The sequence below is a fragment of the Myxocyprinus asiaticus genome, chromosome 50 (genome assembly GCF_019703515.2).
Source record: "Myxocyprinus asiaticus isolate MX2 ecotype Aquarium Trade chromosome 50, UBuf_Myxa_2, whole genome shotgun sequence".
Lineage (NCBI taxonomy): Eukaryota > Metazoa > Chordata > Actinopteri > Cypriniformes > Catostomidae > Myxocyprinus > Myxocyprinus asiaticus.
The window spans coordinates 1,677,416-1,965,773 of NC_059393.1; the positions used below are offsets into that span (position 1 = coordinate 1,677,416).

A 288,358-nucleotide genomic window follows, 5' to 3' on the forward strand; every position below is an offset into this window, starting at 1 on the left:
TACGTTTTCATTATTTTTAATCACATTTTTCTGCCTTCACTAGTTCATTTCAAATGGTCCTGTGGTTTGTCAAATTAATTTTTAAGTACAAATATTCCATCAAGTGTCTCAATTAATATGAGGTAAAGAAAAAAAAACTGCTTAATTACAGCGTACATGGAGTATACTATGTCACACAGCAGGACATGCTAACTTCCCAAAAGTATGTTCTCAGTAGAATGTTGAGAATATAAACTTAGTCAACTCAGGTTTTTTATATTGTTAGGGTTATTTCATTTTTAATTCTGTATCTATGCTAAACCACTGACTGAAGAATTGCTAATGCAGGCATTACTACTGTTGCTGATCTGTGGGTTAGTGATTTGAACAACCCCCGAACCAGTTATTAAACTTCAGTGCATACCTCATCCCCACATTGAAGGAGGCACCCAAGCCATACAATATATACAGACCAAAGGGTATTTCTAAAGTAAATTTCTGTAAGATTTAAAAAACAATCAAACGTGTAATTAAGGCTGAGGGCTGAATCTTCGTGACCCGGCTAGGCACAGCACTAAGCACAATGACCGTGCTCTACATCTTATCCAATTTTCATGAGTGCTCTCATTCTAAGCCAGCTCAAAACGCAAGTGGGCGTGGGTGGGTGTGTTTGTGTACATGCAGTGTAAGCAAATGTTATCTGTGTGTTATCTGTGGATGTACTGTGTGCTAATGAAGTGACACAAAGTGCAATTTGCTATTTTATTGAGTAATATGTAATTGCGCTAAGAGAAGCATTTGAGAAGCATGTCTAATCTCGGCGCAAAGTCTAAATTCAGTTCCTGCATTTGCAGTTTTGGGACCACCAGCAGATGATATCAAAGAGCTATTGACCACTATTAATACTAGCCATGACTTGTATGTCAGTAGATCAATATGATTAATATTAATATTAATAAGTTTATTTGGTACAGAAATTGAACAAATAACATATAACAAATATACATTATAAAACAATGAACATTGGGAGAGAAGCAAAGCATATTTCAAGCATGTGAGACACGGGCGAGTGTCAACAGTCCCAGAGGCCGATAGAGAACATACAACACATACATCACGGCCCGGAGCAGCGCGGGCGACAAACAGAGCAGGGGATGCATTGCATTAAGCACATTTACACTACCAACTTCTCATGAATGGACTGTCTTCATTTATATCACTGTCTTCATTTGACATTTACAGTATAATAGGCTGCAGATGGTGCAATAACCAGAGAAAAACCTCAGAATAAAATTGCACTTGACCCAGCCCATTAGCGCTTTGCACATGCAATTTCGTCAACCCACTTGCACCTACACTTATAGCACACATCCATGAAAATATCAAAATGTCATAGCCATGCTCACTGACTTGCGCGTATGACATAAAACACAGGTCTGCCCTTCTAAAGGAACAGTTCACCCAAAAATGAAAATTCTCTCATCATTTACTCACCCTCATGCCACCCCAGATGTGTATGACTTTCTTTCTTCAGCAGAACACAAGCAAAGATTTTTAGAAGAATATCCAGATCTGTTGGTCGGCACAGTGCAAGTGAATAGGTACCAAAATTTTGAAGCTCCAAATGCCACAGAATAAAAACATAAATAAAAAAGGTAATTCTGATATATTATATTTACAAATATACAATTCTAACTTCTAAAATTGCAATTGCGAGATATAAATTCACAATTGTGAGATATGAATTCAGAATTGCGTGTTAAAAAGTCACAATTGTCTGAAACAAAATTGCAATTGCATGATTTAAAGTCAAAATTGCTAAATAAAAATGTGATTGCGTGATATAAAGTCACAATTGCATAATATAGTCGCAATTTTGAGATACAAAGTAGCAATTGCGAGATGTAAATTTGCAATTCTGTGACATAAAGTTGCAGATGTGAGAAATAAATTCGCAATTGCATGACAGTCACAACTGCATAATATAAAGTCACGATTGCGTGATCATTTCGCAATTACATCATGTAAATTCGCAATTACGCGATATAAATTTGCAATTGCGTGATATAGTCACAATTGCCTTATTTCTCGCAATTGCGAATTTAAATCACGCAAAGTAGTTGAGAAATAAAGTAAAAATTGCAAGATATAAATTCACAACTATAAGATAAAGTTGCAGTTGCCTTGCCTGATATGAAGAAGCAATCGCGAGATATAGTCACAATTGTGAGATATTGTATTGTTGCAATTGCAAGATAAAGTCACAATTGTGTGATATAAAGTTGCAAATGTGAGAAAGTTGAAATAGCAAGATATGAAGCGGCAGTTGTGCGTGATCCATGTATAAGTCACAAATATAAAGTTACATTGTGTGATAAGAACTTGCAAAACGCAATTGCAACTTTGCTAGTTATAAAGTCACAATTGTGAGATATAAAGTCAGAATTACCTCTTTTATTTTTTATTCCGTGGCAGGATCCGGCTTCCATAGTTACAGTTTTTCACAATTGCTAAGACACATTTCTTGAAACCTTCACCCATTTTCTCACAACTTTAAACACAAAACCAAAAACTACATTGACAAAACCCCTGACTCTTATGGCAAAATCAAACAATCGTCTCAAAACCATTAAATCTGTGCTCAAAATCAAATAATACTTTCAGATCATACACACAGCCAGTCAATATAGATACACTACAGAGCATTCATGAGACACTACATCAAAAAATGGAGTACACAGCATCCAGGACATGTAGTTAAATTGTTGTTTATTGCATGAAGTAAACGTATTTTGCAATTACAGTAATAGAGTACATTGTGCCAACTCAAACTAAAATAATAAATATTAGTATTTGTAAAAAGTAACACACTAAAACAAAGGGAAGAGAGATGTTGTTTGATAATCATTGAACAGTTTGAGTAAATTATTACTCTAACCGAATTATGTTTTGCAGTTTCTGTTTAACTAAATGTGGCATTATCTTCTCATAATTCCCATTCTCTGAAGAACTATTTCTCTGTCAAGCAGCCGTATAGACAGCTGTAATGAAGTGTAATAATGTTCCAATGATTCCACGAACAATGAGTTTTAATTTCCTCTTTATTGTGACATGTGAGGCAATGTACTGTGAATTATTGTTACATCCACAAATAAATGAATGACACTCAAAACACCATACTACAAGTTATTAGAATGTAACTGGCACCGTTTGTCCTCTTTCTTTCTTTGATATTTTATGTAAGATTACCATTTGAACACAAAGCCTCAAAAACAACACACACCGGCTGCTCAACCTAACAAATCCAGATCACTCAGCTGCTGCATTTGAGTTTGGCTGTGTAGACGCTATAGTGTTCAGAGGAGCAGGGCTGTTAATGATGGGCTTGAACTCTTTCCAGGGTTTGGTTGGGCAGTTTAATGCTGTACGCTGGGTGGCACCCATGCTCTCCTTGGATTCCTCTGAAGATTCTTTGTGTTTGGGAGCTGGTTTTGGAATCGGTGGATGATTGAGAGTTGGTGTTCTCCTCAGGGGAGACCAGCCTGGTGGCCGTTTAAATCTTGAGACACCCTGAAATTATTATTATTTTTATTTTTTTTTGCATTACCATGGTAATGCACAAGTTCATTGGAAATCTATGAACTTGATATTTTGAAAATGATATACAGTACTGTGCAAAAGTTTTAGGCACTTGTGAAAAATGTTGGATAGTGAGGATGTCTTCAAATATAATGAAATAAATAGTTTTCATTATCACTTAATGTCATACAAAGTCCAGTAAACATAAAAAAGCTAAATCAATATTCGGTGTGACCACCTTTGCCTTTAAAACAGCACCAATTCTCCTAGGTACACCTGGACACAGTTATTCTTGGTTGTTCACCACAGTTCTTCTATCTATTTCGGCCGTCTCAACTGCTTCTGTCTCTTTATGTAATCTCAGACTGACTCAATGCTCAGTGGGGGCTCTGTGGGGGCCATGACATCTGTTGCAGGGCTCCCTGTTCTTCTATTCTAATCTTTTCTATTTGCAAAAGGAATGTTTGGGAGTCTAACATTTATATTTCCTACTGACACACTAAAGCTGAAGATATAAATAACCATCTTAAGACAAATGCTTTTGTGAAACATCTTAAGTGCCTAAGACTTTTGCACAGTACTGTATATAACTGAATAAACGTAACTGAAGGGCTGGCTCACCTTCCGGACACATTCGGCGTGCACTTCCGGACTCTCGTGTCTCCAAGGGGCCACATCCACAGTAGAGTTACACCGCATGAATATCTAAAAATCAACAACTTTAGATGTGAGGCTACAAGTACAGTATACAGGAAAAATGTTTTGTGAGGTAACCTTAAAAATGATCATCATGTGGTAACATCTGATTTAACTGGTTTTATTCAATACAAAAATGTTATTTAATCAGACTCAATTGACCTGACCAATTAGGTTACATCAGCAAAAGTAGTTTGTAAGTGTGAAATCATATTTTTTTTATCAGTGTACTTTCCTTATTTTTCACTATAAATCATTGAATAATAATGTGGGTAGCACTTTATTTTACAGTAATGTTCAACATTTACTTTCTATATAATTACAACTAATAATTACTAGGTACTTACCCTAGTAATTTCTTGGGTAAGTACACTGTAAGTATACTGAAAGTACACATACTGTAAAATAAACTGTAACCAGAATGTGCATTTGGCAGACACTTGAATACAAAGTGACTTTTAAATGTGAAAGTGGGATTTAAAAATAAATGTAAAGTAAATTTTACACACAAAACAGATTGAAACTTTCTATCAGAGAAAGAACATCTTGTGTTAATAGATGGCATTACGAGATTTCAAACCAAATTAATTGTTTTATATATAAAATAAATAAACTCAAAGTAATTACATTTAATAATACATTATATCAATTCAAATATTAATATAAAGTTGAGTTTTAAAGTCTGAGACTAGAGAATCTGAAAATCCAATTTAATCCAGAAAGAAAAACAAAGTTTTAGTTTGGAATATTTGGAACAAAGAGATGTTTCAACATAATATGAAAAAATCTTTAAGATTCTGCAGGCCAATAATCAAATGTAAGCAAATTTCTGACATTGAGTATGTTGAAGCATTTGTATACATGGTCAGACTTCTTTGTTTGCATTAAGTAACACAACATCCTTTATGGAAAATTCTCAAATTATGCTGAATAACATGACCATCAGGTTTTGTTTATGCCAGATCGAGATGAGTACATGCTGTCATTAAATCTAAAGGGGTACATACTGCAGCAAATATAATTTGTATTAAATAAATATTATATATGAAACTAATTTATATAAATTGCAAAATAGAAGCATTTTTACTAGTAGTTTCAGACTTTTGGACCCCACTGTACATGGAGAGAATTAAGAAGAAATATGATCTTTTATGTCCATATTTCTTTTTTCCATCAAAATGTGCATACTTGCTAATACAGCCAAAATTAAATAAACATTTAAAAATAAGTAATAGGATTTTTCTTGATGTAAGAAGAAGAATATATTGACACTATATTAACATTTGTGTCAGTCCTTTGTAGTTAAAGTCATTGTTTACATACACAAAAGGGACACAAAAGACATCTGTTATGCTGAGCGACTCAGCCAGTGATTCAGATCACCTTCTCCTCCTGATCTGGGTGGCACTCTTCAGTAACGGCTTTGAATTCTGACTTGGAGCAGTTGCTCTTCTCCATTTCAAACTGCAGTTTATACCTGAATCCAGCAACCACCTGCACACAAAGAAGAACAACATGACTTGACCCTAACCTTAACCCTGATAATCCAGAGCAGGGGTTTTTCAAACTGGGGTCTAGGGACTCCCAGGAACCCGCAAGGGTCCACTGAAAAATATATAAAAACATTCAAACAAACAAACAAATTAATACAAAAATAAAATAAAAACAGCAAAAAACAGAGTAAATAAATAAAAAAATAAATAAAAACAGCAACAAAAACAAACATACGAGCAAACAAATAAACAAACAAAAATAAATAAATACAGAAACAAACATACAAGCAAAAAATAAAAAAATAAAATAAAAAATATTGGGGCCTGGGTAACTCAGCAAGTAAAGACACTGACTACCATCCCTGGAGTCGCTAGTTCGAATCCAGGGTGTGCTGAGTGACTCCAGCCAGGTCTCCTAAGCAACCAGATTGGTCCGGTTGCTAGGGAGGGTAGAGTCACATGGGGTAACCTCCTTGTGGTCGCTATAATGTGTGGTTCTAATTCTCGGTGGGGCGCATGGTGAATTGTGCGTGGATGCTGCGGAGAATAGCGTGGGCCTCCACACATGCTAGGTCTCCGTGTTAATGTGCTCAACAAGCCACGTGATAAGATGCGCGGATTGACAGTCTCAGATGCGGAGGCAACTGAGATTCGTCCTCCACCACCCAGATTGAGGTGAGTCACTACGCCACCACGAGGACTTAGAGCGCATTAGGAATTGGGCATTCCAAATTGGGGAGAAAAGGGAGGAAAATAAATGAATAAAAAATAAAAACAGAAACAAACATAGAAGCAAACAAATAAATAAAAACTAAAATAAATAAAAACAGAAACATAGAAGAAAACAAAAGAATAAATAAAAACTAAAATAAAAAGAGAAACAGAAACAAATATAGAAGCAAACAAATAAAAAAAAAAAACATACAAACAAACTAATAAATAATTAAAGTTAACATTTAACAAATTTGGCATTATAACTCTTTCATTTTTCTTTCTAAAGGCTTGTTGGAAATTATGAGATTAATCACGATTATTTTACTCTACTGACAGGCCTAGTACAAAACAATATAAAGGAACCTGTAACGGTAAGAAATAAAAACAAATCTACATGTAGTATTGTGCAAAAATATTTCTTATATATTTCTTATTAAATAAGTGTTTATTCCTGCTATCTTGCAACATACATACTGTACTTTCAAGAATAGTTTGTACTTGCATTGTATCTTTCTTTCTCCTTTAGCTGTCTTCTTTAGCATGCTTACTGGGCTGTCAAGGAATATTCTCTTTAAAGTTGCTTTGGAATTAAAATTATTACTATTAATGTGCTATAACAAAATTAATTGTAGTGAAAATGTGTTTCTTCAGGTTCTTACAGTATGCTTGTAGTGGGTAGAAAAAAGATATATATTTTCACATAATATTTTAATCATTTTCTTTAGCTTTAGTACACTGACCATAGACATAATAAAATTTATTTAATTTTTGCATATGGCAAATTATTTATATTAACAACATTTTGTCTTTATGATGTCATGCTTGTTATTTTTGTCACACAATATAAATCGGCCTTTATATGTGAAAATACCTTTGCATTTTAGGAAGGGAATCCCTTGCAAGGGGAAATATGTGTAGTACTTAGCATCAAAAAGATAATAAAAAAAAAACAGTCAATAACAATACAATTATTAATACAAATCAGTCCAGTGGATTAGATGAGGTTCTAATCCACTGGCAGACGCTTTTCTCCAAACAGACTTGCAGTGCAATCAAGATGTACATTTGATCGGTTTGTGCCGAACCAGGAATCGAACCAGTGTTCTTGTCACTGCTAGTGTAATGCTCTATCAGTTGATCTACTGGAACACATCCTGTAAGAAAACATTTACCTGTTTTGTTGCTGATGACAAGCCCTTAAAGATGAAGAAGTGCTTGTGATTGATCATGCTGTTGGCTTTTGCCAGAGAATGTATGAGCGGTTCTTTTAGTTCCTCTCCATTGACATCAATGTTTTCAGGGCAGCCCAGACAAGGTGCCTTCTCAGAGACAATAGATGGCTCAGCTGTTGGAGAAAGTTGAAGGAGAGTGTAACATTTGTTCCTAGATTTTTGTGTTGTATTGTTGTATATACTGTATAATCTTCCATCCAATAGACATAACTTGGCTAATAATTAATAACTATAATGCTTTTTTTAGTCATAAGTTTAGAAAAAGTGAAAAACTGGACATTTACAGTGCATCCGGAAAGTATTCACAGCGCTTCACTTTTTCCACATTTTGTTATGATACAGCCTTATTCCAAAATTGATTAAATTAATTATTTCTCAATTCTACAAACAATACCCCATAATGACAACATGAGAGAAGTCTGTTTGAAATCTTTGCAAATTTATAAAAAATAAATAAAATCACATGTACAGAAGTATTCACAGCCTTTGCGCAATACTTTGCTGAAGCACCTTTGGCACCAATTACAGCCTCAAGTCTTTTTGAGTATGATGCTACAAGCTTGGCACACCTATTTTTGGGCAGTTTCTCCCATTCTTCTTTGCAGGACCTCTCAAGCTCCATCAGGTTGGATGGGGAGCGTCGGTGCACAGCCATTTTCAGATCTCTCCAGAGATGTTCAATCGGGTTCAAGTCTGGGCTCTGGCTGGGCCACTCAAGGACATTCACAGAGTTGTCCCGTAGCCACTCCTTTGTTATCTTGGCTGTGTGCTTAGGGTCGTTGTCCTGTTGGAAGATGAACCTTCGCCCCAGTCTGAGGTCCAGAGCGCTCTGGAGCAGGTTTTCATCAAGTATGTCTCTGTACATTGTTGCATTCATCTTTCCCTCGATCCTGACTAGTCTCCCAGTTCCTGCCGCTGAAAAACATCCCCACAGCATGATGCTGCCACCACCATGCTTCACTGTAGGGATGGTATTGGCCAGGTGATGAGCGGTGCCTGGTTTCCTCCAGACATGACGCTTGCCATTCAGGCCAAAAGAGTTCAATCTCTGTTTTATCAGACCAGAGAATTTTGTTTCTCATGGTCTGAGAGTCCTTCAGGTGCCTTTTGGCAAACTCCAGGCAGGCTGTCATGTGCCTTTTACTGAGGAGTGGCTTCCGTCTGGCCACTCTACCATACAGGCCTGATTGGTGGAGTGCTGCAGAGATGGTTGTTCTTCTGGAAGGTTCTCCTCTCTCCACAGAGAAATGCTGGAGCTCTGTCAGAGTAACCATCAGGTTCTTGGTCACCTCCTTGACTAAGTCTCTTCTCCCCCGATCGCTCAGTTTGGCCGGGCGACCAGCTCTAGGAAGAGTCCTGGTGGTTCCAAACTTCTTCCATTTATGGATGATGGAGGCCACTGTGCTCATTGGGACCTTCAATGTTGCAGAAATTTTTCTGTACCCTTCCCCAGATCTGTGCCTTGATACAATCCTGTCTCGGAGGTCTACAGACAATTCCTTGGACTTCATGGCTTGGTTTGTGCTCTGACATGCACTGTTAACTGTGGGACCTTATATAGACAGGTGTGTGCCTTTCCAAATCATGTCCAATCAACTGAATTTACCACAGGTGGACTCCAATCAAGTTGTAGAAACATCTCAAGGATGATCAGTGGAAACAGGATACACCTGAGCTCAATTTTGAGTGTCATGGCAAAGGCTGTGAATACTTATGTACATGTGATTTTTTTCGTTTTTGATTTTTTATAAATTTGCAAAGATTTCAAACAAACTTCTTTCACGTTGTCATTATGGGGTATTGTTTGTAGAATTTTGAGGAAAATAATGAATTTAATCAATTTTGGAATAAGGTTGTAACATAACAAAATGTGGAAAAAGTGAAGCGCTGTGAATACTTTCCGGATGCACTGTATAAACTAATTACTGCTTTCTACCGCTCCATCAGACACCTTGTTTATTCTTTCAACCAATCAGCGAAACGCACGTGCAAAGGCTACATTTGTGCTGCCTTCAAAAACTAATCAGATGAAGGCATCTCAGAAGTTAGGATGTGATGCAAATATTGGATTCGAACATGCCTTGATGCCTTCCTGCCTCTGAAGACAGCAATGTTTAGCTTTTGGATGCAGCCGTTACTGTATTGTACGCCTAAAAAATGACAACATTTCTATACAAAATTGGATGCAAACAAAAACAGCGAAATAACTATTTTTATTTCCAAGATAATGCAACATGCCACATGATCGTTCATGCAGCCGGTCATGCGATCTCAACGTGGCAGCCCCAAGATGTGACGTACCTGAACAGTCATGTAATACTAACTCTTGTCCTGCCTCTGTGAACAGCACTTTGGCATGACAGTTTCTGAGCACCTGGGGAAGCACAAAATGTGAATGTTATCTAGAAGGTTCATTGAAGTGATAAGGTTAAAGAGGCTGTGAATGTGAATGTCGGCACAGTCCTGTAATTTTCATGATATCAGTCTTGCTAGTTTCATGTCAATCGAATCACTCTGCACACTTTTCTTCTGTCGTAATAAAATCGTTTACATTCAAATCAATTACTTCATGTCTGATTATTTCTTTATTAGCCATGTAATAAGCGAGATAAAGTACAGTTTAAGCCTTGCGTTGGGGTCATGAGCAACCTACCAAGCATTGCTTTGGAAGACTTGGAATGTAAATTACGAGTCGTATGGACTATGTAAATGGTAATTTTGGGTCCTTATTGGAGATTTACAGACGTGATGACTGTGAACTGTCATTGTGTGGAAAAGAGCTGTGTAAAGATTCCTCAGAAATTCTCCTTTTGTGATCACAGAAGAAAGAAAGTCATACAGGTTTTGAACAATATGAGGATGAATAAATGTTATAGAATTTTAATATTCAGGTGAATGCTTTTTTTAAATTTCCTCATCAGGTCTTACCTTATCTGCTTGCTGAAGGTAGTCACATTGTTGCCACACTTTGTCTCCCCCTACAGGACAGTCTGTCTCTCTGCTCGTGAACTCCACAAACAAAACTTCCCCTGATTCATTCTGAATCTGTAAGAATGACATCGTTACTCTGAGACAAGCTAAAGTTGGGTTGACCTTACATTGTACAAGTTACAGTAAATCTTTAATTGTCAATCACTTTACAATTTTGATCACATTAATTACGTGATATGCCAGTTAATCAAATTAATCACATATACAGTGTGTGCTGAGAATTGTCGAAGATGAGTAAATCTTTGAAGAGAAATTTCAAGTGGCTTTAGAAATTGTTATATTGTTTGTTTTATTTACATATCATTGAACAAGCCTATCACTGGTCCATAGTCCACAGAAATTTATTTTTCAATTAAGTTAATCTGTCCCTGGTAGAAATAGGGGCTGTTCACACAGCATTCATTCTTGTATTTCAAACAATGATTCTGATATTTTTTAATTGTTGGTCTATGTACACATGTAGAATGACTTCTTTTGCTGTTGCATTGCATCTCTCTCTGTGAGCGCCGCATTTTTAAGATGTTGTGTTAAGATCAGAAGTAGTTCAACAATAGAAATTGCATCTGGGGACCCCTGTTTTATCTCATTCTGTTGCACAGTGTCCAAATGTTTTTGAATGCAAGGACGTGTCTTTGTGTTGTCTATCATTGATTACACAACACAAAAAGTGGCTTTAGAAGTCAATATATTGTTTGTTTCATTTCCATATCTTGGAACATAAGTCTATCATTGGCTTACAGTCCACATCAATCTATTTTGCAATTGAGTTCGTCAATCTGTCTTGTGCTCACAGGATAAGTTCTTCTGTCTGCGCTATATTTAATTGTCGGTTTATGTACATATGCGTCAGTCAGATGCTTTTTGAACATCTTGCTAGTTTTCAGGATAATAAACACTGCATTTTTTGGCCACTGTGTCAAGTTAAAAGTAATTGTAACTTTCTTGTATGACCGAGTTGTAATCCTGTATGACCGAGTTGAGGCGTGCTGACTGCTCCCTGCTGACACAGCTTGTAAAAACACACGTACATGTTACGCGTACTTCAACCTTGAATTACTCTGATGGTCAGAAAAATACGTACTTTTCTTACATAATTAATATACGGGGTCCAAGGGTACGATAATTTGCTTACATAATTTTTATATAATTACTTGCACTACATTAAATCAACAGCCTTATTATTTACATAATTTTTATTGCATTTTATGGAATAATTAATCTCTCTATATAAATCTGTTTAATTGACAGCCCTGCATAAAACACATGTATGTATACATGCTACATCCTACCTTTGAAGCCGCCCAGATTTCATAGAGAGCCAGAAGAGTGCCTTTGGTTAGCAGCTGATTATGTTTGGAAAGAGTTAGATTCACTACATTTTCCACACGTTTATCATCGCACAGAATACTAGTGTACTTTTGTCCATGTCCCCCAGAACAGCAAAGACAAACTAACGTAAAAACCATTAAGATCCTGTCCCCCATCATCGCAGTAGTGTTATGAATGTCTGTGCTCACAGTGTTGGAGTGAGAGGGTTCACAAGTGTCCCCGTTGGACTCCTGTCTGCCCCTGTAATGATTTACTCGCTGTTATTTAGCCTGAAAATCTCCACCTGTCCAAATATGGTGAGATGTGCACTGCAATGCAGTATTCAGCAGCTGTAATGCAAATGTTTACTCATTTGAGATACACTCCACAACATGCACACTTCCCTGAATCAATACCCCAAAGCGATGATAAGTTCTTTACAAAAGCCTTTGTATCGGTGGTTCTTAATTGACCCTTTGCTAAGCAAAAATGTTGAAAAGTTCAATCCAGAGCAATCTGACTCAATCATTTGTTATCAGACCAAATGAAAGTGTTTGCAAGTCATTCAATTTGCCTAAACCTACAGGATTATTGATTATGTAATGGTTTTAGATTCATATTCATAAGTTGCATTCATATATTTTTTTGAAGAGTAACAAGTCCAGAGCTTCATCTGCCAAAAAAAAAAAAAAAAAAAAAAAAGAAAAGGAGACTGCATTTACAGTATGTGCACTTCTGCAGTCAATTTGGGATGGTCTTAAAATACACTTAATCATTAATTTTACAGTTCAATCAATATCCTTTAATTGAAACATTCCCCACCAACATCTACTCAGTTTACTCAATTAATAGATGACTTGTACTACACATACTGTAGATAACTAATATTGGCTTTATATTCATACTTTTTAGCAAAAGGGGAACTAGTTCGCCCAGCTGAGCTCAAGCACAAGGTTATTCTCCTCCATAAACTAACATGTTAGTCACTGGGGGTCTGAAGACAAATAATTTTAGGGCATGATTTTCAATGAAACTGCTCAACGAGGACTTTAAGACATAACAGAAATTACATCATAATTTTCTATAAGCTGCTTTGAAAATTGTACAATTAAAAATGACCACTTAATAACAAAGACAAATGTGCTCTGTTCACCATTAGAATGCAGAGTTGCGTTAAGTAAATCAAGCAGTGTGTATTTAAGGGCATACTTTGTCCCCCCCTACCTTTGACTTGTGCTGTGTGTTTTCCTCTAAAATCCGAAAAATATTGTCGCATCAAACTTGCTCTGTAAAGAGTCACAATTTGAACACACAGAAGAGAATTTATAACTCAAAGTTAGGAATACAAAATGGGAAAAACACTTTACAATAAGGTTCTATTTGTTGACATTAGTAAATGTATTAGGTATCATAAACTAACAATAAAGATATATATTTTTACAGTATTCAATAATCTTGGTTAATGTTGACTTAGTATTGTTTATTGTTAGTTCATAATGCACTTACTAATATTAATATGCATGTATAAGTGTTATCTAGAACTTTAAATACTTTAAATTAAGGTTACATTTGTAATCTTTAGTTAACAACAGTTCACATGATCTAACAATGAACAATACTTTTACTACATTTATTAATCTTAGTTAATGTTAAATTCAACATATACTACTAACACATTTTTAAAATCAAAAGTTGTATTTTTTAACATTAGTTAATGCACTATGAACTAACATAAACTAACAATGAACAATTGCATTTTTAAGAACTAACATTAACCAAGAGCAATAAATACTGTAAAAATATATTGTTCATTGTTAGTTCATGATACCTAATGCATTAACTAATGTTAACAAATGTAACCTTATTATAAAGTGATACCATAAATACTGTAAAGTGTTGTTCATTGTTAGTTCATGTTAACTATTGCTTTAAGGGGATAGTTCCCCCCCAAAATGAAAATGATCTCATCATTTACTCACCCTTATGTAATCCCAGATGTTTATGACTTTCTTTCTTCTGAAGAGCACAAATTACAATTTGTATTAGAATATTAGAATAAAGTTCTGTAGGTCCTCACAATGCAAGTGAATGGGTGCCAAAATGTTGACGCTCCAAAAAGCACAGAAAGGCATCATAAAATTAATCCATAAGACTCCAGTGGTTTAATCCATATTTTCAGAAGTGATATGAAAGGTGTGGATGAGAAACATAAATATTTAAGTTCTTATTTGCTTGAAATTCTTCTCCCTGCCCAGTAGGTGGCGATATGCACAAAAATGTGAATCACCAAAACCCAAGAGGAAGAATGTGAAAGTGAACTGTTTCTCACCCACACCTATCATATCACTTCTGAAGACATGGATTTAACCACTGGATTACTTTTATGCTGACTTATGTGCATTTTAGAGCTTCAAAATGTTTCACCCATTCACTTTTTTGTATTGTATGGACCTACAGTGCTGAGATATTCTTCTAAAAATCTTCATTTGAGTTCAGCAGAATACAGAAAGTCATACACATCAGAGATGGCATGAGGGTGAGAAAATGATGAGAGAATTTTCATTTTTGGGTCAACTATCCCTTTAACTAATGTTAATGTTTACAACATTATTGTAAAGTGTTACCAATATATGTTGTTTGTGGGAAAATTAAACCCTTCACAGTTAAAAATGTTGAAAGAATGTAAAATGTTACAGTAAAAATCCGTTGATTGGTCAGCTATGTTACTTAAGCCTATACAGTGAAAAACTTTTATGGTAAAATGTTGTTAAAATTGTGCTTTTGTTAAGTTAAAAGTATGAACCACCTTATAAATTATGATGAAAATCAATAAAAGGATTTTCCAGAAGTTACTGCGTGATAAATCACATTTGATTAAATTTTATAGTTTTGTTCTTTTCTTAGTTTTGTTTTCAGTTATCTATATTAGATTTGTTTTGTTTTTTATGTTATTTTATGTTATTTAGTTCATGTTTATTACATTATTTATGTCATGTGCATCACCCTGATGATGTTGTGTCTTTGTGTGTAAATTTCTATGATATATACAATTGTAAATACAGTCACCATAATGACATCCTGTAATATGTAAAAGGCTGTCACTGTATTTTTAACGGTTTTAACCAAGTTGTGGCAACCATTGTTGGCACTTTGTGGTTGCTAATGTGTTCTTTAATGTTTTGCTCACCTTGCAAGAGTATTCAAACGACAGGCCCAAAATGAGAACAAAGCTGATATCAGTAGGATTCAGTGAGGAATATCCAGACAAACATCCAGAATGATCAAACAATTCATTTCAAAAATGACCTCAGCACGTTGTCTTTCAGGACAAAGACAGGTTGGGCGATTGTAAATATAAAGATTATGAATATGTATATATATGTGTGTGTGTGTGTGTGTGACGTGTGGAATGTTGTCATGAGTGGAATGCTGTCTCTAATTGGGAGAAATGAGCGAACGCAAGATTGGCTGTGAGAGGGCAGCCGGACTTGATTGCCTCTACCTGGGTGTTGTTGCGAAAAGGAAGCTTTTAAGAAGGAACACTGGCAAAGGAGAGGACAGAGAGGTGGTGACTTAAGTGGGGAATGTTACTTGAGTGCTCTCGGGGGACAATAAGCCCTCCGGAAACGAAGAGAGAAAGTTATCTAGACGTGGGGGTTGCGTGTGATGAGGCTGAGTTAGGTCCATCTCTGCTTTAGTGTCACCGGAACCTCCGAATGGAGAACATTACGACATATGTCATTACGTTACCTGCTGTAATATGGTATCAGACACAGCCAAAGGACACGGACTGAATATTATCCTTGTGTGACTTCGTTGGCCGCTGTGAATCACCCTCTCCTGCACTTCATACCACAGGGAGGGGTCTTGCTGACCCAGGACAAGCAAAGTGTTTTAATTTACTCCATGTAATATTGTATGGATGAATTGTTTGTCTCTGTCCCCAGTGCGGCAACTGTTTTTGGGAAAGGGAGCAGGGGAGGAGGGGTTGCGTTCTATGGATGTGCAGTGATTATAGTGTTGGGTAAATGGTGAATGAATTGAGTGGGACTAAAGTTCACCTGTGTGTTTTTATAGAGTGTTCTGTGCACTGCAGACTCTGCTGCTACCTTCCCTGTATATGTATTGCAGCCTGGACTTTTTAATCTGTTGTTTAATAAAGAACTGTCTTTGTGAAATAGTCTGGGTGGTTGCGTGATTCATTTGCAAGTAATAAAATAACTTTTTTTTAATATATATACATATGCCTAGCACCTACTCTTTAATTTTTTCTGAAACATTATTCTTAAAAGCAAAAAACAGACAAAATCTTGATATTTAAAGCCATATGTGTTTGACAACTGATTAAAGTGAAAAGGGAAGTACAAATATTTAACAGAGCTCACAAAGTCTGAGCAGTATTGTACTCCTTTTCAAATTATAAAATGTCAAAAAGCTTTTTTTTTTTATTTTTTTTTTATTTGTCATAATTAGCTGTTTATATGAAATGGTTTTACATTGCCCTGGATTTTTCAGTTCAACATATGTTTTTCAGATTTGCATGGTTTGTTTCATGTTTGTGTTAGTGTTTTATAACTGAGAAACCCAAAAATAATGACTATAGCTGCAAGCATCAATGCAGGGCCCAAGCTATTTAAATAAGCACATTATTGGCAAACAATTTTGGATATCCATTTGTGCAAAAGATTACTGTAAACACTGGACAGAATTTGTAAAAAGAGAAGCAAAAAACAACTTTTGCTACAACTCAAAAAGATATCAGTTTACACTGTACCCTTTGAAACCACTGAATCAAGCTTGCGCCATTGATTAGTTATTAGCAGAAAATGTTGACGTGTTGCTGGCACTAGAGAGTTTGAGATGCAAACCCCAAAACTGGCTCCAGAAACAGTGAGACCCAACCCTGTGAATGTGCCATTTTTCCCAACGTTTTATCATACTTTACATTGTTCCATGGGTTGCCATATGGCTTAAGAAGAACATCACACAAACACACACTATAGAGGTCTGAGCAACTCAAATATGGCTAATACAGTCAGAATTAAATGAATGCAAACCCAATTATAAGTGAATTGTAGACTTAACAAAGGCAACAATATCTATCGTTACTCTATTCATTTCTGAAAGTTTTTACTCATAGCTCAGCATAGCAATTGTGGGTGAGAAAGTTGCTTCCTGATGTCAGACAACAACAGCTGACAGCATCAAACTATACAGCCCTCCTTCAGAAACACATGTGGATTAGTCTACCACTGATATACCATAAAAGCAACTGCTCTGAAACTCAAGAGCCAGTTTCTTAAAATGACTCACACAATTGGCCTTATCAACCTGTCTTTAATGTTGTCTTCTCTGCCTTGGTCGGGTGAGTTGATTTGCCTTTTATTTACCACAAAAATGTATGGGAAGTCATTTGAATTGAATTGAGTTAGTATTAACTCAATAGATCCTAGTATTGTGACACTGTTAAACGTTAGTGGAACTTGTTCATAGGTAATGTACTGAACACCTTTGCTAGGACTGAATACATCCACTAAAAATCACCTCATCACCGGATGCTTAAAAGTATTTTGCATCTAATGCAGTGACATTCAGATGTTTTAAGTGACTCAAGTGTCCAAAAGTATCCAGCTGAATATGATTTGAAAAAGAAAGTAGCATAAGTTGTCTGAGTTGTTTCTGATACCTCTACATTGTAGAGGTAAATACTTGCTTAAATGACTGGCGTCCTGTTGCTCTGACCCCCATCATCAGCAAATGCTTTGAGAGACTAATCAGAGATTACATCTGCTCTGTGCTGCCTCTCTCTCTTGACCCGCTGCAGTTTGCTTACCACAACAACTGCTCCACTGATGATGCCATTGCATCTACAATACACACTGCTCTCTCCCACCTGGAAAAAAGGAACACTTATGTGAGAATGCTGTTTGTAGACTGCAGCTCAGCATTCAACACCATAGTGCCCTCCAAGCTAGATGAGAAACTCCGGGCTCTGGGCTTAAACAGCTCGCTGTGCAGCTGGATCCTGGACTTCCTGTCAAGCAGACGCCAGGTGGTTAGAATAGGCAGCAACATCTCCTCATCACTGACCCTCAACACTGGAGCCCCACAGGGCTGTGTTCTCAGCCCACTACTGTATTCCTTGTACACACATGACTGTGTGGCAACACATGGCTCCAATGCCATCATTAAGTTTGCTGATGACACGACGGTGGTAGGTCTGATCACTGACAATGATGAAACAGCCTACAGAGAGGAGGTGCACACTCTGACACACTGGTGTCAGGAGCACAACCTCTCCCTCAACGTCAGTAAGACAAAGGAGCTTGTGGTGGACTTCAGAAGAAAAGACAGAGAACACAGTCCCATCACCATCAATGGAGCACCGGTGGAGAGAGTCAGCAGCTTCAAGTTCCTGGGTGTCCACATCACTGAGGAACTCACATGGTCCATCCACACTGAAGTCGTTGTGAAGAAGGCTCATCAGCGCCTCTTCTTCCTGAGACGGCTGAGGAAGTTTGGAATGAACCGCCACATCCTCACACGGTTCTACACCTGCACTGTAGAGAGCATCCTGACTGGCTGCATCTCCGCCTGGTACGGCAATAGCACAGCCCACAACCGCAAAGCACTGCAAAAGGTGGTGCGAACTGCCAGACACATCATCGGAGGTGAGCTTCCCTCCCTCCAGGAAATATATACAAGGCGGTGTGTGAAAAAAGCTCGGAGGATCATCAGAGACTCCAGCCACCCGAGCCATGGGCTGTTCTCACTGCTACCATCAGGTAGGCGGTATCGCAGCATCAGAACCCGCACCAGCCGATCCCATGATAGCTTCTTCCCCCAAGCAATCAGACTTCTGAACTCTTGATCTCCCACGATCAAATACATCAGCACTGCACTTTATTACCCTTACTCTTATATCACACCAGACTGTCATAAATTATATTATTATTATATTATATTCTCTCTTAACAACTGACTATCAGCCGACAGCCTGAATGTCAATACAGTACAATACTGTACATTCTATATATACTATATATACTTTTTTATATATTTTTTTTATTTTTATTGAATAATGTGTATCTATATAGTGTGTATTGTATACTGTACAGTGTATGTTATTATTTGTATATTGTTGAGTGTAATTATGTGTACATCAGATGTTTAAATTGTGTTGTGTTAATTTGATGTTATTGTAAATTGGTATATGTCTCATCACTGTCACGACTGCTGTGTTGATCGGAACTGCACCCAAGAATTTCACACACCATTGCACTTGTGTATATGGCTGTGTGACAATAAAGTGATTTGATTTTTGATTTGATTTGATTGGTTAACACCACATGACTTGGCACCTCTAAATCCCCTGTTGCTTTATGCTTGCAGGAAGTACTCTTGCCTCAAATTCTCTTGACCCTTTGTTTTCAGTAGCTTCTGCAGATGAAGGTCCTGCTATCATCAACAATGATGCGAGGAATCCCATCATCAACATGTCCAAGAGACCCGTTCTTCAGCCCAAAGAGAGTGCTCCTCTTCAGTTCACATCCACCTTGAGGAACCCTCAAGGCAAAGTGTGTTTGCGGGCCAGTCTGGGAGTTGAGTTTATCGTGAGAGAGAACAAAGTAAGCCTGTTAATTTCTCAGCACTTTTATTTTACTGCTCAGCATATCCTTCCAAAGGGGTGTGAACTCGGTTGGTTGACTACCAACTTTGTGACAAGTCAGTTAACGGCTGGCTCAGAATGACAGCTAAAATTATGAAACAAAATAAGCCTGTCAGCTGCAGTTCACACTAGCTACTTTTTTGTATGATAATCGTACAAAATATTTCAAAATTTTGCACTATATTTTTACGATTTTGGTACCTATGTATCTGAGACCTTACTTGGTTGATCACCAACATTGTATAAGATCAGGTAATGGTTCGCTGAGGATAAAAGATAAAATAAAACAAGTCTGTCGTCTTCATCCGATGTTTTGTCAAATTTTTGTACGATACTCAAAACAATTAATTCAACTGCATTGCAGATTGTCATTTTGTATGATTTTTGTACAATAATTGAACTACATTCTCTACATGTTTACACAATATTTATATGGTTTTGAGATGCTGATCACCAACATTGTGAAATGGTTCATTGAGGATAAATGCTAAAATTACAAAACAAGACTGTCAGCTGCATTACACATTGTGAAGTTTATACAATATTAATTTGTATGATACAAAAATTTGTACACACTTATGCACAATATTACAGTGGTTTTGTGACATACAAATCTGACACCTCATTTGGTTGATCACCAACATCAAAAGTCCAGCCTGGTCTCATGAACATTACGTGACCGCGATCAGATGAGGCTTTGAGGTAAATCTTAGACAGAGGTTTTAATGAGTAAAACGTATCTTCCTTACCTTAAATTGTATCTGTTCCAAACAAATAGTTATCTAAATTCAAATAAGAGGTGAACAAAACCTTTATCCTTAACCAACCCCTAAACCTAACCAGTAGTGTAAAAATAAGTAGTGTCCCTTTTACAACACTTAATTTCATGTGTCAGTTTGCATTTTGGCTGGTCTCAAACCACGGTCTGCTGAGACCAAACTCCATCACTTTATCAGGTGAGCTACAGTAGAAGTTGATCACGCTGGAAAAAGTGTGTAAATGTAAGTGAGTCTGTAATACAAGCGGTAAAATGTTTTTCAAATTATGCGTTAGAGTAAAAATGTTTAGATACCATAACATAGCAGTGTGTGAGTAACAGTGCATAAAATAAGTGTTTATACAGTCATAATCAGCTGTTATGCACGTGATTTGTGTAGAAGTGAATAAAACACACAGTTGTTGTAAGTGTTCATTTAATCAGAAACCTGCGGCGAAACAGAACTCTGCACATAAAATTCAGTTTGCAAAAATTTACTTATAGTAACATTGATTCTAAAAGACTAGGTTGGAAAGGTCAGTTATGCAACAATTACAAAACAACCCTGTCAGCTGCCTTCCACATTGTGAATTTTGAACAATATTGCACGATATTTGGAAAGGTTTTGTGACGTATCTGAGACCTAACTTGGTTGGAGTTTTTGATTTCCATACAATGGCAGTTAAAAGTGAATCACTTTAAAGCTTAAACAATCACCCAAAAGTGGCATAAACGTAGACAATGCGGCTGATGCAACGTATTGCAAGTCTAGGATTTGGCGAGAAACAATCCAGAATTTAGCAAAAACCGTCATTGCTTTCTTTTGTGCTTTCAAGTGCTTAAACCTCACAAAAGCAGGCAGAGCAACAATGAAAGTTTTCGTGTGAATACAGAATGCGGCGAGCCGGGCGTGGCCAAGCAGTAAGGACGGACGCCTGATGGAGAATTAGCAATCAGCCAGGAGAGAGATAAAGAGGAGCCAGAGTACCAGTTCGAGAGAGAGAGAGAGAGAGAGAGAGAGAGAGAGAGAGAGAGAGAGAGAGAGAGACGCCGGAGCTGTGTGTCTGCGTGTCAGTGTGAAGTAGCTGCTGAAAAGCTAGTCTTCTGTGTACTGCTGAAAAGCAGTGTGTTATGTGTGACACTGAAAAATGGAACAACCAATGTCTTATGTGTGTCACTGAAAAGTGGAGCAATAAATGTCTATGTGGATTGTTCACCCGGTCCCCGCTTCCTCCTTATTAAGAACCAGATTTGCCACACAGAGCTATTGTGAACAAGCTTCTCTCATGCACTCATGAATGTGCAAAGGAGAGCCATGGCAGTGAAACATAGTAATAACGTAAAGTCACATCAATTAACACATCAAATAACGTACATTTTGGGTAGTTTCTCACTAAAACCTATCACATGCCTTCAGAAGTTTCATAGACCAGTATACTGTTTGTACTTGAGATGTTCTTCCGTATTAGAAGTCTATAGCAGCCAAATAATATAACAATTGGCACAGTAATAGGGTTGGGTCTGAACATTTCTGGTGCCAATTTTGGAGTCTGCCTCTCAAACTTTCTAGTGCCACCAGCACTAGTAGGCCTATCACTAGTTTTTCAGAGTTTTCTGCTAATATCTTTGCCATTGGCACAACATACATTCAACACACTCGATGGGTATAGTGTCAACCATTTTGATATGTCTGTGAACTGTCTTGGATTATAGTAAAAATACTTCTTTTGGTAATCCTCCAAGGACTTGTGTCTAATTTTTTACCAAATATGTGCCAATTTGTGTCTTTAAAGCCATTACTGCACAACGATTTTGCAAATTTTGTACGATTTTGTGTTAAAAATTGCACGCTGTACTAACACAGTGTTGATCCTTGTATTCCTTCAATTGCAGAAAAAGTATTATTTCAACATAAATCCCAGTTCAACGCAAGCCACGGGACACTGTGGGAATATAAGATCTGTGCTCTCTTTGGAATTTGATGGTGGACGTCTTGAGTTCACTTTCATCAAGGTGCCTACAATAGTTTTGATTTGATCTGAATGAATTTATGAAAGATTTTCTCTCTATTTTTTTTTTTATTTCACATTTGTAATCTTTATCAGCACGCCAATGTAATATTTCTCCCCACCCCAGGAAGGGGGCGTCTCCTATGTGAAGACTATCAAAAGTCTTCTGAAACCTGCTCCTCCTTGCAAAAATTGCCAAAGTAAGTCAAAATTACATTATACATCATATATATTACATCAGGAGATTGTTCATTATGAAATATGAAACTCTGAACATGAATGAAATTTAAGTGTCATGAAAATAATGTCACAATACAGTCTTAATGGCCCTTCATAGGCTATGCAAATGGGTATCATTTTCTGTTTGCGACTTTTTTGCTTTCTTATTATTTTGGGATGAAATACGAACCAAACATGTTCCTCACATGCACCCATTAACATTTTAAGTTCCTTTTAAGCACTTTTCTAAAAGTGATAAGTTGATTACCACTTAACATTTTCCTTATTAAATAGATAAAACCTATGTTGGTCTGGTGGATCATGAAATGCTATTTAAAGCTAATAATGGCCTGAGCTTCAAGTGCAAGTCTGAGATGACTCTGATACTGGTAGATTACTTCAGAGTTAAACTGGTGTCTCTGCAGATACAAGCCTTTGACCTGTCTGATGGAGCGTTTGGAAAAGGTACACACATTTCATATAGTGTAGAGAGAATCTGGGAGAGATTCTTGCCCAAGCTCTTCAAAACACAAATGCTTAATTTTAATCTCACAGGCCTTTGTTGTTTTTAAGTGTTGGCTTTAAAATATTTTGAATTGAATGCGACCAGTAATGCAATGGGATGGGACATCAGTTGCTATTTATGAAAAAAAAAAAAAAAAAAAAAGGTGATGTACATCATTTGTATTCTGTAAATCATTTTTCTCAAACATAACAGTATGGCTTTTGTATGGCTTGATTCCAGAGGCTGAGTGCTGGGTGGATTTCAACAAAAGAATGATCCCCATTATTCTGGGAGCTGTAGCTGCAGCAATTTGCCTCATTGCAATTCTCACCTATGTACTCGTCCGTGAACGCCACAGGCAGGGCTACGAACAACTCTGAGACACTAGATGTGTTTTATACAGAGGAATGAAGTGATTTATGAATGTTATGTTTGATTATTGCTTTATATACACTTCTTAATAAGGATCTCAGTAAATAATTAAAATGTAATTGATGTGTATAACTTTTTGAATAACAGTGTGTCTTTTTGTAATACATGTGCCACTTTTTATGGGTTGTCATCAGTTTGATATCTGAAGATTCTGGAACATGACATGAAGTAAGCTACATTAAAGAGCCAAGGAAAGTTATTCACAGTCTATAACACTCTCAATTCCAGCCACCTGTGAAAAACATTTATGTAAAATAAATGTAAAATAGAATTAAATATAAATGTTTTGATATAAAAAAGTTCAAATTCATTACCAAAAAATTCTCTAGATCTTTAGGCACACAATTGGAATAATTTACAGATTTTTGGCAGATTTAGCAGATATTTGGCCAGTATTATTGTTCAGTTATTAGGATCTGAAACTGATTTTTGGAACAAACCTCATGTAAAAGTGATGGACAAATGAAGCCTGTTCTTAAAGCTTTGTCAAACAATCTGGAACTAAATTTAGCAATTTATTGTAACAGGGTCATTCCTGGGATTCAGTAATATTTCATCTTGTAATTTTTTTATTAGCCCATTTTTTTTTAATACATTTTATTTAATTGTCTGAATACTCCAAAACAGTGATTGGGCACACATTAAACCTCCAGAAAATAATGTTTCCCCACCTCAGGCATCAAAGGCTTTTATTATTTTCTATTTTCTTCTTCTGATTTAGACTCCTTTTGTTCTCAACCCTGTCACAGACATAATGAAAGTGGTTTGAAAATATACTTGTTATAAAATAAACTTATATCTACTAATGTGTCCCTCATTCCAATATAATGACTACAAATACAACATTATTCACTGTTTTTTTGTTTTATGATGACGCTACAAATAGGCTAATAGTGTACGTGTGTGGCATCATTATTTTTGTTAAAAATGTTTCAAAATAAGATTGTATTGTAACTTTTTTGTACTATCCCATAACATGTCAGACTGTGCTCAGCAAACAATACATTGATTTTTAATTGTGTTCCCATTTTAATTATCCAGTATTGTCACTCTTGTATCATTAAAATATATTTTTGATAATTACTAATTTAATATCTTAATTTCATGTGATGGGGTTGAATTGTAAAGCTTGACCTGACTATAAATTATGATATTTCTTACCTGTTTATGCCCCATGCTTTTAAAGAAAGCTGAATGATGTCACATCTGGTTAATAATGTCACATATTGGTGGAATGAAAATTTTTATTGGCTGAAAATGGTTGGTGTGGTGGGGTTGAGTTCAGACTGAGGGACTAAAACTTTACAGTCTTTTTTATTTATTTATTTCATACAAAAATAATGATTTTGGTTAAATATCTTTCTCAGCAAAGAAACACTAATAAATGTTTACGTTAATGACAAAAATTAGACAGAGGGTGCACATTTTATAAATTATTTTCTAGGTACAAATTCCGTAAAGTGCTTCAGGGACTTGACAAAATGCGTGGAATCAGATTGAAAGAAGAAATTCTTTAATGATAAAGATTGTTTGAATGTAATAATTATTATAATTTATTATAATGGACACCAAAATCTTGTCAAGCTTTTAACATTTAATTTTAGTGAACCACCACTTTAAAAAGTCTTGGGGACTGAAATATTACAGAATCCCAAGAATGACCCAAATATCATCCAACTCACTTTTAATTTGACAAGAGTGTATATGGTTAGTATTAAGAATAGCATAGATTGGTTTGTCCTCGTTCATTCCTGTCTAAATAACTCATGTTCTTTTCAGATTTCCATGTCTATAGCATTTAGAACAGGCATTAAGTATTCGGGTATTTTATTCCCAGCAAATTTGTGTGATTTAATTTGAGTTAATTTTGACCCTTTACTAAAAATGTTTTCGAGCGATGTGGGCAGGTGGGCTTCATTACATTTATCTATGATTGGGAAGGTTAATGTTATAAAAATGAATTGCATTCCAAAATTCAACTACCTGCTACAGTCTCTCCCTGTAGATGTCCCCCTCTTTTATTTTAAGCAATTTGAAAGTATAGCGAAGTCCTTCATTTGGAATGGAAAACGTCCCAGATTACATTTCAATAAGTTACATAGGCCGATTGATAAAGGTGGGCTAGTCCTACCCAAGATTTTGTTTTATTATTATGCGTTCGGTCTCAGACATTTGGCCCATTGGTCGCTTCCACCTGAAAGAGCTCCTCCCTGATTTTGTATTGAACAGGCAGTTCTTGCCCCTATTTTGCTATTGCAAAGCGTTTCTATTAAACTAATCGGAGAAGTTAAGTCACAACCCGTTATCTTGCATTTACACTCGGTATGGACAAAAGTGTCCAGAGTGTTTAATTCGGACATTTATTTAAATGTTGCCTCGAATATATGGCTGAACCCAAAATTATGTATTAATAAGTCCCCTTTCTGCTGGTCAGAGTGGATTGTGAGGGGGGTTACTACACTCGGTGACCTATATGAGTGTGGAGTGTTGAGATCCTTTGAAAATATGGTTCAACATTTTGGAATTCCCAGATCTCAGTTCTTTAGGTATTTACAGCTGCGCCACCTGCTCTGTACTATTTTGGGAGTAGCATACACCCCCCTAAAGTGGCAGAGGTAATTACTGCTTTTGGAAAAGGTCATGAGGCATCAGTGTATTACTCCCTGTTAATTCAGAGTCTGGGGGACAGAGCTTTAACTTCTATCAAGAGATTATGGGAGAAAGATTTAAACTTGGTATTAGAGGAGGGAGTGTGGGCTAGAATTCTAAAAAACGTCAAGTCTACATCTAGAGATGCAAAGTTCCGTCTTATGCAATTCAAGATTTTACATAGATTCTATTGGACCCCCTCTAGATTGTATAGGCTTGCTCTTAAAGTCACACCCACCTGTTGGCAATGCCAATCAAAAGATGGAGAGACAACCCATATTTTTGTGTATGTTATGATCCAAGAATTTTGGTTGAAGGTTCAGAGTTTTATGTGTGATGTATTGGGCACTCATATTTCATTTTGCCCCAGACTCTGTATTTTAGGAGATGGGGCGGTCATCAATATAGGAGGTAAACACATAGAAAATTGGTTTCTAACCAGTGTCAATAAAGAAGGCTGGGGAGCTGGGATTAATTTGATGAGAAATGGGGCAGCTGTTTGGTGTTTTTGGAGGGTTCTCGTGGAGGGGCAGTGGAGAGAGACGTTTAGTTTTTAATCTGTGTGTATCTATCTATCTATCTATCTATCTATCTATCTATATATATATATATATATATATATATATATTTATATATAATTTTTTGTGTTTGTGTCCCTGCGACCACAGGGATGTTGTTGAGGGTCAGGGTAGGGTTGGGAATTGGGAGGGGGAGGGGTAATAGTGGGGTTAAAGGTTGATTCTGTATATATATGTTTTGCTTTTCTTTTTTATACATATGAATCAATAAAAAATGTTAATCAGAAAGACTTAACGATAATAAAAAAAGAAACTATTAAACTCTGAAGAAACTTTTTAAATAAATATGCATGTGATGCAGGTCTAACAGTGGCTGTGTCTCGTTTTGAAGGCTGCGTGCTAGGTAGGACGCATGCTTTGAAGGCTACAGTATACCGAGCGTCCTCCTTTAAACAAATCTCGTTTAAAAGAGACGGCCTTCGTAGGACAAACGGAAACGGAATGTAACATGGTTGCTATGACAGCACACCACTCTTTAACAAGTGAGAGCGCTTTGAGTGAGAAGGGGACAAAGTCCCTTTAGAAGGGAATGTATGAGGTAAATTTTAAGAGCGTTATAATGATGTAAAGAGAAAAGAAAATAGATTTTACAGGTGTACTTTTAGTCTAATACTTTATTTTAATTATATATTCATATAATTATACATATTATATACTCTGCACCCATCTACTGAGGTACTTCAACTTGGGAATTAACATTCCTTGCATTTGAACATCATATTTACGGGCAAATTGTGAGTTGTGAGTGCCCACGTGGGATACACCTTATGTATCCTCCGAATTCCCATGAAATAAGGTCACATTCGAAGGCTGCATTCGAAGTGTTCTACTCGCTTTTTTGAAACGAGACAGCCTCGATGACGTATGCAGCCGACAAATGCGACATCCGGAGGACGCAGCCTTCTAAACGAGACACAGCCAGTGTCATCTTGAAATACTACATATCCCATGATCACGTCATAAACGCGTCAGTCCCCGCCTCCAATCTCTTTATTCTGATTGGCTGCTGCAAATACGGCGACGTGAACAGGACAAATTTAATTAGCAAGCAGTTGCGGCTACACTTAGCACTACTACTATAACAATATAAATTAGGTTTAATAGTGTAACAGTTACACCTAAACTGAGAATTACTGTTCGTAAACTACAGATTCATTCCATGATGGCGGAGCTGTAAAATCACTGACATATATGTGTTAAATGCGCTGCTTTTATAGCAGGACTCGTTTAGGAAAAGCTGATTTATGCTAAACCGGTGATCATGGCTTCAGTAATTCTGACAACTCAAATCAACACAACTATAAACAAACATCTACTGTAAGTTACAAGATACATACATTTATAATACTAAGCAAAATATGCGTTTTCTTCCAAGTTTGACTATGGAAATCAGCTGGGGTTTGAGAACGTGCACTTATTTACCAAATCAGATAATTTCAATAAAGATGGATATTGTAATATTTCTGTCTTTAAAATTAAAACGTTTTGTCTTCGAATTTTTTTACACGAACAGCTTTAAAAATGCCGATGACAAACAATATACTGTATCAGATAGAGTTGTTAAAGCATATATGCAAGGTTACATTTAATCTGAATATTGATCATATTTATATATGACATATGTTTTACTGTATCTGATTCAGTAATACTGGGTTGCTACGCAGATTTCAAGACTTATTTAAAGATCAGTGTGCATAGTTTTAAAATAAATAGGGAGGTCACCCCTGAGGGTGTATTTGCCCTTGACAGGAGTACACACATTGACTCAGTTCAGATTTATTTATTTATTTATTTATTTTTTACATTTCATGAGTCAGATGCAGTCATGTGATCCGATCTCATGCTCTCTTGATTGTAGGAAACTGATCTGGACCAAAGGATCTGTCAGACATGCTACACTGGGTAAGCTCTCATGTTATTATGTTCATATTGAGGGATTTTCATAAGGAGGCAATAGAACTAATACTATGCTTTGGTCCTTCACTCACATGTTTGAGAAAATCTTGTGTATTGTTTTTTTTTTTTTTTTTTTTAATAACTACGTGCAGGCAGGATTGAGAAAGTCCTCATTGCAAACAGAGGTGAGATAGCTTGCAGGGTGATTCGGACAGCTAAGAAAATGGGCGTTCGCTCTGTTGCAGTGTACAGTGATGCAGACAGACATTCCATGCATGTGGCCATGGTGAGGAAAAACACTTTTGAGAATTATGAGAACATTTACACTCCCTTATACATCCGTATAAATTTTAACCTTGATGGAAGTCCATGGATATGTTATGCAGCTGGATGGACAGATATACAATAGTCATACAATTATATTTTATTGTCATATTCAATCATAGGCAGATGAGGCGTATCATATTGGACTTGCAGCGTCACAGCAAAGTTACCTGTGCATGAACAAGATCCTGGATGTGGCTAAGAAATCCTCTGCACAAGTACGTCATCTTTTACTGCTGCTTTTTTTAAGGTGGTCAAGAGGTCAATCATCTTTATTTTGGGAATATCTTGCTAAACTCTTTTAATGCTTTCTCTTTATTTGTTAAGGCGGTGCATCCTGGATACGGTTTCCTGTCTGAAAACACAGAGTTTGCTGAACTGTGCAAACAGGAGGGCATCATCTTCATCGGCCCACCTTCATCTGCCATTCGCGACATGGGAATCAAGAGGTACACTCAAAATGTTTGAGGTTTAAACTTGAGTCGTGAAAAACATTTGCAAAAACAACTAGTTATCTGTGTAGCAAATACATACCAACACCCAGTACTGGCCTAGCAACCACAAAGAGCACCTTATCAGCTACCTTGCAATGCCCTAGCAACCACCCAGAACACCCTAATAACTCCCTAGCAAGACCCTCAACACCCTAGCTATTAGCTAGCAACCACACAGAACACCCTAATAGCTCCCTGACACCCACCCTTAACACCCTAGCAACTGCCTAGCAACCACACAGAACACCTTAGCAAACACATAACAATGCTCAAGCAATGCCCCATTAACCACCTAGCTATGTCCAAGCAACCACCCAGAACACCCTAGCAAACACCTAAAAACACTCTAGGAATGCTCCAGCAACCATCTAGAAGTGCCCAAGCAACCATCCTTATCACCCTACTAACACCCTAGTGACTGGTGCAGGCCCAATGAATTATTTAACCTATTTATTTTGCATCGTGGAACTCTATAATGTCTACCAAAAGGTAAGAGTGTTTGCTAGGGTGTTCTGGGTGGTTGCAAGGCAGTTGCTAGGGAGTTATCAGGGTGTTCTGGGTGGTTGCTAGGGCATTACTAGTCCGTTGCTGGGGCATTGCTACAGTGTTGGTAAGAGGATGCTAGGGAGGTAGGATGTTCTGGATGGTTGCTAAGGCATTGATAGTTGGCTGCTGGCATATTGCTAGAGTGTTGTTATAGGTGTTCGGGGTGGTTTCTCAGTAGTTGCTTGGGAATTACCAGGCCATTGCTACAGTGTTGTTAAGTGGTCACTAGGGAGGTATTATTTGTTTATTTTTTTTTACTTTATTGTGTCTATACAAGTGCATATGTATGTTAGCACTTTGTATGCACATATACACATAAACACATACATACTGTATATCTCACAATTTTATTCCAATTCAATAATGCATACATGCGTAAAAGCTTAAACCCGGAGAAAGAGAAGAAAAAAAAGAAAAAAGACATATAACAATAATAATTAAATAAATAAAGGACATGCTAAAGCAATTCCATTCGACTACACATTTTTCTGTCCTCCCACTTACCCTTTAATTTAATATATTACAATGAATGTCAATGTACTGATTGCTTCCACCAACCCAGTTTTCCATATTCTTCCACTTTGAATTGATATCATTATGCATCCACATCAAGACTGGCTTGATCTGTGATGCATAATAATAATAATAATAATTTGCCAGATTGGGTACTGCCAGTCCACCCATTTCTTTTTTTTGTTGAAAAACTTTTAAGTTTTACTTTTGGTTTCTTTTCATCCCATATAATCTTTGTAAAAAGGCTGTGCCACTTATTAAAACTCTTGGAATTTATATATGTTGGTAAGTTTTGAAACAAAAACAAACAATTTGGGAGGATATTCATTTTGATTTGTATTTATTTTCTCTAGTAAGGACAATGATAGTATTTTCCATCTTTTAACATCCTGTCTTATTTAATTTTCTAATGTGCCATAAATAAGATTGTACAAAGCATCTAGGCTATTTGGGATAATCACTCCTAAGTACCTTATTTTTGTTCAATTACACTTAAAATTATACTATTAATATATTAATATTTTTCTAAATCAAATTAATAAACTTGTGGTTAAAACCAAATGCCTCACATGTTTCAAATATAAAGGGCCATATCACCCTATCAAAAGCCTTTTCAGCATCTAAGGTCAATATTAATACTTGTTTAGTTTTTGTTGCATGATTGATAAGATTAAGCGTTCATCACACATTATCAAACAATAAATGTTTTTTTTTTTACAAATCTTGTTTGATCAAAATGTACTATATTTGGAATTATATTAGAGACTCTTGTAGCTATTATTTATGTTAAAAGCTGTTAATCTACGTTTAAAAGCGATATTGGTCTGTATGATGAACATTGAGTGGGGTCCTTTCCTTCTTTTAATATAACCGATATAATTGATGAATTCCACGTCTGTGGCCACTCACCTTTTTCTAGGATACAATTAAAAATTTCACGTAATATTGGAGATAGCAGTTCATGAAATTCTATATAAAACTAATTTGTGAAACCATCATTTCCGGGACTTTTTCCATTTTGCTCTTTTTAATTACAGCTAAAATCTCTGTCTCAGTTATTGGATGAACTAAGTCTTTATTTTGTTGGCTTGTAACTGTAGGGAGATTTAAATAATCTAAATACTGTTTAATTCTATTTATATCGATCTGTGATATCTCTGGTTTATTAAGAGTCTGATAATTCCTAAAACATAATGCTATTGCCATCTTTCCCTTCCATTCTATAGAACCCTCATCCCTTATGATAGTTATAATGGCCTTTTCTTTTTGTTTTTTATTTAAATGCTAACAGTTTTAAAGATTTTGCACTAACTATTATCATAATATTTCTGTCTAGTGAGCATAAGATTCTTTTCAATGTCTATTGCAATTTTATCTAATGCCTCCTCAGCCTTTAACTCTTTATAGACTTCTTTGTTTTTATTTTTCTCATGCACTTCCTGTAATTTTTTTAATAGTTTTTTCTAAATTCAATTTCTCCCTCTGTCCTTGTTTCTTTTTCCATGATGCATATGCTGTTATTTCTCCTCTCACAGTAACCATAGCAGGCTCCACAGTATAATTGGTGTCACGTCTCCATTATTAATTCTTTGAAAAATAATTTTCAATACTCTGTATTATTCTATCTTTAAAAATGATATCTCTTAGAAGAGAATTATTAAACCTCCTTACTGAAGTCACTTGTGTATACCGAAAATGAATTTCCATTATAACTGCTGCATGATCTACTAAAGTTACTGGTAAAATCTCACATCTTTTCACCCTTAATACATTAGTCTTAAACATAAAACTATAATCTAACCTGGAATAAACATTATGAGCTTCAGAATAATAGCTAAAATTTGTAACATTTGTGTACATGAGGCGCCACACATCCATCAAACCCAGTTCAACCTGTGCCTGGCACAGAAGTGTTGCGCCCCTTGATGTAATAATAGTTATCCGCCCATAATAATTATCCCCTTTGCCTCTGTTACATAGATCATAGATAAGATCTTCTTTAAAAATTCAACTTGTTCTCCAGGTGGATTATATACATTTAACAAAGGTAAAAATGTTCCTTCTGTATCCCCTCTCACCAACACGTATCTTCCCTCTTTATCTGTCTTGCAAAGTTCTTTTCTAAAACTCAAATGTTTTTTGATTAGTATTGCTACTCCTTGTTTAGCGGATGTAAATGATGATGCAAATACTTGCTGAAGCTAACTTTTCTCATTTTATGTGTTCCCCTCTATTTAAATGTGTTTTTTGTAAAAATATAATTTCCCCTCAATCTCTCTTAAGTTTCTGGACTGTTTTCTTTTTATTGGGTTGTTTTGTATTTAGAGTCATTATTCTAAATTCGCCCATTTATTTAGTTTTTTCCCCTTATTAACCTCTTCAATATATTCCTTCCATATCCCTTCATATTTTCATATTTTTCATACATCAAAAACCTTTCTTACCACTTTATTATTTATCATCAATCTCTTCTCCTCTGTTCCATGTACCATCATTGTTTTAGCAACGAAAAAACAAACTAACAAACAAACAAAAACACAAGAAACTAAATAATCCCAAAATGTGCATAAGAAAGAAAAATATCCAAAAACTCCTAAAGGTAAACTTCCAATAGTGGTATCCTTCACAAGGTTGCCCAATGTTATCCAGAATATTCCACCATTCTGGAAAGAGTGGCCTCCAGCTTCTCTATCCATTTATGCCCCTACCAATGAATGGTGTTTTTTTTAACTATATATAATAATTATTTCTACATCCCCATTTGTTATAACCTAAATTACAGAAAACTAGGGGTTAAATATACAGTATCTCCTTTAGCACAGATCCAATAGTTTTTCATATACATTAACTTCTTCTGTTCCATTAAAATTCAGGCTAATTCTTCTTTCTTTTTTCAATTCAATTAAAGAAAGACAACAATAATAATAATAATAATAAATGCATACACATACAGTACATACATACATATTGACTTTCTCCATCAGTATTTATAATTCTTCATAATCATAATTCCAAAATGACATATCATCAAATATCAAATTAAAGTCAATTAATTCCCCTCTTCTCTCCTATAGACTGAAATGAAGGATTAGATTTGTACCTTCATAGCTGTTTCATCATCTACACCCAGTTGCTTCCTCCAGGGCCTTTAGAAAATAATTCTCCTCATCAACCGGATCTCTATGGGAGTGACTGCATTGCCTTTTATTCCATCCAGTAGACTTCAAGGACTGTTGTAGTTTAGGTAACCATCTAGACGAGTGACTCACGTGAGCTCCTTCCTCTCGCCTCATTTCATTTCTTATCTCCTCAGGAAATTGTTTATTGTACTCTTTGGCCACTATCTGCACGTTGTCGGAAACCTGTTCACCTTCTACCCAAAATATTTTTAATCTGACTTGATATTGAATATGGGACTTGAGTTGCTTTTCTTGCCACTTTTTGCGGATTCAGCTAAGCGCGTTTCATTGTTCTTGTATTTTTGCTGCAAGATCCTGGTCCAAATATACACTAGTACCCTCATATGTGATCTCTCTTTTTGCCCATGCAGCCCTCAGTACGTTCTGTTTCATATTCCACGTCAGGAATCGGACTACAATGGATCTTGGATGTGTATTCATATTGGGAGTTTTCTTCAAGAAGGTACAGTGCGCTTGTACTGTTGTTAGCTGTTCAGTAATGCTGCATGCTTCTTTGAAAGATCTCTTGACGAATCCCATGATATCGCTGCCTTCACTCCCTTCTTTAATTAGATGGATCCATATATTGTTTTGCCGAGATTTGTTTTCTAAATAGTCGGTCTTCTCCCGCAGCATTTTATTTTGACGTAGGAGAAAACTTAACGCTCTCTCCTCGACCTTGGCAATTCTTTGGTCCGTTAACTGTAGATGTCTTTACATTTCTCTGTCAATTCCCTTCATTACCTACATCTGTTCTTAACTCAGTCATTTCCCACTTGGTGTCCTTTGAGAAGTCTTGGAAATCTTTTCTGAAGTCCACTATTTCTTCTTTCAGAATTTTCAAAAGTTCCGTGGCCTCACTTCAAGGCATGTTGCTGGCCTCTTTACGTCTACCTTGTCTCTTTTTTACTTTACTTTCCATTTTCACGGTATTAGGGTGGTGTTAGGGTGTTCTGGATGGTTAAGGCATTGCTAGGTGGTTGCTGGCATATTGCTAGTTTTGTTCTAGGTGGTTGCTTAGCAGTTGCTAGGGTGTTGAATATCCTAGCATCTGCAAATATCTCCCTAGCAAACACCATCAATACTCTAGCAACTGCCTAGCAACCACCCAGAACACCCTAGCAAACACCTAAAAAAACAGTAGCAATGCTCCAGCAATCACCTAGAAGTGCGCTAGCAACCATCCTGATCACCCTAATGACTGCCTAGCAACTACCTTCAACACCCTAGCAACTGCCAAACAACCACCTAGAACACCTCTAACAACACTCTAGCAATACACCAACAACCAACAAGCAATTCCTTAGAAACCATCTGGAACACCCTAATACCTCCCTTGCAACCACTTTACAACACTGTTGCAATGCCTTAGCAACCACAGATTAATACCCTAATAAGTCCTTAGCAACCACCCTCAACTGCCTAGCAACCACCCAAAACACCCTAGCAAACAATGCTCTTGCAGTTGCCCAGCAACCACCCAGAACACCATAATAACTACCTAGCAAAGACCCAACAACACCCTAGCAACCACTCAGAATACCCTAACAAATACCAAACAACGCTCTAGCAAAGCCCAAGCAACCACCTAGAAATGGCCTTGCAACCACCCTGAACACCCTGAAAACTCTAGCAATCACCCCAACAACCTAGCAACTGCCTAGCAACCACCCAGAACACCCTAGCAAAAAACTTTTACATTCTAGGCATTATAGATTTCCAGGATACAAATTAAATGGGTTAAAGAACTCATTTGTGCCTGTATCAGTCAGAATTCTTAATGATAATTCTTGAATATACTGGAAGTTATTTGTATTGGGTGTTTATATTGTGTGTTGGTACTGTATAGTATTATAATTTTATATCATATGGATGATTATAAATTTTAGCGGGTGTTTTGGAAGCAAGAAACATTGAGTCCAAACCGAATTTTCCCAGGGGAACAATAAAGTATATTATTTCATTCCACTTATCAATGCTCTTGCAATTCCCCAGCAACGATCTAGCAATGCCCTAGCAACCACCCTGAAGAGCCTAATAACACCCTAGCAACCCTAGTAGGATTTTTACCCTAGTAAAAACCTAACAACGCTATAGCAATGCCCCAGAAACCAGCTAGAAATGCCCTTGCAACCATCCTGAACACCCTAAAAACTCCCTAGCAACCACTCTCAACACCCTAGCAACTGCCTAGCAACCAACTATAACACCTCTAACAATGTTCTTGCATTACCCCAGCAACCACCTAGTATTGCCCTAGAAAATACCTAGAACACCCTAATACCTCCCTTGTAACCACCCTCAACACCCCAGCAACTGCCTAGCAACCATTATAACATGGATCCATCCATTCATATTTAAGTCTTTTTAAAACTATTTTACATTTTTCAGTTTGTCTTGAACTTCTCTTCTCTAGTTTTGAAATAAAATACTCATTTGTTGTTTGTTGTAGCACATCTAAACACATTATGTCAGCTGCTGGCGTGCCTATCATTGAGGGTTACCATGGAGAGGACCAATCAGATGAGAAGCTTCAAAGCGAGGCAGCGAGGATTGGTTACCCTGTGATGATCAAAGCTGTTCGTGGTGGCGGTGGGAAAGTGAGCTGGAATTTCACTAAACATTTCTGTAATTTAATGATTTGCCCCAGAGTTCCACCTTTTAATAGAGTTTCCTGAAGCCTCTCTTCATTGACTCACACAGGGAATGAGAATTGCACACACTGAAGCAGATTTCCATGAACAGCTTGAGTCTGCAAGGAGAGAGGCCCGCAAATCATTCAATGATGATGTCATGCTGATAGAGAAGTTTGTGGAGAACCCCAGGTCTGTCTCATTTACCATTCTCAGTACACATTATTTAAAGGGATAGTTCACCCAAAAATGAAAATGTTTCCTCTGATGTCATCCTGTATGATGTGGGTGTGTGTGTGTGTGTGTGTGTGTGTGTGTGTGTGTGTGTGTGTGTGTTGTTGCGTTAGACACGTGGAGGTGCAGGTGTTTGGTGATCAGTATGGTAATGCAGTATATCTCTTTGAGAGAGACTGTAGTGTTCAGAGACGACACCAGAAGATCATAGAAGAAGCTCCAGGGGTAAGAATCACACTCCTGCTTTGCTTCTGAGTTTATTATATGTCTTGGTGATAAAATATGCAAATGTGCAATTTTATTATGTCTGCTATAATTTGAATGGCAATTTAAAGGAATGGTTCACTCTAAAATGAAAATTCTGTCATCATTTACTCACTCTCATATCGTTCCAAACCACATGCTCTTATGCTCTTTTTAAGTTCTTTTTTTTTTTTTTTTTACCTGAATTTTTTACTCTTAAAGTAACAGTTCGTAGTGAGCACATCTGTTAAAGGAATGTTCTGTACTTTTGAAACTGTGTGTAATAAAATGTTATGGACTGGCCCCATTCACTTCCATTGTAAGTGTCTTACTGTAATTGCGATTTTCGCTTTTTATTTTAATATACGTGAAAAGTTTAAATTATGTTTTGTAGTAATCAACATATTCACAAATGCTGTCGATTCAGCTTAACTTGTATTAAATACAACATTCTTTTTAAGCTCCAAAAAATGAAAAAACAAAAACAAAACACCACCACCACCAAAAAAGTCCATATGACTTCAGTCAGATTTGTGAACTGAAACAACCAGTTCATTGAAAAGAGTTGTCTCAAAAGAACAATTCATCAAGTCACTGATTCATTCCCAGATGTTCTCGAGTTAACAGCTCAATGGACGTGAAGATTATCCTGCAAACCCTATTAAGTTGACTCAGTTGAATTGAGTAATGGAATTATAAAACGTGTAATTAAGTTCACTTAACTTGGTGTCCATATAGAATGAACTTGAACTATTTATGTTATGGTAACTAGATGCAAGTAGACTTAACTCACATTTGCTATTTAAATGTTGTTGTTCCAATGGAATAATTTTAATTCAATGGACTCAAATTTAGATTGTCCAATAATACATTATAAGTAATGTAGATTATAACTGATTCTAGGGTAGTCATTAAATAAACTTGCAGTATTTCACCACATAAATGCATTGATGCCTGTCGGAGAACTGAAAGTGTTAACAGAGTCCAACTTGACCTAAAGAGACACAGATTACCCTAATGGTGACATCACACCGACAAAACAACATAAAACCACAAAAGAACTAAAATCTCTATGAATTCTTAATAACAGCTATTTAAATGCCCTCATACGTTCCCTTTGACCAAGGAAACATAATTAAATAAAGCGCAATGTGTTGTGGGTATTCCCCATTGATTCAATTTTGTACTCAGTAGTTTTGAGTTATTAACGCTTAACCTTAAGTCTATGGATTTTTAAGAAAAATAATTTCAGGAAACTTAGATATTTGAGTTATGAGCCCAAAACGTTTACATTTAATCTAATGACATTAATTTAATGACATTTAATCAAGGCAATTAGATTTTTCCAGTAATGACAACATTAGGGTTTACAGTGTATCAGTGAATAACTACTTAAAAAAAAAAAAAAAAAAAGCTATCGTATGACATCAGTGCACAAGTCATGTGAATGAAGAGCTGCGTAAAGATTCTTCATACTACATACTGTACATTTTAGAACAAAATGAGTGTGAGTAAATGACAGAATCATTTTTGGATGAACTATCCCTTTAATTTTGTCCTTTTCTGTCTTAAAATTCACTTAGGTAACAATTAGACTGTCTCTCCTGTTTGTTTGATCACAGCCAGACATTGGTCCTGAGGTCAGGCGGCGACTCGGGGAGGCAGCAGTGCGGGCGGCTAAAGCCGTCAACTATGTGGGAGCAGGTGATGATTGTGAGGTCCTGTGATGATGTCATTTATGTGCGACATCATTGTCTCATGAATAAGCATGAATAAGATCATTTTAAACATCGTGCATGAAAATAATGTTCTACCATTACCAACGTTTATAGAAAGTCAAGAAGGTTCTGTGTATTGCAAACTGTTTATGACTGTTTAATTGTTACAGGCACAGTGGAATTCATCATGGACGCGCAGCACAATTTCTACTTCATGGAGATGAACACACGACTGCAGGTGGAGCATCCAGTGTCCGAGATGATCACAGGAACTGATCTGGTGGAGTGGCAGCTGAGGGTGAGACATATGAGACTCAACAGCACCCTCTACAGGCCAGGATGTAGCATGGCAACTCATTTTGCGGGTGCATTAATAGGAGCCCCTAAAGTCAAGGAGGGAATTTATTTTCGGGAATAGTTTTGCGGTCCCTTGCAAAAGCTTCATCCATCCATTATAAAAATTAACCATGGTTTTGTTACAGTCACCATACTTTAACCATAATATTTGCAGTAAAACCATTGGAATAAAATGACCACAAATGCCAAATCCTGCACACAAAGGAAAGGTTGTACCACTTTATGATGCAAGCATAAAAGAGTATACAGAATATATAATACTGAAATAATAAATTATCACACATGTTTTTAGAATATTTACCTATTTTATTTATCCTCAAATCATCCCACTGCCGGATTGGACTCCTCCACGCTTTTGACACCTGTTTGTTTAGTGTTTCGAAAAGTGTTACAAGACAGGAGGCAGATATAACTGGAATAGGCTGAAAAATTAATCTTGCATACTTGTTGTTTATTGTATATCAGGTCTTATTCATAAAAAAAAAATAAAATAAAAAAAAATGTCATTAAATGAATAGAATGCTGTAATAGAGTTGTCCACAAGGGGTCACAATTATTTCAGATTTTCTTTTTCCTTTTTTTTACATATTCACAGAAGCATTTAACTATTCAATTAATTCAGATTAAGAATTTTTTTATATGAATTAGCGGTTATGAATCTGAGGTTGCACTGATGTTATGTGGTGGCTTTGCCCATCAGGTGGCAGCGGGCGAGAGGTTGCCCCTTACTCAGGAGCAGATTGTGTTGAGGGGTCACTCTTTTGAAGCCAGAATTTATGCTGAAGACCCCAGTAATAACTTCCTCCCCGGAGCAGGACCACTGCTTCATCTGTCCACCCCTCAGGGAGATCAGAGCACACGAATCGAGACAGGGGTTCGAGAAGGTGCTTGTCATTTCACCACATTATTTGCATAGTGTCACATTTACTTGCACTTTTACAGGTGAATGTCACAAAGACATGTCAGGGGTGTATTTCACCTCAGTCAAATGGGGAAAACTGTCTGTCTTTTTGTCTGTCTGTTTGTCTATTTATCTGTCTGTCTATTTGTCTGTCTTTCAGTCTGTCATTTATCTGTCTGTCTATTTGTCTGTCTTTCTGTCTGTCTGTCTCTGTTTATTTGTCTATCTGTCTTTTAGGGTTAGACAACTATATATTCAGAATTATAAAAATATATTTAGATTTATATTAATATAATCCAATTTTTAACTAAATGTTCAGGATGTATTTTATTTTTTTATGTATTTTTTTTTTTATCCCCTTTTCTCCCAATTTGGAATGCCCAGTTCCCACTATTTAGTTGGTCCTCATGGTGGCGCGGTTACTCACCTCAATCCGGGTGGTGGAGGACAAGTCTCAGTTGCCTCCGCTTCTGAGACCGTCAATCCGCGCATCTTATCACGTGACCCGATGTGCATGACCGCGGAGACTCACAGCATGTGGAGGCTCATGCTACTCTCCGCAATCCATGCACAAATTACCACGCGCCACATTGAGAGCGAGAAACACTAATCACGACCACGAGGAGGTTACCCCATGTGACTCTACCCTCCCTAGCAACCGGACCAATTTGGTTGCTTAGGAGACCTTGCTGGAGTCACTCAGCACTCCCTGGATTTGAACTCACGACTCAAGAGCTACTTGCTGAGCTACCCAGGCCCCTCAGTGTTCAGGATTTATAACTATACAGTATATTCAGATTTACAAGTATATATTCTGGTAATCTTAAACATCCTATTTAGTTTTACTTTTATTATTATTTTAACCTGGTTCTCGCCATGAAGATATATTCTGAATATATAGTTGTTTGTTTTTTTAACTCCATGCCAGCTTCAATGGAGTTAAAAAACAAACAACTATACAGTGCATCCGGAAAGTATTCACAGCGCTTCACTTTTTCCACATTTTGTTATGTTACAGCCTTATTCCAAAATGGATTAAATTCATTATTTTCCTCAAAATTCTACAAACAATACCCCATAATGACAACGTGAAAGAAGTTTGTTTGAAATCTTTGAAAATGTATTAAAAATAAAAAATGGGCAAAAAATAAAATCACATGTACATAAGTATTCACAGCCTTTGCTCAATACTTCGTTGAAGCACCTTTGGCACCAATTACAGCCTCAAGTCTTTTCGAGTATGATGCTACAAGCTTGGCACACCTATTTTTGGGCAGTTTCTCCCATTCTTCTTTGCAGGACCTCTCAAGCTCCATCAAGTTGGATGGAGAGCGTCGGTGCACAGCCATTTTCAGATCTCTCCAGAGATGTTCAATCGGGTTCAAGTCTGGACTCTGGCTGGGCCACTCAAGGACATTCACAGAGTTGTCCCGGAGCCACTCCTTTGTTATTTTGGCTGTGTGCTTAGGGTCATTGTCCTGTTGGAAGATGAACCTTCGCCCCAGTCTGAGGTCCAGAGCAGGTTTTCATCAAGGATGTCTCTGTACATTGCTGCATTCATCTTTCCCTCAATCCTGACTAGTCTCCCAGTTCCTGCCGCTGAAAAACATCCCCAGAGCATGATGCTGCCACCACCATGCTTCACTGTAGGGATGATATTGGCCAGGTGATGAGCGGTGCCTGGTTTCCTCCAGACATGATGCTTGCCATTCAGGCCAAAGAGTTCAATCTTTGTTTCTCATGGTCTGAGAGTCCTTCAGGTGCCTTTTGGCAAACTCCAGGCGGGCTGTCATGTGCCTTTTACTGAGGAGTGGCTTCCGTCTGGCCACTCTACCATACAGGCCTGATTGGTGGAGTGCTGCAGAGATGGTTGTTCTTCTGGAAGGTTCCCCTCTCTCCACAGAGAAATGCTGGAGCTCTGTCAGAGTGACCATCGGGTTCTTGGTCACCTCCCTGACTAAGGCCCTTCTCCCCCGATCGCTCAGTTTGGTCAGGCGGCCAGCTCTAGGAAGAGTCCTAGTGGTTCCAAACTTCTTCCATTTACGGATGATGGAGGCCACTGTGCTCATTGGGACCTTCAATGCCACAGAAACGTTTCTGTACCCTTCCCCAGATCTGTGCCTCGATACAATCCTGTCTCGGAGGTCTACAGGCAATTCCTTGGACTTCATGGCTTGGTTTGTGCTCTGACATGCACTGTTAACTGTGGGACCTTATATAGACAGGTGTGTGCCTTTCCAAATCATGTCCAATCAACTGAATTTACCACAGGTGGACTCCAGTCAAGTTGTAGAAACATCTCAAGGATGATCAGTGGAAACAGGATGCACCTGAGCTCAATTTTGAGTGTCATGGCAAAGGCTGTGAATACTTATGAACATGTGATTTTTTTTGTTTGGTTTTTTATTTTTAATACATTTGCAAAGATTTCAAACAAACTTCTTTCACGTTGTCATTATGGGGTATTGTTTGTAGAATTTTGAGGAAAATAATGAATTTAATCCATTTTGGAATAAGGCTGTAACATAACAGAATGTGGAAAAAGTGAAGCGCTGTGAATACTTTCCGGATGAGCTGTATATTCAGAATTGTAATGATAAATTCATGTTTTAAAACGATATATTCAGATTTACAAGTTTATATCTAGATTTATCACTATATATTCAGAATTATACAAATATATTCAGATTTATATCTATGTATTAGAAATTATAATTACTGAATATGTTCAGGATTTATAACTATATTCAGAATATCTCATATTTACATTGAGGATTTACAACTATTTATTCAGTCTTATATTTTCTGATTATAATGTTCTATTCAGATTTACAATTATATATTCATTTTTACAGCTCTATATTTTGATTTTACAACTATTTATTCTGAATGTATTCTATCTATTCATTCATCCAGATGCTGAATTGTAATGAAAATATTGTGGCAATGCAAATCTTAATAATCCTAACATTGGCTTCATTTTCTTTCAGCAAAATATATTTTCTTGGATTTTGGGGTGAAATAGACCACATTACCATTAAAGGTCTTAAGTCATTTCCCACACATGAATTGTCACTCTAGACGTGAGAATGGTTTCTGATTTGGTTTATATCTGCTGTATGTGTGTGTCTGTGCTGTGTAAGGCGATGAGGTGTCTGCTCACTATGACCCAATGATTGCTAAACTGGTGGTTTGGGGTGAAGATCGCTCCGCTGCTCTAAAGAGACTCCGATACTGCCTACGACAGTATAATGTAAGCACACATTCTCCACCATAAGACTGAACTCATCGTATAAACTTTAATAACAGTAAACTCTCATGACAGTTATAACCATAAACCATCACAACACTTTAAACTGCTGTAATGTGTGACATATTTCCAAATGATAAAGGAATATTCAGCTGGAAATAATGTAGGGTGGGACTTGATTTCATTCATCTGGATTTGATTTGATCATGAAAAGTGAGCTATAATATTATTGGTTGATATTATTTTGCCCTGCCCACACTGCCTTGATAACATCAGCAGGAAAGGAGAGTTGTTTCAGAGCTGGAGCTCTTTTATTGCATTTTAATGAGAGATTACTTGGAATAATGTGCAAGATGAGAGAGATTTATTAAGTAAGGTCGAATGTTTGATGTTGTGTATAGTAAGATTTCACTCTGATGTCTCTTCTCTCTCAGATTGTGGGTCTCAACACCAACATTGAGTTTTTATTGAGTCTTTCGGGGCATCCCGAGTTTGAAGCGGGGAATGTTCACACCAGTTTCATCCCGCAGCACTATGATGAGCTGTTCCCCGCACCTCAGAGCCCGTCTGGAGAGGTGCTGTGTCAGGCGGCTCTGGGTCTGCTGCTACAAGAACAACAGCACACACAGAAGTACAGGAACCAGTCCAACGGTGAGAATTGAGTCTATACTCTCAAAGTTATATATAAATGTGTGTTTCTTCATCTTAAGCACTTTCATGTTCCAGCGGTTGATTTTTATTAAAACAAACTGATTTCAACTTTTATTTTTGCTATATGAAGGTCTTATTAAAACTGACTTGGAAACTTTTTACTAGGACTTCATCGTTTATTTTGTGTACTTTTCAAATTTAACTATTTTAGCCTTGTCCCAGACCAAGACTTTCAATATTAAATTATGAAAATCCGTTATAAACATACAAATGATTGCATGTTTAAAACTATGATCATCTAAGCAAAGAGTGAAATAAAAAACAATTTCAATATTTAATGTGTGAAAATGATTTTTATACATTTTTCAAAAATTTCGACTGTCCCATAGTTGTGGAGTCAAAACAATTTTGACAAAAATTGGAGTCTGACTTTTTTTTTTTTTTTACAAATAAAAATGTCATTTCCAGCACAGAATTCTATTTAACAAAACAGAATATGAGATGTGCTAGAAATGACTTCTGGAAAAAAATGACAGAAATCTCCTTTTATGCATGGACAGACACTGTTGAACATTGTTAGTAGTCACTAATACATTACAAAATGCTTTAATGAGACCTTTTACACAGCTCTCTGGAAAACTCGATTCTGATTAACTACGTTTCCATCCAAGGATGGAAGCGTATCAAAATAAAGCCGATGGAAACGCAAATTATCGCTGAAATTTCACAAGTGTCGACATAATATTTTTCCGTTTAACTCTAGCGCATAAACACTGTCGATACTTCAGATGTTGCGAAAAACTGGTTTAGAAACACTTTTTGTCGAGAAAATTGGCATTAACTCAAAAATGTAGTATCACATGACAGAATTTACCCCAATCGTTACCCTGTGTTAATCATAGCCAATATATTGTATGTGATTATGGATTGGTCTTAATGGCATATAGATCCGATCTGCAAACATGACACTTCCAGGAGTGCCAACACAAATATCTCATATCATGAGAGGCAGTGTACAGGCAGAAGACGGCAAATTTTGCAAACATTTTTTTTTATGCATTTTCACTTTACCGAAAACAGAATAGCGTGAAAAGTGGATGGAAACTAGGCTATTGATCAATGGCGCCATCTAGCGGTCTGATATCTCTGAGTAACAACCGCACATCCACATATTAGGCTGGTTATCTGGGTATTTCGAGCGATCTTTAATACTTCTCGGATCACTGTGTGATCTCTTCAAGGAAGCTAATAAAATAATTTGAGCTCAATTCAATGTTCCATGTGCATTTATTTATTTGGTAAATAGTCTTGTAATAAGCAGGATAATGTGGAGTCAGTCATTAAGTACAAAATAAACACCAACAGAACTAACCAAAGGTGGATTCCAGCTGTTCAGCGATTTATTTCTTCACACAGAATAACATGATTTTAACGCAAATCAATATTTCATGTCCATGTATTTATTTATTTGGTTAGTAGCCATGTAATAAGCAAAATAATATACAGTCAGCTGGTTGTTATCGCAAAATAAACCTCTTCAGGCTGATACAAGACCTGATCACCCTGTTGGTACATTATCCCAGACTTAACTCTCTAGAATAAACAGTGATATGTAACAGAAGTTGAAGAATCATCCAAATACTGTAGTGAACCCTGGAAAACCAAATGACAGACAAATATGTTGGCCAGGCTGATTATTTGATGATATTTGATCATTTTGAGATTAACAATTGTTTCAGTTCCTACATCTACCTGCAATTTTTGTCAGTGAATGCTGCACATATTCTGCTTTCAGATGTCTTCCGGTGAATTTTGAGTAAATGTTGTGTAAAATTAAGTGTTTGTTTAATTTTATTTATCGCTTTTGATATTACATTTCATATATGATGTATATGATATTTAGTGTAGACAACATTTGAAAACACCAACTCATTATGTATTATGACTTTTCCACATTTTAGAATGTAGAAATTTTGGAATTTTGTAATGACCGAAAAATATCAATATTTTAAACAGAATTGAAGGAATTCACAAATATGCTGGACACTTGTTAGCAACTTTTTCTTCACTTCACAAAAGTTCTGTGAAAAAAAAAAAAAAAAAAAAAACTAGGCACGAATACATTTGTTTACAAAACAAATTTGTTTTCAGCTTTTAAGTAGAAGCCTTTAGATCAAAAGAATAAGATTATTAGAAACATATATTCAGTCAAGTGTGTCCAAACGTTAGACTGATAGTGTGTTTACAAAAAGTGCACAGTAACTGTAGTTTTCGTTAATTGTGTTATGAGCTTGTTAACCAGTGGCTTCCTCTTGCAGACGTGTACTCGCCATTTGCGTCCAGTAACGGGAGACGACTCAATGTTGTGCACTGCAGGAACCTGACACTGCGGCGAGGGGACAACAGTAAGTGTTCACGCTCTAATAAACACACAAACCAAACGCTGTGATGTGATGCCAGCCCGAACCAGCTCCTGTCAACACGCTTTGATTCTGAATGATTGCTTTAGGAGACGAGTTCTACACGAGGAAACTACAAGAACACTGACCTACAACATTCTGCATTCTAGAATTACTCTTGAAGATTATCACAGAGCTGACTTTAATAAACGATTAGCTCAAAGTCATTATTTACCCGCCCTCATATCGTTTCAAACCCATGTGACTTTGGTTTGGAATGACACGAGGGTAAGTTGATTGATGATCATTTTTAATTTGGTTTTACATATTTATGATTTCTTTAGTGCATTAGTATTCACATAAATGTCACAAGATTTTGCTGACAGTTCAGGGGTCAAGCTTTTCCCAGTTAATCATGATTATGTCTAAAGTCATCAGTATCCTGTAATTGTTGCTGTGATCAGAAGTTCCAGACGATCAGTTGACATGAATATTATTATGTATGCATTCCTGATCAAAGTGCTTATTAATAGACGGCATATGTGATCATTCTTCTACATGTCAAGACAATGAGTTCATGCTCCTTAAATAGCAACAGTTCCTCTGCATTATATATGAGCTCTAATGAGACTCCATTTATCATAGCGAATGAGGGTTTGGGTGGAACAGTCCTTAAATAGATTTTCTATGGTAAGCCCAGCAGAGTGGATGTGGAAGAAATGTCTGGATCATATTTCACCGCAAAATGTAAATGACAATTTTTGCCTTTGATTTTGGAGCAGAATTACAGGTCAACAAATATCCTTAAAAAGGTGGCAGTGTCATTATTTTATTTTACACAGAGATAGGCAGGCCTGTTACTAAAATCAGTTGACTTCATCACTCCTTGTTTCATTATCTACCAATAGTGTGTCAAAAAATGAGAAAAATCTCTTTTGGTGTTGTTTTTCCAAAGTTGGAGTACCTGTAACACTAGACGTATTCAAGATATCTTAATATCCTTTTACATTCTTTTTTGTTTTTGTATCAACATTTTTAAGACCCTACATGGTAAAATCCCAGAGATATGGGGCTCTCAATATGGCTCCATCTGTAAATTGTTACATTTTCAATGGTCGAAATCTTTCTTGTCCAGCAAACAAAGGTCTGAAGTACAAGTAATATTAAAACTAGAAATGTACCTTTATTTATTCACATACTTGCTGGACATATCAATTTTACAATTTACAAATGGAGCCACATTGAGAGCCCCATATCTCTGGGATTTAACCTTATAGGGCCTTAAAAATGTACATACATAAAGGAAAGTTTGTTCAGAATCAGAATCTAAAAGGATATTAAGATATCTTGAATACTTCTAGTGTTATAGGCTCTCAAACTTTGGAAAAACTCAAATTTGTTTTTTTTTTCTTCAAATTTTGGACTTACCATTGGTAGATAATGAAACAGTGAGTGAAAGTCAACTAATTTTAGTAACAGACCTGTCTATCTCTATACAAATACTTATATTTTGTACCTGTAGTTTTGCCCCAAAACCATTTTGACCCCCAACCCCTTCTACAAAATAATGGATTACTCAGTAAATATTTCATGTTTTGCCTTTGGTCATTACTTTTTCACCAGTAAAAAAAAAAAAAAAAAAAATATATATATATATATATATATATAAAAACATTTTGAAAGAAAAGTTTTGAGGATTTCTGGTTGAGTTGACACTTAATAACCCACAGGCAGAACAACAAATACTACCATGATGTATACTTAAACAATACTTTACAATTTAAAATAATATATCATTTTTTCACATTATGGTAATTTAGAATTTGGTGGGGGAGTTTGATCACAAAAATGTGGCAATCTAAAAATATCTTTCATTTTCTTAATGCAAAATGTAATCTTTCGATTTTGGGGTGAAACATGATGAGGTTTAACAAATGTTATTCCATATTTTGTTTTTAACAGAAGTGGCACTAGCTGTTACATACCACCCAGATGGGACGTACAGTATGGAGGTAAATTTAAATTTTCACACTAAAATGTTGTCTGGACATATGACCCCTTATGTGGAACTATTTTGGACATGCAAAGCTGCATTGTCGAATCAAAAAAAAATATGTTTGAGGTGTTGGACATGGAGTAGAGATTTTAGTGTAAAAGCATAATCAATGATTGTATTATAAACTAAAAAATAAAAATATGAATTTTCCTGGGGGATTCATTGTCAGACTGGAGGTGAAGTGTTCCATGTGTCTGGAGGGCTTCAGTTGGAGGGAGACGTGACCTACCTGCGCTGCTCTGTCAATGGAGTACTATCCCGACCCAAACTAGTCATTCTGGACAACACCATACACATCTTCTCTATGGTAAGTATTGTTTGATTCAACTCTGTTGAATCATTCTTTGATATGTAATGACTGAAGACGGTCTGTTTATGGTCTGATTTGTTTTGATGTCACTTTTAGGAGGGACATGCCCAGGTGGACATCCCTGTGCCCAAGTTCCTGGCTGGCGTTACTGCCTCCAGTGCACAGAGGGGCGCTGTTGCACCCATGACAGGCACTATTGAAAAGGTAAGTAAAGCTATTATTGAAATAGCATATTGAATACTAAAGAGATACAGCAAAAATAGTATGAATAGCAGGCAAGTATGCGAGGTAGTATGCTATTCCAAAGTCTGTGGCTTAATCTCAGTTTGCATACTATCCATAATTTAATGCTAAAGTATGTATCGTTTTCTGCATTAACCCTTATGTTGTGTACTGGGCTGCATTTTTCAAAAGCATCGTAAGCCTATGGCGCATATGGTCTCTACGATCAACTTAAGCTTGCGGTGCTTTTGGGAAACGCAGCCCTGGTCATTTTGACCCGAACTACTTTTTTTTTTTTTACCTAATCCAATTGGAATAAAATTCCTTGACTTTGTTCACATATGGTATCTGAAAAAAACACAACAATTTGGACCATTTTCTTTACATTTTAGATGTTTTATTTCATTTTGTTACACTTGTTGTGTTCCCGGTCAAACGTGACCAGCCATTGGAAATGAATAGATTAGACCACAAAATACAAACATATTAAGTGTTCAGGAGCATCCCAATCCTTTAGATGAGCACATATGTGGATGTGTGTTTCCATACACAAAGTCCTCAGACATGTGCACACACACAAAACAAAACATACACACAAAGAGTGGTGAGCGCCCTTTTGTGCATAATCTTTCCATGTACACTCTTTGAGGAATATTTCAAGATCTGCTGATCATATCATGTTGTGTTTGGGCTCGTTTGAATCGGCATAGTCTGCTGTAAGTCATGATATGTCATTGTCTACGTTAAATGTTTCAGGAAGTAATAAGGAAAAATGTGACAAAAAACCACTCCTGTTTATTATACATATTTATGTGTCTGTGGGAATTTCATACACTAATACTCACTGCAGTTTGGCCTCTGAGTGAAATAAATTTGCTCATTGCATTCTACTAATTGAGAACTTTCCAACGATATATAACACATGGCTCATCTTTTTTATAGTTTTACCAACTCTGAAGATAATTGTTGTGATCACAAATTTGAAAAAGGTGAGAATGAAACAGTTCACCGTTATTTAATAATTGCAAGGATCAGCGATATGCATCGTAAAGTCCAGATTCTAAGCTTTAAAATGACAGATTTTGTTCAGATCAAGCAAGAGGTTATTAATTTAGTATGTAATTATTATTATTTTTTTCTGCAGGGATTGACCCCCACTGGCCTGGTTTAAGCTCAGTTCAATGAATCATTCTATCTATCTATATCTATATCTATATTTTTAAATATGTTCAAAAAAGGGGTACAAAACCTGTCTTAATTACTAAAAAAGAAGTTGATTAAAAGATCTAATGGAATGTCTTGGATAGTATATGCAATATGAGAGATTTATATACAATCTCAGTGGGCCGGTCATTTTTGATCGAGAACACAAAAGGTGTTAGTACAACAAAAGGGTTAAAAAATGTTCTCATTTCCCAGCGTAATATGCAGAGACTACTGTAAGTAAGCCATTTGTAGGTTAATTTTCTCAAAAAATGTAAACGCTGTCTCTGTGGCAAGAAATTGCACTCTTCAGCTTTAATCTTACTTATTTAACTAGTGCCAGTATTCATCTAAGTATTGCATTATTTCAGTGAGAGTTTAGATTCATTGATCTTGCACTTTATTTGTAGGTGCTAATCAAGGTTGGAGACTTAGTCCAGAAAGGAGATCCATTAATGGTGATGAATGCCATGAAAATGGAGGTGAGACTCGGTCACTTTCTCACTTAGTGCTTTTTCTAATCCTCACTACAACTACATCTGACCACTTCTCTTTCTGGTCAGCACACCATCCGTGCACCCAAAGCAGGCATCATCAAGAAGGTGTTCTTCAAAGAGGGCTCACAGGCGAACCGCCATGCAGCGCTGGTAGAGATGGAGGAAGATGAAGGAGCTGGAGCAGAGTAACCCAGTGTGACAGTAAAAATGATGGGCTAACACTCTGAATTTGGACCATCGGCAAGTTACTGCTCGTTACGAGATCTTGAAGAAGCACTACACATTAGTTTGGGAGACCTCATGGTTTGACTTGTGAAACTCCAAACTTTTGCCTTTGAAATGAAATTTAGGCTAGTAATTCCACCTTTATGGCTTATCTAAGAACACAAGAAGTACCTACTGTCTTGTGTAACTTTCTCCCAAATATCTTTGTATTATTTCTTTGTTTCTGTTTCCATGGTTCTTTCGTTCCAGTAATGGGTTTGCCTCATTTTCCTGGATGTCCACTTTTTTAAATACATTTTCCACTTTCCCGGTTAACCACAGGGTGACTGTGGACTTGCACTCCATCTCCCACTTTTAAGTGTACAAGGATTTCCATTTCAACAAAATCAACCCACTCAACTGTGACATGGTTGTTCACTCAAGCTACAATTATTTTTTAACACAAGTTAGAATACAGAAAACTTTGATCAGTTTAACAAGACTAATCTTGTTCTGTAGGTATAATGCACAATTTCAAACATTTGTTGAAGGTGCCATACTTATCAAAATGAAAATCTTTTTCTAGAAGCATTTTATTGTTTGTGTGATAAGGTGCATTGATTCTGGTTTGACTACTGAAGGAAACCTCATATCTCAGATCCTTTGTAACCATGATCATTAAAGGATAGTGGTTTTTTTCTATGCAGTTCTGTGTTTTCAAATCATAATGAACTAATTTATAAATGTGGCAAAATATTTAGAGTTCCTATACTTTCCCTTTCTTGTGCTGTCACTGTTTGCAACAAAATCTGATGATTTAAGTAATCCCTTCAAATCCTGTAAGCATAGTTTTTAATAAATTTTTTTCCCCCTCGGTAAGAACAGGGTCCCCACTGCTTTCCAGGCCTGGTTAAAACAGTTTTCGATCATCTCTAGAGCTACTGTAACAGGCCTTCTAATGTTCCACCCATCAATATTACTGCTCATTTGAATAATACTTCTTGTGCAAGGTTGGGCAACTCTTAAATGTGCATTCAGTGGTATCTTTTGTAACCAATACAAAATCTTGAGAGGCATTGCAAATGCAGACGACATGCACAGTAATGACAATGAAATTTCTGTGATTTTTTTTTCTTTTTTCTTAAAGCTTACACTGTGGAATAATAACACCAGATTAAAAAAAAAATTCATTTATTCTGTAAATAGAACTTTCATAAACATCAGCATTTAACATAATTCACTGTAAGGAGAATACAATTAGAAGAACAGACATTTACAGAAAAAAAAATGGAACTGTAAAATGGATGATTGGCATCACAGCTAGATCAGGTTTATCCAGTCTAGATTGAGTCTTATTGCTAATGTGTCTAAGTAACAAGCGGCAAACTGCATTGCTATATAATTAAATACAATATACTTCCCCCATCTGATTTCAACACAAAATATTTGAGTTTCGGGTTTGTACGTTGACATGAGAAGTGACAAACAAAAACTAAAGACAAGTACCATATGTTGCCATACTTTATCCAAATTCTGACTGCCACCTGGGTCACGGCACCAGATGTTAAGATCCAGGGTGGATTGTTACTGTCCATGCAACAAAACAAAAAAAAAACAACTAAAAAAAATCCCAAGACTAGTTTTGAACTTGCCAGAACAGGAGCATATAGGGCCAGTTACCTTTGGCCTGCAGTATTATTGAGACCGATTGACCAAAGTATAGCATGCAGTCGGATATCATAAACTTCAGTATAGCTGATCTAAGCAAGTTTAAAACGGTTGTCCCAATGCTCAGGCCTTTACATACAACTCACGGCCCATGTAGAATGTAGATTCAATTTACTCAGACTATGCCCTCTTGCACTATTAAATACACACACGCACAAACAAAACAAAATCAAACGGCTTTGATGAGTGGTTAGCAACATGAGCAGAGAAACAAAGAACACAGCAACAATGATAAATGATCTAATGACAATGGTTAGAAATGATAATATAGCATGTGCAAGATAGAGGAAACAAATAATATGCAGGCACATGACTGATGGAGTTTAAAGTGAGTGAGTTCAAAGATGATATGTCAGTTTCCCATCACGAACTGTGCAACATTCTTGCATCATGATAATCTGTACAATCCAAGAGAGGTTGGGTGTACAGGTAGGCATCTTAGGGTGTTTTCTAAAGGAGGCTACAGGTTTTGAGCGATCGCTACACTGTGCTCACATTTAATACCTTGAAAAATCAGGCAATTCAAAGAGGGTATTATGGCTTCAAACAGACCCACTGGTTTTCCTCAGGAAAGCTGGTGGCCCTTTTGTAAAATTCCATAGCAGCAGAAACAAAGTCAGACATATCCTTTGGTTTTTTGAGGAACCACTGCTTATCCCTTGATGATCATATCTGATATGACTTACTCTGAAATCAGAGGTTTTAAAATGTGAAAGTCTGGCTGGTGATTGGACAAGGAGGATGGGGTAAGAGTAGGCGTCTCCAGACTCTACAAGCAGTTCCTCTTTGGGCTGGTGTGAGGGGTTTCTTCATAGCATTAACAATGAGAGACCTCCATGGGTGAGAGTGTCAGGATGCTCCGGTCGTTGGAGAAGAAGGTGTCTGAGTCACTCCATGATCTGGAAGCACCAAGGAAAGTGCGAATAGTGAGGGGGACAGTGTGGATAATTTGGAGGCGTTTTGAAACTATGATCTCAATTCAAACCTGGTCTACAGTCTGAATGATATGCGAGTTGTAGGATGTGGAGAGAGGTGTTCATAATCTTGTGGGACCTCTCTACTGGGTATGCGCTGTATTATATACAGCCGATATTAGCATTATGTATTACTGTTATTATCAGTATCGGTTTGATTTTTCTATACTGGTATCAGCCAATATTAGCGCTTATTTAAATTATCAGTATAGTTTGATTTATCTGATATTGAAAGCATATAATATCAGGGCTTTTTTTTTTCATACTAGGGATGTAAAATACATCAGTATCGGCCAATATCAGCATTTTCTTTTTGTAAATCGTTATCAAATGATTTGCCTCATATGCCGATAATATCAGGGCTTATTTTTTCATATGCAAAATATATCAACTAGATAGCATCAGCTAATATCAGAGTTTTCTTTAATGTGTATCATTTGATTTAGCCGATATTGTCAGCAGATAATATCAGGGCTTATTTTTTTCATACTAGGGATATATTGTGCATCCCTAGTATGAAAAAATAAGCCCTGATATTATCTGCTGACAATATCGGCCAAATCAAACAACACTAATATATATTTTTTAAAGTGCTAATATTGACCGATACCGATATAATATATTTGATACTTTGGATACAATATTTTACCAATATAATATATCGGTATTGGCCAATATTAGTGTTTTTCATTTTTTTTATCTGTATCATTTGATTTGGCTAATAGGGTTAGAAACATAATATCAGGGCTTATTTATTTGATACTTTGGATACAATATTTTTAGTAAATATTGTGTAAAATAATTATTTTATCTTATTTGTTAGCATCAAATTGTTTTATGTATATATTAACATTATATTGTCAATCCTGCATCATAGTCTCTAGATATCGACCACTGAATACCCCTTATTGGCCAACCATTAATTGTGAACATTTAATTATTGGCTATTTGTATCAGTCAAAATTTATATTTTGGCTTCCCTACTTCACACAAATCTTCTAAAGCTCTATATAACCATTTAACTCAGTGCATGAAGATCAGCAAGCAACACTAAGAGGTCATGAAAAAATGGATGAGAAGACATGTGAGTACAAGACGGGTTAATGTGCATGGTTCAAAGACAAATGGTTAAACAAATAAAAACAGCATACTTCCACAGCCTTGACATTCACGTAGACTACATTCTTATGAAAGTAATAACCTCTTCCTAAGCATATTATGATATGATACCTATATATGAAACAAAGTTGATTTACACTACACAGTATAAGTAAATATACAAACTAATTCATAATGTAAATCTATTGTCTGTAGAAAAATATCGTACATTTATTGGTTCATAACTATAAAATGTATATCGTATTTGTAAATAGAGTGGAATTAAGCAGCCCTTGAGGATCGGAGCGGTCCACAAGCTGTATTCCTCAAATGCCACACCTGCTACTCTTGACTATCAGGGGGCATGTCTTCATCGAATGCCTTAGTTTTTGGGACTAATGCCCTTAATGTACAGCCATATTATAATAGATCGATTTCCATGTAAGATAAAGAATACATCGATAGCTACAGTAATGCGATTATCTTTGGATCACATGGAGGAAACGATTAGGACAGGGCAAATCAACAAATGCAGCATTGTTGTATCTTGCAGATGAAGACAACCGTTTTAAGATCTTGTAAAGAGGTATAGAGTCTTAATTAGAATATGTATTTGCACTTACAGGATATGTGAGGTTAAATGTATACACAGAGGTGGCTTACTGACTTCATATTAGACACTCTTTCAATGTCTAAAGCAGTGGTTCTCAAAGGGTACTGCTTCAAGACCCAAATTTTCCTGTGGGGATCAAGCACGTTGCCAGAATACTTTATCTTATAAAAGTAAACAAATTGTTCAATGAAAATAATTGTCCGGTGTGTTGCCTGAATGACTAGTCAACTAATCTTTAGCCCCGTATAATTAGGCTGGTTTTGGTTACATCTGACCACGATCAGATGCTTTTGTTAGGGGATGTTTACCTAAGACGGTCTTAATCTTGCGGTCAAAAACAGCTAGACAGAGTGCAACAGAATGGTAGAGCATGCATGGGTCTTGAGATGCGTTTTTAAAAAAACTTGACATGTGTTGAAAACGTAACACTCATAGCGGGATGCTCAAAACGGCGCAAGAGGCTAAGCAGGGGCCAAGGACGTCAGTCTGAATGTGTATGGCTCCAGGGGCAGTACTTTAAAGGGAAAGAATTAAACGTTTTGCAGGAGGGTTTAACTGTGTAAAGTGTCTAATAGCTTAAGCAAAGCATACCTTCAGCACGCTTATTAAAGCACATTGAAATATCAAAACAAAAAATAAATAGCATTATAGAAAATATCTCACTATCGATTAGTCGTACATTGTGATCCATCCACGCTGGCATCTGCCTAATTTGGCTAGATTCTATCAAGTGACAGATGATTTAGCGGCAAAATATGGAGTTTGATTGGACACACAACCTTTGACATGCCCATGACCCACCAGTTGAGAACCACTGGTCTGAGACGGAATACAAGCAGTACAGATCATCTGATGAATGCAACAAGCCACTAAACTAATCATGATGTGGTCACGTGATTGCTTTGCGATAAATGAGCCAATCACAGAGGTCTTCTCTAGTACCCTGCGCTTCGATGGCAGTGTTCTAGCAGTTAAACTGGAAAAAGAATCTTGTATTTAGTTGACTGTGGCATAGCTTCAGAAGTGCCCCGCTTCCCAAAGTGCGGATACAGACAGTCAAAACGATTACGTGGAAAGCTGAGGCTAAGGAGTGCATTACAATTGCATGCCATCACAAACACCCTCCACTGAGAGATACACACACAAGGCAAAGACTAAGATGTGAATTATAACACTGAACAGGGATGCAACGTCTCAGAACACGTAACGACAAGATGTTCCAAAGGTCGAATCATATACTCCGACATTCCATGAGCATATACTTGCATAAATTGGCATTATAACTGTTTGCCTGGCTAATAACAGTGTGATGTCTGAAAACACTGATGGTAAGACAGCTTCAGGGATTATGGAGGTGATCGCCTTGGAGGCACAAGATTTACAGTGAATTTTCAGCAGAGAGCGTTTCTGCCACATAGAAAAGACACAAATCGGTGACGGACACACCTCGAAATAAGGTGAAGACGATGAAAGATGAACACAGCAAGCTGGTAAGGCAGACTTAATGTAACTTTTTGGCAACAATTTTCTACGTTTCCATGTATGCGACATTAGGGTTGGGTCGATACCAAATCTTCTGTACGATACCATCCTATTGGGTAGATATATGTGACAGATTTGCATATCACTAAAACAATAATGCAGAGTTAAAATCCCATACTCAAGCTCAGAGGTTGTTCATCAATGGTATACGCTTCTGTTAAAGCCATCAGTTTGCATTATTTCAACTTCATTTAAAACAAAAGAATTAAAAAAAATCCTGTTTAATAGCAGAATTTCTGCTAAAGAACTACACTACCCATGATCCTGAAGAGTGACAATCTACCAATCCAAGAATCACATCCAACAAAGCACGCCAAAAGAGCTCTGCAGAGCGATTTTCAAAACTCAAAATCTTACTTTGCTATTAATCTTATCTTATTTCACCTCTGGTGAGCTGGTTGGTTAATAGCTTTTATGAAGGATTTTATGAAATCCCTATGGTAAAAATTAATTGGAAAAATACGGTGGTCAGGCACCACTGCACGCTATTATAGCAATGATTATCAATTATTAAATTTGGCATTCAATGCATTTATTTTTTATTCTCAAATCATTCATCACATTTATATATCCCTGAACGTTAACGTTGCTTTCACTTCACACTGCCTGAATTGCGCTGAATAGCAGCACATTGCTGTCAGATACCGAAATGTGCAAAATAATGATATCGTTTCATTTAAATGTTTTGCTACAGAGGTACTTTTCTTGTAGCGTTATACCCCACAACCCTAACGTACATACCTGGACCCTCACAGACGGTGAAGCTCACTTTAAATGTAACAAAGATTACATGCTAAAGGCAAATGAATGCACCCGTTTCTTTCTTAAACTCAACGTGCTAATAGGGAATGCTTTGAGTGCGGAGGCAGCCCTCACTCATCCAGGGCTGCTGGCTCATCATGCTCAAGCTTGTAGGAGATGTGCTTGCAGCAGAGACTAGACAGAGAGAGGTCGCACCTGGTGGCCCGAGCCGGGTCACAGCGGCCCATCATTCGCTCCACCAGCCGTGAGCAGGCGTTTTGTCCCTCTGAGAAACAGCACATGGAGTCCACACATCCGATGCCCTGGTAGGCCTCAATAAACTGGAAAAAAAAAAAGGGTGAGAGGGATGGGGAGCCAGAAAATACAAGATTAAAATTATGAAACTAAACAGTTCCCAACATTAAAACATATCACCACTTGAAGATCATTTGATGTCCATAAGGGACAGGGTGATCAGACATCTTAATTTTTCCCAAGACAGTCACATTGGAGATGCTTTTCATACTGTATGTCCCAACTTATTTTAAACTTGTCCCAAAACTTTGAACATCACAATACATGGCACTTTCCAGGAAAAAGCAAGAAAATAGGGCTTGATAAAGCCATTGTGCAAGTGCTTGACTGTAAGATAATGTTGTTTGTCCACCTCAGGTGGTCAAACTAAATATTTTATGACCATTTTTATTTTCTATTTAATTTTTCAACGATGTTACCAAAAGTTTGACATGTCGGAGAACAGTTCATTTCAGAAATTATATTTCCGATAAATTAAAGAAAACTATGTTTTTGATTGTTTTTCTTCCAATAACATGGGAACGGGTTTGCAAATGAGCTTGGCATGCTACTCTACTACAAATTTATGTAAAATATGAAAAAATGGAATGACATTGATTATGAAATTAAGAAATTGTAAATTGCATATAGAACATGAAACCTATTTGGACAAATCTTTTTGGTGCAAAATGTAAGCTTAATTTCTTATGCAAAATATAATTTTATATTTATTGATTTGGGTGTTAAATATGACCAGGCCATTTTCTTGACAGGTTTCATTAGAATCACCCAAATATTTTTTTCTACAATGAACAATGGCAGTTCAACAGATAATATAAAAAATAGGACACTATTGTGATTTTAGTTATTGGATACAAGCGATTTGTGGCTCTATTTAAAAAAGTAATGGGACACCAATTTTTACCCTTTTTGTACAGTGTTTAAATTAGCCATGACATGTTTAACATGTTTAAATTAGCCATGATGCAGTACTGTATACAACTGTCCCAGGGAAAAATGGGACATTTGGTCATCCCAATAATAGGAGGCACAGCTTTGCGTACTAAACTTCAAAACATAAGACCTGTCGTGTGTGTTTTCACTCGATACTTAATTACTGAGGACTACTCTACAGATCTGCATGTTCAGTTACAGTCCTGACTGCTCTAAAAGACTTTACTGCAATGGCCAAAATCTATTTGAGTAGGAAAACGTGTGGATGCAGCCAGAATTGTTGACCTAGAGGAAGTCGATTGTTTGATCTCTCTCGGTCATCCTGACTACACATTATGCAAACTACCAATAACAACATTCAATCCCTTCAGACCCATTTCAGCAAGCCTTGCAAAATATTGCAAGAGAAACATGTGTAAGCTTGTTGACATTCATAAATGAGAAGATAAAGATGTTTGACACTTGTGTTTTCTTCCTTGGTTTGGTTTGTTTAGGCATACAGTAAATGAACACGGCAATCGCATTCACACGATACACACAAAAGAAAATCGGTCCAAGACCACCTCATCTGATTGCAAACAAACTATGGAGCGGTTCGCAAAAGACCAACAAACCAAACAACATCCCTATAAACACCATGAACATATAGTGCTTCCGGAAAGTATTCACAGCGCTTCACTTTTTCCACATTTTGTTATGTTAAAGCCTTGTTCCAAAATGGATTAAATTCATTATTTTCCTCAAAATTCTACAAACAATACCCCATAATGACAACGTGAAAGAAGTTTGTTTGAAATCTTTGCAAATTTATTAAAAATAAAAAATGAAAAAAATCACATGTACATAAGTATTCACAGCCTTTTCCTTAAATCTAGTTATTTTACCATCGAGCGGACTTTGTTTAACATGTTAATTTTGCCCATAAAAAAATGTATGCTCTGAGTTAGTAGCCTAGAAAATTACTATTTTAGGCTAGGTATGCATTTTTTTTTTTGTATAATATATATATATATATTTTTTTACCCTGCTGATTAAAAAATGCTATTTTCAACGAGGTGCCGACTGCTTAACGGGCTGAACTATGTTATTCTGTGTACTTGTCATGTTTAGAATACATTGGGTTTATCGAACATTTCAATATTTCAAATCACAGGCCTATTTTTTTCTATTCTATTTTTATTTATTTTTTTACATCGTAACTGTTATTGGTTAATGTTTTTTAAGGAACAGCTGTCATATTAGATCATAATGCATGTCGTGAAATACGTGCAACTTTTCAGCGCATTTTTTTTCTCATAGATATGGCTTACCTATTAATTATTTTCAACAATGTCCTGACTGTTTTAATATGTTAAGTAAATTTTACTTGGTGAATTCTGTTTAGAACAGGCTTTTAGGGTTGCTCTATTGGTCCTGCACTATTCATTCAGTTGTTTTCAATAAATATGGCTGTTAAATATTCACTAACGTTGATTCAGTGAATGCGTGTCATGTTCTATATTTAAAGTACAATGATCATAATGCAAGGTGAGGACGTCACAGATAAATGCCCCTTTATTTAGTGTCTGATTTGGCTGTCGGAATAGATTAAGTGCTTTAAATGGGTCGCATAAACACACAATGTTTTTTGAAGGTTTCTTTCATTTTAGACTAAATTTACGTTTAAACGTCAGTGAGTTTGGTCATTCCACACATCCCTTATAAGAACATCCAGAAAGAAAACGACTAGTCATGTGTGAGACTTTTACGATTGGGACACATCACTGATACTCACTGACAATCACTGATATTTTAGTGATGAAATTCAGTTGCTGAATTAAGATGAAGAATTTATTTATTTATTTATTTATTTACTAGGAATTGGATATTGCATTAGGGAGTCCAGCTATACAGCTCCGATTACACATTTGCCTGTTTTCCTCATTCTCCATTTCCCGCCGAACATAAATACTTATTCAAAAATAAACATACTGAAAAATTCAAACTTAACTTAGATCAGAAAATGAAGTAAAAATTTGAACTAAAACAACTTACAAACAAAATGAAAATAAAACTAAATTGGAGTGACAAAATTAAATGGAAATATAATTTTTTTTTTTTTTTTTTTAACTATCACATCCTTGGTTGCAACCCACCACAGATTTACGGCCAATATTTCCTTGATGTTTCTGTTCCTATCCATGCTTGCTGTCAATTGAAGGTTAACCTGGGTTAACAATTTAGTCATTTCTAAGTGGGTCCTGGCAGTTCTGCTAAAAATTGATATTAGCAGGAACCCACTGAAAGATTAAATGCAGCATGACTTCAACTGTGTTGTGTAACTGTAAATAACGAGGCAGTTCAGCTAAAGGCCAACGCATGACCAGTAATCGCTGGAGGCTACAACTATAACCAGCAGATGAAAAATTAGCCTTCTGTCATTTCTTCTTGGTTTCAGATAAATGTACTGGCTATTAATAAATCACATTTACTCACGGTTTAATATCTGTAGAAGTGAGAGAGTCTAACAACAAGGACTGAAACTGTACACGGGCTCACTTATGTTTAGTGCGATTGACTGTCTCAGTTCGAAATCAATGTTTGCTTGTGTGATATTGCTTAAATGCAATAATACTAGTAAAATAATATTTATTATTAAACAATTATTCTAAACTATTGTTATTGTTAGTATTATTACTACTATATTGAATATACTTTTTCTATTCAGTAGTAATACTGTATATTTCTGTTGTAATGTCCTCAGTTTCAAAAATCCAACTGATTCAAACTTTTATTTTGGCGGTAAACTAAGTGAAGGCCTTCGAGTTTCTGTGTGTATTTGATGGTAGTTTTCAATACGCTCCCCATCTAAAGCCACATCCACACCTATTTGATTTATTATTTTTTTAACGTCTTTGGTAACACTTTTCAATAAGGTTCTATTTGCTAACATTTGTTAATGCAGTAGGTCTCATTAACAAAGGACACTAATTTTTGCAGCGTTCATTAATCTTGGTTAATGCTCATTTATAAATATACTACTGTTTTGAATTGTTAGTTCATGTTAGTTGATAATGCATCAACTAATGGTAGCAAACTGTACTTTTAATGTTAAAAATGTATTAGTAAATGTTGAAATTAACATTAACCATAATTAATAAATGCTGTAAAAGTATTGTTTATTCTTGGTTAATGTTAAGTAATGTTATCAAATACAACTTTGTTGTAAAGTGTTACCACAGCGTTTTTAGTTTCCCAATGTCATCTTTTTCCAAAGTATGTGGTAATGGAGAGGTTTTTGAAATGCTCCATTTTACGTCAAAGAAAACACCACTGTACTGTGGATGAGGGGCGTAAATGTGGAGAAGTCAATGCGATTTCAAACGAAAACATATTAGTGTGGACGAGGCCTTAATTCCATTTTTATGACTCAGATCTGCAACTGACACTTGGCTGTGCTCCGCCCCCCCCCCCACCCCGGTTACAGTTGCTTGCTCTGACAAGCTCTGCAGAACTCCCCATTGGAATTTGGGAGATTGCCATGAATGGTTTTTGGCAAAATATTCTCATAAACAGAATGGATAATATTTTTACATGGGTTGGTATGAAGAGTGACATTGTAATGCATATTTAACTGAAGTTTTTTGTAACAGAAATGATTGAATTACACAGTAATTTGATTAAAGACTGTGAATCAGAATCAAGGCAAACAAATATTACAGTCCCTTGAAAAGTGAAAAATTTATTTAATAGTGATTACACATCTAATAACATTAACGGAAGTGAACAGAACTGTTCATAACGTCCCATAACACACTCATTTTGATACAGTGAACTATTTATTTACTATCGCTTTTACTATGACTTAATTCAATACATAAATGAATTAACATTCAGTTATTGGGGTCTGGGTAGCTCAGTGGTAAAATACGCTGGCTACCACCTCTGGAGTTCGCTAGTTCGAATCCCAGGGCGTGCTGAGTGACTCCAGCCAGGTCTCCTAAGCAACCAAATTGGCCCGGTTGCAAGGGAGGATAGAGTCACATGGGGTAACCTCCTCGTGGTCACTATAATGTGGTTCATTCTCGGTGGGGTGCGTGGTGAGTTGAGCATAGATGCCGCGGTGGATGGCGTGAAGCCTCCACACACGCTATGTCTCCGTGGCAACGTGCTCAACAAGCCATGAGATCAGATGCGTGGGTTGATGGTCTCAGACGCGGAGCCAACTGGGATTCATTCTCCGCCACCCGGATTGAGGCGAATCACTACATGACTACGAGGACTTAAAAGCACACTGGGAATTGGGCATTCCAAATTGGGTGAAAAGAAAAAAAAATAAAAATTGTAGGTGTCAATGCAGATGTTATATGATCATTTGGGAAGGAGGGCTGATACAGTTTAATCTATAACATTCCTGAAATGCCACCTCGGTATGGAGCTCTCCAGTTCTTTTGCTGTTTTTGTCCTGACCTGCTCTTCTCCAGATTTATTTAAATATTTTTTGAAGACTTTTTTTTTAAAAGAAAGAAAGAAAAACACTGCGTATCCTCTCTGTGCCTATCTCATGTCACTATTACAAATGACCCGGCAACAACAGGTTTTACATTTTTTGGATTATTTTGATAAAATCACGCTTAAAAGTGCTCAAACACACATTACTCTCATAGGCTGTCATTGGAAAATAGCAAACACGTGTCAGAGTAATGGCGGCAGGGCAACAGTTGCTAAAACAGGATTGGTCAGAAGCACTTTTAAGGCGGGGCTTAATGAAGGGTCATTTATATCTGTGTATTCAGCATCATGGAAATCAAAGGGCCTTATACTTGCCTACAATCAACCAAGCTAACTGAACTCTGACATCAAACAGACTTGTGTCCACTGCAAAAGCTGAGTGATTTTTAAAACATTTAGTATTACTTTCTTTCAAACAGCCAAACCTAACTACAAAGAGATGGTGTGTCATAGAGATTAAAATGCAGGCTTGGTAACCAGTTGCTGGTTCAATCCCGAAATGAACAAGCCCTGAGATATAATTATTTTGCTCTGAGCAAAGTGCTTGACTGCGGCTGGCTCCAGGAGTAGTGTTAGCTACCATAGGATTAGCATTACTAATGACCATTAGTGAATCACACACAGCTGCCAGTAACAGTTTATTTATGATGGAAATCAATGAGGGATCTAGTTTACACTTCATTAAGAGTTTGGTGTTGGTGATACTGATGTCACATTTAATACAAACATAATGTCATGATTATTCCAAGTATCTATTATGAAGAAAAAAAAGATGATTTTGAAAGCATGCATACATAAGGCACTTGAGGCGGAGATTAGATTAGTCCTGCAAGTCTCCAGGTAATGGATGTTAATGAAATGGACTCATGGCACTACAAAGCAGCCCTCGCTTCTGCTTACATCATGGGGAGAACTAATGTCACATGACAGGATGAGTGGCGGGGTGATGGCTGTCACACCATACGCACTGACTGATAGGGGTAGACTACTACCTAGGGGAAAGGTGGGGCTGCAGCAGAGGTGGGGGAGGAGAAGCAGCGATCAGTGGCCGATTGTCCTCCCCTCTGCTCCTGATTTCAGCAGGGTCATATTCTGAGCTGCCTGAAACCTTATCCGCTTCCATCTGGAAGGACAAAACAGTGCCGTCAGTCTCCCAAATGGATGAAAACAGAGTAAAAGGTGAACAAGCATGAAACTGCCCCATGTCCACTGCGAGAAAAAAGTAAAAAAAAATAAAAAATAAGTCCAATTAAGAGACCCAACTAAGAATAATAATGCAATTTCATGATGTTCGGTTCCATTAACGGTTCAAGAATATTGAAATTTTTCCACAGATTCGGATGGAGCACTTAAACTATACAACATACACATCAGAGACACTGTCATGACGTTCACGCAGTGTTAATTTCGTCAACAAAATTACTGATGAAAATGTTCGCTGCCAAGGTTTTTTTTTTTGTTTTTTTTTACGATAACGAAGACAACATGAATAAGAACAAATGGTTTTAATTAAAACATACTTTTGATGAAAATATGACAGGAAACAAATATTTTGCAAGATATTAACGATGCAACAGTATTTATTTATTTATTTTAAAAAACAAAAAAATCTAGAAAGAATTGATTGAAATAATCCAGTCATAATTTGTTGCGGATTTCCCCGCTTGAACTGAACACCTGTACAATGAACGGGATAATTACCTCACTCAAATATTTTATAAATTTGACATTAATCAACTACATCCACAACATGAACACAATATTACAACTTACTGTACATTTGTACAGACAATGAAGCCAAAGAACAGGTGAACTTGTAGCTATATTATGTGCTAGTCAAAATGCGTAACTTGTGTTGTGAATCACAGTTTCCTTAAAAACTCGCAACATGTAACAATTTCCTAAACTCATGATATTCATAATAGAGTAACTTCTAAAAAGTAGTTAATACTTCAGTGTTTTCATTATATGGTATAAATTCAGGAGCTCATGTTTTCAGGACAGTTTTCTCATTTTGTTTAATCTTACATATTAAACAGATTCATCTTTAATATGAGTAATTTATAAAAAATAAAAAAATTTAAATATTTGAACATTTAGTTAAAGCTTGGTGTGTTACAGCTTGATACATGTTTATGGCATTTTGCACATTATCAAGTAAAACTAAAACTATATGCTACTTGACTAAAATGATAAGCCACTGTATCCAGAGTAACATTTACTAAAATGAATATGATGAAATATTGACTAAATTTAAAGGACATTTTTGACTAAAATATAACTGTGAAAATGAACAAAATGTGTTTTTTAACCAAATTTAAATTTGATATAAAGGTAGACAAATACAAATTCATTACAAATATGAATTAGATTTAATGTTTCTGGTGCATAGAGTAATTTTAATACTTTATTTAATAGTTTTGATTACTATTATTCTAAAATGTGGAAAATAGTAATGATAAAGAATGAATAAGTGCGTCCAACTTTTGAATGGAAATCCAAAAGAATGAGTTAAGAGCGAGAACAAGGAAGGCAAATTTGCTAATACAATAAATATGAACAGTTCTAGTTTTTTTGTTTGTTTGTTTCTGATTTGTTATTACAATTCTCTTGAAATCTGAAATGATCTCATAATTTGTTAACAGGCTTCTGAGGGTACTAATTGCAACAAGAATTGTTTTCCAAACATTGTCAATTCTTTCTTCCTTAAAATTACTAGAAGAATCGTTAACAGAACCGTTAAGGAACCAAAATCGTTAAGTGGAATCAGAATCGTTAAATTCCATTTGATTCCCATCCCTCGGCCCAACCACACAGAAGTTGGTGGGTTTGTCTTTAGGGGGAAAAAAACAGTAGTTTTGCTTCTCTTTTAGGAACAGCAAAAATATCACTGAACTTTAAGGCAGTCTGAACTTTCCTTTAGTCACAGACTACATTTTCTATTCAATTAAGCATAAAAAAAAAAAAAAGAAAAAGAAAAAAATGTTTTCTGATGTCTCGCTGTGGCTGGACTTGAGATCATTTTCTCTGCTCTTTGTTAAGGGCTACAGAAAATAGAATTGGGTTTTGGTAGCATGCAGTCCAGATAAACATTGTTCAGAGAAAAACAACTATTAAAAAGGTACTGCACTGGTATACACTAAAGCAGACATTAATGGGGCTGTGAGCTCAAGCCCATGCAGTACGAGGAACACACAGCTGCTTCAAATCTGATCTACAGCAGCATGCACTTGTGGGGAGGAGGTTACGCATGCAGGGTTAACCTGATAAAGGAACAGTCATTTTGTGAGCTATTCCTTTAAAGCACATCTTTGGGGTTTGTTTCGCTCTGCTTCCTCTCCTCAGGTTAGTTTTTTTTTTTCTGCTGCATGCAGTGTACGAGTGTCTCTCCTACTCTACCTAATCTTGCCCAGCTGATTTTTGGCTCTGGACAGAGGCTGCAGTGCGATGAAGTCATCACCTATTGCCACACAGTTGGTGTACATCTACAGAACACACAGAGGGTCAGAAAAGAGGAGAAAAAGACTCGTGCAGTTTAACACACACACTCACACACACTCTAAAGACCGCAATCAACTTACCACACACATTCAGAAATTACAAAGACAGGAAACAGGAAACAAGCAGCGGGTGCAGAGAGAGAGAGAATTCACTTGAAAACTATCAGGCGTCATCTGCAGGGCAGCGTGTGCTGACAGTACAGAACTGTATGGCAGGAGTATTCAGACAGTAAGTACCAAATACTAAAATAAAAAGGGGTTCAGAGTCCTGACTCAATTCTGTACCTGTGCTCTGTCTGATTGACAGTCATATTAGGCCTGAAACATACTATACAAAGGTATGTGAATGTGAATGCTTCTAGCTATGTTAGCTTTATTTTGTCATTGGTTCTGAACTGTGTAAGACCACAATTCTTAATGCAACACATATCCAAGTTGCAATCTCACCGTTGCCACAAGGGACATTTTTTTTGGTCTGCTTCTGCATTACATTTTCTCTTATTAAATTCCAGTGTTGTGTTTTATCTGATTACAAAGTAATTAGTTACAGTAATCTAAAGGAATCTTCCAGGTTCAAAACAAAAATCAAGGTTCCAGTGAGGCAATTACAATGGAAGTGAATGTGGTCAATTTTTGGATGGTTTAAACAGAAATGTAAAGCTTATAATTTTATAAAAGCACTTTTTTACAGAGTTTGCACTGCAGAAGCTCTCTCATATTAACATTAATGCTGGATACGGCTGAGTGAGTGAGTTTGTGAGTTTAAGTGATAATGGGCTGTTGGTGAGCGTGAGCCACATGCTTTGATTTTAACTGGATCAGTGCACAATGACACACACAATTCTCAATCACTCCATCTCATTCTGATGCTATTCTAAGTGTGTATGGTTGAAATGCGACTCACCTGAGATTTCTGAGTGCTGGTTGGCTGCAGGTGTCTGCAAAAGACTTTCTTGATGACATCAGGAAACAGACACGTGATGATAATGATGATGATGGCAAACCAGGCCGAGCCGCTGGACAGCAGCTGGACGAAGACGAAGTACATGTCCTGTGTGTGAAGAAACGGCCTAACATGGGAAAAACATCAATTAGACTGCAATCGTTTAAATCAACAAGCCAGATAAGCTTTCCATACTGCTGTCAAATTTCCCAGTAATGAGTTGAAGCGGAGTCAAATATTGAGCACTAGAGCTTGACTGAATTGCAGAGAGCATCCCTGTGGTCACAAGAACAGATTCAGTTTCAAACATTAAATTGTTATCAGCAGCAAATCAAAGACAATTCAATACAAATTTAGATGGGAAAACAGCCCCTGATGACATAGTTCTTGCTTCCTCTCTCATACACCTGACAAAAAGAAAACAACAGGGTTTTGATTTATTCACCTCCTATCACACTGAATGAGTGTTTTACTCAGATGAGAAGATTATGGTACATCACTGTTTAGCTCCACTCAGTTGGTGGTGGCTCTGATTAAAGCAATGTTGCACCCCATCAACACTGTAAGTGACACTATGTGACAAACTAAAATTCATTAAATTAATAAGTTAAATAAAACTAATTTAAACGTTCATATAAATGTTTTTATTAAGTATCAGTCAATTTGCATGTCCCCATTCATGACTATCATAAATTATTTTTCATTCAGAAAAAAAGTTATTCTACCTAAATTTAGTTTTGTTGAAATATAATATAGTTATAATAAATGTAAATATAATCTTTTGCTCACTATTCATTTTTTCCCCCTAAAATGCAGATTTAGTTTTTTTCCATTTTCTGTTCAATCCTAATTTGCTGTGACATGTCCCACTTAAAAAAATAATGGTTTGACCTGTCTGGCATCACATTTAAAGAGGTGAAATTATAATTTATAGTTTTTAATGTAATAGGGTTGACACAAAATGTAACATGTTGCCATAAATGTCTTTTTTTTTTTTTTTTCAATTATAAACTGTCATTTATTAGAGCCCTAAATTAAGTATTCAAATTATAAATATATGAATTCTAGGTCTGTCGAACTATTAAAACTTTTAATCAAATTAATTTATTGATTTAATTTATTGGTGCCGATTAATTAACTTAATTAATGCCAAGTAATCGCATATGTCAATATTTGCCAAAAAATCCCCCAAACAAACATAATTTAATTAATAATTATCAAAAATAATTATAAATATTATACATAAATATAATTAGGGTTGCAACAAATGATTATTTTATTACTACTTCAATAAATTGATTAATCGGATAAAAAACAAAATGCAATTTCCTTTATTTTATTAATATATGAATATACATGAATAAAAAAAACCTGAAACGATAAAGGCCTTAAAAATTTGGTTTGATTTACAGTACTAAATTCACTATTCGATACTCCCACTAAACTTTAAACAAATGAAAAGTTACATTTGAATTTATTGTTATTATTAATATTATTACTTTTAGGAGATCCTAAAAAATATCCCTGTAAAACTACTGTAAAAAATACTCTTCATTAAAGTGTAAAATGATTCATCTAGGATGGAGTGGGACTAAAATTCAGCCCATCAGTTGGCAATGGTGACACCAGAATAGAAATATTATTAATTCTGCCAAGCTAAAAAATACATAATTATGTTAGATATGTATAGTTGTACACTGCCACCGATTACATACATTTTAAGTATTTTAAATTAATGTTGTAAGTTTTACAACATGTTTTTAAACTATCTTTTAAAAACAATACACTTTTAATGGTAGTGTAGGTTTATCCAGTAAAGTGATGTATGCCATAGTATAAATTTACTGGTGAAATCAGACATTACATTTGGCATTATTAGGACTATCAAATATCAGGACCCTTAGCATTACTATACATAGTATTCAGTAATATATACAGATTAATATAGTACAAGCATCTGTCAACACAGTGCAGATTCACTCTTGTGCTGAGAAGTCTCATCTCTGTGCTTATTGTATTAAATCCGCTTACATGATGAGGAGAAACCATCTCAAACACTTTAAAAACCTACACACTTTGACCTCTGAGACATCAGTGTGACATCCATGAGAGCTGCACAATTGATAACATTGAAACTGAAAGCGCAGGTTTAATCAAAACGTTTTCTCCATTGCGATCAGTTTGATTGACACTGATGCGCACGCTCGCTCGCTCGCTCACTGAAGTTTAATAGAGACTTGTTTGTGGTAAAGACAAACATTTTGAATTCAAAACACGTATACACTGTAAAACATAGAAAATAGCAGTAAAATATAAGTCATGTGCTGGAGAGAAATAACTCTTAAACGCATCAAACAGCACAATCACTCTGTCAATGCACCTGAAGCAGCAACCACTCCAGAATAAACTGCATGCTTATGACAAACTTCTTTTAAGTGTTTATAAAGTGCTTGTGTACTGGACAACTTGGGTCATTTTTTTCCACTTCATCTTGTCGCCGTCATTTTTCAAAGGAAAATGAGTGAGATGGGTTCATCATGCGAACACATCTTTCACTACTGTAAAGTGAAGTCACAGACAGAGCTTCTCCAAGCTCGCCGCACATATCCAATTAATCGATAATGAAATTTGCTGTCAATGATTCCCATGATCGCTAATTAGCTATTTTATCGATTAGTTGTTGCAGCACTAAATATAATAATTCAGATAATTTGAAGATATTACATTATTGCAGCAGAGTAAAGTAAAGATTAGTCAATGCAAAAAGCTTTAGAAGCCAATGCATTGTTTGTTTTATTACGATATCATTCAACATAAGCCTAACACCAACCTACAATCTACAGCCAAACAGTATATAGACCATATTCACACTAGCGCCATCTTTGATTTGTAATGGGAATGACAACGAGGCTGTGAGGGATAGACTTACAGTCTCTTCAATGGCATGCACAATATAAAGCTGTATAAAGCTTCTTGATCACATCTGATTTTCAACAACTCATGTTTTCTGGAGTTTTTTTGTCTATTGAATGTTCCTGGAAATATAGTTTTTCAATGTTTTGTCCAAAAACACTTTAAACTGCAGTACAGCCCATTGAAGAGATTGTAGGTCTATCCCTCACAGACTCGTTGTCATTCCCGTCAAAAATCAAAGATGGCGCTGCTGTGAATAAAGTCTAATCTGCAATAAAGTTTGTCGATCTCACCTAGGGTGATCTCACTTGGACTGTTCACACAGGGTGTGTTCTTGCATTGTGTCTAAATTATTGTCGTTGCTCTATGTACACATGTGTCAATCAGACTCTTTTGAAGCATCTCACTGTTGAAAGATTGCGCTCCAGACCACTACACACTGCTTTGTCCAGCAGGCAGTTTGTTTGTTGCCTGTACAGCTGGAGCTGCGCTGACTGCGAGTCACAAAAACATGATGATGGAACTTTAAGCTTGAATTACTCCTATGGTAGGAAATTCCTTATTGCATAATTTACATCCAGTCAAGGTGCATGATTGTGTTATTTTTTTTTCTCAATATTTTATAAGATATAAAACTTTCTATTTGAGATTTTTTTTTTTTTACTAGCTATATTTTTGGCAATTTCACCTTTATTAGATAGGAATTAGTGGAGGGGTAGACCGGAAATGAGAGGGAAGAAGAGCGGGAATGGGATTGGGAAAGGATCTTGAGTCTGGGGGAGAACACATTCGACTATGGTGGTGCTCCAATGTCTATTGTGGTTACAGCCTTTGTACTTTGGGCTTGAGGTGTGAAAACAAGATTTCTTGAAAGTTCAGAAGTAAACTTTCAAATGAAATGATACAAAAAATAAATAACATTTCTAATATTGTCCAGCACAAACTGACCCCACAAGCAGTGTTTGTTCAAAGACGCATACTGTACCAGATGATGCCACCATAAAATAAGGAGAAGATGAAGTAGAAGGCGATGGATCCCCATGTAACAAAGTGATTCATCCATGTCCAGAACTGTGTCTCTAAGGCCAGCTGTGAGGAGAGAGCAGTCACAATTAACATGAAGCTCACATTTCATTAAGAAACCAATTACAATATATACACACATATTAGATTACCTTCAGTGTAACAGTAATAACCATCACAGTGAAAACTAAAGTGCCAAAAGTCCAGTTTCCAAACATCTGCAAGAAAGAAACAAACAATTTTAAAACTCAGGGGGCTGATAATTATCCCTGCGTGTTGTTGTTGCGTGGGGCGGCTCAGCCAGACAAACTTCAGGGTTTCAGTTTGTTCCGAATAAAACACATAAATGATGCTCAACTTCTTTATAACGAAGAGAGATTCCGGCTTGTCGGAAGCTATCTGCTAAAGAAAGCGCGCCTCCAGATCTTGTTGTAACTCACCCCCGTAATTGAGGATGGCAGCGTATCAAAAGAATACTGATTAGAGGAACTTGTGCAATGAGTGCTAAACCAAACCACACAGACAGCTGGTCATTATAAAGGACACATGAATCTACTGGAATCCAATCAACTCTTACCAGTTGCCTGTTAGCTCGCAAAATCTGAGAGCATGCACAGCAGGAAGGAGAAAGAGAGAGATAGACAGAATAAAAGAGAGAATATGGACAAGGATGTAAAAGACAACATCCTTACAATGGCTCTGTTGCAAAACTTAGTGAGCCATCTTACTACCTACTGCCTACATAGGAAGCTGCCTTCTAAGGCAGCATCCTAACTGAGGTTTAATTTTATAAAAAACAAATGGCACACTTAACGAAAAGCACATAGGAGACTCGACACAACTGATCTTAAAAGAGTTCAGAATTAGCATGTTGCTAAGATAATAATGTGATAATCTAATAAGCATGACATAAGCAAATGTTGGGTAAAATTTTTCTTTTTATATTAGACAACTATTTTAGCAATATTTTTTGGTAGTTAATTAAATACTAGGGTTTTAATCAATATTTCTCTCGCTTTGTCTGCAATTATTTATTTTTCATTGACAGGAACCACAAAGGTGACAGACTCGGAAGGCTCTTCACAGGCAGCAAATCCAGCCACATAGACACTAAAACCTCAAACCTTTAAAACCTTTAAAACCTCAGTTTACAGTTTCCTAAAGGCACTGTTTTCCAAAGTATGTGGTAATGAATAGTGATTAACGGATATGTTTTTTTTTTTTAAATGGCCGATGCCGATATCTTGGGAGCAGGGAGGACGATAGGCAGAAATAATGCCACTAAATATGATATCGCACTATTTAACAGTAAAATAGTAAATTACATGTACTGAAAATTGCTGAACTTCAAAATTTTACTCAACTTCAACTTTGTAAAAAAAAACAGAAAATAAATATTTATATTCATTATTTAGTTAGATGGTAGATAGCAGCTTCTTCTGGTTTGTTTAGTCATATAGGTCTGGGCGATATGGCTACAAAAATGATATCTCTATATTTTTCAGCCTATTGACAATATTCAAAATGTTTAATGCATGAAGTAAAAAGCTAGTTACAAATGTTTTCCAGTTTTTCACTATAAGAACATTACGGAGAATGATATTTAATCATAATTACTGACTTTTATATTTAATTTAAAAACAAACTGTGAATTGACAGTGTGCAAAAATTGCAACTTCACTAGTTGAAGTTAGTTGAATGTTGTTATAATACTAAATTATTAATGTGGGATCCAGTCAAGTTTATTATTATAATATAATACTGATTAGATTTGTTCTGTACAAAATAATTCTGTCATATTTACTTTACCTTCACCACGAGCTTTTATTTTGACGGTAAAATTAAAGTGCAGTGTGAATTTGACAGTTCAGTCGAACACAGTTCAATTTTCCTTTTTACAAGTGTGGTGAAACACTGTCATCGCATACTGTGTGAAGTTTTTAGATCTGTATAATAAATTGCAGTGGTACAGATGTTTGGAATTGTGTGAAGCAGTGAACCTGCAGCACTTTGCTTTCACAATGCATGAGAACCGCTCTGAGACACTGAATGTCACGCAACATAAAGTAATCCAGTGAACTCCATTAGTTTGATCACTGTCTTCTGAAGTGATCTGGTTGTTTTGTGTGAAAACAGACCAAAATGTAACTTCTTTTTCACTGTACAACAATTGATTTTAATAGTTTGGAATAAGCATGTTGCAATACACCAATCAGAATACAAATCTAAATGTTGGAAGGCAGCTCACTAGGTTTTGGAACAGAGCAACTATGTTACAAATGTGGCAGATAACATAGCAATTACTTTGAGGAATGATGCGTCGAGTCTGTAAGCTGGAGTTAATCGATAGCCACTAAGGCTAAGTAATAGTTATTAATGTCTAACAATGTGCATTCATTATCTTAAGCACTTCTAGCAACATAATTTAGATTAGAAACATCTCTGCAATCTATACAAATCGCTTCATGTGAAAGATATCAAATAAATGTTATGTCAGCAAAAGAACAGTACTGCCACAGAGAAACAGGGCTTAAATAATAGAACAGGAGTGAAACGCTAATGCTAAGACAAAGCCAAAGAGAGGAAGTCGAGTGAGATGCCGACCTGTCCGTTTCCCATCAGCGTGGTGTCTTCTCCCATTAGGATATAGGACCCAAAGAAGAAGATGAAGGCATGGCAGAAGCCCAGGAGTGTCCAGTACAAAAAGGTTTTGAAGGACAGCAGGGAGTTTTTACTGATGTCTCTGATGAAGGGTCAGACATTAAGAGACTTGAACAACTTAAGTTTTGAGGAAAAATATATTTAAAGTGAGAAAGTCATAGAGTTTTCTTGTGATGTTTTACCTGTAAAGTGCTGGTTTGCTCTGCAGCACATGTGGATGAACGAGCTGCTCAAACAGACTGTACACCAGTATGGGTAGAGAAGTGAAGCAGATATTATACAGCGTCAGATACACGCTGTCATAAAGGGTCTGCAAAACACAAGAAAACATGTCAAGCATCCACACTGAAACCTTCAAGAGTTCACAAGCTACCTTCTGTTAATGTCTTCAGTTCTGTAACACAGATTAGGCCTAACATATTAGGAAAAACTCTATATACACAGTCTGAGGAGGAACGACATGTATTTTAAAGAGGAACAATTCCAATCTAGATTTTTACATTTTCTGAATAGAGTGTTGCTTGCCCGTGCAAAACTCACCACCAACCACTCTTGCTAGAACTTGCTATTTGTTTGATAGGGTGTTTGGATGGTTGCTAATTAGCCCAAGCCAAAAGACTTCACAAAAGTCTATGATATTCTGGTCTCTAGATAAGATTCTAGAATCTAGATATGAGGTCATGTAATTATTATTACATTATATGAGGAATCCACATCATTCATGTCAGTAGCACAAATAGTGCAGGACAAATGATGCACCTAAGTTTAATACTTAGGGTTAGGAGTTTGTTTAAATCCCTAACCCTAACCCTACATATGAACAATAGCAATAGTTGTTTGCCTCAGCAATAACCACAAAAAAAAAAAATACTTGGAATGTTATACACTGACATACCACATAACAACAACTCAAGTGACTCCAGAATGCATACAGATAATTGACAGAGAAACACACTTACTTGTTGTGAGAACAAACAGAAGAACTGGTATAAAAACTGGGGAGTGATAAAGCACACATTCTACAAGAAAACAAACCAAAGAGCATTAAAATAATGGCATTAATCAATGACAATTACATCCAGCAGTAAAGGGAGGGCTCCCTTCATTGGGAAAACGTACCTTGTAGAAAAAGTATTGCACAAGGGTTGCTATTCTAATGTAGTAGAAATGGCCGTGTACGAGCAGCAATTTGGCGAGGAATTTGAACCTTGCAAATGCATAGTCGCTGTTTCTTACGGCTTGTCTTCCTTCTTTTCCCATGATACCTGCAGGAATTGAATGCTGTTAGCTTGATTGGCAAAGAATGCAATTCTCTACAAGACACATTAACATTTTAATTACAAAGAGTTTCTCTTCGGTACATCTCAAAAGCTGTGTTTGATTTCCTGTTAATTTGTTTTAACGTGTATCTACCAACAGTGTTCATCACAAAACTACTGACAAAAACAATTCCTTGACAAAGTTATTTTTTATTTCATCAATGACAGCCAAGATGAGACTTACAAGATACCATAACATTTTTCTTAACTTAAAATACTGCTAACAAAGATATGACAAGAACCCCCCCCCCCCCACATATAATGATTCTAGAGTCCCTCAAATGATTCTAGAGCATTTTAAATTAATCTAGAATGCTTCAAACAATTGTAGTGTGCTTCAATCGATTCTATAGTGCTTCAAACGATTCTAAAATGTTTCAAACATTTCTAGAGTTCTTCAAATGATTCTACAGTGCTTCAAACAATTCTAGAATGCTTCAAACAATTCTAGAATGCTTCAAATGATTCTACAGTGATTGAAATGATTCTGGAGTGCTTTAAATTATTCTAGAGTTCTTCAAATGATTTTAGAGTGCTTCAAATGATTCTAGAGTGCTTCAAACGATTCTAGAATACTTCAAACAATTCTAGAATGCTTCAAATGATTCTAGAATGCTTCAAATGATTCTACAGTGATTGAAATGATTCTGGAGTGCTTTAAATTATTCTAGAGTTATTCAAATGATTCTAGAGTTCTTCAAATAATCCTAGAGTGCTTCAAATGATCCTAGAAGGCTTTAAATTATACTAGAATGCTTCAAATAATTCTACAGTGCTTCAAGGTATTTTAGAGTGCTTTAAATTATTCTAGAGTGATTCAAATGATTCTACAGTGCTTCAAACTATTCTAGAATGCTTTAAATGATTCAAGAGTGTTTCTATAGTGCTTCAAATATTTCGAGAATGCTTTAAACGTTTCTAGAGTTCCAGTAGCAATTTCAACAATTTCACAATGTTCAGAATAAGGCTGTTACCTCCTGTATGCTTTTTATTTACTGTAAAACTGCACTGAAACAATGTATATTATGAAAAACACATTTCAAATATATACAAAAAAGACTTGACATGTCATGACTAAAGGACAGTTAATTTAAAGGTTGAAAAATGTATTGTAAATTTAAAGCACTTTTTCATCAAGAGACAAAAATGATGACTAAAGCAAACAAAAAAGGGTAAAAATGAACACTGCCTACCGATACCAACATGAGCCTCTTGAATCATACTGACATCATTGGCTCCATCCCCAATGGCTAATGTAATGGGCTTCTCTGGGGATGTCTTCAACAATCTCACCACCTGCAAAAAACACAGCAGCTGTTTAACACCAGCACTATGAAAACATGCCAGTGTGGGGGCTATTTAGCTTGGACTGGGCATATTATTGTGCATGACCTTTGGCCTTCTAGTGTGAAACATGAAGAGTCGCACACAAGAAGGGTTAGAGTAACTCACCTTGGCTTTCTGGAGTGGAGCCATTCTGCAGCAGAGCACAGCAGAGCAGTTTTTGCACACCTCCATGAAGAGCTTCTCATGTTCTCGAAGAGCCAGTGACAAACTGGCCCCGTCCACCACCAGCCCGTGCTGGATCACATGGTCCTCTCTGATCCTAAACAGTTTTAGAGAATCCTGAACATCACCTCATTTTAAAAGTTTTGTGGCTTTTAACCCACATCTGTAAGCTTTGAGTTTTGCATACTTGTGTAGACTAGTGTATGTTTCTGGCCTTGCAGTCACAGTAAATTCTTCTAACCAAGAAGGATCTAGTGAAGCATTAAGCGTCTTCAATGAGCTAGAAAATGAAGTGTACCTCCGGTCCAGCCTGCGGAGCTGCTCGGCACACTCATTGTCTGATTTCTGCTGTATGAGCTCCAGGATGTTCATGGTGCGGTGGAAGTGACCGCACGAGAGACTCACACTGACCGCTGTCTCATGTTTGTCACCAGTCAACACCCACACTTTGATCCCAGCCAATCGCAGAGCTTCAATCGTCTCCTGAACCTTATCCTGCAGCCTAGACACACACAAACATACACAGCAGGTCATATTTCTAATCTACAGATGTGGCCTTTGAAAACACATTTTTCCATGCACCACTCTTGAGAGTGGTCGAGGTTCCATCCCCCAGACTTTGAATCAACAGAGAGTAATACACTGATGCCTCATATTCAATTTGAGAAAGGGCCTCAAAGATCCTCTGGATTTTGATTTGCCTAAATCATTCACAATTTTTTATGGGAGTAGCATATAGTTAATTCCCTCATTAAATAAGTTAAGTACACAGCTTTGAATGGTATTATTTTGATTTTCAAATATGGAATTAAATATTTTAAAGTGATTAATTTCAAACCTTGTTGATTTGTTTTACGGCTCATAAATAGGTGGAGCATGTGGCTGGTCAAGGGTGATGGGCATGATGTGTGAACTGATACAGAATTTTGATTGTCGCTCTGAGAAAACGCTGGCTTGTAACTGCTGGTCTAGGATCAGCTACCCCTCTTCAAATTCAAACCTTAATAACTAGTAACAAATGAAGGCTCACATTCAGTGGCTGTATATACATCATGATGGCGCCGCAGATGGCCACCTCAGTGTGGAGCGCTCCTATTGTTTTGTTGTTTTTGTTTGTTTGTCCTGTGTTTAGTAATCTTTTTCCAGTTAGTTTTACCAGAGACGAACTGCTGAACATTCGACAGCACATACCAGTCAATCTTTTCCTGGTTTTTGAATATTCAGATGTTTTTCTGGACATTTTGGTTGGAGGCGCAGCTGTGTTGTTCGGGAGACGCAGGCGAGAGAAGCGAGCCGGTGCGCTGGTCAGGCTCTGTCGGCGTGGCTTTCGAACAGCACTGCCGAGCATTCATCTAGCGAATCTCCACACTCTTCCTAACAAAACGGACGAACTACATCTCCTCACCCACACAAACAAGGACTTTTCAACCTCTGCTGCCTTGTGCTTCACAGAAACCTGGCTGAGTGAAGCCATTCCGGACAGTGCTTTACATCTGCCGGGCTTCCAGCTGTTCAGAACGGATCGCATCGCGGAGTTAACGGGGAAAACGAGAGGTGGTGGAACATGCTTTTACATCAATGAAAGTTGGTGTACAGATGTAACAATGTTAAAGAAGATGTGCTGTCCTAATTTGGAGGTGCTCTTTATTAACTGTAAGCCTTTCTACTCGCCGCAGGAGTTTTCCTCATTTATTCTGGTGAGTGTTTACATCGGGCCAAACACGTGTTTGAATGCCACGCTGCAACAGCTGGCTGATCAGATCAGAGACACAGAACAACAATACCCGGACTCAGTTATTATTATTCTTGGGGATTTTAACAAAGCAAACCTCACACGTGAACTGCCCAAATACAGACAGCACATTACATGCCCCAACAGAGACAGAAATATACTGGATCACTGCTACACAACAATAAAGGATGCATATCGCTCTGTCCCTAGAGCAGCTTTGGGACTCTCTGATCACGGTCTGGTTCATCTTCTTCCAAACTACAGACAGAAACTAAAATCTGCTAAGCCTGTAGTAAGGACTGTAAAGAATTGGACCAATGAAGCAGAGCTGGAACAACAAGCCTGCTTTGACTGCACTGATTGGAGTGTTTTTGAGGCTGCAGACACCAATCTGGACGAGCTCACAGATACTGTTACATCATATATCAGTTTCTTTGAGGATATGTGCATCCCTACTAGGACTTATTTAACATTTAACAACAACAAACCATGGTTTACAGCAGAACTCAGGCAGCTTCGTCAGGACAAAGAGGATGCTTACAGGGGTAGGGATAAAGTCTTGTACAACCAGGCCAGGAACACACTGAATAAGGAAACCAGAGTGGCTAAAAGAAGATACTTTGAGAAGCTGAAAAACAATTTTTTTATCTGACACATTCCCTAAACTTGTGGAAAAAGACTGTCTCCACTGGATTTTATCTTTAACTTCCAAAACTTTTCAAGTCATTGCTGCAAGGCATTGTCAGTGCAGAGCTCTTATGGCGAATGGGATCCAATTGTTAAGTGCACAACTTTTTTTTTATTTATTTATTTTTATCCCCTTTTCTCCCAATTTGGAATGCCCAATTCCCACTACTTAGTAGGTCCTCGTGGTGGTGCGGTTACTCACCTCAATCCGGGTGGTGGAGGACAAGTCTCAGTTGCCTCCACTTTTGAGACCGTCAATCCACACATTTTATCACGTGGCTCGCTGTGCATGACCCCACGGAGACTCCGCATGTGGGGGCTCATGCTACTCTCTGCGATCCACACACAAATTACCACACGCCCCACAGAGAGCAAGAACCGCTAATCACGACCACAAGGATGTTAGTGGCTGTGGACAAATTCATCTTACATCACTTGAGTGGTTTCAGACGATTGTTGCGTCCGTGCGATTATGGACGTGGAGAATGTCTATTTAATATTTGTTAAAAAATTTGAAATGATTAAATGGTGCAATTCTTGGATTAAAGCATGGGCTATAGATTAAAGTAGCATTGAAAACAAGTTCATCACAAGTTTGTAGAGTTCCTTTTTTAATTATATCCATTCACATTCAAATCAATAATAATCCAATCAAACTCTGAACAAGCCAGCACCGAGATGAGTTTGGTGGAAATAAATTAGTCAGACATGTCCTCAAACTTGTGAAGACTCTCTCCACTGGATTTTATCTTAACTTCGAAAACTTTTCAAGTCATTGCTGCATGACATTGTCGGTGCGGACCACTGGCGTATTTAATTCAAGCGGTCCAGATGTTTTTATTTTGCTTTGAAAATTATTTTTAGAAGTGAAAAAAATGGTTGCTTTATTAATATACAGTGGTGTGAAAAAGTGGTAGATCTCAATTACTTTCTTTCTCATTTGTTCCTGAATTTCTTCGGATCTCAGCATGATGTCTAGCTTTTGAAGATCTTTTGGTCTACTTCACTTTGTCAGGCAGGTCCTATTTAAGTGATTTCTTGATCGAGAACAGGTGTGGCAGTAATCAGGCCTGGGTGTGGCTAGAGAAATTGAACTCAGGTGTGATAAACCACAGTTATGTTTTAACAGGTGGGGCAAACACTTTTTCACACAGGGCCATGTAGGTTTGGATTTTGTTTTCCCTTAATAATAACAACCTTCATTTAAAAACTGCATTTTGTGTTTACTTGTGTTATCTTTGACTAATATTTAAACTTGTTTGATGATCTGAAACATTTGTGTGACAAACATGCAAAAAAATAAGAAATCAGGAAGGGGGGCAAACACTTTTTCACACCACTGTATATAAATATATACACTGCCGGCCAAAAGTTTGGAATAATGTACAGATTTTGCTCTTATGGAAAGAAATTGGAACTTTTATTCACCAAAGTGGCATTCAACTGATCACAATGTATAGTCAGGACATTAATAACATGACGAATTACTATTACAATTTGAAAATAAATTTCAAAGATTTCTCATTCAAATCCTCCACCTGCAGCAATGACAGCTTTGCAGATCCTTGACATTCTAGCTGTCAGTTTGTCGAGATACTCAGGTGACATTTCACCCCACACTTCCTATAGCACTTGCAATAGATGTGACTGTCTTGTCGAGCACTTCTCACGCACCTTACAGTCTAGCTGATCCCACAAAAGCTCAATGGGGTTAAGATCCATAACACTCTTTTCCAATTATCTATTGTCCAATGTCTGTGTTTCTTTGCCCACTCTAACCTTTTCTTTTTGTTTTTCTGTTTCAAAAGTGGCTTTTTCTTTGCAATTCTTCCCATAAGGCCTGCACCCCTGAGTCTTCTCTTTACTGTTGTACATGAAACTGGTGTTGAGCGGGTAGAATTCAATGAAGCTGTCAGCTGAGGACATGTGAGGCATCTATTTCTCAAACTAGAGACTCTGATGTACTTATCCTCTTGTTTAGTTGTACATCTGGTCTTCCACATCTCTTTCTGTCCTTGTTAGAGCCAGTTGTCCTTTGTCTTTGAAGACTGTAGTGTACACCTACAGTTTTTTTTTTTTTTTTTTTGGCAATTTCAAGCATTGTATAGCCTCAAAACAATGATTGACTGAAGAGTTTCTAGAGAAAACTGTTTGTTTTTTTGTTGTTGTCATTTTTGACCTCAAAAACAAACACAAAGACAATGTTAAGCTTCATGTAATGAACCAAATAGCTTTCAACTGTGTTTGATATAATGGCAAGTGATTTTCTAGTACCAAATTAGCAATTCAGCATGATTACTCAAGGATAAGGTGTTGGAGTGATGGCTGTTGGAAATGGGGCCTGTCTAGATTTTATCAAAAATGACTTTTTTCAAAGAGTGATGGTGCTGTTTTTTTTACATCAGTAATGTCCTGGCCATACTTTGTGATCAGTTGAATGCCACTTTGGTGAATTAAAATACCAATTTCCTTCCAAAACAGAAAAATCTGTACATTATTCCAAACTTCTGGCCGCCAGTGTACACTGCGTGCCCAATTATTAGGCACATTGTATTCCTCAGAATTAATTTTATTGTTGAACAAACATAATGCTCTCAGTCAATCCAAAATGTTATTGAACCTCAAACCTGAATGTTTAAAGAAAAAGTGAGTTTTGTCTTTCTCAGGAAAATATATAAGTGTGCACAATTATTAGGCAACTAAATTACTCAATTGTTTATTTTTAGTGTAGGTGCAACAAATAAGTAACACAAAATGACAATTAAATAACATTTTTGGCCTTTCAAAAATATTCAGTGACCAATATAGCCACCCTTCTTTTCAATAACTGCTATGAGCCTTCCATCCATGGAGTCTGTCAGTTTCTTGATCTGTTCACAATCAACTTTCACTGAAGCAGCAACAACAGCCTCCCAAATGCTGTTCAAAGAGGTGTATTGTCTTCCCTCACTGTAAATCTCACATTTGAGAAGGGCCCACAAGTTCTCAGTAGGATTTAAGTCAGGTGAGGAAGGGGGCCAAGTCATTATTTGGGCATCTTTGAGGCCCTTGCTGGCTTGCCAAGCAGTGGAGTACTTGGATGCATGTGATGGAGCATTGTCTTGCATAAAGATCATAGCCTTCTTGAATGCTGAGGACTTCTTCCTGTACCACTGCTTGAAAAAATACTTTCCAGAAACTGGCAATAGGTTTGAGAGTTGAGTTTCAGTCCATCTTCAACTCAAAAAGGTCCAACTACCTCATCCTTAATGACAGCAGCCCATACCAGTACCCCTCCACTACCTTGCTGGCACCTGACTCGAATTGGTGCCCCATGTCCATTTGTGATCCAGCCACTGGCCCATCCATCTGGTCCATCAAGAGTCACTCTCATTTCATCTGTCCATAAAACCTTTGAAAAATCTGTCTTCAGATTTTTCTTTGCCCAATCTTGACACGTCAACTTGTGAATATATTCAGTGGTGGTTGTATTTCAGCCTACTTGTGTTTCAACCATGTCTCTGAGCACTTGGCACCTTGTACACTCCAGGTAGGTTGCAGTTCTGGAATATGGTAGCACTGGAGGATAATGGGTTCCTGGTAGCTTCACGTTTAATTCTTCTCAAGTCTTTTGCAGTTAATTTGCGCCTTTTCTTCTCCATGCATTTTTTGCGCCCCAGTTGACTATTCGCAACAAAACGTTTGATTGTCCGTTGGTCACGCCTCAATAGTTTAGCTATTTCAAGAGTGTTGCATCCGTCTGAAAGGCATTTTACAATATTTGACTTTTCAGTGTCAGTTTTTTGGCCCATTTTACCTTAGGTAATGAAGCTGCCTAATAATTATGCACACCTTGATATAAGATGTTAGTCACTTTCGCCACACCCTCCCTCATTACACAAATACATACCACATGAAAATGATTGAATCCAATGAGCATTCAAGTTTATATGGTTTGGAGTTGGAAAATGTGCATGGAAATAATGATAAGATCAGAATACTCACTTGCCTAATAATTGTGCACACAGTGTATATATTATTTTAATTTTTTTCCATACATTGTTGTAGGCATAAAGTGTTCCTTTTTATAGAAGTTGTTTTTTGCTACAAATTGATTACTAAAAGCTCAAATTCTTAAAAAAGAACATTAGCTTCAAACCGCCCCATTCATGATTCTTTTGTTTCATGTCTAACACGTTTCTCCTTTGTGGGGGTCAGCTAGAAATTGGGGGAGGGAAGGACTAAATATTATAGGCCTAAATATTATAAAGAAAGTGATCAGATAACATTATGCGTTTACCTCCGTATAGCTTAAAAAATGACATTCACATGGAAAACCATAACAATTTAAAAGGTACACACATTACAAGTATAGGTGTGATATTACGGGGGTCTGGGGTACAGTGCATCCGTAAATTATTCACAGCGCTTCACTTTTTCCACATTATGTTGTGTTATGTTACAGCCTTGTTCCAAAATGGATTAAATTCATTATTTTCCTCAAAATTCTACAAACAATACCCCATAATGACAACGTGAAAGAAGTTTGTTTGAAATCTTTGCAAATTTATAAAAAAAAAATAAAAAAATAAAAATAAAAAAAATCACATGTACATAAGTATTCACAGCCTTTGCTCAATACTTTGTTGAAGCACCTTTGGCACCAATTACAGCCTCAAGTCTTTTTGAGTATGATGCTACAAGCTTGGCACACCTATTTTTGGGCAGTTTCTCCCATTCTTCTTTGCAGGACCTCTCAAGCTCCATCAAGTTGGATGGAGAGCGTCGGTGCACAGCCATTTTCAGATCTCTCCAGAGATGTTCAATCGGGTTCAAGTCTGGACTCTGGCTGGGCCACTCAAGGACATTCACAGAGTTGTCCCGGAGCCACTCCTTTGATTTCTTGGCTGTGTGCTTAGGGTCGTTGTCCTGTTGGAAGATGAACCTTTGCCCCAGTCTGAGGTCCAGAGCAGGTTTTCATCAAGGATGTCTCTGTACATTGGTGCATTCATCTTTCCCTCGATCCTGACAAGTCTCCCAGTTCCTGCTGCTGAAAAACATCCCCACAGCATGATGCTGCCATCACCATGCTTCACTGTAGGGATGGTATTGGCCAGGTGATGAGCGGTGCCTGGTTTCCTCCAGACATGAAGCTTGCCATTCAGGCCAAAGAGTTCAATCTTTGTCTCTCATGGTCTGAGAGTCCTTCAGGTGGGCTGTCATGTGCCTTTTACTGAGGAGTGGCTTCCGTCTGGCCACTCTACCATACAGGCCTGATTGGTGGAGTGCTGCAGAGATGGTTGTTCTTCTGGAAGGTTCTCCTCTCTCCACAGAGAAATGCTGGAGCTCTGTCAGAGTGACCATCGGGTTCTTGGTCACCTCCCTGACCTCCCCCGATCGCTCAGTTTGTCCAGGCGGATAGCTCTAGGAAGAGTCCTGGTGGTTCCAAACTTCTTCCATTTACGGATGATGGAGGCCACTGTGCTCATTGGGACCTTCAATGCTACAGACATTTTTCTGTACCCTTCTCCAGATCTGTGCCTCGATACAATCCTGTCTCGGAGGTCTACAGACAATTCCTTGGACTTCATGGCTTGGTTTGTGTTCTGACATGCACTGTTAACTGTGGGACCTTATATAGACAGGTGTGTGCCTTTCCAAATCATGTCTAATCAACTGAATTTACCACAGGTGGACTCCAATCAAGTTGTAGAAACATCTCAAGGATGATCAGTGGAAACAGGATGCACCTGAGCTCAATTTTGAGTGTCATGGCAAAGGCTGTGAATACTTATGAACATGTGATTTTTTTGTTTTTTTATTTTTTTAAATTTTTGCAAAGATTTCAAACAAACTTCTTTCACGTTGTCATTATGGGGTATTGTTTGTAGAATTTTGAGGAAAATAATGAATTTAATCAATTTTGGAATAAGGCTGTAACATAACAAAATGTGGAAAAAGTGAAGCGCTGTGAATACTTTCCAGAGGCACTGTAGGTGTCTGCTGTAGGTGTGAATAGTCCCTTCCTCCATTAGGATAGCCTAATTCCTACAAGGAAAGTTTTTGATGCATATACCTTAGCTTACATTAACAATGGAATAGGGTACCATATAAATTTAACTGCAAATGTCCACATGTCTAAGTATTCAGCTTTACTGTCTATAATGTCAATATTATGTTACCATATCGTTTTTAAATAAACTGCCTTTTTTGCTGGAATAAAGCCAATTAACTTGGCTGTTACACATTAAACTCTGGGGTTTTAGGCCACAGTGCATGTGTGAAATTCAGACTTAGCTATATCCGCCATGTGCTGTCATATAGCCTACTGTATATGTAAATAATATCGCATGCCATATTTTTATTCCCTACCACAAATGGTTTATTTAAATCTCAAACTTATGTGGTCTAAGAAAGGGAAGACTATCTTTCTCTTAAAACAATGGTAAAGAACCACCAAGTAACGGTAATAAAAATAATACAACCAATATCCACTATACAATATAAAGTAAAATAAACATTTGACACAACATTAATAAACATAAATAAATTATCTTTCACGCACACGCAAGCACGGGACAGAACGTTTATTTGCACTTTTTGTATGGTGGACTTTAATTATCAAAGCTCAGGTAAAATATCACCCATGAGTGCAACTTTTTTCTTTTGAAGTTTGATAATCACATTTATATAACATATAATAAGCATAGCCTAACGAAATAGTATATATCAAAATTAAACGTGGAACAATTTGATACATTTATACCCATAGTCAGTGATATGAAGTCAACAATAGTTTACCATTGCTGATCAATATCGCTTGCTGTGCATTTTTTTTGAAACTGGCTAAGGTGGTCCCATGTGAGAAATGAACTCACTGACTAAACCATTAGCAATCAGTGTTGGTTCAAAGAATGAAACACGACTGCCCTCTACTGATCACGTCTCTCCTGTACCGCCTAATGTCGCATCACACCACGTGATGTCACAGGATCTATTTCCCTTTGACGTGCATTCTCAAAGGCCGCATCTGTAATTCAAAGTGCAAGGATCTCATAGGGTTTACACGACAAGATATGTGAATGTGTAGCATTTTTGTGTTTATTTAAAGGTGCTGTAAGCAATTTTAGCATTCTGAAGCTTTCACTTGACTGCGCTGTTGAATTAGCCACGCCCCCTTATTCCAAAACCCCGCCCTCCAAAGATAATTTTGAGATCAAAACAGAGCAAAAGAGCACGATTGTTTGTTCCTGTGGCTGTCATAATCAACAGTGGCACAATAGTGCCCTCAATTGACAAACATTATGAATCATAGCCTCAATCATCTGCTTCAAATGAGATCGTGCAAAATGATTGACAGGTGAAAATGTCCACGGACACATTTTTGTTCACTGTTTACAAAGTCTACAGCTGTCACTGAGACCGGTGAGATATCTCAGGACACTTATTTCATTCATATTTTTAAGGGAGTAGGAACATTTTTGCAATTAACATTATTAATAGTTAATATTATTACTAATTTTGGCAACACTGTTCTCGATGTTTAGTGATGTTCTTATGTATGATGTTATTAATAATACTGGGACAACACATTTTTCCAACAAAATTTGGCTGATTATAAATCTAGTAAAAATATTATGATCAACAGCAAAATTAATCGTAAAATGCTGCGCAAGGGTCTGAGAACACACTTGAGTGATGACACAGAACCATCTGAACAAACCAATTTGCTAAAATGAATCGAACTTCCCTATGCTACAGCTAAGCACAAAGATATATACAGGTGCATCTCAATAAATTAGAATGTCGTGGAAAAGTTCATTTGTTTCAGTAATTCAACTCAAATTGTGAAATGTATTAAATAAATTCAGTGCACACAGGCTGAAGTAGTTTAAGTCTTTGGTTCTTTTAATTGTGATGATTTTGGCTCACATTTAACAAAAACCCACCAATTCACTATCTCAAAAAATTAGAATACATCATAAGACCAATAAAAAAAAACATTTTTAGTGAATTGTTGGCCTTCTGGAAAGTATGTTCATTTACTGTATATGTACTCAATACTTGGTAGGGGCTCCTTTTGCTTTAATTACTGCCTCAATTCGGCGTGGCATGGAGGTGATCAGTTTGTGGCACTGCTGAGGTGGTATGGAAGCCCAGGTTTCTTTGACAGTGGCCTTCAGCTCATCTGCATTTTTTGGTCTCTTGTTTCTCATTTTCCTCTTGACAATACCCCATAGATTCTCTATGGGGTTCAGGTCTGGTGAGTTTGCTGGCCAGTCAAGCACACCAACACCATGGTCATTTAACCAACTTTTGGTGCTTTTGGCAGTGTGGGCAGGTGCCAAATCCTGCTGGAAAATGAAATCAGCATCTTTAAAAAGCTGGTCAGCAGAAGGAAGCATGAAGTGCTCCAAAATTTCTTGGTAAACGGGTGCAGTGACTTTGGTTTTCAAAAAATACAATGGACCAACACCAGCAGATGACATTGCACCCCAAATCATCACAGACTGTGGAAACTTAACACTGGACTTCAAGCAACTTGGGCTATGAGCTTCTCCACCCTTCCTCCAGACTCTAGGACCTTGGTTTCCAAATGAAATACAAAACTTGCTCTCATCTGAAAAGAGGACTTTGGACCACTGGGCAACAATCCAGTTCTTCTTCTCCTTAGCCCAGGTAAGACACCTCTGACGTTGTCTGTGGTTCAGGAGTGGCTTAACAAGAGGAATACGACAACTGTAACCAAATTCCTTGACACGTCTGTGTGTGGTGGCTCTTGATGCCTTGACCCCAGCCTCAGTCCATTCCTTATGAAGTTCACCCAAATTCTTGAATCGATTTTGCTTGACAAACAATAAGGCTGCGGTTCTCTTGGTTGGTTGTGCATCATTTTCTTCCACACTTTTTCCTTCCACTCAACTTTCTGTTAACATGCTTGGATACAGCACTCTGTGAACAGCCAGCTTCTTTGGCAATGAATGTTTGTGGCTTACCCTCCTTGTGAAGGGTATCAATGATTGTCTTCTGGACAACTGTCAGATCAGCAGTCTTCCCCATGATTGTGTAGCCTAGTGAACCAAACTGAGAGACCATTTTGAAGGCTCAGGAAACCTTTGCAGGTGTTTTGAGTTGATTAGCTATTTGGCATGTCACCATATTCTAATTTTTTGAGATAGTGAATTGGTGGGTTTTTGTTAAATGTGAGCCAAAATCATCACAATTAAAAGAACCAAAGACTTAAACTACTTCAGTCTGTGTGCACTGAATTTATTTAATACACAAGTTTCACAATTTGAGTTGAATTACTGAAACAAATGAACTTTTCCACGACATTCTAATTTATTGAGATGCACCTGTATATATATAATGTCCTACAAAATCATGTTGGTTCCCACATCTGCTGTTTTTGCTCTGTAATGAATATTGTGAAGTTGTTCACATGACCTGTCACAGCTACTGTATTCACCCCCCCCATTCTCCACTCACTCTGCTGCTGACCACGCCCACTCTCCCTGGCATTTTTTTTAAATGGTGAGAACTGAACTGTGCTGAAACAGGGGGTTAAAGGACCCTTTAATAGTTTGTGAAAAGACTCATGGAAATCACAATGACAGTCAGTGCAGCACGATTACAGCACGACACGTTCCTGTGTCCTTGCATGGGTTTACACTTGGCATTGTGCTGCCGTTCACATGCACACAGAGATTGATGGCCGGCCTTAAGTCCACAGAGAGCCGCATGAGTCACATCACAGTGTCTAACTGCATTAGCTGCAGCTGCATACTGACTCACGCTGATTTCCTGCTCTACAAGCAGGAGGCCATCCAATAATCATGAGTGTCAACTCCTCACACACCTGTCAGTATCATTACTTTTGTTGATGACTAATTGTCATATAAATAACTGCACATAAGTTTTGAGAATTTTCCAAGTAAACTATTTTGTTAATTTTAAAGTGTAAGCTTACAGGAATAGTTCACCATAAAATGAAAATTGTGTCATCATTTACTCACCCTCATATTGCTCTGAACTCTTGTTATATATGTTTTCTTGTTATCAGTATGACTGAATGTTAGCCTCAATCACCACCAGTCAGAATATTAGCCTCAAAGTCATGCGAGTTTGGGACAACATGAGGGTGAGTACATCACAACAAATGTTTATTTTTGGATGAACTAACCCCTTTAAAATGAATAGCTCAGTCAAAAAATTTAAATTCTGTCATTAATTACTCATCCTCATGTTGTTATAAATGTGTATGCTTTTTTTTTTTTTTTTTTTTTTGTCTCTGTGGAATCTTGATGCATCTTAGCTGTCAATCTCCAAAACTGTCAAAAAGTATCATACAAGTAGTCCATATGAATCATGTGCTATATTCCAAGTCTTCGGCTTTTTTGTCCTTTTTGGAGCTTGACAGTTGCAGGTGAGTTTCTTCTTTTTTAATGCACTTTTTTGCTCATTTTTGAAGTGTAAGCTTAAAACACATCAGATGTAGTCATTTATTAATACTGAACTTCGAAACATAAGAATTTATGATTTCCTTTCAGACTTATAAACAATGGGAAAGAATGGCATAAATAAAAATATTTTAATTATTCAAAGATCATTACTATTACATTCTTAACATATATGATTAAATATATACACATACAGTTGTGCTCAAAAGTTTGCATACCCTTGGAGAATTGGTAATATATGTACCATTTTTAAAGAAAACATGAGTGAGCAGGCAAAACACATTTCTTTTATTTCTTATGGGATTCATATTCAACTGTAGGTTATAACAGAATGGCACAATCATAAAACAAAACATGGCAACAAAGAAAAAAATGAAATGACCCCTGTTCAAAAGTCTGCATACCCTTAGTTCTTAATACTGTGTATTGCCCCCTTTAACATCAACGACAGCGTGCAGTCTTTTGTAATAGTTGTCTATGAGGCCCCAAATTCTTGTAGGGGTATAGCTGCCCATTCGTCTTGGCAAAATGCCTCCAGGTCATGCAAAGTCTTTGGTCGTCTTGCATGAACCACATGTTTGAGATCTCCCCAGAGTGGCTCGATGATATTAAGGTCAGGAGACTGTGATGGCCACTCCAGAACCTTCACCTTTTTCTGCTGTAACCACTGGAGGGTCAACTTGGCCTTGTGCTTAGGGTCATTGTCATGCTGGAAAGTCCAAAAGCATCGCATGCGCAGCTTTTGTGCAGAAGAATGCAAATTGTCTGCCAGTATTTTCTGATAACATGCTGCCATCAATTTTCACAAGATTCCCCGTGCCTTTAGAGCTCGCACACCCCCAAAACATCAGTGAGCCACCACCATGCTTCACAGTGGGGATGGTATTCTTTTCACTATAGGCCTTGTTGACTCCTCTCCAAACATAGCGCTTATGGTTGTGACCATAAAGCTCTATTTTGGTCTCGTCGCTCCAAATTACAGTGTGCCAGAAGCTGTGAGGCATGTCAAGGTGTTGTCGGGCATATTGTAACCGGGCTTTTTTGTGGCACTGGCACAGTAAAGGCTACTTTCTGGCAACTCAACCATGCAGCTCATGTTTGTTTAAGTATCGTCATATTGTGCTCCTTGAAACAACCACACCGTCTTTTTCCAGAGCAGCCTGTATTTCTCCTGAGATTACCTGTGGGTTTTTCTTTGTATCCCGAACAATTCTTCTGGCAGTTGTGGCTGAAATCTTTCTTGGTCTACCTGACCTTGGTGTAGCATCTGGACCAATCAGACACACAATTATTCATTATTTAATGAATAATCCAATAGACATCTCAAGACCGTAACAAGCAAAGCACCGAAACACCCGGTCCGACTGCGAGGTCGCGGGCCGGCAGGCCTTAACACATCAAGCCATGTGTAACTTCCTCGACCATAACGGAGTCAAACTAACACCACAAGTTCATCATCATTTCTTCATTCAACACGGAAGAAACTGATTGCAACTTCAACACCATCGACTCAAGGAACCATCAAGACTTTCTCCTAAGACTGCATCCGGTCCCTCTCTCAACAGCCAAGGCATTGCAAGTATCGTACAATTAACTAATTAAACAGAGGTTTAGTATAAGCTGTGAACCCCTTTGTTAACAAAGGTGCTTTGAAGTAAGAAACTGATGGTACTTTCAGATGGTTAAATGACTCTTGTCATAGCTTCTTTCCCCCGTTCTGTTCCTGTTTCATTCACTTTCACTTTTCCATTTCCTATGTATGCGTGATTTGTGTGTATGTGTTTGTTTAGTTAAATAAAGCTTTTGTGTACATTCTTGCGAGTTGATTCTGGTCTGCTTGTAAATCAACGTCAATTTAATGATTTGATCACAGCTACATGCTAAGAAAGAGTTATTTTTCTGTGGCCATGAAAAATATCCTTTCTGAGAGTTAATAGACGATCAATACTGAGTGTTCGCTGGACGAACAGATTAATTGATTGTAATGTTAATTCAGCTACATCAAGTTAATTCTATTAACTGATCCAAATATTTATAATTGATTATAACGAGTTATAATTAATTATTCATATTCCCCTTTTAAAGCTAATTTGACTGTGGTATATTTTGATAAATAATCTCATCTCTGTTTTTAAAAGATTTTGCTTCAAAGCTGTACCTAAATATGTGTAATATTATTTTCAATAAGCCATGAGAATAATATTACTCCAATAAGAGAATTAATCATAATTCACTTATTAAAGCTAATACCTTACAATAGAAACTGTGAGCGGATACAATGAGACGTTGTATTATGAGTTTAATGGTGGAGAATTTTATTCAGACAAATAATCTAGTTATTTGTCATTTATCTATTTATAATGGTTGTCAAACGCGACTAATTCCATTATAAATTCCCTTACATAATAATGTAGAATAAGGACAGTTTAATTTAATTCCTAGCTCACACATACTGTTTCCCTACATATAATGGTGGAGGTACGCGGGCACTTTAACCCATCCTGTGTACATTTATACTTCCAAATTCGCTACATTGCTTGGTATCAAGAGATTCCCAAATTTTCCACTTCTTAATAAGTGATTGAACAGTACTGACTGGCATTTTCAAGGCTTTGGATATCTTTTTATATCCTTTTCCATCTTTATAAAGTTCCATTACCTTGTTACACAGGTCTTTTGACAGTTCTTTTCTGCTCACCATGGCTCAGTATCTAGCCTGCTCAGTGCATCCACGTGAGAGCTAAAAAACTCATTGACTATTTATACACAGGCACTAATTGCAATTTAAAAAGCCACAGGTGTGGGAAATTAACCTTTAATTGCCATTTAAAACTGTGTGTGTCACCTTGTGTGTCTGTAACAAGGCCAAACATTCAAGGGTATGTAAACTTTTGATCATTTGGGTGATTTCTGTTATCATTATGATTTAAAAAGGAGCCAAACAACTATGTGATAATAAATGGCTTCATATGATCACTATCCTTAAATAAAAGACAGTTTTTTTGCATGATCAGTCATATTTTCAAAATCAATGCCAATATTTCACAATTTCTGCCAGGGTATGCAAACTTTTGAGCACAACTGTATATATATATATATATATATATATATATATATATATATATATATATATATATATATATATATATATGTATATGTGGGTGGGCTGAAAAAAAAATCTAGTGTTTGTACACAGCCCTGGCTCTGTAAATGAGACAAAAGCAATGTGGATCAGACCGATCCACACAACACTACTCCAGCCAATCTGCAACAGGGGGTGGTTCTTGCGCATGCACAGGATGGGGGGTGGGGGCAGAGTGAGAGGGAAATTCATTAGAACAGCGACGGCAAATCTGGCTGATGCAAACTTTCTAAACTCCAAGGAGGACAAATGGCTGAAAAACAGACCAAGAGAAAAAGGTCAGATGAATATAAACTAAAAAAGAAGGATTATGGTAAGTCGAGGACTAGGAGCTGCGTCAACATTGGCGAGGCTTTTCAGCGGTGGAGAGACCTCCAAGACCTCCAAGGTTTCACAGAACCCATATATGCTGTTGTTGTGATGTTAGATTTAATAGTAGAAGAGTTACGAGTGTCTGGAGCTGGTGTGCGTAAAACCGTCTCGTCTTCTCTGCAAGTTATCTTAGCAGCAGCAAATTACTGTAGCAACAGTTTGCTAACCCACTACATAGCTAATGTTATTTACATTACTTGCTGTGTTGTTGTTCGCTCTAATCGTCTAATGGTATTTGTCCACACAACGTTTGCAAAGGGTTTTATAGCCACAAAGATTTAAAAACACTTTTGGTAGCACCCTCTTCGGTCACTGTGGTTTTGTATGCGTTACTGTAAAATCAAACTAAGCAACTACACTATATTGCCAAGTATTCGCTCACCCATCCAAATAATTGAATTCAGGTGTTCCAATCACTTCCATGGCCACAGGTGTATAAAATGAAGCACCTAGGCATGCAGACTGCTTCTACAAACATTTGTGAAAGAATGGGCCGCTCTCAGGAGCTCAGTGAATTCCAGCGTGGTACTGTGATAGAATGCCACCTGTGCAACAAGTCCAGTCGTGAAATTTCCTCGCTACTAAATATTCCACAGTCAACTGTCAGTGGTATTATAACAAAGTGGAAGCGATTGGGAATGACAGCAACTCAGCCACGAAGTGGTAGGCCACGTAAAATGACAGAGTGGGGTCAGCGGATGCTGAGGCGCGTAGTGCGCAGAGGTCGCCAACTTTCTGCAGAGTCAATCGCTACAGACCTCCAAAGTTCATGTGGCCTTCAGATTAGCTCAAGAACAGTGCGTAGAGAGCTTCATGGAATGGGTTTCCATGGCCGAGCAGCTGCATCCAAGCCATACATCACCAAGTGCAATGCAAAGCGTCGGATGCAGTGGTGTAAAGCACGCCGCCACTGGACTCTAGAGCAGTGGAGACGCGTTCTCTGGAGTGACGAATCACGCTTCTTTATCTGGCAATCTGATTGACGAGTCTGGGTTTGGCGGTTGCCAGGAGAACGGTACTTGTCTGACTGCATTGTGCCAACTGTGAAGTTTGGTGGAAGGGGGATTATGGTGTGGGGTTGTTTTTCAGGAGCTGGGCTTGGCCCCTTAGTTCCAGTGAAAGGAACTCTGAATGCTTCAGCATACCAAGAGATTTTGGACAATTCCTTGCTCCCAACTTTGTGGGAACAATTTGGGGATGGCCCCTTCCTGTTCCAACATGACTGCGCACCAGTGCACAAAGCAAGGTCCATAAAGACATGGATGAGCGAGTTTGGTGTGGAAGAACTTGACTGGCCTGCACAGAGTCCTGACCTCAACCCGATAGAGCACCTTTGGGATGAAATAGAGCGAAGATTGCGAGCCAGGCCTTCTCGTCCAACATCAGTGTCTGACCTCACAAATGCGCTTCTGGAAGAATGGTCAAAAATTCCCATAAACACACTCCTAAACCTTGTGGAAAGCCTTCCCAGAAGAGTTGAAGCTGTTATAGCTGCAAAGGGTGGGCCGACGTCATATTAAACCCTATGGATTAAGAATGGGATGTCACTTAAGTTCATATGCGTCTAAAGGCAGATGAGCGAATACTTTTGGCAATATAGTGTAACTCTCGCTAGTTCTAGTTGCTGCTGATTTTGTATGCTGTTTTTGTGCTTGCTTGTCTGTTCGGGGGGCGGAGCTTCCAAAGGAGCACTGAAGGGAGGGGTGTGTTTGTTTTGGTAGCTGAGTTCGAATATCAACACTGTTTCTCAGGAATCGCTGAGTGCACATTTAAAGTCTTCACTGAGCGGTTTAAATGAATAACACAATTGAAAATGTCCAAGTTACTGTTAAAACCAAAATGTTGCAATACATATCACTGCCATATAGTTAATTGTTGTTCGCATTTCTAGTAGCCAAAAAATAACTTATTGGAACGGCAAGAAATTGTGCAAAGTCACTGTGTTTAGTTTAAAAAGTTGTGATCTGGTATGTAAAAAAAAATAATAATAAAATAATCATTGTAAAGCTTAATCCCTTGTGACAGAATGAACTCACTCAGATCAAGTCAAACTTGGGATTTCAGTCTCCATCAAGACTGCATTTGTGTTCTTGTGTAGGTGTTGACTCACTTGTCCTCCACCCCAGTGGCTCCCAGCAGCTCCAGGTCTTTCTCAATAAAGTTGAAGACCTCAGCCAGCCTTTCCTCTCTCTGCTGTAGAGCCGTTCTGGCTTCATGGAGCCGTCTGTCCACTTCCTTATACTCATCAGCACTGAAGTGTCTGCAGGCCACAACCAGTGTCCTCAAACCCTTCTGCAAAAGATAAAGACAAAAAAATAAAAAAATAAAAACATATGTATGCAGCAGCTACATTTGTCAAAATACCAAAACTTCAATAGTCAAGACTGACATCAGTGATATCTCATGATTCTCCATGCGTATTTCTATATTACTGCTAAAACAAATATGCTAAAGCTCATTTAAAGGTGCACTCAGTATTTTTTTGTTTATGACTGCAAAAAGTACATTGCAGGCAAAGAAGTTCTTTAGAGACACAACCCCTTGCACCATGTCCACAATTAAGATGTGTTGTTTCTTAACACATCCCATCAGTGTTAGTATTGTTCTCTGAGGATTGTTAAGTGTATTTGTGTGTTATCATATGATGATGGGTGATGTGGGACTCAAGTCACTCTCATGGGTGTAGTTCTGAGCACAACTGATAACAAGTCTTTTGTTTAACAGTACACGAAACTAAGCTCATTATCAACACACATTATCAACAACATTCACAAGACATCAATGTCATTAGAAAACTGAATTAACATTTTCACATGTTCTGAAAAGAATGTGAGTGATGCTAAACCATGCAGAACTCACCAACACAACACTATGGTGTTTAGAATGCTAAGGTGATCTGGGTGGTTACTAAGGCATTGCCAGACAGTTTCTAAGGTGTTTTTGTTGGTTGCTATGTGGTTCCAATGGTGTTCTGGGAGATTGCTATAGATTTACTAGAGCGTTGCTATGTGAATGCTGGGGTGGTTACAAGGATGTTCCAAGTGGTTGCTATGGTATTCTGGGAGGTTGCTAGGGAATTACTCGGGTGTTGCTATGTGGATGCAGGGGTGGTTGCAAGGGTTTTCTAAGTTGTTGATATGCAGTGGCTAAGGTGTTCTGGGAGGTTGATAAGGTGTTGCTATGTGGATGCTAGGGTGATTGATGGGTTGTTTGAAAAGGTTGCTATGCAGTTGCTATGGTGTTCTGGGAGGTTGCTAGGAAGTTACTAAGGCTTTGCTAAGTGGATGCTAGGGTAGTTGGTTTCAAAGGTGTTCCAAGCTGTGCTATAGGGTTGCTATGGTGTACTGGAAGGTTGCTGCTATGTGGTTGCTATGATGTTCTGGGAGAGTGCTAGGGAGTTACTAGGGTGTTTACAAGTTGTTGCTATGTGGTGGTTAGGGTGTTCTGGGAGTTCGCTAGGGTGTTGCTATGTGGATGCTAGGGTGATTGCTAAAGTGTTTGAAGTGGTTGCTATGGTGTTCTGGGAGATTGCTGGGGAGTTACAAGGGTGTTGCAAGGGTGGTGGCAAGGGTGTTCAAAGCTGTTGCTCTGTGGTTGCTATGGTGTTCTAGGAGGTTGTTATTGAGTCACTAGGCTGTTGCTACGTAGTCAAGGTGTTCTGGGAGGTTGTTAGCGAGTTATTAAGGCAATTCTATGTGGATACTAGAGTGTTTGCAAGAGTATTCTGGGCGGTTCCTACGCGGTTGCTGTGGTGTTCTGGAAGGTTGCTAAAAAAGTTACAAGGGCGTTGCTATGCGGATGCTAGGGTGGTCGCAAGGGTGTTCCAATTTGTTTCTATGTGGTGGTTAGGGTGTTCTGGGAGGTCGCTAGAGTATTGCTATGTGGATGCTAGGGTGATTTCTAGGGTGTTTTAAGTGGTTGTGTTCTGAAGCATTGCTAGGGAGTTACAAGGGTGTTGCTTTGTCGATGCTAGGGTGGTTGCCAGGGTTTCCCAAGTAGTTGCTATATGGTTGCTATTGAGTCACTAAGGTGTTGCTACCTAGTCAAGGTGTTCTGAGAGGTTGTTAGTGAGTTATTAGGGCAATTCTATGTGGATACTAGGGTGTTTGCAAGAATATTCTGGGTGGTTGCTACGCGGTTGCTATGGTGTTCTGGAAGGTTGCTAAAAAAGTTACAAGGGCGTTGCAATGCGGATGCTAGGGTGGTTGCAAGTGTGTTCTAAGTTGTTTCTAGGGAGTCACTAGGGCATTGTTATGTGGATGCTGGAGTTGCAAGTGTGTTTTAAGTGGTTGTTATACTGTTCTGGGTGGCTTCAGGGGCACAAACAAAAACAACCTAGAAAGCAACAATGATCCAGAGAGGATGTTTTAAAAGCTCACCAGGGCAAACTCATCCACATGGACTCTGGTTTTATCAATCTCTCCACTCTTGGTGTAGGGGAGGATAGCCGATTCGGCTCCTTTTATAAATAGCACATTTTCACCTAATGAGAGACAGAAGGTCATTAGGTCACTCTTCATGTGTTGCAGTAATATGATAAACAGCACATCTATGTTAAGAGACACATGCCTGAAGGAGTCTGCAGTATCACGCTCATTCGTCTTCGGTTTGCATCAAACTCAAGAACGTGGAGAAGTTTATACCTGTATACAGAACGACAGCTGTTAAATACAACTCTAAAATTTGTGATGAGGTTTTATATTGCCTACATTTACATATATAAGTGCAAAACTGTGTTGTACTTCTCTGCTTTGCCAAATGTTTTTATCTCCATGTTTTCTCCATTGCTGCCTGTGAATGTGACCCCCATCCTGCAAATAAAATACCACACACAAAATAAAGGATACTCAAAAATAAAAAGATTGTCAGTTTCAACAGCTTATATTTTAGTCTGTCACTCACACAAAGATGCCGTATGGCTTCAGAAGACTCGCAATATAGCGTACCAGTTGAATGAAATATTTTCATGGCATATTAAGACGACTGAGAAACCAGAGCTTCATCAGCTGTGCTCTCACCTCTTGGTGGCTTCCACGAGGGCTTTCTCATCAGGAGAGGAGGCATAATACTCCATCTGTGGCGAGAAGCCATTGGCATGCGAGAAGGAAACTCCCAGTCCATCTGTTTGATCATAACTGATCTGCACTGTGTGACACAGTGAGACAGCTTTCAGGAACAACTCCTCTTCTCTGTTCTGAAATAAGTCCACACACAAATACAGAATTAACCAAAATCTGATCTAACACATGACTGGCTAATGCATGAGACCAGGGCATTATTATGCACTGCAGAGTGTCTGTTTCTTAATTAGCATGGGTGACATGTCTCTTATTTTTAAATCTATTGTTCTCTGCTGTTATTGCTACAGCCTTTATTACATTAATGTTAACTGGCAATGAATTGCTTTGTTTAAATTTGGAACCTGTTACAATGAGTGCTTCACTAGATTTGCCCAAGTTTGCCTGGTTCATTGCATCAAATCATTGAAAGACGTTGTGTTTGAGGCACTAGTTAGCAAATAAACCCTAAATGGCACTTAAAAACAAAGTGTTCCCTCACATTCTTTTTCCTGACACTGACTAGCCTATAATCTACACTGCTTCAATGGCTCAATGATGAAGTTATGCAGGAAGTTCAGCACTTGTTGGACAAATCAACAAAGTCCAATGAATGAATGAGAAACTAGTAAAAGGACACAATTTATCACAGTTTTGAACTGCAATACCATCGTATCGTGAAGATATAAATATAACATCGCATTGTCAGGTACCTACTGATTCCCACCCCTAGTTTGACTGTGCAAGATTTAACCTTACCAGATAAGGCGCAGATCCATCTGGGAAATCTTCTGTCATTCCTTCAGGGATGAGCTTCCCGTTGATCTCCTGGTATTTGATCCCGTTGATGGAGCATTCTCTGAACTGCATCTCGTTCTCGGTGAGCGTTCCCGTTTTGTCAGTGAAAACGTACTCCACCTGGGGCACAGCATTAACATATTATTCTCATAAATAACAGCTAGTGTTGTACCTCACAAGGCAAACAGCTTCAAATACACACTCGCACCTGGCCTAGCTCCTCGTTCAGGTCTGATGTGTTGACTTGAGCCTTTTGGTCGCTCTCTTCATGATACAGATCCAAGTCCCAGCCTATGAAAAAAGAGCCCAGAAACTTCTGCAGCTCAACTGTCACGTACAGTGAGATGGGGATTATGAAGTTGTACAACACCAGGAAAGCCAGGAAGTCTGAAATGAACTTCAAAATCTGTGAAGAGAAGACAGCAACACATCTTAGCAAATGTTCTCAAAACACAAAAGTGCAAACCAAGCAGATTTGATCATGAGTGATGTGGGCAGTCAAAGAACCAGACAATCCGCCTGGTGTCACATACAGTGCTGTGAAAAAATATTTGAGCCCTTCCTGATTTCTTCCATTTTTGTGTATTTTTCATACTAAATTGTTTTAGATCTTCAAATGAGATATAACATGAAACAAAGGCAACCTGAATAAACACAAAATACAGTTTTCAAATATATAGTTGTTTTTCTTATTGAAGCAAAAAAGTTATCCAACACCTACAGTATTTCACCCATGTGAAAAACTAACTGCCCCCTTAAACTTAATAGCTGGTTGTGCCAAGTTTAGCAGCAACAACTGAAACCAAACGCTTCCGATAACTGGAGATCAGTCTTTCACAGCGCTGTGGTGGAATTTTGCCCACTCTTCTTTGCAGAACTGCTTTAGTTCAGACACACTGGAGGGTTTTTGAGCATGAACTGCCCATTTAAGGTTATGCCGCATCATCTCAATCGGGTTCAAGTCAGGACTTTGACTAGGCCACTCCAAAACTTTAATTTTGCTTCTTTTGAGCCATTCAGAGGTGGACTTACTCCTATGCTTTGAATCATTGTCTTGCTGAATAATCCACTGCGCTTGAGCTTCAACTCATGGACTGATGACCAGATGCTCTCCTTTAGGGTTTTCTGGTAGAGAGCAGAATTCATGATTCCCTCAATTACTGCAAGTCACCTACGCCCTGAAGCAGCAAAGCATCCCAACACTATCACACTATCATCACCATGCTTGACTGTAGGTATGATGTTCTTTTTGTGGAATTATGTGTTTGATTTATGCCAGATGTAACGAGACCCCACTTTGGACTCATCAGTCCACAGATCATTCTCCCAAAAGGTTTGAGGATCATCAAGGTGTGTTTTTACTAAATTCAGACAAGCCTTAAAGTTCTCTGGGTTAGCAGTGGTTTTCGCCTTACCACTCTTCCATGGATGCCATTTTTGGCCAATGTCTTTCTGATAGTGAAGTCATAAACAGTGACCTTTATTGATGCGAGAGAGACCTGCAGTTCCTTGGATGTTGTCCTTGGCTTTTTTTTTTTTTTTTTTTGTGACTTCCTGGATGTGTCGTCGCTGTGCTCTTGGAGGAATTTTGGAAGGCTGGCCACTTCTGGGAAGGTTCACTACTGTGCCAAGATTTCTCCATTTGAAGATAATGGCTCTCACTGTGGTTCTTTGGAGTCCTAGAGCCTCTGAAATAGCTTTGTAACCCTTCCCAGACTGATGTATTTCAATCACCTTTTTCCTCATCATTTCTGAAATTTCTTTTGACCTTGGCATTGTGTGCTACTGGGTGAGACCTTTTAGCCAAATTCATGCTGCTGAAAAAGTTATATTTAGGTGTTGATTTGATTGAACAGGGCTGGCAGTAATCAGGCCTGGGTGTGTCTAGTCCAGCTGAACCCCATTATGAATGCAGTTTCATAGATTTGGGGATTTAGTAACTAAGGGGCAAATACTATTTCACACAGGCCCAGTGGGTATTGGATAACTTTTTTGCTTCAATACATAACATTATCATTTAAAAACTGTATTTTGTGTTTACTCATAGTGCCTTTGTTTTATGTTAGATTTTGTTTTAATTTTTTAAACAATTTAGTATGAAATATACACAAAAACAGAAGAAATCAGGATGGGGCAAATACTTTTTCACAGTACTGTATGTTGTGTTCAAATTCTGTGAACATCCTCCGGGATAGGAGGAAAAAGCTGTCAGAAAAGCCCACGCCACTGGGGGAGGGTCGCGATGCCAAGGAAGTATGATACGGTGGTACTGGAGTGGTTCGCCCGAAGGCGGAGGAGTCAGCTGCCGTCTGCCAGGAGACGAAGGAGCTGCTGCCATGCACCAGAGGCCTGGGGAACATGCTGCTGTCTGCCAGGAAGTGAAGGAGCCGCTGCCAGTCGCTAGAGGGCAGAGGAGCTGCTACCATTCACCAGGAGGAGAGGTTCAGTGCCATCGCCCGGTGTCACGGAGGACCGCTGCCCAGCTGGCCAAGGACCGAATGGCGGCATGGTTGGGGACTGGAGTGTTTCTATTTTCTCTCTCTTCTCTCTCTCGCTCTATCCCTCTCACTCTTTCCCTCTCCCCTCTCCCTCCCCTTGTCTCTCCCCGGGTCCAAAGAGGTGGGGAAGACCTGCCGGCAGAAGGACAGTCGGAAGGCCAACACCTCCCCTCCAGGAAGGGAGGGGAGTACGTCAAGCCGGAGGTTTCCCCAGCCTGAATCGGGTTGTGGAGGAGTGTGACAAGGAGGAGGCCGTGGCTAGGCCATGAGGATGCACACCCAGCACTGAATTGTCCTAATCTGCTGGGAGGCGGATAAGGACGAGCCGAGGACGCCAGTTGAAGACAGAGAGAAAGAGACGCACGTGTCTGTGTGTGTGTGTGTCTATGTTTCATTTTACTGTTTAAATTTGAATTTGAAATGAAAGTTCTGCTGATTGTTCACTCCGGTTCCTGCATCCTCCTTGGTAGGGAACGCAGAGTCTGCCACAAAGTCATCAATATTTTTGGACTGTTTTCTGGTTCCAAGACGAGATAATTAATTTTATATGCTAAAAGTGCATTTTGTCAACATTTAGGAGCAACAATAGTATACAGATGGCTTCAAAGATAAACTAAAAGCTACAAAACTTTAATTATTTAAAAAATTGGTTTCATTATCATCCTCCGTTTTAAAAATTTAATTATTTTACTGTCATTTTCTTTTGGAATTCTACCATTAAGGCACTTTACAGCACTTTAAATTTGCCGTAAAATGCCATTTTTGTCCGAAAGAGGAATAGGCTGAAAATATGACCAGAAACTGCTATGTGAACAGATCTGATAACAGAAACTTTGATATGAAGAAGAAGTGTTTAGATATTCCAAACAAAGGGTCATTTAATAATAGAATTTTCAGTTTTTTAGATTTAGGCAAATTAAAAATGTAAAATACAACAGTAAAAGAACCGTTTTTGGTTAACCTTACCATATACGGTGAAAAATTATATTTCATTCAAAAAGAAAATATATTGTATGTAATGTATGTAATTTTATGATAAAATATTTGCTAGGGAGGGTTAAGTCACATTGGGTAACCTCCTCGTGGTCGCTATAATGTGGTTCTCGCTCTTGGTGAAGCACGTGGTGAGTTGTGCGTGGATGCCGCGGAGAATAGCGTGAAGCCTCCACACAGACTATGTCGCCGCGGTAACACACTCAACAATTCACGTGATAAAATGCGTGGATTGATGGTCTTAGACGTGGAGACAAATGAGATTCGTCCTCCACCACCCAGACTGAGGTGAGTCACTACACCACCATGAGGACTTAGAGCGCATTGGGAATTGGGCATACCAAAGTTCATTATTTAAGTGTCATTTGGACTACCATGATTGTGTTTTATGTTTGTGCGAGTGACAGTAACCTAGTTTCCATCCACTTTTCGCACTGTTTTGTTATCGACAAAGTGAAAATGCGTAAACATTTTTGGGGAAATTTTCCGTCTTCTGCCTGTTTCCATTCAAATGGCCTTTTATTGCTAAAAATGGTGTGCGTGATGACGTCATGCTTAAAAAAACAAACACTTTGTGGCATAAGTTTTGGTTTATTGCAAAATAAATCTGCCCTTAAGCCGTTTCCATACAGAAATGTGTGTATATCGCTAATTGTGTACCTTTAGCCTCCCAGATGTCCCTAATTTTTTCCCCCTGAAGTTTTGGTAAAATAGGGAGAGTATTGAGACAATTCATTGAAATTAACCGGCTTACTGTCATTTTAATTTCACAAAAAATGCAATCAGAAGATGAGGAATTGCAATCAAAAGGGAACAGTTGCCCTTCTGATAGGACTGTAATATTGGTCCTGATGTTGCGCCATATCGCAGGTTGCCACCGGTTCCGACCCGAAAGCGAATCTTCATGGCCCTTTTCAAGCTAGCAACCTGTACCAAGTAGTGGGGGAAACTTTCGGACTTAGTATAAGGACCATCCATCGATGTGTATATGCTGTGTGCACAGCTATTAAAAAAAAAAAATGATGCAGTGTAATATCAGGGTTTACATATGATACATTCCTGATATTCAATAGGCTATTTTGAACAATCATCTAATCTAAAACATTGCCATCACAACTGAATTATGTCCCGTATATTTGTCCAGCAACTTTTAATTACCAACCGAACTTGATTGTTTACATTTTACATTTTCTGAAGAAGCTCAGCAAATGCAATTCAAGGTCAAGAGGGTTAGATTTAAAATATTTACAAGTTTTAAAATGTTCAAAAGCTCATTTTCTGAAAGTGAATTCGGCATTGGACAAATAGCTCTGATAAAAAAGTGTAGAACATTCTGAGAATGTCATTCAGCTGACTTTGTTGTCTACAGAACAGGGTAAGGCTAATTTAAGTTTGTGTAAAGAAAAGGCAAAAATGCTTTTCTCCTAGTATTGTGTATTTGTTTTTCATTTAAAACATCTTTGTGCACAGACATGATATGGTTTTTGTATTGTGGGCTAATTACATGACTGCCATCTGTTATTTTGAATGGTGTGGAAAAGTAACTAATAAATAAACGGATGTCTACCGCGATTAATCGCAAAGAGTGGCCATTCATTAGTTCTCCATGATATGAGATATTTGCGTTGGCACTCCTGGAAGTATCATGAAGCAGATGTGTTTGCAGCATCGGATCTGTGCAGGTACGCCGTTAAGACCAATTATGGCGTGAGTAATGCTTCATGTACAATGAATTGGCTTTCAAAGGTGTATAACTTGTTGTCATGATTAACACAGGCTAATGATTAGGGTAAATTCTGACATGTGACACTAAATCTTTGCGTTAATGGCAATTTTCTCGACAAAGTGTTTCCAAACCAGTTTTTCGCAACATCTGAAGTATCGACAGAGTTTATGCGCTAGAGTTAAATGGAAAAATATTATGTAGACACTTGTGAAACTTTAGCAATAATTTGCATTACCATCAGCTATATCGGTAAACTTTTTTATGCGCTACACTTTTTGTCGCAAAAGAAACCTTGGATGGAAACGTAGTTATTGTGCACTATCTATACATATTTACTGCAGATTTACAGAAATGTTGCTCCAGTAGCTCTGTATTTTAACATAACATAATTTAATGATACAACGGTTGTGAACCGTAAAATATACAGGCACCAAAATGACAACCCGTAATGCCTGAAATTTTGCCACTGTATTTTTTATGGTGAATTTCTTGCAATCAGCTACCCATTTTTTCCATAAATTTAACAGAATTTTGTGTGCAGAGATTTCAGACAAGAATTTTCATTTTGCTGCATCACTAATGAGAAGATGTAGTGACCTGGCTGCTGTTTCTCTCTTGGTCTGTCTTCTCATTGTAAAAAGGCTCATCCCACTTATTCTCTGCCTGCCAGGCGTACTTCAAAATAGTGCTGAGAATGGCTTCAAACAGCAGAATTCCCAAGTAGATGATAAGAAATGTATTCATGGATCTGCACAAGAGAGACAAGAGAGAGAGATTATGTGGCCATAATGGTGCGGTACAGATCTGCTAAGGGACAGCAGTCATGTGAATGTGGAATTAAAACATACTTCTCTACTGCTGAGCGTTTTTGGGATTTGCACTTGTAGTTCAGAGCCATCTTGGACTCCATGCCCGTGTACACCGCCACACCTAAATGATTCAAAATTAAATATTCTCAATGCTGAGGGATGCCAGAAATTATATCCAAAATATTATAGTGCAAAATAAAATACGTTTACATAATTAATATTATTATAAAAATCAAATGATCTAACAGAAATCTGAAGACTTTTTGCCAACTCTTATGTTGTTAAATTTGATTTTCTGCGGCCACAACAACGTTAGTGCGGGTAGGAATAAAATATTAACCAATAATATCATAGTCATTAAATAATGATCCAATCAACGCCTGATGGGTAATATAAAGTTTTCCTGCTGTATTCTGCCACATTTAGAAAAACTAAAGTAATATGCATTGTGAATACATTTAACAAGTTTCATGTTATTGTTTTAATGTCAAGAATGCAACTGATTCACAATAAAGTGTTGTATATACTGTACCAAATATCTCTTTGGTGTTTTTTAATCTTGCTCCTCGAAGCAGAAGGTTCTCTGGTCCTAAAGGCCTGAAAAGGTGATTAAAAAAAAGATTAAATCAACAAACACTGCCTTTTCCTATATTATACCACACTCAACACAACAGATAGTGAGCTGTCTATACAGGCATTATTTTAAGACATAATAGGTGTGTCCTCACCTTATAGAGGGTACAAGATAGTAGAGGAGTCAAAATGTCAACTAAATCATTCAACCCCCCCCCCCCAAAAAAAAAAATCACCTAACACTGAATGTATTTTCATTTTCTTTTTGCAAAACATAACTTCATACTTTTTTTGTATTGAATTGGGGTTAAATGATTCCTTGACAGGTTTTGTGAGAATCATCCACTAACATCATCCCAACTCTACTGAAATAAATTGTGAGTTTTGTTTAAAGGAGCAATATTTGTGTGATGTGTGTTGCGGCCTATGTAGAGTGTTCCAAATAACTCGCGTATGAGGGTTCAGATAGATTGCTTTCTTAGAAAGTAACTGCCTATGTAGGCAGTAGACAACAAGGCAGCTCACTAGGGTTTGGAACAGAGCCAACAAATCATTAAAAAAAACATGATATATTTGTATTGCTGGTCTGTTTTAATCATTCTATTAATTTTCTTTTTTCCATGGAAACTGCTTAATGTCAAATCCGAAGCTAGTCTTACCTCACTATCTCCTCTCCTTGTTGGGTCACAGTTATTCTCCCGACAAACCTGAGAGGAGAGAGCATGTGTTGTGTCAGGAAAATACAGTACTGGGAGAGCCACCGTTGGTCAACAGCAAGTGAGTTTAAAATTAAGCAGAATTGTAAAGCAGTGTAAGAAACGCTCCCCGTAAGGGAACAGGATATCAGTGGTTGTAGTTTCTGAATGGTTCCCAGTTGTACCTGTATAAATCTGCCTCGGGCTGCTGGCACTCCACCACCGCCTGCAGAGACTCCAACCGTGACACCGACTGCGACACAGCTGTTTCTGGCACTGAATAGTGGGTCTGCACATCAGCAGAGTACACACTTTCAGTTTAACACTTGAGTCTGCATTCAAGACAACTACTTCACGACTTCCTCGTAAAAAAAAAAGAGCCCTGCTTCCAAAAAAAAGTCTAAGAAGTCAAATTAACTACAATTTCTATATGCAAAATACAGTTGAAATATGAAATGAAACTGTTGACAGATTGGATAAATGTATTTGTTTGGGCTGCAGGCATATATCCATTGTTAAAAGCAAGTTCTGATTAACTCAAAGAAAGGTTCCTGGTTCCTTAAGTTTAAACAACAATGTTGACGAACATTGAATGCCAATGAATAATGAAATGAATAATGAAAAATTCATTTCCAAAAATTGTTTTATTTTTATTGTCAGTTTGTAAAAACAAACGGGAAAGAATATTTATGTTAATTCCTTTACAATGGAAGATTAGCAGGTTATCCTGTAGCACTACGAATAAATGTTTAAAATATGCATTACATGGGGGCCTGGGTAGCTCAGCGAGTAAAGACACTGACTACCACCCCTGGAGTCGCGAGTTCAAATCCAGGGCGTGCTGAGTGACTCCAGCCAGGTCTCCTAAGCAACCAAATTGGGCCGGTTGCTAGGGAGGGTACAGTCATGTTGGGTAAACCTCCCCGTGGCCGCTATAATGTGGTTCTTGCTCTCGGTGGGGTGTGTGGGGAGTGTGGTAACGTGCTCAACAAGCCACGTGATAAGATGTGCAGTCTCAGACGCAGAGGCAACTGAGATTCATCCTCCACCACCCGGATTGAGGCGAGTCACTACGCCACCACGAGGACTTAGAGCGCATTGGGAACTGGGCATTCCAAATTGGGGAGAAAAATTAAAAATTAAAATATGTATTAGATGTGACGTAGAACAAACCTTCTCTGCGTAAAGCTATATCCAATCTTTCAATTCATGTCATGTCCAGTAAAAAAAAAGAAAAAAGAAAATGAGGAAATTGGGAAATTTGGGAATTGGGAAATTCTCACGAAATACTGATTTCACTCAGATTACCCTTGATTTAAGTTAACAATTTCAGTTCTTTTCACTTGGAACATGAAAAGGGAAGACAATATAATTAACATATAACCAATATTATAGCATTTTTCCACATTTTTGAAAACATTTTCAAAAACATGTTTAGAAAAATTCTCATAACAGTAGATGCTCTAAATGATGGATAACTCTGCTTGAAATGTTGCTTTTGTGCTTAGATACAATTTCAGCTGCATCCAAACCATCCAAACAGTGGCATTTATTTTTCACGCTTTCTTTTTCTTCTCTGACTTTGTTCCAAAATACCATGAAGTAACACACAATTTCACATAGTGATTGATGTATGTCTTCAAGAAATCAGAGACCCTCCTCTTGAAATCCGAACACACATGTTCGTAGGGGACGCATTTAAGTGCCAGGTGTAAAAAAGCGATGTGTCTCGCCCGACCACATGTGATCGGATCACGCGAGACACATCTTAAAACCAGGTGTAAAAGGGGTCTAAATGAGGTGAGGTGATAGGAGAAAGCATAAAAAAGAAAGTGTGATTAATCCTCTAGTGAAAGTTTGAGTCTAGACTCTGTTGTTTATAAGCAGACCTTCAGGTTAGTCTCTCCATCCAGGCTTGTAGTGGTGATGTGACATGTCCCTTCTGCACGGTCTGACGATAGAAGCACCAGGTCTGCAGGAAACGTCTCATCTTTGGCTACTCTCACAATATCTCCTACCTGCACATATGCAAGAACAGCCTTCAGTATGTGACATATCAACCATCATGACATCATTAAAGGCATATTCTGAATGCTATTTGTTGTTACAGGCTGTCAGGATACTTTATAAATGTATATTACATGTATTTTCACTAAAGCTGGCAATTAAAATTTTTTATGGAATTAATTTAATGGTATGCTGATTAAGTAATTGTAATTAATCATGTATAAATATTTGCCAAGAAAAGCACAGAAATGAAGGTAATTCAAAATCCATTACATTATTGTGATGTCTTTTACTCATAGATGCTGGATTCAGGAAATGCAATGGCACAGCACACACTGAAGCCATTATGTTTATTGCTCATAGATGCTGGATTCAGGAAATGCAATGACACAGCACACCCTGAAGCCATTATGTTTATTAATATGAGTGCAGTAACTTTAAAACAATGTTGGGTGTAACGGAATACATGTAACAGCTTTACATATTCAAAATACAAAAATAAAGTAATTGTAAACCCCATTACATTTTCAAGCACCTGTATTCAGAATACAGTTACTTTGTAATTTTTTAGAACACTCTGTGTTGTGCTCAATCGCATGAGAAACACTATTTTTCTGAACACCACACAAGCACGTGGATACTGCTCTCCATACCAGAGCAGGTGCGATGCTCCAGACCGTGAACACAGCTCAAACGCACATGGATGACACTGCATACTTGTCATCTTGTTCACTTGGTAGCGAGAATGTCAAAGCTGGGGGCATTTGGATCATTTAGGTACACGCAGTATTGTTTCTTTTTAACAGAAAGTGGACGGAATATTGCAGTTGACAGCACACTCTGCTTTCTTCAAAGAAAAACTCTGTCAGTGTCTAAGGATTCCACGTCGAATTTAAAGAAACATCTCGAGGTAGGTAATTACTAGATCCTAACTATGATAGTAAGCTAGCGACTAGCTCTAAGTTAATGAAATTTGCGGACAAATAGCTAGCTGCCAATTTAAATTTGCATGGATGTAAATAAAAATGTGTGTAATCGTTCAGACTTCTGTTGCCATGGTTATGTTATGGTTTGGTAACTCAGTACAGGGTCCAGATTCACAAAAAATTTTCATAAGAAAAAAATTAAGAAAGTTCAGAGAATAAATTATTAAAAGTTCGCAAGAACGTTCCTAAGTGCAATTCTTGAAAAATTCTTAAGTTCTCAAATTTTTTCTTAAGAATAAAAAGACAGGCTTTGACATTGTCTGATCGGCCTGCTAATGGAGTTGCCTTGACTAATAGCCTACAACAAATTCAATACTTCAACACTAATAAATCGTAACATCAAATGGATCTTTTTTTGTTATTAAAATTTTTTACTGATTCCAAGACAGACAAAAATACATTTAACTACAAAATTATGCATTAGGAATCAACTTATAACCAGTACTATAGAACCAGTACTCCACTCTCATATAGGTCACCGAGTGTAGTAACCCCCCTACCAATCCACTCTGACCAACAGAAAGGGGACTTATTAATATGTAATTTAGGATTCAGCCATATGCTTGAGGCAACATTTAAATAAATGTCTGAATTAAACACTCTGGACACTTTACTCCTAACCACGTGCAAATGTGAAATAACAGGGTGTGACTTAACTTCTCCGGTTAGTTTGATCGAAAGGCTTTGCAATGGCGGAATAGGGGCAAGAACTTCTTGTTCAATAAGAAACCAGGAAGGGGCTCTCTCAGGTGGAAGTGACCAATGAGCCAAATGTCTAAGACCGAACGCATAATAATAAAACAAAATCTTGGGTAGGCCTAGCCCACCCTTGTCAATCGGCCTATGTAACTTATTGAAATGTAACCTGGGACGTTTTCCATTCTAAATAAAAGACTTCGCTATGCTATCACATTGACTGAAATAAGAGAGGGGGACATCTACAGGGAGAGACTGTAGCAGGTAGTTGATTTTTGGAATACAGTTCATTTTAATAACATTAACCTTCCCAATCATCGATAAATGTAATGAAGCCCACCTGCTCACATCGCTCGAAAACCTTTCAATTAAAGGGTCAAAATTAACTAAATCACATAAATTTGCAGGGAATAAAATGCCCAAATACTTAATGCCCTGTTTGGGCCAATGAAAGGTGCCCTTTAAAATCCGTTTTTTTAAAATTTGCCTTGAAAATCCGTTACTGGGCAGTACGCTGTCAGCGCCAAAGCTTCGGATTTAGACTAATTAACTCTGTATCCTGAAAATTTAGAAAAGGAATGAATAATTCTGTGGAGGCAAGGCATAGATCTAGTAGGGTCGGAGACAAATAATAAAATATCATCTGCGTAAAGCAGAAGCTTATGTGCCACACCTCCTGCCACCACCCCTAGAAAATCATCCTCCTTTCTTATTGCGGCTGCTAATGTTTCCAGGGCAAGACAGAACAATAATGGGGAAAGAGGACAACCCTGCCGGGTGCACCTATTCAGAGTAAAATAATCTGAAATTAATCCATTTGTTTGTACCGCTGCTACAGGATGTCTATAAAGTAACTTAATCCATCCAATAAAAGTATTCCTGAACCCATATATTCCAAAATCTTAAAAAGATAATCCCATTCTACCATATCAAACGCATTTTCGGCGTCAAGTGAGATGGCAGCGACCGGAGTCTGATCATTCGCTACTGACCACATGATGTTGATTAGACGCCTATGTTATCAGAAGAGCTGCAGCCCCGAATAAACCCCACCTGATCTATATGTATAAGAGATGTCATAACTTAATCGGTTAGCCAGAATTTTTGACAACATTTTTACATCTAGCTGGATCAGGGAAATTGGACGGTAACTCTTACACTCACTTGGATCTTTGTCCTTTTTATGAATCAGACTGATCCGGGCTTGTGTCATGGTTGGGGGAAGCTTTCCATTCTTTAACGATTCCATATAAACTTCTAGTAGAAGTGGAGCCAATTCTGTAGCATAAGTTCTAAAAAATTCAGCGGCAAAACCATCTGGCCCCGGAGCCTTGCCTGTAAGGTAAGGCCTTAATTACCTTGTCAATCTCCTCCAAGATTATCTCAGAATCAAGATAATTTTTTTGCTCAGTCGTCAGTTTAAGGAGTTCTAATGGTTCCACAAAGTTCCTAATATCTTCATCAGTAGATGAAGACATGGAACTATAGAGATCAAGATAGAATTCTTTAAAAACATTATTAATATCAGTGGCCGAGGTAAAAATTTCACCACCAGCAGATTTCACTGAGGGAATGGTAGAAAAAGACTCTCTCTGTTTTATATATCTAGCCAAAAGTTTTCCTCCTTTGTCCCCTGACTCAAAATATGAGTCTTGCCCTGAATAACCAAAACTCCACCTTCCGCGAAAAAATTGTATTATATCTGTATTTCAAATGGGTCAGTTCTCTGAGGCCATTAGACGACATTCGGCGCTTTAGCACTGCCTGACACTTTTAATATTCTCTTTCAATTCCACTAGTTCTCGTGCTTTGGATTTTTTGATGAATGTGGCATACTGTATGATCCAACCCTAAGAACAGCCTTAAGTGCCTCCCAAGCCACGCCCATAGAGGATACTGAGGACCAGTTGGTCTCCATATAAACATTGATTTCAACCTTTAACATTTGTTGAAAATCAGGATTTTGCAAAAGGGATACATTAAAGCGCCAACTATATGATTTCTTTTTCTCCATATGTGGCAACACCTCTAAACTCAGCAGGGCGTGATCTGAGACTAAGATGTTTCCAATTGAGCAATCAACAACAGATGAAATGAGGGATTTAGATATATATTAAAAAAAATCTATTCTAGAATAAATCTTATGGACTGATGAAAAAAAATTTATTGTCCCTCCCAAATGGGTTCAAAAGTCTCCAAATATCTGTAAGTCCAAGATTTTTACACATTCTGTGAAGCGTCAATGTTGCTCTAGGGGGCTTACCCACTTTTGCTTCACTATGATCAAGGACTGAGTCCATCAAAAAATTAAAATCTCCTCCCAATATTATATCAAGAAAAGAAACAAAAACTTCAGTAGACAAGAGGTTCTTTTTGAGGAAATTAAAAGAAAATAGTTCTCCTTGGGAAGCTTGATAATTATATCACGTTGGAAATTAAGAGGTGGGAAAATGGGAAAGGGTGGCAAGGCTGTCTCCACTGTGCCAAACTCTGATATGGATGTGCATGGGGGTGAAAAAGAAAGTCTCAGCTTTCTAATGTTATACAATTGAAGTCAGAAGTTTACATACACTTAGGTTGAAGTCATTAAAACTAATTTTTTCACCACTTAATACTAGCAAACTATTGTTTTTATCTAATTTGTGCAAGACACAAGTAATATCTCCAACAATTGTTTACAGACAGATTGTTTCACTTTTAATTGACATTATCACAATTCAAGTGGGAAAGTTAACTGTACCTTTAAGCAGCTTGGAAAATTCTATAAAATTATGTCAAGCCTTTAGACAATTAGCCAATAAGCTTCTGATAGGAGTTGTACTGAATTGGAGGTGTACCTGTGGATTTATTTTAAGACCTACCTTCAAAATCATGGGACAATTAAAAGAAATCAGCCAAGACCTCAGAAAAAAAACGGTGGACCTCCACAAGTCTGCTTCATCCTTGGGAGCAATTTCCAAATGCCTGAAGGTACCATGTTCATCTGTAAAAACAATAGTACGCAAGTATATACACCATGGGACCACGCAGCCATCATACCGCTCAGGAAGGAGACGTACTCTGTCTCCTAGAGATGAACGTAGTTTGGTGCGAAAAGTACAAATCAATCCCAGAACAACAGCAAAGGACCTTGTGAAGATGCTGGAGGAAAAAGGTAGACAAGTATCCATGTCCACAGTAAAACGAGTCTTATATCGACATCTTACAAGATCTTACTTTTTGGAGAAATGTCCTCTGGTCTGATGAAACAAAAATTTAACAGTTTGGCCATAATGACCATCGTTATGTTTGGAGGAAAAAGGGTGAGTCTTGCAAGCTGAAGAGCACCATCCCAACCATGAAGCATGGGGGTGGCAGCATCATGTTGTGGGGGTGCTTTGCTGCAGGAGGGACTGGTGCACTTCACAAAATAGATGGCATCACTAGAAAGGAAATGTATGTGGATACATAGAAGCAACATCTCAAACATCAGCCAGGAAGTTAAAGCTAGGTCACAAATGGGTCTTCCAAATGGACAATGACCCCAAGTATACCTTCAAAGTTGTGGCAAAATGGCTTAAGGACAACAAAGTCAAGGTATTGGAGTGGCCATCACAAAGCCCTGACCTCAGTCCGATAGAAAATTTGTGGGCAGAACAGAAAAAGCATGTGCGAGCAAGTAAGCCTACAAACCTGACTCAGTTACACCAGTTCTGTCTGGAGGAATGGGACAAAATTCCAGCAACTTATTGTGAGAAGCTTGTGGAAGGCTACCCAAAATGTTTGACCCAAAAAAACAATTTAAAGGCAATGCTACCAAATACTGACAAAGTGCATGTAAACTTCTGACCCACTGGGAATGTGATGAAAGAAATAAAAGCTGAAATAAATCATTCTCTGTAAGGTGTATGTAAACCTCTGACTTCAACTGTAATTATTATGTTTCTATGAACTCTAAAGATCGCGGAAAGTGAGCGCTATGCAGCGCATCTGTTTGAGTTAGCATGATTGCTCACCACATTAAGAAGCAAACAGCATTTATTGTTTGAATTTGGTGATAACATTTACATAGTTTGAAAGCTGAAATAAAAATATAAATTAATCACAAAACAGTCAGAAATGTGTTTTGGTCTAAAATCACATTTCTACATAAACAGCCTGTGGTGATGTGTGTGTGTGGCTGAGCGACATCTGTGGAGAGCAAGCTGGGAGAAGGAGAACGGTAAGGATTGACACCTTTGGGAAATTATCTCTAACAGCTGTACTGTGTTTCAGTGAGAGCTGGAGGGGGATAAAAGGGGTGTCCAGACTGCCAGAGGATAGAGAGAGACACACACAGCCGAGTTTGTGTTGTGCTGAAAAGCCAATACTTTGTTACACTGAAAAGTGCTGTCAATAAAAGACTGCATGGATTGTTTACCCGGCTTAATAAAGAGAGCAAGATACTTGTCATAGTGGTGCCGAAACCTGGGATTTGGGAAACCTGGGAAAACGCTGTCATGGAATCCTCACCGCTGGCCGAAGTAATCAAGACCCTCACCGGCATCCACCAAGCTCTCCATCAGGCTCTGCCTGAGCTGCATGTGGAACAGGAGCAGCGGTTCAATGCACTCTTCCAAGCAGAGGACCGGCAGGTGCTACGGAGCTTGGTACAGCAGGAGGGGACTTCAGCCATGACCCCGGACCCACCTATGGCCGTGCCACACATCACGCTGATGAAGATGGGAGCTCAGGATGACCCGGAGGCATTCCTTGAGCTCTTCGAGCAGATAGCTGGAGCATGGAAGCTGTCCTTAGAGGATTCCCTGCAGGGGATTTCCCACTGGAGCAGACGCGAGACCCTCAGACAAGGGAGGATACAACCCAATTATTAATACCGCAGAGCCATCAGGAAATGTTATTCCAGACGGCTCATTATAATTTGATGGCGGGTCACTTAGGGCAAGAAAAACACTGAACCATCTAATGGCCCATTTTTATTGGCTGGGCATTCGCGGGGATGTTCGCAGGGGGTGTGCGGCATGCCATGAATGTCAGCTGGTGAATCCGCCGGCCACCACAAGAGCGCCATTGCGCCTCCTTCCATTGATCAAGGTCCCCTTCGAAAGAATTGGCATGGACCTTGATGGGCCATTAAAGCGGACGGCATGTGGGCATCGCTTTGTGTTGGTTCTGGTGGACTACGCAACGCGATATCCGGAAGCAGTACCTCTGCGCAACATGTCAGCACATAGTGATGTGGAGGCATTCTTCAGAATAATCTCCAGAGTGGGGATTCCAAAAGAAATCCTCACTAATCAGGACACGATGCTTATTTTACTTACACTACGCAAACTGTATGAATTATTGGGGATTAAATTGATTCAGACCAGCGTTTACCACCCCCAAACGGATGGCTTGGTCGAACAATTTAATCAGACAATTTAATCAATCAATATGATTCGTAAGTTCATGCACGAAGACGCTCGGAATTGGGACAAGTGGCTCGAGCCCCTATTATTTGCAGTACGAGAGGTCCACGGGGTTCTCCCCATTTTAATTACTGTACGGGCATCGACCACACGGTGTGCTCGACATCCTATGGAAAAATTGGAAGGAGGAACCTTCAAACAGCAAAAACTAAATTCAATACGTTCCTGACCTGTGTGCAAAACTCCACACACTTTTAACACAGGAGAATTTGCTCCAGGCTCAAGAATGTCACAGCCGGCTGTATAATAGGGGTACTCGGCTACGGAAATTTACACCGGGAGAAAAAGTTCTTATATTAATCACCACATCGAGCTCTAATTTACTTGCAAAGTGGCAAGGGCCCTTTGAGGTCACATGGCGAGTCGGGGAACTTGATTATGAGGTGAAATGAACGGATAGAGGCGGAGTACGTCAGATTTACCACCTCGATCTCCTAAAACCATGGAGAGAGGCGGTCCCCATGACATTGGCGATGGTGATTCCGGAGAGGGAGGAGCTTGAACTGGAGGTGTACTTAAAAGCCACCGATCGAGTCACCCTGGTCACTTGACGAGACCACCTCTCACCATCACAAGTCATGGAGGTGTTCTCGTCTCTTCCAGGTCATACGAATCTCATAGAGAACCATTTCGAGACGATCCTGGGAGTAGTGGTACGCAGTCGCCCCTACCGATTACCCGAGCACAAAAAAGAAGTGGTTCAGGAAGAATTAAAGGCTCCCATGCTAGATATGGGAGTAATAGAAGAATCCCACAGTGACTGGGCCAGCCCAATGGTGCTGGTCCCGAAGAGTGATGGCTCGGTCCGGTTCTGTGTGGATTATAGGAAAGTCAATGCGGTGTCTAAATTTGATGCGTACCCAATGTCTCGGATTGATGAACTGCTTGATCGGTTAGGTGTGGCTTGCTTTTATTTGACACTGGATTTAACAAAGGGATATTGGCAGATCCCCTTAACTCCCATGTCCTGTGAAAAGACGGCATTTTCCACACTATTCAGATTACACCAATTTGTGATGCTTCTGTTCGGTTTTTCAGGGCCCCCCGGCTACATTTCAGTGGCTCATGGACCGAATCACAATGACAATCAGGACTCACTGCAAACCCAAAGAAGTGCGCAATTGGGCGGGTGGAATTACGGTATCTGGGCTTCCACTTGGGTCATGAGCAGGTGCGGCCCAAAATTGATAAAACAGCAGCAATTGCAGCCTGCCCGAGAACTAAGACCAAAAAGGAGGTGAGACATTTCCTGGTGCTGGCTGGCTATTATCGTAGGTTTGTGCTTAATTATTCGACCGTCGTCGAATCGCTGACTGGTGTCAGGAGCACAACCTCTCCCTCAACATCAGTAAGACAAAGGAGCTTGTGGTGGACTTCAGAAGAAAAGACAGAGAACACAGTCCCATCACCATCAATGGAGCACCAGTGGAGAGAGTCAGCAGCTTCAAGTTCCTGGGTGTCCACATCACTGAGGAACTCACATGGTCCGTCCACACTGAAGTTGTTGTGAAGAAGGCTCATCAGCGCCTCTTCTTCCTGAGACGGCTGAGGAAGTTTGGAATGAACCGCCACATCCTCACACGGTTCTACACCTGCACTGTGGAGAGCATCCTGACTGGCTGTATCTCCGCCTGGTACGGCAATAGCACCGCCCACAACCGCAAAGCACTGCAAAGGGTGGTGCGAACTGCCAAACACATCATCGGAGGTGAGCTTCCCTCCCTCCAGGAAATATATACAAGGCGGTGTGTGAAAAAAGCTCGGAGGATCATCAGAGACTCCAGCCACCCGAGCCATGGGCTGTTCTCACTGCTACCATCAGGTAGGCGGTATCGCAGCATCAGGACCCGCACCAGCCGACTCCATGATAGCTTCTTCCCCCAAGCAATCAGACTTCTGAACTCTTGATCTCCCACGATCAAAATACATCAGCCCTGCACTTTATTACTCTTTTATCTCACACTGGACTGTCATAAATTATATTACTGTTATTATATTATGTCTCTCTTAACAACTGACTATCAAACGACAGCCTGAATGTCAATACAGTACAATACTGTACATTCTATATATATATATATATATATATATATATATATATATATATATATATATATATATATATATACTTTTTTTATATATATTTTAATTTTTAATTTTTATTGAATAATGTGTATCTATATAGTATCTATATAGTAAAAAACAAAAAAACAAAAAAAAAACAAAAACGAAAACAGCATATTGTATACTGTACAGTGTATGTTATTATTTGTATATTGTTGAGTGTAATTATGTGTATAACAGATGTTTAAATTGTGTTGTGTTAATTTGATGTTATTGAAAATTGGTATATGTCTCATCACTGTCACGACTGCTATGTTGATCGGAACTGCACCCAAGAATTTCACACACCATTGCACTTGTGTATATGGCTGTGTGACAATAAAGTGATTTGAAATGAACACTAATTCACATTACACATTCACTATTTCAAAGATTTGCCAGCCAAAAACAAGGATCTTTAAAAACAACATTAGATAATAATGGCATATTACAAATAATTCTTCCATCTGTGCATTTATAAATAAGTATTCTAAAAGTATTCTGAATATGTTATATTTTTTATTTTATTTTTTGCAATGCAACGGAATACTTTACTGAATTTCCCTTTGTTCAGCCTGCCCCTTTTAGTGTTTTGCTCTTATGGATTTTGTCATCTAACTACCCATTCATATTGGAATTACTGAGGAGAGTCGATCAAAATGGATTACGTGAAGGAGCACAATGTATTTTTCACCAAGAGTTGATGGTGTGAGTCTGCAGCACCACTTTACTACGTAGAAATGCTTGTGAGGTGTTCTGCTGTCATGTTCGTTTTTTCGAACACTGAGGTAAATCAGATCTGGCAGATCACATTTGGAAAGCTTTGACACTACTTTTTCATGATAAAAGAGTTTACTTGTTATACGTTATTTTCTTCTTAATTTTAAGGGTTCAACTTGTTATACATGATTTTCTTAATTTTAAGGGTTCAATTTGTTATACATGATTTCTTAATTTTAAGGGTTCAACTTATGCATGATTTTCTTAATTTTAAGGGTTCAACTTGTTATACATGATTTTCTTAATTTTAAGGGTTCAATTTGTTATACATGATTTCTTAATTTTAAGGGTTCAACTTGTTATACATGATTTTCTTAATTTTAAGGGTTCAATTTGTTATACATGATTTCTTAATTTTAAGGGTTCAACTTGTTTTACATGATTTTCTTAATTTTAAGGGTTCAACTTGTTATACATCATGTTCTTAATTTTAAGGGTTCAAACTTAATATGCATGATTTTCTTCTTAATTTTTAGGGTTCATCTTATTAATTTGTGTTAAAATGTGTAGTTGACATGAAATTTCAAACAGTGACAGCTCGTATTATTTCACATGCAAATTCATGACATTCAAGGAAATTACTTTCAAAATTAATTTGCCACCCCACATTTTTAAAAGGCTTAAATGTGATTAAAATTGTTGTAAACAATAAATAATAATAAAACTTTTGTGGGTCTTATGAATGAAGTACTCTTGTTTTAAAACTTCCCCCTTTGCTTCCATTTTTTATGACATCCCCTTAACACTTTAAATTACACATGATAACCATTGGCAACTCTACAACCTGTAAATCCACTTCGCTAACTAATAACATTTGGAAATCAACAGCATAGATATCTGTAAAACAACCACTAGACCAGAAGTTCCAAGACACAATTTGAAGGTGGCTGCGCACTAATTTCTCTGGTGCAAAAGGTGAATACATTTAAGAGAGAGTATTCAGTATTCAGCCCAGAATACTCTTTTTTTTTTTTTTTTTTTTTTAAGTATTCTGCCCAACTCAGCATTAGAAGCACATGGGAGTTTGCATTATTTGAAGATATCTATTGTTGATGTTTTTGTTTTTGTTTCTGTATCTGTAGCAGTTATGAACTGGCATAACTAGCAAACAAAATCCTAAGTGATGTCGGCTGGAACTCACTCTGATATTCTTGGATCGGGTCTGGACCAGACTGCCGCTGCGCACGACAAATACTGGTGCTCCATTCACTTCATTGTCAGCTTTGTGTCGCAGCCAGTCCTCATATCCCTGTATATGTGAGTGAAAATGAAAAAATACAGACAAGGATTTTTAGCTGTTTATCCTCCAATCATACTGGTACAACATAGTGTACATGTCATGATGTGTGAACATGAACTTTGACATGAAATGAGACAACAGCGAGATGAGATGAGGTTCATGTGCTCACCTGCTTGATGGCAGTTACAGTGATGACAAAAAACAGAGGAAGTCCACTTGTTATAGGGGAAGTGGGTGTGTCAATCATTAACTGAAGAGGAGAGAGAGCAGTTGGTTATACAACAGGGCAGAATTGTTGTATCCTGAGTAGGGCTGAAACGATTAGTCAACGTTATCGACAATGTCGACAATAAAAAAATTTCGTTTTCAAATAGTTGTTTGATCTCATTTAACGTAACATGAGATAACATTCAACTATAATGATGATGCTTAAGAGCAGCACCGCAGTTCGCACCTGACTGAGGAGAGGAAGAATTACACACTTTTACACTTTCACAGCTTCAGGTGATGTAGATCGCAAAGTATGAGGGAATTATATGTCCCAATCTAAGGGGAAGAGACTGAAACTGCACCTGGCTGAGACACACTCTGTCGCAGGGATGCTCATCCCTCGAGTACGCATGCTTGCTGCAGCTAGATTATAACGTGATTGCTTGCAACTGATTGCATCATATGTCACTGTGCATTTCTTATCATGAAGAAAATTGGCAATACGCAGCTTTATTAATGAGAGTTTGTTTTTTTGTGAGTTAAAGATGGATTGAAGTGAACAGAAAGGTGAGAGAGGTAGTCTTCGCGCCATTATACACTGCAACAAAATAAATTTTTGATATAAGATATTTAGACTTGCTTTTTAGAGAATAGATCTTGAATATAAGTATATTTTGTCTTTGCTGCATCCACAGAAGTATAACCAGGTGAAAAAACACACTTATATACAAATTAAATACACTTGTAAGAGAATGTATCTTAAATAAAGCAAGTCTAAATATCTTATATGTTTCTTTTCAAGTAAATGTATCTTGTTTTAAGGATTTTAGACAATTTTAAATGGAAAACAAGACAAAACGCTTGATAACAATAGGATTTTTTTGCAGTGAATTTCTTTACTGAATTAAACTTAATAAAAAGTTTTTTTTTTTCCCTTTTATTCAGTGAATGTCATTTAGAGCTATTTTTAAAAGATGATTGTGTCCTCTTTATTGTTAGTAAGCATGTTTAATACAACCTTTTAATTCGGGGCACAAGCTGAATAATTGGTTAAGAGTTCATTATTAATCACTGCAATAATCACAGAATAATCATTATAATAATCGTTAGATTAATCGATTATCAAAATAATCATTAGTTGCAGCCCTGATCCTGTGACATTTTCAACTCCATTGACTGACAAATCAAAGCAGCATTCTTACTGTAAAGTACAGACAGACAGACAGACAGACAGACAGATGGATGGATAAACAGAGATAGACAGACAGACACAGACAGATAGGCAGACAGGCAAATAGAAATACAGACAGACAGGTAAACATACATATAAACAGATAAAGTCATATAGTTAGACAGACAGACAGTTAAACTGACAGATATATACACAGACAGAGATAGATAGACAGACAGGGATAGACAGAAACAGGTAAAAAGACAGAAAGACAGACACATACAGACAGACTGACAGAAAGGCATATGGATTGTTAGACAGAGAGACAGACAGAAAGACAGGCAAACACAGATAGACAAATACACAGACAAACAGAGAGATAGAGAGACAGACAGACAGACAGACAGACAGACAGGGAGACATACAGAAAGACTGAGAGATAGATAGACAGATGGACAGAAAGACAGACACATACATATAGAGACAGACAGGCATATGGATAGACAGACTGATAGATAGATAGACAGACAGATACCGTAGATAGACAAAAAGACAGACAGGCACATGGACAGATAGACAAATACAGATAGATAGACAGACAGACACAGAGATAGAGACAGATATACAGACAGATGGAGACAGACAGATAGGTGCAACAGACAGATCCAGATAGATAGACAGACAAATACAGATAGATAGATAGACAGACAAGTACAGACAGACAGACACAGATAGACAGATATGGATATACAGAGAGACAGATATACAGACAGTGTGTGGTTGAAGTTTGAAGAACAAGAGTCTTATAATGTCAAATTAAATAAGTGCATTAACATGGTTACAAAATTAATGGTGTTACCATAATGAATCATATGCATTAATGTTCTAATTTTAACAGACATATGTATTACTTAAACTGAATACAAGAAGAGTAGAAACAGAAGGGAATGAATCAGTGACCAAACAAAAGAAATATTACACATCTGCGAGCATATGACAGCACTAAGACTGCTGTGATATGTCACACATAAAAGCTGCCAATGTCTATAAAGCACTATCTGCTCCAAGCAGCAGAGTCATCATCATCATCATCATCATCATCATCATCATCATCGGCGGCGGCAGGAAAACTCACACACACTACTGAGAGCTGGGTCAGGACTTACCTGAACTAAGAAAATGATGAGAAAATAAAAATTGGCTATTCTTCTGAATTGCTCAAACAAATTCTTGGGGACGAAGTTCCATATGGTGTACTACAAAGAGAAAACAATGAGAGCGTGGAGCATTTTACTGTCAAATTCAACGGCAGAGTAGGAAAACAGTGCACATGTGACAGTCAAATGACTCCATATTTACATCTGCATCTCTGCTAATGATAGCCTCTTCAAATTCATGGGGAATGAAGAATCATGCTGTTCATTCTTACCTTTGAGGAAATTATCCTGTTGTCTGCAAACCTCTGAGGAGTGTAAAGGCCATGCTGCGGGAACTTGTTTGCAATGTAAACGGTGCGTGTGTCACTCTGATGGGGAGGGTCAACGCCCTGAAAGAGATGAGGAGGGAAGGCTCAGTTAGTGACAGACAGACATTTCTATACTGCACTTCACATTTGGGAACAGGAACAGTGCTTGCAGGGTGATCAATATATATAAATTGCTCTTTATTTCTTTTTATCGCAACACTTGCAAGGTGCACAATGTTTCGATATTGCTCCTCTTTTTATTCTTCATAAATTTCTGCAAGAGTCTAAAACCTTAACTTTCTTAAACTGTCCATTTGCTGCCTTGCAACACTGGCAGAAATGAGGTCCCTTCATATTTCACAAGTTGTGGGTCGAACCTACAGCAAGAGGTTGTGTGATTATAAATCATTTTACGTGTACCAGCATGAATCACTATGAGTCTATATGGTAACAGATTAGAGAAGATCACAGTAACACAACACCTAATATTTCATGAGTTGGCAGACGGAGAACATTAAGTTTCAGACCTCTAAAATGTGTTTTAAATGTTTTTCTTCACTCTACAGATACTATTACACAGCATTTTTGCAATTTCTGCATTTCTTGATGTATTAGCTATGAGGTAGCATCATGTAACGAGACAAAATTAGATCGCTCCAACACTGCGCATTTGCAGTGAAGACAGCTTTGATGAATATAAACATGAGCGATAACTTTATTGCATCACTCACATACAGAGATGTGGTACAACACATTCACATGTCCAATGAACAGGTTTATACCCATTTATATGTGTAAAATCTAAAGTTCAGTAAATATGCGCTTCCCCACTTTGCGTGCTCACAAGCTGCTGGAAGTTGCACGAGAGAAGTAGAGAGGGATGCGATTTCTCCGCATTACGAACGTGAAACATGCGGGAATTATTAAAATTGTGCTCATCCCCGCAATCCCATGCCGTGTCTCAGGCCCAGAGTTATTTTTCGTTATTGAGGTTTAAATCTGGCCACTTGTCTGGTCGGGCAAGTAAAATTCTCTTTAACTTGTCCTTTCAAAAATCCACTTGTCCTGGGGAAGCGGGGAAGCGTAAATGTCGAGCCCTGTGTATGATGTTCCCTATTCTCATTATGATAATTGTGATCACATTTAATAAGTTGTACAATAGAACTCTCACAGATGAAAACTGTAACAAGTGTCTGTGAATGAGACATGCAAACCATTAAAAAATAATGCGTGGATAAACCGCTACACTCGCAGTCTGGCTGCTAGAATTAATATTACACCATGTATACAGAGATTAGAGTTTGTATTGTGTGTTTTGTAGTTTAATGTTTGTTACATGCTGTTTATTGCCTCATTTTAGTTTAATACATTACTACAGCTGTTAGAGGTTCATTATACTCTCTCGGTGAGCAATTCATCAGGATTACCGTTAACACAAGGGCATGGGGGGGGGGGTTGCAGCGTTAAGCATTTGCATATTTCCATTGATCATGGTAGAAATAATGGGGGGTTGTATTTGCTTGTTTTGATTATTGGGGGGTTACCTCCCCCCATCCCCCCTGGAATCTACGCCCCTGCGTTAACACTGTGGCGGTTATCAAATAATCGTCTGATCTCGTTTTTTTTAGATAACCATGATTATTATTGTGCACATCAAATTCCAATCACATTTTAGTGATAAAATGATTAAACTAAATCTCAAAGGTTTTGCTTCGTAAGAAAAAAGGGCTCTTGGGTTTAATCAAAGAACATAAAAATAACGTGAAGAAATTAGGACAGAAATATTTTACTATTGCATAATATAATAAAAATATCTCAAAAAATTATAATTAGATTTTCTATATATACATATGAGTTCAAAAAACAACAGTGTAAAATGTAAAATTGACCAAAACTACAGCTGACCAAAAAAAAGAGACATATTTTAAGTATTTAGAAATATTTTGATATTTAAAATATTATTTTTCATGTCACTCATAAGTTTATTAATGCCTTAAAAGAAAATCATATATCCCTATTTTATTATTTGAGTGTGGCAGATCTCTGACTTCCCTACGGAGGAAGCGGGAGCCGGGTGAACAGTTCAAAGAAGACTTTAATTAGACACAGTTCCCTTGGACACAACATAAAACTGCTTTTCAGCACAGACTCGCCAGCACACACACAGACAGCTCCATGTGTCGCTCACACTGTTGGCCTTCCCGGCCCAACGCAGAATGCACACGTTCGTCGGCTGCATGCATCTCTCTCTCTCTCTCTCTCTCTCTCTCTCTCTCTCTCTCTCTCTCTCTCTCTCTCTCCTGATTGTGGTAATTCAGTGGTAGGCATCCATCCTTACGGCCCGGCCATACCCTCCTCGTCACATTGAATTATATATTTCAAAATGACTTCTTAGGGCGTATGCAGCTTAAGAAATATGACAATTTATATTACAATTAATCTTGAAAGGCCTAAAAGAGACAATCAATCATCATAATAACAATTATTTGTTTCACAATTAATCGTCAGACAAATTTCATAATCATAACAGCCCTAATGGGCACCATACAATTTATGCAAGTGTATTGTCATTTATTCCTCATTTAAATCAGCATACATTTGTAATATAAGCACAAAGTACTTAAACCAGCCCTTCTGGCACCAACAATCATCTATGCGATTATCTAATCAGCCAATGGCAGCAGTGCAGTGCATAAAATCATGCAGATACAGGTCAGGAGCTTCAGTTAATGTTCACATCAACCATCAGAATGGGGAAAAATGTGATTTCAGTGATTTGGACCGTAGCATGACTGATGGTACCAGATGGGCTGGTTTGAGTATTTCTGTAACTGCTGATCTCCTGGGATTTTCACACACAACAGTCTCTAGAATTTACTCCGAATGGTGCCAAAAACAAAAAAACATCCAGTGAGGGACAGTTCTGTGGATGGAAATGCCTTGTTGATGAGAGAGGTCAACAGAGAATGACCAGACTGGTTTGAACTGACAAAGTCTATGGTAACTCAGATAACCGCTCTGTACAATTGTGTTGAGAAGAATATAATCTCAGAATGCTATTCTGAGATGCGGGTTGGTGCTGTTTTGGTGGCACGAGGGGGACCTACACATTATTACGCAGGTGGTTTTAATGTTGTGGCTGATCGGTGTATAATGGCTTTGGCCTGTGGGACACATGGCGGCTCTTTGCATAGATACAAACTCACGGTCAACCTGGTGCATTATGCAAACACTCCTCCAGGAGCACTGCTGTGCTGTATGCTGCACATTTTCTTTTACTATCAGGCCAATATAATGAAACCTTGACTGACTGATAGATTTGCTCTTACAGAGGTTCTTCCAATGAATCATGTCTGAAGAAGACAAGGAAATCTCATGCTTGTGTGCTACTTGGCCACGTCATCCAACCCCCCAGGCAACACATGAATTAAATTAATGTCTGAATCTCTTGACTGAACCTTTGTGTGTTTGCTCTCCAATCACCTATTTACACTCCTAGAGTCAGATGCCATGACTCATTCTGTATGCCAACACAAACAACTTAGGCTCTTTTCCAAAAAGCCTTTGTGCCGAGCTTCAAAAAGTACATGCTAACTGATCCATAGCAATATTAGGACATTCTACAAATAATATTAGCCTATAGAAGATTGTGAAAAGGATGTTCCCAAGGAAGTAAACTCTAATCCAATCCCTATTGAGCAGCCTTGATGTCAACTGCACAAATATGTAGCACACACAAATTACACATATACAAGATTTGTGTATCCGGGTGGTGGAGGACGAATCTCAGTTGCCTCCGCGTCTGAGACCGTCAATCCGTGCATCTTATCACGTGGTTTGTTGAGTGCGTTACTGCGGAAATGTAGTGCGTGTGGAGGCCCACGCTATTCTCTGCGGCTTCCACGCACAAATCACCACGAGCCCCACTGAGAGCAAGAACCACACATTATAGTGACCACAAGGAGGCTACCCCATGTGACTCTACCTTCCCTAGCAACCAGGCCAATTTGGTTGCTTAGGAGACCTGGCTGGAGTCACTCAGCATGCCCTGGATTCGAACTCGCGACTCCAAGAGTGGTAGTCAGCACACACACACACACACACACACACACACACACACACACACACACACACACACTACTGGTCAAAATTTTTCAAACACTTGACTGAAGTGTTTCTCATGATCTTAAAAATATTTTGATCTGAAAGTGTATGTTTAAATGTTTGAAATTAGCTTTGTAGACAAAAATATAATTGTGCGCACCATATTAATTTATTTCATTATAAAACTAAAATATATTTAAAAAAAAAAGTTTTTGAAATTGGTGACTTGGATCAAATAATAAAGAAAAGCAGCCAATAAGTGCCCAACATAGATGGAAACTCCTTCAATACTGTTTAAAAAGCATCCCAGAGTGATACCTCAAGAAGCTGGTTGAGAAAATGTCAAGAGTACATGTCTACAAATTCTAGGCAAAGGGTGACTACTCTGAAGATACTAAAATATAACAGTTTTGATTTATTTTGGATTTTTTTTTTTAGTCACAACATAATTCCCATAGTTCCATTTATGTTATTCAATAGTTTTGATGACTTTAGTTACTATTATTCTAAATGTGAAAAATAATAATAATAATAATAATAATAATAAAGAATGAGTAAGTGTTTCAAAACTTTTGACCGGTTGTGCTCAAAAGTTTGCATACCCTGGCAGAAATTGTGAAATTTTGGCATTGATTTTGAAAATATGACTGATCATGCTAAAAAACTCTCTTTTATTTAAGGATAGAGATCGTATGAAGCCATTTATCACATAGTTGTTTGTCTCCTTTTTAAATCATAATGGTAACAGAAATCACCCAAATGGCCCTGATCAAAAGTTTACATACCCTTACAGACACACAAGGTGACACACACAGGTTTAAATGGCAATTAGAGGTTAATTTCTCACACCTGTGGCTTTTTAAATTGCAATTAGTGTCTGTGTATAAATAGTCCCTTTCCATCTTTATAAAGTTCCATTACCTTGTTACGCAGGTCTTTTGAAAGTTCTTTTCTGTTCCCCATGGCTCAGTATCTAGCCTGCTCAGTGCATCCACGTGAGAGCTAACAAACTCATTGACTGTTTATATACAGACACTAATTGCAATTTAAAAAGCCACAGGTGTGGGAAATTAAACTTTAATTGCCATTTAAACCTGTGTGTGTCACCTTGTGTGTCTGTAACAAGGCCAAACATTCAAGGGTATGTAAACTTTTGATCAGGGACATTTGGGTGATATCTGTTACCATTATGATTTAAAAAGGAGCCAAACAACTATATGATCACTATCCTTAAATAAAAAGACAGTTTTTTTGCATGATCAGCCCTATTTTCAAAATCAATGCCAAAATTTCTGCCAGGGTATGCAAACTTTGAAGTCAGAAGTTTACATACACTTAGGTTGAAGTCATTAAAACTAATTTTTTAACCACACCACAGATTTAATATTAGCAAACTATAGTTTTGACAAGTTGTTTAGGACATCTACTTTGTGCATGACACAAGTAATTTTTCCAACAACTGTTTACAGACAGATTGTTTCACTTTTAATTGACTATATCACAATTCCAGTGGGTCAGAAGTTTACATACACTAAGTTAACTGCGCCTTTAAGCAGCTTGGAAAATTCCAGAAAATGATGTCAAGCCTTTAGACAATTAGCTTCTGATAGGCTAATTGGAGTCAATTGGAGGTGTACCTGTGGATGTATTTTAAGGCCTACCTTCAAATTCAGTGCCTCTTTGCTTGACATCATGAGAAAGTTAAGAAATCAGCCAAGACCTCAGAAACAAATTGTGGACCACCACAAGTCTGGTTCATCCTTGGGAGCAATTTCCAAAAACCTGAAGGTACCACGTTCATCTGTACAAACAACAGCATGCAAGTATAAACCATGGGACCATGCAACCATCATACCGCTCAGGAAGGAGACGCATTCTGTCTCCTAGAGATGAACGTAGTTTGGTGCGAAAAGTGCAAATCAATCCCAGAACAACAACTAAGGACCGTGTGAAGATGCTGGAGGAAACAGGTATACAAGTATCTATATCCACAGTAAAAGGAGTCCTATATCAACATAACCTGAAAGGCTGCTCAGCAAGGAAAAAGCCACTGCTCCAAAACCACCATAAAAAAGCCACACTACAGTTTGCAAGTGCACATGGGGACAAAGATCTTACTTTTTGGAGAAATGCCCTCTGGTCTGATTAAACAAAAAATGAACTGTTTGGCCATAATGACCATTGTTATGTTTGGAAGAAAAAGGTTGAGGCTTGGAAGCTGAAGAACCCCATCCCAACCGTGAAGCATGGGGGTGGCAACATCATGTTGTGGGGGTGCTTTGCTGCAGGAGGGACTGGTACACTTCACAAAATAGATGGCATCATGAGGACGGAAAATTATATGGATATATTCAAGCAACATCTCAAGACCTCAGAAAGGAAGTTAAAGCTCGGTCGCAAATGGGTCTTCCAAATGGACAATAACCCAAAGCATACCTCCAAAATTGTGGAAAAATGGCTTAAGGACAACAAAGTCAAGGTATTGCAGTGGCTACCACAAAGCCCTGACCTCCATCTGATAGAAAATTTGTGGGCAGAACTGAAAAAGTGTGTGTGAGCAAGGAGGCCAACAAACCTGACTCAGTTACACCAGTTCTGTCTGGAGGAATGGGACAAAATTCCAGCAACTTATTGTGAAAAGAATGTGGAAGGCTACCCAAAACATTTGACCCAAGTTAAACAATTTAAAGGCAATGCTACCAAATACGAACAAAATGTATGTAGACTTCTGACCCACTGGGAATGATGAAAGAAATAAAAGCTGAAATAAATACAGTGTCATGCATAAGTTTGGGCACCCCTGATCAAAATTTCTGTTGTTAAGCAAGCAAAAGATGGCCTGATTTCCAAAAGGCTTAAAGATTTCTTTAATATTTAAGCAATTTTACTTTTTTTTTTTTATTTATCTTTTACAGTTTCAAAATAACAAAAAAGGAAAAGGGCCCAAAGCAAAAGTTTGGGCAGCCTGCATGGTCAGTACTTTTTAACACCCCTTGGCAAATATCACAGCTTGTAAAAGCTTTTTGTAGCCAGCTAAGTGTCTCTCAATTTTTGTCTGGGGGATTGTCGCACATTCTTCCTTGCAAACGGCTTCTAGTTCTGTGAGATTCTTGGGCCGCCTTGCATGCACTGCTCTTTTGAGGTCTATCCACAGATTTTTGATGATGTTTAGGTTGGGGGACTGTGAGGGCCATGGCAAAACCTTCAGCTTGTGCCTCTTGAGGTAGTCCATTGTGGATTTTGAGGTGTGTTTAGGATCATTATCCTGTTGTAGAAGCAATCCTCTTTTCATCTTTAGCTTTTTTACAGATGGTGTGATGTTTGCTTCAAGAATTTGCTGGTATTTAATTTAATCCATTCTTTCCTCTACCAGTGAAATGTTCCCCTGTGCCACTGGCATCAACACAAGCCCAAAGCATGATCGATCCACCCCGTGCTTAACAGTTGGAGAGGTGTTCTTTTCATGAAATTCAGCACCCTTTTTTCTCCAAACATACCTTTGCTCAAATTTTAACTTCAACAGTCCACAGGACTTGTTTCCAAAATGCATCAGGCTTGTTTAGATGTTCATTTGCAAACTTCTGATGCTGAAATTTGTGGTGAGGATGCAGGAAAGGTTTTATTCTCATGACTCTTCCATGAAGGTCATATTTGTGCAGGTGTCGCTGCACAGTAGAACAGTGCACCACTATTCCAGAGTCTGCTAAATCTTCCTTAAGGTCTTTTGCAGTCAAACAGGGGTGAAAGGTTTCTTGGTCTTCCAGACCTCAACTTGAACTCCACCATTCCTGTAAACTGCCATTTGCTTAGCTATCTTCTTATAGCCTTCTCCTGCTTTGTGGGCATCAATTATTTTAATTTTCAGAGTGCTAGGCAGCTGCTTAGAGGAGCCCATGGCTTCTGATTGTTGGGACAAGATATGAGGAGTCAGAGTACGTATAAAGCTTTGAAATTTGCATCACCTGGCCTTTCCAAACGATGATTGTGACATGCCATAGCCCTAACAAGCAAATTAAGGTCTGAGACCTTGGTAAAAGTTATCTGAGAGCTCAAATCTATTGGGGTGCCCAAACTTTTGCTTGGTACTCCTTTCCCTTTTTTCACTCTAAAATTGTACAAAATAAAAAGAATACACTAATATTGCTTAAAATGTTGACAAAAACATCTTTAACTTTATGCCTTTTGGAGATCAGTTCATCTTCTACTCACTTAACTATTCACAGCAACAGAAATTTTGACCAAGGGTGCCCAAACTTTTGCATGCAACTGTAATTCTCTCTACTATTATTCTGACATTTCACATTCTTAAAATAGTGATCCTAACTGACCTTTGACAGGGAATGTTTTCTACGATTAAATGTCAGGAATTGTGAAAAACTGAGTTTAAATGTATTTGGCTAAGTGTATGTAAACTTCTGACTTCAACTGTTTTATATATATATATATATATATATATATATATATATATATATATATATATATATATATATATATACACACGCACACACACACACACACAAACACACACACACACACACACACACAGGCAAAAGTTTAGAATAATGTACAGATTTTGCTCTTATTGAAAGAAATTGGTACTTTTATTCACCAAAGTGGCATTCAACTGATCACAATGTATAGTCAGGACATTAATAACGTGAAAAATTACTATTACAATTTGAAAGAAAATTTCAGAAATTCTTAAACTACTTCAAAGAGTTCTCAACCCTTCATGTGCAGCAATGACAGCTTTACAGATCCTTGGCATTCTTGCTGTCAGTTTGTCCAGATACTCAGGTGACATTTCACTCCACACTTCCTGTAGCACTTGACATAGATGTGACTGTCTTGTTGGGCACTTCTCACACACCTTACAGTCTAGCTGATCCCACAAACGCTCAATGGGGTTAAGATCCATAACACTCTTTTCCAATTATCTGTTGTCCAATGTCTGTGTTTCTTTGCTCACTCTAACCTTTTCTTTTTGATTTTCTTGTTTCAAAAGTGGCTTTTTCTTTGCAATTCTTCCCATAAGGCCTGCACCCCTGAGTCTTCTCTTTACTGTTGTACATGAAACTGGTGTTGAGCAGGTAGAATTCAATGAAGCTGTCAGCTGAGGACATGTGAAGCATCTATTTCTCAAACTAGAGACTCTGATGTACTTGTTTAGTTGTACATCTGGTCTTCTACATCTCTTTCTGTCCTTGTTAGAGCCAGTTGTCCTTTGTCTTTGAAGACTGTAGTGTACACCTTTGTATGAAATCTTCAGTTTTTTTGGCAATTTCAAGCATTGTATAGCCTTCATTCCTCAAAACAAAAGACTGACTGATGAGTTTCTAGAGAAAGCTGTTTCTTTTTTGCCGTTTTTGTCCTAATATTGACCTTAAGACATGTCAGTCTATTGCATACTGTGGAAACTCAAAAACAAACACAAAGACAATATTAAGCTTCATTTAATGAACCAAACAGCTTTCAACTGTTATTGATATAATGGTAAGTGATTTTCTAGTACCAAATTAGCAATTCAGCATGATTACTCAAGGATAAGGTGTTGGAGTGATGGCTGCTATAAATGGGGCCTGTCTATATTTGATCAAAAATGATTTTTTTCAAATAGTGATGGTGCTGTTTTTTACATCAGTAATGTCCTGACTATACTTTGTGATCAGTTGGATGCCACTTTGGTGAATTAAAGTACCAATTTTCTTCTGAAACAGCAAAATCTGTACATTATTCCAAACTTTTGGCCCCCGGTGTATATTTAAATGAAATGTGCAAAAATAAAAAAAAATAGTTTTTATTTAATAGCCTATGTTGTTACAGTAGGACCAATTATTGGATTGCATTTATGCCTCTAAAAAGTTTTTGAAAAGTCCTAAGATGTCTGTGTAATCTCATCTTTTTCAATAATTGTATTAAATTGATCTCTGATTTGCTAAATCTATAAAAGTAAAAATCGTTAATGGAACCGTTAAGGAATCAGAATCAGAAGCAGAAACTTTAAATTCATGACAATTCCCATCCCTAAATGTCTTGTTGTTTGTCTTATAATTTGGCAAAATTGAGGTTATAGAGCAGCATAGTGTTGTTGCCTACCTTTTAGAACATCCTTCGCATCAGGGGCACGCCTATGAAGCCTTAAATGGGCAAGCCATGAGGAATAAAATTTTCCTTGATATTTTGACATATAAGAAGTCATTGTACTATAAAAACATACTGTAGAACTCAAAGCGCTTTAGTCCAAAAAGAGAATTTGTTGTTCCCACTAGGGCTGCACGTTTATGACAAAAACCATTATTGCAATTATTTCCTTTGATACTGTAATTGTGATTATTAATTTTGATTATTAGAATTTACTTTAAAATACTTTGTTTGAATGCATGCCATATTCCTTATGTGGGCTATGCATCAAAACAAGCTGAGAACTGCGTTCCTGAATTGCATTAGTTTAATTTAGTTTAAATACAGTGTTATTTAAATTTTGAATAAATTATACTCAGTATAATTTAGATAGTGAGCATTACTGATATGTCTTAAGATGAATTTAAACACCTCTGATTTGCCTTTGCACTTATGCAAACAACGGCCCAAAAATATGCTTGTAAATAGAAAATTTAGGTGCAATGTTAGTACACCTAAATGGAATGCTGTAATTGACACTTCTCATGATTATATAATTGCAGCCCTAGATTCCACCCTGCAAAAACGACTTGTTTTGAAATCGGCTACATTGTGACATCACAGTCCAGTGTCATTTGAACTGTCCCTGCCTCCACAAGATACGCAATCGTCGCGGCCGGTGAGTTGACTGAAAGTGAAAGCGGCTGGGATCCTGCAACACTGAAAGCGGTACAATTGTAACTGTTACTGTACTGCAAAAAGAGTAAAGTTAGGTCCCCACCTCAGACGTTGTTGTATTCCTGTTTGCGGAAAGACTACATCTCTGCATAGCCTTCTGAAGGATCCCAACGTTAGGAATGAATGGCTGATTCAAACGTGTCAATGTGGGATTGTACATTTGAATTCTTTGGATTTATCGATGTATTCTTTTTAGAACCAAGGTGTGGTGATGGGGCGATGTCAACGGTAAGGGTTGACACCTGTGGGAAATTCCCTCTAACAGCTGTTTTTTGTTTGCAGTAAGAGCGGAGAGGGATTTAAAGGGCAATCTAGGCCGCCGGAGGAGGGAGAGAGCGACACACTATTCTGACTCCACCGGTGTCCTGGATTGCCCTTTAAATCCCTCTCCACTCTCACTGCAAACACTCTCCACAGACGTCGCTCAGCCATGCCTCCATCACCACACAAGGATTCAGACTTTGCAAAGATACATGTACTTAAAGATGCAGTGGCATGCTGTTAAGTGACAAGTGTATTTCTAATGTTTCATAATGCCTGTGTTTGTTTGATATGCAAGGAATTGTACAGTCAGCCATTTTTTTTTTTTTTTTAAATCGCAAAATAAACCATGGTCAAGAGTCCAATGGGTAGCAGATTGTGCTTATTACATGGTTTCATAAAGAAATGCATAAATCCTCACAGAATATTGATTTGAGATCAAGTTATTAAATATGGCAGAAAAATGCAGAGTGCAACGAAAAACAATGAGGTATATGGTTTTTGGTGATTTTGTAAAAGTTTTGATTCTTTCTTTCTTGGAAAATACAGTTCCACACCTGTAATGGCAGAGGGGCATTTACTTTTCAATGATATTAGCCAATCATAACAGTGGGCGTGTCTTAAAGGTGAAGTACACAGAAACTGAGCGTTTCAGACACAGGGCCAAAGACAGGGTAGAAAAAGGTCATGTAATACAGCAATATGTTGTGCAAAACAATTTCCTAACATTATAAGTGAACCTCAAGGAAGACAAAAAAATAACAAATAAATATCAGGGCTCCAGACTAAAAAAAATGACTAAGGAGCCTTTTGTTCCTAAACTGAAACGTTTAGGAGCCAAATGGCCGTTTTAGTTGCCACATTACAGAATTGCTCGATTTAGATTGTTCTTCAAAAACAAGATAAAAAGCCAAAGGAAAGACAGCTGACAGTTTGAACTCTTTGAAGGCTGATTTGCTGAGAAAGTGACTCGAATTCAAACTGCTAACCTGAGCTCAAACAAGCTCTTGTCGGGTGATTCATTTTAAAAGTCCCGGTTCAAAAGTCATTTGTTCATGAATCGGACATCATGGCTTGTGCTGTTTGTTGTTGCGTGCAGCCAGCGAGCTCATATCATCAACAGAAAAGGTGAAAAGCACCACAAGACACACTGGCGCTCTAAAGATGTATTCAATATCTCACAAGATTATATCTGATGAAATCGCATTTGAACGCACACATCCTGACTGTCGCCAATGGCGACTAGATTTTAAATTATTGTCGCAATCATTTATTTTTGGTTGCATTTGCGACCATTTTAGTCGCAGTCTGGAGCCCTGAATATGCATGTCATGACCCCTTTAAAATTCTGTCTAGGTATGCAGTGCACTAGGTTTTGGAACAGAGCTGTAGTTTTGTAGTAAATGCAGCATAAAAACGCTCAAAGACAATTAGAATGGATTTAGTATTTGACACAGTACACTTCACCAGTTGACCTCAGATCTAGTATTGAAAGCGAGTAGCCAGAAAAGGCTTTTGAAAGATGCTGTGTAATGAGTCATGCTAAAGAGATAATGAAACACAGGCTGCAATAAATCAGTGTTACAACAGAACAGGACGGCTAATCAAGTAAATCAAATTAACTGGAGAGCAAGTGATGTAGTTTCTTTTGTCTCGACAGTCCACAGTGCTGCCTGCAGAGCTGACGGTCTCCATACAGACTGTACAGAGGTGACCGAACAGGTGCCAAATAAACCTCTAGCATAGCTAAATGTACTTAGTTCAGAATTAACAAAGACAAATACTGTTTATTTAGTGAATTGGATATATACAGTATTAGGGAGAGGGCAGGAAACTAGGGAGAAATGGAGAACAAGATTCTGCAATATTGTAGGTCAAGATTTCCAAGATTTTTTAAATGTTCTAGATTTTTTAAGGCCTAGAAATCTCAGAAATGTCTCTTCCCTGATATTTCAGGTTTTCCATGACAGTGGCAACCCTGAAATAAATAAATGACTCACTCTTCTCTCCTTTTAAGTTTTCTCCCCTTTTCTTCTTATCATATTAGGGTCCCTTACTGTGCAAACCAGATATCTTATTTTTTATAAAGCATTTTGAATGACTATTTTTTTTTGTTTGTTTTTTTGGTAAATTACAGAACTTTTTTGATTCATGCACCTGTCATACAGCAGGACACTGCCTGTATTTTGACAAGAGTTAAACGCTTAAATGTTAATGAAAAAAGGTGATTTTAGTTCTAATATAAGGCTAATGATTACTCGAGGATCTTGCAAGTATTAACAATGTGGAGAGGTAGATCATTTCTAAGAAGGTTTTCATTCCTAATACTCTGAAGAGTAGAGCCTGAAATGTGGCGTGGGATTGTGCACAAATTTAGCCTAATCATTCCCACATTTTACATTCATAATGCAGGGAATTCCCACACACTTTTATTCACTTCAACAAGTAGCTGAGAACTGGTAAACTACTCCATACAGATGAACAAATCAAATCAATAATCTTGTCTTAGTATCAAAATGTAATATCAGAATCTGTACAAATAAATCAGCTTTACTGCGTCACCCTCTCCCACTCTTGTGCAGATTTCAGCTGCTTATTGAACACATGAGTTTAATATAAGTGCATGTAATGAGGTCACAAGTGAGTTTGTCACATTTTTACTAGGGGTGTAACAGTTCACTCTTATTCTTGATGTATTTATTAGGGCTGGGCATTTTTTCCGATTCTTCTGATTAATTCAGATTTGCATTTTGACACATTTTTTTATTATTTATTTTTTAATCGAGAAATTGAGATTTTGCAAAAAATATTGCAAATGCTATAGTTAGATACATTGTAAATCCACCAAAGGCTGAATAACGAAGAGAAAAATAATTCATAACACTCGTCTTAATGCCACTCCCGATCTGATCAGCTGCACATGTGTGGCATGCTCCAAATGAACATGACAGTTTAACAGCATGGAGACTGATATAAAAGACAGCGGTAATATTCCCAGTATGATTGTACACAGTGTGATTGTAGCTCAGCTTTGTCCATCATGCAGGTATACACCGGCTTAAGACCATAACTGGCCTTGGCATGCGCTTGTTGATGAACGGTCTCCTTTCTTTTCTTTTCACCTATAAAAAAGTTTTATGTACTTGACAGTTATTGCGTTTCATTTCAAATCATGGAGAGGCTTTAAATGGGAGAATCAAACATCCAACGCTCCTTTTGCCATGATGATTCAGATAGATCTCTAATTATTGCTTTGTTCTGTGACGTGTTTCAAGTGTACTGCATCTATAGCCAACATTTGGCAAGCGATCATTTTGACAAACTTTGCGAGTTGAATTGTAATGATAAATTATTTCATATTGCTGCGCTGCTCAGCGTGAACCGCTAGAGGGCGCGTCTCTGTCTGCAGGGGTTTATGAATATACACACAAATTGTTTGATATGCAATGAGAACTTTCTAGATAAACTTGATCATTTATAAATATTGATTTCTAGATAACTTTCTAGACTGACTTGGTTTAGATAAAATCAACAACTACACTGGCTAAGAATTATTTTGCAGTTTTCTTATTCTATTATTTCTGAACATCTGGGTTTATTTGATTTTAATTTATTTTACATTTACACATTTAACTATCAGTTGACAACTTCCTCCTGTGATGCATTTGTACATTTTTCTTGCACACCTTTGTTTCCTATAATGAAAAGAACTTGGATTTCTCTAACCAGGTTGCCCTACATTCTAATATAGAACATACAATTTGAATCATGTTGGAGTACATTTAAAAGTTGAAAAAATTGAATTGTACATAAGTTTGATAAAAATCAAGTTTTTTTATTTTTTGCTATATCGCCCAGCTTGAGTATCGATTACTAAACCTGCCGACCTATTTGCAATCGATCTTGAAATGTGATTTTTTTAATCAAGAATTGTTAGTATTAGTCAATAATCGATTTAAAATGCTAAAAATTGTTAAATGAATTCAGCAAAACAGTGTAAAATTTTTGTAAAATCTAAAAATATTTCATTAGTTACATGTTTGATTTAATGAAGACGTGCAGCGTAGTTCTTTGGCGCACATCGAAGCGAGCGCACTTGTACACTCACCGAGCACTTTATCAGGTACACCTGTACATCTGCTTATTCATGCGATTATCTAATCAGCCAATCGTGTGGCAGCAGTGCAGTGCATAAAATCATGCAGATACGGGTCAGGAGCTTCAGTTAATGTTCACATCAACCATCAGAATGGGGAAAAAATGTGATCTCAGTAATTTCAACCATGGCATGTTTGTTGGTGCCAGATGGGCTGGTTTGAGTATTTCTGTAACTGCTGATCTCCTGGGATTTTCACACACAACAGTCTCTAGAATTTACTCAGAATAATGCCAAAAACAAAAAAACATCCAGTCAGCAGTTCTGCGGATGGAAACGCCTTTTTGATTAGAGAGGTCGATGGAGAATGGCCAGACTGGTTCGAGCTGACAAAGGCTATGGTAACTCAGATAACTGCTCTGTACAATTATAGTACGCAGAATGGCATCTTAGAATGAACAACACGTCAAACATTGACCATAGTGTTCCTAATAAAGCGCTCGATGAGTGTAGATCTCCCTCACATACGCGCAATGCACTCTTCTGTCGCCCTTCACAGGATCACACCCACTCCCAGTTCCGTCCAACTTTTTCAAAACAGCTTTCGAGAGCATCGTGTCTGATCTCTCTTCAGTACATCCACTGACTATAACACGAACAACTGACAGCTCGCGCTCTTGTCTCTAGTGAAACACTCTCAAAGCAGTGTTCAGCTCCCAACTCACTGGCAATTCAAAAACTGGAAATTCTGTTTTTGAAGGCTGCATACTTAGGTAGGGTGAAAATAAGGTGCTTTTCGAATTGTTCTGAGACCAGTTTCTTTAAGAGTTCCGTTCATTCTAAACCGCTGTCGGATAAGTCATTAACTGATTAGGCAACAAGTCAGACAAAAAAAAAGAAAAAAGGTAGAAACAACAAAAAAATGCATTGTGTAAAATGCTGCCAGAATTACTCAGCTTCATGGTGAAAAGAAACGGTTAAATATCTGTTACATCTCCATCTCTCTTGAGCTCTGTCTGACCTATACAGGTATTTTCTCTGCCATGTGAATCAGTAAATATGTCATTATAAATGCAAATATATAATAATATAATATAGTAATATAAACATTAGAATATTAATAATATACATAATATGAAAATATATTACTATCTATCTTTAATATACATATTTAGCAATCATAAGCAATAAATACATCAAACGGTGTTGACATCAGCTCATCATTTCTTCCACAATACACTCCGACTTTCCTAATCTGATCTCGATAGACATGCAAGAATATAAAAATTATGTCCCATTATCATACAGGTACAACTAAATAAATGGAGTAACAAAATAAAACATAAATTGAATTAAAAAAAATAAAAAATAAAAATTTTAAAAAAAATGTAAGAATACATGTAATACACTATTAATGAAATCAATAAATAGCATAGTAAATTCGATTAAAAACCCCTACTAAAATATACTAATAAAAATATGGACTAAATTAGGTGAAAATGTATATATTAATTAATATGTATCGTGCAGATTTGGTCCTTTATAGATCAGAAGTGCATGTCAGAAAATATAATCACACCTTTCAAACTATTAAAATAATAAATGACATGGCACATCTAATCCAAACATCTATTCATGAGGTCAGGAGAGAAATTCAGTGTGATCAGTTTGATAAAAGTGCTCATTCGCTGTGCTCATAACGTAAGAGTCTGTGTGACTTTCATTATGAGGAATGAGTCTGCCACTCCAGTAAAGCACCTTTAATTAAACATTCATTTGGGAAGTGGCAGCACGGCATCTGTGTAAAGCTAATGAGATGAGGACTCACAGCTTCCTTTTTATCCTGGACTGACCTGTCTGCAGTCTCAGAGTCCACATTGAAACACCATGAATGGCAAAAAGGTGGCAGCATTATTATTGTATTTTTACAGAGAGATAGGTAGGTGGGTCTAATACTAAAATCAGTTGACTTCAGCATTCCTTGTTGTTTTATATAGTGCATTCAGAAAGTATTCAGACCCTTTCATTTTTTTCACATTTTGTTATGTTGCAGCCTTATGCTAAAATGCTTTAAATTATTTCGTTTATCACATCAGTCTACACTCCATACCCCATAATGACAAGCAAAAACCAGATTTTTCATAACTTTACACATTTATTAAAAAGACAAAAACTGAAATACCACATTAACATAAGTATAGAAACAATAGGTGGTTTTTAAGGGCAGCCACAGCCACATGAATTTGGGCTCCATGTTTTTAGTGTTTTTTTGTATTTTCAACTTAGTATTACCCAAGAAATGCACAGATAAATCAAATCTTTGAAAGACGGCATGCATAATCTGAGGGCCAAAACATGTGGATGAAGCCAAATCTGAGAGATTTTGGATGGATTCTAAGAAACGCTGCCTTCACTTTCATAGTGGATTTGTATGGTGGCTACTTCAAGTAATTGACTCTGTTCCTCTGCTGTCAGTGGCACAACTTGAATATATTAACAATGCTCACTTCTTCAGAAGCCTAAGGAAATTTGCTTCACCCCTGGTCTCTGAAGTTAAGACAATATTACAGCTAAATAGAATACTACGTTTCAGATCTCGCCCGAGAGGTAAGAAAGCTGGAAAAAATGTTATTCGTCCAATACGTACAATTGTTGGTAATCGCACAACCTTCTATGGAACCATAGCTGGCACTGAATCACAGCTGTCTGGGCAAAGACTGCCTATATCTGTGGGTTACTACGGTTTTAAAAACTTAGTTCATATAAGCACAATTCAACATAAACCAACGCCATCCCTGCCTGGTTTTCTCCTTTCTAATGTGCGTTCGCTACGCCACAAATGCGATGAGCTACACAGTATATCACTGAACAACAATTCAGCTGTTATCGCCATGTCAGAGACTTGGCTAAATGCGGACATTCCAGACTCGATTGTAACTTTTCCTGGATATGCCTTACATCGGTGCGATCGCATGCAGCGGGGGAGGAGACGCACTTCATTAGTCAGCTGTGTTGGTAAAGTGTATGAAGGGATCCTAAGGGATGCCCTTCTGGAGGATACAATTTTCAAAATTGCCCCGCCACAACATGGCTTTATGGCTAATAGATCAACTGTCACTGCTTTGATTCAGATCCTACAATGCTGGCACAAAGCACTCAATAACAACCCCAAAATGGACATTCATGCTGTTTTTGTTGATTTCTCCCATGCTTTTGACACAATAAAACACTGTCAATTGCTTCATACACTGGCTGACATGTATGTCAGACGCCCTCTCTGGCTCATTGTGAGGAGCTACCTGAGCAACAGAGAGCAAAGTGTGCAGTGGGGTTCCTGTGTCTCCAATCCCTGTGCAATTCCAGCTGGTGACCCACAGGGGGCCTATTGTCCCCACTGCTCTTTGTCATCTGTATAAACAGTCTGGACTCACCTCTGACTCCTGTTATCCCTGTGAAATCTGCTGACGATCTTACAGTCACAGAGTTCCTGAAGGGGTCCTTGCCTGGTCTGACTCAGAAGGCCTTGGATTAAGTGGTTGAATGGGGACAGTAGTTTTCACTGGCAATGAATGGAAATAAGACCATGGATATGGCAATTAGTGCCAGGAGAAAGGATAACATCCCCTCTCCTCTGTCTCCTACAATTTCTGGACAAAACATCAGTAGAGTCTCCACATTTAAACTGCTTGGAGTTCAGATATCATCCGATTTGTCATGGGATGCCCACATTAATTATATGCTCTTAAAGACACGGCCAAGGATCCATTACCTTAGTGTTGCCAAAAGAGCTGGTCTCCCATGCAATGTTCTAAAACAAATATATCTGACCTTCATATGGCCAATCCTTGAGTATGCCAGCCCAGCTTGGGGTGGGCTGACAAAAGGCCTCTCCGAGGAGCTGGAGAGGGTTCAAAAACGATGCTGCAGGATCATTGGCATTCCGTCTTCTTCTCTTCCATCACTGAGTAAAAGGCATTATGAGGTCACCCTGCGCACCCTCACTAACGTACTCAAAGACAGTTCATCCCCTCTGCATGGTTTTTTGCCTGCAGCCTCAACATCTACTAATTCACTTTGGTGGCGCAGGGAACATGTAGTGCTCACGAGTAGAACCAAAAGTCATGAACTTTCCTCTTAAATTGTTTTATAAATGACATATTTATTTAGGGTATTATGCTCTTAATTTTATGTTTTTGTTTATGATATTGATTGCTACTATGTTTGAAAAACAAAGATGTTTTTTTTTTTTGCTACTATATCCTGCCTTGTCAAACTTTAAATAAATGAAAGAAATTCAGACCCTTTGCTATGACACTTGAAATTAAGCTCAGGTGCATCCCATTTCTCTGGATTATCTTTGAGATGTTTCTACACTTTCATTGGAGTCCACCTGTGGCAAATTCCATTGATTGGACATGATTTGGAAAGGCAAACACCTGTAGATATAATGTCTCAGCTGAAAATGCATATCAGAGCAAAAACCAAGCCATGATATCAAAGGAACTGCCTGCAGAACTCAGAGATAGGATTGTGTTGGCTGCATTAAAGGTTCCCAAGGACACAGTGGCCTCCAATATTCTTAAATGGAAGAAGTTTGGAACAACCAGGACTCTTCTTAGAGCTGGCAGCCCGGCCAGACTGAGCAATCGGGGGAGAAGGGCCTTGGAAAGAAAGGTGACCAAGAACCTGATGGTCACTCTGGTTGAGCTCCAGACATCATGTGTGGAGATGGGAGAAACTTGCAGAAGGACAACCATCACTGCAACACTCCACCGATCTGGGCTTTATGGGCTATCAGTACAAGACACATGAAAGCCTACTTGGAATTTGCAAAAAAGCATCTAAAGGACTCTCAGACTCTGAGAAACAAGATTCTCTGATCTGATGAAACAAAGATTGAACTGTTTGCATTATGTCTGGAGAAAACCAGGCTCCGCTCATCACCTGCGTAATTCCATCCCAACAGTGAAGCATGGTGGTGGTAGCATCATGCTGTGGGGTGGTTTTCAGTGGCAGGGACTGGGGGACTGGTCAGGGTTGAAGGAAAGCTGAACGCAGCAAAATACAGAGATAACCTTAATAAAAACCTGGTCCAGAGCGCTCAGGACCTCAGACTGGGCCGAAGGTTCACCTTCCAACAGGGCAATGGCCCTAAGCACACAGCCAAGACAGTGCAAGAGTGGTTGGGGACAAATCTGTGAATGTCCCTGGGTGGCCCAGCCAGAGTCCGGACTTGAACCCAATCGAACATCTCTGGAGAGACCTGAAAATGGCGGTCCACCGACGGTCCCCATCCAACTTCTCAGAGCTTGAGAGAATCTGCAGAGAAGAATGGCAGAAAATCCCCAAATCCAGGTGTGCAAAGCTTGTCGCATCATACCCAAACAGACTTGAGGCTGTAATCACTGCCAAAGGTGCTTCAACTAAGTACTGAGTTAAGGGTCTGAATACTTGTCAATATGATATTTCAGTTTTTTCTTTTTAATAAATTTGTAAAGTTATGAAAAATCTAGTTTTTGCTTTGTCATTATGGGGTATGGGGTGTAGACTGATGTGAAAAAATTAATAATTTAAAGCATTTTAGCATAAGGCTGCAACGTAACAAAATGTGAAAAAAATGAAGGGGTCTGAATTAGGTATGTGCTCTATGACTAATTTGACTGTCGTTTAAATGGAAGTTTTGTAACCGACTAGTCGACTAGTCTAAAGAGAAACCAACCTTCAGAAAAGAGTAAAAAAAAAAAGTGTTTATGCGACCCATTTAAAATACTTAATCTATTCCAAATCTGATGCTAAATTCCACTGAAAAGGGGCATTTATCTGCGACGTCCTCGCCTTGCATTATAATCATTGTACATTAACTATAGAACATGACACGCATTCACTGAATCAACATTAGTGAATATTTAACAGACATATTTACTGAAAACAACTGAATGAATAGTGCAGGATCAATGGAACAACCATTAAAAGCCTGTTCTAAATGGAAATCACCAAGTAAAAGTTACTTAACATATTTAAACAGTCAGGACATTGTTGAAAATAATTAACAGGTAGACTAAGCCAAATCTATGAGAGAGAAAGAGTTGCGTGTATTTCACGACGTGCAGTTGTGCATTAACCATTGATCTAACATGACAGCTGTTCAGTAAAGAATGTAAACCAGTAACAGTTACGATGTAAAAAAAAATAAATAAAAAAACATAAATAAATAAATAAATAAAAGTAGCTATAGGACAGAAAAATATAGGCCTGTGATGTAGCATACAATAAACCTAATGTATTCTAAACATGACTTGTACACAGAATAAAATATAGTTTAACCCATTCAGCAGTCTGCACCTTGTTGAAAATAGCCTTCTTAATCTTCTTAAAAAAAGGCATACCTAGCCTAAAACAGTTATTTTCTAGGATACTTACTCAAAAGCATACATTTTTTGATGAGTAAAATTAACCCATTGACATGGTCTGGTGAAAGACGGGACTTGACTCACCTGAAGCGTCTATCCTGCCCTTGAAAAAGCCCACTCAGTGGAAAAATAAGGTACAAGCATGCACAGATGTAAAGAAGACTCAAATGAGAAAACATCCATCGGGACTTTCAAACGTTTGGAAAGCCGATTCCCGCACCACCGAAGTGATTTCATAACTACTTTGCTGAGTTTGCTTGTCTAGCGAGAGGACATTTTCCTGTGCGCGCCGCAAGTGAGAGAGGGAAGAATCACGCGCAGCCTGAGGTGAAATTAAACTCTGTATCTGCTCCAGATATCCTCTTTTTAAAATAATATTTGTATTATTAATTCTATTTAAAATATGTAACATTAATATAACAGTAATTTAAGTGCAGCCTCTGTAAAAATATAAAACTTAAATGTGTAAAAATTATGATCAGTTTAATGCGGGAAATATTAACCGACTAGCAGCATCAGAACCATTTAGTCGACTAGTCTCGCACATCCCTAGTCTGAATACTTTCTGATTGCACTGTACTAATGGTGTAAGTCCAAATATTTGAAAACAAAACCACTTTTTTTGTTGCTTTTTCCCCCCAAAGCTGTAGTGGATATAACTCTTCTATGGCAGTGTTATCCCTAGGATTTTTTTTTCAGCAGCATGCTGTTGTGCGCGTGTCCATGAGACCACAATGCCAGACCCATACTAATGCGCATAGGAGAAGGAATAGCTTAAAACAGGGGTGTCAAACTCAATTTCAGCCTGGGCCACATCAGCGTTATGTAAACCCTCAAAGGCCGGCTGAAAATGTGGTATCAGCACCTGCTTTGGTAGCACCCATGCAATTACCAATCATACTGTATATTTTGTGAATTGAGATGCACAGTTAAAAGTAAAGCATTGATTTTGAGGTTGTAAAGCAGACGTAAATTATAAAATTAAGAACAGTAACATCTGTGGAAAAAATGAACACCTAATTTTTATAGGGCTATATTGAAATATTCTGACAGTGTGACTAAGTTGGGTCTCCTTTACAGATTCCTTTCAACAGGCTCCACTTACATTTTCCTACAATCAGAGAGCAGTACAAGAGAACAGATTTTACACAGATGAAAAACTGATAGCTTGGTCCATAATAATTATGAAAAGTTCCCATAGTATCCATAGTTTTAACAATGATATTTGTAATAAGACCATGGTAACCTATATGTAAAACAATGGTTAGTAGCCAAACTATGATTTTTATATAAAGAACTATGGCCTTTTTTTTAATGCAAAACAGCAATCTAAATACATTTACAAACCTTTTCTGCCACAAATACCATAGTGAATATGGTTAGTGTTACAACAGTAAATCATTTAAATAATTATCTTTCCATTCTGCTGTGTTGACAATTGATCCAGGTAGCAACTAGCACTGTTGATAATGATCTGCACAGTCTGTGAGTAAACGCACCTGCTTTGCGCTCGTGCTGTTCTATCCATTGAGCCTTGTTGATAAATGGTCCAGGTTGTACTGTTTCTTTCAGCTTTTGAAGCTAGCAAAATGTGCTCCAAAGCATAAAGTTAAGATGACAGGGGAAGGCTCATTAATATTCTAGAAGAAAGTGCTAACTGATTGGTCAGTGAAATGTTCCGATCCCTGCCATCCTACGTTTCAGAAATTAGCTCACAGACCACATGAAATGAAGTTTGAGTTTGACAAGTGTGTTATGTGGTGATGTCACATTGAGTATGTGCGTGTATTAGTATATGTGATGGGGTCTCTTTCATAGTATACACTCACCAAGAATTTTATTAGGAACACTATGGTCCTAATAAAGTGACCGACGTGGTCTGCTGTTGTAGCCCATTCGCCATCTCCACCTAAGATGCTATTCTGCTCACTGCAATTGTGCAATCGAACCAATCTGGCAATTCTCCAATGACCTCTCTCAAAAACAAGGCGTTTCTGTCCACAGAACTGGCACTCACTGGATGTTTTTTTTTTTTTTGCCACCATTCGGAGTAAATTCCAGAGACTGTTGTGTGTGAAAATCCCAGGAGATCAGCAAAAATACTCAAACCAGCCCATCTGACACCAACAATCATGCCACAGTCCAAATCACTGAGATCACATTTTTTTCCCCTTTCTGATGGCTGATGTGAATATTAACTCCTGACCCATATACATCTTACCGTATTTACTGTATATATAATCAAAAAGATATATATATATATATATTTAAATATGTTTAAAAAAGAAGCACAAAACCTGTCATAATTACTAAAAAAGAAGTTGATAAAAAGATTTATAAACAATCTTAGTGGGCTGGTTATTTTGACCTGGGAACACAAGGAGTGGTAGCCAATGAGGAACACAGTACAAGGGTTCTTCGCACTCTCACACTAAAGTCATGATACAAGCAACGTGTGCGAAACTATCTTCAGAAAACTAAATAGCCAAATAAAAAGTGCATCAAAATCAATGTGACATCTGTTGGTAAATTTCTTATTGCCAACAAAATAACACTGAATATATTGTGGAAATCTGATGTATCAATCAGTCTCAACAGCCATGGTCCATTTAATAATACATCATTTGTCAGCATCTTACACATCTCTCTGGTGGCTAAAGCACAGCCGATAACATTCACGTTGATAACTTTTACTCTTTCAAATCACAACCACATCATCTGAAGTCTCTGTGAGCTGGAAAGAGCTGGTACAGCAGCAGATGAGCTTGCTCATCTGACAGGGTGGAGTTAAGCGGTGCAGAGTTAAGCGGTGTCTTCTCGGTAAGTTGCTGACTAGTTTGTGAAATACATACTGGAATGTTAATAAACAATGACCCCATCATTTTCCCTTTTCAATATAATTAATATACCGTTAACCCAGTCCCTGACAACCATATCACATCTGTTTGTTATGTTAGCCAGCTATAAATTGTAGGTGCAGTCAGTAATGTAGCAGATTGAAAGGTAAACATCAGAGCATCTTTCTGCAGCTCAGCAGACAACGGTGCGGTGGTGGATTGTGTCTGATGAGTGTTGATTTCATGCTACGTTGTTACCTAGTTGGTGAGACGCTATGCTGGTCCATTTTTTACTCTCCGTGACAACGAGCTTATAGCTAACTAGCTAACCACGTAGCTACTTTCATTGCTTGTCAGCAGAGTGGAAGCTAATGTGTAAACATGTATTCACCAAACTGTTTTGTTCAGGATTCACAGTTTGGTACCCCCTTCAACCGAACAATTCCAGTCATTGCATTTATAAAATGTAATATTTAAAAATCTGGTTTTCCACCGTTGACAGTTTCCCCTGAACTTGTATAACAGAATACAGTGCAAAACTGCTGCCACTGTTATCTCTTGACTCGGCAGGTGTAAATGCTTCTTGAGTTACAACCTGACCCTTATTGACTGGCAGTATTAATATAGTCAGCATACTACTACTGCTACTGATGTTTATTTAGCTATTTATTTTATTTTTATTTATTCTTTATTTTAATGGTCAGCATTGGACTGATACTGAACATACAGTACTGATGTTTATTTAGCTATGTATTGTATTTTTATTTATTCTTTATTTTCTCAGTGTTCATTTTTAGAATTTGTTGACAATGTATAATAATAATGTCAAATATTCTTTGATAAAAATATTTAAGAAAGCAGCCTTCTGAGTACCTTTGCATAGTCATATCGGTGAACAATCCACATACAAAAGGTCTGTTTTCATTCCAGCTCAAATTAACTATATTGGCCACCATATCGGTAATCTGTGAATCTTCCCCCTCAAATCGGTATCGGTCTCAAAAATCCCATATCGGTCGGGCTCTACTAACTATACCCATTTATACACAAATGGCACATTATCTACTGCATATATATTATTTTACAGTAAATCATCATCAAGTGGTTAAAACAGTTTATTTTACTGATCTTATGTGAATTCTCCTCATAGAATGAGGCATGTAGTCATTGATAACACATTTTAATGTCACATTCGATAATGTTTACAGGTAGTCTTGATCATCCTCATTTTTAAATGCTCCTCTAAATGCCTCCCACAGCAACATGGCCGGTGTCTGAATGTTCACAAACAGTATGTCATTGCTCAGCTGATTCTAACTGCTTTTTACCTCTGAATGAAGAATGAAAAAGAACTTCTCCATATGTGTGCTGGGGCCTTTAAAATGTAACTGCCTCACTTTAACGGCAAATTTTTTTTTTTTTTTTTTTTTTTTAAGAATGAGGGACAAGTCTAAATTAATTTTTCAACATTATGCCAGAAATGCTCTCAACTGAGCTTAAAGAAATGTTCTGGGTTCAATACAAGTTGTGCTCAGTTGACAGCATTTGTGGAATAATGTTGATTACCACAAATATTAATTTTGACTCGTTCCTCCTTTTCTTTAAAAAAAGCAAAAATTGATGTTACAGTGAGGCACTTACAATGGAAGTGAATGGGGCCAATTTTTGGAGGGTTTAAATACAGAAATGTGAGACTTATAATTTTATAAAAGCACTTACATTAATTCTTCTGTTAAAACTCATGTATTATTTGAGCTGTACAGTTGTTTAAATCGTAATTTTTACAGTCATTTTATGGTTTTAGGGTTTGTTGACATTACATTGTTATGGCAATGAAGTTGTAAAATTGGCTATAACTTTACACAGATGCGGTTAGTAAGTGATTTTATCACACTGAAATCATGTTTACACACATATCCTTTACGTCATGTGTCTATACTTTTGAAACAGTGAGTAATTAAATGTACAAAAATTGGCACCATTCACTTCCATTGTAAGTGTCTCACTGCAACCTAGATTTATTTTTTTTTAACAGAAAAGGGACCAGTCAAAATTAATGTTGGTCGTAATTAACATTATGCCACAAATGCTGTCAACTGAGCTTAACTTGTATTGAACCCGGAATATTCCTTTAACTTGTATTGAACCTTTCAATGAATGCTTTAATTTGCCAAGAGCAATTACATACATTGTGTTGGATAGTTTGTTCTTTCAAAACGGTCATATTGGGGAAGTTCTGCAAACTATCCAACAGCAACACTGCACAATAGGTGACTATTTCAGCTTTACAGGAACAGTCCTCTGTTGCAATATATACCAAGTTAGGGGTCAGAGTAGCAAATCATCAATGTGTAAAACCAAGATGTGGTTCAACATCACCAACCATTTCCATCTCATAACCATTTACAGTCAAGAGCTAGTTTGCAGCTTCAGAGTATACAAAAAAAAAAAAAAAAAAAAAAAAAAAAAAAAGCCCAAACACAAAGACACTTCCTGAGTTAAAAGAAAATACTAGTTGATAGTTTCTAACAAAATGACTGTAAGCAGCCAGAGATATCAGTAGGTGAGAAACAATCACAAGACAACATTACACAAATAACCACTAATCAATCTTATTGACAAATGCTGTATTTCCAAATCCTGAGCTCCAACATTTCTTTTACCAATGAATTTCCATGGTGATTTTTACAGTGATTCAGAATTACCAAATTAAATAATTCAGAGGTCGACATAACTAGAATGAATGGCATCCATTACAGAAATGTCCCATTATTTTATTAATTTATTTCAAGATTGTATTACTTTCCATGACTTTTCCAGGCTTGCAAATCACAACTTCCCACATGATTCCCTGATCTTTCCAGGATGTCCATGACATGGGAACCCTCAAAATATTTAGGCTAGCTTACATTTGACAGTTAACATGATCACAAGGGGTTCATACACAGTAGGGGCGGATGCTATGACATCATTCTTAGGAACATTTTTGTTCAATGGAAAATCCACTGCATAACAAATAACTATCACACATGTCTACTGCAACACATATTCTCTTGCAGCAACATAACAGCAATTTCAGACCTTTACCGACAAAACACGATTAAGAAATCGTCGCAGACTTACGTAATGCCATTGTTTAATGTTAAATAAACAGCAGAGGTTTATTTAGTACTGTTTATACAAGGCTACAATACAGTCTACCGGTGCTATTGTTATTGCCATTAATCTTTATTGCACTGGCAGTATCTGTGACGTTTTTGAACAACTCTGTTTAAAGTAAAACTGTCAGAGGTTTACATACATAATCAAATCAAAACAAACAAACAAACTACCGCACGAGTCGCAATCATGCGGAGCAGCTCGCGAGCGTTGCAGTGCGGCACGCGACTCCCTCCAAAACACTTTTAGAACAAAAACCCGTTAAAGATCGTTGATCCGTCAGTCACTCGTTATTTCACCCCAATAGTGTCATATCTGACCACCTGCTGCTAAGTAAGCAGTGTACATATGAAAATGTATATGTAAAATGATTTTACTTAGGCAAAACGTTGACTTGTGTCTTTATTTAATATAATTTAACTCGTTCATTTCAATATTTTAATTAGCCAGACATTTCACGTTAGCTCGGAGCTAACTTACTGACAAAACACTTACAAAAACAACTGAAAAGATCATTAAAAACCAAAGCAATGAAGAATGAATGTATGTAAATGGCAAGTTTGACACAACAGAAGAGTTGAAAGGCTCGTAAAGAGTGAGAGAGTGTCATACCAGCTGTTGACGGATCCAGCGAATCATCCTCTCACTCTGCTGCTAACCCGCCTCACCGACACAAATCCCCACAACATTAATAAATGTGCTTCCCCTGACGAGTCCTGCTCTCGGCATTACACAAAACACAGGTGTACACCGTTAACACACAGATCCCGTGCCATTCTGCCACTCTGGTACGGAAACGCGTATACAAACACACACGGACTGCATTTGACGGAGATGCCTTCTGACTGACAACATCCCGGAAGTGACATCACCCACTTCAGAAAACTGACGGCCGAGAGTCGACACACGTGCAACAGGATTCTTCCGTGTAGATCTTTCTGATGCGTTTAAACCAAGTTTAATGTCCAGGGTCTAGTTAACTTATTGTCTACCAGATATTTTAGACACAGTACCAAATCATCTTCACTTTAAAGGAATAGTTCCCCTAAAATGATTATATTCTTTGTCATTATGTACTCGCCCTCATGCTGTTTCAAACCTATATGCTGTTATATTTTTTTTCAGTAGAATACAAAAGGAGAATTTTTGAAGAATCTTTACGCATTTATTTTCTATACAATAACATAGTGACCACCAGTGTTGGGTGTAATCTGATTACAAAGTAATTAGTTCCAATAATCTGGTTACTTTTTTGTCAATATCAGTGTAAAGGACTTTGCACACCAAACACGAATCTTTGCAACGATTAACATTTTGAATAGAAACAAACGATTCCTAAAAAGCCATTCACACCTGGAGCGAATATTCTTGCCAAATTGCGCTCCAACAAAGCGATGCTGATGCTTTTTTTTTACGGTGAGAGTCTTCTCTAGCACTCTTGATAGTGTCGCCCTCCTTCGATTAAAGAAAATTAAAGAAAAAAGCCCCGCACCATGGTACAATGATCACACTCATGCTCTCAAGAGAGCAGCTTGGAAAATGGAGCACAAGTCAAGTCATTTTTATTTGTATAGCGCTTTTCACAACACATCATTTCAAAGAAGCTTTACAGAAAATCATGCATTAACAGAAAATGAACTGTGTAATTGTAAATTGTGTATAAAAATAAATATTTAAATAGTTAAATAATAATTATATTTAGAACCCCAGTAAGCAAGCAGAAGGCAACTGTGGCAAGGAACACAAAACTCCATAAGATGTTAATGGAGAAAAATAACCTTGGGAGAAACCAGGCTCACTGTGGGGGCCAGTTCCCCTCTGGCTAAACAGCATGAATATAATGCCAATATTAGTTATTTATGTGCAGTGCAAGTCATGGTTTAAAATGAGTAAACTAAGTCAGTGTTAAGGGCCAGTGTTTAAACAACTAGGCTCACTGTGGGGGCAAGCGGAAGGATACAAAATTAGAGGTATTTCGCAGTGCATGGAAGAATAGTGTCTGTAGCTACATACAGGCACTAAAAGCTGCCAGGTCAGCATATTTTAGCAAACTCATAGAAAATAACCACATCAATCCTAGGTTTTTGTTCGGTACTGTGGCTAAATTAGTTAGGAATAAAGCCTCGACTAATTCAGATATTCCGTTGCAGCACAATAGTGATGACTTCATGAATTTCTTTACTGATAAAATTGAAATAATCAGATATCAAATTGGAATTATGCAATCGTTTGTCACAGTACCTCAGAAAACAGTGTCTCATAATTTTCCTCACGAACAACTTCAATCCTTCGCTGTCATAGTTCACGAAGGGCTAACAAAATTTATTGAAACATCAAAAGCCACAACATGTATGTTAGATCCAATACCAACTAAGCTCTTAAAAAAGGTATTCCCTGTAATCTCAGAACCTCTTCTTAATATGATTAACTCCTCGCTATTAGACATGTCACAGCTTGATCCTGGAGAATTGGCTGATTGTAGACCGATTTGAAATTTCCCATTTATGTCGAAAATACTAGAAAATGTAGTGTCCTCCCAACTATGTTCATTTCTACAGAGAAATAGTATATATGAACAATTTCAGTCAAGATTTAGGCCCCATCACAGTACAGAGACTGCACTTATCACAGTTACAAATGACTTGCTCTTATCATTTGATCACGGCTGCATTTCTCTTCTAGTGCTTTTAGATCTTAGTGCTGCCTTTGACACCATAGATCATGACATTCTCTTGAATAGGCTTGAGAATTATGTTGGCATTTGTGGACTTGCATTAGTTTGGTTTAGGTCCTATTTAGCAGACCTCTATCACTTTGTCTGTGTAAACGAGAAATTGTTTAATCAAACAAAAGTTAAGTATGGAGTGCCACAGGAATCAGTTTTAGGGCCTCTGCTTTTCTCCTTATATATGCTTCCCCTGGGAGATATTATCAGAGATCGTGGAATAATAAGAAGCCTTTATTTTGTCACACATTATACATTTTGCACATATACAGTGAAATTATTTTTTTCGCATATCCAAGCTAAGCTTGGATATTCCACTGTTATGCTGACGATACCCAACTTTATATTTCTTCTGATTAACAATTTTTATTGATTCACATACTGTAAATGTACCTCATAGAACAAAACATATATACAGTACAAAGAATCAAACTTAACCCCAACTATCACTCCAATCCCATCCTAACCCCAGCAACATAACAGTGGTCTTAAATGACATAGACACACATGCACACACATTAAAAAAAATACATAAAAATTAATAAATAAATAAACAAATAAAAAAAAAAAAAAACACAACAACAATAATCGCACATCCACAAATGACAAGTATCCACCCCATTTCTCCATGAACACTTTATACCTCCCCGTTCCTCTGAATTTAACTTCCTCAAAGGCCGCCACCCTTCCCATCTCCGAGGACCACTCCTGAAAAGAGGGTGCTCCAGCCAACCTCCAGCCCCTCAAACTGATCTGCCTGGCGATCAATACACTGGTTAAGACCCAATTCTATATGTGTCTACTTACAATGTCAATGACCGCCCCATCACCCAAGATACAGAGTCTGGGGCAGAATAATAGCTGAATACCTACACCTCACATACCAGACTCTGCACCTTTAACCAAAACTTTTGAATTTCAACACACCCCCAAAAGACATGGGTTAAATCTCCATACTCTGATTGGCATCTCCAGCAGGTGGGTGTGTCTTTAAGACCAAGCCTATACAATTTAGAGGGGGTCCAATAGAACCGATGTAAAATCTTGAATTGTATAAGGTGCACCCTTGCATCTCTAGATGCAGTTTTTATGTTTTTTTAAATCCTAGCTCATTCTCCCTCCTCCAATTCCAGGTCTAAATCCCTCTCCCATAATCTTTTGAGAGTGGTTGAGACTCCGTCCCCCAGACTCTGTATTAATAAGGAGTAATACACTGATGCCTCATGGCCTTTTCCAAAAGCAGAAATCACCTCTCCCAGAGTATCTGCTGCTCTAGGGGGGTGTATGCTATTCCCAAAAATAGTACAGGGCAAGTGTCGTAGCTGAAGATACCTAAAAAACTGAGATCTGGGGATCTCAAAACATTGTGTCATGGTTGGCGGGAGCTTTCCAATCTTTAATGATTCCGTATAAACTTCTAACAAAAGTGGAGCCAGTTCTGTAGCATAAGATTTGAAAAACTCAGCAGCAAAGCCGTCAGGCCCCGGAGCCTTGCCTGTAGGCAGGGCCTTAATTACCTCATCAAGCTCCTCCAAGGTTATCTCAGAATCAAGAGAATTTTTTTGCTCAGTCGTCAATTTAGGAAGTTCTAATGGTTCCACAAAGTTTCTAATATCTTCATCAGTAGATGAAGACATGGAATGAGGGACTTAGATATAAAAAAAAATCTATTCTAGAATAAATCTTATGGACTGATGAAAAAAATGTACAGCATAGTCCCTACCAGATGGGTTCAAAAGTCTCCAAATATCTGTAAGACCAAGATTTTTACACATCCTTTGAAGCGTCAATGAGTCCATCAATAGATTAAAGTCTCCTCCCAAAATTATATCATGAGGGGTGCCAGCGGCTTGCAACATCCCTTCAAGATCTAAAAAAAGCCCTGATCATCAGCATTAGGTGCGTAAATATTAGCCAAAATAAACCTTTGCCCCTTAGCTAAAACAATAATGACTCTCCCTAATTTATCTTTAGTCTGTTTGAGATATTTGAATTGTAGATGTTTATTAATCAATATAATGACTCCTTTGCTCCAGGACTAAAAAAAACATGTCCACCCCATATCTTCCCAAATTTCTCAGCTTCCTGTGGGGAAAGATGCATTTCTTGAAGAAACACTATATCATATTTCTTACGTTTAAGAAAAGTAATAACCTTCCTTCTTTTTATGGGGTGCCCCAACCCATTTACATTCCACATGGAGAGCGATAGTACACTCATATTAACATTTGACATTTTGATATAGAAGAAAAAATAAATTGTGTGTCAAAAATAAAATAATACAGACCACATTCCCCATTAGTGAAACAATCAAACCCCGAACTTTCCCCCGAACAAAACAAACAGAAAAAAAATAAACATGCGCATTAACCCCACACACGAAAGCACCAACCGGCGACAATCCCTCTAAACTCAAAAGGTCCATGAATGCCCACGAGCCCCCACGACAACTTTGCCATCGGATTGCTCAGAATTACAAAACAGAAAATACTTTTAAAATAAACTCCAGCCAATAGGAAGAATGAACACAAATAACGTATAGATTCATTCACAGAACTGTCTCAAAGGTGTGATCTTCCACAAAACAAATTCCAGCTGATATAAAACTGTTCAGATTCCTCGGACAGACAAACGAATGTTCAGTGAGCCAGCTGTTATGAGTTCAGCAGATGATGTAATCATTCCAGTATCAATCAACTTTATAAAAGGCATACTTTGTGTGAGCACCATGTAGATATTTTGCGGTCATCCGTAGTGTCCACTCTCAAACTGGCCGGGAACTTCAATGTAAAAGTGATCTTCTGTCAATGCAAAAGTTTCTTTAAGGAAAAGTGTTATTCACAAAACAAACTCCAGCCTCAAGGTGGAGCCAATGCAGAAAGAAACCAAAATAATGCCCAGCTTCCTCAAAAGCCAGAGTAAGTACAGCGAGTCGACCCACTCACATGAGAAACACCCAATGGTTTACTCACCCATTGATTCTATAAAAGACATTGCCTGATTGGGACATGTAAATACTTTGTGACCGTCCTTCGCTTCTATTCTCAGTTTGGCCAGAAACATCAGAGCAAAAGTGATCTTACGTTGATGCAAGAGTTTCTTGCATTCCCTGAACCGATCGCGTTTCTCTCTTGTCGAACTCGCAAAGTCTGGGAAGAAGAAAATATTATGATTCCTCCAAGAAAGCTTTCCTTTGCTCCTCGCCTGGCGCAACACAAGATCTTTATCGGATGATCTCAGAAATCTGGCCAGAATCGATCGGGGCCTATCTCCCTCAGCAGATCTGCGAGCAGGGACTCTGTGAGCTCATTCAATTTCCAGCTTGTGGCCTGTTATGTCGAGCAGACTCAGGAAGAGCTCATCCAGGAATTTCACCATATCTCTGCCCTCCTCATGCTCAGGAATTCCAACTATTCGAACATTATTCCTGCGGCTTCTATTCTCAAGATCTTAAAGCTTTTCAAGAACCCGTTCCAAATCAACGGATTAGCGGATGATTCCCTCTCCGAAGACTCCAAATAATCGATTAGTTTCTCAACATCAGTCACTCTTGTAACTAACTCAGAGAATTTTATTTCCATCGCCATAACCGAACGATGTATTACAGCGAGATCCTCCAAGTCAGCAAGAACCTTCGTCAGCATCACCGACATGTTGGACAACTGACGCTGGATCTCCTCTCCTGCCGCGCCATCCAAATCGAGTCCACGGACTGTAGTCCTGTCGGGGCTTTCATCCTGAACATGTAAGTGTCTTTTAATGTCTCCAGAGCCTGAGGATTTTGACTTCTTTGCCATGTTTTACCTCAAAGAGCAAATGTGTAACTGGGTGTATCGAATTTCACCAGATTATAACATGAGAATAATTAAAAATTAGCAAAGTGCGCAGAGCTCGTCGCTCACACGTCTGCTTCTTGCATGGCGTCACGTGACCCCCAACTTTATATTTCTTCGAAACCAGATGAAATTTCACAATTCTCCAAATTAGCAGAGTGTATCAATGAAATAAAAGAATGGATGGCCAGAAATTTCCTTCTACTCAATTCCGACAAAACTAAAAATTATTGGACCAAAAACCTCTATTGACTCTCGATGGATGTACTGTTACATTGTCTTCTACAGCGAAGAACTTAGGTTTTATATTTGATACCAATCTGTCCTTTGAAAATCAAATTTCAAATGTTTGTAGAACAACATTCTTCCACCTAAGAAATATTGCTAAATTACAACACATGCTCTCTGTTGCTGATGCCAAAAAACTAATTCATGCATTCATGACCTCAAGACTACATTATTGTAATTGTAAACTTCAATTGATTCAAAATGCAGCAGCCAGAGTGCTGACTAGAACCAAGAAATATGATCATATTAGCCCCATTTTATCATTGTTACATTGGCTACCTATAATATTTTGTATTAATTTTAACATTTTGTTAACTACATACAAAACTTTCAATGGTCTAGCTCCGCAGTACTTCAGTGACCTTCTACCATGCTATATTCCATCACGTTCATTACAATCACAAAATTCTGGCCTGTTAATAGTTCCTAGAATATCAAAATCCACAAAAGTAGGTAGATCCTTTTCCCATTTGGCTCCTAAACTATGGAATAGTCTTCCTAACACTGTTTGGGACGCAGACACACTCACTCAGTTTAAGTCTAGACTATAGGCTCATCTATTTAGCCAGGCATACTCCTAATTTATCCATCAACTCACAATTAGGCTGCTTTAGTTAGGTTTGCCGGAACCAGAAACATTTATCATGATATATTACTCTGCAAAAAATGTAATGGCATCTACGCTAATATTATTCTATTTGTTTCCCTGCCTCAACCTTGGGATTCATATCCCAAGTTTACCAGAGCCGGCCAGATCCAGCTCTGTTGCTGCTTGGGGTCAGACTCCACTGCTACATGTCTCTGAGTGATGACGAATAAATGCAGCTGGTGCTAGCCAGACATCACTTCAGTCTTTTGACTTTAGTGGATGAACTGATGCCAACTCCAACCATATGACATGGGATACTTCACATGCCACTGCCTGATCCTTGGATTTAGGATAGACCTCACCGAAATGACTGGTTGAACTGCGATGCACCTCACTGATCTCTGCTGGCATCACCTTGGTCTAATGACGGACTACACTCTTAAAATGGAACACATAGACTATCAGTTAATTGCCAACAAAAGCCTTCATCAGCCAATTAACAAAGGACAATGCATCAATGTGAACTTCTGCAGTTAATCCAGGTTGGACTTCAAAGTCATTAGTCATTAATCTTATAGTTCATACACAATCTTTGTTTAAACACTGGCCCTTAACACTTACTTAGTTTTCATTTTAAACTATGACTTGCAGTGCACATAAATAACTAATATTGGCATTATATTCATGTTGTTTAGCCAGAGGGGAACTGGCCCCCACAGTGAGCCTGGTTTCTCCCAAGGTTATTTTTCTCCATTAACATCTTATGGAGTTTTGTGTTCTTTACCACAGTCGCCTTCAGCTTGCTCACTGGGGTTCTAAATACAATTATTATTTAATTATTTATTTTTATACACAATTTACAGTCATATTTAATCAAAATACACAATGATGACTCTAAGACTTTGAAACAATGTGTGTTGTGAAAATAAAAATGACTTTTCTCCGCCCAGCAATGAAACGCCTCAACCAATAAAATTTGAAGTGTGGATCACACACTGCATTTAAAATTCTTGTAATCAGATTACAGTTACTGACTTCCAGTTAAGATAATTAATTTAAAGTACATAAATTGGGTTCAATCATCTTTTTTTGCATTTCATGACTAACTAGTTATTGTAAGGAAGAAACGTGTGTTAGTTGCATGCGACAATGAAGGAAATTAGGAAATATAAACATAATTTTGAATTTGTTAAGCAGAAAAAATAGTTTTATAAAGTAACTTAAAAGTAAATTAATTAGTAATGTGATTCCCTTGAAGTAGGAATATAGCACACATGACATTTATGATAACTTTATGCTGCTTATATGGTTTTTTTTTTGTTTTGTTTTTTTTTTTTTGGTCAGTTTTGGTGCTTGAAATAGATAGGCCTTTTTTTCTTGAATTTTTGAGACAAGAATATCAATACATTTTCTTTGGGTTACTCCATTTGTGCCTTAACATAAAAATGTCAAAAACTTGTCATGAGGGTTCCACTTTGTTTTATGTTTGTTTTGTCACATGAAAACAGAATGATTTGATGGAGAAACATTTTTCAAATTGTAATCATATTTTAAAACAAAATAGTCTCACCACTTTTTACAAAATTTATTATAAAATATTATTCCAAACTACTTATGCAAAAAAAAAAAAGAAGAAGAAGAAAAAAAAGTCAGTATTTCAGCTTTTAATAAGACTTCTATTTAATTATTTATTTAGTTAATTTTACTGTCTCCAGGCATTAAAGATATATATATATATATATATATATATATAACACACATATAAAACACACACACACACACACACACCGTATATATAACAAAAATGACTTAAATTTTTTAATTGAAAACAAGCATCATAGAAGACGTGTATTCAGGTAATTATTTTGTGTGAGTTGCATTTTTCATGTATTTTTTTAATTGCTTAGATTAAAAAAAAAAAAAAAAAAAAAAAAAAAGAGTCATGTCATTTACCCATATACATTTATAAGTTTATAGTCTTCTTAAAGTAATCAAGCAAATACAGTGCATCCGGAAATTTTTCACAGCGCTTCACTTTTTCCACATTTTGTTATGTTACAGCCTTATTCCAAAATTGATTAAATTCATTATTTTCCTCAATTCTACAAACAATACCCCATAATGACAATGTGAGATAAGTCTGTTTGAAATCTTTGCAAATTTATAAAAATAAAAATCACATGTACATAAGTATTCACAGCCTTTGCTCAATACTTTGTTGAAGCACCTTTGGCACCAATTACAGCCTCAAGTCTTTTTGAGTATGATGCTACAAGCTTGGCACACCTATTTTTGGGCAGTTTCTCCCATTCTTCTTTGCAGGACCTCTCAAGCTCCATCAGGTTGGATGGGGAGCGTCGATGCACAGCCATTTTCAGATCTCTCCAGAGATGTTCAATCGGGTTCAAGTCTGGACTCTGGCTGGGCCACTCAAGGACATTCACAGAGTTGTCCCGGAGCCACTCCTTTGTTATCTTGGCTGTGTGCTTAGGGTCGTTGTCCTGTTGGAAGATGAACCTTCGCCCCAGTCTGAGGTTCAGTGCGCTCTGGAGCAGGTTTTCATCAAGGATGTCTCTGTACATTGCTGAATTCATCTTTCCCTCGATCCTGACTAGTCTCCCAGTTCCTGCCGCTGAAAAACATCCCCACAGCATGATGCTGCCACCACCATGCTTCACTATAGGGATGGTATTGGCCAGGTGATGAGCAGTGCCTGGTTTCCTCCAGACATGATGCTTGCCATTTGTTTTATCAGACCAGAGAATTTTGTTTCTCATGGTCTGAGAAGTCCTTCAGGAGCCTTTTGGCAAACTCCAGGCAGGCTGTCATGTGCCTTTTACTGAGGAGTGGCTTCCGTCTGGCCACTCTACCATACAGGCCTGATTGGTGGAGTGCTGCAGAGATGGTTGTTCTTCTGGAAGGTTCTCCTCTCTCCACACAGAAACGCTGGAGCTCTGTCAGAGTGACCATCGAGTTCTTGGTCACCTCCCTGACTAAGGCCCTTCTCCCCCGATCGCTCAGTTTGGCCAGGCGGCCAGCTCTAGGAAAAGTCCTGGTGGTTCCAAACTTCTTCCATTTACTGATGATGGAGGCCACTGTGCTCATTGGGACCTTCAATGGTGCAGAAATATTTCTGTACCCTTCCCCAGATCTGTGCCTCGATACAATCCTGTCTCGGAGGTCTACAGACAATTCCTTGGACTTCATGGCTTGGTTTGTGCTCTGACATGCACTGTTAACTGTGGGACCTTATATAGACAGGTGTGTGCCTTTCCAAATCATGTCCAATCAACTGAATTTACCACAGGTGGACTCCAATCAAGTTGTAGAAACATCTCAAGGATGATCAGTGGAAACAGGATGCACCTGAGCTCAATTTTGAGTGTCATGGCAAAGTCTGTGAATACTTATGTACATGTGATTGTTTTTGTTTTTTATTTTTAATAAATTTGCAAAGATTTCAAACAAACTTCTTTCACGTTGTCATTATGGGGTATTGTTTGTAGAATTTTGAGGAAAATAATGAATTTAATAAATTTTGGAATAGGGCTGTAACATAACAAAATGTGGAAAAAGTGAAGCGCTGTGAATACTTTCCGGATGCACTGTACAGTAAAACATTGATAGAGCAATAATCTTCTCTTCTTTGTTTCCTTCTCACCTCCGTATCATTGATATAAACAGAGATAAAAACAGAGCCATAAAATACAGTACATATGTACCATTTTCAATATCATAATTACACTAATATTTGGCCTTTGATTTGATCATTAAATAACCCAGTTTGATATGTAATAATTTCTTATAAATTTACCACAAGGTGCATCTTTCTGCCCGGAGTACAAGACCACTCTTAAGACCTGTTTTCACAGGAAGCCTGATGTTTGTGGGTCAGTTTTGCATTTTAAAATCCACATTTTAAAATTACAATATATCCGGTCATTCTGTTGTGACTCAGAAGTAGTATGAAGAACAGATGCACAGATTATACCACTGTTACATGCTGCATTTAACCCAGTACATACAGCATGAGTGTTAATCTGTCAGAGAGCACTGCATTATCCTGTCAGCCACTAAATGTCTCTGGATTAGTTTCCAGTAAGAACCGCACAGCTGTCAGAGCATCTGCTGTCATTTCACTGTCCAATAAATTGAGTAATTCAACACAATGATTGTACATTTCCAGGGCAAAAATAGATGCAGATAAACAGATAGACAGACAGATAACTAGATAGATAGATAGATAGACAGACAGACAGATAGATAAACAGACAGACAGATAGATAGATAGATAGATAGATAGATAGATAGATAGATAGATAGACAGACACACAGATGGACAGACAGACGGACGGACAGACAGATAGATACATAGACAGACAGACAGATAGATAGATAGATAGATAGATAGATAGATAGATAGATAGACAGACACACAGATGGACAGACAGACGGACGGACAGACAGACAGACAGATAGATACATAGACAGACAGACAGATACATAGATAGATACATAGACAGATAGACAGATAGATAGATACATAGACAGACAGACAGACAGACAGACAGACAGATAGATAGATAGATAGATAGATAGATAGATAGATAGATAGATAGATAGATACACAGATGGGCGGACAGACAGACAGACAGACAGACAGAAAGACAGATAGATAGATACATAGACAGACAGACAGATAGATAGATAGATACATAGACAGACAGACAGACAGATAGATACATAGACAGACAGACAGACAGACAGATAGATGGATAGATAGATAGATAGATAGATAGATAGTTTCTATCTAAGAGAAACACCTGATAGATGCACAGATGGGCAGACAGAAAGACAGATAGATAGATACATAGACAGAAAGACAGACAGATAGACTGATACACAGACAGACAGACAGACAGATAGATACATAGACAGACAGACAGATAGATAGATACATAGACAGACAGACAGATAGATAGATACATAGACAGACAGACAGACAGACAGACAGACAGACAGACAGATTGATAGATAGATAGATAGATAGACACAGATGGGCGGACAGACAGACAGACAGATAGATACATAGACAGAAAGAAAGACAGATAGATTGATACACAGACAGACAGACAGACAGACAGACAGACAAACAGATAGATAGATAGATAGATAGATAGATAGATAGATAGATAGATAGATAGATAGATAGATAGATAGATAGATAGATGATATGTTATGGCTATTTTTAACACAGTTGTGGCAATAAACACAATGTTCCGTGTTGCCATGAATAGACGCTTAATTGTTAGTCAAATAATAATGACTCTGGCTATCTACATCGAACTTTTCTTTTATTAATGTGTAACTCCGTAATGTTTATCACTGTTTACTCCGTTCACTGAGGGATTCGTCACTTCAAGTGTCTTTTCTAACCCAACAGTGCCCCACTCAGGATTATAAGAGAAACACCTGAAGACAATTTGTCGACATGAATTCAATGTTTGATATTTGAGATGTAAAGTTGTCCTTAAACATCAAACATCATGATGGAAGTTGAGAGCACTGTAGGGAGAGAGAGACTGTGGAACACTGTACACAATATAGAAGGGAAAGAGACACACTAAAGGAGAGATGAAAAAGGGATTTTAATCTATTATTTTTCATAATAATAATAATAATAAAAAAATTAATAAAAATAAATATATATATATATTGGTCAGAGATTCTAGAGATTGTACAAGATATGCATTTAGTAGATAAGGTATAGCCTAGTGTTTTTTATTAGATTACCATTCTTGACTTCTTTGCTGAAGTTTCACAAGGTATGATACACTGTTCACCACAAAAGAAAAAGGCTTGTAAAGCCAATTCATGGGGTCTTTAACTAATAAAGTGCAAGCAGCCATAATTAACTGATTACACTTCATGGTTAGGATAAGTTTATTGGTTTAATTCACTTTGATTTAATACATTTTAACATTAAGCTGCTCTTTAGTCAACTGTAGGTTAGCTAGCACCTTGCTAATATTACAAGTAGTTCAACATGTAGCAATTATTCACTCTGTAGGCAGTATCACTATCTTTAAGGTCAACACTTTAAGGAATATAAGAATGATAACGGTCTTATTTTATTTATTTATTTATTTTGTTATTCTGAAAAGCTGAACCTAATAACATACTGTATGTATAACTCACAAACAAAACATATGTTCTCTTTTTATCATAGCTCATGATGGGGATGCAAAAACATACAAAGAAAAAGGAAATAAAACAATTGGGAGATAGAAAATTCAAAATGTATTATTTATTTTACAAAGAAAAAGAATGTAGATGGATTAGTAGATAAAATATTCAGTCCATCTTGACCAATATTGCAGCAGATGTGAAGAAAATATATATATATTTGTTTCTCTTACAAAAATATCTTTTATTCTAGTTGGTGTTTAAGGCTGTAACCTTTTCCTTTTTTTTTTTTTTTTTTTTTTTTACATGCAGCTAATAATATTCTAAATAGACATATCAGTGACCCCCTGGTACAAAATGTGGGGATATCAAGCCCAAATAAAGTACCTTAAACTTGTTAATACTCTTTCTATAACTTTATGAATTCTCTACCAAAAGTATTAGATTTCAGAAACTCCAAAAAATATGAAAATAACTAGCATTAAGGTACCCACATTGTTTCCAATCTCCTTTGCCGTTAGGTTGTTTGCAATTGTAAACACATGTTTTCCCACTCTTCATCAGATAATATAAAATTACCTTCCAATTCCTATCTTTCTTTTATAGAATCTTTATTCTGATATCTGTAACTGTTATATATATATATATATATATATATATATATATATATATATATATATATATATATATTTTTTTTTTGCATAGCCGAATTTCAAACTTTACAAGTAAACACGCTACTAAGACGGACAGAAAACATGGACAAGTTCTTGAAAAGGAAAAATATTGACGATGGTTAGCCTATGTGGGATAGTGGTGTGCCGTAGAATTTTTTAGTCGTAAAAAGTGTGCCGTGGCAGAAAAAAGGTTGGGAAACACTGGCCTAGGGCACCAAGTAAGCCAGAACCGCCATTGTATTGGATCATATCAATTTGTCAGCCGGGTATGGTGTGATACCAGAGATCATTTAGCCCAAGACGGACCACTTAGATTAAAATTAATGGAAGAAACTGGAACACCCAATATGGCGGAAGTAGAAAAAGAAGTCCCGCGTTACAGGTAAAAGAGCCAATCACCTTTTAGATACAGATATCGCCAGTGTAACTAGAGAATGCGCATGTGCATTAGCTCGATGAGCCTGAAAAAATAGCATTTCTTCCTTGATCTGAGCTTAAGAAGCACAATTTATGAAACCATTGATACCATCGGGGAGGGGGGTTAAGACCTTCTCCACCCATATGAAGAAGAGAAAGAAAGAAAATATTACAGATAGGAAAATCAGATGTTTGTTCAGATGAAATATTACAGGAAAACCTGTTTATTGAGGGGTTCCCTGCCAGCCCCCAAGCATCCATCCTCCTAGCCAATCTAACATTGAAGGGTCTACCCAAATTAAGAATGGTTTCCAGATTCTAGGGGCCTGGGTAGCTCAGCGAGTATTGACGTTGACTACCATCACTGGAGTCGCGAGTTTGAATCCAGGGCGTGCTGAGTGACTCCAGCCAGGTCTCCTAAGCATCCAAATTAGCCCGGTTGCTAGGGAGGGTAGAGTCACATGGGGTAACCTCCTCGTGGTCGCGATTAGTGGTTCTCGCTCTCAATGGATCGTGGAGAGTAGCATGAGCCTCCCGTGCTGTGAGTCTCTGCGGTATCATGCACAACGAGCCACGTGATAAAATGCGTGGATTAACAGTCTCAGAAGCGAAGGCAACTGAGACTTGTCCTCCACCACCCGGATTGAGGTGAGTAACCGCGCCACCATGAGGACCTACTAAGTAGTGGGAATTTGGCATTCCAAATTGGGAGAAAAGGGGATAAAAACTGTATATATATATATATATATATATATATATATATATATATATATATATATATATATATAGGTTTCCAGATTCTAAAGAAATGATCTTGGAGGAGGGAGCGTGGGCTAGGATTCTAAAAAACATCAAGTCTGCATCTAGAGATGCAAGGGTGCGCCTTATGCAATTCAAGATTTTACATAGATTCTATTGTACCCCCTCTAGATTGTATAGGCTTGGTCTTAAAGACACACCCACCTGCTGGTGATGCCAATCACAAGATGGAGACACAACCCATGTTTTTTGGTGGTGTGTTAAGATCCAAGAATTTTGGTTGAAGGTTCAGAGTTTTATGTGTGACGTATATTTCATTTTGCCCCAGACTCTGTGTTTTGGGCAAGGGGGCGGTCATCAATGTGGGGAATAAACACATAAAAAATTGGGTTCTGACCAGTATAATGATTGCCAGACAAATTATTTTAAGGGGATGGAGGTCGGCTGGAGCGCCCCCATTTCAGGAGTGGTGCACGGAGACGGGGAGGGTGGCGGCTTTTGAGGAAGTGTCATTTAAGACTGGGTAACTTGGAATTGTGTGTTGGGAAATGGGGCAACTATTTGGAGTTCTTGGAGGGCTCTAGGGGAGGGGCAGTTGAGAGAGAGGTATAGGTACATTTATATATATACATTTTCTTTTTGTTTTCTTTTTTTTTTGTGTGAATGGGATTGGGGATTGGGAGGGGGAGGGGTAATAGTGGGGGTTAAATATTGATTCTATGTATATATGTTTTGCTTTTCTTTATTTATTGTATGAATCAATAAAACATTTTAATCACAAAAATAAATAAATAAATAAATAAAATTACCTACACTCTTTTGAACCACCCCAGTCAGTCTTTCCAATGGGAGAAATTTCAAAATTACCTCCACATCAGGGAGATATAGATGTTGAGTTTTAACAGGGTCTGTCTAGCTGCATGGAGCAATACATTCACGAGTTCAACTTCATCTGAGCTGCCGGTTTTGAGAGCCAGTATACAATGTAATGCTGTGAGCTCTATAGAATGTCCAAGAATTTTGAGAATCTCATATAATGTCTAAATATAATGTCTTCCCAAAACTTATGGACCACTGGGCATTCCCAGAACATGTGAGCAAAAATGCCCAATCCTGTACCACATTTAGAAAAAGAGGAGAATAATTACCTGATTTGCTCATTATTACAGGTGTCCAGTGCATCCAAAGCAATGCTTTGAACTACATATCTCTATCTTTGTTACATGTGAGGATATATTGTGAATTTTTTCCACTGAGAGTTGTCAATTTCCACAGCCAAATCATGTTGCCATTCTTTCCGAACTGCATCTGCAGAGCTAGCAATATTTTTATAGAAAGTAGAATAAACTGATGAAACCAAATTAGTGGACGGGGTTTTAGTTACAAGATCTTCTAAAAAATTAGAACAAGGGGTTAATTTGGTCAAGTGTTTTGAAAGAAAAATCCCTAATTTGCAGATATCTAAACATATGGGAATTAGGGATATCAAATTTCTCCTTAATAACCTGAAATAATCAAGTTTTTATTTTTATTTTTATCAAAATGTTGAAAATATGAGTTTTACCTCTGTTGTGCCATAACCTAAAAGCTTTGTCCTGAATGGAAGGTGGAAACTCTGGATTAAGATATACTGGAGCCAGTAGGGAAAAATGCTTGTTCAACTTAAAGAAGAGCTTGATATTATTCCATGTGGACACCAGATGAAAAACCATAAAGTTGTCTTTAACCAGCGGTTTCACTGATTTAAAACAAAAAAATGGCAGAAACTTCAGGGGCAAAGGGCCAGAATCAGCTCTTTCGAGATCAAGCCAAGTATTGTCTGGATCCTCTTTGTACCACTCTAAAATATATTTCAACTGAGCCGCCCAGTAGTAAAAACAAACACTGGGAACTGCAAGACCCCCCTTTTCCCCAGGTAACTGAAGTCTGCTAATTTTCATAATTTTTTTACCTTTCCAAATAAAGTCTGTAAACATTTTATCAATATCCCAGAACATCCTATTAGTGTTTGGTAGCATCTGAGGAGGGCAAAGAAGTCTCGGAAGAATTTTTAAAATACTAATACGCCCCAACCAAGAAACAGGTAAGCTATTCCACCTTTATAAATCATCTCTGATAACCTTTAAAATGTTATTGAAATTCAGATCGACAAGTTCTATTAGATTAGGGGAGATTTCCTTTTGGTGCTCATCTAAAAGGGAAATCACTTGGGGGTGGGGTGCCTATAAGCATACTAACCGGCATAACCTCTGTCTCTAACAAGTTAACCTTATACCCAGAAATACAACCAAAGCAGCTTAATATCTGTGTAATAATGGGAATAGAAATCTCTGGGTTGGTTATATACAAGACAATATAATCAGCATATAAAAAATCTTATGCAGGTGATTATTTAGAATAAATCCTGAAATTAAGTTGTTGGCTCTAATAAACTCTGCAAGAGGTTCAACTGCTAGAGCAAACAAAAGTGACGACATCGGTGACCCTTGACGAGTACCCCTTTCCAGCTGAAGGTAAGGGGAGGCTTTCAGGGAACAATACAACAACTTCACCCAATTCACAAATGTATCTCCCAAATTAAACTCTATTAATGTGTAAAACAGGTAAACCCATTAAACCCGGTCGAATGCTTTTTCCGCGTCCAAAGCTCATACCTTATAAAATTCTTCTCTTGGCATACTGTATCACATTAAGAAGACATCTTATGTGGGGGCCTGGTTAGCTTAGTGGTAAAAGACGCTGGCTACCACCCCTGGAGTTCGCTAGTTCAAATCCCAGGCATGCTGAGTGACTCCAGCTAGGTCTCCTAAGCAACCAAATTGGCCAGGTTGCAAGGGAGGGTAGAGTCACATGGGGTAACCTCCTTGTGGTCACTATAATGTGGTTCATTCTCAATGGGGCACGTGGTGAGTTGAGCGTGGATGCTGCGGTAGATGGTGTGAAGCCTCCACACATGCTATGTCTCCGTGGCGATGCACTCAACAAGCCACATGATAAGATGCATGGATTGACGGTCTCAGACGTGGAGGCAGCTGGGATTTGTCCTCCGCCACCCGGATTGAGGCGAATCACTACGCGACCACGAGGACTTAAAAGCGCATTGGGCATTCCAAATTGGGTGAAAAAAGGGGAAAAATCCCACCCAAAAAAAAAAAAAAAAGAAAAGAAAAAAGATGTTGTTATATGAAGTTCTGTTCTTTATGAATCCAGTTCGTTCTGGCTTTACCAGAGAAAGGAGAATCAGTTCTAATCTACGCGCCAAAAACTTTGCCCACAATTTGGCATCACACTCATCAGTGAAATTGGGCGAAATGAGGCTGGGTCCTCAGGGTCTCTGTCCTTAATGAGATATTTGCCTTATGCAGGCTGTCTGGCAGCCTATGCAGATCTCTGTTAGAATAATTGTACATTTTGACTAAATAAGGGATAGGGTGGGTCCTGAAAGCTTTATACCATTCAACCGGGAAGCCATCTGGTGCCAGGGCTTTGCCTCCCGAAGGGTCCTCTAAAAGTTTTCTCCTGTGAAATCACCCCCCAAAGATTCATGTTCCGTTCTAGACACATAGTTCTTTTTAATTTTACTTTATTCAATTTATTGTAACAGTACTTCGAAATCTGCAATTTTGTAATGGAACTCAATCCGTCGCCTACCCAAAATTTTTGTACCGGTCACAATTGTGGCCACTTACATATTTTTGTGTCTTGTGACCCTGATTAACATGACAATGTACAATATTTTTAACAAATCAATAATAGACCCTTTTTGTAATTAACATTTTTATTGATTCATGTGCATATGACAGTGAAAAAAACTCAACACATATATAATGAATCAACATTTTACATTTAAACCCTACTAATACAATCCCACCCTAACCCCTAACAAACACCCCTGTGGTCCCACATAACATACACACAATCCAAAAAAAAAAAAAAAAAAAAAAAAAAAATAGATCCTTTAAACATTATAAGTACAAAATATGGTAGTTTTGTGTGTATTATGACATATTTTATTTTGCTTTCTTATGGATTTTTGACAGACATCAGAATTAAATGGTTCTGGTCATGTGACTATTTGCACCACAGACCACACATCTAAAAATGTCAACATGAAATCAAGAAAGTCTGCACTTTCATTTAAAATGGACAACTCTGTGCAAAATCTTCATCAACAGCATCAACAACTCTTTTTAGACTTCATATTTTTAAACAAATTTTTGGCCACAATTGTTACTGGTGGGATTAAATGCGTTAAGTTTCCAAATACTTTTGGAACCTCCTGTTTATGGGTTAAAGAAAAGTTGAAGTACTGTAGTATATGCACATCTAGAAAAAATGCAGGGGCTCAGCTACAAGTTCATGTTCTTAGAAAAATCTCTGAAGTCCAGAAATGCATGGTTAGATTCATACTGCAGGCTTGTAGAAAAAGATGTCTCCTATATAATATGAGGAAATACAGAGTATATAATAATCTGTTGAAATACCAAAGTGAAGCCTTGACTGAATTAAGAAATGATGTTAGTATTGTTATTAAATCAGCTGATAAGGGTGGAGCAATTTGTAATCTCACTCGTGAAGATTATATTAAGTAAATTCAAAGACAACTCTCAGATATTACTGTACATATTATGAAAAACTTAAGAGTTACCCCACAAATGAATTCAAACATGATATTGATTTGAGATTAAAACAATTACTTGGTTGGGGAGAAATAATGAAAAAAAGAATATGGGTATTGCATACTATAGTGCCGGCGGTAATATACAGCCTATGAGTCTGGAAATTCCCCTCGGTAGGCCTATAGTATCCACCATTGGTTCACCTATGGAGAATATTTCCAGTTTTGCTGATTCTTTTCTTAAAACCATTTGCAATCACCCTCCCATCTTATGTATTAGATTCAATTAACATGATTAACATTTTAAAAACTGTAAATGATTTGGGGGAAAATATATATCTGGTGACAATGGATATTCAGAAACTCTTCCCTCATGTTGATCATCAGGGAGGTCTTGAAGTATTAACATTTTTTTGGATACCAGTCCAACAGATACCAGACTCAGTAACATCATTGTATAGACAGTGTAAAATAACTGCCATGGGCAGCGTGATGTCACCTAATTTCAGTTCTCTATATGTGGCTTGTTTTGAAAAAGAATGTGTATACTTCAGATAACCCGTCTGGAATGTGTAAAGCTTTGTAAGAGGTTGATGACATTGTTCTGATTTTTTAAGGTTCGGTAAAACACTTACTATAGTTTCATGCATATCTTAATGCTTGCTATGAACATTTGAAATGTACTGTCTGTCATGATTCACAGCAGGTTATTATTATTATATATATATATTTTGGACATCTTAATTAAAAGACAAGGAAAAAACATTGATTACTGACATCTACAGGAAGAATCTTTCCATCCAGTACCACTGAAAAAAAAAAACCCCAAAAAAAACCTTACCAATAAATCAATGTATTTGTAGAATATGTACCGAACAATCTGATTGTGATAAACAGGCTGATGTTTTGCAATATAGGTTACAATAAATAAGATACTCGAATGAATAAATCAGGATGGCTAGGGAGAAGTATATTCACAGAAGACACAGGATGTTTATAAAAAAAAAAAAAAAAAAGTATGTTTTTAATAATGGTCCTATATGCTATATTCAGTCCTTGGCTCTTAAAAGAATTTGATTTTTTTTTTTTTTGAGTATTTAGAGAGTTTCCTAAAGTTGTATATAATTTCAAACAAATGTTGCCACAAAATGTTCTTGCTCAAAATAAATAAATAAATAAATAAATAAATAAATAAATAAAAATCTCATCCTGTGTCTTCATTACGGTATATTGGAACTGAACAATTTAGAATCCCAAGGAGAGGAGGAGACAGGAATAACCTACTACTTAGGTGGGAGACCTATTATATTTATATTTTACAAACACTGATCCCAAAAGGCCTGAACCAGGATTATGATATAAAACCATTTTTAATGATTTCATTTGGATCTGTCTGTATAAAAAGAAAAAAAAAAAAAAAATGGTTGGATACTTTTGCATTGAAACATTTAGAATATTTGTTTTTCTTTTTTAAAAATGTGGTTTTAAAAAAACAAAACAAAACAAAAACAACTGTTGTTCCTTTGTAAATGTATTTTAACATCCGTTGATGGAATATTCCACCAACTTGTATTTCCTCCTATAAAAAGCATATGTAGCTTAGGAGGGAAAAGATGATTAGTTTGTTTGACCTGACGACTATATTGCCAAAAGTATTCGCTCACCCATCCAAATAATAGAATTCAGGTGTTCCAATCACTTCCATGGCCACAGGTGTATAAAATGAAGCACCTAGGCATGCAGACTGCTTCTACAAACATTTGTGAAAGAATGGGCCGCTCTCAGGAGCTCAGTGAATTCCAGCATGGTACTGTGATAGGATGCCACCTGTGCAACAAGTCCAGTCGTGACATTTCCTCACCACTAAATATTCCACAGTCAACTGTCAGTGGTATTATAACAAAGTGGAAGCAATTGGGAACGACAGCAACTCAGCCACGAAGTGGTAGGCCACGTAAAATGACAAAGCGGGGTCAGCGGATGCTGAGGCGCATAGTGCGCAGAGGTCGCCAACTTTCTGCAGAGTCAATCGCTACAGACCTCCAAAGTTCATGTGGCCTTCAGATTAGCTCAAGAACAGTGCGTAGAGAGCTTCATGGAATGGGTTTCCATGGCCGAGCAGCTGCATCCAAGCCATACATCACCAAGTGCAATGCAAAGCGTCGGATGCAGTGGTGTAAAGCACGCCGCCACTGGAATCTAGAGCAGTGGAGACGCGTTCTCTGGAGTGACGAATCACGCTTCTCCATCTGGCAATCTGATGGACGAATCTGGGTTTGGCGGTTGCCAGGAGAACGGTACTTGTCTGACTGCAGTGTGCCAACTGTGAAGTTTGGTGGAGGGGGGATTATGGTGTGGGGTTGTTTTTCAGGAGCTGGGCTTGGCCCCTTAGTTCCAGTGAAAGGAACTCTGAATGCTTCAGCATACCAAGAGATTTTGGACAATTCCATGCTCCCAACTTTGTGGGAACAGTTTGGGGATGGCCCCTTCCTGTTCCAACATGACTGCGCACCAGTGCACAAAGCAAGGTCCATAAAGACATGGATGAGCGAGTCTGGTGTGGAAGAACTTGACTGGCCTGCACAGAGTCCTGACCTCAACCCGATAGAGCACCTTTGGGATGAATTAGAGCGAAGACTGCGAGCCAGGCCTTCTCGTCCAACATCAGTGTCTGACCTCACAAATGCGCTTCTGGAAGAATGGTCAAAAATTCCCATAAACACACTCCTAAACCTTGTGGAAAGCCTTCCCAGAAGAGTTGAAGCTGTTATAGCTGCAAAGGGTGGGCCGACGTCATATTAAACCCTATGGATTAAGAATGGGATGTCACTTAAGTTCATATGCGTCTAAAGGCAGATGAGCGAATACTTTTGGCAATATAGTGTAATTTGTGTTGAAACGTTGTCAGTAAATTGGAAAGGTAAGCAGTGTGCCAGCATTTCTCATAATAAATAAATAAATAAATAATAATAATTAAAAAAACAAATAGCACATTCTGATATGAATCCATTAGAAAATATATCAAGGAAAGTTATGTGACATTATTTATATGCATTTGATCTAAAAATCATTTATGCAAACAAAGATTCTCAATATGATATTCTGCAACTCCACCTGCTGGGCTGATTCCAAACCTGTCTTTCTTTAACTACTGATAAATAGTAATGCAAACTGTTCCTTATTTGTACTACATTATTAAATAATGTAAATTATTTACTTATTCATGATTATATCATATACAGTCAAAAAGTGGCTATAATATTCATTTATAATAACCAAAGAAAATAATATTTAGAGCTATTTACATCTGTATTCATTTGTAAAACACTATTTAAAATGTGAAAATTTTTGAACAAATCTGAACAGTCTCACACTGTATATTTGTGAAATATCACTACCAACAAACATAATTAAACATGGTGATTTATTAACTAGAAGAACTGTGTGTTCTAGAGATACATTTAACAAATGGATGGTTTTTATAAAGTAACTTCCACAGAAACTGAACCATGCCTCTTGCCTCAAGGATAGATTTGTAAATAGCTTAGCTAATACACTTTGACTGTCATAAAATCATAGTTTTGTGTCAACAAAGCTTTAATCAGCAAGCAATAGCCCAGCAAACTGGTTAAACAGGATTCAAGATGTTCAGGCTGTTATACATGATTTTGTGTGTTGAGGACAATAAACTCAGTTGAGGACACAAAAACCTTTTTTTTTTAATTGATAAGTAGATTGAAAGTTTGTAGCCCTATGTATAAGCAAAATAAGTATTTTAAGTCAAAATGATGCAAAATAGTGGCAAATGCCACTAAAAAAGACCTATTTAGAGCTTTTTCTGTGCAGTGCTCTACAGTTGGTTGTAAGGCCTCAAAATGGGGTGATTTTTTTAAAGTGAGCCTTAAAGGTGAGTATGAAAGTCAAATCCCGTTACTAAATAATGAATAAAAAATAAAAAAGTGACTTTATAACTTGCAATTGCGTCGTGGTCGTAATTGCAGGTTATAAAAGGCCCAATTTGTAGATAAAATATCAAAATTGTGTGATGTAAAGTTGCAATTGCGAGACATAAACTCACAATTCTTTATTTTGAACTTTATATTTTGCAATTGAGTTTATATCAGAAAGCTGTGATTTATAAAGTCGCAATTGCAAGAAATTAAGGCACAATTGTGAGATATAAAATCAGAATTACCCCTTTTTTTATTCTGTGGCGGGATCAAGGCCAGACTGCTCTCACACTGAAATTGAAAACAACAGGTTGACTTTTCTTTAGCTGAAATTGGTCTCTTCTTACCAAAATTTGAAACACTTTCCCCAGTGGCTAAAGCAGTAAGTTTTGTTTGGCGTATGGGCACGTGTGAGCTCCATTTTCCATGGAGGGGCGCCAAAAGCAAGTTGTTTTCAGTTGTACAGGATGTAGCCGGTGAGTTGTGAATAAACCACACAGAATACAAAAATATCTCTTGGGGTTTTATTCTGAAGGCTGTTTATAAAAAAAGAAAGAAAGAAAAAATAAACAGCGGTCAGTGTATATAAAATCTCCTTAGATCCATCTTTGCTCAACAGCACTAAGCTTGGCCATTTTTAGATGGCACAGAGGGTTGTTATCTGTTATAACCACAAACCCAGCAGATAACCACTGAAATTTTCAGATAGGCCACTTGAATGTTGAATGTTACATTTATTTACTTGAGGGCCAGTTGCTCAAGCTTCATGCTACTGTAATTTCTGTCATTCCTTTCTGCTTTATGAAGTCTCCTACTGGCATAAACTATGACTTTCCTACACTCACCCTGCTGCTGGTATAAGACAGCACCCAGGCCTTCACTGCTCGCAGCAGTCTCCAATGTGAAAGGAAGATTGAAATCTGCATACCCTAACACAGGAGCAGAAGTAAGCTTCTCCTTCAGCACCTCAAATGTTGATTGGCACTCCGATGACCACAAAGCACTAAACTCTCTCCTTGTGGTGCCAAACTGCTTGATACACAGGTTCTCTAAATCATGGAGGGGGCCGGCAATTCTAGAAAAACCCTCAATTAAATTTCTGTAGTAACTACAGAACCCTAAGAACGAGCGTAATTCCTTAATTGTACTGGGAATTTTCCATTGCTTGACCAATTCAACTTTAGCTGGATCAGTACCAATACCTCGAGCTGAGAACTGATGACCTAAGAAAGTTATTTCTTGCTGCAAGAAATGACACTTTTCAGGCTTAACTTTGAGACCTGTTTCTTCCAGTCTCTGCAAGTGCTCAGGGAAAGTGGGTGAGTTCACTAGTATGTCGTCAAGGTACACTAGCATGATCTGAAAAATGTAATCACCCATGGAAGCCTGCATAAGATGTTGAAACACCAAAGGTCCATTGCAAACCCCAAAGGGCATCCGAGAATACTCAAAGATCCCAAATGGAGTTGTAAATGCCCCAAATGGAGTCATAAATGCAGTCTTACGCCTGTCTCGCTCGTGGACAGCAACCTGATGATATCCACAAGCTAAATCAATGGAAGTAAGGAACTTTGCTCTTTGTAGTGCATCAAAGCTTTCAACCATCCTAGGCAAAGGAAATGCCTCTCACTTGGTCTTTGAGTTCAGCTGCCTGTAATCGACACAGAGCCTGAGACTGCCATCAGTTTTCCTAACTAGCACAATAGGTGAAGCATAAGCACTAGTGCTTTCTTAGATCACTCCTTTCTTAAGGAGCTTGGTGATATGTTCTCTGACTTCCTTATACTGAGAGGGTGGGATACATCTATAAGGCTGGGTCACCGTAACATCATCCACCATGTGAATCTCATGTCTTTAAAACAAGGACTTCATCCTTGAGAGCAAAAATATCAGAGTACTTCATCAACAAATCACTCAGCTCTGCCTGCTGTTCAGGAGTACCACCAATGTGTAGCTTTTTGAAAAATTATTTGGAGCTGTCCTCCAATAACTGACTGTCTTTTGTTTTTACACTGATCTCTTAAATATCAGCTGAAATTCTCTGAAATCTCACATCACACGTCTCATTCATACTCTCGACAAGAGACAGAATACCACGTCTGGTTCTGGCCTGTATCCAGATATCTTCTGGGGAGAGGTTCACAACCTGTACAGGAAACAACAGTTTGTCTGAAGACACATGATAGGGAACAACAATCAGACCTCCAGGTAGAGGGGTGTTCACTGGTTCTAACAGGAAGTCCCATGAACCATCATTTAACATAAGCTTTGCTCCGTTGACCATTACTGTTGTAATTGATGAAGCAGGTATGTGTACCATGTCTTTTCCAGCTACTCGGACTACGCTTCGCTTCTCTAGACTGCTGGCACTCTGCATCTGCTGAAATGCCTCCCTCCAATCAGACTACAACTCTCTACCTAGGGTAGTATCAAAACTCTGCATGAACCAGTTGTTTACATCTGCTAATGATGTTCATGCCAATGAGGGCTGGTACAGGAGAAGAGATTTGTGAGTCTCTGACTACTAGAAAACCACACTCTGGTTTCAACCTCCAACTCAAGATAACCTAGGTAAGGTATGTCAAAACTGTTAGTAGCTGTAATCTTCAGCCAACCTGCTGTGGACAGCTTATCTTCATCCTCACCGGACAGGTGTTCTCTGAAGAAACTCTCAGAAATAGTACTGACTTAACTTCCTTTATCAAGTAAACAAGAGGCCATTACTCCACTAATCTTTAGATTAGCAACATTTTCCCACAGTATGCTTGAGTAGTCAGTCATGACAAGTATCAATATTGGTTGAGCCTATGGACTGCCCTGCTGCACTGATGATTTAGCATTCCCTGTGACAGTCTGTTTGTTTTTCTTCACACACCTCCTAGCTATATGTCCTACACCATTACACTGGAAACATATTGGCTGGCCATTATCTGTAAAACTTGGCTGGATCTTGGGTTTACTATGAGCCATAGGTTCTGACTTTGTGCACCTGCAAAGTGAGTTTCTCGACAGCTTGTTTTAGCTCTCCTATATCTTTTCCTTGTTCTACTACAATTTTTAAAACTTCTTCAAGAGTAGTGGGGTTTTTCTCAGGAACACAAGCAGCAGCGCACTTAGCTTCTGCTGTCTCAGACAAACACTTCTGTTGCTGACTAATTTTGTGACAAGACTTATGATCTTCTAGAGACCACATAAGTGCTTCATCTCACACTTCAATTAGTGCTGACTGTGGCTTGTCTCTCACAAGCTTATGAAGCTCCCTTCTAAAGCCTGTGTCCCTAATCCCCTCAATGAATTGATTTTGGATTGCCAAATTCACATTTGATATTGCATTTTATGACTGCTTCAGGATAGAACTCAGAATTTGGGACAAAGCATGAGAGTAAGCACGGACATCCTCACTTTCCATTTGTTTACGGCTATAGAATGTTTGCAGTAACTGAGACTTTTCTCAAAAAGCTTCTCTCAGGTACAAAAAGAGGTCACATGGTTGCTTTGGTTAATTTCCCATCTGTAATCTGACCTCTTCTAAGGCTCCACCCTTAGGAGGGAGAGTATGAGGTCTAATTGGTCCTCATGGTCTGATTTTTAGCATGTAGTACCCTGTCTTCTTTGTCAATGAACTCATCAACATGTCTCCCATCTTTGCTGAAATCACCACTAAATGGTTGGATTTGACACTCTCTTGGCACATATACATAAGACCGGGTTGGCTTTCTACTCAAATTGGCGATAGCTGCCATGGTCTTGTCATGCTTTCTGTTGAGTTCTTGAATCTGTCCCTGAATATCATGCACACCACTACCTGACCCATGTTCACCATCAGTATTTTGTAATACTGGACTATCATCATCAGATTGTGACATTTTGAAATGTTCAAATTATTTCAGTTCAACTCAGTAAAAAATGCTGAAAGTTCACCTGTGGCAAAAACAAACAAACAAACAAACAAACAAACAAAAAAAAGTATCTTAATCAGTCTGTAATATTTTTTCCCTTCTTCTGGAGCAAAAGGATATGTTGGAAATGTCTGTACAATAATTCTATGTTCTCTTGTAGACAGTCACTGGATAGGTGTCTCATCAAACAGCACCCCTGTGGAGCCAGCAGAAACCAGGCGCTCACTCTCTTTCATCCAGCAGTCTTGCCACCTCGCCATGTCACCTCTGGCCAATGTCTGTTCACCGGACAACTGCACCAAGAAAGACAGCCTCCACTCTGTGTCCCACTGGAACCTATCTTCACCTCTACAGTAAAAAAGAAACAAAACACTGACCTGTTAGCTCCCAACCGTCAGATACCCCACTCCTGGTACCAAAAATGTAGCCAGTGGGTTGTAAATAAACCACACAGAATACAAAAATATATTTTGGGGTTTTATTCTGATGGCTGTTTATAAAATAATGATAATAATAATAATAATAATAAAAAACAGCGATCAATGGGGCCGTATTTATAAAAAAGAGAATGAAATACAGTAATGAATACGGTAGAGGCCAGTTTCGCATGTACACAAAAAATGGTCAAACTCCACACATGCAATTCATATGCATCTTTCAGAAATAACCCATAATAAACACTCAGTTTTAACATACAACTCTTCTGAACGCATATTTAATGCAATAGCATTTTTTTTTTTAAATACGAGAGAGTGCTGAAAGCAGGTGTCGCAAAACTCTTAAAGGAGCCACGTCCAATTTATAACTAGAGTTAAATTACATTAAATTTCTCCACTTGGCTACGTATAGTGAACAGAAATGCATATTTTATAAACTGTACTTCCCAACCTAAACCCACACCTAAAAATGTAACTTTAGAGGGAAAAATACAATGTCCGAATTGCACTCGTCACTGATTATGTGAATGTAATAACTTTCTGGCTTCTACACTGGATGCCAACCCGCATCTCCCACGCTGCTGGTGCATAGTACTTCCGGTCACACAACAAGGGAAGGTAAACATGCTGGAGCCAATGCAAAAATGTCTGATGGGAGATGCTTGTCAGTAAGTAAGTACCATAGCATAATATGGCCTATCCTATGGTACTGGAACTCTTGGAAACAACATGTGGACTTACCGTGTGATCATGTTGTCAAAGCACAATAGTTAATACCATAGTGTGGTGATACACACCATAGTGTGTAATTTTTTGATTTTGAAATATTTTTAGTGTGCCAGCTTAAGATGCAGAGATGATCATAAGTAACTTGCAATTGCAAGATATAAAGTCGGAACTGCAAGTTATAAAGTCGCAATTACAAGATATAAACTCTGAATTAATTTCTCACAATAGTAATTTTATATCACGCAATTGTGAGTTTATACTACACAATTGCAAGTTTACATCATGCAATTGCAAAAAACAAATAGCTTTATTTTATTTATTTTTTATTCAAGGCACGATAGTGATGCATGTAATTTTTTGTTGTTTCTTTTCAAGGATCCCAGCTTAATGCCAAACAAATGGTATTTGGCTCAAAAAATTGTTTGAGTTCAGGGAGGGACTTTTTTTTTTTTTTTTTGCAATTCTGTTTTATGACGTTAGGGACACAGAAATTATACACTTTAGCTTTAAATTGTCATTGACTACAAGAGGCTTCTAGCAAAATATTCTGCTGCAGTGGTTTGCCAAGTCTGAAGACATGAAAACTGAACTGAAGCCAGCCCTTTCCAGCGATTGTTGCTGTCTTTAATCTTATTTAATGGAAGATACTTGTAATTGCCCACTTAGGATGCTTAAAGCTGGGATTCTGTTGGTCTTGCTTGGTTGCACCTGGCAGCTCTTTGTGCTTAAAGAGTCTGTTGGATTGGGTTTCATGAGGAACTAATCCTTCCTCCCTGCATCTCTAACAGGCACTGACCCACAACCACACGTCCCTTTAAATACAAATGCATATTTCTCCATGGCTAACCCAACAGAATTTGTTGCAGGTCTCTGTAAATGCATATATCAATATGTAAATTAACTTACAATGTGTATGTAAGCTATTTAATAAATGTGTCTCTTTGTAGTCCCATTACGTTATTATGATACATGCATAATGCATGAACATGTCATTAATTTATTGGCTAACATTTTTTTCAGCCTGATGCAACATTTTTGCAAAATGATAATAAGTGAGTTCATTACACATATTGTGGCAATTCTGAGTAAAATGTCCACTGTGTGGTGCTAAAAGTGAGTAAAATGTTCTCCCAAAACTGATGAGGTTTTAAGGTTAATGCTCTATCGAGTTTTAAATAAACAAAACATACCTTAACCTTAAACCTAAACTGATACAGTTACAGTATAGTAACATGATTTAATGAGACCAGGTTGCATTTTTAATATGGTTTCACCATTGGATGTGGATATGGATGGAAAATAAAGACAGCAAAAAACATAAATAAAATAAATAAACTGCACGTGCAATTGCACTGCTGAGTCTGTGTGTGAGAGGGGCAGAAGTGCCACAGATGACAGAACAAGCATTTGCTGCTTGCAGAGGCAGCCTCACACAAGGTACTGCTTCTGGGATAGGAAACTGAGATCTACAGGATAGGTAGAAAATGAGAATAGTGAAAATAAGCAGAAACACTGAAGAAACAGTGGCGGTTACTGCTGTATGGAAATGAGCTCTCACGGGAGCTGCTGTTGTGCTGGAGGACACCGCAATGTCCTTGGCTGGAAGGCCACCCCCCAGCCCCTCTGGAGGGAGGGGGGAAACCTCCCATTGCCCAGGCAGGTCTGCCCATGGTGACAGCGTGCCTCTGCTGCCTTAGGCGGGTCCGTCCTGGACTCTACCTTATGCCACCCTCCAGACGCAAGTCATTCGATGGGAGGGGCCTGCGCAGTGAATGGGCTAACCCCACGGGTGTTGGGCTCAGCTGCCGCTCGAGCGGGCAAGCCCATCCTGCGATCGAACGGGGGTCCTCACTGCATTTTAATGGGGGATTACAGTGGTACGAATGGGAGAGCCTGCAAGAGGGGCTTCGACAGAAGCATGGTAAAATGCTGAGGCTGCAGTGGGTTGGCATTAGAGCCATTAATGAATGTGGCCAAAGGAAACTGAAGCGGTCAGACATAGATCGCATTGGTCCACTGCTAACGTTGCAGCTAGCCGGGGCTCAAGGTAGGGCACACATTTGTGTTCTGCTGAGATAACAGCCTAGCCCAGCGCTCTGATAGTGGTTTTACATTGTTGGAACCATTGGAAGCAGGGCTACAACTACTTGCTGCTTCCTAAAGGGATGGGTTTATGGGTAATTTAACATTTACGGATAATGTAAACAGTCATATGTAAAACATGCATTTGCAGAAACACCTAGCATTAAATAGAGCTGGTGATTGTGGTGACAGACAAATAGTTGAGACAGGATCGTAAAAGGGGATCCCCTGTAAAAGCATGTATCAGCTCACGAACAGAAGGGAAGGAGAACACAGGGAAGCAGGTTTTTCCAGACTTTTAATCGGCCACTTCAATGCTTTACAACTTCACAAACTCGTCAGCTTCACAGGCACGTAGACTTAAACACATTCGCTTTACAAACATAACAGATTAAATGTAGCAGCTTCAGGAGCACCATGGCTTTCCTTGTGCCAGACTCTGTCTCTCTTTCTCTGCTGGTGGCGTGGCTGATTATATGCCGCTCTCCCCATGCTCACTGGAATTAGAGACAGGTGTTACACATAATCTAGCTCAGGTGCAAGCGCCCTTATCACTTTCTCTCTCTTCGGACGGACGCTTGACCATGCCCCCGCTGCCACATATCCCTACCGCCCAACTCAGGCCGGGAAGACATCCGGCCTGTCTACCAACCCCCCCCCCATTTCTGGAAAGGAAGTCGGTGACAGCCATCTACACTCCCAGTCTGTGGACCACCTTGATACTTACCGGTATCTGGTACGCTCCGGCCCGATCGGGGGCAGCCTGCGGAGTGTTGGGGATCTGGACCACCATTCCCAGCTCCATCACAGGGCATTGATCCTGGACGTGTCCCGGATCCCCGCAACTCCAGCAGAGCCATGCCCGCACCTGTGTTGCTGGACACTTCCACCTGAGGGGGAGAGCGGCGGGGTACTGTCGCTGCTGTGGGTGATGCAACACCCTGTGCGCAGACCACTGGCTTCGGTGGCGGCACTCCTTGCCTCCGTGGGGCAGGAACGGGCTCTGGGGAGAGAGCAGATTGAGAGAGAAGAGGGGAGGTGAAAGAGAACGGGGAAAACACAGGGGAAGGGGAGAGAGAGTGGGAGGGCTCTTCCGCCCTCTGGTATGCCGCCATATGGTCCTCCGCCAATCGAAAAGCCTCCTCCAGCGATGCCAGGCAGTGGCACTGGACCCAATCTGCCATTCCTCACGGTAGCTGAGCTACTCCAGTACTACCTGGCTGATTATTCCCTCGAAGTCGTGATCCCCCGCCAGCAGCCATCTCTGGCAGGTGTCTCAGAGCCGTTGGATGAATGCAAATTGGTGGCCGGTCATCTCTAACTTCATCGACCTGAAGAGCTGGCAATGCTGCTCCAGACTGCGGCCATCCTGCTGCAGGATGGTCTTCTTCAGGTCCTCATAAGCCAGGAGGTTCGCCACCAGCAGTTGTTGTGCTGCGAGCTGGGCTTCCCTGGACAGCAACGGGAGGAGCCTGGCCGCCCACTGATCACGCGGCCAGCTACATATCTCAGCGGTCCACTCGAATAAGTCAAGGAAGGCTTCCGGGTTCTTCTTGGCCCCCATCTTCAGAAGCGTGGGTGGGGGCATGGGGCTGTGGTTGTCTGGGGAGGCAGCCGGGGCTCTCTCCTGGGTGAGAAGGCTCCGGATCGCATGCCGGTTCTCTGCTTGAGCCCGAAGGATCTTGAAGAACCGGCGATCTTGATCTTGCCGGAGCTCAAGCAGGGATTGTTGGTGGGACTGGTGTAAGCCAGTGAGGGATTTGAGGATCTCTGCCAATTGGGAGGACTCCATGGGGCGTACTTCAAAGTCCCAGGTTTCGCCACCAGTGTAACTGCTCACAAACAGAAGGGAAGGAGAACACAGGGAAGCAGGTTTTTCCAGGCTCAGGTAGGACTTTTAATCGGCCACTTCAATGCTTTACAACTTCACAAACTCGTCAGCTTCACAGGCACGTAGTAACTTAAAAACATCAGCTTCACAAACATAACAGATTAAACGTAGCAGCTTCAGGAGCACTGTGGCCTTCCTTGTGCCAGATTCTCTCTCTCTCTCTGCTGGTGGCATGGCTGCTTATATGCCGCTCTCCCCATGCTCACTGGAATTAGAGACAGGTATTACACATAATCTAGCTCAGGTGCAAGTGCCCTTACCACTTTCTCTCTCTCCGGATGGACGCTTGACCATGCCCCCGCTGCACAATTAGGTGTGGTAAGACACCTGCGAACACGCTTGTACAAACGCTTGTTGAGGGAGACATAATTAAACGTAGTGTCTGCGGACACCTTACACTTAATTGTTTGCTAGATTAAATATCTGGAACATTTGTGAAGCAATGTCAGGATACATGCTTGCAAGTGCATGTGTACAACGCCATTTAAAGTTGTGATTTGTCATTAAATTTGAAGGCACCTGAAACGAAGTACCAAGATGATTACCGTAGACTGATATTTATTGAACTTAAGCATATGGGTTGGAGCTTTGTAGATTGTTCTCCAACATAATGCGAGGAATTCAATTAACTCTGTATTATTAGCATGGGGTGACTCTTCTCATTTTGATGAGGATGTACGAAATCATTTGGAGTTTGTGCCTGAGAATTGGATTTAATTAGATACTACATGGGCGCCGTTTTGCAGTAGTGCGGTGAATAAATACGACTTATTTATATTGATAACCTGTAGTAAATTCTACAGAAAAATTTATATATTGTGCGTATGAAACAAAATGCGCAGCCGAATCATCCGGCGCCGATTTCAACCCGTTACTTTAAGCTTGAGTGGAGCACAAGATTATGACAGATTGTTGAAACACTTTAAAGTCATGCAATTAGGTTCTATGATCAAGCTTGTTAAGAGTTTGTAATCCAATGATTTGGGCAAAAGTAGAGAAGACAACTTATTAACATGATGCATTGATTTCACCTGCGTGAAACGTTTGTCCTGGGTGGGAGGAGAGAAAGTCATGTTATAGTCTAGAGATGAATAGAAGTTTTTAGAAGCACTTGCTTCAAAGTTATCAGAGCTGCACGGCGAGGTGAGCTCGAATGCTGCGAGGAGGCAAGACACGTTTGCAGAATGATTCATGAACGAGCTGTGTCACGGGACGTGAACCGCCGCTTGCAGAGCCGAATTCGGCACAGGTCTATTCGGACAGAAGCTGTATATAGCTGTAGTGAGCTGTAGCATGGTCAGAGTGGATGCTGCTGCGGCAGCGTTCTTGTAAAATGTCTGCACTGATTTGGAAAGATGTTTGTAATTAGGATAGCAGTAGTTTGAAAGGATGTTCACTTGTTGCATGATTGCCCCTCTGTTCCAAATTTAATAAATCACACTCCGAAGGGCACATTGAAGGGAGAACAATCATGATAGTCATGTTGAAAGATAACTTCAAACAGAATTTCTGATAATAAAGGCTTAAAAGTAAGTTCCGAATTTTTTTGAGCCACCCACTTTTTAGCCCTCCAAATATCTTACGGTTGATAGTAAAGTCTTCGAAGGGAATAGGGCATGGGAACGATCACTGAATGGAACATGCCCTAAACGAGCTGCATGGCGAGGTAATCAGGCTGACAGGAATCACCTGTGCGGGAGAACTGGATTGAAACACTGGAGTGCTTTGGAATAATGTTTGAATTAAACTGTTAATCTTTTGATTCCCTCGCATTAAATTAAAGCTGTAATAGAGCTCATGTGGCATGAAGCCGGAGCAGCGCCCATTCGCGGAGTAAGCCTCATTCTATAGGGACCGTTCCGGGTGGAAAAATAGGATGAAAGGACCTGTGTACAGCCAGAGGGGGCTGTACGACAGGTATACAGCGAAACAGTGGCCTGTGTGGAGGCAGCCTCGACACCAGGTCTGCTTCGTTGAGGAAAGGTGAGAATAAAAGAAAGACAGTGCAAAAACTGTGGTTAAAGTGGCAGCCAGCATTGCCACAAAATATGAATGGTGGCTGCTGCAACAGCTTGGTGAATAACATAAAGATTGCAATGGAAGAGCATATCTGATGAGGGCAAATGCTTTGTGCAGAGTAGTGTGTCATCAAAAACTGTCGCATGGGATCTGTCGTCGGTAAGTGTGTGGAGCCAAATGCTGGAGGTATTGCGGCAGCATGGATGTAAGCAGCTGTTTATTTACACTTACTCTGGCAATGTGATTGGTCAGATTAAATGAACATGCTCCTCCCAAAATGTATGAAACTCCATTTCTAGTGTGCTCTGTGTGGTTGCTAGGTAGGTTCATCTTCCAGTTTAAGTCTATGGGATTTGCATTAATGTCCGCAAGACATAAATCACATATCTGATCACTTAGAAAAGTAACAACATCCCTCTCCTCAATAAGCTGCAATAATTGAGGTATGATTCATGCCTTTAGCACAAATTTTGTGAGTTGTTGCCAAAATGTAATACTTTATTATATTATATTATATTATATTATATTAAAGCAATATCACACGAGCAAGAGTGCTGTATGGCCTTACATTAGCATGGCATTGATTCGGCCACAGGTAATCACAGCCATGCTGATTTAGAGCTATACAGCATGATTGTGAGTGTGATATTGCTTTTATACAATAGTTCAAGGAACAAGTAAATAAAAAAATGAGCAAAAACTGAGGACTGTCACAAAAATAGTGACTGGAAATACTTTCTTACACCACGGATCAGGATATTTCATTGCTAATTCAAAAGATGCGTACAAGCCTCAGTAACTAATTTAAAAATGACTCTTCGGAACTAGTAACGATGGCTTGGGCTTTTTCTAACAATTTATTGGAAAAACAAGGATGTGTGTGTTTGAGAAAGAGAGAGTGATAGAGCTTGTGTGATTACCTGCGTCTGTCGCAACTGCCAAGCAGTAGTGTAGTGTTAGTCAGCTTGTTGAAGATAATGAAAAATGTAGTCAAATACATCCTATTTTCTCTGTGTAAAAATAGCTGTCCAGGCGGGCCAGTATTTTGCAGTAGCCGGTGTTCAAAAGTCATTCACTATAGAAATATTATATTACATCTGTGAAGGTAAATAAAAAAGAAATAAAAATTAAAAAAATAAAAAATAAAAAAACAAAAACAATTTAAAGGTAGATTTGAACCTAAAATTTAATTTTCCTCATCTTATACGCACCCTCATGCTATTCCAGATGTGTATGACTTTCTTTCTTCTGCAGAAAACAAACAAAGTTTTTTTTTAGAAAAATATCTCTGTTCTTTAGGTCCATACAATGCAAGTGAATGGTGGCCAGAATATAGAATTTCCAAAAATCACAAAGTCAGCATAAAAGTAATCCATAAGACTCCTCTTCAACTCTGTGGACCCACTAGCAGGTCCGAAAGGGGGCGCTATAACTCAAAAACCAGGGTTCTCCGGCAGAACATTGCCCAGAGCTTCACACTCACTCCACCGGCTTGTCGTCTTCCCACAGTGCATTCTGGTGCCATCACTGTAAACAGCACACTTGTACATGGCTGTCCACGTGATGTAAAAGAAAACGGACTCATCTGACCAGGCAACCTTCTTCCACTGCTCCAAGGTCCAGTTCTGACACTAGCGTGCCCATTGTAGGCACTTTCGATGGTGGACAGGGGTCATTATGGGCACTCTGACAGGTCTGTGGCTACTCAGCCCCATACGCAGCAGGGTGCGATGTACTGTGTGTTGTGAAACATTCCTCCCGTAACTATCATTAAAATTTTCTGTGACTTGTGCCACAGTAGACCTCAGATGGGATAGCCTTTGTTGCCCTCGCGCATCGATAAGCCTTTTACGCCCAACACCTTGTAGTTGGTTTGTGGTTTGTCCCTCCTCGAACCACTGTCGTAGATACTCACCACTGCTGACCGGAAGCACCGCCCAAAACTTGCCATTTCAGAGATGTTGTGACCCAGTCGTCTGGCCATATCAATTTGGCATTTGTCAAAGTCGCTTAGGTCTTTACTCATGCCCATTTCTCCTGCATTCAACACATTGACTATGAGAACTGATTGTTCGCTTACCATCTAATCTACCCAGACCTTGGCATGTGGCCTTGTTAGGAGATGATCAACATTATTCGCTTCACCTGTGAGTGGTCACAATGTTTTGGCTCATCAGTGTATGGTATTGACTATTGATGATTAAATGTTATGTTATCGCAAAGGTGAGGATCTCAGTTTTATAATGACACCTAGATTGATCTTTTAGTCCACTCAGAGGCCGAGATATTCAATGAAACAATGGGGGTGGTGCATGAACTGAAAATTAGACTGTCTATAGATGAGCACATTTGATAGGGCTAAAAAGTGTTACAGCACCACCTACACTTCAGATCTGCATATTGCAAGGGGAGGTGATTGAAGAAAACTTTTTTCCCTAGTACTTGCTGCCATCTATTGGAATGAAAATACTTTTTGGAGGGAGATAGTGTCATGCTTGGAAAAAGAGGACTCAGGAGCAGACAAATGTGGACAGGCTTGATCTTGGATATGTGGTAAACTGAGTGAGAACAGGGGGAAGCTTGAGATGGACTGCTGCTGGACTTTGGTGGTAGTATAAGGACCGATGAAGTGGGGCACAAGTTTGTGAAAGGTGGTCTTGAGCGGGAGGTCTTTGGTTGAAAGCCATACCTTCTGGCCACAAATGTAATGGGGAGCTGGAGTGCAGTGTCGATCAGCATGTGTCTTGATGTGCCACCCGGCTCTGAGGAGAGCTACTCTGGCACGTCTCCATGGGCACCGACATTGTTGTATGAACGCGTAGGCATACGGAACTGAGGCATTGGGCTCCTGGGCTGGGAACAAAGGAGGTTGATTGCCCAGGCAGCATTGGAAGGGAGAAAGACCTGTTGACAACACCGGCAGGGAGTTGTGAGCGAATTCGGCCCAGGATAGTTGATGGCACCAAGAGGATGGATTTTGAGCGGTCAGGCAGTGAAGCATGCTTTCAAGGTCTTGGTTGGGCTGCTCGCTCTGCCAACTGGTTTGAGGATGGAAACCAGAGGAAGGGCTGACGGATGCTCCCAGCTGATGGCAGAACTCTTTCCAGAAGTGTGTCATAAACTGGGGACCTTGGTCAGAGACCACATCTACTGGAACTTCATGGTGCCAAAAGACATGGTCAACAAAAAGGTAGGTTTTCTCCTTGGCCAATGGGAGCTTGGGTAGTGGGATGAAGTGGACCGCCTTGGAAAAGCGGTCCACCACAGTAAGGACAACAGAGTTACTACTGGAAGGTGGGAGACCGGAGATGAAATCCAGGGCAATGTGTGACCAAGGGCAGAAGGGAATGGTTGCAGGACCAACCGAGGGCTCACTGGAGTTCTTGTTTTGAGCACAGACCGAGCAGGCTGCGATGAACTGACAGGTATCCTCAATCATAGATGGCCACCGGATTCGGTATAGAGGCAGCTCTCAATGCCCTGGTGACTTGTGCCTCAATGTTCCAGGTGACTGGAGTGACAATGACCTTGTCAGGGATGATAGTATCAGAGGACATACTCTAATCAGATTCATAGATCAGAGAGAGGGTATCTGGCTTGATGTTCTTGGAGCCTGGATGGTAAGACAGAGCGAAGTCAAAACATAAAAAAAGGACCACCGGGCCTGATGGGATTTCAGTCGTTTGGCCGATCGAATGTACTCGAGGTTTCATATGGTCGGTCCAGACATGAAAAAATGGCACCTTAGATCCCTCCAACCAATGGTGCCACTCCTCCAAAGTCAACATGACAGCCTTTAATTCCCTATTGCCAATGTCGTTGTTCCGTGGGGGTTAAATGACAGGAGAAGAAGGCGCAGGGATGCATCTTGCCATATTCAGAGGACCACTTGGAAAGAACCACTCTGACTACGAAGTCTGATGTGTCTACCTCGACTACAAACTGGGACTCAGGATCCGGTGAGCACAGGACAGGAGCAGAGGTGAATCGCGTCTTTAGGATATCAAATGATTTCTGGGCCTCGGCCGTCCATTGGAACTGCAGCTTGTTGGAAGTGAGGACTGTGAGAGGAGCGGCCATCTGGCTGTAGTTCCAGATGAAGTGGTTGTAGAAGTTAGCAAAGCTCATGAAGCATTGTAAGGCCTTACGGCAGTCAGGAATAAGCCAGTCAGAGATGGCTCTAACTTTGGCTGGGTCGACACAGATTCCTCGATCTGAGATGACGAACCGCAGGATTGGAATTGACTGCGAAAAAGGCACTTCTCTGTCTTAACAAACAGTTGGAACTCTAGCAGCTGTTTCAGCACCCATCTGATGATTTGTGTGCATTCTTAGAGAAACTTGGAAAAGATAAAAATATTGTCCAAGTACACAAAGACAAATCTGTTCACCATATCCCTGAACACATCATTGACGAGTGCTTGGAAGACAGCTGGGGCATTTGTAAGGCCAAAGTGCATCACGTAGTACTCAAAGTGCCCTGTGGGGACATTGAAGGCTGTCTTCCACTCATCCCCCTCTTTGATCCAGACAAGATTACGGAGGTCCAACTTCATGAATATGGTTGAGCCCTGCATCAACTCAAAAGCAGAGGACAAAAGCGGCAACGGATACCTGTTCTTGATGGTGATGTTGTTAATGCCATGGTAGTTGATGCAGGGCCAAAGTGATCCAGAGCCGGAGAGAAGAGTGATAATGTAGAAGAAAGCTGAGTCTCAATGTGACTTGAAAAAACATCTTGCTATGCCAGGGCAAATCGGATGTTGATTTCCTCTGCTGAGTCCATCCAGACTGTACTGTCTGTGTCTGATTGCACTGTGGCCAGATTGAACGGTCATGCTTGGAAACAGTGGACTAAGGAGCAGAGGTTCAAAATAAACACAGTTTAAGAGAGGGAGGAAAATAATCAGGGAAAAACGCAAATAATCTGTAAGGGAAAAATACTAAAAAATGACATAGGAGGACAGTGAATTGGCAGAGAAATCCAAATGGGGCAGGCAGGCTCATAAACACAGTCCAGACACAGTACATAAAACAGAGCAGAGAAGAGTCCAGGCAAACTCAAATATCCAATAACTATAGTCAGAACCGGCCAGACAAGAGAGAGAGAGAGAGAGAGAGAGAGAGAGAGAGAGAAACACAGTAACAAACCGCCAGGTGAAAGACGAGGCTGAACTGTTCACCACAAGGACTAAGAAAATCTGGCACAAGACAGCATACAAGAGGGGAATAAATAGAACTGGGGAAACAAGGAACAAGTGCTGCTGATCCTGATAACGAGCTGTTGCACCAAACTAGCCCTTGCTGGGGAACCCTGTGGCTGCAACAGCACATGGTACCTGAAAAACAGACACACAAGGGAAACACAGAAATTACATGGAAAAGACAAAACAAACCTGATGAACGGCCCAGAGTCCTGACAGATTAAATGAACAGAATCAGAATGACATGCTTACAAAGTTAGGACAACAAATCAAGATTAAAGTAAAAAAAAAAAAAAAAAAAAAAATATTCATCATACAATTACAAACATATACAATATTATTCATGATTGGAGTCTTTTTTATTATTATTGTTATTATTATTAAAAAAAAAATCTGAAAAACAAGACTAAAGTTTGGCTTTTTTTTGTTTTTTTTTAGTGTGAAATATTGCATGCAGTAGCCCAGAAATGCCCCAGAGTTTAAGAGGCTATCTTCAGAAGCGAGGGTGGGAAACATATCAATATTTAAGTCCCATTTTACTGTAAATCTTCACTTTCACTTCCACGTTCTTGTTCTTTTATTTTTTGGCGATTCACATTCTTTATGCATATCGCCACCTACTGGTCAGAGCTGGTCAAAGGTGAAGATTTAAAGTAAAAAAGGACTTAAATATTGATCTGGTCTCACCCACACCCATCATATATTGTCAAAAGATATAGATTTACCCACTGGAATCTTATTGATTATTTTTTTTCTGCCTTTATGTGCTTTTTGGAGATTCAACAGTCTGGTCATCATTCACTTGCATTGTATGGACCTACACAGCTGAAATATTCTTTTAAAAATCTTCATTTGTGTTCTGCAGAAGGAAGAAAGTCATACACATCTGGGATGGCATGAGGGTGAGTAAATCATGAGAACATTTTTATTTTTGGGTGAACTATTCCTTTTACCAAACACTTTCTGTGTTACAGTTATTGAAAATTGACACAAAAGTCACTTAGATTTACTCAAAAAAGCTCATGCAATTAATTAAGAGCACAGTGTAAACAGACTAGTATGTATATTTCTTTTAAAACAGGTCAGTAAATGGGAGGGAAAGGTTTGGGAACTGTTTGCTGAGTGAACACAAGCGTAGAGGCCTTACCCGCTATTAGAGGAAGTCAGCAGGATATATCCGACTGCAGTTTTGGACGTGCCTCATTTCCAAAAGGACCTGTCGTAGCTTGAGGGGATACCAAGCTGACAGTGCTCAAACCACTGCATGGCTATCACAACACACTAATGGTGGAAAAGAGGGAAGACTGATTACAGGGTTTGGCTGGCAGTCTGTCACACATGCTCTCGCGTAATGGGTAAAAATGGAGTGTGCTCCCCTCAGACAGTGTTAATGGTTTTAGAGTGATCTTCATGCTGCCGTTGAAGGGCCCTTTCACACCAGTATTCAAGTTGGGTTCCTAAGAAATGTCACTAAACCCTCTCCATGCTGGATTCTAACATTTTAAGGTTTCTAGTCCTTTAAAAGTGAAATTTAATTTATTGAATATAATGTTAAACAGATATGTATTTTTTACTAAACAAATGTGAGCATGCTAAACTCTCCCCTGCGATGCTATGTGCTTTGCCTAGGATGTTCTGGGTGGTTGCTAGGGCATCGATATACATGTTCAGTGACATTGTGGGTGATTGTAAGGGTCTTGCTATGTGTTTGCAAAGGTGTTCTGGGTGTTTTTAGCACATTGCTATGTGGATGCCAGCTAGGGTGTTGTTCTTGTTGGTGAAGGGTGTTCACGTGCGTTGCTGTGTGCTTACTAGTGTATTGTCAGTGGTTGTTAGCGTATTGCTATGCATTTCCAAGGGTGTTCTGGGTGATTGCTAAGGCATTGCTAGGTGGTTGTCAGGGTGTTCTACAGTAGGTGTTTCTTTTGGACTTTTCTATGTTGACTATAAGCACATTTTAGCTCATGTGGTTGTGGTCAAAAAAGTAATCTAATACAAATGACTATTTACGTCTCTGCTTATTATTTCATGGAAATATTATTACAAATGTGTTTACTACTAAGTAATTACATTACTATTACTAATCACATTACTAATTACTTTTAGTTACTTTATAAAGCACTTCACAGAAAGGTTTTTTTTTCTAATTAAATTCAAAATAATGTTGAGGTCTGCATTCCCACGGAACTCCCGAATGACCCACGGGACTCAATTAGATTTCTTCCTGCACGGGATTACACTTCCGAGTTGAAGGCGGGAGCGGACAGTACTTCCATGAGATTGGTTTCCCCTCTTGCTCCTTCTCGGGTCAGAGAATCGCCTGGAAATCCGATGTGGATATCTTTTTTTTATTTGATTAATTAATGAATGCCAAAAAAACAAAATAAAAAATGAATAAATATAATTGTAAAATAAACGTGCATACAGCTTGTGCATTAAATTATCCCATATTTAGAGCATGCATGTAGTCAACAGGGCTTTAGAAGAATGGCAGAGCAGAGCGTGCTCTGTGTCATCAAAGCATGTAAAACTAGGACTAGAAAATGGTCAATTTAGCATTGAGAAATCAACCACAGGCAAGTCAATTTGATGTCATTTTCACACATCATCTGAAAGTAGCAATAACAGAAAAATAAAATGTTCTATGTGTACACTTGTTGTCTATTTGTATGGATTTTGCACTATGTGGAAAACAAATGCAGGTTTGCGGGAACGGGAGCAGTTGGGAAGAAAATTGCGGCAGGCAGAGAGCAGGTGAACATGGAGTAAACTTCAGCGGGAGTGTTCTAGGGGGTGTGGGATAGAAACTTGCGAGAGCGGGATGGAAAACCCAGTCCTGTGCTGACCTCTAAAATATTGTCTGTATTCTCAAGTCATACACGTTTCTCCCTTACAATGAGTCATTAGTGACTCGTCAACTGTTACAGAAACGCAAACAGACCAACATATAAACAACTCATGTTTTACATTTTCTATATAAAATATATTTTAGAAATATATGTATTATTTTTAATGTACTTGAATTTTAAAAAATTAATTTAAAATCACTGTAATTTGATTACACGAATTTGAAATTTCCAGGTGATTGCTAAAGCATTTCTATTTGGCTTACTGGCCCAAATCAAAAGAGCTCACATCCATGTGTGGGGTTTCTATTCTTGATATTTGTGGGATCCCTTTTTTAATGTAAGTCTTTGGGATATTATTGCCATGTTTATCATCCGCTATGGGCAAAAAGTATGATTGCAGTTAAGTACTATAGTTTCTACACTGTAAGAAATGTTTTGTCAGGTAACCTAAATAATGTCAAAAATATTGTTTAGTAAGACTAAATAAAACCTGATTATATTAGGTTGCACTAACATCATTTTAAACTGTTAGGCAGAATTTTATGTTTCCACTGTGTATTTTGTGGGTTTGTTTGAATCACTGTGAATGGCCAATAGAGTGCTACAATCTGGATAGCGGAAATAAAAATCCCATTAATTTTGTCCAAGACAAATTTCTTTTGCTTTTGTTGAAGCCATCAGTCCACATTAAGTTGATTATTTCAACTTAATTTTTCAAATCTTTTTGGATATTGGAACACTGTTGCACTTTATACTGTGTTTAAACGGTCGTTAAGACACTAACAGCTTACAGACGGTAGGCAATTAAGGTCACAGTTATAAAAACTTAGGACACTAAAGAGACCTTTCTACTGACTCTGAAAACACCAAAATAAAGATGCCCAGGGTCCCTGCTCATCTGCGTGAACGTGCCTTAGGCATGCTGCATAGAGGCATGAGGACTGCAGATGTGGCCAGGGCAATAAATTGCAATGTCCGTACTGTAAGACACCTAAGACAGCACTACAGGGAGACAGGAAGGACAGCTGATCATCCTCGCAGTGGCAGACCACGTGTAACAACACCTGCACAGGATCGGTACATCCGAATATCACACCTGCGGGACAGGTACATGATGGCAACAACAACTGCCCAAGTTACACCAGAAACACACAATCCCTCCATCAGTGCTCAAACTGTCCGCAATAGGCTGAGAGAGGCTGGACTGAGGGCTTGTAGGCCTGTTGTAAGGCAGGTCCTTACCAGACATCACCGGCAACAACGTCGCCTATGGGCACAAACCCACCTTCGCTGGACCAGACAGGACTGGCAAAAAGTGCTCTTCACTGACAAGTCGTGGTTTTGTCTTACCAGGGGTGATGGTCCTCGCGCTTATCGTTGAAGGAATGAGTGTTACACCAAGGCCTGTACTCTGGAGCGGGATCGATTTGGAGGGTCCGTCATGGTCTGGGGCAGTGTGTCACAGCATCATCGGACTGAGCATGTTGTCAATGCAGGCAATCTCAACGCTGTGCGTTACAGGGAAGACATCCTCCTCCCTCATGTGGTACCCTTCCTGCAGGCTCACCCTGACATGACCATCCAGCATGACAATTCCAGCAGCCATACTGCTCGTTCTGTGCGTGATTTCCTGCAAGACAGGAATGTCAGTGTTCTGCCATGGCCAGCGAAGAGCCCGGATCTCAATCCCATTGAGCACGTCTTGGACCTGTTGGATCGGAGGGTGAGGGCTAGGGCCATTACCCCAGAAATGTCCGGGAACTTGCAAGTGCCTTGGTGGAAGAGTGGGGTAACATCTCATAGCAAGAACTGGCAAATCTGGTGCAGTCCATGAGGAGGAGATGCACTGCAGTACTTAATGCAGCTGGTGGCCACACCAGATACTGACTGTTACTTTTGTGACCCTCCCTTTGTTCAGGGACACATTATTCCATTTCTGTTAGTCACATGTCTGTGAAACTTGTTCAGTTTATGTCTTAGTTGTTGAATCTTTTTATGTTCATACAAATATTTACACATGTTAATTTTGTTGAAAATAAAAGCAGTTGAAACTGAGAGGACGTTTCTTTTTTTGCTGCGTTTATTTTGATCGTTGGCAAGTTTTTTCTCATGTCATTTGAGGAGTTTTATTTAGATAAGCAGAAGATGGTTGAGAGGGAGCCCTTTGACCAGTATTTATTTATAAAACTATCTGAACCGGCCACCCTTTAAGGAGCTACATTTTTGTGCATGATCAGTATGTGGGCATCAGGCATCTAAAAGAGTCCAGGTGTTGCTGTGAATGTTATCACAGACCTGGAGCTGAACTCCACTCGAAGAGAACGTGTCAAAATCCAGCTGCTTGAAGTCTTTTGTTTCTTCTGCTGTGCTGATAAACCTGACCAAGTTCACTGCTATAAATCATATACACTGAAGACATTTGCATGTGCCAGATAAATGAATGCTTTGGTTAGATGGATACACAGTTGTTAAATTGATTGGTAATGGTGAAATATGGACTTCTTGCTCTTAGTTTTGTATGTTTTATTCCACACTTTGTGATGTCAGGTGTTGATCAATTGCTAAAATGTAATGAAAGCTGTTAATCGAAGCTGGTTCAGATACTATTACAAGGTTCAGGCCTTATCTGTAGAAGTTACTACAAAGTACGTATTTGTGTTTGATAAGGCACACATCACTATTGCTATTACAAAATCACCCTGGCAACCACGCACATCACCCTTGCATTGTGGCAGCTAGTTTTTCATGGACAGCACCACTCACATTTTCTTCACTAAACGTCAAAATCTCAACCTGGTCTCATTGGAAGTCATAATAATAGTATGAGATGATGAAATCATAAGAAATTGTATGAGTTGGTTTGTATAAAAACAACTTTTACACCCATAGACAAAAATAAACTAACCAACTAACAATGTTATTACGATTTTTTCTCATATTTTCTTCACCAAATGTAAAAATCTCAACCAAGTCTCATTACAAGTTATAATAATAATATAAGGTAATGAAATCATAAGAAATTCTTCGAGTTGGCTCATAAAAAAAAGTTAAACTTTTACACCCATAGAGAAAAATATATGATCCATCTAACGTTTTTACGAATATTTGCTCATTTTCTTCACCAAAAGTAAAAATCTCAACCAAGTCTCATGACAAGTCATAATAATAATTTGAGATCATGAAATCATAAGAAATTGTATGAGAAACTGAGTTGGCTCAAATAAAAAAGTACAACTTTTACTCCTATATATATAAAAAAATGAACCAACAAACTGTGTGATTACAATTTTTGTCACATTTTGTCAAAATGTCAACCTGGTCTCATGGGAAGTCGTAATAATAATATGAGATGATGAAATCGTAAGAAACTGTATGAGTTGGCTCATAAAAAAAATACAACTTTTATTCCCATGGAAAAAAATAAATAAATTAACCAAATATTTTATTACAATTTTTGTCACATTTTCTTCACTAAATGCAAAAAATCTCAAGCGGTCTTTTGACAAGTCATAATAATAGTAAAAGATGGTGAAATCATAAGAAATTATACAATAGCCGCACAAAAACGAATGACTTGTACTCTCATAGAGAAAAATAAATGAACCATCGAATTATGTTATTACGATTTTTCTCACATTTTCAAGTCTCATGAAAAGCAGGATTAATAGACGAGACCATTTGATGACGAAATCGTAAGAAAACGGACGAGTTGGCTTGTACAAAAACATTAAACTAGTACTCCCATAGAGAAAACTAAATGAAGAAAGAAACGAGACAAGACGAGACGAGAGAAGTGTACTACAGGTTACTGACATCAGTCATTTGTGTTGCATAAATAAATACGGAATGAGTAAATTTGTTCATTGAAGTTTCCATTCTTAAAATAAAGTGTTGGATAGGAGACATGCAAAAATGTTATGACTGTTTTGTATCGATTTGAAATCCTGTTTGTTGATTGGTTGGTCTCTATGGAAATAAAAGTTGTACCTTTTTGTACGGTCCAAGTCGCACAATATCTTACAATCTCACCATCTCGTACAAATTATGGACCCTTTTCAAAACTCTGATGATGCATTTCTGACATTTGGCAGCGTAAATCTAGCAAACTTTTTAATATTTGCAATTTTTTAATTATTTGATGTAATTTTATAACATTATACTTTCGTATATGTACTTAAATTTGCCATCTTCTGATGGTCATAATCCATAGCTCTTTTTTTTTTTCTTCATTTGGAAAGTTGTGGAAACATGAAAGTGGTATTTTTATTTTGTTGGAGCAAATGGGTAAGCAAAAAATTATATATGTTGTGTTCTCCCATTCACAGCTAATGATGTTTACCATGCAATCTTTCCAAAACACGAAAGTGTGAAAAAGGTGCAATACGAGTTGTCACGAGACAATACTAAAAACCTAGTTTTCATATCCAGCCCTATTTGAAAGACCCAGTGAATTAACTTGAATTGTGCAGTTTTATTTTCTGCTGTCGTACAAATTGAAGGGCTCCTACCTTTTTTAAAATAACCAATAGCCTTTAATTTAAGTCAGAGCTCTTATCCATGATTTGCTACTTGCTAGTCTGTTGTAGATGTTATTTGGGGAGAGGGACATTCTCTTTCTAGAGAGAATCTGATTGGACAAAAATCTGTGCAGTCCAGGATGAGTCATCAATATTTTTGGTATGTTTTCCAGGAAGAAAAAGACTGTACATTTTAAATGCGTGTATCTACTAAAAATTAATTTAGTTAACTTTTAGGAGCATAATAGCTTAAATGACCTCAAAGCTAACAGACAGATTTAAAGACACACAACTCTCATTTTCATTTCATGGGGTCTGTAAACAATATATCTTTGAATGTACTTTCAGCTTTCGCCAGAAAATAAACTACAAAGGGGAATTTACTTCTGATATCTGTGTCAGATCTTTCAACGCTCTTGTCCTTGTTCACTAAAACATGTCTTGAGATTGCCATGACATCATGTGGCTGCTGCTCCCGTCTCGAGTTAGCATGGAGTGCCCTGTAAAATACCTTCTTGGAGCTGTTAGAACCTGCATGAGTCTTAATCCACTCAATTTGGCTTGTTTTTTCTGCTTAAATGGCAGAATAGAATGCCCAAGGACTGTCAGCACACACCTGCAGTCTGCACTCCCCACACAGATCTCCTGGCCTCCAACGATGCTGCCGCAACACGAGAAAGATATTAGCGACTATGAGACATGTAACAAACAGTAACAGATTGGCTCTCACACTTTCGGTTGGCCACGGGCCAGGAAGGATAACAAGCCGAGGCAGTGAGACATCGACTGAGCTGGGCTTGAGGCTTCCAAATGTTTGCTGTCATGATGAAAGGCAAATTCCCGATGGCTCATCTCACTGCAGGCACATTTATGAGCTGTGATTTTTAGAAAGCTGCAATAATTACATGTAAGCAAGCATTAAACTTTGACTTTTACATCTGTAAAGTGAACAGCTGGGGATTTCTTAAACAACAACGATTCATAGCTGTTAGTCGACAGTTAATCCAGGAGTTTGTGCTGCTCAACTGCACCGAGTCACTTCTTGCTCGGAGACCACCAAGTTTGAATGCAAAGTCCCATGACTGTGTTTGTTTGGAAAATACTTAATATTCATCTTTCATCTCAAGTAAATCAGTGTTTCGTGACCTTCCTACAGTTTTCCAAGTGCCGTGTATCTACGCTCTATTCCAAAACCTACGTATGGAGCATTTTTAAGGCACTCCCATCGTGACGGCTGTTCGCTATTTATTCTAAGGCACCATCATATATACTCTTCGCAAAGATGGCATTCTCAGAATGCATTACAACAAGATATGTGAAAATTATTACAAAAATAATTAAATGAAACAAATAAATTGACTATTTTACCAAATACTGGTACGTGTTGTAGGCCTATATTTTAATGCTTGTGAGTTGGCAACTTTTCACCATGCGATTACAGTACACTTGAGCATTTTAAGCACTTCAGTGCCTTCAATATTGCAGTATTGCAGTCTGTCGGGGGCAAGGAAGCTGCATATGTAGAAACTAGACTGCAGGGCAGCTCACTAGATTTTGGAATATTGGATAATTTGTGGTACATGCACCATGGTTCTACAACAAATATAATTACCATGGCATAACCTTATACTGTAAATGGTTATTGCATGGTTATTTTACTATAAAGGCCATGATTAATTTTCATAAGGGCATGCTTTTTTTTTTTTTTTTTTTTGGAAACTGCGGTTAAAAAATACTTGTATGACAGAATTTCAATGGTATTACTCATGTGAAGCCAAAAAGTAAAAAAAAAAAAAAAAAAAAATTTTTTTTTGTTTTGTTTTTTTATGCTTGTACATTCATATGTATATTCATTATGTTTATACATATATGAATGTTTATTAGCATAGTTTTGGTTTTCCAGTATTATTATTTTAGCTTTACTACAAATATCATGGTTAAAATATGGTAGTAAAACCATAACCACAACCTTTACCATGGTTTTACTAAAGTAACCATATTTTAATATGATAAATATGATAGTTGAACTTAAATTACAGTGGTAAAACCATGGTTAATTTTCTTAAGGGATAGACAGATATTGCAAGTGAACTCAAAATAATTTTAAAGGAATATTCCGGGTTCAATACAAGTTAAGCTCAATAGACAGCATTTGTGGCATAATGTTGAATACCACAAAAACTTATTTTGACTCGTCCCTCTTTTTCCTTAAAAAAATGCAAGTGCTTTTAGAACATTATAAGTTTTACATTTCTGTGTTTAAACCCTCCAAAAATTGGCCACATTCACTTTCATTTTCTCCATTAACTTCTACTGTACAGTAAGTGCCTCACTGTAACCTCATTTTTTGCATTTTTGTTTTTAAAGAAAAAGAGGAATGAGTCAAAATTAATTTTTGTGGTAATCAACATTATGCCACAAATGCTGTCGATTGAGCTTAACTTGTATTGAACCTGGAATATTTCTTTAAGGGGAACCAAAACTATTTCCGAAAATAAATCCCCCCCCCCCTTAGGGGTTCTGCATAAATTACATGGTTTGGTGATTAGTTTAAAGTCAAACATGTTATTTCATATTCTGAATTAACCTGACTACATTATGTTACACCACCAAAACTCATTTTTAAGAGTTAGGTCAGGTAGAATAGCCTTAACAATTGCAAGTTACCACTTCTTACAGTGTCAAATGGCCTGGATGAATGTAGCAACATGGCACTGATCAATAGCATCCGTCCGTCCTTCTGTCCATCGGTCAGTCGGTCAGTCCATCCATTTCATAATCTGTATGTATGTTCACTATATATGGGTAGACTTTATTTATCAACATGAAGATTTTTGACTAAAATTTATCATTTGTATAATTAAAATTTATTTTATATAACTTTCACTATTTTAATTAATGTTTTGCCTTCACTAGTTCATTTTAAATGGTATTCTGGTGTAATGACAATTTTTTAATTCAAACTACAAATATTCTGCTTTGTCTCTCAAGTAACATGAGCTCATAAAAGCTGCATGCAGAATAATGTTGAAATAATTAGCTTAATGCTGTGTAGAATTGTTTTAAATGGAATAAAGAATGCACACCACACTTAGTATTTTCTAGCCTATACAGTATTGTGTATTTATTTATTTATTGAAGTTTGGCATGTAAATAGTGTACTTTATATAATGTGCTTTAATGAGCTTTGTATTTTTCAAACTTATATTTCAATAATTTCAACAAAATACAATGAAGATGAGTGTATAAAAACATCTAGATATTGTTCTTTATTTAATTTTAATATTGACTATAATGATATACACTTTATTATATTATGTGCTCTCTCAGTAGGCACCTGTGCACTTCTGTCACAAACAGAGCTTAAAGGTTTGTAAAACAAACTGATATACTATGAAGATAGATAGCTCACTCTTCCACCAGATGATGGCACTGTGTATCCACCAATTCATTGACTTTGTGTGATCCAGCCTGCAGGGGCTGCCAAGGACTGGCATTTTGTGTTTTGCACCCAGTAACCCAGCCAGTTTGAATAGATTTGTAGCATGGTGCGTAAATAATGCATAATATGCTCTATAGATTTATAAATAAATAAATTGTTTTTAATAGAATTGAACATAGTGTTATTATAATGTTATGATATTGGAGCAAATTGCATCTGTGAATTAATTGGTATATTTTAAAGACCACAGCATTTGTGTGGACTACAGCACAGCTTCTTTTCTCCATTTACCAAGATGGTCTAAACATATTATGCAACATACTAATCACATATGCACCAAATTAATATGCATTAACCAAAAGATACTTCATCATTATACCATCATCTTTGACAATACACTAATCTCTAATACAGTACTTTTTTCTTGTAATCAGAAGACTTTTGATTTTCTCATTTTAATCAAACATGAATCAAAAATGTGTTCATTTGTTTAAACTAAATAAATAAATAATAATAAATAATAATAATAAAAAAAAACAGCATTCAACTAATCTAATAGCAAACAAACAGACTGCAGAGCTCACATATAGCCCATTTTGCCATACTTTGCTAGTTGTTTGATGCATCTAGGGCTTTTTTCTTTTTCTTTTTTGCAGCGCAATAATACACTTACTCACTCGCTCTGGTCAGCACGACTGCCAGACATGACATAAATGGATAAGTAGCCATCATTATAGGAAAGATTGTTTGTTCAACTAAATTGATCCCACTGTTTTCCAGGGCTTGTTTGAAGCACAATATGTGCTTGCCGATCTGAAAATGTCTACTTGCTCTATTTATCTGCATGGATGTACCAACATTACTTTCACATGAGCATTCAAATCCAAAGTGCATGAGTCTACATAACCTCTCACATACATGGTTCCAAGAGGCGAGGGTGTGCTCAAGCCGGAAGGGTTGGGCCGAGATCAGAGGTAACATACAGGTGCACCGTGACAATTGACTGTGGATTGATGTTGCCTACAGAGAAGTTGTGGTTTAGTACCTGCGTGACTGCGGTGGGCAACCCCGGGAAGCAAGGATAGGGCAGCAGCTGTGTGTATGGAAATTCTTATTCTTGTTTGTTTTCTTTTGGACGGTGAGAGCACCGCTGGGCTCTAATGATGCTAATCCCTCCTCAACACGAGCGGAAATTCTGATGGTTTCAACAGAAACTCCGGACAATGTTCCCATCCAATCCTCAATTACATCTGAAATGATGAAGTGTGCTTTGTTTCACAGCCAAGTCCGATCCACATGAAGGACAGAGATAGAAAACTTAACTTGAACTTGTCACCTTCTGCTTTAGCAAATATTGGTTTATAAGGTGTCGTGGGCTTTCATGTCGAGAATAGATATCCGCTCTGTCAATAAGTGCAATAAGATAGTCAAAGTATTACTTTCTTGTGTCAGACAAAAGACGTTTGGAATTGGTTTGCCAACTGAATAGTCTTGGGCTTTGTCAAAAGGGTTGAAGACTTTTTTAGTAGATGCCCATGTTTGTAAGACATGCCTCGTAAAGTTGTCTTTAAGCACACGCAATTTCTTGAGGTGCTCCAAAGGACATTGTAATGACTGCAGGGGACGTAAACACAAAAGAGTGGTTTTAATATCCAAAATTGGATGTAGAAACATTTAAGAGAGTCAACTCATAATCTGTGTCCCAAATGATGTACTATACACTATGCACTTACAATATACAGTGCACTATGCACTAGTCTAGTCTCGTCCCAAATGGAACACTTTTTTTTTTTTTTCCCTGTACGGCAATGTTCGCTGTATACCAGCTGATGGATGTGACCTTTCAAACGCATGCGATGTGTTGCCGCTAGCTTTAGCGCATTAGCCAACCTCAGTTTGACACTTGTATCACAAATAACGTCCATATTCACATAGTGTGGGGCGATGGTAAAACATTCAACTCACATTTGTAAGGGGATGTCTTCACTGAAGTTTCGCTATTTGCTACATTCTCCATTATTTACAATTGTTTGTCAGACAAGTAACACAGCCAGGTAACTCTGCCCCTTCCGTTACGTATGGCAAGCCGCGAGCACTGAGTGCATTAAGTGTCCAACATTCCACACTCTGTTCTGACGGTTGAAGAAGTACATCATCTGGATTACTCGTAGTACACTACCTTTTGTTGCATTTAAGTGTAAACATACTTGCACTACTTACACTAAAATGGCGTAGAACAGTGCAGAAGTGTACGGTTTCGTGACCAAACACAGAAGGTGTGACAAGTCTAATGCCACCTTTTTCAGCCTGATCTCTTGAAAATTAAGTGATTATTGTGAAATTTTTTGCTAAATGACATTACATGGTTCCTTACACGTATCACAGCATTTCTGAGGTGAAATGTCCACTATGTGACGCTAAAAGCAAATTAAATGTTCTCCCAAACAAATTAGTTTTTAAGGTTAATGCTCTATTGAGTTTTAAATCAACATAACAGATCCCCCTAACCTAACCTAACCTACCTTAAACCTAAACCTAACTGATAGTGTCAAAAAGCAAATGTGAGATGAAAACAAAATTGTTGTGGTGCTTCTGGGTCATTCCATGAAATCTGTGCCTTTTCCACTTTTAGAAGTGGATTTTAAAAGTCTTTTTTTATGTTTTATAAACATTCTATTAGACAAAGAATAACCATCTCAATCTAAATGCCATCTCAATCTAAATTTAAAATGTTTAATATATATTGGGACATAACTATGCCTTTAACAAAGTGTCAGGGTAACTACATAACTACATAATGTACTGTGAATTCAGTACTATTTTTACAGTTCTCTTTGTGGTTCACAAGGCAAAATGACTTTATTCAAGTAACCGCACACTGAAGAGACTTTCCATGAGATGCAAAGCAGGATAAGTGCATGTGTTGCGACTCCCGATGATGAAATCCAATATATGAAAGAGCACCAATTGTTGGCTCGGGGTTTTGACCATACGCTGCGTTTAGCATTCATCTTCTTCAACAAGCTGTCACTATTCCACACGGCCCCCCGAGGAAGGTCTGCCAAAATATCTGCACTTGCAGCAGCTCTAGTTGGACAGGACTCAAGGTTCATCTCTTTATGTTTCAGGCAGGGCCCGTGAAGCGTGACCCCGAGGAGTTGCATGCATTAATCATGAGTGCCGGCTTGGGCAGTCTGGGACATTCCTGGGGCCACTTGCCACTGGGCAGGTGAAACTTGGAGGCTCCGTGGTGAAGCCAAGGTAGGGGCCAGAGGCGTTGCTATGGGCCCGATTCCTGCCGAGCGCTGGCCATGCATGCTCCTGACAAGTAAATAGGATGAGTAATTATATATTACAATGAAAGATTAATGGTGTCAAATTGATGATTCACTCATAGAGGCTTATCTCACCAAGGTCAGCAGCCTCTTGCAGTCTTGGGTTGGTCATTGGCCGAGTTTGCATTGTAAATGTTGTGTTTATGTTTGCCGTTGTGCATAAAATCAAATCAACAGTTCATTGTTTTGCCAGAGAGCTTGGACTTGTTCCAGTACAGCACGCCTAGCAACAAGATTCATCACGCTCTGGGTGAACAGGTTGTGCTGGCACCCTTAACAGTGGACATACGATGCTCACTTTGAACATTCAAGCCGTTTTGTCATATGTTCAAGTGAACATATCAAGGACAGCTGAAATGTTTGTGAAATCGATCAGATATTCATTGCAATAATGAATCAATAATAATTTTTATTCATAATTTTTATATCATCATATAAATAAATATAATAATATATCAGTAATGATAAACAAGTAATTCATTAATCATTATTCATAAACAATTTAATGAACAACAGTGTAACAACAATTAAAACAAATATTTATTATTATTATTATTATTATTTTCTTTGCTTAAATTGTTAAAGAATATTTCCTTCCTCTTCTTCTTATTACAATTATTATTATTATTATTATTATTATTATTATTATTAGTATTAGTAGTAGTATTATTATTATTGTGTACTGAGTAGTAGTGGTATTATTATTTTATTGTTGTTATTATTATTATTAATAATAATCATTATTATTATAATAATTATAATAGTAATTATTATTACTAGACTGGCAAACAAAATAATTCAAATGTGTCATAGAGAAATTGCATTGTTTAAATTATCAAAGAATATTTATTATCATTATATGTATTATTATTTTTAGTAGTAGTAGTAATAATAATAATAAAAAGATAAAGAATTAAGAATTTAGTAACACAAATTAATAAATAATATCAAAATGATAATTAATAGTAATACTGGAGGAGTTATATTGTCATTATTACTGTTATTATTATTAATTTAACCCCTTAATATAAGTGGTACTAGTAGCAGTGTTAATAATAATACTGCCAGTATTACTATTAGTTATTATATATATATATAATTAAGTATTAATTATTGTTAATAATTATACACTCTTTATAATAACAATAATAATAATAATAATAATAATAATAATAATGTTAAAGAGTTAAGAATATAGTAACATTTATTAAATTATTAAAATTTTACATAGTATATATTAATTATAATTAATAGTGATACTGGAGGTATAATAATAATAATCAGAATACTTATTACAATTTTTATCATTATTATTATTATTATTATTATTATTATTAATAATAGGCTCGCAAAAATACAAATTCATATGTGTAATTGGAAAAATACATGGTAAGTATATTCTCATTTTGCATTTATACAGTAAAACATTTATATACTCTGAAACAATAAAACAAAAAAAAAAACAAAAAAAACAAAACAAACAAACTGAGCCAACTGGCTTTCAAACTCACTTTTGCTGATTTGATATCACACACTTTTAACAGTACACGTGTTTGAGCTCTGCTCTTCTTGTGAGGTGATGTAACTGAACTTTTGTTGGTGCACTAGTGAGTGCTCAGCCTGGCCTCAAATCGTGTGCTGTTCTACATTCTTTGTTAATTGATAATGACAGGTGTAATAACACATGATGCTCAGTTTAACTGAAGCTGACGCTCAGTTTAGTGGACACCTCCTCCTGAAATGGGTTCAGTGACCCTTGTGACCCGCTGTAGAGCTGCTACACTGAAGGTAAGTGAGTTTAGCCCAAGAGCATGTACATCAGGATGCATGTATGCTGTCTAATGAGGGAACCATTGAGAGATACCATGCCAAACATCATCTAAGAGGCCCTCTTTGCATGTTTTGTGGTCCTCACGAAAGCTTTCAACAGTCAAATGGCACTGTATATACAATGTGTATATATATATATATATATACTGTATATAAATCTAGAAGAATGAGGAGTTGTTTTGATTATAATGAAAAGAAGTTGTTTTGATTGTATTGTCCCCTTTTGCTTTTAAAACTAAAATAGTCAGTTATAAATAACAAACAGCTCACATTAACTCATCGTCAGACATGCAAAACACTAGAACGAAAGGTCAAAAAGTGCCTAATTAAACATAATCTGTTTTAAAGCCTGGTGTATATTTATGCAATATATCACCAGCCTTAAAATTCATAAATTACAATTTTTTGAAAGAAAACAAATCTCTCAGTCTATGCAGGAGATTTTCAGCCATGTTGTAGGTTTTACCCAGCTTAGTATAAAGCAATATGGCTTTTGAGTGTGTTTGTATGTCATAATGTGTGTGTATGTGTGTGTGTTTTGAAATGGTGTTTGCTTTGGAGCACATATTATGAGATGAAAGAGAGATAGCGCTACGCCCTGCGGTTCTGTGAAATATGGAACGCTCTGCGTTTGCTCACCTGGACCTGCAGTCAGTTCAGGAGCATTAGTAAACAAAAGGGCGGCATTTTGGCTGTGAGCATGTACAACAGATGTTTGCTGGCGCTCTGTTTAACAGCTGCCCTTACTGTCTGACTGCAGGGTGGCACATTTTACCCCATCCAGTCAGCGTATTACGCTTTTAGAGACTTTGCAGTTTCATGATGTTGTTAACTGAAGGTGAACTCTGTAATTTTTTTCCCATTAAAAAAGTTTTTCACCTAAATAAATGAATTGTAATTTTGAAATATATGTATAAAAACATGACCACTCACATGAGATGAGGACTCTAGTCATATCAGAATCATTATAAAAGCTGTTTTATGCTACATGGGGCAGGGGCGCCTCATGGGGACTGCCATTTTAGAATCACATGACCAGCTGAATACTACTCGCTTAATCTCAGTAACTGTCTTCCTATTGGACACTTTCACTCTTGGAAATACAATAATCATGGCTGATTGTGAATAGTGAATTTCTTCAATGGAATCTGTAACTGAAAACTACTGATTTTGAATCATGCTGCATCCACACCACTAGGTGTCACTGTAAGTCCAAGCTACACAAACAACAATTATTTTTTTAAATTCACCTTTAAAGGTGCACTCTGTAAAATGTCTGTATTTTTTTGCTGCCACCTAGAGGTGTAGCTTTAGCATCCACAAAGACAGAAGTTCTAAGTTACTTATGTCATTGTAAAAATGCACTATTCACAGTCAGCCATGATTCATTTATTTTGCGAGTGAAAAAGTCCTGTTACAAAGGTTATTATTAAGATAAAGCAAGTAGTATTCGGCAAAGTTTACAAAGTGATTAGTTACTGTAATCTAATTAGCATAACGAATTACACATTGCATTTAAAATTCTTGTGATCCGATTATACTTTTCAATTTAAGTAATTAATTTAAAGTACATTTCTTGTGTACACAATTTTATAATAATATTATTTATCTGTAATACTTTTAAAATATTTATTTATTTGTTCATATGTACGACTGTTTGCATTTTTGTGACAGCTGAAGTCGGTGTGACAATGAGCAAGGAAGAAATATAGTTATATAGTAGTAGTAGTAAATAATTTGTTGATTGAAAAAACAAAACTTTTCTGTGAAAAGTGTTTTAGAAAGTAAGGTAAGCAAAGTAAATAGTAATGTAATAACGTTTCTGATTAAGTAATCATGAAAGTTATCCAATTACTATTATTACTTTGTGGTGGATTACTTTTTTGAGTAACTTACCCAACATTTGTGGTCATATGATCTTAACATGCAGCATATGTAGAATAAAGAAGCCTTTTCTCTAAGGCTTATGTGTGTACATTTTAAACAATATTTTCAAAAATGTCCTGTTAAAAGGTTTCACAATTAGCAAAAAATGACTTAATTTCCTTTTAAGGCACTTTTGATTTGTGAACTGTTTACAGGACTTGATAATTTTGTTTTGTATTTATTTTATTTGAGAGTGAATAGCAACTTAAATTTCGGTCTGTTCATCATATAAAGTGACTGTATGTCTTAAGAAGACTTGGAATATGATTACCAGTTAACAAGGTTAAAGCAATTATGTTCTCACAATCTTGCCGCAAACTTGCCACACATTTCCCACTCATTATTTGCACATACAAATGTGCTTGTGATTCGCTGCAAATGTTTGCCAGAAGTTTGTAGCTCTTCACTTGCAGTGGTGAACCTGCAGCAACCTTTGGCAACAATGAAGGGTTTGTCGCAAAGCTTATTTGCATGTAAAATAATGAGTGCCGAATTTGCGACATGTTTGCGACAATTTGCAGCAAGTTTGCCAGAATTCTTGATTTTTGTAAGGGAATTTAGGTTAATGCATTTACATGTTGTTTACATAATCGGAATATTACCAAATTCAGAATAAATCCAAGATGGCAGACCACGCTGCCCGAGTCTGTTTGTTTGTAGCTTGCCAGCCAGCTTAACATTGCTTATTCCTCTATGCTCATAGTTTTATTTTACCACGTGCTTCGTTTTTTTCCCCGCTTTTCTACCGTTTCAACTGCGTGTATATTACCGCGCACACCCGTTTTCTTTCTTTTCTTTTAATTTTTCCTCTTTTTTTCCACATCTCGCTTTTTGACTGCATGCATTTTTTTTCTCCTCTGCGTTTTACACAGATTATTGCATCAATCTCAAACATCTCAAACAGCAAAGCCTTCTCTGCTGGCCTAACATGCCAAATAAATAAATATTTTTCATCCTTTCATTCTCAATCACCTTTTTGCCTTTGTATTTTTAATCACTTTCCACTCTTAATTAATCTTCAAACAAATAGAGAAAAATGAAAGTTTATCCAGTCAGAATTTATTCCTTGATGCTTACAAGCAAAGTGTGACAGCTGTTTCACAAATCGCATGCCCGAAGCTGAGCTCGTTAGCAGAAGCAGTGCGTGAGCCTGAGCTCCACCCCCTCAGGCCTTCAGAAATTCCACAGAATCCCTCAACAGTGCAAATGAATGAGCAACTAAAGTCAGATTGTCTGATTCATCAGCCAATCAGATTTATTTATTTGTTCTTGGTGGGTGTGATCTTTAGGATATGTCCCGGTCGAGGACTTCTAGCTGGTCTTGAGTGACGCAATCACACTTTAAGTGATGTACGTAATTTGAAAGCGAAGAGATCGTCATCACTGCCGCTATCGCCATTGAGAAAGAGATCCTTATGGATTTAAAAACACGAGATGTTCTGCATGACTGTGTGATTGCTTAATTTATTAAACAGGAAAGGAGGACTGATTTTCACTTCAAGCAAATTGGTAAGTGCTTTTTGCATTGCTGTAGCAACATCAGGAGTTTTCTAAGTGTAAATTAGGATGCTTGAGCATTCAGTGTCGGATCAAGTTTTGAAAAGTAGTGCTGCATTCCATTCAACTCGGAAAGTCGGATTTTACAACTTCCTACTAGGAAAAGTGCAATAGAATGCATCTTGAAGTCAGAATTACAACTTGTAGGCTCGTGCAGAAATTCTCAACTTTTTTTTTTTTTTTTGCCGAGGTGCATGATGTCACACAAACATGTCGACACTCAGGGAGATATACAAAGTAAGTAATAAACATTCACTTTATTAAGTAATACCGAAAAATGAGTTTGTTTCCACATTACACGATATTAACAAATGCCTGCAGAAACAGGTGTATAAAACATAATCTCTTTTGATAATCATAAACCTGAAGCACAAATGCTAGTGCTGCAGCATTGTTTATCAGTTGGGTTGCTAGGAGACATCTCTAATGAGAGTCAAACCCCTGCTAAGCTAACAGGAGCATTGCAGTTCCGAATATGCATTTATGGTCGGAGATATCAAGTAGGAATATCCCACATCCAACTTGAATGGAACGCAGCATAACCGTGTACCCTGACGAAACGAAATTTGTTGCAAGCAACATTTAAATCGCAAATATTATTAGATAGATTTTTCCAGGCATTATAGACCTCCTTGTTAGATTCATATGAAAAATTATGATTTTTGACGTTCATTTCACAAAACAGTCATGCTGCAGTTAAAATTAGGCTTGCTTGAGCATTAAGTGTCGTTTCAAGTTCTGGCTTTCGTGCCTGGACGTGTTTTAAAATGTCAGTTGGTATTATTAGTTGACTGCCACGTAATGTCTTATTCATTGTGAAACTGTGTTTTCTTAATGGCATGAATCGCACTGAAGGCCTAGACTTAAAATGCACGGCCCGCGGCTGTTCAGGTAGAACTATTCTTTTGACCACTAAAGATAGCTTCACTAATAATCTTTTAGATTAATCTCATATACCAAAACTCTAGAAGAACTTGATGCAATAACAGAAAATATAAATAGAGTATTCTCTAGCACTCTTGATAGTGTCACCCCCCTTCGATTAAAGAAAATTAAAGAAAAAAGCACCGCACCATGGTACAATGATCATGCTCTCAAGAGAGCAGCTTGTATTCTGGAAGAATACAAAATTAGAGGTATTTTGCAGTGCATGGAAGGATAGTGTCTATAGCTACAGACAGGCACTAAAAGCTGCCAGGTCAGCATATTTTAGCAAACTCATAGAAAATAACCACAACAATCCTAGGTGTTTGTTCAGTACTGTAGCTAAATTGGTTAGGAATAAAGCATCGACTGAACCAGATATTCCAGGGGTATTCAAAGTGTGGGGCGCACCTCCCCAGGGGAGCATGTCAGGGGAGGCATGGAGATTGGTAAAAAATTGTATTAAATAATTAATATGTCTATATATATATTTGTATTGAGTTTAACAATTATATTATATTTAAAACATTATTTAAACAGTTCTGAAAATAATAGGCGATAAAAAAATATTTATCAAGAATCTTTGTGAAGATTCTCTGATATTTGTCAAGCCCGCTAATAAAGCAGACGTGACATATTAGTCTATAATTACAATGGAGTGGTTTCTGAGACCACCAAATCCGAATCCTTCCGTTTCAGGGGTCAAACCCAAAAGACGATGATACGATGAGCAGTATTTAAGTTTAGGATTTACATGGACAGGATCAGTTGATGCACAACGACTAATGACAACATGCAACCTGCTAAACTCTGCAGACACCTTGACCTTGAGCGAGAAAACCTCCCGATTTTTTCCAAAGAAAACTTCAAGCCTTTCAAGGTCGTACAATTTTTTTCCGGAGAATTTGTCAAATTAAATGTAAAGGCCACTGAAGCTTCATATCACATCGCGCTGCACATTGCCAAGGCGGACAAAGCACATAACATCGGAGAGACATTGATTCTGCCGGCAGCCAAAGAAATGCTTGATGGCAGGAGAAGCAGCAGCTTCTAAGCTTGATTCTGTTCCACCTCTCTGACAACACAGTGAGTCAGCGCATCTCTGACATGACACAGGATGTGAAGGAGCAAGTGTTAGACAGCATCAGGCACAGCACATTTTTTGCACTCCAGATCGATGAATCCACCGATGTGGCCAGCTATGCACAGCTGTTAACATATGTGAGGTACGTGAAAAACATGGACATTCAAGAAGAGTTTATATTCAGTAGTCCTTTGCACGCCCGCCCACACACACACACACACACACACACACACACACACACACAAACACACACTCCTCCTCTCTGTTACAGATCTTCTGACTGGTTTGACTGAGATGGACCATTATTGGAATTTCAAATTATGTGTATGTTGTGTCACAAGGGAGGCCTACTGTCTTTGACTTTGAAAACCCCTGGTCTAGACTAAAGACTCATCTATTTAGCCAGGCATACACCTAATTAATCCATCAACACACAATTAGGCTGCTTTAGTTAGGTCTGCCGGAAACAGAAACATTTATCATGCTCTATAACTTTGCAAAAACATTTAATGGCATCTACGCTAATATTATTCTATTTGTTTCCCTGTCTCAACCTCGGGATTCATATCCCGAGGTTACCAGAGCTGGCCAGATCCACCTCCGTTCCTACTTGGTGTTGGACTCCACTGCTACATGTCTCTGAGTGATGATGACTAAATGCAGCCGGTGCCAGCCAAACATCACTTCTGTCTATTATGATGGACTTCAGAGGATAAACTGATGCCAACTCCAACCATAAAACATGGGCAGGGTTGGGTGGGTTACTTTTTAAATGTATTCCACTACAGATTACAGAATACATGCTGTAAAATGTAATTTGTAATGTATTCCATTAGATTACTCAAGGTCAGTAATGTTTTCTAAATACTTTGGATTACTTCTTCAGCACTGGTAGATTTTTTTCACTTGTTTTGACTATAAAAACTCTGCCAGTACAGTAAGACAAAATACACAAATACATTCTCTGAAAAACCTCAATATCTTATGCAGTGTTGTTTCTAAAACAAGATCAAATTGATCTTGTTTTAAGGATTTTTTTTTATATTTGTACAGGAATTATTTTCAAGTATATGATTTTTGCCCTAATATCAAAGGTCTTACTAGAAAAAAAGAAATTATGATCTAATGTGAATTTTCTTGATAAATAAATATGATCGTGTCTGGTAACGTGCATGTAAAATGGCTAGAAATAGCATTTTAGCTTAGCGTACAGCTGACAATTTACACAAGGTTTATTTCTGTTTCTTCTGCTCCAAACTTACTTCAAACTTACTTCTCTGTCTGCTCGTATGAATGTAACACATCATAAGAAAGTGTTTCACTGCTGTTCAAATGCACTTTGGATCACATAATTTATATGTATAAATGTTTTCCATCTGAAAGCACTAATTATTAAATGAAACAAATGACAATAAAATGCAAAGTAATCTCTTCAGTAATCAAAATACTTTTCTGAATGTAACTGTATTCTAATTACCAATGATTTAAAATGTAACTGTAGTGGAATACAGTTACTTATATTTTGTATTTTAAATACGTAATCCCATTACATGTATTTCATTACTCCCCAACACTGGACATGGGATACTTCATATGCCACTGCCTGACCTTAGACTTAAGATAGACCTCACAGAAATGACCTACTGGTTGAACTGCGATGCACCTCACTGATCTCTGCCTGCATCACCTTGGTCTAATGATGGACTACACTCTTAAAATGGAATACATAAACTTTTAATTATTTGCCAACAAAAGCCTTCATCAGCCAATTAACAAAGGACAATGCATCTATGTGAACTTCTGCAGTATAATCCAGGTTGGACTTCAAAGTCATTAGTCATTAATCTTACAGTTCATACACAATCTTTGTTTAAACACTGGCCCTTAACACTTAGTTTACTAATTTTAAAAACTGACTTGCATTGCACATAAATAACTAATATTGGCATTATATTCATGTTGTTTATCCAGAGGGGAACTGGCCCCCACAGTGAGCCTGCTTTCTCCCAAGGTTATTTTTCTCCATTAACATCTTATGGAGTTTTGTGTTCCTTGCCACAGTCGCCATCGGCTTGCTCACTGGGGTTATAAATACAATTATTATTTAATTATTTATTTTTATACACAATTTACAGTCATATTTAATTAAACTACACAATGATGATGCTGACTTTATTGATATTACAGTTTTCATTTTCTGTTAATTCATGATTTTCTGTAAAACTGATTTGAAACGATATGTGTTGTGGAAAGCGCTATACAAATAAAAATGACTTTGCTTCAAGTGAGGAGTGCTACTTGTATTGTTTGCATGTTTGTAAAAGTAGAGCTATGATTATTGAATCAAAAGCTTTCATGCTTGTCTAATTGGGAAAAAAATCCTTGTTATATGAAATACACCTAAAAATCTGTCAAATGTGCTGTTGGCACACTCTTCAGAGAGAGCTTGTACAAACACTTCTAAATGATATCAGAACAGAACATGGCAACTTCACCACTAGACTGTCATAAAATATATTCCTGCAGGCTACATCCTGCAATTTAATACCACTAAAGGATAGGCAGAGAGTAATGCATGTCAGTGTCACCCAGGCCTGTGAAATAATACAAAGGAAAGACATAAAATAAGTCAGGGGGGAGCTAGTATTAGCTGATGGTGGGACACACTGACTGCCTCAGTGACAATATGTGTTGCGACCAAACTTGTGTTGGGGATAACGTGATCTGATTGTGTGTTACATAATCAGATTACTTTTTCGAGTAACGAGTAAAGTAACACAATATTTTTTTATTTTAGACCATAATCTCTGAGTTACTTTTTAAATAAAGTATTGCGTTGCTTTTGTACACCTCTGCTGTCCCTGTATTGCGAGAAATCAGGAGTAAAAGTGTGCAAACATCGGGGAGGAGACGTAATGCGTGATTGGCATTGTAGTTCTATAGAGTGTGAGGCCAGAGACTATTTAGCAGAGATGACTCACTTCTATTTAAATTAATGGGAAAAATTGGAACGCCCAACCAAGAAGCTTTAGCACCCAACAGGCAATGAATGTAGAAAGGAAGTCCTACCTTGCAGGTAAAAGAGCCAATCACCTTTTAGATACAGACATCGCCTGTCAATCAATTCGTTATTGTGCATGCGCATTCCGTGCTTTAGAGTAATATGAGGTCAACATTTGATTGAGTGTAACACACTTGATTCATGTGTAAATACACCAGTGGCGATTTTTCAGGGCCAGCAAAGCCTTCTCTGCTGGTGTAACATGCCTAATAAATAAATATTTTTTCATCCTTTCATTCTCATTGACCTTTTTGCCTATATGTATCAATCGCTTTCCACTCCTAATTCATCTACAAATAGCAAAAATCTAAAAATGTATCCAATCAGAATTTATTCCTCAATGTTTACAAGCAAAGTGTGACAGCTGTTTCACAAATCGCATGCCTGAAGCCATGCTCCTCAGCCAAAGCATCGGGTGAGTTTGAGCTCCACCCCGTCTGGCCTTCAGAATTTCCACAGAATCCCTCAACACTGCAGTGAATAGGCATCTAAAGTCAGATTGTCAGATTCATCAGCCAATCAGATTGATTGATCAAGTTTTGAAAAGTAGTGCTGCATTCCACTCAACTCGGAAAGTCGGATTTTACAACTTCCTACTAGGAAAAGTGCAATGGAATGCATCTTGAAGTCAGAATTACAACTTGTAGGCTCGTGCAGAAATTCTCAACTCCGATTTTGCCGAGACGCAGGTGCATGATGTCACACAAACATGTCGCCACTCAGGGAGATATACAAAGTAAGTGATAAACATTCACTTTATTAAGTAATATCGATAAATTAGTTCGTTTTCACATTACATGATATTAAAGCTTGTTTAACAAATGCCTGCAGAAACAGGTGTATAAAACATAATCTCTTTTGATAATCGTAAACCTGAAGCACAAATGCTAGTGCTGCAGCATTGTTTATCAGTTGGGTTGCTAGGAGACATCTCTAATGAGAGTCAAACCCCTGCTAAGCTAACGGGAGCGTTGCAGTTCCGAATATCGGGGAATGGAATGCATTTATGGTCGGAGATATCAAGTAGGAATATCCCACATCCAACTTGAATGGAACGCAGCATAACCGTGTACCCTGACGAAATGAAATTTATTGCAAGCAACATTTAAATCGCAAATATTATTAGATAGATTTTTCCAGGCATTATAGACTTCCTTGTTAGATTCATATGAAAAATTATGATTTTTGACGTTCATTTCACAAAACAGTCATGCTGCAGTTAAAATTAGGCTTGCTTGAGCATTAAGTGTCGTTTCAAGTTCTGGCTTTCGTGTTTTTAAAATGTCAATTGGTATTATTAGTTGACTGCCACTTAATGTCTTATTCATTGTGAAACTGTGTTTTCTTAATGGCATGAATCGCACTGAAGGCCTAGAATTAAAATGCACGGCCCGTGGCTGATATATACACTACCTGTCAAAAGTTTTGAAACACTTGACTGAAATGTTTCTCATGATCTTAAAAATCTTTTGATCTGAAGGCGTATGCTTAAATGTTTGAAATTAGTTTTGTAGACAAAAATATAATTGTGCCACCATATTAATTTATTTCATTATAAAACTAAAATTGAATAATAAAAAAAGTCTTTGAAATTGATGACTTGGACCAAATAATAAAGAAAAGCAGCCAATAAGTGCCCAACATAGATGGGAACTCCTTCAATACTGTTTAAAAATCATCCCAGGGTGATACCTCAAGAAGTTGGTTGAGAAAATGTCAAGAGTACATGTCTACAAATTCTAGGCAAAGGGTGACTACTTTGAAGATGCTCAAATATAACACAGTTTTGATTTATTTTGGATTTTGTTTAGTCACAACATAATTCCCATAGTTCCATTTATGTTATTCCATAGTTTTAATGACTTTACTATTATTCTAAAATGTGAAAAAAAATTATAATAAAGAATGAGTAAGTGTTTCAAAACTTTTGACCGGTAGTGTATATATAGTATATTCATATTGTAATTAAAAATATCCCTAAAATAATATCAATAATTGTTATGATTTTGCCACACACAAACCAAACACTTGTTACTCAGCACAGGAGTGTTGCTCAACCAACGTAATTGGTTCTGCTAGACATCAGGTTTACTCTGATAAATTACTCATCTAATTGAAATAATGGTATTTGCCAAAGCTTGTAACTAGTTGCAAATAATTAACCATGTGTGTGACTGAAGGCCTTGATAGCAGTTAAACAGTACTAATCAAATAATTCAGAGCAACACAAATTGGAACAGTAGAACGTCTTCATTACAAACACAGCAAGTAATTTGTGTTAGCTGAAGATATTTTGGATGCTTAAGTGCTTTTAAATATTGGCATGAAGAACCTCAAAAGTATCACTAACACACTAGCTCTGTTTTAAAACCAAGTGAGACCCCTATTTACTGTTTATATAGGCAGCATCCTGAATGCTCTATGAAGATAATGATTTATCTGAAATTATATATGCTTATCCAGCCATAATCCCTATTGTTTTTTTATTTATAAGTCATACATTTTGTTTTATAGGTTCAACAAAGCAAAATCCAATTCTTTTTGTGTAGCCCCTGGAACCAGCTTACGTACCCCCAGTTGGAAATCACTGCCATAAAATGCTGTCTAGGTAAGCAGCTTACAAGATTTTGGAACAGAGCTTTAATCTTTAATCTTTTTATCTGCCCTTACAAAAACAAAAATCGAGAGTTCATGGCAAATTTGCAGCAAAAATTGTACATTGTTGCCAATGGTTTGCTGCAGGTTCACCACTACCAGTGAAGTGCTGCAAATTTCTGGCAAACATTTGTGGTGAATTGCAAGCTCATTTGAATGTAAAAATGAGTGGCAAGTTTGCAGCTAATTTGCCAGAACTCTCAATTTTTTGTAAGGGCGTTCATCTCAGCTCATACCAAAGCCACTCACACTCAAAAAACCTTTAAATTTCATAAACGCCACTTCCTCATATACCTCGCTAGTAACACAGAGCTAGCCTTTTATCATATCAAAAAGCAAACTCTGACCCTGGTTTTACAGTAGCCAGCGTTTATGGCGATTATATGAGTAAACGTCAAAGACAAACCCAGAGTAGCGTGTATATAAAGAGTTTATATAGGACCCCGCAGTCATCCTTAGTTAGCTTTTAATGCCACCCCATAAACTATCCTCTTGGGAGAGGTGTGAGGCCATAAGCAGTAGTCTTAATTGGGTGTGAAGAGAAACATGGGTGCTTACAAGGTTATTCACGCAGTCATCCACAAATGACCCCTCTGAGACTTGGTTAAGCCTCCCCGCCACTCATATAGGCCAATCACGTGAGGAATTTCCTGTCTGAGTCCACTTTAACAACTGGAAATAAAAGCTGGGGGACTTGTGAAAGAAAACCCAGTGGGGAAGGGTTTATTTTTTTTTAAGCTGATCAAAACACCTGCAGCCCTTTGCCAAACGTCGACCCAAGTGGACACTATTACTTTCAATGCATCCCAATTTGTCGACAAACTTTTTAAATGAGTCCACCGACATCAGGGAACAGACTTGTTAGGAAACCCTACAGAAAGGTGACGACATAATGTGGAAGTGTGTTTATTGTGTTCCCAGTCACATAATATGGATGTGCCCCTTCCCATCTACTTGAAATCTCCTCCTATAAATCCTGCGAGCAGTAGATACGGGTGTATTAGAAGCAGCTTTGTGTTTGTGTCTTTTGGTTCACTGTGTTTCCTTTAACCTACAAGTTTGCAAGTAGTAGCGCTAACTGGAACTTCCAAGCATCTATAGATAACATTAGCAGATTTGTCAAAAAAAAAAAAAAAAAAAAAGAGAAAAAAAAAAGGTAAAATATAAAGCTGATAACTTTGTTTCAATGGAAGCATAGCATTCAAATCACTCACTTATATCACTTATATACTTATTTTTGGCCTTTTTTCACTTTAATTTATAGGGAAATGTGAAATGACCTGGGGCTGGCTGCAAGAAACCAGAAAAGCCTTAATGACAATACCCTTAAACTTATAACATACAAATATAACTGCAAGCAGCAATTATAAGGCCAATTACAACATTTTAAGATCCATTGCAAATATACTGCACATATTTCACACATCATCCTTTGAGATTAGTTCAGGATAAACAGTTTAAAAAACATATAGATAAGTACTTTTAAGAATACAAATGCTTACAGCGCTGTGACCAAATTTATATGATAAATATATTGATTTATTCTCAAGGAATGGTGGCAATGACTCATACAATGTTTCATGTCAATACATTAAATCATTGCTGAGATACAGCCTCAGATCCGTTTTGGCATCCTGCCATCAAATTTAATGATGTGTTACACAAGAACAGTTTGGTCTGTCAAAAAGCTTTTAATAGCTTTTGTTGCATGCTCTAAAGATGATCGACTCAAATTTAGAGAAGATCCAATGAATGCTGCAGGAGTTAGAAAATGTAGGTTTTCAAGGAAATTCTAAATGGCAGACAGGAAGTATGGCCAACCATGGCAAAACTGGTATAATTGTACAGTGTTATGACAACAGGCCAAATAAATAAATAATTATATACTGTGTATAATATATAAGTTTGGACCAAAACTTCTCAGGTACCTTGATGGCATGGTTACCAATTTTCGAAACGATTGTCGGTAAAATACAGCATTTTATGTCACCCAATATGGCTGACATTGGAATGTTGGGTCTCATTCGACTCTGTATGCCCAAAGGAATCTAAAGTGACCAGCCTCACAATTTTAGATCAAACTGTTCAAAAGTTATATTTTCATATTTCTTGACCAATAGGTGCTGCTGTGTCAAAACTGTTCAGATATGCTCAGGGTGTGATGTCTATGACATATACCAAGTTTAGTTTCAATATGCCAATAGTGTTCAAAAGATATGGCTTAATGACCTTTTTGGCGAGCTGACTGTCAAATTCTTTTATGCATTTTTCAAGAATGGTTTCAAAGATTTGTATAACTTTTGGTCATGAATGTCTCTAGATGATACATGCCAAATTTTGTGCTAATCAGGGCCCGCATTCACAAAAAATCTTAAGGCTAAAAGTAGCTCCAAACTCAGAAATTTAGGAGCACCTCTTAAAAATTATAGGCGTCACACCTAATTTTAGGACTCATAAATTTTGCATCCAAGAGCAATTCACAGAGCATTTTAATGCTAAAAGCAGCTCCCAAACCCACAACATCTTAGAAGTCGTCCTGAGGACTCCTAAATACCTTAGAGTGAATCGTAAATATTTCAAAGCATGTCTGCTGTCAATTAATCCATGTCAAAATCAAGTCAATTAATTAGAATATAGTTACTGACCATTAAAAAAATTATTGCCTGAATCGTGAGAGTGTTTTTATTCTTGTAAACTAGTAGGGATGCAATTATCTCTCCCAAGAACCACAAGAACCCCTATTACATGGGAGATGGCCCTGGCCACAGGCAAAATTCTACTGTTTGGTGTGGATTAATTGGGAATGTCTCTGTCATTCATCAGCAGAGTCATCTTTAAAACTATATACGGACTCTCAAGCCTGTGAATGTCCACTCGCTTCTGAGAAAAAAGGCAGTATTCATGGTCATCCCTGGGCTACCCGGTGTGGTTGATACATTAGACGGGATTCACGATCATATCATTGCACCAACACAGGATATCAGGATATCTTTTAGTATGTATGTATTTCCCACTGTCTGTCTATGATAATTTTGCTGATAAATAGTGTTTCCCAGTTTGTCTACAAACTCGGTCTACCACTTTGGGTGATTTAAGAAAGCATGCTCATAAAATGTGACATCATCCATAGCAATTAGGTCAACTCCGCCTTTACACTTACCTTAAGATTTCCTCCTATTCCTTAGTAAAACTTGCTCTTAGCAGTTTTTTGAATAGGTTTTAAGCAAAAACTCTTAGCTAGGAACTCTTTGGAGAACTTCTAGTGGTAAGATAAAAATATATGTGAATTCAGGCACAGACATATGGCCTGAGATGTGTTTGAAAAAGTAGGCTTTTCAGAAAATTAAAAATGTTGGAATTTCTAATGAGGCAGAAATTTAAACCATGGTATGCATTTGACTTGGCATGAACCAAGGAATCAGAAGAATTTTGAATCTAACCTTTTAGGGTTCAAAAGTTATAAACATAAATGTAAATTTTAGCTGTTGGTGGCACTAGTGTGTTAGAGATAGAGACCAAATTTCCCATGATATGAGTCCAGACTGCCCTCTGTCAGTGTGCCAAATTTAATAATTTTCCTCCAAATGGTTCTATGGGTTTCCATAGACTTCATTGGACGATGACGAAGAAGAAAACTTACAGATCCAATAGATGCCTATGCACCTTTGGCACTTTTTTTAAAATATTTTTTTAATTTAAGGGGTTGCAACATAGACCCTGAGCCGAACCCAAACTCAGGTCATCTGCACATGAGCATCACTGTTCAAGATGTCAGAGCATGTTCAGGACTCCAATATGTAAAGGTAACAGAAAAAAGTTGAGCATTTTCTCATCTAAGATATACAGTAGATCACCTGTTTGAAGAAATATCATTTATAACCATCAGCTCTTGTGCTGTGTCTTGTTTCCCTCAACCACAACTACCTCATTGCTATGCACCACACGAACATCCTGCCGTATGTTGATCCACAGGACTTCAGTGAAGTAAAGCTCGGGGTGGAGGGGTGGATGATTCTCCATTCCTTCAAGGCTCATTTACATTGTAACAGCCCCGGCTATGTCACTCACCACCCCCAAATATTAATGCGCACTCTCCTCTCCTGCTAACACCCTCCACCAAATCTCAAACCTCCAGCAGTTTCTAGAGGAAAGCTCTTATTTCTTAATTCTGCACTCCAGACCACCTCTCCAACCCCCCTTTCCAACGTTCAGGCTCTTTGATGTCTTATTTTCTCGTCTCTCTCCCCCTTTCTCTCTCATCTCAGAGTCTTGAAAGTATCCCCCCCCCCACAGAAGACCTCCTTGTTTTAGATGGCGAGGTGAAAATGGTCTGGTAACAAGCAGGTGCACTGGGCCCTAAGCAGCTGTTTTTGGTATTCAAGACAAGGTGTCCCAGCTCTCCTCAAACACTTCATATAATCCTCTCATGCAGTTCACACTGTAATTGCTGAGATACACGCTCCCCCTTCCGTTCACCAATGGCCACGTCCGCAGTAAACATGGTCCGCCGCGTTAATGAGACGCATGGTGCTAGACGAAACTGCTTCAGGCAGCCCATTGTTCCCGTTATGCATTTGACTGTGTGTTATCTGAAAGCGTCCATTGCTTGACTGTGTATGTACATGTCTTTTTCCCTTCGAATCCAAGGACGTTTGCTGAGATTGAATTCTGAGTTCCTCGTGCCATGGTCAACAGCTCAAATCTGGCATGTAGGTCATTGGCTGCCAGTGCTGCTGTACACAAAAGCATGCTCTTCCCTCCAAGGCCTAGGCTGATAAACTGATGAAACGAGGGGTGGGGGTGGGGGTGGGATGCTGGGTGGTGCTGAGAGACGTCTGTCACTCTCTATCGCCGTCTGTATCAATGCTTTATCTGCCCGCTGAGGTCTCTTTCAGGCTCTAAAAGACAGATTTTTGCAGGGAAATATCTTGTGTAAGAAGTGCTGTCACATAAAGCCATTTAAAGTAGATAAAAATACTTTGGCCTATCACAGCTTAATATGCACAACTAAAAGTTTTGCTTGGTTTGTTGGCACATCGTGACCAGTCCGACACAGCAACATTGGCTCAACCAATGATGTGACTTTGGGACAGAACTATCCGTTTTTCAGTCCAATGGAAGATGGGAGGAGTGTTTGCAAAACAGTCATTCAAACAGTTTGAAAACAATTTTGCAATTACGTTTGTCAATGCTAGTGGCAAAGAAATCACTTGACCTTTAAATCGTTGCTTCCTTTTAAAATATTTAAATATAAATATATGTGATTATAGTTCAAGCATTTAGTTTGGATTTGCTAGCCAATTTATTGGTAAAAACTAACTGGTTTATTTAAAGGATCTAGCTCAAAGGCTCCATGAAATGTCTTGAAAATCACAGGTTTCTAACCTCTGTTGACATATGTCCTATTCGGATTGGAAGTTTGGGTGGGATGTCTGTGTAAGGGAATCTGTGTAGTGCAAGATGAGTCATCAATATTTTTGGTCCATTTTCTTGGAATAGAATGATTTTAAATTTTAAATGTGAATTTTTTTTAGGGGTATACTGGGATATATGTGACCCTGAAGCAAACACACATGAACTTAAAGCCACCAAACTCCTTTAAGCAATACAAAAAATGTAAAGAAGGTAGGCCATTTACAGATAATTGCAGTGAATTCACCAAGATTGAATTCTTCAGCCTAGTTTATTTATCCCACAATTTCTCTGCTGATTCCCTAAAGCTCTGGGTTACTTTCACTCATCTTGAATGCCTTTTGGATTAAACTCTGTCCCTCCCAAAACTGAAGGAATGCAGATGCAAAGGGCCAACAGATTTAAGGTCCCCAGCGCTAAACTGAATTCTTGTACCCCGCTCAAAGTCCCATTGCCCCTTCCAAAAGCCCCCAGGGATGACACAGCTCATTGATGCATCGCTCATTAGCATTTTACCAGCTCGCTTCACTAATTTCAGAGGCAATCCGTCATGAGAAAAGCAGAAGAATGTGCTCTATTTGCATGATGCCGTGCCAGAACACCACTTCTTTTCTGCCCCTCTCTCGCACGGTCATTTGGTAATATGCCCAAGACTGCTCTACTTTCCCAGGGAAAATCTTAGAAATCATATGAACAAGACTGAGCAGTGAGAGGAGAGAATGTTGTTTGAAATAAACAAAGCAAAGAATTCAGCTGAAGCAATGATTTTATTCTTGTATTACAAATGCAAATGAAAAAAAGTTAAGCTCAATCAAAAGCATTTGTGGCAACCACAAAAATTTATTTCAACTCGTCCATCCTTTTCTTAAAAAAAAAAAAAAAAAAAAAAAAGATGATGTTATGTCAACAAACCCTAAAACCTTTAAATGACAATTTAAACAAATTTACAGCTCAAATAATACACAAGTTTTAACAGAAGAATTAATGTAAGCGCTTTTATAAATTATAAGCTTCACATTTCTGCCTTTAAACCCTCCAAAAATTGACCCCATTCACTTCCATTGTAAGTGTCTCATTAAAACCTCGATTTTTGCAGGCTAAAAGCACCGCTTAAGGAAATGTAACTTTTTTCTGGTCACAAAATGTATCAAGGTAAAATATATATATATATATATATTTATTGAATATTGATGGAGCAACATAATTTGTGTGAAAACAAATTAACAACAGAAGTTTGTTTTGATAAAAATTCAGTTTTAAAAAAACAAGGTGGTGAGGGAATCTTTTAACCCACATCTGGGTTAAAAGGCTCCCTGGAATAAAAGACCCCTAGGGTGTTTAAAGTGATATCATGTAGATATAGGGGCAATAGTTGTAGGGTACAATTTGTCAACTAATGCGAATAATTTCAAGACAGCAAGATGCTTTTTTGAGTGACAAATTGAGATGATGCTTACTCAAAATAACTACTTCAGAAATATTCTATAAACAAACTAATCTCTATTATGATTGGATGAGTCAATGTGAGCCCACAATGTGAACATTTTTCATAACAAATCTGTTCCCCCCACTTAAGAAAAACAATGTGTTTAATAGTGGCCTTTAGCCCCTGCAACAGGGGGGCTTTTTTACCCCAAATACTATCCTTTCACTTATTGAACAGTTATTGAAAAAATGTTTGATTTAATGACCTTAAACACAACTGAAAGTGCTAAGTATTTTGTCTCAGAATAAATGTGATAATTTCCAGAATATTCATTAGCTACATAAATTTGCAACATTTTTTTAAAAATAATAAAAATTAGATCAAATTGCCTCAAAATCAAACTTTAGACACCACACGCCCAAATCTCATGGAACAGGAAAATTCTGCAGTGTATAGTGACAAACAGGTGTTCAGGAAAGTGCTGTGGTAGTTTTTGTTGCTAGTTAGTGTTTTGGGAGAAAATAAAATCAATGGAGCTTTTTACCCCGCGAAGCCTTTAGCCCTGTGGTATCCTATTAAACTTCTGGTGTGTAACTCTGCACCGTTTGTGTTTCAGACATGAATGACACCTCAAATTGTGCAGCTTACTGAGGAGAGGTGTGCTATTACTGTTCTAAGTATTCTGCTTGGGGGATGATAAAACAGGATACAAGATACATAGCCTTACATTGAAGGAGGGACCAAAGCCAGGCTGAAATATCATAGAGACATGAGGTAACTTGGGCCAGTTAATAAGTTATGAGTCTTAGATTTAGATTTTTGAGATAATTAGTTTAATTCTTTATGACTCCAGATGTAATTTTGACACAAATAAGATGACATCCTATAGAGTGCCTCTGAAAGATACAGACAATATTCTACCAACTGAGTGTAGACAGATAGGATAGGATGGCAGTGAGAAAAATCTTAAAATGGAGAGTGTGCAGAATGATTTTGAATTCATATTATTTAATGATAATAGAAACTACTCAACTATACTTAACTGGTGGGTCGCAATTCTAAAATAGGCCACAGGTCTGTTCTGATAAAATCACGAACATAATTAAAAAAAATTTTTTTTTTAAAAACTAGCTTTGGATGCCAAGTTAAACAGGTTGCTTGACATGCCCTAATCCCCAAATAACATGAACAAAATTACGCCAAGTTAAATAATTCAAGATAAACATGGTTTTGCCGAATACAAAGTGTTCTGTGCAGTTATTTATTGGCTCCCAAAAGCATTATACTATTATAATTCAAGAGACATTTAAAAAAAACAAACTGTAAATTGTCCAGTCTATGTTAATTTTCCATTTTTGTTGGACCTATGGTGTTTGAATTTATATAAATGCATTTCAATGTTTGATTTTCAGGACATTTTGGTTCACTTTTGTACGACAAATGATTTGGTACTGAAAACAATTTTGGTATAGTGTTGGATGCCACTTGATGTCCATTGCAAACTCTGGGTCCTAAGGCAAAACTGGTTTAGAGTCATTGAAATAGAGTAACATTTTTCTTCCTAAGCAATGCAACTTTTTAGATTATTAATGTGTAGGTACCCATCTAAAGTTTTGACGATAAAATTGTGTCTTCCTCCCATTACACTGTTCATTATTATGGGCATTATCATCACCTTGAGTTGAAGAAGACCTGGAGGTTCGCGATTTGTTCTTCCAAATGGTGGGTTGTACACGAGAGCTTCTGCGAGTGCTGTCTCATTAATTACTGGTAATTAATTTTACCTTTGCCAGAGGCTGGAAGCCCATCCCTTCCTATCCCGCTAGCACTCACCACAGCCTGTTGTTTAACTTTCCTTTTAATCTGGCTCATCTTGAGCTGATGGGAACCACTTTTATCCCACATCTTCTAGAGGTAAGAAGGAACAATCTTCTTATTCATTAGCATCGAACACAGCAACACACATAGACATGCACAGAGACAGTACAAAAACCCCAGCCCTGATTAATGGCTGCTAATTAGCAATGTTAATGACCAGGTGTCCGTAAGCCAGCCAGATTCTCTCAGCATGGAAGGACTCCTTATTGAGAGCCCCAGCAAATCCATTCCCAGTGACCCCTTCCCCTCAGCTGGCAGCTCCCGATGCTCCGATCACTCTCATTACCCCAGAGAGTGGGGCTCAGAGGGAGGCCGGCCCTGAGAGGCAGCCCTGTTCCCATTTCCAGCCAGGCATGTATTAATTAAGGTCAGGATTGGCCAAGACTGTGGGGGCCTGTCCAGGAACTGTGGGAAGGATGGCGTAGATGAGCAGAGATGAGGAGGAGTTGTTGTTAACCGCTATAGACGTCAAACACTAACTTCATCGCTAATCTATCATGACTGTCATGAACAGAAGTTAGCAAACAAAACAAAGGCTGAATTTGCATGAAAGCTGACTTGAAAAAAAAACTGCTTTAAACTGTGTGTTGGTCTAAGCTGGTTTAAGCTGGTCTAGTTGGTCTTCCAGCCTGACCAAGCTGGTGTTAAGATGGTCTAGCAGTTCTCCCAGCCTGTCCAGCTGTTTTTTTTTCTTCAGGAGCTTAGTTTATCCCATGTAGCTTCAATGTAGTTAGTAGCTTGTAGTTAGGTTTGCCAACTGTCCCATATTAGCCAGGACATCCTGTATTTAGGTAGAAATTAAGATGTACTTTACGGGACACTTATTTTTCAGTTTTTAAATGGCAAAACACTCAATGGCACTCAGTGTCTCATTTGGAAGGCTGCGTCCTCCGGAGGTCGCATTTCTCGGCCGCATACGTCATCGAGGCTGTCTCGTTTCATTAAAGCGAGTAGAACACTTCGAATGCAGCCTTCGAATGCGACCTTATTTCACGGGAATTCAGAGGATGCATGAGGTGTATCCTTCGTGGGCACTCACAACCCACAATTCTTTGCTTAAACGGAAATGTCTAAAAAAAATAACGTCAATTTGCCAGTAAATATGATGTTCAAACGCAAGTAATGTTAATTCCCAAGATGAAGTACCTCAGTAGATGGGTGCAGAGTATATAATATGTATTATTATATAATGTATAATTAAAATAAAGTATTAGACTAAAAGTACACCTGTAAAATCTATTTTCTTTTCTCTTTACATCATTATAACTCTCCTAAAATTTACCTCATACATTCCCTTCTAAAGGGACTTTGTCCCCTTCTCACTCAAAGCACTCTCGCTTGTTAAAGAGTGGTGTGCTGTCATAGCAACCATGTTACGTTCCTTTCCGTTTGTTCTACGAAGGCCGTCTCGTTTAAATGAGATTTGATTAAAGGAGGACGCTCAGTATAATGCAGCCTTCAAAGGACGTGTCCTACCTAGCACGCAGCCTTCGAAACGAGACACAACTAATGTTAAATGTGAAACTTTAAATTATGAGTAGCATGTAGTTTGACAAGCTACAGTTTCCAAGTATCTTCCTCAACGCTGGACTTTCTGAAAAAACTAAAAAAGCAATTATAAGTTAATAATGCAGTGGAAATGAATTGTCCACTAAACATCTGGATACTAGCACAGAGACATAATGTTCTACACACAAGCCCCTGCTAATCGGACTGGCGTAATTGCATGCATTGTGGAGTTGAAGAGCTACAGTACTCAAGGCTAGTGTGTAATTAAAAAGGCATTTTTCTCGCCAAAAGCTTTAGCATCATTGTTATGTTCTTCTTCATTACCTTTTATGCTAAAACCTCTATTCAGAAGAGGCACGAAACCTTGTAGCAACTAGCAAAGGGATATATCTGAACACTTGAGTTATGGGGAAGTATTCCACAGTGGGAGGGTTGACATTGAGACTAGCCTGGTTTGTTTTTGTTTGCCAATATGAACAAAACAACGGATGATTACGCTACACTAGTAAAATGAAAAGTTTCAACAATTATTCCATGGAATTACATGAATAGAAAAAAAAATCAGGTGTCCCAGCATAAGAAAATTAACAAGAGCTTGGAGACAAATGCCAAAGAAAGTGACAAAAATGGCAGTTTTTCTTATCTAACACTTGAATCTTTTATAATATTCTATTCTTAGGCCATTATATTGTAGGTTAAAGTTTTACTCTGCAGACTCAGTAGACACAGTACCACAGTATCAGAGGTGTAAAGTAACATAGTACAAATACTTAGTTACTGGACTTAAGTATTTTTAAAAATATATATTTGTAGTTTATAAATAGAAATATTTCAGTAGCACTTTATTTTACAGTACTGTTCTACATTTACTTACTATATAATTACAACAACTACAGTAATTACTCGGTAATAACCCTAAACTTAACCCCAACCTTAACCTTAACCCATATTAAGTCCATGTAGTTAACTGATATTACTCAGTACTCTTGGGTAAGTACACTGTAAGTATATTGAAAGTGCACATATTGTAAAATAAAGTGCAACCAATATTTCTGTTGACTTTCACTTTGCAACATTTTGAAGAAAATAAATAAATAATACTTTTACTCTGATACATTTCTCCAGAACCTTTTATTGCTTTTGCGACTGAACACCACAAACAATATCACAGCTACAGATGTAAACTGCATGTGAATCAGTGATAGTGATATCCGAATTGCAACAGAATCAATTTGGTTGAATCTTTTTATCAATCTGATTCTTTTGAGTCATTCAGATCGGTTAAAAAAGCAGACAAAGTGATTCATTTAGTGAATCTATTTGCCAATCTGAATAAAAAATCAAGAGTGGAACCCTGGAAAATGCATTTTGTGTTACTACTGCAGATTCTATAGATAAAAGACAGTTCTATCAGGAAGACTTGCAGACTTGAGTGAAATTTAAGATGACATATATTTGATGAATATAAAACAGAAATGTAATGTCTCTCTTTGGTGTAAGCCCCGTCTGGCGGTCCGAAGAAGTTGTACTCAGAACTGTCATATCCTGCTGGAGATAGGGGCGAGGAGCCTACCCCCATGCAGGACGGGACTCAACTGGTGGCGGTGGGGTGGTGGAGGTTGCTGTGTTAGCACACTGAAACAGCAATGTGATAGATTGCGAGCAGACTTATAAAGCAATGGCTTACATGTGATTGGCTAGGAGTTACCTAGCTAATGGTGCGATGATGTACAGCTGCTAGTCTTCCCGCTAGAACTACGCTGCACTTACATTTCATGTAAGTTTTAATATGGGTTTTTTTTAAATTAATGAACAGTGTTAAATACTGATAAGTGCGATAGGATTTGTTCAAGTCTGAACTGTTTACAAATGTAATATTTAGCTGTTCGTAAGTCGATAAAATTCAGTTACCGCTTACTTTGAATCAAGGTACCGTGTATATGAATCAATAATGACCCGATGCGCTCATGGAAATGTCTAACAATAACATTTGCAAAACCCATTTATCCTTCAACAATTAACTACATTTAAAGCAATTTACACTTACTTTTGATACTTAAGTAGATTTTATATCAGTTACATTAATGCTTTTGCTAAAGTATTTACTCATGAGCTACTTTAACTTTCACTTCAGCATCTATGTGAACTTCTGTAGTTAATCCAGGATGGACTTCAAAGACATTAGTCATTGATCTTACAGTTCTTATACAATCTTTGTTTAAACACTGGCCCTTAACACTTACTTAGTTAACTAATTTTAAACCATGACTTGCAGTGCACATAAATAACTAATATTGGCATTATATTCATGTTGTTTAGCCAGAGGGGAACTGGCCCCCACAGTGAGCCTGATTTCTCCCAAGTTATATATATATCTCCCAATAATGAACAATACTTTTACATCATTTATTAATCTTAGCAAATGTTAATTTCAACATATAGAAATACATTTTTAAAGGCAAATTGTTTAAATACTGTCATCATTTACTCTAAACAACATTTGAGGGTTTGAGGGTGAATACATGTTAGAATTTTAATTTTTGGGTTAACTTGTTCTTTAATTTCTAACACTGGCTTATACAACATTAAAAATCAACAATAAATCGTCTGTCTTTACGAATGTGTTGCAGTCAAAGATGTGGTAAAATAAGGCAAGACCCACCACTATAAAGGTAAAAGTGAATGAGCAGTAAAACTACAGCCTCATACACGCACGCAGGTTGGATTTTGTGATAACTCGTGGCGAGGCTGAGACTTTTAGTTTAATTCTGGTCCATTCTCGGTCAGGGGGGTGGGAAAGCTCCATTTATCACACACTGTGCCACCTAGCTCTGGTTCCCACACACTCTGGTTACATCATTACGGGGTTTGCGAGCCAGCCGTCCAATGGTGCTCTAGGGCACCAGTCAGCTGACCTGGGTATGAAAACATGGCAGAAACTCTATCTTGGCTATGGGGTTTCAGCACAAACCCACTGATAGCCGCCTTCTCTCTGCAATTTTCAGATTCTGTTTCACCTTTGCTTTCATGCTAAGCTGTTGGCTTCCAAAAGCCTTGTGAGTGTGTCTGTGTGCGAGCTGGGCTGGAATGAGCTTTGTACCAGGCTGCTGTGGTGGAGCACCACCTAGCTTTACAACAGCTGTGTCTCAGTGACACCCCTTCACAATCATGTTTCTTTTTGGGTACAATCACTCACCTCTCTCTCAATGTAAATGCTGCCTGCTTCAGTCCGGGAGAGTTTCAGCACTCAAATGTGTTACTAAAACAGTGACAGCAAGGGGAAAAAAATACTTGTAGCATATTAGCATGCTAAAGGTAGATTTTCTTGAAATATTAGTTCCTGAAATATTAGTAAATTTCAGTAATATGTGCTTCTCATGAACAATGGAAGAGAGTTCCGCTTGTGTTTCAGACACTTCTTTTATGTCTTTATATTGAAGATTCATCACTAGGGGGAGCCAAGAAACAAAATGAGCAATTTCCCTCCAAATATATATATAATTTATGTTTAAAATTGTATTAAATTGTATTTTATTTTCAAATGTACAATCAAATTATATTGAATGTTGGTTCAATAGAGTGGCAGTAGCAATAGAACATTTCGATGCATGTCAACAATGTAAGCATGCTATAATTTACTTCTTTTGTATTTAATAGTTTGCAAAAATAAACATGGTCAAAATAAAGCACTGTATTCTGAAACAGCAATATCAGTTTATGTATTGGTTATTAAATAATCTACTAATATTAATTTTTGATATTATTATTATTACTTACATTTTCAAATATAAAATCAACTGATACTGAATCTAGGTGCTGGACTTTAACACAACCGTAAAACAAGCATAAACAGTTTGCGTTTGTCAGAAATATTGTTAATTCTGATAAATCTTAACAACACATTTAACCATTTATTGAACATTTGTGTCTTACAATGTCCGAAATTATCTTTTCCATAAAGGGGCAATAATTGATTTCTTTTTTTAAAGGGCTCAACACACACACACACACACACACACACACACACATACTGTCCCAAAAAATTTGGGACAGTATGAAAAATGAGTGGTTTGGAAATTATTTTCACCCTTTGCTATATTGAAAGCACTACAGCTACACATTATATGAAGTTTTACCTTGTGAATTTCATAGTGTTTTTGAAAATGTACCGTCATTTCAAATCAGATGATTGAAATACACTCCAAAAAAGTTGAGACAGGGGCAACTGAAGACTAATAACAATTTGACAAGTTGAAATAACAAGGCGATGTGAAACAGGAGATGTTAAAAAGGTGAGACAATTGTGTCATAATACTGTATACTGTATAAGGAGCCTCCAAAAACAGCCTAGTCCTTCAAGAGCAAGGATCATTCAAGACTTGTCAATTTGCCAACAGATTCTTAAGCAAATAATCTATTTTTGGATTTCACCCTCTACAGTGCACAATATAGTTAAAAGTTTCAAGGAATCTGGTCAAATCTTGGTGCGTAAAGGGCAAGATGAAACCATTTCTGATGGTGATCTCTGATCCCTCAGACGTCACTGTCTTAAAAATGTCATTCATCTGTAATGGATAGCATGAACATGGGCTTGGGATTACTTTAGTAAAGCTTTGTTAGTCAACACCATTCACTGCTGCATTAACAGATGCAAGTTAAGACTTTACTATGCAAAGCAGAAACCATATATCAACACTGTCCAGAAGCACTGCTGATTTCTCTGGCCCGATCTCATCTTAGATGGAAAGTAGAAAAGTGGAACCATGTTTTTTGGTCCGAAGAGTCCACATTTCAAATAGTTTTTGAAAAACAAAGCCATCGTGTTATCAAGGCCAAAGAGGAAAAGGGCCATCCAAGCTGTTATCAGCGTCAGGTCCAAAAGCCAGTGTCTGTATGGGCCAGGGGTGTGTCAGTGCCCATGGCATGGGTAACTCGCACATCTGTGAGAACACCATGAATGCAGACAGATATGTACAAATTTTGGAGCAACATATACTGCCATCCAGCACCGTCTTTTCCAGGGACATTCCTGCATTTTCCAGCAGGACAACTTCAAACCACATACTGCCCAGATTTCAAGTGCATGGCTGTGTAAACAGAGAGTGTGGGTGCTTGATTGGCCTGCCTGCAGTCCTGACCTGTCTCCTGTTGAGAATGTGTGGCGCACACCATATGACAACGAAGACCCCATACAATTGTGCAGCTAAAGACCTACATAATGGATGATTTGGGGAAAATTCCACTTTCTAAACTTAACAAACTTGTGTCTTCAGTGTCTAAATGTTTAATAAGTGTTATTAGAAGAAATGGTGATGTTTCACAGTGGTAAACACTCGACTGTCCCAACTTTTTTGGAGTGTGTTGCAATCATCTGATTTGAAATGACTGTACATAAAAAAAAAATAAAAAAAAATAAATAAATATATATATATATATATATATATATATATATATATATATATATATATATATATATATATATAAAATGAAATTCACATCATATACTATGTAGTTGTAGTGCTTTCAATATAGCAAAGGGTGAATTTAATTGACAAATCACTCATTTTTGTTTTTATTAGCATTTTTCAAACTGTCCCAACTTTTTTCGGAATTGTGGTTGTATATATAAAACTTTTATTCAGATACTTTAATTCAGTAAATTTATTTACAGAAGTTCTCATTCTGAATAATTAGACTGAGAATATATTTCATCCAACATGAAAGAAATCAACATCAAATAATTTTAGTTCACCCAAAAATGAAAAGTCTCTCATTATTTACTCATCCTCATGATATCCCAGGTGTGTATGACTTTCTTTCTTCACCAGAACACATTTGAAGAAAAATATCTTACCTCAGTAGACCCTTAAAATGCAAGTGAATGGTGATCAGAGTTTTGAAGCTCCAAAAACGTCTCTGTTACGTGAAGCGTAACCCTGGTTCCCTGAGTGGGAACGAGATGCTGCGTTATCGCATTGGGACATGCACTGAGTGTCACGTGGTCTGAAGCCCTTACACAATCATGCCAATTTATTGGCTGATGGTGCTTAACTGACACCCCTAGCTATGTCATGGGCTCCATAAAGGTGCTCGCTTCGCACCATCGAGTCTGTATTTTCTGCATGACAGAACAAGAATATGCAGCTGCTAGAGAGTATGGCTAGCTTACGCAGCGTCTCGTTCCCACTCAGGGAACCAGGGTAACGTTTCACGTAACCAAGATGTTTCCTTTCGTATGAACTCGAGCTGTGTAATCACATTGTGAATGATACACATTCATGCCATGCGAACAGTAGCTGCCAACTGTCTATGCCTGTGTGGCAAGCATATAGCGGTGCACAAGCAAACTAAAGCGTCTGAATAAAACAGAGGGAATTATGAGTTTATTCCTGTTCCAAAAGAGAGAGCGTTATGGTTACTTGTGTAACCTCCATTCCCTGATGGAGGGAACAAGAAGTTGTGTCGATGTAATGACACTAGGGGTCACTCTTGGGAGCCCGAGACACCTCTGGTCTTTGATAAAAGGCCAATGAAAATTGGCGAGTGGTATTTGCATGCCACTCCCCTGGACATACGGGTATAAAAGGAGCTGGTATGCAACCACTCATTCAGGTTTTATGCTGAGGAGCCGATATAAGGTCCGGCCATTTCAGCAGGTAGTTCAGCGTTGTGGCAGGAGGGACACAACGTCTTGTTCCCTCCATCAGGGAACGGAGGTTACACAAGTAACCAGGACGTTCCCTATCTGTCACTCACTCGACGTTGTGTCGATGTAGTGACACTAGGGTTCCCTATACAAAATGCCACAATTGGCTGAACTGTGTTACGTGAACTGGCAGTGTGTGGTGGGCAGACTACTGTGTGCCTCATAGCCAGCACACCAGGTTGACATGTAACCTCCCCCAACATAGTTATGAGTGTCGAACGGCCCTTTTTGGGGACAAGTCGACTACCCAAGAGATAGAGACAGGCTTAACCCACTCATGGCCTCTTTTCCCATTCTCTTTTTTCCACTCCCTAAAAAAGAAGGGGGATTATCCAACTGGGCTGCCAGGTCTAGTCAGGGGGTGTCCCTCCCAAGGGGAAGACACAGCGGAGACCACACCTCACCCAAAGGGGGGGGGATTTAACTGGAAGTATACGTCACGAATTAGTGGAAGATATTCATCGCATAGGGTTAGCCTTACAGGGAACCACCACATGCGGAACACCTACCACAGAACAGGACTCTTAGTTAGCACGTGTACTGGGCCGGCAGCTAGTCTCTCTGAAAACTCGACTGCCACAGGGCTCGGAGGAAGTCAACCAGGGAACAAAGTTTGTGAACACTACTGGGAATTAATGGCGCACGTCTTCAGCTCAAAAGGAGGTGGAAGGCGCTATGTGCAAGCGATACACCCGGCCGGCTATCCCCAGCTTATCTGCTTGGGTTGCGTGCAACTACCTGGGACGAAACCGGTTCCACCCGGAGGTTGTAGAACCTTGCAAAGGTGTTGGGTGTTGCCCAGCCCACTCCTCTGCAAATGTCTGTTAGAGAGGCACATCTGGCCAGGGCCCAGGAAGCCGCTACACCCCTGGTAGAATGGGCTCGTAGCCCTACCATGGGCAGCATGTCCTGGGCGAGATATGCCATAGTTATGGCATTAATGAGCCAGTGGGCGATCCTCTGCTTGGAGACAGCCCTCCTTTCCGCTGTCCACCAAAGCAGACAAAGAGCTGCTCAGAGACTCTAAAGCTCTGCGAGCGATCCAAATAGATGCGTAAAGCGCGCACCGGACACAGCAATGACAGGGCTGGGTCTGCCTCCTCCTGGGGCAGCGCTTGCAGGTTCACCACCTGGTCCCTAAAAGGGGTGGTGGGAACCTTGGGCACATAGCCCGGTCAGGGTCTCAGGATCACATGAGAGTAACCCGGACCGAACTCCAGGCACGTTTCGCTGACAGAGAACGCTTGCAGGTCACCTACCCTCTTGATGGAAGTGAGCGCAGTCAGGAGGGCAGTCTTCAAGGAGAGTGCCTTAAGCTCGGCTGACTGCAAAGGCTCAAAGCGGACTCTCTGTAGACCCTGAAGAACTACAGAGAGGTCCCATGAGGGAACGAGGCGCGGTCTGGAGGTATTCAGCCTCCTGGCGCCTCTTAGGAACCTGAAGATCTGAGTGATTGTGTCTACCACTGCAGAGGCCAGACATGGAGATTCCAGAGGTCTGGTCGCGGGTGCCAGAGGGTGCCCCGTCCCTGAGAAAGAAGGTCCTTCCTCAGGGGAATTCACCAGGGGGGAGCTGTCGCGAGGAGCGTGAGGTCCGAGAACCATGTCTGGGTGGGCCAGTAGGGTGCTACCAGGACGACCCGCTCCTCGTCCTCCCTGACCTTGCACAGGGTCTGTGCAAGTAGGCTCACTGGGGGAAACGTTCCATGTGTGCCACTCTTTTTAGAAAAATATATACTCTTTTAGAGGAGAAAAAAGCTCTTTCAGAAAATATACTCTCTTGTTTTTCTGCCGAAGCGCCCAGTGGCGTTCTCTGCAGTGCATCAGTGCAGAGGAGGGAGAAGCCGCTGAAATGCGCCGTCAGATCCAGCAGAGGTGAATGAACAGTAGGATTCAGCTCAATGAGCATGACCGTTTGGCTCCGAAGAGAAAATCTGAATGAGTGGTTGCATACCAGCTCCTTTTATACCCGTATGTCCAGGGGAGTGGCATGCAAATACCACTCACCAATTTTCATTGGCCTTTTATCAAAGACCAGAGGTGTCTCGTGCCCCAAAGAGTGACCCCTAGTGTCACTACATCGACACAATGTCGAGTGAGTGACAGATAGGGAACCTGGGAAGCAGGAGTCAAACCCTTGTCCAGATTATAAAATCTAACAAATGTATGCAAAGAGGACCATCCTGGCACCATATAAATGTCCTCCAAGGATGAACCTCTAGCCAAAGCCCATGAAGATACCATGCTCCTTGTAGAATGAGCTTGAATACCTGAAGGTGAAGGTAAACTGCACACTTCATAAGCACTTGAAATTGCATCAACTAGCCAATGAGACAGTCTTTGCTTGGACACTGAAACACCCCCGTTGCAGCCACCAAAGCACACAAACAACTGCTCTGACTTACGCCACTGGCTAGTACGGTCAACATAAACTCGCAACACCCGAACTGGGCAAAGCATATGCAATCTTTCATGCTCCTCCAACTCAAATGGGGGAGGATAAAAAGCCTGAAAACGAATAGTATGTGAGTGAAATTATGTAGAAACAACCTTGGGAAAAATCCATACATAAGGGATTAATCAACAGGGCATGCAAATCACCAACCCTTTTAAATGACTCCAATGCCAACAGCAGGGCTGTTTTAAGAGTTAGAAACTTATCAGCGACTGTTGCCAAGGGCTCAGACGGAGCACCCGAGAGCACCTCTAAAACAACATATAAATCCCATAAAGGAACACGGACAGGACGAAAAGGTTTAAACCTGCATACCCCGTGCATAAAAGGAGAGACAAGACAATCTCTGCCGACAGAGACTCCACTGATAAGCGCATGCTCTGCCGCTATAGCAGCAACATAGACTTTAAGAGTTGCAAACACTCTTGCAAAAAATCCAGCGCTGTAACGACAGGACAGTGAACTGGATCTTCACCTCATGCTGGAAAGTAGAACAGTAGAACACCAAAAAGCAAAAATACGCCACTTGAACGTATAAAGCATCCTAGTTTATGGAGCTCTAGCATTCAGAATATTATCAACCGCAGCGGGGGATAACCCATCATTCAAAAGTGCGCCACGTTGAGGGGCCATACCCATAACTTCCACAAGTCTGGCAGGGTGTGCCAAATGCTGCCCTGAGCCTGAGACAACATGTCTGTTCTGACTGGAATCTCTCAAGGCACTTTCTCTAGGAGAGAGACCAGAGTTGAAAACAATACTTCAGATGGCCAAAATGGCGCCACTAACAGAAGCTGAACCCGATCCTCCCGAACTCTCTGCAAAACTACGTACCACAGGCTGATCGGTGGAAACACCGTGAACACCTCCAGACAGCTTATGTGCCAATATTGCTGCTGGCCCTTCCAAACCCCACAGGCTGGACAATCCTCATAAACAGCGCCCCAATCTGTGGAGGAGGCATCTGTTGTATAAATTTGCGGCGACACACCTGTTCCAACGGAACACCTGACATCAGAAGGTGGGTCCTTTTACATGGTGACAGAGTTCGGTAGCACCTGTGCGTCACTTTGAAGAGATGGAATGCATGTGTCAGTGGTTGAAGTCCCTTTGTGGAGTTCATCCAGCACTGAAAAGGTCTCGCATCCAACATGTCCAGGGGAAAAACAGTGGAAGCCACGATCATGAGCCCCAAAAGCCTGTGAAATGTTCTCACAGGGAGAACATGTCCCACTTTGAACATCGCTAGACACCGGTGGAATGTCAGAACGTGAACTGGAGTCATGCCTGCATCACCCACGAATCTAGCTCCACCCCTATAAACAGAGTCTGTTGCCTTGGCAACATGACCCTCTTGTCTAGGTTTATAAACAGCCCTAGATTGCTTAAATGGCTGAGAGTGACATCCCGATGTTGCACAGCCAAAGTCTCCGAGTGGGCTAGCACCAACCAATCGTCAAGGTAATTCAAAACTCGGATGCCCTGAAGCCTCAAGGGTGTCAAACCCACATCCATGCATTTTGTGAAAGTGCATGGTGCCAGCTAAGTCCGAACAGAAGTATGCAAAATTGATACGCTTTGCCCCCGAATGCAAATCTGAGAAAGCACCTGATCTTCGGCGCAATCTGAATATTGAAATACGCATCCTTCAAATCTATTGTCACAGAACAGTCCCCTAGCTGCACTTGTGACATTATTTGCTTCTGTCAGCATTCCAAATTGACATTTCATTAGTTTGGAATTCAAACGTCTCATATCCAGAATGGGACGCAATCCACCATCTTTTTTCAGGACCAAAAAATAACAGCTGTAAACGCCACACTCTCTCTGAGAAGGGGGAATCTCCTCTATTGCCCCTTTTTCTAAGAGAGAATGAATTTCCTGAATCAAAAGCATGGCTCCCCGAATAGAAATTTCTGTCGGAACAACCCAACTGAACACCGGCAATGTTCGCCTGAACTGAATTACATAACCATGCTTTATCATTCGAAGTACCCAGTTTGAAATGCCCTTCAGCTGCTGCCAAGCCGACAGACAGGCAGACAGAGGGAATAATGCATGGTGCTGCCAAGCCGACAGCCGGTCAGACAGAGGGATTAATGCATGGCTTTTGCCTTCAGCATGACCTGTAACCACTAGATGGCATGTTTGACTTACTTTGGTGACTGCCCCCAAACCAGCGGCACAGCGGAGGGAAGCCTTCGCTCCTTTAATACTGTGGCTAGTTGAAGGGAATTTGATAATGTTTTTACCTTTATTGTATTTAGGCATAAATGATGAGCGCCCTGAATGTATCTACAGCAGGGATGCTGACAGAATAAATCTTTTCCCTGGTATCTGAACAGGGAAAAGTGTATGAACATTGGGGGAAATGTTTATTTCAGAAAACTGATTCACCACAACGGCCCTGGCATTCTTTATGGGGGGACATGTGTGATGCTTATGTTCACTGTATGTTTTGTGTACACTTGTGCTCGATGAACATTGAATTCTGTTATGCATGGCCTGAAACTTTTGGTCATGGAGACAGAGGGCAAATTTGATCAGGCAGTTTGTGACGAGGAGGAGGGCGGGGCCAGGCCGTAAGTACACACACCCAGCCCACAATCGGGCTAATCAGCCAAGGAGAGGGATAAAGGCAGCCGGATGCGGCAGTTCGGGAGAGAGAGAGAGCCACATGCAGCTGCCGCCCCACTTGCTTTTATCTCTCTCCTCGGCTGATTAGCCTGATTGGGGGTCGGGCATGCATACTCACAGCCCGGCCCTGCCCTCCTCCTCATCACACAGTTACAAAAAGCAGTCACTGTGAATGTATTTACAGCAGAGTACTCCAGATAAACCATCTTCCCTAGCACAGATCGGGGAAAAATGTGCGAACATGGAGGTGAATTGAGAGCAAGCAGTCTTGTTACAACGGTCCCAGCATTCTTATGGGGGGACAACATGTGGTGCTTATGTTCATTGTGTGTTTTGTGTACACTTGTGCTTGATGAACATCGAATCCTGTTATGCATGTCTCGAGACCCTTGGTCATGGAGACAGAGGCTGAATTCTGGAAGTGTTTTTTTTTATTTATAATGTTCACTCTCCAGCAAGCTTCAGGGGAAAACTGAACCATATTCTGGTTGTCGGACGTTCGAGGCGCATACAACGGCGAACTCATCCCGATACTGACCGAAGGGAAAACAGGAGAGAAACGGATATGTTTATACGGTCCAATTTCATTCACTGAATAGGGGCTCATCTTTTGTTACACAGCAAGCCCATCAGGCTCGTGTGTAGACCTTTTTTTATTAATCATTGAGTTATATTACACGTGCCCTGAGACCCTTGGTCATGGAGGAAGAGGCAAAACTCAAGCTGAAAATATTCAATGCTCGTTCGTTAACGTAAATTCTGGGGAAGACTGAGCTAAATTGGTGTACTGAAAAAAACAGGTTAGAACTAAACTGGTCCCAACATATAATGGGGGAACAACGTGTAGTACCCAAATAGCACGAAACACCCTCACGAACAAAAGCATCTCCTTGACCGTCTTGTTCCCCAGCACGAGCTGTGGGGGAAAAATGAGGGAAATTCCAAACGGAGCTGATATTAGCTCAAAGTCATTCCTTAACATGATTTGCTTGGTTGGACTGCAAAACAATAATGTGTAGATCCAACAGCTGACTGAAAAGAGTGACTTCCATGCTGCCACTGAAAAATTGAGCAGAGATAGCAGTGTGCATCTCTTGTCTCGTCAGAATGCCTGTGTGGTCCACTAATGTGCAAAAGAAAAAAAAAAGAAAAAAGAGTTAAAAAACCTTGCATCTCTTGATAGCATTCCAAAAGAATAATGGCACTGACGAAGCGCTTGTGCGTTTGTTCACCATCACTCCACTGGGGAATATTCTGTTATTCCAGCCCCCTCGTTCTGCGGCCGGGATCATGCATGATCCTCTCCGTCACGATCAGTTCACTTCGAACAGGGAGGGGAGAGAGAGAAAGGCTGAGGCCACTCCTCCATTGCCTTATTCATGTGTATTCTCCCAGAACGACACAGAAAAAGACAATAGGGACAAAGGGGCCAATTTGTTTCCATACCTTCAAAAGGTGAATTCTCTCATACAGCGTTTTTAATAGTGACGGCTCAAGATGCGCATGGTAACTCATTCACATGCTTGTTCATCAGAAAATGGCCACTGATAGACCTCAAAGCATGTCCGACGAGACTCTCGCTTTCGCTCAAGGGGAAGGCTACAAACACAAGGAAGAATCCGATGTCCGTTCGTACTCCAATCTTCTCAGCTGAAATCACAAACTGCCCCCACACACGGAGCTCCAATCTGGAGGCCGTGGAACTGGAACAAGTGGGGATAATGCCTCGTGGTAAGAAATTGCGAGCCTCGAACAGCGCAGCTGTTCCCGTAGGACCGTTGTAATGTTTTGAAAAAAAAAAAAACACATTAAAATTGCTCTAAAATTACACTGTATAAAATGATGTGTTGCTTCTTAAATTCCATCCTGTGTTGCCAATCAAAAGGGAGAATAATAATGTTCCTCGCTTCAACGTGAGTCGTTGGTACAACATGTGCCAGACGAAATCGAGCACTGAAGAACAGAAAATCTGACTCGATGGCGCGAAGCGAGCGCCTTTATGAAGCCCATGACATAGCTCCCTAGGGACGTCACTTAAGCGCCATTAACCAATAAATTGCCATGTTTGTATAAGGGCTTCAGACCACGTGACACTCAGGGCGTGTCATATGGAGGACGTTTATGCTGACTGTCTGTGATTTTTGGAGCTTCAAAAGAGAAATCGCCATCCACTTGCATTTTAAGGACCTATTGAGCTGAGATATTTCTCTATTTTTCTTCAAATGTGTTCTGGTGAAGAAAGAAAGTCATACACACCTGGAATATAATGAGGGTGAGTAAATAATGAGAGAATTTTCATTTTTGGGTGAATTATCCCTTTAAAAGTAGAATATTAACTTATTCCTGTTACTGCCATCCTATAAAATCAATAAACCACTCAAAGCTATGCTTTTACATTGACCTGTAGTAAATCACTGTAACACACAGTCTTTAATTGCTTATTGCTTTTTTAGACATGCAGTATGTCAACAACACATGCATACTTTTTGTTTTTAATTTCATGCATAATTTCACCTAGATATAACAGAAAATGTGGAATCAAATTATATAAAATTAAACCCTTCCCCCCGAACCCCCACCCCACCCGACACAAAAACTCACCCCAGTGGTCATAAATATTTAGAAACATAAAAAAACCCACAAAATCACACACACACACACACACACACACACACACACACACACACACACACACACACACACAAAAGTATACTTTCAAAAAACAATCAAATTGCACACACACATTTAAAACTAGAGATCCCTCTCTACTACCCCTCCCTGAAAGCCTTCTAAAAAGGCCAAATATCTGCCCCATTTCCTATCAAATAACCCCAGATTTTCCAGCCATCTATACAACCCTTCTTCAAAGGCCGCCACCCTCCCCATCACCGAGCACCACTCATGAAATGAGGGCACTTCAGCCGACCTCCAACCCCTTAAAATAACCTGTCTGGCGATCATGACGCTAGTTAGGACCCAACTCTTTATGTGCCTATCCTCAACGTCGATGACTGCCCCATCGCCCAAAATTCAGAGTCTGGGGCAAAATGAAAGCCGAGTGCCCAATACATCACATACAAGACTCTGAAATTTCAATCAGAACTCCTGGATCTTAACACACCCCAAAAGACATGGGTTATGTCTCCATCCTGTGATTGGTATCGCCAGCAGGTGGGTGCGTCTTTAAGACCAAGCCTATTCAATCTAGAGGGGGTCCAATAAAATCGATGTAAAATCTTGAACTGCATAAGGCGCACCCTCACATCTCTAGATGCAGACCTGATGTTTTTTAGAATCCTAGCCCTCTCTCCCTCCTCCAATACCAAGTTTAAATCTTTCTCCCATAATCTCTTGAGGGAAGTTGAAGCTCCATCCCCCAGACTCTGAATTAGCAGGGAGTAATACACTGATGCCTTTTCCAAAAGCAGTAATCACCACTCCCAGAGTATCTGCGGCTTTAGGGGGGTGTATGCTACTCCCAAAAATAGTACAGAGCAGGTGTCGCAGCTGTAAATACCTATAAAACTGAGATATGTGGTTCCCAAAATGTTGAACCAGATTTTCAAAGGATCTCAACACGCCACTCTCATATAGGTCACCGAGTGTAGTAACCCCCCTCACAATCCACTCTGACCAGCAGAAAGGGAACTTATTAATACATAATTTGGGGATAAGCCATAAGCTTGAGGCAACATTTAAATAAATGTCTGAATTAAATACTCTAGACACTTCTGTCCAAGCCGAGTGTAAATGCGAGATAACAGGGTGTAACTTAACTTCTCCGATTAGTTTGATAGAAAGGCTTTGCAATGGTGAAATAGGGGCAAGAACTTCCTGTTCAATACAAAACCAGGGAGGAGCTCTCTCAGGTGGAAGCGACCAACGAGCCAGATGTCTGAGACCGAACGCATAATAATAAAACAAAATCTTGGGTAGGCCTAGCCCACCTTTATCAATCGGCCTATGTAACTTATTGAAATGTAATCTGGGACACATACCATTCCAAATGAAGGACTTCACTATGCTATCAAATTGCTTGAAATAATAGAGGGAGACATCTATAGGGAATGACTGTAGCAGGTAGTTGAATTTTGGAATACAATTCATTTTAATAACATTAACCTTCTAATCATCGATAAATGTAATGAAGCCCACCTGCCCACATTGCTCAAAAACCTTTTTATTAAAGGGTCAAAATTAACTATAACTAAATCACACAAATTTGCTGGAAATAAAATACCCGAATACTTAATGCCCTGTTTAGGCCACTGGAAGGCGCCCGACTGAAAAGCAATTATCGGGCAGTACGCTGTCAGAGCCAAAGCTTCGGATTTAGATCAATTAACTCTGTATCCCGAGGAATTAATAATTCTGTGGAGGCAAGGCATAGATCTAGTAGTGTCAGAGATGAATAATAAAATTTCATGTGTGAAGCAGAAGCTTATGCGCCATACCTCCCACCATCACCCCTGGAAAATCATCCTCCTTTCTTATTGTGGCTGCTAATGGTTCCAGGGCAAGACAGAACAATAATGGAGAGAGAGGGCAACCCTGCTGGGTGCCCCTATCCAGAGTAAAATAATCTGAAATTAATCAATTTGTTTGTACCGCTGCTACCGGGTGTCTATAAAGTAACTTAATCCATTCAATAAAAGTATTCCCGAACCGGTACATTTCCAAAATCTTAAAAAGATAACCCCATTCTGCCATATCAAACGCCTTTTTGGCGTCAAGTGAGATGGCAGCGACCGGAGTCTGATCATTCGCCACTGACCACATGATATTGATGAAACACCTAATGTTATCAGAAGAGCTGCGGCCCCGAATGAACCCCACCTGATCTGTATGTATAAGAGATGTCATAACTTTACTTAATCAGTTAGCCAAAAATTTTGACACAATTTTAACGTCTAGCTGGACCAGGGAAATTGGACGGTAACTCTTACACTCGCTTGGATCTTTGTCCTTTTTAAGAATCAGACGGACCAGGGCTTGTGTCGTGGTTGGTGGAAGCTTTCCATTCTTTAATGATTCAGTATAAATTTCTAACAAAATTGGAGCCACTTCTGAAGCATAAGATCTAAAAAATTCAGTGGCAAAGCCATCTGGCCCCGGAGCCTTGCTTGTTGGCAGGGCCTTAATTACCTCGTCAAGCTCCTCCAAGGTTATCTCAGAATTGTTCAGTTGTCAGTTTAGGGAGATCTAATGATTCCACAAAGTTTGTAATATCTTCAACAGTAGACGAAGATGTGGATCTATAAAGATCAAGATAGAATTCTTTAAAAGCATTATTAATATCAATGGCTGAGGTAAAAATTTCACCACAAGCAGATTTCACTGAGGGAATGGTAGAAAAAGACTCTCTCTGCTTTATATATCTAGTCAAAAGCTTCCCTGCTTTGTCCCCCGACTCAAAATATGACTGTCTTGCCCTAAATAACCAAAAGTCGGGTCAATTCTCTGAGGCCATCAGATGACATTCGGCGCTTCAGTTCTGTCTCGGTACTTTTAATATTCTCTTCCAACTCCACGAGTTCTCATGCTTTGGATTTTTTGATGAATGAGGCATACTGTATGATCCGACCCCTAAGAACAGCCTTAATTGCCTCCCAAGCCATGCCCACAGAGGATACTGAGGACCAGTTGGTCTCCATATAAACATTGATTTCAGTCTTTAACATTTGTTGGAAATCAGGATTTTGCAAAAGGGATATATTAAAGCGCCAACTATATAATTTATTTTTCTCCATATGTGGCAACACCTCTAAACTCACCAGGGCGTGATCTGAGACTAAGATGTTTCCAACTGAGCAATTAATGACAGAAGAAATTAGGGACTTTTTACACATCTTATGAAGTGTCAGTGTTGCTCTAGGGGGCTTACACACTTTTGCTTCACTATGATCAAGGACTGAGTCCATCAATAGATTAAAGTCTCTTCCCAATATTATATTATGAGGGGTGCCAGAGGCTTGTAACATACCTTCAAAATCTAGAAAAAAGCCCTGATCATCAGCTTTAGGTATGTAAATATTAGCCAAAATCAACTTTTGCCCCTGAATTTCTGCTAAAACAATAATGACTCTTCCTAATTTATCTTTAATCTGTTTGAGAAATTTGAATTGTAGATGTTTACTTATCAGTGTAATGACTCCCCTGCTCTTACTTGAGCCAGCACTAAAGAAAACATGTCCACCCCATATCTTCCCAAATTTTTCAGCTTCCTGCAGGGAAAGATGTGTTTCTTGAAGAAACACTATATCATATTTCTTACATTTAATAAAATAAATAACCTTTCTTCTTTTTAAGGGGTGCCCCAACCCATTCACATTCCACGTGGAGAGAGACAATCCACTCATATTAACATTTTACATTTTGACATTTTAGAAAAAATAGATTGTGTGTCAAAAATAAAATTATACAGACCACATTCCAACATTAGTGCCACAGTCAAACCCCGAACTTTGCCCAGAACCAAAAAACAGAAAAAAGAAAAACATGTGCATTAACTCCATGCATGACAGTGCCAATCGGCGTCCATCCCTCTAAACTGAAACAGTCTACAAGAGTCCCCGTGACAACTTTGCTGTCGTATTGCTCAAGTCCGGTGCTTCTGTACAAATTTTGTGAGACAGAATTACATAACAGAAAATAATCTATCAAACAAACTCCAGCCAATAGGCAGAATAAACACAAAGAACAAGTAGATTCATTCACAAAACTGTCTCGAAGGTGTGTTCCTCCACAAAACAAACTCCAGCCGCTAGCGGAACCAGCACACAAAAAAAATAAAATAAAAATAATAATAAATAAATAAAAATAAAGCCGTTCAGTTTCCTCGGACAGTCAAACGAATGTTCAGTGAGCCGGCAGTTCATGAATGCAGGAGATGACCTAATCACTCCAATATCCTGCAAAAAATACTCCACAAAACAACTGTCCTGAAGGAGTGTTATTCCACAAAACAAACTCCAGCCGCTAGGCGGAACCAGCACAAAAAGAAACAAAAAAGGCACCCAACTTCCTCGGACGATCAAGTATATGTTCAGTGAGACAAGCTCACTTGGAGGCACATGAGAAACACACCATGACTTACTCAGTCCATTGATTTTATGAAAGACATCGGTTGTTGTGGGCATGTAAATATTTTGCAGCCATCCTTAGTATCTATTCTCAATTTGGCCGGGAACTTCAGTGTAAAAGCGACCCTTCATTGATGCAAAAGTTTATTGAAGGAGTGTTATTCCACAAAACAGATTCCAACCGCTAGGCGGAACCAACACAAAAAGAAACAAAAAAGGCGCCCAGCTTCCTCAGACAGTCAAGTGTATGCTCAACGAGTCAATTCACTTGGGGGCCACATGAGAAACACCAAATTATTTACACACCCCATTATCTCTATGAAAGACTATGCTTGCTGTGGGCATGTATATATTTTGCGGCCATCCTTAGTATCTATTTTCAGTTTGGCCGGAAACATCAGTTCAAAAGCGATCTTCCATTGATGTAAGAGTTTCTTGCATTCCTTGAATTGATCACGTTTCTCTCTTGTCAAATTCGCAAAGTCTGGGAACAAGAAAATGCTGTGATTCTTCCAAGAAAGCTTTCCTTTGCTCCTCGCCTCGCACAACACGAGATCTTTATCGGATGATCTCAGAAATTTGGCCAGAATTGATCGGGGCCTGTCTCCCTCAGCTGATCTGCGAGCCGGGACTCTATGAGCTCGTTCGATTTCCAGCTTATGGCCTGATATGTCGAGCAGACTCGGGAAGAGCTTGTCTAGGAATTTCACCATATCTCTGCTTTCTTCATGCTCAGGAATTCCAACAATTCGGACGTTGTTTCACCAATTACGATTCTCCAAATCCTCCAGTTTTTCCCAAATGCGTTCCAAGTCTATCTTTGACATTAGTGGATTAACAGCTAATTCCCTCTCCGATGACTCCAGATAATCGATCCGTCTCTCGACGTTCCCGATTCTTGTAACCAACTCAGAGAATTTCATTTCCATCACAGTAATTGATTGACGTATTACAGTAAGATCCTCTAAGTCAGTAACAACTTTTGTCAGCATCACAGACATGTTGGACAGTTAGCGTTGAATTTCTCCCGCCTCACCGTCCAAACCGAGTCCCTGGTCCGCGGGCCTATCTGAGGTATCAGTTTGAACATGTAAGTGTCTTTTAATATCTCCAGAGCCGAAGGATTTTGAATTCTTTGCCATGTTAACTTCAATGAACAAATATGTAGCAGGGTGTATCGAATCTCACAGGTTTATGACATAAAAATAATTAAAAACTAGCAAAGTGCGCAGAGTTTTCCGTTTACACGTCTGACCCCCGCATGGCATCACGTGACTTAACTAGAATATTCTTTAATCATTTACTCATCATGTTGTTCTGAACCTGAATGACTTTCTTCTGCTGAGCACAAAAGGAGATCTCAGTCACTATTCACTTTCCAAGCATTTTTTTTGTTTGTTTCCATACAGTGAAAGTGAATGGTGAGTGAGTCTAACATTCTGCTTCATACGGGTCAGAATGGATCATAGTTTGGAATAGCATAAAGGTAAGGGAAAGAACAGAATTTTCATTTTTTAGACAGCCAAACCTTTTAAAAGAGAGAAAAAATAAATAAATAATAAGAATTAAATACAAGAAACATAACTAAATAATAAAAAATAAAAGTAGTGCAATGTATTCCCAAACAACAGCCCCAGTCACTATTAGCACTCAGAGTGCTAGTGACCACTATATCAACCTGCCTTCAGTTAAGCCAATCAGCCAAAATTTATTAAAGAGTTTGGCTCCCCTTATTACTGACTGAGAAAACTATTACAGTTGCATTCATTTCCAAATTCTGGCTTGGGACACTAGCAGTAAAAGTGAGTGACAAGCTAACTTGTCATTCAAAGTGAAACTCGATCACATATCTTTACCTTAAACCCTTGGGCAGCTAAGTCCCCTGAACTTGATTGTTAATTCTCATGGCACTTTGACCCAGAGTGAAACCAGATCAGCCTCTGGGTGCAGGGATCGAAGTTCTTCATGTGAAATCATTTAAATGGTGGTTCACACAAATTTTCTATACTGGACTATATAATGCATGTGTCACTGCTTTGATAACATTAACATCACATTTCTGTTTTCACCTCAAAAGAGAACAGACCTGGTGTATTTCTGTATGGAAAACATATTCCAGGTACAGGAGCAGTGTGCATTAATCTTAAGTATTAAAGGAATAGTTAAGCCAAAAGAGAAAATTCTGTTATTATTTTCTCACCCTCAAATTGTTCCAAATCTGTATGCTGTTATTTTTTCATGGAATACAAAAGTAGAGGCATCTGAAAAGAACTGTCATGCGGCTCTTGCCATACAACAACATGCTCATAGTAACCAGGGACTGTCAAGATCCAAAAAAGACAAAAAACACAATGAAAGCACCATGAAAATTTCAAAAGGAGGTCCATATGACTTGTGCGCTATATTCCAAGTCTTCTGAAGTTAACATGCGATAACTTTGTTTGACCAAATTTCAGTCATCATTGACTCATAATCTTCATCTCCACAGAAGCTCAAGTCTAGTCTGTGTTCTGATTAAAACATGCAGCACTGATGTCATAGAAAAAAGAAAAAAAACTGCATTGGTTCTGCCATGTATACCACGTGAATCGGCATTTTTTTTTTTTTGGGACACGCGCTAAAATATATATGTCTTTAAATACTTGGACTATAGTGCGCAAGTTATATGGACTACTTTTAATATGCTCTTCTGGTGCTTTTTTGGTGTTTTCAGTATTTTTTCGGGCTAGATAACCCCTGGGTGATTTTCATGAAACTTGTCAAGGAAATGTCCTGGTCATATTTTACTCCAAAATCAAAAGAAACAAAAATCTACTTTGCATATAGAAAATTAAGCCTATTTCAGTCTAAGGTTATTAAGATTCTTTTACACAGTCACACTATTTTCATGACAGTTATGTTCATTTTATCCCCCGATTCTCATTAACGCAACATGAGAAAAGATGGTCATTTTGATATTCTAATTACCACAATGTGGAAAAATAAATAGTCTATATGAAATTCTCAATACCACAATGTGAAAAAAGATGGTCTTTATGATATTCTTATGACTACAATTTGAAAAAAAAAAAAAAGATTTTAATTATAATACTTTCAATACCGCAGTGCGAACTTTTTTTCATTATGATAATATAATTAACGCAATACAAAAAAAGATGGTCATTATGATATTCTCATTACCGCAACATAAAAAATATTATGATATTTGTATTACCACAACATGATAAAAGGTCATTATGATTTCCTAATTACCAGAATGAGAAAAAAGTAGTCATATATCACAGTACTCCCTTAGTTCTGCCTTTTATTTTCATAAAAAAAAATAAAAAAAATAGATAAAAATAAAAAATCATTGCACAACATAATCTTTTTTTTTTTTTTTTACTGCAATATATTAAATTGTTACGACGTGTTACAGAAATGAGAATCATAATTCAAAACTATGGGAATAATAAAAGTAAAACATCCGGATGTGTTATGTAATAACGTTAGGTAATGAGAATAACGGGGTAAAATACTGTATGCTTAAGTGTCCTAAAAATAATGTCACATTGTTTTAAATGCAGGCTTCATTTTCTTTATGCAAAATAATGTCATTTTATTATTATTATTTAATTTAATTTAATTTAATTTAATTTAATTTAATTTTATAATAGGGTTAAATATGACCAGGATATTTTCTTGAGAGGTTTTGAGAGAATCACCCCCCTGATCATTAGGAACTGTTGTTGTATGTCACTAGGACTCTAAGAATGTAGAAAATATGGATCATTGTTTTATGCATTGGATGATTGTCTGGCAAGTTTTCACTATGCAGCTGTTGTGTTCATACACAATACACACAGTACCACAGCAGCCCGGCAGCACACCAAATAATTTATAATGATTTCTTTATGCGACAAGACAAAAACATCCCCCCACCTTGACCGCTGTACCTACAGTAAATATGTGATTCACCCTACAAGAGAAAGCCACAATACACAGATCAAGCTAACATGTAAGAGTCCCTTAGTCCACACAAGCACGAGCTCCATCCAAGTAGACCTGACAAAGCCCTTTGCAATAAACTCCTAATGGAATTACAACTCTGGTTGCCAATTACACCACCTTGAGTAATTCGAACCCTTGTAAGTACAACCCAAGGTAAACACCCCTCTCTGCATTCCCGCACTCAGACACGCTCGCTCACAGTGTACATGTAATTACTGTCTGCCTGAACCCACAAACGTGGCAGAGACCGTCACACCATGCGCTCAAGGCTGATAGTTTCCTCATTTACACCTATACCATCAGCTTTAATACCATCCAAACATTTGCTAATGGAAATAGTTTTGCCAAGGTTTGTCGATTGTTCTTCCACAGTTTTCGACTTTGCTCAGATGCTAGTATGTTCACCTTGGAAAAGCTTATCTGATCAAGGTTGCCTTTTCTTTCTGAGCTTATTCATTCTTTTGATTCACTCTTTGATACAGCCTTATTTTTTCCATCTTCTCTTGAATAAATCACGTTTATTATGGAACAGTTTCTCCACCTGGCTAGCTGCTTTGCATAAGGTCTTATTTAACTATGTTTAGTCCATTCATTACTTCATGAGAATCTGCTTCATGCTTTTCTGTAAAGTCTGAACTCTTAAATTCTCATACCAGCCTCTGAATTATTTTACCCAAACTGAACCTGTACATGGTGTTTAAGACGCAACCAGAGCAATATGGACACTTGCAAACTAGTTAAACTAATGCAATTTTTAACTTCTGTGAGCTTCTCCACTGCTCAGGTGAATAGGGAGTCTTTTATTTCTTTTACTGTGGCTATTCATGTGGTCACTGCTTTTGGCAGGTTTGTAGTCTAGTTTGCAGTCCTTACAAAAAATTTTGAGTTCTGGCAAACTTGCCGCAAACTTTCCACTCATAATTTTCACATGCAAATGAGCTAGCTATTTGCCTCAAATGTTAGCCAGAAGTTTGCAGGTCTTCAACGGTAGTGGTGAACCTGCAGCAAACTTATGGCAACAATGAAGATTTTGCCGCAAAGCTGATTTGCATGTAAAAACAATAAATTGTGAATTTGTAGCAAGTTTGCAGCAATTTTTCAGCAACTTGATTTTCTGTTGTGGTTACAGAGCTTAAGGAAACATTTCCTGTCCCATTTACCCAATGCAAAAATTCAGTTTACTGATTTTGGGTAGTTATAGGATTATGGCTAGTGTAGTTCTTTAACAAGAATTTGGCTATTGAACATGGTTTTTTAAAACTGAAGTTGCAATGACACTGACTAGTGGCATCTTTCTCTATAGAGAAAATGAATTAGATTTTTATTTCTGGAACCCGTCTGTTGTGTTATATAGGGCAGTGATTCTCAACCAGGCGGCCGGGGCCCACAAGGGAGCCTGATCAAATTTCCAAGGGGCCCTCAAGATGTCTTAAAAATTATTTATAACAATTTATATTTAGATAACTTGATTAGAAACAGCTAAGAAATCAAGATTACAATGTAAAATGTACGTCTTGGGATTCACTTGAGATTCACTTTGGAGAGAGGGAGGGGGCCTGTGAGTATTGTCTTGGTTAGTGGGGGGCCTTGGAAACAAAAAGGTTGAGAACAACTGACATAGGGAACATAAGAGGCTGGCGTCAGCAAGAGTAATGCAGATGTACCATTCGACACCTACAGGTTCGGAGAAGCACACTCTCTTAGTGATAAGTCAGTAAAGTGAATTTTTGCTTGTGATGCTAAAACATCCTCCTTGGTCCATTGCCTACACTACCAAACCGTCACCTTTTTGTCATGTGGGCAGGGGAAATGCTGTTTGATTAATTTGCTGTAGTACTTCAGCAGCCAGACTGCGATAATGCCAGAAAACTTTTGCGTACATTCTGCTAAGTACTCAAGGATGAATTTATTAATGTTTCTGCTCGCCTGCCTGTCGAGGCTTTTAAGGAGAGGTTAGATTGTACAATCAAATTAGTTTTATGTGCGGCACATTAATCCCACCACGACCACAGAAGAACTGCTTCTGACAAGCTTCTTTCTGAAAAGTTGACACCAACAAGGAATTTTGAATCCTGTCCAATTGAGATAAGGCCATGTACACACGCTGGTGGAAATCTGAATTGCTGTACCTGCCAAAGCATGGGGTATTTAGGAGATTTTTGTGGATGGAAGGAGGGTCGTACTTTCAAGCGCTAGTCAATAAACGTACACGTGTCACGCTAAATCCAATTCAACAAAACAAAGAGAAATTGTGAAACAAGCCAACAGGCAGGCAAACTAATGTGACATAAGCTGCAATCTATGACAGCTTCTTGGTAAACACTTAAAAAAAAAGATGGCAGTGAAAAAGCACAACTTCAGAAGAGAGAGTGGGATTATAAAAATGCTCTTAATTTGGACTTTTACGATCAAACGCTCATGTGTTTTTCGTTGAAAGATGTACTTCACTCCCTCCCTGCTCTCTGTCTGTGTGTCTCCTCAAGGCAACAGGCATGAAAAATGGTTACCTGTCTCATTTACCTGATCACATGGCCTGATAGTGTGACAACGGCAAAGAAAAACAACTCCCTCTGGAGTAAACACAGAACTGCTGCTTTCTGATGACTCTGGGTGGTTTAGTCCTCGAACACGCCGTGTTTTCCTCTTTTACCTGTTTGATTGGCTAAGAGTAGGAAAACATTCTTATTCCCATGAAAAAAATATCTTGAACATCTACTCGTTCCTTCATAAACTGCAGGTCAGACGAAAACAAAAACAGTGCCACCACATTAGCACTTAGGGTAAAAGGAAAATTTCCACAGTAAAAAAAAAAATAAAATATATATATATATAATTTTATTTTTTTGTATGTTTGGCAGTAAAAATATAGAATAATATTCTAAACAAGATAAATTTACTTGAGAAGCTAAATTGTCTAAGATAATGAGACATTTATTTTTCTTCCCTCATTGGCAAATAGTTTTTCTTCTTGTTTTAAGCATAAATCTAACAAAATTTAGAGAGGTTTATTAAAAAAAATATCAATTAGGTAAGAAAAAGAAATGTAATTTCTCAGAAATTAAATTTCTCAAATGTAAATTGCTTCTCAAGTACATGTATCTCATTTTTGGGTGTTTAGATATTTTTACTGGCAACAAGGCAAACTCATCAAGAAAATGTTTTTTTTTTCATTTCTTTCTTTCTTTTCTTTTTTTTTTTTTTGCACATAATTCAATTATAGTAAAATTTTATCCATTTTATTTATTTTTGTCTTGTTTTCCAGTAAAATATTTAAACCTACTTAGAGAAAGTTATACCACAGGTCTGTTGAATGCTTGATTCTGATTGGTTGACGGACATACTAAGGTGTGTAATAATTTTCCAGTAAATGCACAACTATGAAGTAGTTCCAGGTCTTGACCGCATAACGGTTCCATATCACTTCGCCAAATTATTTCAGTTATTTCAAAGAGCCCTACAGGCTACCACAGCAAAATAACCAATTAAAACAAAGACATTAGTTAAGTACATCGGATAAGAATGACAAAAAATTGCTATATATAAATTTATTTCAATTTCGGTTGAAAAGCACCCTAGCACTCCTTCTTCCTCTCTCTCTTTCTCTCTCATCTCACCCACACTGCATGTTTCATGTTAATATTGTTGAAACAGCAGTCACCATGATTATTTTAGCATTAGGATTGTTTGATATTTAAGTCTAACACGCTTGCCCTGGGGTGCATAGTGTTCTGTTGGTCTCTTTTACCTGCATATCCTCCATCAATTATTCACCACACCATCTGCATTCAAGCAGAAACTCTTTCAAGAGAAGTAACACCTAAATAATTAAGTATAAACAGTCTGTGATACAAACAAATTTCTGATGACATGATACATTTTGGGACAGTTATTGTTTCCTTAATAGTCATACAGGTTTTATTCATTACATGTGTTGTGCCTTGAATCATTGAAAACAATATATATATTCACTTTTTGTCAAATGTTTTGCTTGAAAAGTGTACTTGTAATCCTTCCATTAAAATAAATGGCACTTGCAATGATATTTGCTTGACAATGAAATGACATTCAGACATTTCTAAGTGTGACTTAAATGTTCAAATACCTTTTGGGCTCTCTGTGTTGTAGATATGATCATTTTACATTATTCAACTGTTTTGAAGGAATAAAAACAAGATTTTCCCTCATCTCCATTCTGATGCTCCATGATCTGTATTGAAGGTGGAGGACAGGGGGATGAACGGGGCTGGAACTGACAGGATGATTGAATATAATGGCAGTTCTGCTCTTCTCCTGAAAGACCATCTTTTAGGTATCAGATACCTCAAGATGAGCTTCTGGTCAACCAGACACCTCCCTTGGGATCTTCATGGGGTGAAGGCTACCTCTACCTGGCTGTCGGAGATAGTCACCTGAGCCAGGATCAAAGTGGTGCCTTTTCCACACACACACACACACACACACACACACACACACACACACACACACACACACACACACACACACAAAACTTGCTACTTGCACTAACTCTGTGTGTCTCGATCCCAGTATGAAGGTGTGGTGAGGCCCCTGGGGCTAAGAGCTCAGAGCATAAGGATTGACTCGCTGCCAACAAGGCGCTGATATGAAGCGAAGTGACACTCACCCGCACCCAGATATCTGAGGTAGTGTCGCTTTTTATCCAAGATTATTTTAAGATCTATGCATCATATCACATTGTTTTTGGACTCGTTTTAATCTGCTGTTTTTATAAGTTACAAACCAAAATGTGTTTTTTTTCATGGGCTTTGATTTGATGTATAATTGGTATGAGTGACACAATATTTCTTGCATTCTACTTAAGACCTTTCCGATATTTATGATGTTTTGACCTTCTAAATAATATATAATTATAAAAATATAAAAATGTAATACACAATAATTATAATGAAAATTGACCTGGACGTGTTTGTCATGATTTCATTTTCAAACTGTTAATACCGTCATAGGTTATTACAGAAAAACTTTATATATATATATATATATATATATATATTATCATAAAGGCAGTACATCAAATGCCATGACATATAAATATTTTACAATTTAAATAATATTTATTTTCACATTACAATAATTAAAAAGATTATGGTTGCATTATGGTAATGAATAACTAAATGTTAATAAATGATGATAATTGTGCATAGTTGTGAAAAGTTTGCAATGCATAAAATATTATTTGTCTTAAAATAGGCTTCATTTACTTTATGTAAATTATTATTTCTTATTTTTTATTTTGGGCTGAAATATAACCTGCATATGTTCTGAACAGGTTCTGTGAAGTTCACCTGAATAGGAAAGAGGGGGTGGAAGAAGTGTGGCATTCCCTTTTGTCCTGTTAGGAACAGTCGGATCACATTCGGAAATGGTGATCTCTAAAAGGTGTTAGCATCTTTGTGTTTCATTTGTTGTTGATGAGAAGGTAACACAATTCTGCATTTGTCCACGGTTGCATGGGCCACAATGGTCATTCATTTACCTCTATTTACCCCTATTTACAGAAAATAAATGTTATAATAACCTTTTCAATGGACATAAGAGTCTTATTAGATCAGAGCCATGTAGAGAATGAACACATACATAATGACAGCTTGTTTAGGCCAATTTTCCTTAATAGTGTTTGTGAGAAACGGCATCTCAGATCTAAACAGAAGAACAGACATGGAGAACACTGTCACCATTGAGTTAATCATTACTGAGATTTGAATCAAAATGCTCAAATTGCACTTTTAAGTGTTTAAGTCTAAGCTATTATCATTTTTACACCAAATTGTAATTCTTAGAGGCATTACTGTATATTGGTCTGCAGTTACAGTATCTTTGTATATATAGGCCTTAATGGCTGAAATTAGATGAAACACTTAGGAAGAAATTCTAATTTAACTTCTAATTTAAGTTGAAACTTTTTAGGTTGTGTCGAACCCAGAACATTCCTTTAATGGAGAATGTGGTGATTCTTGGCTTCATGCGTTGTTCATGATTCACGACTCCATCTCCCATCTGGGCTCCTACAGGAGGTGATGTAGCCGGAGGGTCTTGTTGGGGCAAACACACATGTGGTCTCTTGGATATTTACACTGACTAGTACATCAGTAACAGCTGGTTAGCAGGCGACCTGTTCTGGGAGGTGGTGGTTGGAAGAGTTTGGCTGGAGGGCCTAGTTACCGTTTGTGGCAACTCTCCCTTTCTCCCTTTTTTTTCTGTTTATGGGTCAATTACAAAAAAGTATGTCTGTTAATATTTTAATTAATATTACTATCTATCTATCTATCTATCTAAAGTTATTTTTTTAATTACATTTTTAGTCTATTTTTGAATAACTTAGTAGATCTAAAAAAATAAATAAAAAAATAAATAAAATAAAAAGTGTCAAGTCATTGAAGCCAATACCTCTATCACTCTTGGTTTCTGTTTCCTTTGTCATGGTTTTGTTTTAAGTTCTGTCTCACTTTCTCTCTCTCTCCGTTTCTCTCATGTTTTCCTGCAGTTAGGTACAGATTTCAGTTCTCAAATGTTTTTAAGGGCAGGGCAGAGCTCCACCCAGTAATGCAACCCCGCTCTCTGCCACATATTGTTCCCTTGTATCCCCCTGGTAACTCACACAATTTGCAGCTATCGTCGGACGCTCTGGGAGCCCCTTTCGCACCCATCACTGTCTGCTTTGTCAGCCCTGCTAATTTAATACGTCCTACTTTAGAAGCTCTCCAACCCATCCAAATATACTGGAGGATGCTTGAATTCAAGTAAAATTATAATCTGCTCCAGGTGGACAACTTTTCTCTGTGCCACATTAATGGATGTTGGGGTAAAATATACTCCTGTTTTGGAAATATCCTGGTCGGGATGGGTGTGACATGATAGATGTCCCCTGGGAAGTACAATTGCTTGAAACTGAGCTCAGGTAAATATGATCAAAACGTCAGATATGCTCCTGATCAACACAATGTGAATGATTGTTAGAACATGTATTTATTCTTCAGCTACATTAATTAGGAAGGATAATCCATCCACTGAATAACTGGCCCTAATATACAGTTGCTACAAATTGTAAAATGATTACTATTGCTATTCTAACTAGATATCTAGATACATAAAGTTTGTAGACAAAAACTTTGATGCTGGCATGACAAAGCCTTGTCTGAAATTTTAAAATAGTTTAAAAGTTTGACGTTTTAAAGTAATGCAGGCCTTCCAGTCAGACAGAAGGTCAGGCAAACCAATAAAAGTCCACAACAGACAACATTAGACCACATTTTTTTGCATTAGACACCCTAGAGACCACAACAGACCACTTCAGACCCCCTCAATCTGTATTAGACCACATCAGACCTCATTAGAATTACTAGAGACCACATTAGACATCATAATACCACAAGAAACAACATTAGATGACTTCACACCCCTTTAGACCACATTTGACCACTTCAGACCTCCAAGAAACCATTTCAGACCACATCAGAACCCACAAAGACCACATCAGACCACTTCAGACCTAATTAGACCACTTTAGATCCTATCAGCCCTCCATAAATACTTATCAGACCACTTCAGACCCCATTAGACCACTTCAAATCCTAGTAGACCTCATAAGGCCCTCCCAACAAACCACACCAGGCCACTTCAGACCCCATAAAACCACATGAGAACCCCAAGACACCACATTAGACCTCTTCAGACCCCATTAGACCACTTCAGATCCTATTAGACCTCATAAGACCCCCCCCCCCAAAAAAAGAAAACAAACAAAACAAAAACAAAACAAAAACAAAACACATCTGGCCACTTCAGACCACATTACCCATTATACAACTGTAAACCACATCATACTGCCTTAGACCTAATCAGACCTCCAAAAAAATTAAAACATTAAAAAAATAAAATAAAATAAATATTCAGACCACATTAGACCGTATCAGAACCACTTCAAACCACATCAGACCACTTCAGACACCATCAGACCACTTCAGACCCTATTTGACCTCATTAGACCCACAATAAACCACGTCAGGCCACGTCAGACCCCATTAGACCACACTAGACCTCATCAGACCTCCAACAGACCACATCCCTCACAAAAATTGAGTGTTCTGACAAAAAACACTGGTAAATTTGCCGCAAATTCGGCACTCATTATTTTCACATGCAAATGAGCTTTGTCACAAACCCTTCATTGTTGCCTCAGGTTTGCAACAAAAGTGTTTACCAGTAGCGGCAAATTGGATTAGACCACATCAAAACCCCAAGAGACCATATCAGACCACTTCAAACCCTATTGGACCACTTCAGATCTCATTGGGGCATTGCTATGAAGTTGCTGTGAAGCATCTTCTGGATGGACGTGTATGTAGGTTATGTAGGTGGTTGCTCAGGTGTTTTGGATGGTTGCCAAGTCAGTTTTTACTGGGCTAAGTGAAAAGAGCCTAGGTTATTGCTAGGGTATCCTGGGTGGTTGCTAAGGTGTTGGTAGGTAGTTGCTAGGGTGTTTTGGGTGGTTGCAAACTGGCCCAATCAAAGAGCCCACCCCTAAGTCTCTATGATATTCTAATCTCTCAGTATGGCTCAAGTCCCTCTTTAAATGTATTTTGTTTGCCCATTTTATTGTCTGCCAGGCTAAAATCTTAAGTCTGATTGCTGAAAAGGTACACTTTCATCAACAAGCTGCATGACTTGAGGTATGAGTTACATATATTAGTTTGATACGTAGTGTTCAAATCTTTAACCCTAACTATGAGCAATAGTAAATATGATGCTTGCCTTAGTGAATACCACAAACCAAAGAGAAAACATTTTATTTTTTATTTTTTTGTAAACATTTGAGAAAAGATTTAAAAGCAAAAAATACAAATGTCTGCATTTATGATTCCTTGCTTGAAGGCACAAGTTTGAGAAAACTTTAAAGCTGCCAAGACTTTGATATTAGCCAAGAGGAGGAAAGGCATAATTGGTCCATCTTACTTCCAAGCTGACAGGCCGTGTTTTAAACAGATGAGTGTACAGTTTCATTACATTAACAGCATCAGGCTCTGCTCTTTGAAGCTGTGCTCTGCCACTTAGTAATTTGGTAACAGGTTGGAAGTGGGCTATGGGGTAAAATGAGACTGTTGTCGTGGTAACAACCTTCCACGTCTTATTTTTCAATCAAACACGAAGCAGTAGGTGACATATTAACCCAGAGTAAGAATTATCCTACTTTACTTTTATGGCATTCAGGGGAAACAGTAACAAAACAGCATGCACAGAAATATTATGGATTAAATGCGTTAGAACCACTTTTACAAAACCAATTATACAATTTCATAACTTTAATTGTGTCATGTGCATGCTGTTTCCATGCTTGTAGCTTAATTTATACATTCCTTTAAAACTGTGCAACAAATGCTCATAATATTATTCTCCTGATATTGCATTTTAATGTTATCTTCTATCAAAATCAGCAATGTTTTCATTGACTCCTTTTGGAGTAAATGGAAATTACAGTATATAAAATGTATGCTTTTACAAACCACCTCAAATCTATGCAATTGTGCAGGCAGCATAACATGATTTATTCTGTTTAAGTTTGTAAATATACAGCCTTAAATGCAGTGCCTATACACATATTTAGACATGTGCAAATATTTATGATACTGTGCTGTCCTTCTTTTCTCAGTCCAATTAAATTACAATTCCAAAAATGTTTAAAATAGTTTTAGGATGGTTGTTTTCTCAAAATTTTAAAATGGTTTAAAACTTCAAGAAAAGCTTTATCATGCTTTTTATATGGTGACCTGCTTTACGGGAAATAAAATATCTTTTATTAGGCTTTCATTGGAATGTCCATTTTGAAATGTACTATTCATTTCTTTAAGTGTACAATGTTTTTAATGATGACAAAATGTGTTTTAAATGTGCACCTTTAAATCCTCTAGATAGGTATTCTCTGTCAGATATGCTGTCTTGTAAAGTAATTTTCAGTGCCCCAAAGCAAACTATCAGCTCTGCAGGAAGAATCTCTTTAACACATCAGTGTGATTTCCTGTGTGGTTGTGATGAAAGGTGACTCAGAGAGATGTTGAAATGTAATCTCACACAGTTTCTAACAGCATCCCTAGATTCACCACACCCACCAATGACACACGGCCACATCAGACGAAACCAGCCACCCTCGGCTTGAATCAAACAGACTTTTTGTCATTGGACATCTTCAACATAAAGTCTAAACATCAACTTCTTTGCTATTGAAATAAAAAGTAAAAATTTCTATACAGATAGAATAAATGTAAGATGATAATAACTCATTTACATGAACACAGAAGGCTGTTTGTTGTGAGAAAGCTGAATAAGACACGAAAGTGGCGTTCGTGTTTAAATGCACAGTGTAAGCGGCAACTGCATTGCACTGCAATAGTGGGGTTTCCCTCCTACGTCATACTCCAGGATTTACCTGCCGTACTTAAGCACATACAGTACACACTCTTCAAAAACCTATAGGAACGCAGCTTATGCATTAACATGACCGTGTTTTCCGGCAGAAGCCAAGGGCCCCCGATTACACCTTGCATTTAAATGTGTTTTTGGTGATTGGATCACTCTCGGATAGCACTTGACCACATTAAATGCCAGGTGTAAATGCACCATAGATGTATTGTGATCAGATCACTGAAATCACATTCGGAGGTGGTCAGGGACAGATTGTGACCACATTTAAAGAAGTTGTAAAGGCAAATGTGTTTTCGTTATCCGGATACAACTACGTAAGTAATTAATTATGTACTAATGTTACGCTCCAGTCATCCGTTGTTAAAGTGCTGTGTTGCGGGTTCTTGCTTTTTCTGTTTATTCTGGATTTCAATGTGAAGAACACAACAGACACTGCTGTCTTGCAATCTCGTCACCCAAACAATAAACAATTTTCCATTAATTATTCCATTGAAATATACAGTACTTCAAATATCTTATCTCTCCCCTCAAATCCCCACTCGCTTGCATCTGTCTCCTGTTTTCTAATCACTGCTTATGTGGTATAGCAACAATTTGTAGACACCCCCTATTAAATAATTGCTAAAACATTTCTTATAATTTGCACAAACATCAAATACATATAACACAAATACATTTATGTTTACATTATTAATCACACACACACACACACACACACACACACACACACACACACACAGACAAACAACTAATTCAAAAGCTAGTGATCCGAAAATGGAAGAGGAGAAGGAGTTATGGGATCCACCTGTGTCACTTACCCATCTGCCTCCAGCACAGCAGCTTAAAATAAAACAAATGTTAAGAGAGGAGAATGGACCTGTCGGGGTTGTTTGATGAGATTTGCCTCCCATATATGGATGACAACTTGGTGCAAACCCGTACGTTCAATGACCACCTCTAAGACATTTGCAAAGTGCTGCAACACTATCAACATCACAAAATGAACTTAACAGTGAACAAATGTGAACTGTTCAAAAACAAGGTGAGGTTCCTTGGAAAATTGTCTCAAAAAAAGGCCACAGAATGGATCCCGCCGAAATCACACCTGTTCAAGCCTTAAAAGAAAAGAAACCTGCTACAGTAGGACAGTTAAGAAAAGTACTAGGGTTGAGGCCCTATATTCCCAACTTCTAAAGCATTGCTAAGCCACTATACAACCTGCTGTCCTCCGAAAAGTCAACAGAAGAAAGAACTGTCAAGCCAAAAACAAAACAAAAAGCTGCAAAGAAAAGTAAGAAACAAACTCAACTTCCCTCTTACCACTCAATATCATGGACTGATGAACACCAGTCAGTACTCTGCCGACTCATTGACTACATCTCTAGCCCTCCAATGTTAGGATACCCAGACTTTGATGATCCATTTGTTCTTCAATGTAATGTTTCACAGGACAGTTTGGGTACCATCCTCTATCAGATACATGAAGGAAGGTTAGTAGTCATCGCTTTTGGCTCGAGAACCCTATCCACTGCAGAAAAGAACTACCACCTCCACTCTGGCAAGTTATAGTTCTTGGCCATGAAGTGGGCAATCTGTGAGAGGTTTCATGATTACCTTTATTATGCCCCTTCATTTGTTGTATACACTGACAATAACCCCATGATATAATGTATGTCCTCACCACAGTCAAGTTAAACACCATCACACACAGATGGGTAGCAGAGTTAGCAGACTTTTGGTTCACAATCAAGTACAGACCTGGAAAGACAAATGCTGATGCCGATGTGTTGTCCAGGATGTCCCTGGACATGGACAAGTACATGCAGAACTTTATCCAGGAAGTCCAGTCAGAGATAATTTCCAGCACAACTAAAGCACTGTCTGTACATAGGGTGGAGAAATAGCCATGGATGGGTCCAGTGGTGATTGCAACAGTACTCGAAGAGGAGGAAAAAGAACAAGCTGTGTCACCTGTCAAACTAATATCCAGTGATGCACTGAAAACTAAAATTTGGGTTCCCAGACAAGCTCCATCACGATCAGGGCAAAGAATTTGAAAATCAGCTGTTTACCAAGCTTTAGCAATACAGTGGGATTCAAGGTTCTCATACCACCCTCTACCACCCACAGAGAAATGGTCAGGTTGAGAGATTTAATAGAACTCTCCTGGCCATGCTGAGAAATTTACCAGACGAGACAAATGCTGACTGGAAATGTTCCCTTGCCAAGGTGGTGCACACGTACAACTGTACGTGGCATGAATCCAAAGGCTTTGCCCCATACTATCTCCTATTTGGCCATAACCCCTGACTCCCAATTGACATCATGTTTGGTCTGAGCCCCAGCGATGTGAGTCCTTCCCATCAAGATTATGCAACCAGATGGAAAGAGAGGATGGAGGAGGCTTACCAACTGACAACCAAGATGGCTCAAAAGAGTGGGGACAGAGGAAAGTATAACAAGAAAGTTCATGGTGCAAAATTGTATCCAGGATGCAGAGTACTTGTCAGAAACCTCACTGAAAAAGGGGAGGAAAAAGTTCACGTGGTAACCCAAAAGAATTACCAGGATAGTCCAGTGTATGAGGTCTGACCAGAAAATGGTCAGGGACAAACGAGTGCTTCACAGAAACCTGCTGCTGCCATGTGACTTTCTGCCTGCAGAAAAACAAAAGACACAAAGAAAGAGAAAGACACAGGAAAGGAAAAGAGCACATGTAAATATAATTAATGACAGAAATGAAAATACCTGTTCAGAGGATGAGGATTATTGGAAATACATCTCTGGAATGCCAATGGAGTCAACTACAAAGTATGCGGGAAGCAATCTGAGAGCAGATGCAGAGGAGTTCCAGCCATGGACCATGATGACAGCCCAGGAGCAAAACAACTGGGATGGAGAACAGTTCCAGCCTACATCAGAGGAGTAGACCGAAGAAGAGCATCATGAGTGGGAAGAAGAGGAACCACAGGAGGATGCTGTAACTGCTTCAAACTGCTTCAAACATTCCACTATCATCCCCATCCCAAAGAAACCAAAAATCACAGGACCTAATGACTACAGACCTGTCGCCCTGACGTCTGTGGTCATGAAGTCATTTGAGAGACTGGTGTTGGCCCACCTGAAGGACATCACTGGACCCTTTCTAGATCCCCTTCAATTTGCTTATTGAGCAAACAGGTCTGTGGATGATGCAGTCAACATGGGATTGCATCATGTCCTGCAACATCTGGACAGACCAGGGACATATGCAAGGATCCTTTTTGTGGACTTCCGTTCGGCTTTCCACACCATCATCCCAGCTACTCTCTGGACTAAATTACACCAACTCTCTGTTCCCACATCTATCTGTCAGTGGATTACCAGCTTTCTGACAGACAGGCAGCAGCTTGTGAGACAGGGGAAATTCACTTCCAGCACCTGTACAAACAGAATTGGTGCACCCCAGGGATGTGTGCTCCCCCTACTACTCTTCTCCCTCTACACCAATGACTGCATCGCCAAGGACCCCTCTGTCAAGCTCCTGTAGTTTGCAGACGACACCACTGTCATCGGCCTCATCCGAGATGACGATGAGTCTGCAAATACAGAAGGGAGGTTAAACAGCTGGCTGTCTGGTGCAGTCAAAACAACCTTCAGCTGAACACGCTCAAAACGGTGGAGATGATTGTGGACTTTAGGAGGAACCCCCCAACACTGTCCCCCCTCACCATTCTAAACAGCACTGTGGCAGCAGTGGAATCATTTAGGTTCCTGGGCACTACCATCTCACAGGACCTGAAGTGGGAGACCCACATTGACTCAGCACCCAGAAGAGGTTGTACTTCCTTCGCCAGTTGAGTAAGTTCAACCTGCCACATGCGCTGCTGATACAGTTCTACTCAGTAGTCATTGAGTCTGTCCTCTGCACTTCTATAACTGTCTGGTTTGGTTCAGCTATGAAATCGGATATCAGAAGACTACAAAGGACAGCTCGGACTGCTGAGAGGATTATTGGTTGCCCCCTGCCCTCCCTTCAAGAACTATCAAGAACTATACACTTCCAGAGTGAGGAAAAAGGCTGGAAAAATCACTCTGGAACCCACTGACCCTGCCCACTACCTTTTTGAACTGTTGCCTTCTGGCCGACGCTTCAGAGCTCTGAGCACCAGAACTGTCAGGCACAGGAACAGTTTTTTCCCCCAGGCTATCCATCTCATGAACAGTTAAAACTGCCCCTTTGAGCAATAATTAATGTGCAATACACAGCTTAGTCTTTTTATATTATCCAACACATCCCACCTCTTTTGCCATTACATTCCCTTGCACTGCATATAAGCAATTTGTATTTAGATTTGCACTACGTATGTGTATGTGTGTGTGTATGTATGTATGTATGTATGTATGTATGTGTAAATATGTGTATATGTATATATATATATATATATATATATATATATATATGTGTGTGTGTGTGTGTGTGTGTGTGTGTGTGTGTATGTGTATGTATGTGAGTATGTATGTGTGTGTGTATATATATATATATATATATATATATATATATATATATTGTCTATTGTGTATTCTATATATACTTTTTTCTTTTCAATATTTATCTTTTTTATTCAATTTTAATTATTTTTTAAAAGTCTTGTTGCTGTTTTTGTATTGTTGTGTACTGGAAGCTCCTGTCACCAAGACAAATTCCTTGTACAGTATGTGTAAACATACTTGGCAATAAAGCTCATTCTGATTCTGATTCTGATTCTGAACGGCACAAGTTGAAAAGGACATGCTGTTGAACACAGCATTGGACAAAGAGGAAAGAAAAACCACAGAGAATGAAGAGGTTACAATTGATGATGATCAAAATTAGGACATTCAGCATTGATCTGCTACTGAGCGGAAGTATTCTTTGAGAACTAGAAAAGCCGCAAAGACTTTTACATATGATATCTTAGGTCAGCCAAAATGTACATAAAGTCAGTATGAAGTACTTCAGCTATGAGATAAAAATGTATTTAAATGTGTTGTGTTCCAAATGAGATCTTACCAGACATTAAATGGTTACTAAATATTTCTGTATTTGTATTTCTGGGGATATACCAGATACTAATCTGTTGCTAAATGAAATTGTTGCTGTATGTTGATGCATTTGAATTTCTGCAGGTGAACTGCCAGACACAAATCCCAGATGAAACTGCAAAAGAAATGGCGATGTAGTATGTACACTGGTAGGATGTGAATGAATGTTTTGTGTATTTAGAATGTGTAAAAGTCCAGTGTAAGTGTGTGCTTAAGAGGTGTTATCCTGAGAAGGATGAGTATTCAGGTTAAAAGTTCAAATCTACTTTCAGTATGAGTACTGTACATTACCTGTGAGTATTCCAGAGTAAGTGGTGGATTATCATAGTGCACGATGATACCTGCTACACCAATGTTACATTGAATGGAGATAAATGTGATTTGACAAAGCTGATTTGTATCAGTAGGCAGTGCTCAGAAACTGACTCCTGTAACCTGTATTTATTCATCAAAAATGTTAAAGACATTGTGTGCTGAGACAAATGTGCAGTAATGTCGGGAGTTTTTGAGAGCGCGGTCTCCATAGTAACAATTTGTGGACACCCCCCTTTTAAATATTTGTTAAAACAGTTCTTATATGCTGACTACCACACCTGCAGTCGCAAGTTCAAATCCAGGGCATGCTGAGTGATTCCAGTACGGCTTCCTAAGCAAAAAGTTGGCCCGGTTGCTAGGGTGGGTAGAGTCACGTTGGGTTAACCTTCTCGTGGTCACTATAATGTGGTTCTCGCTCTCGGTGGGGCGCGTGGTGAGTTGTGAATAGCATGAGCCTCCACACGCGCTAGGTCTCCACGGTAACGCGCTCAACAAGCCACGTGATAAGATGCGCAGATTGACGGTCTCAGATGCGGATGCAGCTGAGATTCGTCCTCTGCCACCCAGATTGAGGCGAGTCACTACGCGAATTGGGCATTCCAAATTGGGAAGAGAAGGGGAGAAAAAAAAAAAACATCACATACATATAACACAAATACATTTATTTTTACATAATTATTTTTTTGTTTATTCATATCAAAGCTTGAAAACTGTTGTACACTGACATTTAAAATAATTATGCACATATTGGTCAGCTCCACAGGAAATTTTGGGCTCCTTGGTACAAATATAGAGAGTGAGTTAGAAAAAGAATGAGAGAGATGCGCCATGTCTGTGCTCCGTGTTGTTGTTTTCTTCCTGCAAAAATTAAATAAATATGGACCTAGTCTTCACCACATCACGCTTGTCTACAGCCTCGAACTTCAAGTGTGTAACACTTATGTGGCTCGTGCAACACTCACTTAAAACCAGACTTCACTTGCTTGTTTCAGATGAAAAGCATTTCTAGTACTTACAAAGCACTGAATGCAAGACAAATGTTACTGAATTTGCTTCGGTAACCAGAAATGTTGCTTTGGCAAATGTTCAATGAAGGAAAAATCCTTACTGTCAAAGTGATGGATCTATCAATGTGTTTAAAATTCGGAAGAATGACAGAGATTTTCATATTACCACAGCCTCTGATGTAATACAGTATTTAAGTAGCATTTTCAGTTTGTCTTGGATAACTTTGATCGAATCGCTATCCAATCACAGAGGAGACACAATTAACTGCAAGGTGTAAATGCAATCCAGCTTAAGAATATCCAGATACTATCCGGATATGAAATGTATCTTAGTACAAGGTGTAAATGGGACCTAGATGTGTTAAGAGGGGTCCTTTCTCTAAATCCTTTAAAAAGCGTAAGGAAACAGCGTTCATATTTACATGAAGTTTCAGAATACTGCTTTCTGAAAAAAAAAAAAAAAAAAACCTTGTTAAGTGCATGTAAACAGGGTCAGAATTCTTGACAGAATGAAATAAATAGAATGAAAGATTTACAGTATATGGAATAAAAAATATAGAAGCCTCAACGAAGTCAAATGACGTCAACACCACAAACTAATTAGAAACTATGCTTCTACTGACAAGAAATGAGCTGTAGTTCCAACCACACAACTGTGCAATGCTTTTTGAGAATGTTTGTTGGAACTATGATTTCGGGAAACACCAAATTGTTGAATTATACCGATAATGATGGAACTTACAACCATAGTTGGTTAATGACGATTTTGTTGATTTTAATGCTCTATCGAGTTTTAAATCAACTAAATTGACCTCCCTACCCTAAACCTTGAACCTAAATCTAACCGATAGTGTCATAAAAGCACACATTAGATGAAAAGTACAAGTGTTGAAGCGACAGCATCATTTTGTAAAGCTTCTTTGACACTTTCGGCTCACATGTTGACTCTTGTGCTCTTCAGGACTCATAGGACTCATAGATCCTTTGCATCACATGTGAATCGCTCTATCAGTTGAGCTACCTCACATATGATCACACTTGAACAAGACTTGTGAATGTAGTTGGTTCTGTAATGCAAACGTTAAAATGTATTACCTTCAAGTCATGCACTATAGTAAAATTGTTTACTAAAGTGTTTAGTCATAATATTGCATTGTGTGAGAAACCAAGTGAAAATTGTTGTTAAGTATGAATTTATTATCTGCCGTTTTACTCATGATTTGTGAGAAAGTGAATAACCAGAAGGCCAGAAGGCTGCCACGATATGTGAAACAAGGCATGTAAAAATAATTTTGTAAAAAAGGTATAGTCAGGGACATGTCAAGCAAAGGGCGGTTCCCATGGCGGGGCCCTTCTACGACCGCACTAGTTGCTCTGCCGTAAGGCAAATTTGCCAAAACCACAAATGTTTGCCAGAAGTTTGCAGCTCTTCACCGGTAGTGATGAACCTTCAGCAAACCTTTGGCAACAATGGACAATTTGCCGCTACTGGCAAACACTTCTGTGGCAACAATGAAGAGTTTGCCGCAAAGCTCATTTGCATGTGAAAATAATCAGTAGCAAATATACAGGAAATTTGTGGCAAATTTGCTAGAACTCTCGATTTTTGTAATGGCAGTCATTACAGGTGAATCATAAGCTCATTTGCATGTGAAAGTAATAAGTGGCAAATTAGCGGCACGTTTATGTCTAGTTTTTCGCCAAGTTTGCCAGAATTCTAGACTTTTTGTTAGGGTTGGTATAGTAATGATATTCTTACACCATTGATTGCTGGTCGGGGTACTCCAACAAATGTTTTGATAGCACCCCAAAGGCACGGTTTAAATTTTGTACTGCAAATTGTTTACATATAGTTGTTTCTGAATATTAAGATGTGATAGGAAAAATAACTTTTAAATCAAAAGTTACACACTTCAGCTTTTACCGTTACTTAGGGACCACAACACTGACAAAGTGGCTTACTCCGAAAATTTAATAAAACTTCAGGAAGATTGTAAACCATTTCCCTCTTATTTCCCTGATGCCACCCTCTAATGTCTTGAGCACTGTGGGTGTGTCAGATTGATTTGGCGAACATCAGAGGCGCTGGCCTGAGTGGAAAGGGGCATTGTGTGTAATTAGAGATTACTTACCTTCGAGTAGTTTGTATCATGACTGGGGGTCAGGAGCGGGTCACCGCACATGGCAAACTGAAGGAGACGTGCGAGTGACACCAGCGGAAGACAACAAGGAGGACTGGAGCCAGAGAGACTGAGCGAGACATGCAGTCAGGACAGCACCGTGACTCTATGCGGCAGGCAGGATGGCACTCAGGAAAATTAACAAGCAGCTGCGTGTTACTGCCAAAACACATTGTGCATACCTTCAGTCACTGACCCATATCTGAACCCACATCCACTATTCTTATCTTCTGATTCACAAGTCAGATCACAAGTCAGAATGTCTTTAATTATACCTTTATTTTATTATCATTTTCAATTAATTATTATATAAGCAACTAAAGTCATTTTTATGGGTTAAATAAGGTATAAATAGATCATTGAGGTAACAATTGCAGGTTACCAGTTTTTCTCAGTGTAAGGCCTAAATGTATTAATTATAACTATTTACACAATGGTAAAAAAAATGAACAGGATGCCTGCAAAGATAGAAATAAAGAGGTAAAGTAACCACACATTTGGTCAAAACTGAGTTATGACCGAAATTGAGTCTCTCAACCAGGAGCTTCAAGCTTTTTAATGCCAAGGACCCCAAAACATGAGAATCCCCTTGCGAGGGAACCCTGTACAAAAATATAAAACTTTCAATGTAAAAAGAGCCACTGTTGAGAAAACTATAAGCGCAATATTATAACAACATTTATACAACATTTTGATGAATAATTTTAAAATATGCAAAAGTATAACACAATTGTGAGAAAACAGTTATTTTTGGTGTTGATTCTTTTAAATAACCGTTTTCATTAGCAAGTCAGTCAGCATCAAAATGAGTTTTAAACATTCTTATCCTGTAATCACAAATGACTGGAAAGACCATGTAAAAGTAATGGAACATTGGATAGTTACATACTGTGGAAACACTGTTTATATTGTCACTGCGCTAAAGCAAAAACAAATGGTTACAAAATATTCTGTAGTCATTGACTTTTTATTATGTTAGTCTATTGTTTTTCAGTTCACTTTTGAGTACAATGTTAACTTTTTTACTTGTTTTTATCCACATTTTCTACACTTTTTTACTCTGAAATTTTTGCAGACCCCCTAACACCTCCTTGCGGCGCCTTGGGGTTTCCCAGACCCCAGTAAATAATAATAATAATAATAATAATAATAATAAATAAAAAAATGCCTTGATGGGTTTGACTCAACTTTGCTCAGATTCAGAGAAAAGGGTGTGAGGTTATTTTGTAATTCACATCTGGCTGGACAATAATAATAATAAATATAGCTGCAAGCAGCAATTTCGGGGCCAAGCAGACCAATGGCAGAAAATGTGATTGCCGAAAATCAATGCTTGAATGCTATATTCAAAGCGGTTTAAAATCCATGAACCAAATTACTTATAATGTAATAGAATTTCACTTTTGACCAATAGGTGGTATTGCGACCAAATTGATATGGTATTTTCAGGTGGTGGCTATATGGGCACAAAATAAAGTTTCATGTGGATTAACCAAAGCGTTGAAAAGATACAGCCCAGATTCTTTTTGGCATCTTGGCATAAAATTCACTGTTGCATTATAGGAGAATGGTTTGGTCTATCAAAAAGCTTTTCATATCTTTTTGCAAGCATGGTGCAACAATGATGTAGGCCATATTTGGTAAAGGTCTGATGAATGGCCTAGGACTAGTTCGCAAATATAGACTTTGTTATGTAATCTCAAATATTTCACGAATTATTTGACTGACACCAATGGTTCTTGAGGCAAAGTTGCTCAAAATGAGGACAGTTATCATAAGATATGAATTACTTGTGTTTTTGTGAAACACTGCACTATACAAAACCATTAACACACACATAAAATGTAACAGCATCAACCGGTGACCAAATTAATTGTCAAATTTTGAAAAAAACCTCTCGGGCCAAATATGTCCACCGCATTTCATTCCGATCGGCCTTTGTTAACCTGGTCTTATAGCTGAATTGGCCATGTTGGCGGCCAATGGCAGCCATGTTCCGCAAGCAGCAAACCAGGGTCAAGCCCATCATCGGCAGCTTGAGCAAACAAAGAAGCATGATGACAAGTTATAATTTAAGATCAGATGAATGCTGTACAGGTGGACAGGCAACTGGGCAGACCATGGGAAATATGGCATCATTTTCATAACCATAACACAAGAAACTGGATGAGACCAGTCTCATGAACATAGGCCAAATTATTTGATTATAGGCCAAATTACTCATGATTTTAGGCCACACTATTAAGTAGTTATGAGCAATAAAAGCTATTTTTAATATTTCTTGACCAATAGGTGGCACTGTTCCAAAAATTCTCAGGTACCATCAGGGTATGATAGCTATCACATGCACCATGTTTCGTAATAGGCCAAAGTATAACCAAGGCACAGCCTTGTTTGGTGTGCTCGCCAACAAATTTGTTGATGATTTGCCAATGGCAGCCATTTTTGTATACATACACACAACTGTCCTCATGGTCAATGATGGCAACTCCCACAAAGACACTGCATGCACATTTTGAAGTCAATCAGACCAACGGTTCTGTAGTTACAGCTACTTTCACGTTGTTTCCTTTCACGTTGTTTGCGGTGGCCAAGCCCTGCAACTTTTTGTATGTTTTCTCAGATTGAGATGTTATATATGTGTATCAAATTTGGTGAAAATATCTAATTCTGTTTAAGAGTTATATCCATTTACGTAAAAGCAGAGACAACTTTTAAAATCATCGGCCTGTTTTTGGCCCTTAGAATCTAAATTTTGCCATGTTCCTCTCTATATCAAAGCATGTGCTTACAGCAATTCTACTGGTGGTGGTTTCATTCCGATCGGACGAATGGCCTAGAAACATTTAGCTAAAGTAGTTTCGGAACTAATTTTAAAATGGCAACAGGACATAAGTCGACCCATTGCAAATGTGGTATTGTTGTGCTCGGCAAGTCTTCAGGAACATAACGAGATCAGTCTCGTGAAAATAGACCAGCGCCATTAAAAGTTATAAGCTCACAAAGTTATATAATTTAATTTTTTGGCCACTAGGTGGTGCCAGACCCAAACTTCTTAGACACCTTCAGGGCATGGTGTTGATGACACATGCAAAATTTCGTAACGATAGGCAAATGCTTTCATAAAATACAACATTTTACAACAAAATTCAAAATGGCCGACGCCCAAAATGGCCGGCATGGATAATATTGGGTATCGTATATAGCACTGAATGTAAAGAGACAAGTGTAGTGATTTTCGGCCAAACTGTTCAAAAGTTATAAGCAAAATTAGTTGTTTTTTTATATCTCCTGACCTGTAGGGGGTCTCCTGACCTCAGGGCATGATGGCTATGACACATACCAAATTTCATCACAATCCGTCAAAGCGTTGTGGAAATACAGCCTCAAACCCAATTTGGCGCATTCTTCATTGAATTTGTTGAAGTGCCATTCAAAAACAGTTTGGTATATCAAATTATTTTAATAGCTTTTAATGACGCATGCCAATTTTCATGCAGATCGGACGTACGGCCTAGGATGTGTTAGAAAAAGTAGTTTTTTTCTGAAAATTAAAAATGCCGGAAAATCTAGTCAGGCAGAAATTGAGTGAAATTTTGAACTGTTGGTGGCACTAGAGGGTCTGAGATAAAGACTCCTAATTTGCTATGGTATCACTTCAGACTGTCCTCTACCTGTGTACAAAATTTCATATACAGAATAATAATAATAATAAATATAGCTGCAAGCAGCAATTATCGGGGCCAAACACAGGAATGGTAAAAATTTGTGAAAATAGTATTTTTGTGAAGATTTTAGTCAAACTGCTTGAATAGCAATGAATAAAATCACTTGTAATGTAATATACATTGTTCTTGGCATCAGCCAAGTAGTCTATCAATGACAATAGACTAAAATTATCAAAACGTATTAGCATTTTTAGAAACATTATTATAATTTGATTACAAAATAAGTCTTGATGCAGCATGATACATCTTATCGTATTTCAATTATTTGATCAAAATACATACTCAGATGGATGTGAACTCTTTTTTCATTTCATAATAAAATTGATAAAACATTTAAATACAATAAATTCAATTTGAAATTAATTCCTTACAAAATGTTGCAAATGTTTTCTTCTTTAGTTGTCATATGAACAATCAGACAGTAAGTATACTGAGGAGCTAATTTAGCCCGTTAAATAGCATCGTCCCATATATGCGTTTTTTATGTTTATTGGACTATATTACATTCATATCCGACTTTAATACAAACCTTATATCGTTTGAAAGCTACAAGTCTCTAGCTTCGAAATATGCCCACTGTTTTGCGATCTGAATTACGTCATTACAGTAATGCATTAAAATACTGAAAGAGTGGATTTTAAAATATGCAACATGTGAGCGGTATTACTTATCTTTTATATCTTCTGGTTTTGATCCGGTTGGATGATGGCAGGAAATTCAAGCATACAATCCATGGTAAATGTCCACGATTGAAAGTAGACTTGACCATTTTATCCAAAACAGCAAAAATTGAGGAAAAAAAACGACTGATCATCATCTATTGCTTGCATCATCACGTAAATTTAAATATCTATTATCAATAAAATATTGATTATAAAATGTATTTTATCAATCAGAATCGAGGTCTTGAGGTTTCCGCTATTCTGGTGAAACTTCCATGTTGTTTGAGCTCACCCACGAGTCTCTCTCTGATTCACAGGCTGAGCTGTCAATCAGACCAGATCAAAGGCTCCATGGCCTCTTCAAAATGCGCATTGGATGTTTCAGTGAATAGATCCAGCCAATGGATCTCTAGTCAAGATTTGATTAACAGGTCATGTAGCCATTGGTATGACATTTCTATGGTTAAAGGGTTTGGTCTTGCTCATTCCAGAACAGTGACATCATCCTAGAGTTTGTTTGGATAAAGAACCTAAGGCCACCATTACCAGAGGTGGGTAGAGTAGCCAAAAACTGTACTCAAGTAAAAGTACAATTACTTTAAAAATAATTACTCAAGTAGAAGTAAAAGTGCCAACATAAATAATTACTTGAGGAAGAGTAAGAAAGTATCCAATTAAAAAAGTACTCAAGTAGTGAGTAACTCGTTACTTTCACAAATGACATAATGGATGTTAACTCCCTACATTCCATTACATAATACAAATTTAACATGTATTACAAAATTATTATTATTATTATTATTAATGGAAATTCTGTCATCATCATCATGTTGTTCCAAACCCATATGACTTTCTTCCATACAACACATTAAGTAGATTTTAGACAGAATGTTAGCCTTGGTCACCATTTACTTTCAGTGAAGGTTTTTTTTTTTCTCTATATTTTGAAAGTGAATGGAGACTGTCAGTCCTTAACATTATGGCTGTGCTATCACTTTAAAGGGGTAGTTCACCCATAAATTAAAATTCTCTCATCATTTACTCACCCTCATGCCATCCCAGATGTGTATGACTTGCTTTCTTCTGCAGAACACAAATTATGATTTTTAGAAGAATATTTCAGCTCTGTAGGTCAGTACAATGCAAGTGAATGGGTTCTAACATTTTGATGCTCCAAAAAGCAAATTCAGGCACCATAAAAGTAATCCATACAACTCCAGTGGTTAAATCTATATCTTCAGAAGTGATATGGTAGGTGTGGGTGAGAAACAAATCAATATCTAAGTAATTTTTTGCTATAAGTTCTTCTCCCAGCCAAGCAGGGGGCGATATGCAGAGAAGAATGTGAATCACCAAAAACACAAAAAGAAGAATGTGAAAGTGATCTGTTTCTCATTCTCATATCACATTGCTTCTGAAGATATGGATTTAACCACTGGAGTCTTATGGATTACTTTTATGGAGCTTTGAAATGTTGGCACCCATTCACTTGCATTGTATGCACCAAAAGAGCTGAAATATTCTTCTAAAAATCTTTCTGCAGAAGAAAGGAAGTTATACACATCTGGCATGGCATAAGGATGAGTAAATGATATGAGAATTTTCATTTTTGGGTGAACTATCCCTTTAAGGGCTCTTGTCAGATCTTGATGAATTTGTCAATAAGAAGAGAGGTTTAGAAACCTTTCTAGTAATTATTACAGTGAAAACATGAACAATGTCCCACACGGAAATAGAAACCAATGCAAGATCATATTTTATCAATGCCTAATTTAGCTATTTCATAGCTTTTAGTTGTTAGTTAAGTGTAGTTACAGTTTTCAGTGTCGAAAGAATTTAGATCATTAGTTCTGTACACAGTACCGCTGCTCTCTAAATGCAGAGTACGCAGCCTGCGTAGGGCAGCACGTGCACAAATGCTGTCTGTCCGTGCTCCAGTTGTCAATTACACGTTCGGCATTGCAAAAGGCATTTGCACTTAACGTGGATGTTTACATGGATTTATACAGTTAATCAGCCCGAAGTAGCTGCGATAGTTTCCAGTATCCCCGCGATGGCGCGGGGTAAATGTGTAAATACTGCTTATGACATAAGCAATGCAGGACAAAGCGCACTGATATATTGCTGCAGATTCTAAAAATTACACTTAAAAACTGATGTCACAAGAGCCCATATTTACAGAATCACCTTGAAAATGACCATCACCATGTCACAGAAAAGCCCACGTTATCATTAAAGCCAAAACTTACCTCAGAGTGCAGCCTTAAATTAGAGCTGCAATTTTAATCTTGAAATATCAGCTTGTCTTGGTGTTAAATTAAGGCATTGCATGATGAAACTATTCTTTTTTACTGTGCAGAGCGAAGAAAGTGTTTCACTTCGAAGAGCTTGATGCTGCAGCTGTGATGGACTCGGCTTGAGTGACAGTCTGACAGCTCATGCATCTGTGTGAACTTCCACTTTCGTAAAAGTCCCATTCAATAATCTCAATAAATTACACAATAATTAAAATTAAATCCAGTAATGTAATGACAGGAACGCTGCACACTGAAACGAAGTAAATGTAGAAATTTACTTAAGATTAAAAGGTACCCACTTTTAAACCTACTCTAAAAGTAATTTTTTTGTAATGGAGTAAATATAGCATGTTACTACCCACCTCTGACCATTATGCTCTGAGCTTTCTTCCATTTCTGATGACCATTCGGAGCCGAAATCTAAAATTTTTGCTGCTTCTTTCAATGGATCTATGCAAAAACACTACAGTCTAGCTAGATTTGAGTACTTTGTTAATCAAAAGTTTTTTTGAGCTTGCAGTCTAAAGTGGATGTAACAGCACCCAACCCCCCCCCCCCCCCCAAAAAAAAACATGTACCACAATATAATACCAAAAAACATTTATTTCTTGTTGTCATTTTCACTCATTCCATTAAATTTACTCAAATTCAAAAAATTACTCTATTGCATCGCCTCACAAGCATGCATGTTGATTCAGAAAATTAGATTATCACTGTGGGAGGAATTTCATAAAAGCAGGTTTTCAATTAAATTAATAATGGCCGACAGGAAGTTTGGCCGACCATGACAAATGTGATATCATTGAATTTGGCTTGACCCAAGGAATATATCAAGAACAAAGTCATAACAATTGGCTAAAATTATAAAATGATTAGCAATTTTATATATTTCGTTATATTATTTGACCACAAGGTGGCGCTGTCCTGAAACTTGTTAAGCACCTTCAGGGCATTGTGCCAATGACACATACCGAGTTTCCTAATGATACACCAATGCATTTGTAAAATACAGCATTTTACATCAAAATTAAAAATGGCCGATGGCCAAAATGGCCGACATAGGCACAATTGCTATTATTCACACAGTATGCCCCACAGAATCTAAAGAGTACAGTTTTGTGATTTTAGGACAAACCATTAAGAAGTTATAAGCAAAAATACCCATAGGGGGCACTGTGCCGAAACACTGCAGGTCACCTCAGGCTATGACACATACAAAGTTTCGTTACAATCCGTCAAAGCATTGTGGAGATAAAGCCTCAAATCCAACTTGACACGTTCATCATTTAATTTGTTGAAGCGCCATTCAAAAACTGTTTGGTCTATCAAAATTCTTTTAATTTGTTTTTGTTCTGAGTGTCTCCAGATGAAGCATGCCAATTTTTGTGCAAATTGGACATACGGCCTAGGACTAGTCGGAAAAAGGACTAGTCGGAAAAAGTTTTTCTGAAAATTCAAAATGGCGAAAAATCTAGTCAGGTGGAAATTGAAACCATGGTATGCTTTCAATTCGGCATGAGCTCAGGAATGAGGAGGGAAAATAATTTTGTCTTTAGGACTTAATTTTGAACTGTTAGTCACGCTAGAGTGTTTGAGATAAAGACCTGTGTGCTGGGCTGCCATAGGAAACATATACAGAATAATAACAATAATAATAAATATAGCCACAAGCGACTATTGTCGGGGGACAAGCACATATGGCGAGATGACCAAAATAATCAAATTTGACAGAAAGATCCTCTGGATGCTGTGGACAGCTATTTTGGTATGACATTTCACCTGCTTTGAGCACAGTTGCAAAAATAGGATTTTCTTAAGTTATAGCGTCCCCTAGTTTGAAAATTGCGATCACAAAATGTAGGCTAATAAGTCATTATAGGCCACGCCCAAAACATATTTGCTTATATCTTTGGAACGATTCGACACATCAAAATTCTTTTGATAATTTTTGTAGATTATATACACCAAGTGTCCATCTTCTAAACGTCCTGTTGACAATGTGTACCGAGTTTGGTTACATTTGGATTTTGTATTGAGTAGATATTGATCAATTACTCAAATCACCTTAAACCGAAGTAATTGTATCATTAATATCTTTGGAATGATTTGACATTCTTTGATAACTTTTTGTCAGGGGGTTTATAGATTATGTATACCAAATTGTGTGCTGATCGGACTAACAGTCTAGGAGGAGTTCGATAAAGTAGGTATTTTCAAAAAATTTAAAATGCCGGAAAATAATTATAGACAGGAATGAAATCAGAGATAAACATTTTATAGGGCTTGATTTCAGGGATCAGAGGAAATTTTGTTTCTAGCCCTTACGGTTGCAGAGATATGAGTCAAAACTTAAAAGTGTTTATTATAGCACCACCTAGGGTCAGGTGGGTGTGCGTTTGTGCACCTGAGTAGTGAGGGGGATTTGGGATCATCCTGCCAAATTTAGTGTCTCCTCGACTTACGTTCTCTGATGCCCAGACACTTTAGGGCAGGAAAAATCAAGAAAATGAAGAAAATCAGTACAATTACAATAGGGTTCCAGCAGCTTCGATGCTTGGCCCCCTAATAATAAGAACACTAACAGAAACAATAGATACATACGCACCTTCGGTGTCACATTGATTTCCTGTTCCCTCATGTGATCTTGTCATGTGTTTCCCCTGTTCATGTGTCTTGTTTTCATTGGTTCATTGTTTGATTACTTTGTTATTAGTCTTGTCTTTTCATTGGTTAAAGTTCATTTGGTCTTGTTATCTTGTTTATAGTTTAGTCTTGTGATTGGTTATCTTGTTTACTTGTTAACCATGACCTTGTATTTAAGCCCTCATGTTTGCCATTGTCTGGTGTCAGGTATTGTGAATGTAACTTTGTTGTTTTGTTCAAGCCAAGCCAAGCCAAGCCAAGCCAAGCCAAGCCAAGCCAAGCCTAGTTTTTTGTCAAGTCTAGTCAAGTCTTTTGTTCATGATTGGATTTATGATTTTCAGATTTCACTCATGTAAATAAACTGCACCTGGGTTCTACACTTCGTTATCGTCTCTTTGTCTGCCTGTTGCCAGCATCATTACAGAATACCTGACCGCCCATAATGAACCCAGCAGTTTGGCTTCTTCACCTACGTCAGGGGAGTTGTCTCCTGGAGGAATATGTGGGGGACTTCTGCACTCTGGCCAGCGAGGTTGACTTTAATGAGATCGCCCTCAAAGACTTTTTCCGTTTTGGAATAAGTGAGCCAATCTCATCTTTGATGCCTGGCGGTCGCAGTTCTCTCAATCTGGTCCAGTATATTGACCTTGCCCTGCAGATTACTGGTTCTATGTTCACCGTGGGGATGCCGAGCCAGCGTCCCACGTCATGGTCGATGAGCCAGCGCCCATGCCTGCCATGATTAACGAGCCAACGGCCATGCCTGCCACGGTTAATGAGCCAGCGGCAATGTCTTACATACACTTACATGATCGCAGTTTTGGAGTTTTTTGGCTCACTGTTTATTTCTATGGATATTACAGTCCCATAAGGCATGTATTTAGTACAAAGTGTGTGTGTATCTGTGTTAAGAGAGAGTAAGTGAGCGTACAAGCACATTTTCGTTGCAACTCTGTAATCACTCCAGTGCTCTGCTTCTTTTACCACTACAAATAGCTTTTAAACAGAACTTCAAGTGCTTAACCCTTATCATTAATTCATCCCTTCAAACACATAATATAATAACTAAAGAAGGGTTAATGGCAGACAGGCTCAGGTTTGTTGTCAAAAGTGGCTTTAACTGTCCATGAACTTATTAGAAACAAAGCATGCGGTTCGCTTGCCTCCTCCCCTGCCATTATTAATGTCACCAACATGGGCAAACTGCTCTGTCAATGGTAATCAAATACTGCTGAAGTTATTTGCACTGTCAACAGAAGCATCTCATCCACATCTGAATGAGACCGGTCCACCTCTGTGCTTGATGTGCTGAGCTGTTGACAAATATTGCATTGTTAAAAACATCTCCTAAAACAGAATAGTGATGTAGTGCAGATAATAAAATAAAAAAAATAAAGGGGCAAAAGTTATAGGGTAAAATTGGTTAACTTATCTATGTTACTCAAAAAAAAAACATCTTGCTGTCTCAAAGGTATCTACATAAGATAATGCTTATTCAAATTAACCACTCCAGAAAAGGGTTAACCATTTCATGTTAATTTCAATCACAATTGGCGTTTAATAAAATTCCAAGTAACATATAAACAAAATAATCTCCATTGTGTTTGGATCAGTCGATGTGAGCCCACTTTGAACATTCTTCATAACAAATCTATACTTTTTATGGGGGTCCTTTTTTTGCACTGCCAATAATCCTCATGTTTTGCAGAGATACAGTTGTTTTGCGAATTGTGTTAGGCTACTTTAATGGGATTTACAACAATCCGGTTACTTTTATTTTCCTCTCACAGATTTGATTTCTTGCAGAGGATTGCAGACTCAAGAAAAGTGATAAGTTAATAGATCATAGAAGAACATTTTAAGTTCTGATGATGCCATTGGAGGTATTTTTGAATTCCTATAAGGCCATAAGAGAACCCTTTTTTAGGTTTGCAGTATATGAGGACATATATACACATGCTATAGGAGAACATTTTTGAGATATATAGTTATTTAGAGATTCCTCTATGTACTGATGCTTTAAAGAACCCAAGAGCACCTTCCCTCTGTAAATGGATGATACCTAGAACCAATACACTGATCTAAAGAACGTATATTGTAACATCAAGAACTTTTTCTCAGCTTCGCATCGGGGTCCTGATCCCCCTTTCCCTTTTTTTTGCAATAACAATTGGCTGACTGTACATTATCCCTTACTTAACACATCCTTTTTTTAAAGGTATTCAGTCATGAAACTCTACATGGTGCAGCTGATAGGTCCTTTGAAATGTAATCTGTTTGCCAATGAACTTGTGTTCTCCCTCTTTATCTAACATTTCAATTGCCTCAGTTGTTTCCAGGTTAGCCAGTTTCACTGCAGTGTGCTGTGAGAGTTTTCGCTCAGAAACCCTCCTCCTCCCCAGCATCACTTGTCTAGATCTGCTTTACTGGGACTGCATGTGTATTCATACCTACTCTGCAGCAGCTGCGTAAGCAGATCTAGTCGACACAGACAAAACCTACTAGAGTTGTTATATCAATTATAACAGATGTTATTCAGATAGTTGTAAACTGAATAAATGTGCTGCAAAGAAATGACAAACAATCTTTAAAGTCTACACAAGACAGTATTGCATTGTTGTGGATGTCTTCTGTATTTATACCAAAGCCTTACATACACATGAAGAGCCCCTGTTTTACATCTCCTTACAATCCTGGTTGTCTCATCATCTCATTCACTGCATGTCTCCTATTAAATTTAGAGGTCGGACTCTCATTTTGCTGCCATTTGATCATATTTCTACCGTCTATTGATAAGAGCGAGTCTGAGACTTTGAGAGTAGACGTGGGACCCTATGATGGCAGCCTGTGTCATGCGCATGATTACGGCAGCTCCTCAGACGTGCTTGTCGTTTCGGGCGTGCACAGATTTTATTAATCTGTCCTTTGGCAGCTTTGCGTTCCACTCAATAAATGCCTTCAGATCCCACCAGACACTTGAGCATGATAGAGAGTGCTTCTTTCACACGTATCCCCTCAGCTTCTTACCAGATTAACCGCACAATTCATTAATAACAATCTTCAACCTAGCTGCACATCCCCCAGCTCATTTTGAGCACTTTATTTCAAGTGACATTAATTTTAACGGCGAATACATTGGGGGTTGTAATGACAGCACAGATATTAATTAATTGCATGTGTAATTGCAAAATTAAGTTTTGGGAAGTTGGTAATGATCTGTGGAATTACAAGATGTGCTCACATTATGAGGGAAAGAGGGACTTTTGACTAGCGACTGCCTCGTTTTCTCAGAGTGTAAATTTCTTGGTGTAATCCAGAACTGGTTACTTATTGGCTGTTGAAGGTTTTGTATCCCGTCGTAGTTCTGCTGTCATGCCTATCACTCATGTCAGACCATCAGTTTGTTGGAGAAATCCCCCATTGATTTCAACTTTGCCACTTTAATTAACTTTGGCCCCGATAATGGGGATCTAATGCAAACTCTGTGAAAGTTGGAGCAGTTGGACTACCGTTCCTAATTTGCGTTTTTGTCTGAAAGTGGGACCGAATTAGGTGTAAAAGCCCAGTTTGAATTGTTTATTGTCTTGAGGACCACCATTGTTCAGTAGTGGGCTAGAAGGACAAAAGTGTCCTTGGGTCTGTAACTGGTTATCGCAGACAGTCATGTAATTTGTAGTTTTTGATGATTGCTGCACCACAGGAAATGTAGTTGAAATTAATTAAAATTGATTTATGTGTAAAAACTTGCAAATTGAGGGTTAAATACATTGAATCAATCCAATTTGAGCACAATATATCTTATGAAATCATGAGGTTAGTTTCAAAAAACCCTTTTTGATGTGAAATAGCACAACAAATGTATTGCTCACCAGATGAAAGTTTCTACTTGTTTGTAGCAAATTTTTGCACTTTTAATAATTATCAAACTTCTGTGTCTAGGTTTTCAACCTGTTCTCATGGAATCACATTACTATATATACATTGTTTGCAAAATTATTTGTTTGTGCCTCGTTGTACCTATCACACAGTATTTTTATTCCCTCACACACAAATCGTGAGTAAAGCCCAAAGGTGTTACTTTGGTGTTGATGCAAACGCTTAGCTTCTGTATACAGTCGAATGCCTTTCAAAGTATACTTCTATTAACTGTGTACGCTGCGACTGCTATGAGATACTGGAATCTTTCTGTTCAGGAGTTTAGACCCATAAAGATGTTTTTCTAGTCCTTCAGACTCGAATTACACACATGCAGGTGTCTCCTGACCTCCTTACTCACGCAGTCTCGATGTGCACATCTACTGTTGTTGGGTGTGTTCCATTCAGAAGTGATCATCCCTATGCCCTATTCTCTTCATAGACTTCACCATCCACTGTGAGAGCGCTCTGAGGGCATTAAGGTGTAGGGCTCAAAAATAAGGGCCATTGGGAGCTCAATTTTTAGGTCATATTTTATTGGAAATTCAGTTTGAAGCGATCTTACAGCATGACTATCATGATTGTTCTCCTTCAAAGTGCTCTTCAGAGAGTGATTTATCCCATTTGGAACACAGGGGTTGTTTCCACCTTCATCTCCTGTTGTTAAGTGGCAATTACATATTTTTCTAGCACTTCATCGTGAAAGCAAGAGCTCAAATATGAGTGTTGCCACCTTGTGGACCCACTAATTAGTGCAAATAATTCCAGGAACATGCACAAACTGCACGGTCAATATAAGTGCAGTTAAAAAACAATCAGGCCGCACATGTTCAATGCTCGAGCACTCTGCTGATGATAAACTTTGTGTCACACATCCTGTATGCATACGCCAAGCGTTTGCGTCTAACCAAAGAAAACTCTAGGCTTAAAAACTAATAATTATTAATTCATAATCACTTTTTACCCTGTTCCTCACACAATGCAATCTTATGACATATAAACACTTTTACTATAGTGCATGATTGTAAGGTGATGAATTTTACCGTTTGCATTACATAATCAACAACATTTACAAGCTTGTTTGAGTGTGATCAGATTGTACGGTAGCTCAACTGATAGAGCAATTCACTTGCGATGCAAAGGACCAGGTGTATGAGTCATGAAGTGCAAGCGAATCGACATGTGTGCCGAAATTGTCATAGAAGCACCACAAAATTATGTGGTTGCTTCACCAATTGGGTTTTTCATCTTACATTTGCTTTATGATGCTCTCAGTTAGGTTAAGATTTAAGGTTTAGGGTAGGGAGGCAGATTTTGTTGATTTAAATCTTGATTGATCTTTACTGTGAAATAAAATTTTACTTGCTATTAGCGCCAGTGGACATTGTACCTCGGAACTGCAGTGATACATGTAGTAAACCACTTAATACAGTTAAATTATTGCAAATGTCACCACAGTCTTTCTGTAGCAACAAAGTTCAAATTGTGCTAATTATAAACCAAAACCGTAAATTTAGCAAATCAAAATTCCTAAAGGAATGTTATTGGAATTTCTGTCAAAGTTTGTTTTATTTCTTCAGGATTGTTTCCAATCTGATAACCTGAAATTCAGGAAAAAAAGGTCATCCAAAACACTGACATTTTTTTTTCTTAATCAGTATTTTGATTGGTTTATTTTGATAGGAAACCTGACTTTTTATAGGAAAACAAGATTAAGAATTGTCTTCAGAGAATATTTCTTGAAATAAATTTTTTCTCACTCCATTGGCAGATAGTTTTTTCTTGTTTTAAGCATAAATCTAAAAAAATTAAGTAAGATTTTAGCTTAAAATAAGAAACTATTTGGCAATGAATTAAAAGATCAACAGATAACAAGATGAATTACTTGAGAACAGAATGACAAAAGATATTTAGTCTTGTTTTCAGATAAATCTAACGAAATTTAGTAATGTTTATGTTAATAACAAGACAAAATTATTTGCTAATATATATACAGTATACATTGTTTCTCATGCAAATTCATCTTGTTTTGGGGATATTTTACTATGATGTTTTTCAAACATTATTTATTTATTTATTTTACTGGAAAACAATGGATCTTTTTTTTTTTTCAGATTTGTAGGCTCTTTTTTTTATTCTTATATGAATCTTATTTAATCCCTTTAGGATTGTTTTCAAATTATGATTCCATTGGCATTCCTTTCAAATTCATGTGCTAGGCCTGCAGGTTTTTTTTTTTTTTTTTACAAAAAGTATAAAAAAAAATTACTTTCTTACTTCCTCCACAATGTTATTTAATTTAACTGGAAATGCATTTTTATTCGGCTGTGCATGCATTAGTTCTTTGACTCTAAAGCCTCTTGGGTATAGCTCATGTGTTGCATCTGTGCAGTAGCAAGCAAGTAAAAATTAAGGTATAGTTCCTCCTTTATCTGTACAACTGCATTAGCTTGGCTGTGCTCCGCTGCCCCAGCCCTCGGGCAGTGAAAGGGTTAAGTGCGATGCTCCTGATAGTTTGTATGTTTCTCATGCAGTTCTGTTTACGCTCAGAGAAAGGCTTTTATTCAGAAGGGAGGCTCATCTGTTTGTTTCCCAGGAGTGTCCTCCTCTACAGGTACAAATGACTTGTTGTTCCGCATCCCGTCTGCTTCCCTGGCGACGGACAGACGAGAAGTGCCGTGTGAGCGAGCGAGACTCGAATGTGATCTGGGTCAGGCCTGTGGCAGGCCATGGGGACACGGACACACCTACACACACCTACACACACACACGTTGGTGCGGCTATCTTTATGAGGACTCTCCACAGACATAGTGATTTTTATACTGTATGAACTATAGATTCTATCCCTTAACCCCTAAACCTAACCCTCACAAAAAACTTTCTGCATTTTTACATTTTCAAAAAAACATCGTTTTCAAGCGATTTGAATTATGGGGACACAGAAATGTCCTCATAAACCACATTTATAGCATAATACCCTTGTAATTACCAGTTTGCAACCTAAAAAAATGTCCTCGTAAAATATCAGAACCCGCGCACGCACACACACACACACACACACACACACACACACACACACACACACACACACACACAGAACAACTCTGAGTCATATACTCACACACTGCTCATGCCAGCCTGGTTCGCAGCCCCTCGTTGTGACAGCGGGACAGAAGAGCAGGTGAACACATCCCTGTAGACCCACCCCAGCTGCAGAAGTCCATACAAAGTCTGGACGACAGAAGATATACTATACTTAGAGCTTTGTGGAAATCGAGCATGTGTTACCTGCCGCGCTTCTTTATGTGACTGCTCACATCCATTCTACACCACAAGTGATTGCTGCGATGCGACACAACTTGAATGCACCTGTTAAAATCAACACTGTGTCTTCACTGCAAGTGACGTGACACTAACAAGAAAGTACAAAAAAGTATCAAAGGCAATGCTGTAGTTTTCTGGATATGTTCACATGGTAAATTCATAATATTCTTCAAGGCAATTTCGTGATCCAGGAGTTGATTGTTTTTTAAACTAACAGATTGAACCTTTTTCTGTTTGTTCTATGAAGGTTACATTAAAACTGAATTGGAAACTTTTTACCATGCCTACATCATTTACTTTTCATATGTCTTTTATGTATAGATTTGACTGTTTTAGCCTTGTCCCAGATCCAGACTTTCAGTATTGATCTATGAAAATCCATTATAAGAATACAGGTATATGGCATGTTTAAAACTATGATAATCTAAATAAGGAGTAAAATAAACAAACCATTAAACATATTAGTTGTGTGAAAATGATTTCTGTCATTTTTTTCAAAATGTTGTGGCATCATTTCCACCACACCAAACAATTTTGCCCCTAATATACCATATATATATATATATATATATATATATATATATATATATATATATATATATATATATATATATATGATTTAATTGTGTGTATTTTGGATAAAAGACTAATGAGAATGCCATTTTATTTAGAAAACATTTAAAATGTCTTTCCATCAGCGTCATTTCAAGCACTGAATTCGGTGCCACTTTGTAAAAGGTGTCCTTAACTACTATGTACTAACATTAAAATACTTAGAGTACAGTCTATTTATTGTGTAACTACATAATGTTTTGCAAAATTCTCACAAGATTCCCATTTTCTACCACTGAGATTGAGCTACGTGTAGGTTTTGGTGTAAGGGTAGGGTTAGGGTTTAGGGGTAAGGTTAACACTTGTCGCTTCCACACAAACAGCCTTTAAAAAAAATTAAATAAAAAAAAAAAAAACCCTACATTTTCTGTTAGAGGTCATGTGTGAACACGGCCCGTTAGAAAATACTGGTAAATTTTGCACTGGCTATTTCCCTGAATGAGAAGGTCAGTTTTGATGATATGTCTGAACAGAGTTGAGCACGTACGAGAACAGGGCAAGCTGACCTAAGATGGAGATGATTCAGTTACTCTGGAGTAAAAAAAAAGTCATAAAATTGGAGAGATTTAGTCAGAGGATATACAAATATTTTATATTTTAAAGTGGAGAGTAGAGGAAATCGTGTAGTGTATGAAGTCATATGGTGAGCAGGCAATGGAAATCGACCACGTGCAGACACAACACTGGACCATGAAGAAATAGAGATGGAAAACAGGCGCTCAAAGTGAAGAAAACATTTACGCCGCTCGCCTTCAACTTACGTTGCAGTCTCCGCTCTCTACCCAAGACTGCACCCAAATGCACTTGGCCTGTTTCTTTTAAGACTCTGAACAGAGTACCAGCCACATCAACAGCAGCACTCCCATACATCCATGCTTGTTTACATCTGTCATGTGTCTCTTGGAACAGGGGCGTGTTTCCATGTGAGTTTGTGAGTTTCGGATCGACTTGAGAGCCCGAGTGATCACGCAGTCTTTTAGTGTATGATGCTTATTTTTGTCTGTATCCATTAACATAATCAGTAAGTGTGTGATATCTAGTATTTTAGATTCATTCAATTTACTGACTGATAAAATAACTAACTACATCTCAGAGTTTAACGGCATTTTGGTGCTGATTTGTGAATGGATGCAAAACGGAATAAAAAAAGTAAACCGTTGCATGTGTGATTAGCAGATGTAGTACATTTACCAGAAAAGGCAATCCAACGATTTTACTGCAATGTACCAGGTAGCATGTGCGAAAGGGGCTAGTCTAACTACAGATGTAATTAAATGCAGGTAT

At 38.2% G+C, this 288,358-nt stretch overlaps 4 protein-coding genes across 8 annotated transcripts; 2 read left to right on the plus strand and 2 right to left on the minus strand.

The window, feature by feature from the left end:
• Nucleotides 1-2,731: 2,731 nt before the first annotated feature.
• On the minus strand, nt 2,732-12,240 carry LOC127438722 (kininogen-like). Its single transcript, XM_051694539.1, has 7 exons — nt 11,974-12,240; nt 10,622-10,738; nt 9,995-10,067; nt 7,634-7,806; nt 5,638-5,748; nt 4,180-4,263; nt 2,732-3,549 (listed from the first exon to the last, which is right to left on the minus strand). Exons 1-7 carry the CDS (start codon nt 12,169-12,171, stop codon nt 3,289-3,291), a joined length of 1,017 nt encoding a protein of 338 aa, XP_051550499.1. The 5' UTR covers nt 12,172-12,240; the 3' UTR covers nt 2,732-3,288.
• A 5,024-nt stretch (nt 12,241-17,264) lies between these two features.
• On the plus strand, nt 17,265-23,996 carry LOC127438739 (lysosome-associated membrane glycoprotein 3-like). The gene is made up of 5 exons (XM_051694562.1): nt 17,265-17,357; nt 19,427-19,620; nt 22,312-22,431; nt 22,555-22,627; nt 23,392-23,996. Exons 1-5 carry the CDS (start codon nt 17,297-17,299, stop codon nt 23,529-23,531), a joined length of 588 nt encoding a protein of 195 aa, XP_051550522.1. The 5' UTR covers nt 17,265-17,296; the 3' UTR covers nt 23,532-23,996.
• Nucleotides 23,997-27,832: 3,836 nt separating this feature from the next.
• On the plus strand, nt 27,833-51,686 carry LOC127438690 (methylcrotonoyl-CoA carboxylase subunit alpha, mitochondrial-like). Its single transcript, XM_051694460.1, has 19 exons — nt 27,833-28,127; nt 28,669-28,712; nt 28,859-28,992; nt 29,153-29,248; nt 29,358-29,479; nt 36,215-36,362; nt 36,466-36,587; nt 36,743-36,854; nt 38,495-38,576; nt 38,761-38,888; nt 39,648-39,831; nt 42,992-43,101; nt 43,533-43,749; nt 46,068-46,154; nt 48,111-48,160; nt 48,374-48,511; nt 48,611-48,718; nt 50,350-50,421; nt 50,503-51,686. Exons 1-19 carry the CDS (start codon nt 28,072-28,074, stop codon nt 50,623-50,625), a joined length of 2,133 nt encoding a protein of 710 aa, XP_051550420.1. The 5' UTR covers nt 27,833-28,071; the 3' UTR covers nt 50,626-51,686.
• Nucleotides 51,687-51,814: 128 nt separating this feature from the next.
• LOC127438668 (phospholipid-transporting ATPase IF-like) lies at nt 51,815-151,141 on the minus strand. Of its 5 annotated transcripts, none has more exons than XM_051694403.1 (31): nt 150,910-151,141; nt 122,537-122,653; nt 122,274-122,363; nt 119,896-119,976; nt 119,628-119,735; nt 108,354-108,482; nt 106,650-106,753; nt 106,429-106,476; nt 105,729-105,793; nt 105,236-105,317; nt 104,985-105,135; nt 99,379-99,576; nt 99,132-99,290; nt 98,334-98,509; nt 98,058-98,126; nt 97,885-97,958; nt 97,695-97,798; nt 95,426-95,607; nt 77,242-77,445; nt 76,887-77,040; nt 76,628-76,730; nt 75,235-75,380; nt 75,075-75,134; nt 74,298-74,425; nt 74,059-74,197; nt 71,607-71,672; nt 71,417-71,520; nt 67,480-67,645; nt 64,068-64,198; nt 57,553-57,677; nt 51,815-53,267 (listed from the first exon to the last, which is right to left on the minus strand). In XM_051694403.1, exons 1-30 carry the CDS (start codon nt 150,934-150,936, stop codon nt 57,584-57,586), a joined length of 3,459 nt encoding a protein of 1,152 aa, XP_051550363.1. In that variant the 5' UTR covers nt 150,937-151,141; the 3' UTR covers nt 51,815-53,267; nt 57,553-57,583. The 5 variants fall into 5 exon arrangements, with proteins under 5 accessions (XP_051550363.1, XP_051550365.1, XP_051550362.1 ...); XM_051694406.1 differs by lacking the exon at nt 51,815-53,267 and adding an exon at nt 66,475-66,560; XM_051694405.1 differs by lacking the exon at nt 64,068-64,198.
• Between the last annotated feature and the right edge of the window lie 137,217 nt (nt 151,142-288,358).

Coding starts and splice junctions, on each gene's coding strand:
- LOC127438722 (XM_051694539.1), bottom strand. CDS start 12,171: ATGATGGGGGACAGGATCTTAATGGTTTTTACGTTAGTTTGTCTTTGC. Junction 10,068..10,621: donor ACCTTCAGCAAGCAGATAAG/GTAAGACCTGAT, acceptor GTGCTTCCCCAG/GTGCTCAGAAACTGTCATGC. Junction 3,550..4,179: donor ACGCCGAATGTGTCCGGAAG/GTGAGCCAGCCC, acceptor TAATAATTTCAG/GGTGTCTCAAGATTTAAACG.
- LOC127438739 (XM_051694562.1), top strand. CDS start 17,297: ATGACTCACACAATTGGCCTTATCAACCTGTCTTTAATGTTGTCTTCT. Junction 19,621..22,311: donor TTATCGTGAGAGAGAACAAA/GTAAGCCTGTTA, acceptor CTTCAATTGCAG/AAAAAGTATTATTTCAACAT. Junction 22,628..23,391: donor TCCTTGCAAAAATTGCCAAA/GTAAGTCAAAAT, acceptor GCTTGATTCCAG/AGGCTGAGTGCTGGGTGGAT.
- LOC127438690 (XM_051694460.1), top strand. CDS start 28,072: ATGGCTTCAGTAATTCTGACAACTCAAATCAACACAACTATAAACAAA. Junction 28,128..28,668: donor ACTATAAACAAACATCTACT/GTAAGTTACAAG, acceptor TCTTGATTGTAG/GAAACTGATCTGGACCAAAG. Junction 36,588..36,742: donor AAGTTTGTGGAGAACCCCAG/GTCTGTCTCATT, acceptor TTGTTGCGTTAG/ACACGTGGAGGTGCAGGTGT.
- LOC127438668 (XM_051694403.1), bottom strand. CDS start 150,936: ATGATTCGCTGGATCCGTCAACAGCTG. Junction 99,577..104,984: donor AAGAGAGAAACAGCAGCCAG/GTCACTACATCT, acceptor TTCTCTTCACAG/ATTTTGAAGTTCATTTCAGA. Junction 97,959..98,057: donor ACATTTGGCAAAGCAGAGAA/GTACAACACAGT, acceptor TTCTGTATACAG/GTATAAACTTCTCCACGTTC.